The sequence below is a fragment of the Sus scrofa genome, chromosome 15 (assembly GCF_000003025.6).
Source record: "Sus scrofa isolate TJ Tabasco breed Duroc chromosome 15, Sscrofa11.1, whole genome shotgun sequence".
In the NCBI taxonomy this organism is placed as follows: domain Eukaryota; kingdom Metazoa; phylum Chordata; class Mammalia; order Artiodactyla; family Suidae; genus Sus; species Sus scrofa.
In genome coordinates this window covers 110,969,097-111,256,193 of record NC_010457.5, presented here as the reverse complement: position 1 = coordinate 111,256,193, position 287,097 = coordinate 110,969,097, and the positions used below count along the sequence as shown (strand labels likewise).

At 42.5% G+C, this 287,097-nt stretch overlaps 3 protein-coding genes and 1 pseudogene across 5 annotated transcripts; 3 read left to right on the top strand and 1 right to left on the bottom strand.

Annotated features, from left to right (window-relative positions):
- Window positions 11,456–13,429, top strand: LOC100519628 (gamma-crystallin D). The gene is made up of 3 exons (XM_021075342.1): window positions 11,456–11,464; window positions 11,551–11,793; window positions 13,157–13,429. The coding sequence occupies exons 1-3, from the start codon at window positions 11,456–11,458 to the stop codon at window positions 13,427–13,429; spliced, it is 525 nt and encodes a 174-aa protein (XP_020931001.1).
- Window positions 22,256–24,633, top strand: LOC100154892 (gamma-crystallin F). Its single transcript, XM_001928752.5, has 3 exons — window positions 22,256–22,264; window positions 22,348–22,590; window positions 24,351–24,633. Exons 1-3 carry the CDS (start codon window positions 22,256–22,258, stop codon window positions 24,621–24,623), a joined length of 525 nt encoding a protein of 174 aa, XP_001928787.2. The 3' UTR covers window positions 24,624–24,633.
- Window positions 70,266–267,071, top strand: PLEKHM3 (pleckstrin homology domain containing M3). 3 transcript variants are annotated; one of them, XM_021076249.1, is made up of 8 exons: window positions 70,266–70,309; window positions 96,157–97,082; window positions 121,289–122,224; window positions 150,140–150,285; window positions 161,216–161,409; window positions 183,389–183,452; window positions 234,224–234,381; window positions 260,426–267,071. In XM_021076249.1, exons 2-8 carry the CDS (start codon window positions 96,476–96,478, stop codon window positions 260,601–260,603), a joined length of 2,283 nt encoding a protein of 760 aa, XP_020931908.1. In that variant the 5' UTR covers window positions 70,266–70,309; window positions 96,157–96,475; the 3' UTR covers window positions 260,604–267,071. The 3 variants fall into 3 exon arrangements, with proteins under 3 accessions (XP_020931908.1, XP_020931906.1, XP_020931907.1); XM_021076247.1 differs by lacking the exon at window positions 70,266–70,309 and adding an exon at window positions 70,683–71,013; XM_021076248.1 differs by lacking the exon at window positions 70,266–70,309 and adding an exon at window positions 70,683–71,197.
- Window positions 117,331–119,854, bottom strand: LOC110257177 (annotated as a pseudogene).

Genomic DNA, 287,097 nt, shown 5'->3' with positions numbered 1-287,097 from the left:
TTCTATTCTAAAACAGTGGCTCAGTGTGTTAAAGGTGTAGCAATTGTTGCTGCCATGGCTTAGGTTGCTGCTGTGGCTCATGTTCGATCCCTGGCCCTGGCACTTCCACCTGCCCAGGCAAGACCAAAAATAAATAAGTAAATAAAACAGCTCCTGACCAGGGTACATCTCTTGGCCAGTATAGCTGCTTGGCCAAACACTGAATGAACTGCCAGCTAAGGCAAATAAATTAATGAGAGGCACACTAATATTTTAAATAGATTGGTGTGATACAGTGTATCACAAACAATATTGACCAAAAAGCAGGCTCAAATTTAAAGGCACATTGAAGAAAGCCATAATTTCTAGAGCCCTTTGATTGAAGTAAAATTTGTTTGCTCACAAGGAAAGCTCTGCATATCAAAAAAAATTGAAAATGATTTCGTTGGTAGAAACTTTATTTATTTAGTCTTTTTAGGGCTGCAACTGCAGCACATGCAGGTTCCCAGGCTAGGGGTCCAATCAGAGCCATAGCTGCCGGCCTACACCACAGTCACAGCAACACAGGCTCCGAGCCTCGTCTGCAACCAACACCACAGCTCACGGCAACGCCGGATCCTTAACCCACTGAGAGAGGGTAGGGATCAAACTCGCATCCTCATGGATGCCAGTCAGGTTTGTTAACTGCTGAGCCACGATGGGAACTCCAGAAAATTTATTTTTAACTTGAAATTTTCCCTCTAATGTGAAAGTCTTCCATACTCTTACTACATTACACATCCTAGAAAGACAGAGGTGTGGGGGTTCTTCTGATCCCACTCTTCATTGCTAGTCTTCTTTATGAATTTTCCCCTTATTTGTATAGACACCTCATGAAACACGAGCTTTTTTTTTTCTTTACAAAAATGAAATTATGCGGTACATATTAGTCTGCAACTTGCTTTTAAAACATAACCAGATATGGACCTATATCAAAGTCAGTTTTCTCTGTGAACAGCTGTGTTATGTTCCATTGTGGGCGATCACCTAGATGATTTAACCATTTATCCATTGGTGACTGGGCTTTTCCAATTTTGCCTTTGCAAACAAGGCTGCAATGAATACCTTCATGCATATACCTTTATCTACTCTTGCCATAATTCTGGAGGATAGAGGCCTAGAAATGAGACTGTCCACACACATGGCAAGTTATTATTTTTTTTTAATGGACTGAGCAATTATTAGCCACCAGGGAGCCCAACTTCTTTGAGTTAGGGGCGCACTGCGCACCTATCATAGGCCAGCTGTGGGGGTGAAAAAACACACAAAACAGACAAACAGAAAGCACTGTCCCTACTACCATAGAACTCTACACAAAGATAACGCTAAATCGGGAGTTCCCATTGTGGCTCAGCAGAAACTAGCCCAGCCAGTATTCATGAAGATACGGTTCGATCCCTGGCCTCACCCAGTGGGTTAAGATCTGGCATTGCTTGAGCTGTGGTGTAGGTCGCAGACGAGGCTTGGATCCTGTGTTGCTGTGACTGTGGTGTAGGCCAGTGGCTGTAGCTCTGATTTGACCCCTAGCCTGGGAACTTTCATATGCCATAGGTGTGGCCCTAAAAACTAACAAAAAAAAAAAAATAGAAAGAAAGAAAGAACAAGAAATAACACTAAATACTAACACTAAATAATAAGTACTTCTTAACTTTTTTTTGGCCAAGTACTTTCCAAATAATAAACAATACATGTAATCATTTGTTTATCAAGTACTTTTACTGAGCAGTTTTAAGACATCCCATGACGTATTTCTAGGAGAAAAAAAAAAAGTGGAGTGATATTTATATATTTCTCATACTATGTATGTTTATTCCCTAACGTTCAGGGAGGGAACGTGTTTTCCTGGCATAACACACACATTTAGAACTTCCTTGCATACCTAACTTTTCTCCAACACTTTTTTTTCCCTGCTTTGGAACAATATCTCCAAACATTTCATAAATGACTTATTTTATCTCTTTTTTTTTCTCTCACACCAAATTATAGGGAGCTTGCAAGCCAACATGAAATGGACTTTTTTTCTTTAGAAATCCAAAAGAGAACTATCAAGGAACCAGGTCCCAATCACTTTCACACGTTGGTTTTGTGCCTTTGCTGGCAATTTATATATTCATCTTTAGCAAAGGATTCTGAAGATAATAAAGATTCGTTACGATTAATGATGGTGGTGGAGACAGGGATGCAGATGGTTGAGCAACACTACTTTCTTTAAAATGAAAATGTCACATGACAGGAAGAGTATGACTGTTCCAGTTTATACTGGATTTGAAAAACATTATCTTGAAGGTGAAAAAATTAGCTTAGTCACATAAGAAGCTTATATACTGAGTAAATGAAGCCTTTTACTTACAATATCTATTAAAAACTGAGTTTAAGTTAAATTTAATAACACATCCAGGGTCCCACAGTAGGGGGCAAGGTTGGAACTGTCGCTCGGGTTTGTCCAATGTCCTTTATGGCTCTTCGTAATGGGAGGAGTTCTGTGGAGGGATCATTTCTTTTTTTCTCTCTCTCTCTTTCTCTTTTTGTTGTTAAATCTATTTTCTTGAAGAATAGCTGATTTACAATATTATATTCGTTTTAGGGATACAGCATAGTGAACCAGTATTTTTACGGATCATACCCCGTTGGAAGTTATTACAAGACAATGGCTGTAATTCCCCGTGCGATACAATATATCCTGTTTGTCTATTTTATACATAGTAATTTATATTTCCTAATCCCATAACCCTAATTTGTCCCTCCTCCCTATGAGGGATAATTTTTGAAATAACTCCACAATAGGATTTCAAAGTATGATAACAGAGCCCTGGCCTCCAGCAATTGCTCACCATATTTTCCTTTCCTTTTCCTTTTTTTTAAAATGACTCACACAAGATAGGCCTTTATTTTTCTTTCCTTTTTTTTTTTTTAAATGAGAGTTGCAACGTTTATTTCAGGTTCTCTCTTGGTTTTTTTTTGTATTTTTTTGTATTTTTTCTTTTTTGCCACACAGGCAGTATGTGGAATTTCTGGCCAGGATTGAACCTACGCCGCACAGCAGCAACCAGAGCCACAGCGGTGAGAACGCAGGAGCCTCAACCCACTAGGCCATCAGAGAACTCCCCTTTATTTTTCTTTTGTTTAACAGTGCAAATTCCTGGTCATCAGGATTCACCATATTTTTCACATTCTTAAAATCAAGTGCTTCTCATTATTTTAGATTTCCTAGACCAATTCTCCTTAAATAGGAACCAACATAGGATTGCCAGTTTTTATTTTGCAAGTAAGGACATCTGAAATTAAAAGCAAAATAACAAAAATCCAAAACAAAGCACCATCTAGCATTATGTAATTTCATATTAAAAATTTTTTTTAAATAATATTTTAATGTCCTCAAATGCACAAGTTTCTAGTAAAGTGTGGCTCAGACCAGAAGTAAATGCTTAGGAATATTGCTTTGATTTATAGGCTTTTTTTTTTTTTTATGGCTGCACCTGTGGCATATGGAAGTGCCTGGGCTAGGGGTCGAATCGAAGCTGCAGCTGGCGGCCTACACCACAGCCACGGATTCAAGCCACATCTGCAATCTACACCTCAGCTCGGGGCAACACCAGACCTTTAGCCCACTGAGCCAGGCCAAGGAGCAAACCCACATCTTTAAGGACACTAAGTCGTGTTCATAATCCACTGAGCCACAGCAGAAATGCCCCATAGGCTTTTTTATTTGACAAAAACGGATAGAAACTGAGCAGAATTTAAAAACTCTTGTTTGAAGTTGCAACTCCGTGCTTTCAAGAGCCATGGAGATGATGTAAATGCAGGCATACCTCAAAGCCATTGCAAGTTCACGTCCAGACTGGGACAGTAAAGCAAATATTGCAATAAAATGAGTCCTATGAATTTTTTGGTTTCCCAGTGACATGTCACATTTACACTGTACTATAGTCCATTAAGAGTACAAGAGCATTTTGTCTAAAAAACAACATACGTATCTTAATTAAAAATACTTTATTGCTAAAAAAGGCTAACCATCATCAGAGCCTTTGGGCAGGGAGTCATAGTCTTTTTGCTGGTGGAGGGTCTGGCCTCATGTTGATGGCTGCTGAGTGAGCAAGGTGGTGATTGCTGCAGTTTGAGGTGGCTGTGGCAATTTCTTAAAGACAACAATGAAATTGGCCATATACAGTGACACCTCCTTCATAATTTCTCTCTAGCAATGCAATGCTCTTTGATAGCATTTTACCTACAGTAGAACCTCTTTCAAAATAGGAGTAAATCCTCTCAAACCTTACTACCCCTTTATCAACTAAGCTAATGTACTAGTCTAAATCCTTTGTTGTCATTTCAACCCTCTTCACAGCATTCAATCTTCTTCTTTTCATCAGGGTAGATTTCATCTCAAGAAACCACTTTCTTGGAGTTACCATTGTGGCTCAGTCAGTTAAGAACCTGACTAGTATCCATGAGGATTCACGTTTGATCCCTAGCCTAGCTCAGTGGGTTAAGGATCTGGAGTTACTGCAAACTGCAGCACAGGTCACAGATGCGGCTCAGATCTGGTGTTGCTGAGGTTGTGGCATAGGCCTGCAACTGCAGCTCCAATTTGACCCCTAGACTGAGAACTTTCACATGCCAAAGGTTCAGCCCTGAAAAGACAGACAGACAGACAGACAGACAAGAAAGGAAGGAAGGAAGAAAGAAAGAAAAAGAAAGAAAGAAAGAGAGAGAGAGAGAGAAGAAAAAAAGAGAAGGAAAGAAAGGAGAGAGGGAGGGAGGAGAAGCCACTTTCTTTGCTCATCCATAAGAAGCAACTCTTCATCTATTAAAGTTTTGTCATGAGATTGCAGCAATTAAAGATTAAAGATTTCATCTTTAGACTCCATTTCTAATTCTGGTTCTCTTTCTTTTTTTTTTTTTTTTTTTTTTTTTTTTTTTTGTCTTTTTGCCTTTTCTAGGACTGCTCCCACGGCATATGGAGGTTCCCAGGCTAGGGGTCGAGTCGGAGCTGTAGCCACCGGCCTACGCCAGAGCCATAGCAACGCGGGATCTGAACCTCGTCTGCAACCTACACCACAGCTCACAGCAACGCCAGATCGTTAACCCACTGAGCAAGGGCAGGGACCAAACCCACAACCTCATGGTTCCTAGTCGGATTCGTTAACCACTGCGCCACGACGACGGAAACTCCAAAGTTCTCTTTCTATTTCTACCACAGCTGTAGTTCCTCCCTTCACTGAAACCTTGAATTCCTCCAAGTCATCCAGGAAGGTTGGAACCAACTTCATCCAAACTCCTGTTATTGTTGATATTTTGACCTCTTCCCATGAAGCATGCATGCTCTTCATGGCGTCTAGAATGATAAGTCCTTTCCAGATGGTTTTTTATATTAGTGTATAGTTGATTTACAATGTTGTGTTGATTTCAGATGTACAGCAAAGTGATTCAGTTATACATATACATGTATCCACTCTTTCTGAGATTCTTTTCCCATATAGGTTATTACAGAATATTGAGAAAAGTTCCCCGTGCTATATAGTAGGTCCTGGTTGATTAGCTATTTTATATATACTAGTGTGTATATGTTAATCCCAAACTCCTAAAGGAAGATTTTTAATTGACTTTGCTCAGGTCTACCAGAGGAATCACTATTTATAGTAGCTATAGCCTTATGAAATTTATTTCCTAAATAATATAACTTTAAAGTTGAAATTACTCCTTGATGCAAGGGCTGCAGAATGGATGTTATGTTAGCAGGCATGAAAATAACATTTATCTCATAGTATATCTCCATCAGAGCTCTTGGGTGACCAGATGCACAGACAATTAGCAGTAATACTTTGAAAAGGTTTTTTTTTTTTTTTTTTTTTTTTTTTTTTTTTTTTTTTTTTTTTTTGAGCAGTGGTTCTCAACAGTAAGCTTAAAATATTCAGTAAATCATGTTATAAACAGATGTGCTTTCATCCAGGCTTTGGGTTTTTTTGGTTTGTATTTGTTTTTTGTTTTTGTTTTTGTTTTCTGCTGTACAGCCGTGAGGACCAAGTTACACATACATGTATATATATTTTTCCCTCTCATTGTTGTGTTATGATGTACGTATCTAGACATAGTTCTCAGTGCTACACAGCAGGATCTCATTGTATCATCCAGGCTTTGTTATTCCATTTACTGAGCAGAGACAGAGTAGATTTATCATAATTCTTAAGGGTTCTAGGATTTTTTTTATTACTCTGCATTTTATTGCATTTATAGCTGTACAACGATCATCAAAACCAAATTATAGCATCTCAATCCCAAACCCCCAGTGCATCCCTCCACCCCCCCAACCTGTCTCATTTGGAAACCATAAGTTTTTCAAAGTCTGTGAGTCTGTATCTGTTCTGCAAAGAAGTTCATTGTGTCCTTTTTTTAGATTCCACATATACCTGATAGCATATGATATTGGTGTTTTGCTGTCTGTCTGACTTCAATTAGCACGGTAATTTCTAGGTCCATACATGTTGCTGCAAATACTGTTCTTTCCTTTTAATAGCTGAGTAATATTCCATTGTGTATATGTACCACATCTTCTTTATCTACTCCTCTGTCGATGAACATTTAGGTTGTTTCCATGTCTTGGCTATTGTATATAGTGCTGCAAGGAACATTGGAGTATGTGTGTCTTTTAAGTCATGGTTTTCTCTGAAGTCCTAGGATTTTTGAAATGGTAAGTGAGCATTGGCTTCAACTTCAAGTCACCAGCTGTACCAGTCTGCCTCTAACAAGAGTGTCACCCTATTCTTGGAAGCTTTGACTTTTTGACTTCTCTCTGGCTATGAAAGTCCCAGATGACAGCTTCTTTCAACATAAGGCTGTTTCATCTACACTGAATATCTGTGGTTTAGTGTAGTCACTTTCATTGATATCTTAGGTAGATCTTCTGGATAACTTGCTGCAATTTCTACATCAGCACTTGCTGCTTCACCTTGCACTTTTTTTTTTGTCTTTTTAGGGCCACATCTGTGGCATATGGAGGTTCCCAGGCTAGGGGCAAATCAGAGCTGTAGCCACTAGCCACAGCCACAGCCACAGCAACTCGGGATCTGAGCCATGTCTGTGACCTACACCACAGCTCAAGGCAACGCTGGATCCTTAACCCACTGAGCAAGGCCAGGGATTAAACCTAAGCCTCAGGGATGCTAGTCAGATTCATTTCCACTGAGCAGGACAGGAACGTCCATCTTGTACTTTTATATTATGGAGATATCTTATTTCCTTAAACCTCAAGAACAACCTCTGCTAGCTTCAGACTTTTCCTCTGTGGCTCCTCATCTCTCTCCATCTTCACAGAATTGGAGACTTAGGGTCTTGCTCTGGTTTAGGCTTTGGCTTAAACAAATGTAACTTTTTTTTTTTTTTTTGTCTTTTTGCATTTCTTGGGCTGCTCCCACAGCATATATAGGTTCCCAGGCCAGGGGTCCAATCGGAGCTGTAGCCGCTGACCCTCACCGCAGCTCATGGCAACACCGGATCCTTAACCCACTGAGTGAGAGCAGGGATCGAACCTGCAATCTCATGGTTCCAAGTCACATTCGTTAACCACTTCGCCACAACAGGAACTCCCTTAAGCGAATGTAATTTTTAAGGGCCCTAGGATTTTTTTTTAGTACTCAATGAATTTTATTGCATTTATAGCTGTACAATGATCATCAAAACCAAATCTTCTATCCAGACCACTCAAACTTTCTCCATATCAGCAATAAGGCTGTTTTGCTTTCTTCATTAGAGTGCTCCCTGGAGTAGCACTTTTAATGTCTTTCCAGTATTTTTCCTTTACATCCACAGCTTGGCTAACTAGAGCAAGGAGCCTAGCTTTCAGCCTATCTCAGCTTTTAACACGCCTTTCTCTTTAAGCTTGATCATTTCTAGCTTTTGATTTAAAGTCAGATACGTATGACGCTTCCTTTCACTTGACCATATAGAGACCATCATAGAATTATTAACTCACCTAATTGCAATATCCTTGTGTCTCAGGGAATAAAGAGGCTTGAGGAGGGGAAGAGAGATGGGGAAGAACCTGTCGGTGGAGCAGTCAGAACACACACAACATTTATGGATTAAGTTCTCCGTCTTATATGGGTGCAGTTCATGGTGCCCTAATTGTAAGAGTAACATCAAAGATCACTGCTCATGGATCACAACCGCCACAACAACAGCAACAACAATAATAATGAGTTATCACATCGTGAGAATTACCAAAATGTGACACAGAGATTTAAAATGAGTGCACGTGCTGTTAGAAAAATGGCACAGATAGACTTGCTCAAAACAACCTTCAATTTGTAAAAAAAAAAAAACCAAAAAAACCCCACAATATCTAAAAACACTTAACAAAGCAAAGCAGAATAAAAGGAGGTATACCTATAAGTGAAACAACCTCCTTTAAGATGATGAGGAGGAGTTCCCTGGTGGCTCAGTGGGTTAAGGATCTGGCAGTTCCACTACAGTGGCTATGGTTCAATCCATGGCCTGGGAATTTCTGCATGCTGTGGGCATAGTCAGAAGACGAAAAAGATGACAAGGAGCGATGTAGAGTATGGTGAACTGTGGAAAGAACAAACCAACATAAAGCATTACCAAAAACATCTGAACACTGCATGCCAAACAAAACACATCTCCAAGTCCGCAGACTTCAACACTGCCAGTTCTTACTTCCAAGCTGATGTGAAAGCTGGGGAGAAGCACCAACCATGGACATCACAGTAGTTCCCAATGAATCCTCCCCCACCATGAAATGCCTCGGTTCCACGTAAGCCCAAACATAGAGCCTGGGAAATGAAGAGAGGAAATCCCACCAAGAACAAAAGTTAAACTTTCTCTCCATCCCAGTGGAATGAGACTTAGATTCATACAATATTTTGAGTTATGAAAAATTAGGGAAGTGGTATTTCCTAAATGCTTCATTTCACAGACTGCCATTCACACTAGCCACACAAATCATGAACCCTGCAGGCAGCAAAATCCTCATCTGAACAGCTCACTTGTTCCTTCACTTTTGTTTGAGACAACATGAATATTTATGGAGTGCAAAGGGTTACATCCTGGCCAGGACCTCAGGATAACAAGCTGCTCCTTCTCTCTTGTTTTCCCACCACAGATGGTCTCCATCAGTCATTCCAGACAATGGGTGTGGAGCTCTCCTTCTGTGCTGCAGGTGCAAGGAGTCTGAGGTCAAGACAACCTATGTTCTTAGCACACTGAGAGCACTTTGGGTCTTAGGTCTTATACACATTTGTGCTCCCAGGATTTTCTGTAGAGCACTGAAATTAAGCCACATTGCAGCCGAAGCCATTCACATTTCAGTTCTGTGAGACGTGTAGGGGGCTTTCCCTGTTTCTTCTCCCAGGTTGAAATAAAGCCTTCGCTCTCCCCAGTTATTGAAAATACCAAGCCCAAAGTTCCCTTGTTTTGGTCCTCCAGATGTATCCTAAATTTCAGTCTTAACTGCACATCAGCTGAGGCGATGGTTCCCACAGACATCCCCATCATGCTCTTCTAGATGCTCTCTGAGGCTCTGCATTCTGGCTCATTCTCAAATGTTACTGTTTTCATCTATCAACCCCTCCCCCACAGAAACAACTCTGAACCAAATGACCATTTTTAAAGTTTATTATTTTTCTTTCTTTCTTTCTTTTCTTTTCTTTTTTTTTTTTTTTTTTTTTTTTTTTGCTTTTTAGGGGTGTATCCACAGCATATGGAGGTTCCCAGGCTAAGGATCAACTCGGGATCCGAGCCTCATCTGCGACCTACACCACAGCTCATGGCAATGCTGGATTCCCAACCCACTGAGCGAGGCCAGGGATCAAACCCACATCCTCAGGGATACTAGCTGGATTCATTTCCTCTACACCACAATGGGAACCCCTTCATTCTAACTTTGTAAATATTTAATTAAAATGATAACACTTACTCTTTAGATTCTCGCCACTGATATTCCACTAGGCTAACCTAAGTAACTTTGCAAATGCGTACCTTTACATTATGGATGACAAGAACTGAAATCATCCTATTGTACATCGTTTGTGTCTAATTCGTAAATATTGACTTACAAAGATTTATGGCCCAGAGTAAAGACAAAGTATTTCTCTGCGTCAACACAGGACGATGACTAATTCTTTGAACATGAAAGAAGCTAATGGCATAGGTCATCTTTCACTCCAGTGCTCCTTCCAGCTCATCAAACTATCCTCTTCCAGGCCAATAAGTACTTTCTAAAATCTCCTAGAGTCCCAGATTCTAGATATTTATTCTTCTCTCTCCTACACATTCCAGCTACAGCTCTTCTGGGCCCACGCAATTGCTTTTCTCTAAGTCAAAATCTTTCTGTACTCTTGTTCCCCATAGGACAAAGGTGCATCTAGATTCCACCGGAAATGGGTTTCTTAGGAATTGGGTTTTATTTTATAATAACCTAAGAGGTAATCTGGCTTTGTGTTTTAAATGTATTACTTTATCTTAATTCCGTAAGTTTTTAGGAATTTCCCTCTCAGTTCTTCTTTCTGCAATTAAGCATCTGGAAACTATTCTGGCTTTCGAATTACAAGTAGCCAAAATAAGACATCCAATCTTCAGCTACTCCCATGCATGACTGCAACAAAATTAGACCAAATACTAAAGATCTGTGTTTGCCATGTTTTTGTTTTCTTTTTACGGCCACACCCATAGCATATGGAAGTTCCCCGGCCAGGGGTCCAATCAGAGCCACAGCCTGTGACAACAGAGGATTCTTAACCCACTGAGCAAAGCCGAGGACAGAAGCCACATCCTCACAGACACTATGTTGTGTTCTTAACCCACTGAGCCACAGCAGGAACTCCCTGAGTTTGCTATATTTTGTTTTTATGTTTACCATACTGAAAGTTTGAAATGTTGTGAACGCTTGCTTCAGTGGAACATTCTAATTTCTTACGTCCTTGAATGAGAAAGCTCTCTTAAAGGACTAATTTGAAATGTTCAGCATTCTGTAAAGGTCATGTCCTTGTCATTAGCAATTCCTATTTGATACTGCAGCACACAGTTCCTACAGATTAATTGATACCTGCCTTATTAGGAGTCCTTGCCTTTTTGGCTCGCCCACTTACACTTTTTTGCTTTTCCCCAACACATACTAATAAAAGTGTAGATGATATATGAAATGGCTAAAATTGTACTTCTAATTTTAAATAGACAATGTCCCAAATTACATTTTTTTTTCAGTCTCGATAGCATCAGCTATTGATAGAAACTCCAGAGAGAATGGGACCAGACCCACAATGAGCCTCATGGTCTCTGACAGCAAAGAGAAAAAAGAGAACAAGCATATCCCCTCCTCACCCAGGGGCCCCTTTTGTGTTGTTCTTGCCTACGCAGCAGCTGGCCTGCTATATAGAATAGACCGCGCCGGCCCCACGGCAATGAGCTCGCATCACATCCACCAGCCATGGGGAAGGTGAGTCCAGCACTGGGCTGAGGGGCACCCTGGGCAGCCCGGGCTGGAGGTCAGGCCTCTGAGCCCTCTGCTTCCCTTCCTCGCAGATCACCTTCTACGAGGACCGGGGCTTCCAGGGCCGCCACTACGAGTGCAGCAGCGACCACCCCAACCTGCAGCCCTACTTCAGCCGCTGCAACTCCATCCGCGTGGACAGCGGCTGCTGGATGCTCTATGAGCAGCCCAACTTCTCTGGCTGCCAGTACTTCCTGCGGCGCGGCGACTACCCCGACTACCAGCAGTGGATGGGCCTCAGCGACTCGATCCGCTCCTGCCGCCTCATCCCCCACGTGAGTCCAGGTCCCTATCAGGACAGGGCTTTGGACCCAAAAGGGATCGTTTCAACGGTTAAATACGTGGAGGAGTGATCATTCATAATACCTGAGAGTTTGGGGAAAGGTAAAGCTATGGTAGATTAGCAACATAGTTTACTGTGAACAAAAGTGTTGCCCAGGCACCAATTCATCAGCAAGTAGTTATGGAACAAGAATGTGTTGGTTGCCCTGGCCGTGAATAAGATGGAGGTCCTGTCGTGAAATCACTTACAATGGAGTTGTAGAAAGTCCACTAATATCTAATAGAAAAATAATTAGGTACTAGACTATATGGTAGTTACTGAGCAGACAGGAATTGAAAAGGAAACTTTTTACAAGGGTTAATTTTTAGAAGACTCTCTCCCCTTTTGCCTTCCCACTTGCATATTTTGGTTTTCCCTACTTGTACAAATCAAAGAATTTTTTTCTTTATGGAGAGCAACACAGAGATGTTACACACGAGCTATGTGCAGTTCATAAATGCTTTTTTAAACACCAAGTTTTTTGAAAAATTAGTCCTTGGGCTTCCTGATTTTTCTTTCCCATTTTCCTCATTCTACTCATAAAGTATTAAATAAAAATCAAATATTTAACTGAAAGACTTAAAATGTTGAACTTTACTTTCCTCAGAAACAGAAGCATTTATGTCCTTTTTCCAAGATTTCTTTTAAACTCAATGTAGGGTCATTCATTTCATAAACTGACTTTACTGTTCAAACACATAGGCTTGAAAAATTAAAATATTTCTTGGAAAGGGCAAACATAGTAATAAGCTGTTGAAGGCTTGGGTTTCTCTCTGGCGCAGTGTCTGAGCAGGATTAACAGTTCGTCCTGTGAAATATTTGAATATATTAAAGAGTGAGATTTCCTGAATTTTCAGTCATGCTTTATGATCTTGAAAAGGTACTGAATCTCCACCTTTGAAAATGAGGCGTATCAAATATTCAGAAATGGAGTTCCCATCAAGGCTCAGTGGTCACAAACCCGACTAGGATCCACGAGGATGCAGATTTGATCCCTGGCCTCGCTCAGTGGGTTAAGGATCTGGCATTGCCATGAGCTGTGGTGTAGGCTGAAGACACAGCTTGGATCTCGCATTGCTGTAGCTGCGGTGTAGGCCGGCAGCTGCGGCTCTGATTCAACCCCTAGCCTGGGAACTTCCATATGCCGTGGGTGCAGCCCTAAAAGGCAAAAAAAAAAAAAAAAAAATCAGAAATAATTCATTTTTACTACATGCTCGAAATCGCTTGAGCTGGTCCTCGCCGAACTGAATAGCATGAATGTGTTAGAATCATTTCATGATTTGTCTTTCTCCTCTTTCTACCTCTGGATGGGCCAGGCTGGCTCTCACAGGATCAGACTTTATGAGAGGGAAGATTACAGAGGCCAGATGATAGAGATCACAGAGGACTGCTCCTCGCTCCACGACCGCTTCCACCTCAATGAGATTTACTCTCTCAATGTGCTGGAGGGCTCCTGGGTCCTCTATGAGTTGCCCAACTACCGGGGGCGGCAGTACCTGCTGAGGCCAGGGGACTACAGGCGCCACCATGACTGGGGGGCCATGAACGCTAAGGTGGGCTCCTTGAGGAGAGTCATAGATTTCTATTGAAATCAGGTCATCATTTCTCAATCTGGAAACTAATAAACTATTTTCTGTTTTCCTGGCACTGATGTGCTTGTGTTTTTCCTTTCATCCTATATCTATTTTATTGTTATATTTACACACTCATATGAACACACACAAAGATGCAAGGTATGTGATCTATGGGTAACAGAGAAAATTCTCACAATAGAACTCTGCCTTCGTATGAAGCAGAACTTTACAGTTTGCAAACCAGTTTCATAATACATGATTTTATTTGATCTTCTGGCCTTTAAAGACCTTTCTGCTTCAAATGAGATTGCTGGAAATCTCTTCAGTTTTTCTTTGAGGAGTAAAGATCTGAAAGCTGAGGTTCAGAGGATGTGACCTACTTTTTAAATCAGGGATTCTGAAGTTGGGTCCAACAATGGGCTTCAGAAGATTTTTGAATTCCCTGAATTGTATCCCAAAGTTGAGTTTACCAATCTCTGGCCGAATCTCTTGATGTTGAGGTGGTCGCATGACCTTCTCCGGACATTGAAACATAAGTAGAGGAATGCGATGGGGAGGGAGGGAAGATGGTTCTGGAAAATGTTTTATCTTCCTGATGAAAAGGAGTCACTGCCCCTGGTGCTACAATTCCCTCTTATTTCAGACATTTCCTCTCAAGAGGTGACAAGTATGAGGGAAATGACATAGTTTCAGAAATGCTGGCCTTGATGTCGTCAAGCCTCTGAACCAATGTCCATTAGTCAGTGCTCTCCAGAGAAACAGAACCTATAGGATAAATATATATGAAGAAACTTTTCATAGGAATAGGCTCATGTGATTACAGAAGCTTAGAAGTCCCATGATCTGCAAGCTGGAAAAATAGGAAAGCAGGTGGAATAATTCAGTCTGGGTCCAAGGCTTGGGAACCAGGTGTACTGGTGTCTGAGGGCAGAAGAAGACGATGTTTCAGCTCCAGCAGGAAGAGGAAGTTCCTCCTCCATCCACCTTTTTGTTCTGTTCAGGCCCTTAATAGATTGAAGGAGGCATCTGTAAGGGTGATCTTCTCTACTTAGTCTTGTGATTCACATCCTAATGTCTCCTAGAAATATCCTCATAAACACACCCCAAATAATGTTTTACTAGCTATTTGGATGTCACCGAACTGGTCAAGTTGACATAAAGTTAACCATCACACAAAGCCTGCAACCCTTTACCTTGAGGCTTCTTGTAATGGGACTAAAATAAACTCACATTTGTTTATGCCACCATCATTGGGTGTTCTGTTATTTCTACTTCAACATGCATTTCTAGCTAATACAGAGTATATGTGACTCTTTTTGAGGTGATTGTTTAGAACTTTACTCAGAATCTCAAAGGAATTCCTAATGGAGAATCCACCCCCTTGATGATGAAGAAGACAAAGGAGAAGGAAGAGTTCCTGTTGTGGCTCAGTGGGTTAAGAATCCAGCTAGTATCCACGACGAGCAGGTTCGATCCCTGGCCTTGCTCAGTGGGCTAATGGACCCAGCATTGCAGCAAGCTGCTGTGTAGGTTGCAGATATGGCTCAGATCCCTCATTGCCATGGCTGTTGCGGAGGCCAGCAGCCGCAGCTCCAATTCAACCTCTAGCCTGAAAACTTCCATATGCTGCAGGTACAACTCTAAAAAAAAGAAAAAGAAAAACAAAAAACAAGAAGGAGGTGGGGGAGGAGAAGGAGGAGAGAGGAAGGGAGAGAGGAAAGAAGGCCATTATAGAACAACGAAGTCGTATGAATTTAATATATTTTAACCTGGAGATCATCTAACCTAGATCACTCATTGTAATTCCTTTTTTTTTTTTTTTTTTTTTTTTTTTTTGAACAAGACCATCCATGGTATGCAGAATTTCCCAGGCCAGGGATAAAACTCTCGCCACAGCAGTGACCTGAGCCACTACAGTGACAATGACACCAGGGAACTCTTTAATTCTAATGTTGAACAGCTAATAATAGAAGTGGCATTAGAATTCAGAACTCATAGCTCAGAAAACCAGTGATTTTTCCATTGTGGAATTAGGAAGATTCTTATCAAAATAATGACAGCACCAGCTTATCATGAGGTCATTGCAAACAACCAATAGGAATTGAATTAAATGCATAGGGCAATCCAAAGCTACATTCTCTGTCTATATATATGTACACATGATATACACACGTGGTTGTATATATTTATATAACCATGTACATACTCTCCATGCGTGTAGATGTATATTGTCTATATAAGGTTATAGGTGAGTATAACCCTGCATTCACTTACCTTGGTTCTTCTCCTGCTGCTCATTGTCTTACTCGCACTCTCATTGCTAGAATCTTTGAAAGGAGGAGTGGTGACTATGTCTGCGCTCAAAGACTGACCTGACCAAGTCATCTCCCTGATTAAAAACATTTGATGTTGCTCCACTGCACACAGGGAAAAATTCGACCTTTTTCAAGAATCTGGCCCCAGACTACCCACTTCCTCTCCTTTCTGACCCCAGTGGTCCATTACACCATCTAATCCAAGTCCTTAAAACGCACTAAGGATTTTCACATCTTTTTTAGTTTGCTCACATCTTTTCCTCACCTGGATTACTCTTTTTTTTTTTTTGTCTTTTTGCCTTTTCTAGGGCCGCTTCCACAGCATATGGAGATTCCCAGGCTAGGGGTCGAATCAGAGCCGTAGCCACCAGCCTACACCAGAGCCACAGCAACGCGGGATCCGAGCCGCGTCTGCAACCTGCACCACAGCTCACAGCAACGCCGGATCGTTAACCCACTGAGCAAGGGCAGGGACCGAACCCTCAACCTCATGGTTCCTAGTCGGATTCGTTAACCACTGCGCCACGACGGGAACTCCGTCTTTAAAAAAAATATATTATAGTTGATTTACAATGTTCTGTCAGTTTCTGCTGCACAGCAAAGTAACCCAGCCATAGATAGATAGATAGATAGATAGATAGATAGATAGATAGATAGATAGATAATCAAGTATAAATATATAAATGTATATATATACTTTTTCTCACATTATCCTCCATCATGTCCCATCACAAATGACTAGATATAGTTCCCTGTGCTACACAGCAGGATTTCATTGCTTATCCACTCTAAAGGCAATAGTTTGAATCTACTAACACCAAACTCACCTTTTCTCACTCATCCTTTGAAATTTGATCAGAATTCACCCTAATCTCTTGGCCAAAAATGAATCTGAGTCAGTTAGGATATATTAGACTGAAAGTAGCAGAAACCCTTTATCAAATGGATAAGCATTATGGCAATCTATTGGCTCACATGATAGGAAGTCCTAGGGTAGCACAGAATTTGGAGATGGTGGATTCAGCAGCTCAACAATATCAAGGCCCGAGATTTTGTTCATCTTCCACCTTATATAGCATCTGCATCATCTTGAAAGTGGGTCCCTGATAACCATAGCTGCAAGCTGCAAGTGGGGCAGTAAGCAGGGAAGGTTGGGTGAAGGAAAGCATGCAACAAGCTTTGCCTATGGTACAAGTGTGCCTAGAGCACCAATTCTCAGGATTGAAGAGGGACCTGAAATAGTATCAGGTTCTTGAATGTAAGTTTTGGTGATGTAAGATAGAATGGAATGAATCAAGGGAGAAGGAAGGAGAAAGCCCAAGGAGGGAAATGTACTAATAAAAAAAATTTTAAGACATTAATTATATCAATTATTCCCTTCTTATTATAGAGAGGACTATAAATAAGTTAAACTCTGTTTAAATGCATTAATTCACTTTCATTTTTTCATTTTTTAGTTTTATTAAAATGTAGTTGATTTACAATGTTGTGATAATTTCTGCTGTACAACCAAGTGATTTAGTTACACATATACACCATTCATTCTTTGTCAGATTCTTTTCCCATATAGATTATCACAGAATATTGAGTAGAGTTCCCTGTGCTGTACAACAGGGCCCTGTTGGCCAATCATTCTATATAATTTTAATCACTAGGATTTATCCCATTTTAGTGTTTTCTTACAACAGAGAATTATTGAACTCAAGATATTAATATTGAAAAAATTAATATTGATCCTTTTTTCTTCTTGCTCATGGAGGAGGTTTTAAATTGTAATAAAATATACATAACAAAATTTACCATTATAACGATTTTAAGTATAATTCAGTGTCATAAAGCACATTCACATCATCATGCAACCATCAGCACCAAAGTCTCCAGGACTTTTTGATCATCCCAAATTGAAACTCTATACTCATTAAACAATAACTCCCCGGAGTTCCCGTCATGGCGCAGTGGTTAACGAATCCGACTAGGAACCATGAGGTTGCGGGTTCGGTCCCTGCCCTTGCTCAGTGGGTTAACGATCCGGCATTGCCATGAGCTGTGGTGTAGGTTGCAGACACGGCTCGGATCCTGCGTTGCTGTGGCTGTGGCTAGGCCAGCGGCTACAGCTCCGATTGGACCCCTAGCCTGGGAACCTCTATATGCCGAGGGAGCAGCCCAAGAAATGGCAAAAAGACCAAAAAAAAAAAAAAAAACCTCCCCATTCCCACTTCCCCCAGCCCCTGGGAATCACCATCCTACTTTCTTCCTTTTTACTTTTCTTTTTTCTTTCTTTCTTTCTTTCTTTTTTTTTTTTTTTTTTTTTTTTTTTTCCTCTTTTAAGGGCTGCACCTACAGCATATGGAAGTTCCCAGCCTAGGGTTCAAATCAGAGCTGTATCTACCAGCCTGGACCACAGCCACAGCAACACCAGATCCAAGCCGTGTCTTGGATCTACACCACAGCTCAAGGCAATGCCATATTCTTAAGCCACCTAGAGAACCCTCGTGCTCATGTATACTAGTCGGGTTCATTACCACCGAGACAAAAGTAGAACTCCTCTACTTTCTTTCTTTATATATCTGACTACTAAAGGTATCTCAAATGCATATAATATTTGTCCTGTGTCTGGCTCATTTCATTTAGCATAATGTTTTCAAGGATTGTCCACCTCGTGGCATTTGTCAAACTTTCATTCCTTTCTAAGTCTGAATAATATTCCATTCTATGCCTATTCCACATTTTGTTTATCCATCCATCCCTAGATGGGCATTTGAGTTGTTTCTTCCTTTCGGCTATTATAAATAATGCCACTATGATCACTGGGGGAAAAATATATGTTCAAGTCTCTGGTTGCAATTCTTGTGGGTATTTGACTAAAAGCAGAATTGCTGGAGCATATGGTAATGAGATGTTTAATTTTTGAGGACCTACCAAGCAATCTTCCACAGTTTTCCAGCTAGCATCCTTTTATAGCTCCACCAGCAATGCACAAGTTTTCCAGTTTCTCCACATCCTTACTAACACTCATGAGTTGTTTTCTGTTTTGTTTTTGTTTGTTATAATAGCCATCCTAATGGATGTGAAATAGTTTCTCATTGTAGTTTTGATTGCATATCCCTAATGATTAGCGATGTTGAGCATCCTTCTCTGTGCTTATTGGTCATTTGTGTATCTTTGAAGAAGCATCGATTCAAGCTTTTTCTTTTAGTTGGGTTTATTTGGGGACTTCGTTTTTGTTGCTGCTGAGTTGTAGGAGTTCTTTATACATTTTGAATATCAATCCTTTATTACATATATGATTTTCAAATACTTTTTCACATTCCATTGGTGGCCTCTTCATTCTGTTGATAGTCTCCTTTGATGCACAAAAGCTTTTATTCTGATGAACTCCATTTTATCTATTGCCCATGCTTTGGTGTTATAGCTAAGAAATCATTGCCAGCTCTAATCTCATGAAGATTTTCTATGTTTTCTTCTAAGAGTTTTATAGTTTTAGTTCTTACATTTAGGTCTTTAATCCTCTTTGAGTTAGTTTTGTATACAGTGTAAGGTAAGGGTCCAACTTCTTCATTTTTTTGCATGTGGGTATCCACTTTTCCCAGTGTCAGTGTTCAAAAGACTCTCTTTGCCCCATTGAATTGTCTTGGCATCTTTGTCAAAAATTATTTGACCATATATGTAAGGATTTATTTCTGTGTTCTCTACTTATCTTCCATTGGTTCATGTGTCTGTCTTTACACCAGTACCACACTGTTTTGATTATTGTAACTTTGTGGTAAGTTTTGAGATCAGGAAGCATGGGTTTTCCAGGTTTGTTCTTCTTTTTTGAGATTGTTTTGTGTATTTTGGATCCCTTGAGAGTCTGTATAAGTTTTAGGATGGGTTTTTCTACTGCTGCAGAAAAAAATCATTACAGTTTTGTAGGGATTGTATTTTACCTGTAAATCACTTTAGGAAGTATTCATATCTGCACAATATTAAATCCTCCAATCCATGAACATAAGATGTTTTTCCATTTATATATATCTTTCCTTCAGCAATGTTTTGTAGCTTTAAAATTTTTCCATTTATGCATTTTCCATATCCTTAAGTAAATTCTTTGCTAACATAATTTTTGGTAGTTGCATAGCATCTCATCAAACAGATGTTCTATAATTTACCTAATTAATGCCCTGTTTGGGGCATTTCATTTGTATCTAATTTTTGTATTATAAACAGTGGTTTCATAAAATGCCACTGTACATAATATTTGCATGTACCTTTAGATATTTCCTTGGACAAATTCTTAGAGATTGAAGTATTAGTTTAAAAAGTGAAAATTCAGAGGGGTTTTTTTTGGGGGGGAGGATGAGGTGTCTTTTTATAGTGGTAAAAAATGTATAACATGAAATTTGTCTTCTTAAACATTTTTAACCACATAGTATAGCAGAGTTAACCCTATGAATGTTATTGTGCAATAGAAATCTAGGTGTTTTTCACCTTGCAGAACTGAAAGGAAGTTTTTAAATATTCATCAATACTGGCTTTTAAAAGACAGTACAATAGTTTTAATTTTTCCTTTCTACTTCTTTGTAGTTTCCACATTTTCTATTGAGTTAAAATTTGTATTATTTATTTTTTTTAAATCTTTTTAGGGCCTCATTTGCAGCATATGGAAGTTTGCAGGCTAAGGGCCAAATCAGGTCTGCAGCTTCCAGCCTATGCCACAGCCACAGCAATACCAGATCCAAGCTGCATCTGCGACCTGCACCACAGCTTGTGCTAATGCCAAGTCCTTAACCCACTGAGCAAGGGAACCCACATCCTCATGGATACCAGTCAGGTTCTTAACCTACTGAGCCACAAAGGGAACTCCTAGAGCTAGAATTTTTAAAAGAAAGAATGTGAATGGGGCTTATTAAACTTATGTGTGTGTCAAAATTATTCAGGGCAAACAATTTTTCAGTATTCAACTTAAGTAGCAAGAATCCAAACTAAGTGTAACAAGGTGTATCAAGCTGAGGACGAGCTCCCTCTAAAGCAGTGCAGGATTGATTTGGCTCTCCCAGGGACCATTTAGCAATGTCTGGAAACATGTTTGGTTGTTACAACCCTGAGTGTAATGCTCATAGGACCTAGAGGGTTGAGATCAGGGATGCTGCCCAATATCCTCAAATACACAGGACAGAGCCCCACAAATGAGAATTTTTTGACCCCAAATGTCAAAATAGTGTGAGGCTGAGAAAGACTGTTCTAAAGAGTAGAGCACCCCAAGCTGCTGGCGGAGGCAGGTAGGGGCAGGGGATGGGTAGAAGGCGGTTGGAAGGAGGAAAGAAGACCCCAGCCTGGGGAACCACAGCATTAACTAGAGAGCAACTGGGCTGGCCTGGGGGCTGGGGGAAGAAGAGAAGGCAGAATCCTTGCAAGATGGTGGATTTTAAATGTTGTATTTGTATGTTAAACTTGAATTTATCGCAGCTAGAATTAAGCTTAGCACACAGTTTCGAAATAATTGGTTAAGTTAAAAGTTATGGTGTGGGAGTTCCCATGGGAGTGAAGAGGAAACAAATCCGACTAGGAACCATGAGGTTGAGGGTTTAATCCCCGGCCTTGGTCAGTGGGTTAAGGATCCAGTGTTGCCATGAGCTGCGGTGTAGGGTGCAGATGCAGCTTAGATCCCCTGTTGCTGTGGTTGTGATGTAGGCCGGCAGCTACAGCTCAGGTTAGACCCCTAGCCTGGGAACCTTCATATGCCTCGCGTAAGGCCCTAAAAAGACAAAAAACAAAACAAAAAAAAAAAGTTACGGGTGTGAGTTATAATAACCACCAGTCACCTCGGGAACTCCACAGTTGAGAATGTGCTGGGCTGTGGGGTGGGAGGCAGTGGCTGAGTCTGGAGGTGTCCCTGGTCCGCCCGGTCCCCAGGGAGCAGAGCGGAGCCAGGTGCCTACACGGGGCTTCCTCGGGGTCCAGCCCCCTTCACGTTTCCTCAGGTGGCGTATCTGCTGCACCCCCTCATCTGCGGCGAGGATGGGTTCTTTCGGGAAAATTCCATCCTCCACGCCTGTGGAGGAGGCAGCCGATCCCAGGTCCCACTTTCTCACACGGAGGAAATCAACGTTCCCTCCTCTAAACGCCTCCTGCCGCAGCCCGTCCTGACCTCAGACTTGGTCACTATCCCGCCTTGTTCCTCCAAAAGGTCATTTTGAAATTGAGACAGGTTTAAAAATATTGAATTACAATTATTAGCTCGCTTAAGCGCTTTTGCTCGCTTCCAGTCTCCTGAATAGGCTTCATTTAAAGGCTCCAGAGGCACCAAGGGACAGTTTTACGCGGGTCATCAGTTCGAAAGCTCTGGAGAGTCTAAGAGCAAACATACAATACGTCCCCCCACCCCCACCCCCCCCCGCCGTCATTATATAGAAAAGAGAGAGAGAGGAAATCCTCCGCCCCTGGGGGCCCCTTTTGTGTTGTTCTTGCCTACGCAGCAGCCGGCCTGCTTGCTATATAGACCGTGCCGGCCCCACCGCCTGGAGCTCCATCACCGGGTCGAGCAGCCATGGGGAAGGTGAGCCCGGCGCCCGGCGGGGGGTGGCCCGCAGGCCGGGCTGGAGGCCAGGCCTCTGAGCCCTTTGCTTCCCTTCCTCGCAGATCACCTTCTACGAGGACCGGGGCTTCCAGGGCCGCCACTACGAGTGCAGCAGCGACCACCCCAACCTGCAGCCCTACTTCAGCCGCTGCAACTCCATCCGCGTGGACAGCGGCTGCTGGATGCTCTACGAGCAGCCCAACTTCTCTGGCTGCCAGTACTTCCTGCGGCGCGGCGACTACCCCGACTACCAGCAGTGGATGGGCCTCAGCGACTCGATCCGCTCCTGCCGCCTCATCCCCCACGTGAGTCCAGTCCCCTGGGCCCGCTGTGCCCTCGGGTTACTCAGGTGCTCCGGGCGCAGTGGTCATATGGGAGGGCGGTGGTCCACTGGAAAAAGTGCTGCACAGTATTGGAGTCTATGCCACAGGTGATGAATAAGCCACAGCTTAGCTCCTCACACTCAGGTGGCCTTGGGCTAGTTACCAGGGTGATTTCTTCTTTCCTTCCTCATCTGTGAAATGGAGCTAATAAGGGAAGCTAACTGGTAGGGATCACCCCAGCACATGGCAAACCTGCAGCCCCCCTCCTTCAAATAGTAACTATTATGAACATCAAGGCCTACTGTTTGGTTGCCCCCCACCCCCGCTTTTTTAGGGTCACATCTTCTGCATAGGGAGGTTCCCAGGCTAGGGGTCCAGTTGGAGGTACCGCCGCTGGCCTAGGCCACAGCAAGTTCAGATCCAAGTTCAGTCTGTGACCTACACCACAGCTCAAGGCAATACTGGATCCCCAACCTGCTGAGCGAGGCCAGGGATTGAACCCACCTCCTCATGGATACCAGTGGATTTGTTTCTGCTGCGCCAGAGCAGGAACTCCAAGGTCTGTGTTTTGATTAGGCAAAACAAATAACCAACAATATGATTCCAGTAGCTTCTACAAAGCCTGCTGCTACCCAAACAAAACTTGGGTGGCAGGTCCACAGAGTCCTGTGGAAAATGTACCACTTTGGGGAAGTTTGGAACCTCCTCAGAGGGTTTAATGCCTTGATAGACCCAAACTGGTTTTAGGAGCCTGGAAATCTGGGCTCACACTTTCCAGTCGTGACTCTTCTAATTATAGACCAAAAGCTCTAGTCATTAGTGTCTAATAAAAAAAGAAAAGACTTACAATGGCCGCTCCAGATGTGTCAGGCTGTTGTGAAGATCAAATGAGATAACACACGTTAACTCTTTTGTAAACCATGGAAGATACCTTATTAGCATTTTTTTAAACCTCAGAATGGATTGCCTATGAGAACCTTTCCCCGTGCGGATTTAATGGTGGAAGAAAGAAGACACTGAGACAGTGGGTACCTGCTGGGAAGGAACAAGCAGATAAAACAAGTGCTCAAGAAGAGACAGACAGGATTTGCTTAGGACAAAGATTTTATATTCCCTTGATTCTGTGCAGGCTTCCTTCATGATCTTGAATTTCCATTTTTGTGTACTACCTAAATCGAATTCTCAGGAGCATATATTCAAGCTGAAGACTGAACCTAACTCCTTTATATACACTCTTGCTTTTTAGGATTTTAGAGCAGCAGGGCTGAAAGCAGAGAGGAAGGGATTAGGGATCACCTGGGCTGGACTCTTCCTGACTTGCCACCAATCTGTGACCTCTTGTGAGGGAAAAGCAATTTGACTTCTTTTCCCCCAGCTTTTTCTAATGCTATTATGATTATATATCTGTATGATTAATATAGATATATATTAATGTTACTCAAGTGTGGTACTAAGTAGGTACTAAATAAGGTTCATGTGGGTTGTGGCCCTAGAGACTCAATGGAGCACCCTGCATATCTTGATCTACGTGAATGATACCCTCTTCAGTTTTGCAGTGTACAAACTACTCAACTGTACACCAACTGTACCCAACTGTTGCCTTGATGTTGGCTGTCTTTTTAATTTGTCAGCTTTGATATAGAAAAGAGAAAGAAATACCCATTCCCCATGGGTGTGCATGACTGGCTGCTAAAGCCTAGGTTTTCTGACTCTTCCCCTTCGGCTGATGGCTGAACCCACAGACCAGCACCCACCGGCTGAGGGTCTACGAGCGAGAGGACTACAGAGGCCAGATGGTGGAGATCTCAGAGGACTGCTCCTCACTCCATGACCGCTTCCACTTCAGTGAGATCCACTCCTTCCATGTCCTGGAGGGCTGGTGGGTCCTCTATGAGATGCCCAACTACCGGGGGCGGCAGTACCTGCTGCGGCCGGGGGACTACAGGCGCTACCACGACTGGGGGGCTCTGGATGCCCGAGTGGGCTCCTTAAGGAGGGCCGTGGATTTCTATTGAAATGTTTTTACTCTACCCTTTTCTCCATCTGGAAGCTAATAAAATATTTCCTGTGTGTTTCATGCAGCCATGTAGCCCTCTTTTCCTTTCAGACTCCTCGAAAGGGCTCAGCAAAAATAAAGCTGGGAATAATGTGGACTTTCTTACACACATCCCTGGAAAGGGTGGTATGCAGTAGCAGGTAAGAGGACAGGCTCTGGAGCCAGAGTGCCTGGGTCCAAACAGGAGCTGTAGGCAATGGGGCAAGTTAGCACTCTTAGCATTTTTGGGTCTCAGTTTTCTAATAATATGAAGGTGGGGGTAATAATACTTTTCACGTCACAGGAATTTGATATAGATTAATTGAGTTAATAGTCATAATTCTCTTAGGCATGAAGTATCTGCTATATAATAAATAAGTACTTATAAGAGTTTCTTAGTTATTACTGAGTGTTTGGACCTTATACAATAGTGTTTAAAGCATCAACAATGGATTAAGGATCAGCTGTGACAGAATCATCTGAGACACTAAAGGTAGAGTCCTAGACCCCGCCCCACAGGTGATTCTTATGCAAATGAAATTTAAGAACCTTAGTTCTAAATCTAGTTTCTTGTAGTGCAGAATTACATCCAGAAAGACTGAACCCACTCCCTTTTTGACACTGGGCTCTGTACTAGGAAACAATAATGACTAGGAACTGGGTCGTTGTCCCCAAGAGCTCCCAGTCTAGTGGGAGAGCAGAATTATCCAAAAGCATTTTTGAAATAATTGTCTCAGAGGCCTGGCAGATACATGTATGTCTACAAGGCTGTGGGGTATTGAGGAAGAAGCCCAAGACACTTGTCAGAGTACTTGAGAAGCTCCTACGGCAGCTTCATCCATCACTAGCAAAGACGTTGAATTGCCACCACTTTGATGCCAGGTATCAAAGATTCTGCTTTGAAATTCTTCCGGTAAAATTTCTAACAGAATGCTAGGGAAAAGAAGTTGAAACAGAATCGTCATACCAACATGACCGATATAGCAGAAGGGTTTGAACTCTGAAATGTGACGGCAATTAGACTGCCTGAGTTTGAATCTCAAGTGTATCTTGTGCGATCAAGAGTCTCAGGTCAGGGTCCTCCAGACCAAGGATTCAGGAAAAGGTGATTTATGGGGAAATAGCCCCAGGAGGAAAAGTGAGGGAGTTAGGAAAGCAAGAGAAGGAAGAAAAAGCCAACTCAGCGGGATCCTTTGGAGAGCCCTGGAGCATGGAGCCTCCCTCCAAGTTTCTCCAGCCTGGAGGCTGAGGATCTGGAGGACCCACCTTTGCCATTGGTCATGGGGGAAGGGAGACCCAAAACTCCCAGAGCCTTTGGACTCTCCTTACGTGTGAGTGAGGGGCAGCCTTCGGAAGATTCCAGGGCGAGCATTAGCAGCGAAGCCTGCAGAAGCTGGGAGTGAGTACGTTGATCTGTCTTCACCAGAACCACTCTGGCCCTTCTGAGCGCTGAACCCAGCATTTGCACTGTGTCTTGGCCCAGAGCTATGTCTTCTTCTTTCATCTCTGAGCCTCCGACAGATCCATTTTTAACTGAGGAAACTTTGAATTCATGACTAAGATAGATTCCACATCCTTGTTCAAATATTTCCCTTGCTTCACCTTCAAGCTCACCACCAATTTGCTTAGGATTTCTCAACCAACTCTTTTTTTATCGCCTTCACATTTTTTCTTACCATTGTATATACATGGTTTTTTAAATGGATGACTCTCTCTTAGAAGAAAGGGACAGCTATGCCGCACCTTGTTGGCTGCCTTCCACTATTCCTCTATTCCTCTCTCGGTGTCTATAGACACATACGCTTATCCTCAGCCCACTGGTCTTAAAATGTCTCAGATCAATCTAGCTGTGTTTAGAGATTATGAAAATAAAGTCTGGAACATCTCATGGTACCAGGAAATAAGAAAATACTAAAAAAAAAAAAAAAAGAAAAATTAAAAAGAGAGACTCAGGGACCAATCCTCGTGTAACAAAAGCTGGAACTGTTGCAACAGCTCCAGCCCAGCTTGTCCTGGGCTAGCGAGGTTTCATTGTAACTGCTACCTCCCAGGAAGCTTTTTAATACTGTGACATGGTGACTAGCCACTTCCTCATTGCAGCTATCAGTTTTAATATCCGTTGGCTCGGAAGCAAACCCCCAAATTCCCTAAGAGGTATAATACACATTATAATTTTAGAGATAAGACCTAATTGGCACTGTTCAGATGATTCTCTGCTGAGGCCTTCTGATAGGAAAATACTGAAATTCTTTGCACATCTGGAATACAGATCCAGACAGGGAAAGCGGACTTGTTGGCACCGTGTAATATAACTCACACTTCAGTGAACAGGGATCAAGCAGCTGCTGAAAGGACAACAGGGTTGGAAGCCTGTCCTGCTGCTTTGAGATGTTTCTTTCTGCCATGAGGCCAATAATAACTGACAGCATTTATAGTGTTTCCAGTGCGGCAGGCACAGTGCCAATCACGTCACATCCCTTTGCTTGTTCCAATCTTTTTACAACAACCCTGTGAGTTAGGTCCTGGCCGTATCTGCATTTAACAAGGATACAAGTTCAGAACAGTTAAATGATTAATCCAGTGCCATATACAGATAGAAAGAGCAGAGCCCGAATTTAAAACCAGGTTTCTCTGACTCCGGAATGCTGGCATTTCGCCACTAGGTTATACAGCCTCCCTGCAGGAGGACATACTTTGAAAAAGGAAGATTGGAGAGTACCCGTTGTGGCTCAGCGGGTTAAGAACCTGTTATAGTGTCCTTGAGGATGTGGGGTTTGACCCCCGTCCTCACTCAGTGGGTTAAGGATCTAGCATTGCTGCAAGCTGCATTGTAGGTCACAGAAGGCTCGGAACTGGTGTTGCGGTGGCTGTGGCATAGGCTGGCAGCTGTAGCTCCGAATCGACCCCTAGCCTTGGAACCTCCATATACTGTGGGTGTGACCCTAAAAAGAAAAAAAGCAGAAGAAAAAGGAAGCTTGGGGGGTGGGAGGTCAGAAACATGTACAGTGCAATGGACCCTCAGCATCTGAAGGGGATGGGTTATAGGAGCCCCCAGGGGACCAAAATGCCCAGATGCTCAGATCCCTCCTATAAAATGGCTAGTACAGTTGGCCGTTTGCATTGGTGGGTTTGGCATCCGTAGATTCAATCAACTGCGGGTTGAAACTGGATGCCCCGATGGTGCAAAACCCACCAATGCAGATGGCCAACTGTTTATTGAAAAAAATCAAGGTCGTAGTGGACTTGAACACTTCACATCTGTGTTGGTCAAGGGTCAACTGTATACTAGTTCCCGGACATGCCATTTCTAGCAATAATTTACCTGAAGGTCAAAATCTTGTCCCAAATGAGAACTTAAGAGGCAGGTGGGGAGGCAGGAAAAGCACCCCACCTAGAGGATTGGAAATAGGGGAAAGAAGGATCTTTGAAATTCAAAAGCAAGAGATGTGTGGGAGTAGTTCAGGCCTGTAACACTCATGAAACGAGATTGGATGTTGTCATTTTATTTATTTTTTTGGCTGTGCCTGTGGCATGTAGAAGTTCCTGGGCTAGGGATCAAACCTGTGCCACAGCAGCAACCCAAGCCACAGGAGTAACGACACCAGATCCTTGGCCTTGAGTCGCCAGCGAGCTCCAGGATGTTGTCATTTTAGAAAAGGTCCATCGTTTTAGACAGGGTCACCAGCAAGATCATAAAGGACAGTGTGACTGTGGGGTCCCTGCTTCCAAGGGACATTCTTGCAATGCATTTGTAGACCTCAACCTATAGTGGTGTGCCCTCTGTGACAAGCCTATCTTCATCTGGGGAGACATGGGTTTGATAAACCACCACGGATCTAGGGCAGGATATCATAACTCACTGTCAGGCTCCTCCCAAAAGATGGCTTGGGAGTTCCTGTGGTGGCAGAACGGTAGCCATGAGAATGTGGGTTCAATGCCCAGCCCCACTCAGTGGGTTAAGGATCCAGTGTTGCCAGGAGCTGTGGTGTAGTTCGCAGATGCCGCACGGATCTCACATTGCTGTGGCTGTGGCGTAGGCTGGCAGCTTGTAGCTCCAATTCAGTTCCTAGCCTGGGAACTCCCATGTGCCTTGGGTGCAGCCCTAAAAAGACAAAAAATTAAAAAATTAAGAAGATGCTTTGTACAAGTTAAACAAGGGAAGAGAATGAAAGCATGGAAAGTGCAGCAATATCCCGGGATGTTGACTTCTCTGTCAGGAAACATTAACTCTGCTTTGCAGGAGGGAGGTCACGATGGCAGACTGGAAGGACATGGAGCTCATCTCCTCCCATAAACACACCAAAAAACATCTATCGGTGGAACCATCCCCCGAACGCCTAAGGATGCTTTCCAGCATTCCTGTGGGGGAGCAGAGGAAACTTGTCCCTCTGGGCTTCTGATCAGAAAGGAAAAGTTAGTGCAGGATGGTGCTTGGATCAAGCATCCTATTGGTAAAGAGGGCTTTGGGGCACTTTACCGCTTTAGAAGAAGGGACGGGACTGGCTCAAGTCTGGGAGGGTGGCCACAGACCCCTCTGTAATATGGAGACAGAGAGTCTCCCTGATGAACTTTTTTTAAAAAAGAAAAAAAGTTCATCAGTCCAGAACTGAAAACCCATACGGGTAGAATGTGTTTATTATTCATTCTCTTAAGTTGGAAACAAGAGGGATTTTTTTGGTTTCTTTTTTTTTTTTTTTTTTTTTAATAGATGGGCAGGTTTACTAAGATAGTTACATGAAGGACTAGGTACCCAAAAGCTACCTTTAGAAGACAGAAAATAGAGTTCCTGTTGTGGCTCAGTGGTAATGAACCTGACTAGTATCCGTGAGGACGCAGGTTCGATCCCTGGCCTCGCTCAGTGGGTTAAGCATCTGGCATTGCTGTGAGCTATGGTGTAAGCCAGAAGCTGCAGCTCTGATTCAATGTCTAGCCTGGGAACCTCCATATGCCACAGGTGCAGTCATAAAAAGACAAGAACAAAAAAGAAAATGAAATTGAAAATATCAACTTGGAAGTGGAGGCTCAGAAGACACAGGGAGAGAGCTGAGACTCTGGAAGGCAGCCTGAGAGCTCTGGCTGGAGGTGGCACATCGCTAGAACAGGAGCAGAGAAGTGCTCCCCACTCCAAGAGAGGCTTTATTGCCTTCACCCCAAGTTCCAGAGAGAAGCACAGGTCCTCACTGGTGCTCAAGGAAACCAGACAAGCGATGGAGGCAGACCTTTCCTAGCAGTGCCTGATGCTATGTCAATAAAAGGGATGATGGGGAATTCCTTCTGTAGCACAATAGGATCCTCAGGGTCTCTGCAGCATCCAGGCACAGGTTCCATCCCCGGCCAGCACAGTGGGTGCAGTGGGTTAAAGGATCTTGCATTGTTGCAGCTACAGTGTAGGTAGCAACTGCAGCTCAGATCTGATCCCTGAAACTCTATATACTGTGGGGTGGCAAGAAAGAAAGAGACAGAGAGAGAGAGAGGAAGAAAGAAGGAAGGAAGGAAAGAAAGAGAGAGAGAAAGAAAGAAAGAAAGAGAAAAAGAAAGAAAGAAAGAAAGAAAGAAAGAAAAGAAAGAAAGAAAGAAAGAAAGAAAGAAAGAAAGAAAGAAAGAAAGAAAGAAAGAAAGAAAGAAAGAAAGAAAGAAAGAAAGAAAAGAAAGGATGGATGATGGGAGCCTTGAAGATGGACACTGAGAACTCAGCCAGGTGCCAGGAACCCACACCCTCACGTCTGCTGCTCCAATCTGGGCTTCTGTCCCAATGGGCAGCTCAGACAAGAAGTGAGGGCAGCTAAGCAAAATGTAACTCTCATTACAGGGATGGGCAGCTTGTGAGCAGAGGTAGCCTGAGGTCCGTTGGAAATCTGGGATTTAGTTCATGGCTATTGCTCCTGAGAACACTGGCTGGAACACACATTGGCTCCTGAGTAATCAAGCTTCCTAACTTCTCAGTTTGCCAGCTTCCTTGTTGGCTTAACGATTAGAAGGGCAGTGCCTGCAGGTGAGAGGTATTGCTGACACCTGTTTTGGGAAAATTGACTGGGAAGGATACTGAGAAGGCTTAAGTTGATGTGGGATTGGACACAGGTTGAGACCTGCTATGCTGGCCTCACAGTCATTCAATCGATGGTTCAACATAGGTTCATTGGGGAGTTCCCATGTGACGCGGCGGAAACGAACCCCACTGGGATCCATGAGGATGCCGGTTCAATCCCTGGCCTAGCTCAGTGGATCAGGGATCCAGCATTGTCATGAGCTGTAGTGTAGGTCACAGATGTGGCTCAGATCCCCTGCTGCTGTGACTGCGGTGTAGGCTGTCAGCTGCAGCTCCAATTCCACCCCCAGCCTGGGAACTTCCCTATGCCACAGGAGTGGCCCTTAAAAGCAAAGCAAAACAACAACAACAAAAAAAATTAATTAAAAAAACACAGGTCATTGAGCCCTGTTATGTCCTGGGTACCACTGCTGCTGAGTTAAGCAGAGGAATTTCAGAGATGGCAAGACAGTCACTGCATCGAGGAGATGGGGGAGGTACTAAATCGATGAGTCCCCGCTCTGTGCCAATCACTGCTTCAGGTTCTGGGGAAGCGGAGGAGGGAGGGCAGGGCTTTTCCCCTTGAGGAGCTCAGAGTCTAGCAGGTGAGCCAGACCCACAGTTAATTCTACGATGTAAAATGTGGTTAACTGGGTAGGAGCTAAAGAACTGTGAGGGCTTCAGAGGCGCAGAGCAAGGATGTGCATTCTTCCTGGGTAAGTAAGGAGAATTCTGGCAGAGGATCCTCTGTTCCCAAGGAGACGACATTGAAGATGGATTTTAAAGGATGAGTAAGAATTTACCCAATGGGAAAGAGCAGCCAGACATGGATCACACAAGACCAGCCTGTGAAAGGTGTGAACACATGAGGGGCATGGTACGTCCAGCAGAGAGGGAGGAGCCCAGCCCGGCTGGAGCTCAGAATTTAAGTTGTGGGTGGAGACAAAGGCCAGAGAAGAGCCTAGAAGGGGGATACGGAGCAGGGTGCAACGGAGGGCTTTCGGGTAACTGGAGAACCTGGAAGGCATTCAGCCGACTTAATGCAGTTGGACCTGTGTTTCCTTAAAGACAAAGGACAGGCAATTGGGAGGAGGGGGTGGAAGCTGTGAAAGGCTGGGAGCCCCAAGCATTTATGGAGAACTGGCCCTGCCCCAGCAAAAGGGCAGCCGGACATCACCCCGCCTCCCCCCTGGGAAAGGAGGGGTCGGGGGAGGGGCAGATCGTCCAGCTTTTCATGAAACTCTAGAACTGTGCTTTCCAGTGTTAACTATCCACTTACCACCCTGATTTGTAATACTGGCTTAAACTCTTCAAAAATCATCAGTAGGGCAAGCAAAACACCCTCAGTTAAATTTCTGCACATAAAAACAAAACAGAGATTGGCAATGCAGACAGGAAAGTTTGGTATGAAACCCTGGAGTCAGACAGCCCCGAGTTTGAATTCGGATTTTCTCGCTAAGCAACCAGCAGGCCAGGGGTAAGTTATTTAGCCTCTCTGAGCCTCATCACACAAGTTGGTTGGTGGGGTTGTTGTGAGGGATAAATTAAACAATGCATGTTAAGGAGTTCCCTCAAGGCTCAGAGGATTAAGAACCCAGTGTTGTCAGTGCTATAACTCTGGTTACAGCTGTGGTGCAGGTTCCATCCCTGGCCTGGATGCTTCCTCTTGAGGCCATTCCAGCTAATAATAATAATGATGATAGGAGTTCCCGTCATGGCGCAGTGGTTAACGAATCTGATTAGGAACCATGAGGTTGTGGGTTCGATCCCTGGCCTTGCTCAGTGGGTTAGGGATCCGGCGTTGCCATGTGGTGTGGGTCGCAGATGCGGCTCGGATCCTACGTTGCTGTGGCTCTGGTGTAGGCCGGTGGCTACAGCTCCGATTGGACCCCTAGCCTGGGAACCTCCATATGCTGCGGGAGCGGCCCTAGAAAAGGCAAAAAGACAAATGATAATAATAATAATGAAAGTAATAATGTGTGTTAGCACAGGACTGGGTGTATAATAAGTGCTCAATACAGGTAAGCTTCTATTGGTGAATCTATTCTATTATCATTATTGTATATTTTATTATTGTGTCGTCATTGCAATAGTCACATTTTCATAAGTTGAGTTTCTTTAAAATTCAGAGCATCACAAATAACCACTACTACAATCTTAACAAAAATTAACTCGTATCTTCCTAGTTTTGATTCCCAGAGTAGTAAGTAAGAAAAAAATTTAACCAGTATTATTTATCCTCCCTTTGGAAAACAAACCAGAAAATATGGACCTAAATTCATCAAGTTTTGTAGACATTTAAAAAACCTAAACTTAGGGAGTTCCTGTTGTGTCACAGCAGAAATGAATCCAACTAGGAACCATGAGGTTGTGGGTTTGATCCCTTGCCTCACTCAGTGGGTTAAGGATCCTGCTTTGCCTGGAGCTGTGGTGTAGGTTGCAGATGAGGCTTGGATCTGGCCTTGCTGTGGCTGTGGCGTAGGACGGCAGCTGTAGCTCTGATTTGACCCCTAGCCTGGGAATCTCCATATGCCATGGGTACTGCCCTCAAAAGAAAAAAAAAATTTTTTTTAATTAATTAAAATAAATAATAAATAAAAATTAAATAAAAATAAAAAACTAAACTTGAAATGAGAGAAGGTGACTGTTTAAAGAAGCCCGTATGAACAAATATATCACTTGCTAAAGATGTGTTCAGTGACTTACACTTAATCCCCCAAGTGTTCTGGATTCAATTTGGCTCAGAGAGAGTTCAGTAGAAGATTAGCAGCAGCTGTTATGTCTGACCAATACTTAGGTTTTATTTCTGTCTTCTAGCAAAACAGGAAAAGAAAGATCAGTCTACAGAAGATCAGAATGCAGATAACTTTGAACTGAGGTCACTTATATTGTACTGGGCAGGACTTTTCCAGTTGCAAGTGACTACAAACTAACTCACAGAGGCTTAAAAAAAAAAAGAAGGTGTGTGTGCACAGGATCTACAAGCCTCAGGCATGGCTGGATCCAGGGGTTCAAATTAGATCACATGAGTGATTCTTTGTAGCCTTCTCTCTTTCTCAGCTCTGTTTTCCTCTGTATTGGCTTTGCTCTCAATGAGCTCTTTTTTTTTAGAACTAATTTATTTTTTTAATTGAAGTATGGTTGATTTACTATAATTTGTTAGATGTACAGCAAAGTGATTCAGTTATATATATATATATATATATATATTATTTTTCAGATTCTTTATAGGTTATTACAAAAAAGAGTATAGTTCCCTATGCTATATAGTAAGTCTTTTTATATATAGAAGTATGTATATGTTACTCCCAAATTCCTAATCTATCCCTCCCCCCCACCTTTCCCCTTTGGTAACCACAAGTTTTGTTTTCTATGTCTGTGGTTCTATTTTATTTTGTAAATAATTTCATTTCTATCATTTTTTAGATTCCCCATGTAAGTGATCTCATATGATATTTGTCTTTGATTACTTCACTTAATATAATAGTCTTTAGGTCCATCCATGATGTTGCAAATGGCATTATTTCATTTTTATGACTGAGTAATATTCCATTGCATACACACACACACACACACACCCCATATCTTTTTTTAGACATTCATCTGTTGGTGGACATTTAGGTTGCTTCCAAGTCTTGGCTGCTATAAATAGTGCTGCTGTGAACATTGCGGCACATGAATCTTTCCAAAGTATGTTTTTTCAGGATGTATGCCTGAGAATGAGATTGCTGGATCATATGGTAGTTCCATATTTACTTTTTAAAAAACCCCCATACTGTTCTATAGTGGCCGTACCAATTTACATTCCCACCAACAGTATAGGAGGGTTCTCTTTTCACTACACCCTCTCCAACTGTTATTGTTTGTAGACTTTTTAATGATAGTTTTCTGACTGGTGTGAGGTGATACCCCATTTTAATCTTGATTTGCATTTCTCTAATAATTAGTGATGTTGAGCATCTTTTCATGTACTTTTTGGCTGCCTGTCTTCTTTGGAGAACTGTCTGCTTAGATCTGACTATTTTTTAATTGGGTTGTTTGTTTTTTGGATGTTGACCTGCATAAGTTGTTGGTGTATTTTGGAGATTAAGCCCTTGTCGGTCGCATCAGTTGCAAAGATTTTCTCCCATTCTGTAGGTTGTCTTTTTGTTTTGTTTATGGTTTCCTTTGCTGTGCTACCTCATTTTGAAAACCAGATTTAGAACTCCTATAAATTTCTCTCTTTTTTTCTTTTAGGGCTGCACCTGTGGCATATGGGGGTTCCTAGGCTAGGGGTCTAATTGGAGCTACAGCTGCCAGCCTATGCCAGAGCCACAGCAACACCAGATCCGAGCCATGTCTGTGACCTACACCACAGCTCCCAGCAAAGCGGGATCCTTAATCCACTGAGTGAGGCCAGAGATCGAACCCACAACCTCATGGCTCCTAGTTGGATTTGTTTCCACTGCATCATGATGGGAACTCCAGAACTTCTCCAAATTTCTTAAACCAAGACTTTGTAAAGCTCTCACTTATAGCTAACAGTAGGATGCGCAGTAAGAAAAGGTTTGCATTTGAGGTCAAAAACTTTGAATTCAGGTTTCCAGTGGGCTTCTTTTTTGGTCTCATATATGCTGTATTTTCATTTTTATTGAAATATAATTGACATAGAATATTATGTTAGTTTCAAGTGCACAAGATAATGATTTGATATTTGTCTATTTTGTGACATGATCACCACAACAAACCTAGGTAACATCCATCACCACAGAGAGTTACAAAGTTTTTTTTATTGTCAGGAAAACTTCTTAGGTCTACTCTCTTAACTTTCAAATACACAATAGGTGTTATTAACTATTCAGTGTCCTTCATATTCCCATCCAGTGTGCCTTTTGTTAGTTACATGGCTTTCTGTTTCCTTTTCTCTCAAATACCTTTAAGAATTCCTGCCCTATCTAGCTCCCTAGATTTTTGTGAGAAGCAAATATGATAATGTTCAGGAAGCCAATATTTAAACTATCAAGTGTTCTACTTTATTGTAAGACAGACACATGAAGTTATTCGATAATGAAACTGCCGCCTGCAGAGCCATTCAACTTCAAACACATTCCTGGCCTCTCCCCCACCTGGGCAGCTATTCATATTTGAATATTTTAATAAACGTGGATAGAAGTTCATAGAAAGCTTCGACTGCCTTCCTTAGAGAGAAACAAAGTCTTATTTCCTCTTTTATGATCAGTTATGAATTATGTAGTAGATTTTTATTCTTTCTTTGTGATTAATCTATTTTACCTTCAGATTATGAAAGTGTTTCTCAGACAGTACTTGCTGCATTTGTATGTCAATTCTGCCTGCCATTTACTCCATCTTGGATCCTTTTTCACTTCCTGCCCTTATGGCCAACACTCAGCTTCCCAGGATCCATCTCACCCTCCATCCACCCTCAAGGAGATGGACACACATACACTCACACGGCAGCACACAGATCAAAAAACAGGAAGAAATTTAGAAAAAGATAAAATTCAAGGGACTCAGAGAAAGGTGTGGATATTAGCCCAAGGATTTGGGCTTGGACAGAAATTGCCACAAAGGTTGGAATAAAATGAATTGAGGGGAGAAGGAGAGGGTTCTGAGTCATTGCTTAAAATGTCTGGATTTCATTTTTACAGGTTGTTTCTTTGGCTGCCCGAGTGCTGAGGGGACTGTGCTCAGCTTAAGAGACATTTCTGGATCACTTAGGGTAATTTAAGCAGTCTTTGGAATTTTTCTGTGTCATTTTTGACCTCTGGAATCAGTTTTTTTGTTTTGTTTTTGTTTTTTTAGGGCCCCACCCATGGCATGTGGAGGTTCCCAGGCTAGGGATCAAATCGAAGGGTAGCCGCCAGCCTATGCCACAACCACAGCAATGCCAGATCTGAGCCCTGTCTGCAACCTACACCACAGCTCAGGGCAATGCCAGATCCTTAACCCACTGAGACCAGGGATAGAACCTGCATCCTCATGGATACTAGTCAGATTCGTTTCTGCTGAGCCACGACTGGAACTCCCTGGAATCAATTTTTAAAAAGTAACATACACAACAACATGGGCCAAACTCACAAATGTAATATGGTGTAAAAAAGCCAAACACAAAAGGCATATACTGTAGAATTCCTTTTTATTTATTTGTTTGTTTATTTATTTAGGTTGTGCCCATGGCATGTGAAGTTCTTGGGCCAGGAATCAAACCCACACCACAGCAGCAAACTGAGCTGCTGCAGTAACAATGCCAGATCCTTAATCTGCTGAGCCACAAGAGAACCCCATGACTCCATTTTTTTTTTTTATAAAACTAGAAAAACAGGCAAAATGATTCTATAATGTTAAAAGTTGGGGTTGGGTAGTGAAGGGAAGGGACACGGGTGGGTCACTGGGTTTCTGATAATGTTCTGTCTCTTGGTCTGGGTACTGGCTACATCAGTTTGTGAAAAGCCATTCAGCTGTATATCTACAATTTGTGCACTTTTGGTATATATGTTATATTTAATTAAAAAAAATTTAATAGTATCAGTTGCTTTAAGAAAATGTCAAACACAGATGTCTTGAATTTATACTTTCTCCGAATTTCTGCAGTCTGCTGGAGTGAAGAAGGAAAGGCTCTTGACATTCAAGCCCTTTGCAAAGGCTCAGTTACTTACTCATTTAATATTTTATTGAAGAATGGGGTCAGGCACTAAAGGTTAAGAGGTCCCTGCCCTCTACCCTCACACAAGGGACAGTCTAGTTAGAGGGGGAGGAGATGGATATTAATCAAATAATCACACAAATCAAATTATTAGAGATGGTGAGGAGGGAGGGGGAACCCTGGGAAAGGCCTCTCTGATACCGGAAGGTTGAGCAGCTGTTTGTAGGTGAGGCTCTTAGAAAAGAATGATCATCAGGCGGCGTTTAAGTGCTATGCTTAACTCTGCCACAAGAGGGCGACCACAGACAGGCATTTGCTGCGATTGGCACCGGTCCAGAAAGGAGACTACAAGTTCTAAATTCTCGCAGCGTTTGCTCAACTTTAACTCTCAGGGTGGCGGTGTTAGAAAGCACAAAATACCTAACAGAAACTAAAGATCAAGTGTCAGTGAATATGAAATGTTACAAGTATGCATGTAAATGTTGCGGTGTAGTCTTGCCCACCAATACAATGCAGATTCCTACCGAACGCCTAACGACCTTAGAAAAAAGATAAAATGTTGAAAAGGAAGGTTTAAAAGAATCTTTCTTGAGAAAGACAAATACCATATGATATCACTTATATCTAGAATCTAATATAAGGCACAAATGAACCTTTGCACAGAAAAGAAACTCATGGACATAAAGAATAGACTTGTGGTTGCCAAGGGGGAAGGGGAGGGAGTGGGGTGAACTGGGAATTTGGGGTTAATAGATGCAAACTATTGCCTTTGGAAGGGATAAGCAAGGAGATCCTGCTGTATAGCACTGGGAACTATATCTACTCACTTACGATGGAGCATGATGATGGGAAAAAAAGAATGTATATATGTATGTGTGACTGGGTCACTTTGCCATACAATAGAAAATTGACAGAACACTAAACCAGCTATGATGGAAAAAATAAAACTCATTAAAATTAAAAAAAAAGAATTGTTCTTGGCTTATACGCATTCTGAAAGAGCTGCCCACTGCACAGATAAGCTATTATTAGTCCTTAGTCAGCACCCCTCACAGCCAAGTCCCTCACATCTGCTGCACCCTAGACCCCCACACAAAGTAAATGCTATATAAAATTGCTAATTAAAACACTGAGGATCTGCTATATAAAACTGCCATTTCTCACTGAGGCAGCTAATGAGCAAACAGAATTTTACCTATTGCCTACCAATAAAGGCAGAATAATCAATAACTTGTCACATCCTATTAAATGATCAAGGATGAAGTCAGGATTAAAACCAAGACATTACTAGTGTATTAATGAGTAGATTTCTCTAGCACTCAAGCACTCTATTAAGCATGTAAGGCATGGCACTCCTTTCCCTTAATACTAATTTCCAAAGCAATTAAGATTTTTTATTTTAATTTTTTACAAAAATGCAAGCAAATCTCTCCTAGTCAGGTAAAGGCCATCACTCTTCTCTGGATTCTTCCCTCTCCTCACCTCCTTTCCTTACTATTTTCCAGTCTCGTTCTATTTGTTTCCATGAAGTCACCAAACATTTTGCATTTCCCATCCTTCACTCTTGCATTTGGTGTTTCCCTTGCTTGAGATGTTCTGCTTCTGTCACCTAAGTGGCTTCCTGTCATTCAAGTTCCAGATGAATTGTCACTTGTTAGGAAAAGACTTCCTAAGCCACGTGCTCCTGTCTGTCCTTCCCAATAGAACCCCAGTTTTGAGCTGGGCATTTTGATGCCCAGCGTGCTGGTCGGTATTTCTCAGCCGCACTAGCAGCTGGATGTGGCCATGTGTCTGGTTAATGGGATGTAAGAGGAAAAGATGAGTGAGACTTCCCAGGAGCCTCCTCAAGGGAAAACAGAGAAGTCCTTCTTATTTTGTTCTCTCCTACAGTCTGGAATGCAGAGGTAATAACTGAAGCTTCTAGAAGCATCTTGGCCCTAAGATGGCAGTGAGGGTGGGAAGAAGGGCAGTTAGGAGCCTGGAAAGCTAATGACGCTGTAGGATAGAGGCAGGGTATGCAGTACCAGCCTCTAGGTATCTTTCATATGAGAGAGAAATAAACGTGTAATTTACCCTACTCTTCCTTGTAGGTTTCCTATTAGGTGGAACCACACCTCACTCCCAACTACCATACCACACCCATCCCCAGACACATCCCACTGTTTTCTTTAGTGTCCTTTTACTAACTAAAATAGCTCATTCATTTGTGTTTATGGGAGAGTAGGGATCTAGTCTGTCTTGTTCACAGCAGGAACCCTTGCACCTGCTGCAGTGGAGTGCTTCCATTCCTTTCCAGAATTTCTTGGCACATTAATATAGTTCTGAGTTTTGAGAACTAGTTGAGAAACCAGGGGGAAATATTATAATTCTTCTTACAAGAAATAAAGTTTAACAGTCTGCAGCGAGATGTTACTGATTCGAAGGAATCCACCAGCATTAGCAACTGATGATAGCATGGCAGTAATGGAAAAATTTGGAACGTTTTCAGCAGTTACACTACTTCGTTTTGCTGCAAAAAAAGTGTTTTACTCAAAGCCTTGAAATGTGAAGGCAAAAACAACTAGCAGAAGAAGCATACACTGTGCAGGTTCTGAACAGGAGAAAAATAAAAGCAATTAGTTCAGATCCAGATGATGTAGCTGGAGCTCATCAGTGTGATCTGTGAGATGATGTCCCTCTGACAGTTTTTATTTTATTTTATTTTATTTTATTTGTTTTTTTAGGGCCGCACCCATGGCACATGGAGGTTCCCAGGCTAGGAGTCAAATCAGAGCTGTAGCTGCTGGCCTACGCCACAACCACAGCAATTCAGGATCCAAGCCATGTCTGTGACCTACACCACAGCTCATGGCAATGCCAAATCCTTAACCCACTGAGCGAGACCAGGGATTGAATCTGCATTCTCATGGATGCTAGTCAGATTCGTTAACTGCCGAGCCACGAGCAGAACTCCTTCTGACAGTTTTTAGAATAAGAAAAACTGTCATATTGTTTAAACTTTCTCTGGTGAGAAATTCTCTTTTGCTATAAGAACAGGAAAAAAATTACAATTCATTTTGGACTGCAAAACAGTCTGAAACACACCAAAAAAATATAATTGAAATATTTTTAAAGACTCTAAACCTAAGAAAAATAACTTTATGCCCACTGAAGTTAGGACACCTATTTGAAAAAAAGAATATTATGAAATTGTGAGGGGGATATTAAGTTGCTTAAAACTGGCTTGATTAGCAGCTGAAGCATTAAGTAACCATGATGCGACTCTTCTAAGCAAAAACAGAATTCTGCTTTGAGCAGAATGCTTTAAAAGAAAAAAAAGGAATTGAATTGCTTAATGCAGAAAAAAGATCTAATGTCTCTCATTAAACATATACGCAATGTTAGTAGTTTCTGAGTGGACAGCATTTTTGCTTTGCCAAACAAGAACAAAATCATTCAGTTAGCAAAATCCTTACTGAAACACTTTTGTGAAGCAAAATATGTTTTATCAGAAGAAAGGCAAAGAAAATACTCTTGTGGACTATCCATCATGAAGTCTGAAACTGATCTAAAATCTGAATTGGCAAAATAATATGAACTTTAAGGGCAAAATCAAAATCAGAGAAAGGAGACCATATTTCAATCAGTTTTTAAAAAGAATGACTTTATAATAAACAACAAGTAAGTACCTTAACGACCAACTTGAAGACACTTCTAGACCACTCCAGCAATTCAACTATCAACACAAAATGAAAGAACATTTAATATCTGGAATATCTGTCATAAAACAAGAGTCAAGACAGTCAGCTAGGGCAATTCATGCTTTATCTGTTTTTGAAATTTTTATGTTAAGAATGATAATTTTTTAACAGAAACAGACTCACAGACATAGAAAACAAACTTAAGGTTACCAAAGAGGAAAGGGGAGGGAGGGATAAACCAGGAGTTTGAGATTAGCAGATACAAACTACCATATATAAAAACAAATAAACAACAAGGTCTCACTGTATAGTACAGGAAACTATATTCATTCGATACCCTATAATAACTCATAGTGGAAAAAATGAAAAACAATATACATGTGTAACGGAGTCACTTTGCTGTACAGCAGAAGCTGACAACATTGTAAATCAACTATACATCAGTTTTTAAAAAAGAATGATTATTTTTAGCGTTGAAATGTTCATGGTATTATTATTCAATTCCTAAAATCACTTTTTTTGGCTTTTGGTTTTTTTGGTTGTTTTTTTAGGGTCACACCACACCAGAGGCATGTGGAGTTCCCGGGCCAGGTATTGAACCCTAGCTGCAGCTATGACAGGAGCTGCAGCAGCAGCACTGGCTCCTTTAACCCATTGCACCAGATAGGAATCAAACCTGTGCCTCTGCAGGGACCCAAGCCGCTGTGGCTGGATTCTCAATCCACTACACCACAGCAGGAACTCCAGCATGTGTTTGGTGGCAATATTCCCTTATCGCAAGTGGAGACCTTTTTTTCTGCTCTTTTCTTTTTTAAGATTATTTTTGTGTATCACAGAAATAATCACAGGAATTATTGACCTGAAGCAAACGGACTACCATTTGTTTCCCCAGCAAAATGGGTTTATTTGAAATCAGCAAAGAATTGTGATTTGAGATCTCCAAGCACAGTGCACATACCCATCCAAGGAGAACTGTTCTAGAGGAAAAAGGAAAGGAAGCTGGGAGGGTGGTAGTAAAGCAAGAGTCCTTTGAAGGAACTGAAAGTTCAAAGTCTAGTGTCTTTTCTTTGCCTGACATGTGATTCTCTTTCATTGGCTGAGCTCTTGCCAGGCAAGAAAAGGAAGTCCTTCTTCCTCCCGTCGGGCTCAGCTGTCACCTATGTCATGACAGTTCACCCTTCTGGTCTCCTGATTCTATTATAATTGAGGTTTCTGTTTATTAAGTTTTAACAAAATGTAGTATAACCTTGTGTGGGTAAATATGTTTATCATAATAAGCCATGCATTTATTATTACCTTTTTCTACTTTGTGGGAAATCTCAGAAACTTTTCATATGATCCTATCACAGAAAAATGGTTCAGCAGGTACTATTATGGTCCGTCCTTATTTAAAAACATATTTTGAAAGTATTAGGAAAAATATAGAATAATTTATGATTTGGAGAATTCCCCAGAATTCCAATTTCATGTTGAAGAAGCCTGAAGATTCAAATCTATGTACAGTACCTGGCACAGAGCAGACACTCAGCATATCTTTCAAATGAATGAATGTTATTTTGTTTAACAGTCCCAGCAGCCCTGGGAGGTAGAATGTATCCACTTAAACACATTAGAAATCCTTTGAGGGCCTCCTTTGAGGCTGGTGTGGACAACGCCCCTAAGATTCTTGAAAGTTCCATGGTTTATTGAGATGGCCTATGAGACACGCTCTTAAGATTCTTAGAACTACTACCAGACCTGACCTCAGTTTCTCTGACAAAGCATCCTAGAGCCACACTCTGGCTTTGATCTTGGGCCTAAGCCCTTTCTTGTTTGAGAACCTTTTAATGGGAGTGACTGGGAATGAGCAACAATTTTATTTTAGAACCCAGTGAATCTAAGATATTTGTGTTTCTTTCTAATTCTGCCCCCCAAATGAATGATTTCTTCATTAGATCATCTCTTCAGCCTCATATTTTATCATAGGCCACTAGGAAAAGCCAATTGGCACTTTTCCACATTCTGCTTGGACAGCTCCCCAGCTGACCCCATGCGTTAATTAAGCAGCCTTTCTATTTTTCACTTTCCTGCAGGTGACAGTGTTGCCACACTTTCTGTCACTACATAAAAGCATCCTCTCTTTTCCAGTGTCTGGTAACCTTTTCCTCACAATCCCTCACCTGATCACCAACCGTCTCCTCCTGGCCTTTTTCTGTTTCTTCCTGCCACCCCATCCCAAAGCCACTATCTTATGGCTTAGGTATTTGCCAGGGCAGCACCCCACTTCCAAGTATCAGATTCAAGTTATCTAATGCTGCACAACAAACTTGGTGGCTTGAAACAACAACTTATTATGACTCTATTTGGACAGGGCATGGCAAAGGACAGCCTGTTTCTGCTCCAGAATGCCTGGGGCCTCACCTGCAACGATGAATATCTGGGCGGCTAGGGCAACTAGGGGCTGGCTGGGGATCTCTTTTTCTCTCTTGGTCCCTCTCTCCCGCGCCAGGGAGTTTCTTCATGTGATTAGCTTAGGCTTCCTTATTTGATGGCAGCCTCTGGATAGTCAGCCTTCTTCCTTGGCAGCTCAGGGTTCCAGTCAATGTCCGAAGAGGCAAGAATGGAAGCTGCCAGTCTCCAAGGGGCAAACCTGGAAACTGCCATTTCCACAATATTCTACTGATCAAAGCAGACAGAACCCACCCAAAATCCAGGGGAAGAGACAGAAGTTCCATTTCTCAATGAGAGTAGTGTCAACAATCTCTAGGTATCTTTCATCTACCACACTATTACAAGGATTATGGTAATATAGTAAGAATTCATGATAACAGAAATTCAGGTATAAGAGTTCCCATTGTAGCTCAGCGGTAATGAACCCAACTAGTATTCATGAGGACATGGGCGCAATCCCTGGCCTGGCTCAGTGGGTTAAGGATCCAGCATTGCCATGAGCTATGGTGTAGGTCGAAGACATGTCTTGGATCTGGCCTTCCTGTGGCTGTGGTGTAGGCCGGCAGCTGCAGCTCTGATTTGACCCCTAGCCTGAGAACTTCCATATGCTGCAGGTATGGCCCTAAAAAAAAAAGACAAAAAGAAATTTAGGTATAGCTTTACAAACAGTCCATGTTCTTAAACAGGAGTAGCCTCAGGTTCTTATATTCCACAAAGATTTGTCCTGTGATCATCAGAGACTCTTAGTTCTGTATGTGGTATGTATACATTGTGCTCGAAATAATCAGTGCTCTGAACATTCCGCCTTCATCTCTCCAGATAATATCTTTACCTTTCTTCACCTGCTGTGTTAAGGCATCTGGTTAAGTTCAGCCACTAGGTGATACCAGCAAGAGGTCGATGCCTGGGGTGGGGGTGGTAGATGAAGTCACAGTATTTTTTCCTCCAGCTCTTTCCCAGGAGAGTCTTTGCAGTTTGGGTCTGTGGTTCCGTAAGCAGCTTCTCCACTCAGCCAACCTAGTAGGGCAGCAACAGCTTCCTGGCTCTTGCTGGCTCCAGGGTACTGCACCATCCCATCTTAGCTTTCCTGTATTAAACTCTTCTCACTTATTCCATTTGGGTCTTGTGTTTGCTGATGGAGACAGATACAGATGGTCTCTTTCTTATAAAACTAATAAATTAACCCCCTCCCTTTTCTTACCAGAATTGTCTATCAATATATTTTTCCCATTTTCCTATTGGGCTTTTGGTCCTTTTTCCCTCCATTTTTTTAGAGTTCTTTTCATATTAAGAATATTGGCCTAGGCGTTCCCACTGTGGTAGATCTGCTACACCTGTGATGTAGTTTGCACCTTTGGCTTGGATTCTTATGGACCAGGAACTTCCATAAGCTGAAAGTGTGGCCAAAAAAAGAGGAAGAAGAAGAAGAATATAGCCCATTATCTGTAACACATCTTACAAATGTTTTCTCCCAATTTGTCCGTTGTTTAAGTGGGGGTCTTATCCATGCAAATTTTTTTTAATATTTTATATAGTCAAATAAATTTAAATAATTCTTTCATTGCCTTTATATTTTGAGTCTTTCCTCAGACCAAGTTTAAAGAATTCACTCCTAGTCTTCTAGGACTTGTATGACTTAGTATTTTCATTTAGATACCTGACCATTTTGAATTGATTCTTGGCTATGGTTTGAGGTAGGGGTTTAATTTTATCTTTTTCCAAATGTACCATTTGTCCCAGCATCATTTATTAAAAAGTCCATTTTATTTGAGTTCCCATTGTGGCTCAGTGGTAAGGAACCCAACTTGTATCCATGAAGACAGTTCTATCCCAGGTCTTGCTCAGTGGGTTAAGGATCTGGCATTGCCATGAGCTGTGGTACAGGTCACAGATGCATTTGGATCCTAGGTTGCTGTGGCTGTGGCTGTGGTGTAGGCCAACAGCTGCAGCTCCAATTTGACACCTAGCTTGGGAACTTCCATATGCCTGGGTGCAGCCCTAAACAAAACAAACAAACAAACAAAAAGACTATTTTTTTTCTCCAGTGATTGAGATGCATCTTTGTCATATACTAAATTTCCATATGGATTTGGCTGAAGTTATTATTTTCTTAGTTTATTACATTTATTTATTTGTTTAGGTGTGGACCAGTACCACACAGTTTTAGCTATAACAGTTTTATAGTATGTTTTAATATCTGATGGGGCTAAACCCTCTCAATTTTTAAATTGTTTTCCTAACTACTTTTACACATATTTCCCATATAAATGTTAGTATTAAGTTGCTTGGCTCCATAAAAAAGTTTATTGCTCTTTTACTGGGGTTGTGATAATTAATAAATTAACCTAGGGGCAACTGACATCTCTGTGATGTTCAATCTTCTTATCCAAAAATAGGAGATATTTTGATTACAAGGACTTTACAGAATATTTTAATATCCAGTAGGGCTAGTCCCCACTCAAAGTGTTTTCTTTTTTTTCCCTGACTATTCTTGCCTATTTTTTTTTCATATAAGCTTTAGTATCAACTTGTTTGGCTTCATAAAAATGATGTTTTTATTGGGATTGTGATAATTAATAAATTGAATTAAATTGCATAGAACTGCCATGTCTCCCAGGTCTGATCACTTCAAAATAGAGGTTTTTTTTTTTTCAAATGTGTACACACACACACACACACACACACACACGCATGCATGTACCAAAATCTAAACATTTATGCCAGATGTGGAAAGGATTATTTTCATTCAGTTCAGCAAGCATTTACACATTACCTACTATTTGCAAATTGCTGTCATAAAATATAGGTGGATGAGCAAGCCATGGTCTCTTCTCTCAAGAGCATAACCACCTGAAGGGGGCGATAAACACTTACATAAATGGTGTAGGGATCCTGACATAGTATTTAATGCAGTATATCTGTTGGTATGTTCTGAGCCACAGAAAATCTACAGCCCAAATTCCATGTGAAGTGCTTACATGTATCTGTGATGATCCCTAGTAAAAATGCAGTTTGTTTGCTATTGCATACTTGGCACACAGATTTCATATTCTTCAGGTGTCCTAATCATCTCTAGCATGGTCCTCATTCCCGTAATGGTCTCTTTCATATGAGAAGGACTAAGATGAGACCATTCAATCATTCCACAGACACTTACTGAGTGCCTTCTATATGGGAGAACTGCTCTTGGATCTGAAATCAGTAGAGAATAAGAAAAGACCACATCTCTCTGATGATTGCATCCTAGAGGCAGAGGCAGAAAAAACATTTTAGGTAGTTAACATCAAATAGGGATGGGAACTATGGGGAAGAGTAAGGCAGGTCAAGGAGAAGAAAAGTAAGTTAGGTACAGTCTTAGACAGGATGGTGAGGGAAAGCCCTGCTTGCAAGAAGGCATTTGGGGCAGAGACTTGAATGCTATGGATGGGAAAGTCCTATGCAGTTCCCTGGAGATGAGTCTTCCATGCACATGGGAGCAATTGCAGAGCTAGAGATGGCTTGGAGGCCAGCACAGCCAGGAGGGAAGGCAAGGAGGAGATTGGGAGAAGAGGCTAGAGGTAGGCAGTGCTTAGATCAGGTAGGAGCTCTAGGCAAAAAGGAGTTTGGGTTTTGTTCTGTGAGAAGGAATGCTTTTGGCAGAGACACGACATGACATGCATGATCTGACTTATGTGCTGAATCTGGCTGCCATGAGGGTCAAAACGGGGGCGCTGTTTAGCAGTCATCCTGTGGTTCTTGTGAGAGATGACAGGAGCTTGGACCAAGGACAGCTGTGGAAAGGGAAAGAATGAAGAAGCAGAGGCATGTGGGAATTTTTGGAAGTCAAGCTAATAGGATTTGCTGATGGACTGAATTTGGGGTGAAGGAAAGACAGGAGCCAAGGAGGGCTCTGGGATTTTTGGACTTGAGCAGCTGGGTGACTACCAGTACTATATATGGAAAAGGGCAAATGTCTAGAGCTCTATATTGGACACATTGTTTCAAGATACTTGGTTAATGGAGTTCTGGTAGTGGCTCAGTGGTTAATGAATCCGACTAGGAACCATGAGGTTGCAGGTTTGATCCCTGGCCTTGCTCAGTGGGTGGAAGATCTGACGTTGCCATGAGTTGTGGTGTAGGTTGCAGACGTGGCTCGGATCTGGTGTTTCTGTGGCTGTGGTGTAGGCTGGCAGCTCCAGCTCCGATAGACCCCTAGCCTGGGAACCTCCATATGCCATAGGTATGGCCTTAAAAAGGAAAAAAAAAAAAAAAAAAAAAAAAAAAAACTTGGTTATTTCCCATTCACTTTTAACATCCCAGCATAAGTTACATGTTCCTTTTCTATACTTCTGTAGTCTTCAATTAGAGTTGTTCCTAGAAAGATGTTTAAACCAGGTATAAAAGAAAATAGGGTAAGAGTTCGTGTAGTGGCTCAGTGGATTAAGAACCTGACATGATGTCTGTGAGGATGTGGGTTCAACCCCTGGCCTTTCAGTGGGTTAAGGATCTGGCCTTGCCACAAGTGGCAGTGTAGGTCACAGATACAGCTCAGATCTGGCGTGGCTGTGGCATAGGCCAGCAGTTGCACCTGGAATTCAGCCCTAGCCTGGGAATTTCCATATGCCACAAATGTAGCCCTAAAAAAAGGAAAAAAAAAAAAAAAAAGAATAAAGTAAATTTGACCATTTGATCATTTCTCAAGGTCTTTCTATAAAAAGGACTAAATCAATATGATTGTTGATAATACAAGCCATGTAGATCTAGTTGATTTCTATTGTAATCAAGCTGGAAAACATTAGTGGAAGTTAAACTCAGGTGTCTGCATTGTTTTACAGGCCAAGAGCAGAGATGAACTTAGAGCCTGCAACTGGCTCAGGCCAATGGGGTGATGGTTTAACAGGGGGGCAGATGCTTTAAGGGGTAACCAAGCCCCAAGGTGATCTCTGAATTGGAGTCGCTTAGTCCGGGAATATTTTCTCAGCCTCTGCTCTATGTAGGGTGCTGTGCCAGAGGCCGACACCATGCTGGATGCCGTGGCCCATTTATTCTTATCAGCTCTTTGTTCCCAGAGAGTTCCCCGTGATTTCCAAGATACAGTTGATCATTGCATTCTGTTTGTGGAAACATGGTGAGTTTCCAAAACCAAACATATACTTTAGTGAGACCATAAATGGGTTAAGGTATGTGAAATACTTTGAGGTGTTTGGGGAAAACTCAGAGGTAATATTTTAATACCATATTTACCCTAAAAGTAGCTCTTCAACAAAACAATAGCAAAACGTGGGTCCAAAAAAGCTGTGAAGGGGACCTTCTTTGTAAAAGTCTCGGTTTGCAGTCAATTCTTTCCTGGAGAAGTGAGAGCCCCTGATATTTTGTGAATGCTGAAGAAGTACAGCTATCTCTAGTCTCAACATTAATCTTAGCAGATAGAGCAGAGTAGAAAGTCTGTAGCTGTTGTAAACCATAAATTTTTTTTGTATGTGTGGGAAAAGAATAGTGGCATGGAGCAAATACGAATGATTTACATCTTAAGCAACAAATGTACAAATTTTTTTCTAAAATTAGAAAGCCTTTTTTTTTTTTTTTTTTTTTTTAATGGCAACACCCGTGGCATATGGAAGTTCATGGGCCAGGGATTTAATCTGAGCTGCAGCTGCAGCTGCGACCTGTGCCTCAGCTGCATCAATGCTAGATCCTTTATTTTAACCCATTGCACTGGGCCAGGGATCAAACCTGCACCTCCAAAGCAACCTTAAACCACTGCGCCATAGCGGGAACTCCTAGAAACCCTTTTTTAATAAGAAAAGAAATAAATAATTTTATTGAAGTATAATTTATTTACCATGTTTGTCAATTGCTGCTATACAGCAAAGTGATTTAGCTATACATATGTATTTTTTCATTATGATTTACCTCAGGATACTAAATATTTATTTCCCTGTGCTAAACAGTAGGATCTTGGTTTTTTATTCTTTTTGTATGTAATAGTCTGCATCTACTAATTCCAAACTCCCAGTCCATCCCTCAACTATACCCCCAACCCCTTAACAACTAAAATCTGTTCTTTATGTCTGTGAGTCTGCTTCTGTTTCATAGAGAGGTTCATTTGTATCATATTTTAGATTTCACATAGGTGATATCATACCGTATTTGTCTTTATCTGACTTACTTCACTCAGTATGAGAATCTCTAGTTGTATCTATATTGCTACAAATGGCATTATTTCATTCTTTTTTTTTTTTTTTTTTTGTTTTTTGTCTTTTGTCTTGTTGTTGTTGTTGTTGTTGTTGCTATTTCTTGGGCCGCTCCCGCGGCATATGGAGGTTCCCAGGCTAGGGGTTGAATCGGAGCTGTAGCCACCGGCCTACGCCAGAGCCACAGCAACGCGGGATCCCAGCCGCATCTGCAACCTACACCACAGCTCACGGCAACGCCGGATCGTTAACCCACTGAGCAAGGGCAGGGACCGAACCCATAACCTCATGCTTCCTAGTCGGATTCGTTAACCACTGCGCCACGACGGGAACTCCCTATTTCATTCTTTTTAAGGCTGAGTAATATTCCATTGTATATATGTACCACATCTTTATCCATTCATCTGTTGGTAGACATTTAGGTTGTTTTCATGTTGAAAAATAATATTTTGTTTTTGTTTTTTGTTTTGTTTGACTGCTCCCATAGCATGTGGAAGTTTCTGGGCCAGGGATTGAACCCATGCCATAGCAGTAACCTGAGCCATAGCAGAGACATGCTGGACGCTTAAGAGCTAGGCCACCAGAGAACCCCAAAAAGTAATATATTTTAATACATAAAATTAAAAATACAGAAAACTACAAAAAAGGAAACTGTAACTACTCCTCAGGGATAACCACTGTTAATAGTTTATGTATATAGTACAAATATATGCATGTGTGTGGTGTGTGTTCATACATATGTAATCTTTTAGGAGTATTGACTTCTATTAGTATATTTTTTAAGAGCATGATTTAAAAGCTGAAAAATCAACTTTTATAGAACTTCAAGTTATAATGAAAAGTTGCCTTGCATAGACATAATAATAGTTATTTGAATTTTATAGCACATATTCTGTGCATTATCTCTTTTCTCAGTAATAATAGCTATTGCTATTAATATCATTCATAATAATGTTAATAATTACTATTCTTGAAATATTGGTAACAGAGAAATTATGATTAGAAAAAGACACTATTTCCTCAATGTAATAAAAATCTTGGACTAGATGATGTCTGAAGCCTCTTCTAATTGTGAAATCCTGTCTGAGTCTTGTTTTGGAATATAAGCACTTACTGAGATGCATTTTCTAAGATGCCAAATTTTACTTTCAAATATTTTATCTAAAATACGCCCGTTTTCAAGCAAAGAAAAATGGATCACATTTTGAAGAATATTCAAATGCTTTGAAGATGATGCCTATTTACAGAGACCAATTTGTTTCTGTGCATTATTTTAGCATGCAACTCTACTCCAGGCCTGAAGCTTCCTAAGTATCTGAGGCTTCGGAAAGGGGGGGTGGAGGAAGCCTATTACCATGGAGATAGATGGGAGCAAATGGTCGCATCATCAAAAGCAAACTAGAAATATACAAAGCTTTTGTGATGCTGATCCTTTTTCTTTTTTTTTTTTTAAGTAAGAAGAAGAAGGAAAAAAGGCACAAATAAAAGGACAGATCTCTCTCATTAAATCCAACACTAATTTAGTAATCAGTGAAATAAAGGTACCCTTGAAAGCCTGCTGCCAGAAAATACAGTACAACAAAGAAGCACAAAAGGTTGCTGGCTGCCAGGTGTAATTTCCAGGTACTCCAAGTGCATTTGGACTCCCTGTTCTCTTAGCCTTTCTTTACAGATTGGCTGTCTTCATGGTAGATGTGAACTATCCATTTAGTCACCCCAGTATGTTATCCAAATATTTAGGAGGAGAAAAATTGCAGGAAAATAACCTTTAACTTTATGATCCTCCCAAAGAAACTGTTCGAAATTAAGAGATATGAGAAGCTAAGAATGAAAGCTAATTTATTTTCTGTTTATTACCTTTCACTTTGGATAACCTGGAAATAATTTGGCAGTGGGATAAGAATCAAAGTTGGGACAAGAGTCAAATTTACATAAAGTGGCTTGTATCAGAATATAATTACTTTCAACTCTAGCTCCATCTCCTTTTATTTCTATATATAGGTAGAGAGATAGACAGACAGACAGACACAGTTAGACAGCTTTTCTCTTAACACCATCTATTATTTCATTTTATAATGGCAGAAGCTGCCAAAAGCCTAAAGGCAGGAAAGAGTTATACTCAATTCTTCAGATATACTCCAAAGAAAGGAAATCATTTAAGGATAAATATATACAAGTTAAAGAACTTGGCCAAGATTCTGTCTTGTACTTCTAGTCTACAAATTAGAAATAGTAATTGCACAATGTTGTGATGTTTTAGAGGCTGAGGTAATATTTTTAAACTGTTTTGTGCTATTCAGAGGGAAAGTGCAGAGTTCCGGTTGTGGCTTAGTGGGTTACAAAACTGACTAGTATCCATGAGGATGTGGGTTCAATCCCTGGCCTTGCTCTGTGGGTTAAGGATCCAGTGTTGCTGTGGCTGAGGTATAGGCCAGCGGCTATCACTCTGATTTGACCCTTAGCCTGGGAACTTTCTTATGCAGCAGGTGTGGCCTAAAAAGCAAAAAAAAAAAAAAAAAAAAAAAAGGCAGAAGGAAAATGCACTTTACATTATATTTTAAGGTGTGATTTATGGGAAAAATTGTCCCATCTTCCTCTTCTTCCTCATTCTTTTCCACTTCAGATTTTCCTTCTTTGTTTACAGCATGGGAAAGACTATTTGCAATTCTAAAGCATTACTTTCTTTAATTGATCTATAAATTCAATGCAAAGACAAATAAAACATTGAGGGCTTTTTGTGGGTTTTTTGTCTTTTTAGGGCTGCATCCACAGCATATGGAAGTTCCCAGGCTAGGGGTCCAGTCAGAGCTGTAGCTGCTGGCCTACACCACAGCCACAGCACTGCTGGATCCTTAACCTACTGAGCAAGGCCAGGGATCAAACACACATCCTCATGGATACTAGTCGGGTTTGTTACCACTGAGCCATGACAGGAACTCCCCAAGGTGATTTTTTTTTTAAACTTGACTAATAACTAAAGTTCATCAGGAATGTAAATGGAGAATTAGAAAACTTTCAAAAAATAAGAATAGTGGGGAAGTAATTAATACAACCATGTATTAAGATACGTTGTAATGCTGTAATCAAAATATTATACAGAAGAAATAGATAGCTGAATAGAATTGGATAGATGATCATAAACAAACCCAAATACATATGTGAATTTAATGTATGAAAAGATAGATGGGTCAAATTTTAGGGTGGTGGGGGAGAAGGGAAGATGCATTAATTAATAAACAGTGAAACAAAATAGGGATTTTTATCATACTCTTTAAATCCCAAAAATTTCCAGAAGATTTGAAGATTTTCTTTCTTTCTTTCTTCTTCTTCTTTTTTTTTTTTTTTTTTTTAGGGCCACCTGTGCAGCATATGGAAGTTCCTAGGCTAGGGGTTGAATCAGAGCCGTAGCCACCAGCTTAAGCCACAGCCGCACCAGGTCCGAGCTGCATTTGCAACCTACACCACAGCTTATGGCAACACTGGATCCTTAACCCACTGAACGAGTCCAGGGATCAAACCCACATCCTCATGGCTACTAGTTGGGTTAATTACCTCTAAGCCACAATGAGAAATCTGAAGATTCTAAATGTAAAAAAAAAAAAAAAAAAAAATGCTGGAGTTCCCATAATGGCTTAGTGGTAATGAACCCGACTAGTATGCATGATGATATGGGTTCGATCCCTGGCCTCGCTCAGTAGGTTAAGGATCCAGCATTGTGGTGAGCTGTGGTGTAGGCCTCAGATGCAGCTCAGATCTGGCGGGCTGTGGCTGTGGTGTAGGCTGGCAGCCACAGCTTCCATTCAACCCTAGCCTGAGACCTACCATATGCCTTGGGTGCAGCCCTAAAAAAAGACAAAAAAAAAAAAAATTGTTCAAAAGTTTGATGAATTTCTTTGCTTAATAATCTTGGCATATAAAAAGAATTTCTAAGTAAGGCACACAATCCTAAAGTCTTACAGAAGGGAAAAATAAAATTGAACATAAACAAACTGGAAAAAAACTATTGTAATATAGCTGGCAAAGTGTTATAGTCATTAATATATAATATTTTCTACAACTCGAGTAAAAACAAAAAAGGAAAATGGGCAAATATGTTAAAATTTCATCTTTCATAATTAAAACATTACATATCAAATCAATGAGTATATCCATATAATGAAATATTATTTAGCAATAAAAATAGCATAATTTATGAGTCAAAAAGAGTAAACAACCCAAGTGATCATTAACAAATGAGTGGTTAAAAAAAATGTTGTATATCCATACAACAGAATATTATTTAGCCATAAATAGTGAAGTACTAAGAAATGCTCAACGTGAGGAATTCCCATCATGGCTCAGTGGTTAATGAACCAGACTAGCACCCATGATAACACGGGTCAGATCCCCGGCCTGCTCAGTGGGCTAAGGATCCGAGTTGCCATGAGCTGTGGTGTAGGTCACAGACACAACTTGGATGTGGCATTGCTGTGACTGTGGTGTAGACCAGTGGCTACAGCTCCAATTCGACCCGTAGCCTGGGAACCTCCCATGTGCCGTGGGTTCGGACTTAAAAAGAAAAAAAAAAAAAAAAAAAAGGAAAAAACTGTATGGACATATTGGTTGACCACAATAATAAGTAATAACATTACAATTTAAAAATAACTGTGAAAGAATAAATTAAAAAGAAAGCTCTGTTTTATTTTATTTTTTATTCATTTATTTTTTCACTTTTCGTGTGTCATTTTATTTGTTAATTTTTTGTGGGTTGATTTAAGATTTTTTTTTATTATAGTGATTTAAAGAAAGCTCTATTTTAAAGATAATATTAGAATTCAGGAAAATATTTCATGTGTAGATAAACTAAATTTTGCACTTGCCAATCAAAAATATTCACTTTGCAGTTTGCACTCTTTCACTCTTTTCTATCTTAAATACCCAAAGTCCAGATAGTCACAAAGAATGGCAGAAGTCAACCCATGTTCTGATTCTTTGTCTTTGCAATCACCATGTTATTTATTTCAAGTCTACAGCTTAAACACAAGCATTTGTGTCTCACAGGGGTTGGAAACACAGACTGGGTCCCTAAAATGAACTGGAAACCTCCTGAACCATGACACCTTTACCTGTGTAATGAGCCTGTGTATACTCGCAGGTTGGAAGCCCAGCCTCTAACTTGGAATTCTGGTAATCAGTGTCCATGTAGAATATCACGTTTACTAAAGGACAAATAAGAAAATGTGCTAAGTGGAAGTTTACATGAGTCATATTAAAATTCAGTAACCTCAGCCGCTGTTTAAGATTTAAGCCAAAGATTCTTTTTTTCGGGAGGCGTATTTTGTCACTGGCTGTTGACATTTGCTGGCATGTGGGGATAATAAAGAGCAGACCTCAGTTGGTTTCATTATGCTGCCACTGCCCTGCCCTTGGTCAACCACTGGTTTTAATAATTCTGGTAAATCTGGGGGGAAAACTGAATGCCAGACCCTAGGTCTCTCTCTTTTTTTCTTTTCTTTTCTTTTTTTTTTTCTTTTCTTTTCTTTCTTTCCTTTCCTTTCCTTCCTTCCTTCCTTCCTTCCTTCCTTCCTTCCTTTCTGTTTCTCTCGCTCTCTCTCTCCCTCCCTCCTCCCTCCCTCTCTCTCTCTTTCTTTTTCTTCTCAGGGTGCTGACATTCCATCAAGATGTAGCAGGAAAAGCAAAGGCAAAGTGCTCACAACAAGCCAAATCTATCCTTTTTAAAATTCTTATGTACTTCTTTTGGCCACAGCATGTAGCGGCTTGACGTGGAATCCCAGTTCCCAGACCAGGGATGGACCCCGGGCCCCAGTGGTAAAAGCACAAACTCCAACCACTAGACCACCAGGGGAATGCTCTACTCTATCCTTTCTTTTCCCTTTCTTTCTTTCTTTCTTTCTTTCTTTCTTTCTTTCTTTTCTTTCTTTCTTTCTTTTTAAGAGAAGCAGTAACTTTCCTTGAAGCCTCATCCACCAGGTTTCTGCTTACATCTCACTGGCCAGCACTCTCATTCATAACTGCAAGAAAGAGTGAGACATAAAGTTTGGGGTTTGGCTTTTGTTTTTAGCTGGCTCATTGTCATTCCAAATAAAACTATATTCTTTTTTTTTTTTTTAATTTGGCTTTTGTCATTTTTTCAGGGCCACACCCATGGCACATGGAGGTTCCCAGGCTAGGTAGGGGTCGAATTGGAGCTGTAGCCACCGGCCTACGCCAGAGCCACAGCAATGCAGGATCCGAGCTGCGTCTGTGACCTACACCACAGCTCACAGCAATGCCGGATCCTTAATCAACTAAGAGAGCCAGGGATCGAACCCTGGCGTCTCATGGATATTAGTTGGGTTCGTTAACCTCTGAGCCACGACAGGAACTCCAAAATAGTGGTTCTTTTGAGAGAAAGAATGCATATGGTTTCAGTAAAGTGTCTAGAGATTAAGTGCTAGCTACTCATTTGTTGCTGAAAAAAAATTACTGAATGAATAAACTTGGGGAACTTGAATTTCCCATATGGAGAAACTCGTGGTTAAGAATCACTGTAACTTTAATATGCAGTTCTGGTGCTATAGCATGACCAAGATCCATGCTATATTCCTCTCTTCTTTTTTTTTTTAAACTTTTTTAGGGCCGCATCTGCGGCATATGCATGTTCCCAGGCTGGGGGTCGAATTGGAGCTGCAGCTGCTGGTCTATACTACAACCACAGCAACTTGGGATCTAAGCCATGTCTGCAACCTACACCACAGCTCACGGCAATGCTGGATCCTTAACCCACTAGCGAGGCCAGGGATCAAAGCTGTATCCTCATGAATACTAGTCAGGTTCTTACCACTGGGCCACAATGGGAACTCCAATCCATGCCATATTCTGAATGTCTGTGCCCCTCAGATTTGTTGAGAAGTTCCCTGGTGGCCTAGCAGGTTAAGGAGCTAGCATAGTCACTGCCGTGGCTCAGGTTTGATCCCTGGCCCAGGAACTTCTGCAGGCCTCGTGTGTGGCCCTCCTGCCCCACCTCTCCATCCCCACTCCCACCCTGACCCCACCCCACCCCCCCCCCTAATTCATATGTTGAAATCCTAACTTCAAAGATGCCAGCATCAGGAGTTCCCGTCGTGGCGCAGGGGAAACAAATCCAACTAGGAACCGTGAGGTTGCCAGTTCGATCCCTGGCCTCGATCAGTGGGTCAAGGATCCAGTGTTGCCATGAGCTGTGGTGTAGGTTGCAGATGCAGCTCAGATTCTGCGTTACTGTGGCTGTGGTGTAGTCCGGCAGCTGTAGCTCCAATTGGACCCTAGCCCAGAACCTCCACATGCCTCGGGTGTGGCTCTAAAAAGCAAAAAAAAAAAAAAAAAAAAGATGCCAGTATCAGAGTTCCTGTTGCAGGTCAGCAGTTGCAAACCTGACTAGTAACTGTGATTCAAGCCCTGGGCTCTTATAGTGGATTAAGGATCCAGCATTGCCGTGAGCTGAGGTATAGGTTGCAGACGTGGCTCAGATCCAACACTGCTATGGCTGTGGTATAGGCAGGCAGCTCCAATTCGACCCCTAGCCTGGGAACCTCCATATGCCTCAGGTGGGGTCCTTAAAAAAAGATGCTGCTATCAGGAGGTGGGGCCTTTGGGAGGTAATTAGGTCATGAGGGTGGAGCCTCTGTAAGTGAAGGGATTAGTGCCTTTATAAATGAGACGCTGGAGGGTCCCTCCCTTGCCCCTTCCACCACGTGAGGGTTCAGGAAGAAGGTGTTTTTTATGAGGTCCTAACCAGACTCCAAATCTTTGGGTGCCATGATCTCGGACTTAGCAGCCTTGAGAATGGTAAGAAACAAGTTTCTGCTGTTCATAAGTTATTCAGTCTATGATATTTTGTTACACTACTCTGAATGGACAATCCATTAAATCAAAACATTTTTCAAAGATTCCTTTACTCTGTTGTAGTAGAGGCTGTAATTGTCCTGGATCACATTATTGCATGTTTTCTACTTAAAAAATATTTTAATATACTTTGCATTTGTATTATTTTTCCACCTGTGTGACTTCTCTTTTCTATGACCAAGAAACAATAAAATAGTATATCATCATATTCAATCACCAAGAGTCTAAGTTCTAGAGGCTATTAGAACCAGAAACAGGCTACCGCAAACATGAGTATGAACACTTCTTTTTCTCTCCAATCATCTCTCAAGTTCATGAATTTGCCTGGAGTTAAAAGCAGCTGTGGCCCTGGTAGCACCATTAACTACTTGCCACTCACTCCGGAGTCATGGGTCCCACCTGCAAAGCAGCGCCTGGAGGAAGCTGTCTAAGGAGAGAGGAATGGCCTTCTTTTCTTTCTTTCTTTCTTTGGCTGTGGCCACAGCATGTGGAAGTCCCGTGCCAGGCATCAAACCTGCCCACAGCAGGAACCTGAACTGCTGCCGTGACATCACTAAGAGAATGCCACGCCTTTCGGCTTGCTCTTCCTTTGGCTTGAATGCCCTCCCCCAAGCCCTTCATTATTCCAAATTCTACCTGCCTGATCTTCAAGGATGGCCCAAATTAAATTCGAAGATTTCCTTGAAACTCTTCCCCCCAGTTCTCTGTCCATTCAGACTTCTTTCCTCAACTTCCAGAATGCCTTTCCAACTTCAGTGTGTAGGAGTCCCCTGGAGAGATTGTCAGCCTCTTGTCCCCACCCCCGGGACTCCAAATCAGTGGGACCACGGTAGGGCCCCAAATCTGCCATTCTAAGGATACTCTCAAGTGATGGTGATGTTAACAAGTGTGGAGCACATTTGTAGAGGCACCAGACTCAACCCAGTGATTAGAACTCATTATATCTGTTGCCCCATTTATTTTCTAAAACACGTATCTTTCTCTTTAGATGGCAGGGTCCCTCTGTGTAGGCACCCTTGTTTTACTCTTTTCTGGGTCCTCTGCATTTCAAACACCAGAGGATGTTAGTATGGATACATACTAACGGAGGCTTGGAGGGTTTCTAAACTGGAATTTATACAGGGGTAGAGATGAGGTAACAGTTTGCAGCTGTCTCTTTCACTACGACTAGCTCCAGAAAATCTTCTGGTCCTGGTTCTGTATTGAATGCATTTGGAATCCATGCATGTGACCATGTGACTTCACACAGGTTAAGGGACAACAGACACACCAGCCTCAGAAGGGGACAGTTTCTTTACGGAACCTCAGATCCTCTCTATAAATACAACTTTATAATAAGACTTTCTTTATTTAGCTTCCAAACTGTTCCTACATTAGTCGGAATCCTGAGGCTGGCTGATGCAACTTGATTATAATAGAGCAGCCTGAATCAAGGTGGCCACAACTAAGTGTGAGATCCAAGTGTGTAATTGACATCCAGCCTTCTTTTTTAAAAGAGGCGATGAGTTCTCATTGTGGCTCAGAACCCGACATAGTGTCTGTGAGGATGCAGGTTCAATCCCTGGCTTTCCTCACTGGGTTAAGGATCTGGTGTTGCTACAAGCTGTAGGGTGGGTTGCAGATGTGGCTCTGATCTGGCCTTGTGGTTGTGGTGTAGGCCGCAGCTATAGTTCTGATTCGACTCCTAGCCTAGAAACTTCCATATGCCACATCTGTGGCCATTAAAAATAAATAAATAAATAAATAAATAAATAAAAGGAGTGATGGGATATGTGGGCTCGGTCAGCCCATGATCCCATTCAATGCAAGTCAGGGGACATTCAGCTGGCCCCATAAAGGCCAGCCTTGGTGGCCACCTCCCTAGAACAGCCCAAGTGATAGAGCCCTTACGGATCTGTGCTGTTACTCTGTATCTGCCAAGGTCCATCTTTTTTTCCCCAACCAATAGAGAAGTCCCCAGTTTTCATGGAGACCATAGACAACTGAAATAATCCCATCCAACCATCTCTGTGCCAGCGTGTCTGGAAGTGCTGAGAATCTCTAACCCTTGACTTTCCCCTTTGGGTATACAACCCATTCTATCCCACTGGATCCTGACAACAGGAGGCATCATTAAAGTTTGGGTGTGTTTATTTGTGCCTGTGAATCCATGTTACTGCAGAAAGTTCACTCATTAGGGGAATAAGAGTGTACTTTTTGTTCTACCCTTGGAACTAGAAGATTCGTTTTTAACCACATAGGAAAGGACTGGCTTCTCTATTGATATGGGAAAATATGGGATATAGGTAATTCCCAAATACAGTAGTCATGGGAACATCTCAGGGAACAACTTTTGGTTGAAAAATTGAAAATGGGTAAGCACAGATTTTTTTTCCCCCTTTTATTTTTAGGGCCACACCTGCAGCATATTCCCAGGCTGGGGGTCCAATCAGAGCTGCGGCTACTGGCCACAGCTACACTGGTCCTTAAGCCACTGACCAGGGCCAGGGATCGAACCTGCATCCTCATGGATACTAGGTGGATTCTTAACCCGCTGAGCCATGATGGAAACTCTAAGCACATATATTATTCAGAGCACTGAGACTATAATGATATACAAAACCAGGCATAGTTATTGCTTACAGAGTTTCTGATGATTCTCATGACATTTACAGTCTCTTGAGGAGGTAATTATAAATACATAAAACCATTTAAGTAGGGAGTTCCTTCGTGGTGCAGTGGTTGCCACTGCCCTGGCTCAGGTGGCTGCTGTGGCATGGATTTGATCCCTGGCCTGGAAACTTCTGCATGCCATGGACACTGCAGCTAGAATGAAAAAAGACAATACAAATAAATGTGAAAGTTTAATTACAGTAGGGGCTCTGACGGAGTATATGGAGTAATAAAGGCATGAAATAGAAACTGTCGGAGTTCCTGTTGTGGCTCAGTGGTCAACAAATCCGACTAGGAACCATGAGATTGCGGGTTCAATCCCTGGCCTCTCAGTGGGTTAAGGATCCGGCGTTGCCGTGAACTGTCGTTGGGTCACAGACTTGGCTCAGATCCTGAGTTGCTGTGGCTGTGGCGTAGGCTGGTGCTGTAGCTCCGATTAGACCCCTAGTCTGGGAACCTCCATATGCCTTGGGGAGTGGCCCAAGAAATGCAAAAAGAAAAAAAAAAAAACTGTCGACCTAGAAATGGGAGGAAGGGAAAACCTTCCGGAGGGTCTGACGGCTGAGAGCTGAAGGAGGAGTGGAGGGTACCAGGCAAAAAGTGTACCAGACAGAAAGATGTGGAAAGGCCCTGTGGCAGGGATGAGCAGGACATGATCAGTCACTGAAAAAGGCCCCGTGTCTGGAGCATTAGCTGGAAGAAGCATGATGCAAGAGGTTGCTAGAGAGGAAGAAAGGTCCAGACTATGGTGGATCTTCTGGATAGCATCAAGAAATCTTTGGGGTAATAGGAAATCACTGAGATGTTTAATTAGAATTCTCTTTTGAAAGAGCTGCTCGGGCTGTTGCAGGGAGAATGGATTGAGAGGGCTATCAATGCTGTGGAAGACCAGCTAGGGGAGTATTGCAGTCACCCAGAGCAGAGAAGGTGAAAGACTGATCTGGGCTTGGAGCAGGGGAAGTGAGAAATGGACCGCTCAGGCCACATCCCAGCTAAACCATAAATAATGCACAAGAGTCCACCTGGGAGATGCAAGCCTCCTGGAAAGCTAAGTGTTTGAGCCCTTCATCGTAAAGGTGGCTGCTTATAACACAGCAGTGTGAATTCACGTAGTCAGCCTCAGTCTGAAAAGGAAGTGCGTGGCAGACTTACAAGGAAAAATGGGGCAGGCGATGGCTTTGGAGAAGTGCAGCCCTGGCAAATGAGTAGAAGCAGCAAGTGAAAGGAGAAACTGCTCAAGAGGGTCATTCTGCTTTATTTCCATGGAATGCTGCTGTTTCCAGTGGCAAGTTCCCCCAAACCCAAAGGGCCAAGGAGCAGTAAGAGGAAGTGGGGGAAACCACCTGGGAATAAAAGAGAAGACAAAGATGTTTCCTCATTTTGAAAACCTGACGTCCTGAGCAGTAGGGGTCTACACCCAGTTTTCTCGAAGGTCATTTTGCAATAAGGCAACTTCTGGCTTTACCGTCAGCATCTCTAAAGGCGGTCCCCAGAAATAAAGGGGCCACGAAGGGGCTTTTTGGGGAACCATTCGCATGCCCCCTCCCCCACAGCCCCATTAGTGGGCCTTATTAAACCAACTCAGACAAAGAGCCAAGATGCCCTAGTTAGTGGAGAGTCTCCCATAATTACTCTGCTCAGCCGCTTCTTTTAGGGTCTGAATGGCCTTTAAATAATGTTTCTCTTGCTGTGGTCACAGACAATGACCTAGCAATCTGCTTTAAGCGGTGCCAATCCCATTAGCTGAAGAATAGCAAACTCTGTGTGGGTCTGTGTGCCCATGAGTGAGACAGCAAGTGTGTGTGTGTGTGTGTGTGTGTGTGTGTGTGTGTGTAGGAGCTCAGCTTATGATAGAGATCCGATTTATTTTATTTATTTATTTTGGCCTTTTTGTCTTTTTAGGGCCACACCTGCTGCATATGGAGGTTCCCAGGCTAGGGGTCCAATCCGAGCTGTAGCCACTGGCTTACACCACAGCAACACAGAATCTGAGCCGCATCTATGACCTACACCACAGCTTGCAGCAACACTGGATCTTTAACCCACTGAGTGAGGCCAGGGATCAAACCCGAGTCCTCATGGATGCTAGTCGTGTTCACTAACCGCTGGGCCACGATGGGAACTCCACGAGATCGGATTTAAATGTTGCTTTCTTACTCTTTTCTTCCCTTCCTTTACAAACCCATCCCTCCCAAGAATCAAAGGCCTCACTGCGTCTACGGGGTTATCTGCTGTGTGAAAATCATCCCCTAAAATGGCAAGGGACCCCCTCAAATGCTTGCAAAGCTGTTTTTCATTGCTATTACTAGCATTTCTCTGTAGCATGTGATTTTAAGCCTATCTCTTCCCTCTAAAAAGTCAAGTCCCGAACCATAACAATGCAAAGAATATGGTCACCCTATTACATAGTGGCTACTCAAAGCTGAAACGCTTTATAACTGTGGAAGGAAAAGAGTAAGAGACAAAAGTAATAGGGAATATTGAGATCCTTGGAATATTTTCCTTTGTGGCTCTTTCTACTGATGTTTGCGCCTCTTTTTTTCCCTAACAATTTAGTCATATTTAAAAATAAATTATATCCTGGACAGAGAATGTGGGGAAGGGTCAGGGAAAGTGGGAATCAGTTCAATCATGAGCAACTTTGTAATAAAAACGTATAAAACAACATTCAGAAACATGGGAGTCAAATCTGGCTGGAACCTGCTCTTGCTGCCTTTGTCTGGAGGGACTTTCTTGGGGGTTCCAGAGTGGGCTAATCCAATAGTTTTTGAACAAACTGAACGTGAAAACAGGCCAGCGTAACAAAGTGGGATGACTCAGCTACACAAATACAGGGGTGTGAGTTATGTGCAGCTTAGCGAGTTTTACAAAGCATCCCCACCACACACCCCGTCTGACAACTTCTGGGAAGAACAACTTCACTGCAGCCAACAGGATAACAGCTAGAAAGGCACCGTAGACCAGAAAGTTTTCTACTTGGGAAAACTAAGAGGATGATCTAGTTCATTCCCATTCCTTTAACCTTGACCTACTTTTCATTTTAGTGACTGTGAACAGCTTATGTACCGTAGAGGCTTCCTCCCGTATAATTTAAATTTCTGACGTTACTTTTTTTCAAAAGAACGAATTTACAAACAGATGTCTGAGAGATGTTGGTTCCTTGTACCTGCACCATTAATGTTGTTACCTAGCTGTTACCTAGCTAGTGGGTAACAACTTTCATTTACATAAAAATAAATTAAAATGTGTGAAATAAGGATTCATCCTGCCGGAATCGAAGAAAGTGTTTTAAGCATTGGGCTCTTTTATATCAGTGAATCCCTTCTGGGGAACAAGATTGAATGGTGTGAAATTTCATTTGGGGTGTGGGGAAGGAAGGTGAACTTTCAGAACATATGAAGAAGGAGACGGGATGGGGGCATGGGGGATGGTCCAGCTCTTAGGGATAGGCTTGGACCTTGGGTTAGATGCTTCTTGCTTTTGTTTTGTTTTGTTTTGTTTTGTTTTTGTCTTTTTGCCTTTTCTAGGGCCACTCCCGTGGCATGTGGAGGTTCCCAGGCTAGGGGTCTAATCGGAGCTGCAGCCACTGGCCTACGCCAGAGCCACGGCAACTCAGGATCCCAGCCGCGTCTGTGACCTACACCATAGCTCACAGCACCACCGGATCCTTAATCCACTGAGCAAGGCCAGGGATCAAACCCGCAACCTCATGGTTCCTAGTCGGATTCGTTAACCACTGATCTATGACAGGAACTCTGTTTAGATACTTCTTAATTAATAGAACACTGTAAATCAACTACACTTGAATAAAACAAAACAAAAACAACCTTCTTAAAATTACTGTTAAAACCAAATGGAATTCTGGAACTCCACAGTCTTCAACATGACAAACACGAATTTTTCATTAGATCTTACTACGGACCATCACGGTATTTTGTGCTGTGAGTAATAATAAGTATAATAAATGTAATTCATGATCCTAGATTTTGTGAGGAGCATCACCATTCAGAGGTCCTGATCCCCAATCCAGTGCTTTTCTAGTATAGCAAAGTCTCTCTTCTGCCACAGGTACTTTATCATAATCCTATAAGTACTAAAGATGGAATATTGCATTAGCAGGGTTGATTCCCAGTGGAGCTATGAGGTACTGCCCTTAGATCGGGCTGCTGCCCTGGCTCTGTGCTTTAGGTTCTCCTCTGGCTGCCTCTCTCTCTGGCTAAGAAGGTGACTACTGGAGCTGGTCCTCCTGCTAGACCAGGTTCCTGGGCTTCAGTATTCCCTGCACCAAAGCTGCAAGTCTGTCCCCAGAACTGCATAGCTTTTTTTCTGCAGGGCTTGCCTTTCTGAGGGCTGATCCAGCTGCCAGTGTGTCCTCAAAGGTCTGAGGGGTGACTATGGCTGAGGAAGCAGTAAATGAAATTAGGCATGCACACAGGTGGGGCTCTGTGGTGCGGGACGGTGTCTGGGCTGGGAAGCGGAGGGGGACATTCATTTGTTTTCTGTCCCTAGTCTTGTAAATATCAGGATTTATCTGCTCAGCTCCCCAGTTCCTGGGAGTGAACTTTGTGTGTGTGTGTTGTGTGCGTGTAATTTTTTTTAAGCAATACTCTGCAATGTAAATCTTCGCATTTGGCTCCATTCAATAACAGCTCACTTATTGGAGGTCTAATATTACCAAATTAATTAATTTATTTTTGCTATTTAGGGCTGCACCCATGGCACATGGAGGTTCCCAGGCTAGGGGTCCAATTGGAGCTACAGCTGCCGGCCTACAGCACGGCCACAATGCTGTGGGATCTGAGCCTCATCTGCAACCTACACCACAGCTCACGGCAATGCAGGATCCGAGCTGCATCTGTGACCTACACCATAGCTCACAGCAATGCCAGATCCTTAACCCACTGAGCAAGGCCAGGGATCGAACCCACAACCTCATGGTTCCTAGTTGGATTCGTTTCCACTATGCCACAACGGGAACTCCTAATATTACCTAATATTGATCCAAACTCTTACTGTAAATTAACTTTTTCCAACAACACTTTGAGACAGATAATATTATTACGATTATGACATCATTATCAGCACCATCCCCGTTTTACCCATGGGGAACTGAGGCACAGAGAAGTCCATGAAGTTGCACAGAGCCACGATTCTGATTACAAGGCAATGCAGCTCCTCTTCAGTCTCCTCTGCTTTTTTGCCACAATTCTACCTACCCTTCCAGGTAGGCTCGTGCCTCTGCATTTTTTTTTTTTTTTTTTAACAGCGGACTGTCTCAGCAGCTTCACCTTCCCTGTAATTTAATGAACTTCTGGAGTTTCTTTTGCCTTTATCATTTACTGCTTGGAACGGCTGAACATCTTTCTGCATGTTTATATATTAGCTCTACCATCCGGAGGTGAAAGATGACTAGACTCTTGACTGACATGTAGTTGAGGAGGCAGATGACTTGTTTCCCAGAACAAGTATGGAGGATTCTGTAATGGGCTGAACAGACCTCTCCCCACCCCAGCAAAAAAAAAAAAAAGGACTTGTTGCTCCAGCTGCTGGGTGTGGTATCAGCAGATTGCCTTCAGTGGTCAGACTCTTCAGGGACTGTATCACCCAGAGTCCGCCTTGTCCCAGGCCATGCTCCCTTCCAGAGTAGCCCATGTCCACTGACTGATGGATGTGGACATGGAAAGACCAGGCCATTTGATTCAGTGGTGTGCTGGAGCCGGCTTCTGTTGGCTCTTAAGGCCTGACTGTGTCCATCTCCAATTCCACATTCAGTGACATGACATCTAGAAGTTGAAATTAGGCATGGGGTGGTGTTTACACCATGGAAATGGGCAAACATCAACAAATCAGGGCTTATGTTTTTTTCAGAATCAATTTGCCAGCATACCATTGGTTCTCGGCCCAATTCAGGACTATTCTGGCGCCTCTGACAGGCCACTCTGTCTCAGGGATCTTCATGCGGGTTGGCAAGGCTGTCCATGGCCCTCACAACTATACCTCTCCCTCATCCCCATTTGACCCTCACCCCTCCCATACCCAGGTGCTGATCCTACGGGCACTCCCTGCATGCCCAACTCTTTCTGGGTCTGATTCCTAGAAACTCAACCTGCAACCCTTCTTGGTGTTAAAGTTTACGCAACTGTGTGGATTGCTTAGGCATTTTATCAGGAATGCTGGGTTTTCCCAGGAGGAAGTTGAGAGTATATCATACCAAAAGTTTCTGTCCCACATCAAGATTGAGAAAATTTTCCTTTTACAAGATTTTAACTTTCTGGACCAGTCTCTCAGTAGGTAAGCTCTTGGTGGAGGCCTCTGGTTAGTAGGAAACATCATACAAGCCACCATGAGCCCATGAACCCCCTACCCAGAGGACAAAGAATTCCTGTAGTACACTAAAACGAACCACATTCAAATTGCCCAATGAAAGAAGTTTTTCCTTAAGATTCTATCACTTATTCTTGATCTTTCTGGTTAAAAAAGACATGGTATGTGATAGTAGGAGGTAGGGAATCATTGAATATTTTGCTTTGCTAAAGTTTTTCACTTTTTTTTCCTGTTTACCTATTTGTAAAAGTGATAGCAAAAGATTTGAACACATAGCAAAACATATATGGCCTGGCCATCAGCTAATCAGTAGGAATCCTGGCTCTAATCTAAGAGCGGGGTCAAGTATTAATCCTTTTGGGTGTTGGAACTTAGGAGGGAATTAATTCCTTGGAAAGAGACTTAGGACACTTAGGAAGCTTAGGGACAGAAGCTGGTACGGAAAATGGGATTGCCTTGTGGGTGCTTCTTGGATAAAGAGCAAACACATTTGTACTTTCAAGTGGCTCCATTTCTGACTTTGGTATTCTGCATCTGAAATGCTTTTAATTTACATAAGGAGACAAATTATACTGTATTGCCCTCAATGAATATCCTAATCATCTTTACTTGGGCATATTTGTGGACACGTGGTAAGGTATCTTGGCGTGCCAACTCTCGGCTATAAATAGCACCACCATTTCTGGTTTAAGTTTTAACATTTTTTTTGATGGGGCTTTTGCTTGATTTCTTGGGAGACAGCATGGCTTTATTGAATCCTGGCTTGACTATTACTTTATTAAGGAAAGCTAAGAGAAAAAAATTTTAATGAAGGGATACAACAATAAAATCTCCTTACCTTTCATTTGGTATTTCATTTTGTTTTAATGCATATTAATTAAGATCATATACCAGGTACCATAAGGGTTGTGGAAAATGCCTAACTGGCTAGGGCAAGCTCCCTCCCCTTCTGGGGATGCAGAGGGGTTACAATGAGGGAGCATAAAACAGGATAACGGGAATGAATGGAAGAGTATCCAAGAGTGGTAAAAACGTGAGTCTTGGAGTTCTCCTGTGGCTCAGTGGGAGGAAAAGAAGGGTTCTGGAGATAAATCTGGAAACATAGAGTGTTAGGATGCTAGCAGAGACCAATGCAAACTCCCTTGAGCAGAGGAATTTAATTGTAGTCTAATTGTGAGATCTAGAAGTTCCCGTCATGGCTCAGTGGTTAACGAATCTGACTAGGAACCACAAGGTTGTGGGTTCAATCCCTGGCCTTGCTCAGTGGGTTAAGGATCTGGCGTTGCCATGAACTGTGGTGTAGGTCGCAGACGGCTTGGATCCCGAGTTGCTGTGGCTGTGGTGTAGGCTGGTAGCAACAGCTCCAATTAGACCCCTAGCCTGGGAATCTCCATATGCGGCAGGAGCAGTCCTAAAAAGGGACAAAAAAAAAAAAAAAAAAAAAAAAAAGGAATAATTGTGAGGTCTAAAATGTATAAATAAGTAGCCCTATGGGTTTGGGGTAATCATGTGTTCATCAGTTGTAACAAATGTATCTCTTATGGTGTAGGATGTTGATATTGGAAGAGGTTGCACCTGTCAGTGAGAGCCGGTTTCTGGGAAACTGTACTTCCTGCTTAGTTTTGCTGTGAACCCCAAACCACTCTATAAAATAAAGTCTTTTTTTTTTTTTTTAAAAAGCATAGTTCCCTCTGCAGCACAGTGGGTTAAGGATCTGGTGTTGCCACAGCTGTGGCGTAAGTCGCAGCTGTGGCTCAGATTCAGTCCCTGGCCTGGGAAGTTCCATATGCTGAGGGTGGGGCTGAAAAAGACAAAAAAAAAAAAAAAAAAAAAGATGGTGGGGCTTTTAGCAGACAGCCTTCTGAATAAAGACATGAACTTAAATATTTAAATTTAGAGGAGCAAAATGCTCCCTGCTGATCAAATGGAGGCTTGAGAGCCAACAACTGCCCTGCTGAGGTTGTTCTCTGCCTTTGACTTTTGATCCCTTTTCTGAGATTATCCCTTGTTTTGGTGCTAAGGATCTGTATAACTGATAATCAGTAAATCTAGTCATTCTGCAAAAGTGGCTTTTTAAATGCATTTTATGTGCCAGACCATGTGCTTAATGCATGACAAAGCATTGGTTGTGCCCTCCAACTTTATAGATTGGTTTAATTTTTTTCAAAGGGTGATCCAATGATCACCTACACTGGATGCACTTTGAGGCACCTGTTAAAAATCACAGACTTCAGAACTTTATCCTGGACCTTCAGAATAAAAATCTATGGGTGCATGGTCAGGCCACTCAGAATGGCTGCTCTCTTGCTCTCTGTACATTCTTCTCTCCCTGCCACCTCCACCAGCTGCCTCCTTGGCCTACACCTACTCACAGGACTGACCTTCCTGCATACTTGCCCCAGGCCCCAACTAATGACTGTTTCTATCAAAGGGGTGGTGAGGGGCATGCCCCTCTGTTGGTTTCCCTGGTAACTCATGAGCCAACCTGACATCAGTTCCTCCATAATTGACAACTTCCCTGTCTCCCAGCAAACACAGCCCCCATATCCTGTTCGCTGTTTCTTGCACATGATATGGTGTCACTCCAGGACCTTGCTTCAGACATGTAAGATCCCCCATCCATTAAACCAGTGATGTCTCTGTTGCTGACTCTGGGCTCTTTCTTCAGTCTCTCTTTTTTTTTTTTTTTTTTTTTTTTTTTTGCTATTTCTTGGGCCGCTCCGCAGCATATGGAGGGTCCCAGGCTAGGGGTCCAATCAGAGCTGTAGCCACTAGCCTACGCCAGAGCCACAGCAACGCGGGATCCAAGCCGCGTCTGCAACCTACACCACAGCTCACGGCAACGCCGGATCGTTAACCCACTGAGCAAGGGCAGGGACCGAACCCGCAACCTCATGGTTCCTAGTTGGATTTGTTAATCACTGTGCCACGACGGGAATCCATCTTTCTTCAGTCTTAAAACTGGGCAAGTGCAGAACTTATAGGCTTGCGGGGTGCAGCCCAACAATGGGTATGTGATCCAGGAATCTGCATTTTTAACAAGCACCTGAGAGTCTTGACACTCAAAATGTGGCATCACCTGGGAGTCCACTAAAGCTTCAAAGGCCCCCACTACAGACCTCTTGAATCATGACCTGCATTTTAACAGGATTCCCGCACATTAAGGTTTGAAAAGCACTGTTCTAGAAGATTCCATTACATACTGAGCTTTGACAGTCAATGGTCTGGGAAGACTAATGAGTAAACAGATGAATTCCGCAAAACACGATGAGTGCATTGATAGAGGCACACGTGAGTTCCTCCTCCCATGCTTAAAAGGAGCAGGGTCCTCTCTGGGAGACAGGTGATGACACTTGCTTCTTAAAGGGCAAGAAGTTGGCCTGGCTAAAGGGATGAGGTAGGGGTGAAAGCTCTCATTAGGGGAAACCTCTTGTCAAAAGTCCTGAAGCAAAGAGGAAGAAATGTATCTCAAATTGCAGTGTAAGCTTTGAAACAAACTTAAACATCAGCCAAAAGAGATGTTTTTTAAAATTCCGTGATTAAAGATTTTCTTATGAATCTTTAAAGGAGATTTTTTTTTTTTTTTTTTTTTTGCATTCAGTTCTTCATTCATTCATTGAAACATATATAGCTTGCACGGAGCTTTGGGCCTATCATGTGGTTGGGAGTGAAACCAAAATTGTTCCTGCCCTCAGAGAGTTTATAGGTGAGGCTGGGGTCGGGGTGGAGAAGCCAGTAAAACAGGTAAGTAAAAACATGTGTGATTATAAATTGAGCTACGTGTGTTACAAGAGAGAATAAAGTGGGGAACGTCAAGGAAGGTCTTCCAGCCTGACTGCCATATCCTGTTGCAATGCCTGCAAAAGTCACTGTGGGGTGAGTTGGGGTGTCTCATTAAGGACCACTCAGATCACACACACTCTTTGTTTTTCTGGGAATCTGAATGAGGGTTGAAAACCTGCACTCAAAACTCTCTGCTTGCAATCTGCTGGCTACACCATGAAAGGGGAGTGAAAATTGACTTTTATCACAGCTCCAAACCTGAAATGTGAAGCAATCTCTAGGTCCTAAAAGTCCTATTTTCAGAAAGAACTTATCTGAGTAATTCTCTCAGACAAGGGAGATGCTAAAAACAAGACTGATCTCCAGTCTGTTCCAAATGAAATTTTGCAGTTGCAAACATCTATTTGGGCACTGGGAGGAGCAGAGAGGTGACTCTGGGGCACTAGCCATTGTTTTCAAAAAGTGTGTGATGAAAACTGTGTGTAGGAAGACAAAGAGATAAGGAGCCCAGGAGGGTGCGGTCAGGCCCTTGCGGGTGCTAGGTCCCTGGGCAGGAAAATCTAGTCCTTGCCGACTGGAACCTTGTGTGTCCGGATCTCGCTTCCCGGGCTGCAGGAAGGAAGCATTTAAATGTGGGACCGCCAGAAGCGCTTGTAAACAGAGAGCCGGGCCGGGATGGTCGGTGGCCAAGCCGGCTTGTCACCGTGAGGAAGGCGGGCGGGCTGCCGAAGCCAAGCCCCAGCCAGGAGTAGGCTGCGGGCCACGCAGGTGAAGAGAGAGAAGCGGCCGGCGGCTGGGTGAGCATCTGCCGGCTTCTGTGCTGTCTGGCTGGCCATTGGGGGAAGGGTGTGGGGATGACAGCATTGTAAATATCCGAGACGCTCCCCGGGGTAGCGGTGATTTTGCTGTTTCTTCCATGCTTTGGTTTTTATTTCATCCTGGAAACTGCTGGAAACTGCACAACAGTGCAATGCATATCAGGTAAGGGGAGATGGTATGAGGCGTTGTCTGTTTTTTGTTTTTTAAATGATACAGGTTTATAAGTAGAAATCAGTTGAAATAGATGATCCTGTTCTGTGCGTTTTTACTGCTCTCCCCGCCCCCCCGGCGCTCCTGGGTCCTAGAAACCAAGCCTTAGCAGAGCTTTTACATTAAGCTGGCACTCCCAGGAATGATTTTTTCCTTCTGTTGACCTCGTTCATTTTTAGTATACAGTAAATGACATTGTGGCTGATGACAAGCATGATTTGGCCTTCTATGAAAGGATTACTAAGCTTAAAGATAAGGAAATTTCAGACCTGCTTCTCAAAGTTATTAATGAGATATATAAATGAATGACAAATTGAGACTGGCCTAGATGCATAGCTTGAAATCAGGACAGATTTGAATTTACTAGGTTAAACTGAGACAGAGCTATACTGTTGTAAACTTATTTGGAAGTTTTTGTCCTCCTTGGAAAGGAGACATGTCTGGGTTTTTTTTTTCTTTAATATTTTAAATTTAATAGTCATAGTGAATTGCAATTTGCATTCATTCATATGATACTTCATTATAAAATACTATATATAAATTATAATTGGCACACTTTAAGATAAAGGCAATTTTTGTTTCATTAACTTCAGAAACATGCCTTAACCACAACTGGGTTAAAAGGTCAGTAGACATATCACCTTGGTAACATAAAGTTTTAGTTAGTAGAATATTAAGTTATTATTAGTTTTGCTTTTTAGGGCCACACCTGTGGCAGTAGAATATTAAGTTAAATTGCACATAGAGAAGTGTTTTATAATCATGCACATGAAGGAAATCATATTAATGCCTGATGAGTTTGTCTTTACAGTGATTATTTTCATAATGTAATGGTTCATAGCAAGAACCATAAAGCCATTCTGAGTTTGAATTCCTGCTTGGCTACTTCTTATTATGTAATCCTGGGCAGTTTATTTGCTGTGTTTCTTAATCTGTAGAATGGGAATAGTATTACTGGTCTCATGGAGTTGTTATGAGGATTGAATGAGTTAATGGGTTTAAAGTTCTTAGGATAACATATGTAATGTCATGTTATACGTGTTTGTTAATAAATACATAAAATAAAAATATACCTGTGTTGAAAGTAAAGTGGTGTTTGCCTGAAGTTGGAGGAGGGGAGAAATGGAGAGTTGTTAAATAGATATAGAGTTTCATTTTTGCAAGATGAAGAGTTCTAGAGATTCGTTGCATGACAATGTAAATGTGCTTAACAGTACTGAACAGTACACTTGGAAATGGTTAAGAGGAGTTCCTGTTGTGGCTCAGCGGGTTAAGTACCATCTATTCCTGGCCTCGCTCAGTGGGTTAAGCATCCAGTGTTGTTACAAGCTGTGGTGTAGGTTTTAGACGTGACTCAAATCTGGTGTGGCTGTGGTGCAGGCCGGCAGCTGCAGCTCTGATTTAACCCCTGGCCTGGGAACTTCCATATGGAACAGGTGCGGCTAGAAAAAACAAAACAAAACAAAACACCAAAAAAGATTGATAGTACATTTTACATAATGTGTATTTTCCCACAACTAAAAAAAAAAAAATACCAGTGTTAACAAAGTTATATACAGTCATCCCTCATTATACAAGGGGGATTGGGTCCAAGACCCTTTCGGATACTGAAATGCAGGAATGCTCAAGTCCCTAATATAGTGCTTGCAGATAAACTATGCACATCCTCTGGCATAATTTAAATACTCTCTAGATTACTTTTAATACCTAATATAGTGTAAATTCTATGTAAATAGTTGTAAATTTAGTGTAAATGATATGTTAATAGTTGCCTGGCACCCAGCAAATTCAGATTTTGCTTGTAGCAGCTTTCTGGAATTTTTTTTCTCCAAATATTTTCAATCAGAGTTTGGTTGAATTTGTGGATATGGAATCCAAGGGTACAGAGGGCAGACTGTATTCAGAATCTTTTTTTTTTTTTTTTTTTGTCTTTTGTCTTTTTTAGGGCCAAACCCATGGCAGATGGAGGTTCCCAGGCTAGGGGTCTAATGGGAGCTGTAGCTGCTGGCCTATGTCACAGCCAGAGCAACGCCAGATCCGAGCCATGTCTGAGATCTACCACAGCTCACAGCAATGCCGGATCCTTAATCTACTGAGTGAGGCCAGGGATCAAACCCGCAGCCTCATGGTTCCTATCAGATTCGTTTCTACTGCACCATGATGGGAACTCCTGTATTCAGAATCTGTGTTAAATACAGCAGCCCCTTCACATTTGCCTTTACGGTTGTGAAAAATGCAACTTCTGGCAGTCATCAAGAAGATTCACTTATTTGATCATACAATGAAATGTCATAAAGAGCACAAACAAATAAGAAATAACACCTAAGACCCTATAACAGGCACAGCTCACAGTTCTGAAAATGCCACTCCACCAAGATTGCATGCCCCAATCCCTGGAACCTGTAAATATGATGAAATATCACTCCCTTGATCATGTTATGTTATGTGGCACAGTTGGATTTGAAATGGAGGAATTAGCTGGTGGGCCAGATCTAATCAAAGGTGCCCATAAAAGTGGAAAGTGGAGTTCTCGTCATGGTGCGTTGGAAACGAATCCAGCTAGGATCCATGAGGTTACGGGTTTGATCCCTGGCCTCCCTCAGTGGCTTAAGGATCCAGCATTGCTGTGAACTTTGGTATAGGTTGCAGATTAGGCTTGGATCCAGAGTTGCCGTGGCTGTGGCCTAGGCTGGCAGCTGTAGCTCCTATTGGACCCCCTACACTGGGAACCTCCATATGTCAGGGGTGCGACCCTAAAAAGCCAAAAAAAAAAAAAAAAAAAAAGAAAGTGGAGAGTTTTCTCTGGCTGGGAAGAATCAGAGACATCCAAAGTCTGAGAAGAACTGAACATGCCCTTGCTGTTTTGAAGTTGGAGCGGACAACTGAGAGAGAGTGGGTGCAGCCTGGAGAAGTGCCAGAGGCGTAGAATTGCTGAGGGAGACCCAGCATGGAAAATGGAGTCTCAGACCTCAGGCCAACAAACTGAATGAGCTCAGAACTGGATTCCTTACCAGAGACTTTAGTTAAGACCCTAGTCTGGCCAGTGCCTGATTTCAGCCTTGTGAAAGAGAGCCTGAGCAGAGAACCCAGCCAACCCCACCCAGACTCCAACCTTCAGAATTGTGAAATAGGAATAGGTGTTGTTTCGGAGTTCCCTGGTGGCCTTGTGATTAAGGATTTGGCATTGTCACTGTTGTAGCTCAGATTCGATCTCAGGCCCAGAAACTTCTACATGCCATGAGCAGGACCAAAAAAAAGGTTGTTGTTTTAAGCTACTAAGTTTGTGGAAATTTGTTATACAGCAATAGAAAACTAGCAAGACAGGAATAGACTATCCATAGAAGAGAAAACTTAATAGCTAATAGACTGAAAATGTATTCTCTTTCCATTAATCAAAGAAGTGAAAATTGAAACAACATCAAGGGACCATTTTTCTAGCTCTAAAATTTTACATAGGTTTTTTTGTTTGTTTTTGCCTCCATGGCATATGGAGGGTCCCACGCTAGGGGTCGAATTGGAGCTACAGCAGCCGGCTTACACCACAGCCGCAGCAACCAGATCTGAGCCCCGACAGTAACCTACACTACAGCTCACGGCAATGCTGGACCCTTAAACCTACTGAGCAAGGCCAGGGATTGAACTTGCATCCTTATGGATACTAGTCAGGTTCATAACCTGCTGAGCCACAACGGGAACTCCCTACATAGGTTTTTTTAAAGATTCTGATTCTCCACATCTGCTAGTGTGCCATGGAGCAGACAGTCTCAGACACTGTGAGAGATGTGCAGATGTTATAACCTTTATGAGAAGCTTGTTGGCTGAATGTATGAAAAGCCTCACTAATGTGTCCTCCCTTCAAGCAGTAGTTCCAGCAATCTGTCCAAAGGAACTTAGAAATATTTTAAAAGTTAATGTTCATAAGTGCTTAATATGGGTTTGGTTAAAAGTCAGATATTGGCAGTAGTCTAACTGCCCAACGAGAGGGGAACAGTTTAAATAAATTATGATGTTATCAAAAGATACGATGTTATACAGACTTAGAAGGATATTTATGAAGACTTTTAACAGTGGGGAAAGGTATTTATCAAGTTTTGCTAAGTGGGGGGAAAATAGGATGGAACATTATTTACAGTAAATTCAACTATGTTTACAAAAACAGATCTACCTGCATAAGGAAAGGGGCTGAAAGGGCCAAAATGGGGCAGTACTTTTTTCCCCTTGGAGGATGAATAGGCATTATTTTCCCTTTTATACTTTTATGTATTTTTGAAATGTTGAACAATGAATATATAGTAGTTGTTTATAACCATAATAATCAATACATATTATTTTAAAAGCTGTTAAGACTCTGCACTGTGGGGAAGACAATGAATTTAAGACATTGTTCAGTTGAATAATGGAGAAAATTAAAATCCATAAAATAAACATGTGGCAGAAAAATGATTTTGTGAAGGAAGATTGTGAGATAGGAAATGTTAACTATGATTGGAAAGATTGAAAATAAAGTTGGATAACTTATTTCTCAATAAGGATAATCCTTCCTGGTGGAAGGATTGCTGAATATCACACTGAAATGAGAGGAAAAGGGGGCTCATGCTTGTGTTTTCATTAGAAATCTTTGTTTTCTCATGGATTGATGGATTTTAGGCTGTGGGCTATAGACTAAATTTAATTACACAAAGTGGAAAACAACTATGATGAATATATAACCATTAGAAAAAAAAAAAGGGAAAAGTCACCTGGATTTTTTTTTTTAAACAGTTTTATTATTTATTTATTTATTTATTTTTGTCTTTTTGCTATTTTTGGGCCGCTCCCGAGGCATATGGAGTTTCCCAGGCTAGGGGTCAAATCGGAGCTGTATCTTCTGGCCTACACCAGAGCCACAGCAACACGGGATCCGAGCCGCGTCTGCAACCTACACCACAGCTCACAGCAACATCAGATCATTAACCCACTGAGCAAGGGCAGGGACCGAACCCGCAACCTCATGGTTCCTAGTCAGATTCGTTAACCACTGCGCCACGATGGGAACTCCTAGGATGTTTTGACTAGGAAAACCAAACTGGATGTAGGCTGGTAACATCTGCATTAAAAAAAAAAAAACATCTAAAACTAATCTTTATTGAATATTTATCGATTATTTATCAGATACTTGGTATACTTTATTCTAGTTTAACCATGTGTACAGCCTTCCTACAATACTTGAAGTCAAGTCATACATTTACATGTTTAAGAAGCAGGCATGGAGATAGGTACTACTTTAGTTATGGGTTTCAGGAGACCTGATTTAATAGAAACCAGAAAAGGTTAGACCATTTGGGCGATTTTCCTTTTTTTTTCTTTCTTTTTTTTTTTTTTAGGGCAGCACCTTTGGCGTATGGAGGTTCCCAGGCTGTGTGTCAAATTGGAGCCACAGCTGCTGGCCTACACCACAGCCACAGCAATGCAGGATCCCAGCTGCATCTGCGACCTACACCATAGCTCATGGTAACACCAGATCCTTAACCCACTGCGATGCCAGAGATTGAACCCATATCCTCATGGATACTAGTTGGGTTTGTCACTGCTGAGCCATAACAGGAACTCCCTGGGCAGAATTTTTAGGATTCTCCATCTCTAGACAGTTTGCAGGAGCCCCAGACCACTGCTTCTCCTTTTTTTCCCACCAGCTCCTTTTTCTACTTTCACTTTACTCTCTTTTCTCACCCCTATTGCAAAGTAAGGAAAGTGTCTGTTGCCCCATTGGCTGCTTGCAAAATGCTCATTTTCTTCTTGGGAAATGTTAACTCTTTCAAAAAAAAAAAAAAAAAAAAAAAACACCTTGTAGAGGGATATATAGCAAAGAATTGCTTTTTTTCTTTTTCCTTTTTCTTTTGGAGTAGATTTTGTATTTGGTTCATAAGTAGCTGAGCTGTAATCTAGCTTGGAGTTTCTGGTGTAAGCTAAGCTAAATAACTCAGAGAACAGAGTACTGAGTGAGACCATGATAAAAAAGACTACCAGCCGTAAACTCTGTGCAGTATGTTTGCTCTATTTCATTGGCTACTGTAGGTAATACCAGACAGACAATAAAAAGCACACATAATTCACCTTCATACTGACAACAAGGTAAGAAGTTTATTTGGCCCATGAGTGTAATTACTGGTAATGGCAATGTGAATTATTAGCAAAAACCAAAGTCAAAACATAGAGGCCATTGCATCGAGATGTCAGGCATGCTATTTTCATTAACATTTTGTTTGTTTTTCATACACTCATTAACTGTCAATTTGAGTTATATGTTTTAAATTGGATCCCCTGATTATATGCCACCTTTATGAATATGTTAGAGGTTTATTTGTCAGTTATTGTCATTAGTGTAACCACTTTATAGTTCAGTACAAAGTAAAGCTGCCCTGTTCTGCATTATCCAGTCTATTTGTGGACATTCATCTTACTGGGAAATTGATAAATATCCAGTTCACCTTGTGGTCTATAGATGTGTAGTTATAAACATAGACTTTTCACAGAACAAGGAACGTATAAGTTAGAAAACACCAGAAATATAACCAACAGTTCTTATGCTCCAGGAAATTAGCTAAATGATCTCCCATGAACTTCTTAGAACAACTTTTCTTCTACCATCAGAGAATCATTGGTTTGTTGATTAAGCAAGTAGAAATTGAGCACCTGTTTTGTGCTGTGGCACATCTCTCTCTTGGGAAACAGTCTTGAAGAAAACGGGCACAATCCTTGCCTTCACGAAGGGTACAGTCTTGTGGGGGAGACAGACAAGAAAATGGGCTATTTTTTACAGAGTGAAAGGCATTGTAATTGAGGAAGTCAGTGTGCCGTGGAAACACATAAGAAGGATGTCCAAAATGGACGTGGGTGGCCAGGGAAGATGTGATACCTCAGCCAACACCTGAAGGCTGAATTAGAATTAGCCAAGTGGTGAGCCTGTGTGTTGGGGAGTGGGGTGTGGAGGAGATGGATATTTAAGAGCTCAGCCTGGGAGAGGAAGTGGACCTAAGCTCTTATAAGCCATGTTAAGGAGTGTGGGGTTTATTCAGACCTTAAGAGGGTTTTAATTTTAGAAAGCCCTCTCTCGCCTCAGTGATTAGTGGAGGGAAAGACTGAAGAGGGGGCACTGGATGGTGGTGTCTGAACGAAGGCCATAAAGAAGAGAGGTGCATACATTTGGCATGCACATGACTTGCTGATTTGGAGTGACTTGTCGGGGAAGGAGCCAGCAGGGTCAAGGTTGATGATATCCTTCACGATATGGAGACTGCCAGGAGGAGGAGCAGGTTGAGGGTCAGATCAGGAGTTTGGTTCTGAACACGGAGGAGCTAGAGGACATTGGAAAGGCAGTTGCATGCGTGGGTCTAGAGCTCAGGAGAATGGCCTGTTTCTCATCTGCCCCGTGGACTGCTGCTGAAGCCACAGTCACAAGAAGATCACCCAGGCAGAGGAGGAACTAAATACAAGGGTTGTGGGAAAAACAGAAGAATACCCACATTTATGATGTAGGCCTGGGAAGAGGAGCTCGGAGAAGGGGCTGAAAGGAGCATCCAAAGATAAAGGAGAGATACCGGGAGATACTGCGTCAGTGTGTTCATGACAGCAACGCAAAGGGTGGGTGCTCAGCAGGTCACATGCTGCTGCGAGGTCAGTCGGATGTCTAGTGAAAAGTCTCCTGGGTTTAATGACAGGGGAAATTGTTGGTGACCTCTGCCTGTGCAGGTTCACCTGGGGCAGAATCCCAGTGCTTCTGGGGGAAGAATGAATGTGTGGTGAGAAGCAAGAGTTAGAAAGTAAAAAAAAAAAAAAAAAAAAAAAACCAAAAACCCAAAGAACAAATTTCTTTAAGAAACTTGGAAGAGGATGGGAAGAGGGAAGAGTGTCTGTAGAGTAGCTGTAGAGGAGCTTGGGGGACAAGGGAGGGTGTTACTTATTTTTTCTTCTTTGAGAAGAGATACTCCTTTTGAATCCCCTTGCGTCTTTGCTCTGCAGAATCCCTCCACTCCCAAGACCCAGGAAACCTGATTCACAGCAGCTCATGCTGATTTGAGCAGTGTAGGAGGAACCCTGGAGTAAATTAAAACCTTATCTCAGAGCCTCCTAAACTCATTGCTGTCACCGCTTTCTCCGCTGGTTTGTTGGTTTGTAGTGGGAGAAGATCAGACAGAATGTGGTACCCTTTCCCTGGTAGCATACAGACAACCCCTGCCAGCATCCTGTGCCCTGCCTTTGCGTTCACAAAGCACTACCTTATGTCGTTTGATTTACAGCCTTTAGAGAAAGTAGGGTGGGGAATCCTTATTTGACCTACATTGAAATACCTAAAATTCAGGTTCAAATGACTTGCCCAGAATCCCACATCTGGTAGGGATGCTTGGATGATTCAAACTCAGGTCTTTTGATTCCAGATCTTGTGGTCCAACAGTAATTGCCCTTCACTGAAAGGTAGGATATGCTGTGTCTGTTCTCACTGTGGTGTGGTCATATGAAACCTGGACATAACATCTTTTAGTACATTTAAGAAACAAGAATGCAGGTGGTGGGTCAGCCTTGTTATTTTGTTTCAATCCTATAATACACTGATATTTGTCCCCCTATCCCACCCCACCAAAAAAAAAAAAGTTAAGTTGGTTTTGGGAGGAGGCAGTTTATTTGGACATGCCTTAATAGTTAGAGCATGTTTGAATTATCTACAGTCAAATCTAATTTAAAAACATTTCTATTAATTCTTTTGACAGAAACACTTATTTGCAGGTTTTTTTTTTTTTTTTAAAGCAAACATTTTTACAACTGTTTCTATTTATTGGCTAAATGAAAAACGATGTCTTTGGGAAACATTGGTAAAAGGTTTGGGCAATTAGGACTATATAAATATTTGCAAAAGCACTTGTTTGGCCTAAATGGAGTCACAGTTATTATACCTTTGCCGACATTCCAAGCAGTATGTCCAAGGTCACTGAGAGAATTGAGGTTAGCTATTTAGTTAGAGAACAGCCTTTTATTTTGTTTGTTCAGGCACCTCTCATCCACCATTCCCTTAGAGAATTTACAGTGACACAAATATTACAGAGGTGATTTTTTTTTTTTGTAAACTAAGTCTAAACTATTTTCCTGAGTATAAAGATGATATTTAACAATTAACTTTCTGAGTTGTAGGATTAACAAAGTTTTAAAAATAAATGTTGAAGTTGCTGATATTTGACATTAAAATTAAAAGCACCATGTGTGTAAAAATTCTAGCTATGTTATCTCAGGGTAATTAGTTTGCTATTAATTATCATATAGGAGGAAAGTGCATTTTAGAGTCTTGATTTTACTGCCTTACTAGCCGTATTACCTTGGACAAAGTAGTACATTTCTTTAAATCTCAATTTCCTTATCTGCAAAGTGGCAGCAGCAGCTTTCCAATAGGGTTGTGAGGATTTAACAGCATAATGAAGACAAAGGCCTTTACGTAACGACTTCTTTAAGTACTCAACAAATCTTGGGGATGACTGTTAAATCTTGGTCTTGGCATAGGAATTGTAAGAACTCTATTTTGTTTTTAAATGTTTCATTAAATACATTATTGCATATTTAACATATGTCCACCCATACTGAGGAGGCCTCTTTGGGGCATTTTTGAAAAGTTTAGTTTTGATGCAGGGCAACTATTTGAGTCCCATCTACTGTATGTCTATCATCCTAATATCAGATCAAAACAGCCAAAGAAATAGGGACCAATCAGAACTTCAGAATTCACCTTCAGGAGTTCCCATCGTGGTGCAGCAGAAAAGAATCCGACCAGGAACCATGAGGTTGTGGGTTCGATCCCGGGCCTCGCTCAGTGGGTTAAGGATCTGGCGTTTCCATGGCTGTGTCATAGGCCGGCGGCTGTAGCTCTGATTAGACCCCTAACCTGGAAACCTCCATATGGCTTGGGTGTGGCCCTAAAAAGACAAAAAACCCAAAAAAAAACAGAATTCACCTTCAGAATGTTTACGTATTGCAGACTTGTTTTGTAAAAATCCGTTTTGTACTACTAATAGTAGTCCATAATAAAAGGAATTTAAACCCAGATTTGGGGATGAAAATCTAGTTCTTATTGTTCTTCCTCTTCATACTTTGTAAACTTTTCCTTGTCCCGCATGGTGGGCAGAGGGTTTTCTGGCCTTTGTATTGTGCAAAGTAAAACCACAAAGACTCGTCCTGTTATCTTGCCTTGCCTTGTCCTATCTTTGAGGGTCAAAGACCGTGTTTTGTCTGCTTTTGGCAGCCTTGCTTATTTCCTGACAGAATTGGTAAGAGGCTGCTTGGTAGCCAACTGCGGTCAAGGTTGTCTTTGCAGATTATGTCCAAGAGGGAGGGAGCCATCATGGATGCAGCCCGTCACCACTGGGTATGTTTGTCCTTTCGAAAAAGAAGTGAGTCACCTTCTGCTTAAACCTTATCATGGGTCTAGTATTCTCTGGGTGCCTTTTAACAAAGACCACTGCTCACTTTTCAGCAGGTTCAAGTTTAGCCGGGAAAGAAAAAGATCAGTTAATTCTCATGTACATTCACTCTAACTGCCCAGAGGAACCAGTTTTGTGACTATGTTCTAACCCATAAGCTGGTGGTTGTTTTGAGGGTTAAAGCGGTGTTCTCCTTTCTGGTAATCGGCTGCCGTGACCTAAGGAATTAAAGTCAACAGGAAGTGTGGCAAGGATTCATTTCTCATGACATCTCAGCCACTCAGCAAAGGCCTTCTTTTGGCATGAGATGATTCTAAGGGTGGAATAGACTTGGGCAGCTTACGAAGAAGCCCTCTGCACTTGTGCCTCCCATGTGTTATTTCACTTCGAGCTCTCTCCTTAAAGATGTTCCTGTAAGCTGCCAGCTTCATGCCAGAAGCAGCATCATTTCTAGAGTTATGATACATTTGTTTGTATATTTGTTTTCTTTGTCTCTGGTTTCTTTCAGCCGAAGTCATCTTTGTATACATGTCATTATGCCATTTATTTATGTTCTGTCATTTAAGGCTTTTTATTGTCCCTTGGTTAGTAATGATTCTTTATGTTCCAGATATATAACACCTGTTATACACTGCTGTTAAGACACTTTTTTTTTTTTTCTCTTTTTAGGGCTGCACCTGTGGCATATGGAAATTCCTGGGCTGGGGTAGAATCAGAGCTGCAGCTGCCAGCCTCCACCACAGCCATAGCAATGCCACATCTGAGCCACGTCTGCGACCTACACCAAAGCTCACAGCACACTGGATCCCTAACCCACTGAGCAAGGCCATGGAATGAACCTTCATCCTCATGGGTACTAGTCGGGTTCTTAACCTGCTGAGCCACAGCGAGAACTCCCAAAGCACGTTTTATACTTGGTTTTACGTTGTTTCCCCACTAGCTATTAAGTTCCTTGAGGGAAGAAGCTGTGTTTTGTGTCCATAATATCATCTAATGTGGTGTTTGGGTCCCTCCTCTGTAAATACTTGCTGAGTGTAAATGGTTGTGTGGTTAGGAATCAGCTAGCTTCTGATACGGATAGTAACGGTTTAGATTTTACAAAAATGCCCCATATATTATCTTCATTTGTGCATTACTATTCCCTAATGGAGAGAGCACTGATGGAGACAAGCATTGGCAGGATTTCCATTTTGCAGATAAGAGGGGCAAGAAGTCCTGAGTCAGCTTGACTTGCTGGAGGTCATTCAGCTTAGAAGGCAGTGCTGGGACAGGAACTCTTTCCTGGTGTCCAAAGTGTGTTCTTCCCATTGAGTCGCCTCTGTCCCACCAAACTTAAAACTAGGTGGCTCATGGATTGAATTCAGCGTACTCACTCCTTGTTTATGGTCCTTTTAGCATCAAGGCCCTGAGTGATGTAAGGTGATTTAAAGGGTAATTGAACTTGGACTCAATCATTAGGGATTCCAGGAACTTTTTCTTCTCCAGGGGGCCTTCAGCTGACAAGAGATGAGTCATCCTGGTCTTTTCATCATCTTTAAAATAATCTTGCTACTTTACTATACCTCTGTCTGTTGAAATTACTACACTTTTTTTTTAATCAAGAAGCTTATCAAGCGTTTTATGAACATATATCCTAAACCATGCGTTGAAGTTGATTATTTCAGTAGAGTCCAGTGGTTATATGAGCTGCTAACATCTTTAAATCTCAGGTTACTTCCCTAGCTTATGTGGGTGTCTTGCCTGTCTGGGTATCAGGGTTCCTCCTTGAGGGTAGTAGCCACTACCTTCACTGTTGAGGTCTGTCACATATTCAGCCTAGGCCAGCTGGGTTAGCTTGGATGGCATCTCCATGTACTAGTCAGTTATTCCCTGTTGCAATTGGAGGCTGACTATGGCACACACAGTTTTTTTATGATGGAACTTTTCACCTTCTTTACATCAGTCTGGAATGAAGATAACTTGAGTTGTTCTTTTGTTTGTTTTTTTTAAATCACTATTTTGTGCCATGGAGGTAAGGGGAAATGGAAAACATTGAGTCTGCATTGTTGACACCTAAGTAACTGAAGTTTATGTCTGTCTGCTTTGTTTCTAAAAGCAGGACGTTTTGGAACTTGGATGGTTTTAAGAAAATGGGCTTCCCAATTAGAAGGCTTGGCTTTCCAATCTAGTGGTTGACATGGGAGCATAGTAACATTATTGTTTTCAGGAGCACAGCAGTCAGAGATTTAAAGTGCATACTTATGTTTAGTTTGGTTTCTGGGAAAACATCTTGGGGCATCAAATGCCTCAGTGATTTTTGCAAGCAGCAAACAATAAGTGGAGAGTCATGCATTGAAAAATGCTTTAAGATGATTACCTGGGAGTATTTCAAAGGGAATGTGTCCTTTCTGGTATTAGAAAGAACTTGAGCTCTAAGTCATTGGAAAATTAGAGTATCCAAGCTACAGATTCAGAGTGGTTTGCAAAATAATTCCCAAATAGGTGCATTTGTTTCTATAAAAGGTCTGACTGAGGTATTTGCTACCTGACCTTTGCCATTTTTTTTTTTTTAATGGCCACACCCACGGCCTATGGAGGTTCCTCAGCCCGGGATCGAATCCAAGCTGCAGCTGCTATCTAGGCCACTACGCCACAGCTGTGGCAATACCAGATCCTTAACCTACTGCACAGGGCCAGGGATTGAACTGAGCTGCCACAAAGATAATGCCAGATCCTTAACCTGCTGCACCACAGCAGGAACTCCTGCCATGTTATTTTTAAGTCTGGTTTCAGTAACTTGGAAGCTTTTTTCTAACCATGAAAAAAATTTAAAAGCTAAAGTCAACATAACATTTCGGAAAGCATGTCAGATTTTACTTAAATGAACTTATAATGAATTTACATATACTTTTGTCCGAAAACCAGAATGATGTTTATATGCACAGACATAAATACTTTGAAAACAATGTACTCTTTATGCAGTTGTTCATTCAGCCTGTATTTGCTGAGCACCATTGGCACTAGCCATAGTTTAAGCCCAGCAGGGTTGTAAAAATGAAATAAGGTAGAATCCCTGTTCTCAAATTGCTGGAAGTCCAGTAGGGTAGGTGTGTGACCTCAGGAAAGTTACTCATTATCTTTGCACTTTAGTTTCCTCATCTGTGAAAGTGAGAATCACGGTCCCACTTCACAGTTGAGGCTTAGAGAGATAAAGTACCAAGCAATGTACTGGGCACAAAATAGGCTTGTGATAGATTGTAATTATCATCATCATCCTCACTTCAGAAAGAACAGACAGCACTCAGTATCCGTTGTGGGGGTGGTACCGAAGGCATTCTGTGGACGTTTAAAGAAAGAGCAGATGGTTTAAGTATCAGGAGTCAAAGAAAGCTTGTGGAAGAGGTGGCAGTTGAGCCTGAAGAATGGGTAGAATTTCAGTAGGTAGAGATGAGGAGACGGTAGCTTAGAACTGTAAGCAAAGTTTTGGCATTAAGCCAGCCTAAAATCTGAGCAGCAGCATTCCAGTTTGGAGGGAAAGAATGTATTATGGAAAGGAAGGGGGGAGTTGGACAGGTAAGCTAGTCTAAGACTGTGAAAGGCCTGGAGTGGCGGGTGAGAGTTGGACCTCGTCATCAATGGGAGCTTCATTGAAGGACTTTATTTGCTCCTGCCTCCCCAGTACCTCAGCTAGCAGCCAACCCATAGTCAGCACTCTGCAAATAATTTTATTTGTTGATTTTTAGGGCCACAGGCGTGGCATATGGAAGTTCCCAGGCTAGGGGTCAAATCAGAGCTACAGCTGCCGGCCTACACCAGATCTGAGCCGCATCTTGTGACCTACACCAAAGCTCGAGGCAATGCCAGATCGTTAACCCACTGAGCGAGGCCAGGGATCCGACCTGTGTTCTCATGGATACTAATTGGGTTTGTTTCTGCTGAGCCACAATGGGAACGCCTCATCCAATAATTATTGAACGAATAAGTGATTTGTGTGACTTTAAACAAGCTAAGCTTCGTTTCTCCATAAGATAGGCCAAAATTGAAATGTTCTACAAATAGCTGGGAGCACAGGACCAGAGTCAGGCCTGAGATTGGGGCTGAAGGTGGGAATTTGGGAGGTTTGAACTTGGAGGTAATTGTTGAGGCCACAGTGTGGCTAAATTGACCTGAGGAGGACATGCGGCTGCAGTCAGAGAAGAGAGTTGAAGCTATGCTCCTGTTTGATGAGGAGACCAGGGAGGAAAGGAGGAAGATGCAACTGAGACGGAGAGGGTAGAAGTGAGAGGAAAACGGAGAGCGCAGAGCCTGTGAAACCGGGAGGGAAGGTTTGAGGAGGGGCTGCGGGACAGCCTCACAGACGGCAGTGCCTTGAAGGGCGTCAGTGGCTCTTGAGGAAGTCCCTGAACCGGGGGAAAGAGAGGTTCATTCAAGTGGGCTTTGTGCCAGGCTGTAAGGTAGCAGGGGCACAGCAGACTCTGGGACATTTCTTTTTCCTTCTCAGGGTTAGTATTTACTGCTGGTTGCTTCTTGAGCATATATTTGAACAGACAGTATGCCCAAACTCTATGTGTAATCTGATTCCAATTAAATATCAGATAAAACACACCAATGTATTTCTTTTCTGAGTCCTGAGATCATGACTGACGTGTATTTTCTTTTCCATGTCTGTCAGTATTTTCCAGAGTGTCTTTGAGTATTTATTACTTTTAGAACTGAGAAAAACACTATAACTTTTTTTTTTTTTGTCTCTTTACGGCCGTTCCTGTGGTATATGGAAGTTCCCAGGCTGGGGTTGAATCAGAGCTATAGCTGCTGGCCTACACCACTGCCAGATCTTTAACCCACTGAATGAGGCCGGGGATCGAACCTGCGCCCTCATGGATACTAGTCGGGTTCATTAACCACTGAGCCATAATGTGGACTCCCTAAAATTTTATTTATAAATGATATGTTCCAGAGTTCTCTTGTCATGCAGCAGGTTAAGCACCTGGCGTTGCAGCAGCTCGAATTGCTGCTGTGGCGTGGGCTTAATACCTGGCCTACAAACTTCCGCATGCCACGGGCATGGCCAAAGAAGCAAAAACCAACCAAACAAAACCCAGTAAATGGTATATTCCTTATGTGTTCCTTGGCAAAGCACTTCTCACTTATTGAACCTTAGATGTAGCCATTTAGTGTTCCCTCTAGGCCTGTGAAGATGGGATTCCGTCTGTGTCTGTAGCTGCCTTTCTCCTCTGAAAGGCCCCTGAACTCTCCGTTTCCTCATCTGCTGTTTGTGGCTTGCCAGTGCTCCACAGCATGCTTACGCTGTCTCTATGACAAAGCACAGTGACAAAGCATAACCTCTCATAGCCTGATAGTCCAGAATCATCCTCTGACGAGGGTCAGACCCTCTTGTGGTGAAGCCTTTACATTAGGTAACTCTCAGAAAATTTCCAGTCAGCTATGACCTTAACCAAGGTGAAGAACATCTGAGAGCCACATGTGCTGCCCCTTCTTCGAACTCCCCTTGGTTCTTGTGTTTGAAAATGGATTGGCGGGAACCCTTTATCCTAGGCGTCTTTAGCATTGCATTTTTAGCCATAGTCCAGCTGCTTCTAAAACTACACTGCCCCAGACACCCTCTCATCACTCATTACATTTTGAATACAAGCCATCTAGCCAAGTGGGAGGGAGTCAGCGCTTTTACCATCCAGCTTAGGGGAACATGGCATCTCTGTGTGGGCCAGGCTGGTATTATTACTCATATCTGCTTCTGCCTCTGTGTGGGAGGACTGCTGTATTCATCCTGCCTAATGAGCATATAAACAGCAGATTTCCTGGTTAGGAAATAGCAATGCACTGATTCTCCATCCTGTTACATTTCGATGCTTGCATAAAATTCTTTGGGTTGAGCTCTTACGACCACAGTGACAAATGGGCCTTAATTTCTCAATCTGTTACACAGGGGAAACAACTCTTTTTACAGAAAGGATAGTCTCTAAAAATAAGATAACATTTCTATACATCATTGACTTTGGCTGAAACGTAGGGTATTATAAATAGTTGGTTGCTGACTTTGCTGTTGTTGGGCTGACGTATCTTTCCAGGGAGGGACCAGGAGCTCTGGTCTCTGGTTGTTGGATGGGTGAGGTCCAGTGGAGGCCTCCATAATTATACAGAAGTTTACATTTTTTAAAGGCATGTTGGAACAGCTACTTAGTGAATGATCCACATGTGAAGCAATGTTGTTGGATACAGGTAGCTGAGTAAGGCGCCCAGAGTTGAACGGTTTGCCAGAGGCCACCCAGTACGTGTGTGTGGTGGAGCCAGATTTAGAACACAGTTCTCATTAGCTCCTGATTTCCAGCTTTGTGTGGAGGCAACCACAGAGCAATTGCACTCAGTTCACTTTCATATTTTGGCCTATCTGCCTATATCGTTATTATTTTTCAAATTATTTAAGTTCAAAACCAAATGAGGGAAGCTAGTAAGAAGTGTTCACGTGAAGTTCCCTGGTGGCCTAGCGGGTTAAGGATCCGGCGTTGTCACTGCTTTGGTGTGAGTTTGATCCCTGGCCCAGCAATTTTTGTGTGCTGTAGACGCGGCTGATGCAAAGTGTTCATTTACCGAAACTAAACGTGGCATTAGAGTCTTGTCTCGAATTTGAAGGCTATACATCCTAGGGAAAAGGTAAATTCCAAAAGGAGAAAGGTTGGAAAATGGAGCCCCAGAGGATGAAGATGTAGAGATTACTTGGGAGGGACGGCAAGGCATCGGGCCGCTGTTCTAGCTCAGCGTGCAGAGTGAGGTCGAGGGACTGGATTGTTTCAGCACGAGGTGGCAAACCCGGGGTGCTGAGCGCCTGAGCAGTTCAGGAGGCTTCTCAGCTTGGGCCAAACCACGGAGGAGTAAGACAGCAAGGTGAGTGTTGGTCAGCAATGACAAACCTGAGCGGTGCCTAGGTCCTGAAGGGTGATGAATGTCACGCAAAAGGGCTTCATTCAGTGCATATCTCTCTAGTGCCCTGTGTGTGTGTGCCAGCTATTCTAAGCACTTGGGATACAGTCATGAACAAAATGAGCATCAGTTCCTCCCCTCAAGGAGCTTACATTGTAGTGGGGAGAGCAGAACACTAAACATTGAAGCTTGAACCTTGAACCTGAGCACGAGTCCGTCATGCTGACAGTATCTCCTCTTGTTACGACATGATGAGAATGGCACTTGACCTCTGTAGTTTTTCTCCCCAAAACATATAACCCTAGTCTCCTCATGAGAAGACATCAAACAACTCCCTCAACCAATGAGGGACAGCCTATAAAACGCTCAGCAGACTCTGCAACACTGTCAAAGGCATCGAGTAAGTAAAGTCTGAGAAACTGTCATAGCCAAGAGGAGCCTAAAAAGACCTGACCGCTAAATGTCATGCGGTGTCCTGGAACAGGAGAAGGATATGAAGGGAAAATCCATGAAGTCCAAACTAAATGTGAACAAAGTATGAATTTTAACAAAAATGTATCGATATTGGTTCTTCATCTGTGACAAATGTATCACATTAATGCAAGATGTTTTATGGAGGAAACTGGGTGTGGGGTGTATGGAAACTCATTGTACTATCTTTGTAATAATTCTGCAAATCTCAAACTGTTGGAAAGTTAAAAGCTTATTTTTAGAAAATTATTTTAATAAAAAAGAAGAAAGGGGTTCAGAAGTCCAGGGCCGAATAGGCCTCATTGAGCAGGTGCCATGAAAGGTCACATAAAGTTGACTGAGTTGGTATCAGCCAACCACTGGGGGAACAGCCAGTGCACAGACCCAGAGGCGAGCACAGGTCTGCAAGGTGGAGCACAGGTCTGCAAGCAGGGAGAGTAGGAGGGCATAGAGGAAGTGTGATGGAGCCATCAGATGTGGGCTTTTAGGCCATTGTTATTCAGGTACTATGTGCCCGGAACCCTGTCATGCGTTGTCTTATTTAATTCTCTAAACTGTTTTAGAAGGAAAGAATGAACTTGATTGTGCAGATGAGAAAACTGAGATTAGAAGGTGAAGTAACTTCCTGAAGTCCTGTTGCTGGTAACTGGTGAAGCTGCTGTTCTTTTCTTCCTCCAAGGCCTAAACTCGTCACTCCTGACCTCTGCCTCCTCTCCTCAGGAGGCTGGACTAGGTTTTCTAGGCCAAGAATTGGGGAACTGCAGCCCACTGGAAAATCGGGCCCTCTGCTTGCTTTTTGTTTGTTTGTTTTAAAATTTTTTTTTTTTCTTTTTAGGGCCACATTTGTGGCATATGGAAGTTCCCAGGCTAGGGGTTGAATTGGGGCTGCAGCTGTGGGCTGACACCACAGCCACCGCAGCGCCAGATCTGAGCCATGCCTGTGACCTACACCACAGCTCATGGCAACACCGGATCCTTAACCCACTGAGCGAGGCCAGGGATCAAACCTGTGCCCTCATGGATATTAGTCGAGTTCATAACCCACTTAGCCACAATGGGAACTCCTGTTTGTTTTAAATTGTGGTGAAAAACACATAAAATTTACCATCTTATTCATTTCAAGGTTAGCAGTATTTATATTCATGTTGCTGTGAAACAGATCTCCAGAACTTTTCATCTTGCAAATCTGAAACTTGTACCCATTAAACCATACCTCCCTTCCCTCCCTTCCCGCAGCCCCTGGTTACCCCCATTCTGTGTTTTGTTTCCATGAATAGGATTACATAATATACATTGACTCACATAGTATTTGTCTTTTTTTTTTGGCTGTCCCCACGGCATGCAGAAGTTCCTGGGCCAGGGATTGAACCCACGCCACAGCAGTGACAATGCTGGATACTTAACCCACTGAGCCACCAAGCAACTCATGTCTTTTTCTAACTGGCTTATTTTACTTAGTATGATGTCCTTGAGGTTGATCCATGTTGTAGCATGTGACAGAATTTCCTCCCTCAGGCTGAATAATATTCCATTGTATGGGAGTTCCCAGTGTGGCTCAGCAGGTTAAGGACCTGATGTTGTCTCTGTGAGGATGTGGGTTTGATCCCTGGCCTTGCTTAGTGGGTTAAGGATCCAGTGACGTTGCTGCAAGCTGTGGTGTAAGTTGCAGATGCAGCTCAGATCTGGTGTTGCCGTGGCTGTGGTGTAGGCCTCAATTGCAGCTCCAATTTGACCCCTGACCTGGGAACTTCCATATGCCGCAAGTGTGGCTATTTAAAAAAAAAAAAAAAAAAAAAAAGTATGGATATACTACATTTTGGTTATCTGCCTGATTTGTAAATAAAGTTTTATCAGAACACAGACAAGTCCATTGATTTCCATACTGTCAGTGGCTGCTTTCTCCCTACAGTCATAGAGTTAAGTAGGTGCAAAAGTGACTGTATGGCCCACGAAACCTACACCATTTATCTCTGGCTCATTATAGAAAATGTTTGCCAAACCCTGTTCTACTGGGGCAACTCTGAAGGGTTAAGAGAGGTGATGAGGAGGATGCATTAGGAGGAAGACAAGAGGCGGGAAGACCTGCTGACTTTGTTGGGGACTTGGGACATGGGACTTGCCCTCAAGAAGGAGAAAGGACATTTTACAAAGTGATGTTTTAGCTATTCAGGGAAGGGGGCAGGTGCAAAAGGACTGAGTCCTCAGGAAAGACTTGCTAGGGGTTGGGATTTGGGATGGGATGGATGGGATCCAGCAGGATGTGGAGGAGCGCATCCGCCTTCTCACCACACCTTAATAGGTAAGACACTGAGGCATTTAGAGCTGTGTCTAAATAGTAAGCGTTCCACTAGAATATAAGGTCCACAGGGCAGGATTTAAGTCTGTCTTGTTCACTGTCACATCACCAGTGCCTAGAACAAAGTAGCTGCTTCAGTAAATATTTATGGAATGCATAAATCACTGCAACTCCCACATTCTTTTTAGCTATCTCTGCTGTGCAAATACAGGCAAAGGCCTGGATCTCTCACATTGATCTGTTAGTTCATTTATTACACTAAAGAGTAAATTTTTTTTTTTTTTTTTTTTGCAGTCGGTAAAGCAGCAGCTCTCTTGTTTATTGATAGACATGATCATAACATGGTGAAAGGGCTGTAAGTCACAAGTACTGACAACAAAGGGAAAAGGGGAAAAATGTATGATTCTAAAGATAGCCATTCAAAAATGATTCAGTCATTTATTGGAGTACCCTGGTAGTGCGGTGTGTTAAGGATCTGGCGTTGTCACTGCTATGGCTTGAGTCACTGCCAGGGCACAGGTTCAATTCCTGGCCCTGGAACTTTTGCATGCCATGGGTGCAGCCCCCAGAAGTGATTCATTCATTTATTCAACAAACATTTATTGAACTGCAGCTGTGTTTGGTGGTACAAACACAGGTGAGCAAAGTTGAGAGTTGCTGCCTGAGGGGATATGGACATCGAAACTGTAATTACAAATGTGATATGTGCAGCTTTGAGAAATGCCAGTGCCCTTCTGAACCAAGGCCCTCCCGTCCTTTAAGGCTTTAACCTAGTCTGAGACAGCAGAGAATTCTTCCCTGTGGAAATGATGAGTCCTGATTTTTGTTTGCTGTGTGAAACTACTCCCAGAATTAGTGTCTTAAAATAGTGTATTATCTCCAGTGGTTCTGGGCTAATTGGACTCATTGGAAAATTCTCCCTTGTGATCACTTATGATACTTACTGGGGCTGGAATCATCGGAAAGCTCAACTGGGCTGTCCTTCAAGATGGCGTCTTTCCTACTCCTGTCTCATACTCGCTGTGTAACTGGGGTAAGATTCCCTGACCCATCCCCACTCCACCCCAAGTCCTCTGGAGACTTCTATTCTAGGAATTTCACTATTGGTGTCTGGTGCCTCCATGCTCTAATGTGTGGCCTCTTCCTCCAGCAGAGTAGCCTGGACTTTCGATGTAATCGGCCTAAAGCTCCAAGAGATAGGAAGCAGAAGCTGCCAGGCCAGTTAAGGGCTGTGCCTCCAATGGGCATAGCCTCATTTCTGCCACACTCGAGATCAAAACCTCACAAGCCTTACTCAGATTCAAGGAAGTGGAAAAATAAACTCCCTTCTTGATGAGGGAGTAGTGAATTCTCACTGCAGACAGGCATGTGGGACAGGAGATACTGTTGTGGCCATCTCTAGAGAGTACAGGTGTGTCCCAGGATGTTCGGTTGGACCCTGAAGGATAATAAGACATTGGATGGGCAGAGGCGTCCAAGAGCCAGTGACCCCTCCAGCACTGGGAACAGCATGTGGGCAGGCCTGCAGAGCCAAAAGGAGGATCTGAAAGGCCTGTGGGACTGAGTGGGGGATGAAGAGAAGAAGAAATGCTGGGGCGCACAGTGAAGAGTAGACCCTTTTAGAATATGGTTTTGATGGGAAAATGTGTATTTATATCAGGAAGCAAAGAGAAGAGCTGCGTAAGTTCCAGATAGAAGCAATGGAAAGCACTAATGGTGAAATTCCTAGAATGGGAAGTGCAGAGTAGCCCAGAGGACTTGGGGTGAAGTGGGGGTGGTGGATCAGAGAACATTCACCCCAATTATATAGCTAAGATGAGACAGGGTTAGGATTTGAACCTAGATCTCACTCTAAATCCACCAAATTGCTTGCTGTTACTCCACTAGATAGCTTGCCACATTGCCTGTGGAAAGTCATTTTATGTAATAATTTGAAAATCCCTTGCTCACCAAAAAGTGATTTACTCTTCCTAATTTATTCTGAGCCCTCCAGGCAAACATCTTCTAAATTTTCTCCTTTCTTTCTTTCCTTCCTTCCTTGCTTCTACCCGCCTGCCCACCACAGGGGCTTGATGTAACATCTCAGTTCACAGACCAGGGAATGAACCCAAGCTGCAGCAGTGAAAGCACCGAGTCCTAACCATGAGGCCACCAGGGAACTCCCATCTAAGTTTTCTAGGCTCAACTCAAAGGGCACTTCTTTTTGAAGACTTTCTTAATCTCTCTCTCATCTTTGCTGACAAGTGACCACACTCCCTCCTTCCCCCATCAAATCTACTTTCATCCTCTCTCAAGGCAGTTTTTTGAACTTATTTTCTTAGGCTCAGCATGATAGACTGTGAGCCTCTTTAGGGCAAAAGCTGTATCTTATTCACCCTTTCATCTTCAGTGTCTTGTATCTGTTGTGACCTTCATAAGTGATGAATGGATAGATAGATGAGTGGTTTCCAGAATCCCTGTTAAATAGCATTGAATTGTTACTGCTCTTAATGAGATTTAAGTGAGTCAATGCATACAGAAGTGTCCATGGGACCTCTTACTCTCTCTGGGCTCAATGTCCCCTTCTGTGAAAGGTTGAACCCTGACCATCTCAGGTCCCTTCCTTGTCTCATAGTCTATGATTTTAGAATGAGTTGGGATGGAGAATTCCAGAAGCCAGCAGTACTGGCCATCCCTGGTTGTATGTTTCTAACCAGCTTGTGAATGTATGTATTCCTAAACATTTTGATCTTAAAAAAAGAAAGAAAGAAAGAATCACTTTGAAGGTGTTTACTCTCTATAGTGTGATTACAGACTGAATTTTAAGCACTGGATAAGGAAAGAAATACTCAAAGTCCTAGATGAATAGCTTAGTGCTCGGCACCTTGGTGCCTCTTCCATAAATGGGAAATGTAACCTTTGTTTATTATGTTCGTTTGAAATTTGAGTAAATAAAGAACTAAAAGTTTTAAGGTACATTATGTATTACTTTTTCTTAGCTTCTGGTGTACAAGATAAAACTGAAAAATCTCAAATTTCAAAATGACAGGGGTAGTGAAATTCTGCTATGAGATTCAGAAGACCCCAGGCTTAGCTGTAGCCTATTTGCAGCTAGAAAAATACAACTGATTTTATCTCTAAAAATCTTTGTCTTGCTTCATGAATGCTAACATACTAAATGTCAAAATATAACAAGTAGACAAATTCACAGTCATTCTCACTTTGTAAGAGGTAAGCCATGGAGCTCCTGTGAACAGCAAACCTTCTAGATACATTTAAAATAACGGGCTGTGGAGTTCCCGTCATGGCGCAGTGGTTAACGAATCCGACTAGGAACCATGAGGTTGCGGGTTCGATCCCTGCCCTTGCTTGGATCGGTTAACGATCTGGCGTTGCCGTGAGCTGTGGTGTAGGTTGCAGACGAGGCTCGGATCCCGTGTTGCTGTGGCTCTGGGGTAGGCTGGCGGCTACAGCTCCGATTCAACCCCTAGCCTGGGAACCTCCATATGCCGCTGGAGTGGCCCAGGAAATAGCAAAAAAGACAAAAATAAATAAAATAAAATAACGGGCTGTATATACTAGTTTTACTTATACATATTAATTAACGGAGATTGGTGCTATTGCTTTAAATGTAATGATTTACTGGCCTAAGTACTAAAAATGATTTTAGTGAACCATAGAAACTATGCAGTTTTAAAAAAGAAAGCACATTTATGTACCTTTGCAGCAACTTACAAAAGTGTTGCAAATTGTCTAGTTTTACCTACTTGTAAGTAGTTGAGAAAAAAAAGCCCTTACCTAGCTGTTTTGTTTGTTCATTTTTTGGTAAAAATACAAAGGTGTATGTCGAGCACATGAAATGTGGCCAGTGTGACTGAGGAACTTTATTTGATTTTTAATAAATTTAAATTTAAGTAGCTGTATATGACTAGTGTCTACTATATTAGACAGCATCATTGTCAAGGTCTGCTCTTGTTTGGCCTGGCTTTGGAGATCTAGCATTTCCCAGAGAGTGTGGCTAGTGTTAGGATTCTCTCTGCCCAGCCTCAAGGCCGGACCTATTCCTAGGCCAACCCTCAAAGCCTCAGGGAGCCTGAAGCCTTTTTGCAAGGTGACTGGAGGAATGGTGGAGTTTGGAGACATCATTAGGCATTATCTGAACCTGGGAAGCACAGCACAGTAACATTCAGGTTAATTAAAAAGGCTGCTGCTCAGAGTTCCCTGGTGGCTCAGTGGCTTAAGGATCTAGCATTGTCACTACTTTGGCTCAGGTTGCTGCCGTGGCATGGGTTTGATCCCGGGCTCGGGATCATCTGTATGTCGCAGGCACAGCCAAACAAATGAAGGGGAGGCTGAGAAGTTCTCCCTCACTACTTACCCCTGTTGCTTTTGAGCCCAACAAACCATCAGGGTTTATGAAAGAACTCAGGCATTTCTGCCTTTCAGACGGATTATGACATAGGCCCAGTCACAGAATTCCCAGTCTCTTTTGCCTACTATTTTAGGTCAGTGTATCACAGAGATTTGCCAGGCCAGTCTTTTCACAGATACTCTCAAAGGCGTCTCTGTGTGAGTAAAAGCTATTGACCTAAATTCCCCTTATCAAGATTCCCCCATTGCTCTGTGAAAGCGCTAATACAAAGTAGTGACGTGTGCTCCTGACAATGGCACTTCTCTGTAAGATGTTGTCCACTTTTGGGCATGACTGCCATGGAAGAGATGTAAAGATGAGGATGTATTTGGGCAGATTCCTGTATATACAATACAGTGAACCATGGGCCAACGTTGTCCTGTTTATTTTCTTTCAGAAAATCGAAGATGGCCGTGGCATTGCTTTGACAAGCACTTCCTGTTGTCTTTACAGAGGACTCACTGAAGAATAATCTCAAAGGAATGTCTGTGTCCCATTACCTTTGCCGATGACTGTTACCATCTAGCAAATGCTTTTAATGTCCCAGAAAACATCAGCCACCCTAGTGCTTGGCCTGCTCTGAGCAGCCGAATGAAAGTTCCTTCCAGTTATTTCCAGAACTCTGTTGCCCAAAGCACTTCTCTTCCTTGGGTGAATGTTCATGAAGCCCTTTCCTGAACCAGCGTAGGAGGCTTAGGCCTCTTGGAGCCCGTGACATGGAAGCTTTGGAAGTGGATGATATCAGCCCGGCCTTGGAAGTTACTGAGGAATTCTTTAGCACTTTCGACAGTAAGCTAGAAAAGGCTGTGCAGCACGCGGAGGTTTATGGGATTCAGGAGGTCCCGGAACTGGTGGGGCATGAGGTACTCGGTAACATAGACAATGGTGCTATCAGAAATGTCTCCTCCCTAGGAAGGGGGGCTGTGATTTGGGACCACTGCAAGAGCAGGCTCTTAGAAACCAAAGCTCAAAATGTCTTCCCTGCCAAAGAACAGTTTACAGTCCAGAAAGGGACAACCCCAGATAATCTGTCCTGGATGGAACAAAAGGAAGCTTCAACCTTTAATTTCTTCAACATCTGTCAGCGTCGAAAGGACAGGCCTCGTTCTGTGAATGACTTGTTGGATGAGACCTCAACCTTTAAGCCTGGGCATGCTCGATCAAGGTCAGATATTACCCAGGTGGACTGGAGGGTGGGCCTCAAAACCACACCTCTGCAGCAGCAGCAGCAGCAACAACCATCCCTTCTGGGCTCTCACTTCACGAGGCCATCTTTTCTGTTGCCCTCATCAAACAAGGTAGAAGATGCTCAAGGAAACACAGGTATGTTTCTACAGCTGACTGCCAGTGAATTGTAGTTGTTTTCCTTTGTCTCTTGCATTTAACTCTTGGGAGTCTTACTCTCCACTGTCCGAGTCTGGCTTTGCCTACTTGAGCCCGCTCTCCCATTTACTTTCACACTTCACTCACCTCAGGTCCATGGTCCTGTGATGGTCCTGGGGGGTATTGAGTGAAAAGATGACCATGGTTAATTCTCCCTTCCTAGTCTTATATATTAGATCCCTCTCATAATTAATGTACTTTCCTTTGAACATCGTGTGATACCGCTTATTCACATCAGTAGGTGTTTATCAGATCATACATTGGGCATAGCCTTGTACTGTGAAGGCACAGTCCCTGCCCCAAAGCACTTCTCACTTAGCTGAGAGGACCAGACACTCTCACAGACTCAGGAAGGCACCTGGTCTTGAGAGACAGGAGATGCTCAACTGAAATGTCTGGAAGGGAACTTTTGTTTTACTCGATATCGTTGGGATATCTTTTTTTGGGGGTGGGGGCGCATACCTGTGGCACATGGAGGTTCCCAGGCTAGGGGTCCATTCTGAGCTATAGCCGCTGGCCTACACCACAGCCACAGCACCTCGGGATTTGGTTGAGTCGCAACCTACACCACAGCTTACAACAATGCCAGATCCTTAACCCACTGAGCGAGGCCAGAGATCGAATCTGCGTCCTCATGGGTGCTAGTTGAGCTCACTAACTGCTGAGCCACAAGGGGAACTTCCATGGGATATATATATATTTTTTTTTTAATGAGTGAGTGACAGTGATTGTAAGAGGATAGAGGAAGCAGAAGACACTCTGGGCTGGGCTTGCTAGGAGGGGCTTGTGAGGCATCATGGAACTTGAGTTGGACCTTGAAGGACACAAAGTTACAGAAAGAGAGTCACAGAGGACACGTGGTCAGGATTATGGTGTGGACTCAGGTAGGGAGAACCGAGAGAGAGGAGAGTGGGCTGACCCTTGACCAAAGGGTCCCGTGGCAGTAGTGGGAGGAAAAATTTGGAGAGGTTGGGAACCTCACGGTGAAGGGCCCTAGACTTCTCTTTTCCTCATACTTTACACGCACACATGCACATAAATAAGTACTCGTGTACTTACCGTGAACTTCCTCCTCTGTGAGACACGACAAACCATTTCTCCAGTTCCTCCAATGTTTTCCTTCTCAATAACCTCATGTATGCATGCTCTCCACTTTTATTACTGACAATTCTTCCATCACCCTGCTTACCTCTTCATTTAGAGGGCTTCTGCTCAGTTAACTGGGGAGACTGTTTTGTGTACGTGGGTGCTATTTTAGTGTTCCTTCAGTCTCTGTCATTGCTTGCTATTCCATTGATTCATTTTAATTATCTTTTATTTACCTATTTTATATTACATTTTAATAAACTTTCATTTGTAAATGTTAACTTAAGGCAAGGGTATCGTTTCGTACGTCCATGAAGGAAATGCAATGATCTTGTCTATGAGGTGCAGCATTATTTTCCCATCCAGTTCAGATCTATCCTTTTAAAATACCTTTTTTCCCCACTCAGATGTATGACTTGTGATTCCTTATCTTTTCTCCTAGACTTTCACTAATCCTCTGTGACATCTAGCCAAGGGAGTGAACATTATATATAAAGCACAGGGCTTGGTAACTGATTAGATATTAGGAGATAAACAGGTTGCTGTGTCCCCATTACCTGGCAGGAGAACTTTGCCTTGGGCTCATGTACAAACAGTTGTCCTCATTGATTAGCAAACAACCTCAATCCTTTTTTGGTTTCTTGGCATTCACAAGAAAGATTTTTTTTTTTTTACATCACTAAATCAAAAAAAGGGGGGGGGATTTCCCTGGTGGCTCAGTGAGTTAAGGATCTGGCATTGTCACTGTTGTGGCCCAGGTTTGAACCCTGGCCCTGGGTCTTCCTCATGCCACGGGTGCAGCCAAGAAAAAAGAATCACAGAACTACTGTAACCATTCTAAATCTCTGGCATAACCTAAGTTAAGAGAATGTTGTAGGAATTCCCACTGTAGCACAGCAGGTTAAGGGTCTGGCATTGTCTCTGCAGTGGCTCAGGTCACTGCTGAAGTATGAGTGCCCAGCCCTGCACAGTGGATTAAGGATTCAGAGTTGCCGCAGCTGTGGTGTAGGTCGCAGCTGCAGCTTGGATTTCATCCTTGGCCAAGTAACTTCCATATGCTTCAGGTGCAGCCAAAAAAAACCCCCAAAACAAAAAAGGATATTGTAATTCCAATTTTATTTTTCCTATCCTGTTTGTATTGTAAATGTAAGAACTGGCCTTCCTCAGGTTCTCTAAAGGAAACTGAAGAGAAGCCACCTTCCTTCAGTTCTCTTTTGAGGATGTGGCAGTTCATGATTGTTACTTTTTAATTCTCAATTAAAAAAAAAAAATTGGGGGCCGTGCCCACAGCATGCAGAAATTCCCAGGCCAGAGATCAAACCTGTGCTACAGCAACAACCGCAGCCACAGCTGTGACAACGCTGGTTCCCTTTACCAGGGAACTCCTTAAAAATCTTAATTTTAAAAAAGTTAAATATTATGTTGAAATATAAGTACTGAATGGTGTATTGAAAAATCAACTGTAACAGATGGTCTTGGCAGGTATTGCTATAGTATAACCTGGGCGCCTGTGGGTCATCCATGGGATATACATCCTCTCAGGAATTAATAAAGTTGGGTAAATGGTCTGCCAGGTTTCTGACACCTTTTCTGTGTGACATACTCTGGAGAGCAGTGTTCTCTCTTATGCTCACTAGGTGAAGGGCACGGGTAAGCAGGGCCCCCTGGCCCCTCATTCTTGGACTAGGGGCGGAGAGGAGTTCTAGATCCTTACCCACCCCACCAGCTGTAATTCTCACAGCATTTGGGTGGGGCGTGTGCCAACACCCAGGTGCATACGGGTCAAAATCAGCCAAGATCTTTAGTGATGTTTACTTTAAAATCTTGGGAAGCAGCCATCCAAACTGAAGAAGGGCTTGTTGCTTCTCCTGAAGGAATAGGCCAAAAGCAGAGGGAGGCAGTGTAGTATCTAGGTCAGAGCTGGAGCTGAGGACCCAGGAGATGCGGGGTGAGGCCAGACCTCTTCCTTGAGCTTCAGACTCATGTATCTGACCGCCTGGTGAACGCCTCTGCTGGAATGGCCCACGGGCACTTCGTATTTAGGTCCAAAAGGGGCCTGTTACCCTCTCATCCTCAATGCCAGCTATTCTGAATTTTTTTTTTTTTTTTTTTTTTTTTTTTTTTTTTGTCTTTTTGCTATTTCTTTGGGCCGCTCCCACGGCATATGGAGGTTCCCAGGCTAGGGGTCTAATTGGAGCTGTAGGCACCAGCCTATGCCAGAGCCACAGCAATGTGGGATCCGAGCCACGTCTGCAACCTATACCACAGCTCACGGCAACGCCAGGGATTGAACCTGCAACCCCATGGTTCCCAGTCAGATTCATTAACCACTGCGCCACAGTGGGAACTCCTGTTCTGAAAATTAACGAGGGTTACTGAGAGGCTGAGGACTCCTCAGAAGAAAATAAAATTTAGTCACATGGGTCTTCCTTTAAGGAGGCAACTTGGTTGTGTGTCTAGCCCCGTCACTCTCTTACTTATGGCTTTATTACTGCACTGCAGTCTTATGTTTTCTCCAGTTAATGTTTATTTCTCTCTAGATCATTTTCTGAGCTCACCCGTGTAGCTTGAAGACTTACCAGGAGTGTTTCTTCTCCTCCTCAACCACCCCTCCTCTTGTCTGCCCTTCTCATTGCCTCTCTTTCCTTCCTTGACATCAAGCCCAAGGCTCTTCTGCATTAGGTGGGGCCTCTGTGGCTTCTGCCTTGTTTGGCGATGATTAACTGAGCTTTTGAGCCTTACTGAGGATAAAGGCTGCTTTGGATATAAAGCAAATGAGATTTTGGCATATTGAGGGCAGTGGGTAGCTGGGGTATAGTAAGAGCTATTTGGCTGATGGCTGAAGAGGGCCTTCTAGTCATACAAGGTATTGATTAAAAAATGACTCTAGGGAGTTCCCATCGTGGCTCATCAGTGATGAACCCGTCTAGGATCCATGAGGACGTGAGTTTGATACCTGGCCTCACTCAGTGGGTTAAGGAACTGGGATTGCTGTGATATAGGTTGCAGATGCAGCTCAGATCCTGCGTTGCTATAGCTGTGGTGTAAGCCAGCAGCTATAGCTCTGATTCAACCCCTAGCCTGGGAACCTCTGTATGCCAGGGGGTAGGGCACTAAAAAGCAGAAAAAAAAAAAAAAAAAAAAAGACTCTAAAACTAGACTGCTAGACTTTCAATCTTTGTCTCAGTACTTACTAGCTGTGTAACATAGGGCAATTTTCCTAATCTCTCTGAGCCTTAATTTTTTTTGGGGGGGGGGGAGTATGGGATAAGAGTAGTACTTACCTTAGTATCTTGTGAGCATTAAATGGGTTGAAAGATCTAAAGTGCTTCCTAGAACCATGTTTGGCCCATAGTAAATACTTAATGAATGTTTTAAACATTTAATAATATTATTATTACTATTATTAATTGAATTGGAAACTCCTCAGTAAGAATCAACGTGATGCTACCAATCCCTCGAGTTTTCCCTGGCACGGTTTCATAAAATGGCCTCACAATAAGTATTTCTCGACTGAGCCTTCCCCCATCGTATTTTCGCCTAGCTATTAACGGATTTATTAATGAGAAACATATCATCCGTTCCCTCTCTCATGCTGATTTGTCACCAACTGTTCACTGTCTTCCACACCAGAGTCTATGGTCACCGAGGAAGGGCTTGTTTCTTATGCATTGCTTTATCCTCAGTACTTAATATAGTGTTCTGAACATAATATGTGCTCAAAACACTTTTTTTTTTTACATGTGAGATGAATGTAACTCTGATAAAAATCAAGCCGATAAATTAAAAACATTAACTTCTTTAGCTGGTGTATGTCTTTCTAGAAAAAGAACAACGCCACCCTCTTTGCTGAAGGCCTTGAGCCCTCATCTAGCATCTCTTACCTTGCACCTCTTCTCTGAAGTTCTTTAGCAGCAGTGAAAAATGAAGGTTTGCTTTTATCTCCAAGGCTGCTGTGCACTATCCTTGTGATAAGAGAGAGTCAAACAGATATGGCTTATAAAGAAGCCCCTAGTGTTGGAAGAAGGGTGCCCTGGCCTTGGAGGAGTCTCCAGATCCCATCTCAGACTCAGGGTCCCAGAGGCACAGTCATGACGACCCTTTGTAGAGGAATCTGAGTGCTGTTTGGTGAGCACAGAGCCAGGAGATAATGTGGTTTGTCTTTAGTCTTTCTGAAGTTGGCGGTCATTTGAGGTTAATTGTGCATCACTCCTCAACTTTTCCCCATTCCCTCATACTGCTTTTTATAAAGACTCTTCCTTTGGATTTGACGATCACATCTTTCCTAGGGTCTTGGTGTGTGAGAACAGAATATATCAAACAAATTGACAGCCTACTTGTTACTGTCAAAGCCAACATTTGAGCCCCTGGTGTGTTCATCCTTAGGGTAAACGAGAGAGCCCAAATGGAAAGTGAAGGAAAAAACAATAAAAGCAGCAAACATGGACTTTGTTCACTGTGACTGTTTTCAGTGCTATGCAGGTGGTAGCTTCTTTAAATCATGTAACACTCCTGTGATATAGGCATTTTTATTGGCCCCATTTTAAGGATGATGAAACTGAGGCACAGAGAGCTTAAGTCATGTGCTTAAAGTTCCCCAGCTAGTAATGACTGGATCCTCAACTTGTACCCAGGCACTCTTCCTTCAGAGCCCATGCTCTTAACCACTAAGCTGGAGCTGGACCCCGGCTCTGGAAGCCAGTAGTTCTCAGTCTCCAGAAGCCTTCACTTTGAAAGCCTTGCTGGCAGTCAGTCCCTGTGGGGGTAAAAGATGGGAAGTGATGTGGAAGAAACAGACCTGGATAATGTTCTTCAAGTAAAACTGACCCCTTAGGGGATCACTGGTTGAGAAAGACTGAGACATACCAAAGCAGTCCAGCTAAGCAAGGATTGTTTCCTGAATTTAACATATTTACTGTGTGAACAGTGCAGAGCTAGTCACCGTCCTTTAGGGGACCCAGGCGTCTGCAAAACAAGGACTGTGACTTTGCCTTCCAAACTCTTAAACGTTAGCTATACAGAAAAGCTTAAGTGAACCGACCCCCTGGGTTTCTAACCCTGGAAAGAGGGCTTTGGAGTTTTGCCCCATCTTTGGCTGCCTTTTTCGGTCTTACTCGGAAGCCTGTGAATGCATTCAAGAGATTTTACTGCCTTGGGCAGAGGCTGACCTAGGACAGGCTGTGCTAAGTGAATAAACCGCCAGTGGGTCCTACTAGGTGGATGGAGTGTGTCTTGACTCCAACCTGGTTAAGACTACCTGCATTACCTGAGGATGGGATAGTGATGTCAGAAGGGCTAAGTCATAAACCGATGGGAAGGAGTAGATCTAAGAACAGAAGCGGTTCTTTTTTTTCAGTTTTGATGAAATTTTGTTTTTTGTTTTTGTCTTTTTGAGGGCTGCACCTGCGGCATGTGGAGGTTCCCAGGCTAGGGGTCCAATTGGAGCTGTAGCCTCCGGCCTACACCATAGCTACAACGTCCGTGACCTACGTCACAGCTCACGGCAACGCTGGATCTCTAACCCACTGAGCGAGGCCAGGGATCGACCCCGCAACCTCATGGTTCATCAGATTCCTTTCTGCTGCACCACGAAGGGAACTCTGGTTTTGATGAAGTTTAATTGACAAAATTGTAAATTGTAGCTGTACATCATGATGATTTGATATTCATACACATTATGAATGAATGTATCTATCCGTTAATTAACACATCCGTCACCTGACATCACAGGCAATTATTTCTAAAGAACCTCAGGGTAGGTGGTAGAGACCAAAGCTTCCTCGGGGTCAGCTCCTTTCTAACCGCCATCCCAGTGTCTGCCAGGCCCTGGACAACTATAGCAAGGTGTGACTGGGCACTTGCCCTGAGGGAAGACCCTGACCCCCACCCAGGCTGGCCCATTTTTAGTCCCACCACTGATCTTGGTTGTATACAGACATGCTCCTGACTAGTATGTTTTAACCCTTTACCCCTTTGGCCCCAGTGTCATCCTGTACCTGTTCACTGAGTAATGATACAGCCATTGGCGCCAGGGAATTCCCTGTGGGGTAAAGATAGGGTCCTGACACCATGAAATTACAATCCAAATTTAAACATGCCAAAGTAAGGACATGAAAAGTCATATAACCTGTGGACACTAGATATGTTATTGATATGAAAAACAGGTGTATACATACAAACTAACATACTCTTACCCTCTAAGTGTATACATATAGTACAGGAAAGTGAGGATGTATGGAAAGAATACTCAGGAGTTCCCGTCGTGGCTCAGCGGAAATGAATCTGACCAGCATCCGTGAGGACACAGGTTCGATCCCTGGCCTCACTTGGTAGGTTGAGGATCCTGCGTTGCTGTGGCGGTGGTGTAGGCTGGCAGGTACAGCTCTGATTTGACCCCTAGCCTGGAAACCTCCATATACCTTGGGTGCCACCCTAAAAAAAGCAAAAAAAAAAACACCCAAAAACTAAAAAAACACTCAACTAGGACTTGAAAGTGTTTTATCCCTGCTCTATGCCACCTTGTAGGTTTGTAAAAATCACTTGTATTTTGCCTTTGAAGCAGATTAAATTATCTCTTTTTTAATCTTTCCCAATTCTAGAATGGTGTTATTTCAGGATGTATTGGAACTGACCTCGGTCATGTGGGAGCTAATTATTATAGTCAGGTTGGTAGTGGAAGGTCGTGATTGAAATATAGGTGTGGTTGAAATTATTTAACACAGAAGGATTTCTGTGTGCCTTGTACTCCTGGATGAACTGCTGTTGCAATTTTTTAAATGAAAAAATTTGAAAGAAATCCTTGGCATTAGCTATGGAGCTCTGACACGCAACAGATTGGCCAAATCTGACTGACTTTGCCCTCCCTGTGTTCACGTTTTCATCTGCTTGGCAGTGGTCAGCTGGGCATTTGTTTTAGTCGGTTTCACCCTCTGGTGACCTTGTACCCTCCATTCCCTTGCCTGTATTATCTTACACTAAGTACTTTAGGAGGTCTCAAGCAGAAGTTTTTTTTTTCGGGCTAGAAAAAACATGGCAATATGGTTTATTTCTCCTTTTTTTTTTTTTTTTTTTGGCTGTGTCCATGCCATGTGGAAGTTCCCAGGCCAGGGAGCAAACCCAAGCTGCTGCAGTGACACTAGATCCTTAACCTGCTGTGCCGCAGGAGAACTCCTTTTTATCCTGAGTTTTATGTTACTCTGTTTCAATTTTCTTTTCCCCCATTTTTTCACTCGTGTAAAAAAAAAAAAGCCGAATTTGGGACTTACACGAAAATGACTGCTTTTTCAATTATGATGTTTCTCAAAAGACTTGGAGCCAGGAGAGGTGGGAATATTCCTGCAGGCTTAGAAAGAGTGAGGTCATCAGGACATGGTCTCTTACTGAATTTATGATTCACCCTTCAGCAAGATTAGTCAGTACAAAGAAGTTGCTAAAATAGGTCACAGAAAGTTGATTTTATATGGTTGTATGGTTTCCATTGGTTGCATTTTTCGGAAACCCAACATGCCTCATCACCAGCCCGCATCCTGATTCCTAACACATCTATATGGGAACTCTGAAAATGAAGTGTCTAACATTTTTGGTAGTTGTTCTGCTCGTGAATTTTGTCTTTCTTGGACAAGGAGAACTATAGTCACTAACTTCATAAACTGCCTGAGTTACCTTCTTAAAATACAAATCTTTTCATGCTCCTCTGTTCTCAAAAATGAATCATGGCTCCCATTCTTTACAAAAATCAAGTGTAAATTCTCTAAAGCACCCAGATATATTTCCAGGCTTATCACCTGCACCTTTCCTCACCCAAATGTGTGCTGGTTTTGAATGTACCATGTGTGTTCCAACTTCTGGGCCTTTATTCATGATGTCTCTTCAACCAGAATACTTCCCTGCTTTCTTCATTTTTCACAATCTTTCCGTTATCTTTCAGGGACCAATTCAAATGCCATATCATCCCTGAGACCCTTCCCTATTTTTCTATTAGTTTAAAATTAAAGTATAGGTGACATTAATTTCTGTATACAACATAGTGATTTGCTATTTTTATAGATTATATTCCATATACAGTTATAATAAGATAATAAAATATTGCACTCTATTCCCCGTGTTGTGCATCACATCCTTGTAATTTATTTATTTTATACCTGGTATTTTGTATCTCCTAATCCCTTTCACCTATCTTGCACCTCCCTCGACCACTCTCCCCTCCATTAACCACTAGTTTGTTCTCTGTGGTTTTAAATTTTTTTTATTAAAGTATAGTTGATTTACAGTGTTGTGCCAATTTCTGCCATACAGAAAGGTGACCCAGTCTTACATATATATACATTCACTTTCTTATCTTTTTAACTTTTATGTTTCCACAGCATATTTTATTCTGCCGTGCATTATAGGTAATTGCTTGTACCTTCATCTCCCACAGTAGGTTGGCAGTTCTTTGATGAAATGCACTGTACTGTAGAAAACTCTTTCTTTCTTTTTTTTTTTTTAATAATTTTTTTATTTTCCCACTGTACAGCAAGGGGGTCAGGTTATCCTTACATGTATACATTACAATTACATTTTTTCCCCCACCCTTTCTTCTGTTGCAACATGAGTATCTAGACAAAGTTCTCAATGCTATTCAGCAGGATCTCCTTGTAGAAAACTCTTTCAAATCAGGTATGGGCATGTGTGAGGTGTTTGGTTGAATTCTATATATTGATGCTTGGAAAATCAGGACAGTACAGTTTTGTTTGTTTGTTTCCAAAATGGGAATGGCTTCTCTTTTGTTTTTCTGTACCTAAAGCTTGAGTCAAGTTAATGAAGTTTAGAACTGTCATTTAATGAGAGTTAAATTTATGCCCAGGTCTGTGTTAAGAAATATTCATCCAGGAGTTCCCGTCGTGGCTCAGTAGTTAACGAATCCGACTAGGAACCATGAGGTTGCGGGTTCGATCCCTGGCCTTGCTCAGTGGGTTAACGATCTGGCATTGCCGTGAGCTGTGGTGTAGGTTACAGATGCGGCTCGGATCCCGCGTTGCTGTGGCTCTGGCATAAGCTGGTGGCTACAGCTCCGATTCAACCCCTAGCCTGGGAACCTCCATATGCCACAGGAGCGGCCCAAGAAATGGCAAAAAGACAAAAAAAAAAAAAAAATTCATCCATTATCTTGTTTAATATTCACAGTAGTTTAATATGATGCAAATATTGTCCTGATTATACAAAGGAGGAAGCTGAGCCCTAGAGAAGTTGACCTGACCCAAGGCCACCTGGCTAGTGTGTGGTGGGGCTGGGATCCCAAGCCAGGCTCGACTCTGGGCCCACACGTAACCACTCTGTAATACTGCCTCTCAAGTCTGAGGAAGCTTAAGACTCATTCCCTCCACCACAAATAAAATACAGTGGGATCAAGATTGAAAGTCTAGAGGTTGGAGTTCCACTCTCAACTTGCACACTTTGTGGTATAACCTTGGCCAAGTCATTTTGTTTCCTGGAACCTCTTTCCAAATCTGTTAAATCAGTTAGAATGCTTTTAGAAGCAAGTAACAGAATACTCAGCTGAAAGTGGCATGAACAGTAAGGCCATTTATCATTTTATTTTTTTATTTAACAGACAGCTATTGAACACTTAGTGAATAGCAAACACTGTACGCGAAAAACACTTAAGGACACCTACTCCAGGATGGCCCCAGGATCATCAAGGACACTTTCCGTCTTTTTTGCACTGCTCTCCTCAGTATGCTGGTGTTGTCTCTTCTCCCCATTGATGCAAGAAGGCTGCAGCAGCCCCAAGGATATATATCCCCAGCCAAAGTCAGGAAGGAAAAGCAGAGCAGCTTCTCTGGGTCTCTTCCTAGAGGGCCCCACTAGCACCCCCACCCACGGTAGTCAGAACTGCTTTGCATACCTACCCCTGAAACAATCTCTGGTAGAAGAAAATGGGGTTGCTGTTTGGATTAAACAAATCCTAGTTATTACTGTGGGGCAGGCATCTCCTCTGAATATATACACCACATCTGAGCAAAATAAGGGTTCTGTTGGTAAAGAAGGAGAGACATCTAACAGGATCAGTGGGCACGTGACAGGTTCGATCTCAGATAGGGCTGGACTGAAGAGATTTCTAGTCCCTTCAGGCTCTAAGTTTTATGATTCTGTGTTACCCAAAGATATAGCAATAGAATGTCACTTATGTTAAAATCTGGTGGCCCAGTATGGGAGATTCTTTTATACTTATTTTCTATAGATTAACGAAACAGATTGAAAACCTTACTATGGCGGAGAATGAGCATTGCTTCAAAGTTGAGGTTTGGAAATGTTTTCTGAGTCAAAAAGTTCTGTCAACACCAGAGAGGACCCTTGTCACAGATGGTAGGAAACCTCTGAATTTAAGAGGTTGGATCTCTGATCTCCTGGTCAAGTTCACACTTGAGAAGTGAAATTGACCAGGTCTGTATTGACTTAAGCGCTATCACTGTTGCACTTAAAAACTTGTAAGGAAAGGATCCCCAGTTGGTGTGTCTAGCTAATAGCTAGATAGGGTTACAGGTCTGTTTCTTCTAAAACCTCCACAGAGTATATGTCTTTTCCCCTAGGTTTATGAAGGAAAAAGAAATGAGATGTTCTCTTTCACCCATAAAGATCTCCAGAATAGCTCACAGAAGAGATATGACTTGAGCCTAGTTAGTTTCTACTGGAATAAGTTTAATAGGCATCTGTGAGCACTACAGTGGCCAGTGCTGTGTGAGGGCGTGTATACCTATGTATTTATTTATTTATTTTTCTTTTTATTGAAGTATAGTTGATTTACAATGTGTTAGTTTCAAGTGTACAGCAGAGTGATTCAATTATACATATATGCGTCTATTCTTTTTCAAATTCTTTTCCCTCATAGGTTATTACAAAATATTGAGTCCAGTTCCCTGTGCTATGCAGTAGGTCCTTGTTATCTATTTTATATGTAGAAGTGTATCTATGTTAATCCTAAACTTCTAATTTATCCCTCCCTCCCCCTTTCCTCTTTGGTAACCATACATTTGTTTTCTATGTCTGTGGTTATATTTCTGTTTTATAAATAAGTTCATTTGTATCTTTTTTTTTCTTTTAATTCCTCATGTAGGTGATATCATGATATTTGTCTTTCTCTGTCTGGCTTACTTTACTTAGTATGATAATCTCTAGGTTCATCCAAGATGCTGCAAATGGCATTATTTCATTCTTTTTTATGGCTGAGTAATATTCCATTGTGTATACATACTATATCTTTGTTTAAAAATAAACTTGGGAGTTCCCGTTGTGACGCAGTGGTTAACGAATCCGACCAGGAACCATGAGGTTGCGGGTTTGGTCCCTGCCCTTGCTCAGTGGGTTAACGATCCAGCGTTGCCGTTAGCTGTGGTGTAGGTCGCAGACGCAGCTCGGATCCCGCGTTGCTGTGGCTCTGGCGTAGGCCAGTGGCTACAGCTCCGATTCGACCCCTAGCCTGGGAACCTCCATATGCCGCGGGAGCGGCCCAAAGAAATAGCAAAAAATAATAATAATAATAAATAAATAAATAAATAAAAATAAACTTTATTGGAGTATAGTTGTGTTAGTTTTGGGCGTACAGCAAAGTAAAACAGTTACATATATATCTGTTCTTTTTCAGATTCTTTTCCCATATACGTTATTACATAGTATTGAGTACATTGCCATGTGCTGTACAATAGGTACTCATTACCTCTCTATTTTACATATAGTAGCGTGTACCACATCTTTTTTTATACATTCATCTGTTGGTGGACATTCAAGTTGTTTCCATGTCTTGGCTGTTGTAAATAGTGCTGCTATGAACATTGGGGTGCATGTATCTTTTTTTTTTTTTTTGTCTTTTTGTCCTTCTAGGGCCGCACCCTTGGCACATGGAGGTTCCCAGGCTAGGGGTCCAATCAGAGCTACAGCTGTCGGCCTACGCCACAGCCACAGCAACATCAGATCCAAGCTGTATCTGTGAGCTATACCACAGCTCATGGTAACGCCAGATCCTTAACCCGCTGAGTGAGGCCAGGGATCAACCCTGCAACCTCATGGTTCCTAGTCAGATTCGTTTCTGCTGTGCCACAATGGGAATTCCTATTTGTAGACTTTTTGATGATGGCCATTCTGACTGGTGTGGGGTGATACCTCATAGTAGTTTTGATTTGCATTTCTTTGATGATTAATGATGTTGCACATCTTTTCATGTGCCTTTTGGCACCACATTTAAAATGTACAAGACATAGCTGCTCTTTGGTTCCTGTGGCGTCATTCCCTTCATGTTCTTTGCTATGAACATTTGTGTCATAGCATTTATGATGACTGATGTGCATCCTGTTAATTTCACTTCTCCCTTGTGCCTCTAATGAGAACAAAGACCTAAAAGTAGTCAGTATCCCCCACCTCGTCTCTGGCTTAAACATGGTTGAATACTGTAACATGAAACAAATACATTTGGAAAATTGTGTCTTGTTAACTGGGAATGTAAAGAAAAGAGACTTGATTGTGATCTAGAACATCAGAGAGGTCTTCATTGAGGAAAGGACGTGCTAGCTGAGCATTGAGGGTTGAGCAGAAAGCCGAGGTGGGGATGAATACAGCCTGTGTGTGGGTTGACCAGACGCTAAGCCGGAACACAGTTGCATCTTGGAGAGGGGTGGGCTGAGAGTATGGATTTTTTAAATGGATTTTCCAAAGCTAGAAAGATCAAATTAACATGATATATTTGGCAAGAAGCACTTGAAAATGTCTTAAAATCAAAATTGAGAGGATATTTTTTTTGGCCATGCCCACAGCATGTGGAAGCCCCTGGGCCGGGCCCTGAACTTGCACCACAGCTGTGACCTGGGCCACTGCAGTGACACCGCTGGATCCTTAACCCTCCGCACCACAAGAGAACTCCTGAAAGGATAGTCTAGAAGTTGGCAGGGGTGAAGCGTAGTGGGGGCAGGTAGCAGGGGGCCTCCTTTCCTATAGCTTTTGTGTCCATGTAAAGGGATATCAGTTAGAACAACACTCAGCCTCCCTCCCTTTGCACACTCCACTCCTGGGGAGAAGTAACTTACAGGCAGCTTTGAGAGAGGAACCAGCCATGTGTAACTCAGCCTCTCACAGGAAGTGCTAATTCTGGTCTGCTCCTCTAGACCTGCTCTACCACCCATCAGCCTATCATAGGTGACTTATAGGTGAGCCGGTGCTGCTGGTAACTCATAGGTAAGTCTTTGTATCTCTAGGGTTCAGTTTATTGCTGTACATCTAAGCCGTGTCCTCCAGCTGGCTTGTGTTCTGATCTCTATGTGTACTACCCTTACCAATCCCAGTTGGTTTAAAACTTGGGTGAAGAAAAGGGATGCTGTTTATTGGGTTCCTTCTGGCCCTAACAGTACGTGGAGTGGATTGGTGGATGGAAACTAGAGGGCCCTGCCAGGTGTCATGATGCGAGGTGATGAGGGCTCAAATTAGGATGACTGTGGCAAAAGAGAAAGTGGGACTTGTGAAAAGAGAAGGAAGGGCTCTGATGGGCTATAAACTGTTGACAGGATCTGATTCATTTGGTGTTTCCACAGATTCTAGCATAGTCCTTTATGCCCACATTCAGCAAATACTCATGGAGCCAGCCACTGGGAATATGGGGGTGAGAGGAGTGGGAGTTCTTTGAAAGAAAGCAAGGTGGTAAATAGAGGTGGCATGAGAGGGAGCCCTTTAACCGAGGTGCTGAGGGATGGCCTCACTGGGATGACATCTTTGAGGTGAAACACTGAAGGAGACAGATAAGTTAGTGGAGCTGCGAGATGTGCCAAACAGAGGATACAGCAACTTCAGCGTCCTTGAGGCTAGAAAGTGCTTGGCTTGTTCAAAAAACATATTTGACAAGCTTTTGGCTGGAATGAGGGAAGAAATGTGAGATGGTATGAGATGAGGTCAGAGCAATAATCCCAGGTTGTATGGGACAGGAAATAGAGGCACTGGAGGAATTCAGAATCTGAAGGAAGGAGACACACTGAGCCATAGGAGACTTAGGTTCAAGGGAATAATTTTGAATAGACACAACAAACCTTAGGATATTAGAAGACACGAGGAAAAGAGATCAACAGAGGGATAATAATTTTACAACGTTACAGAGGTAGAGATTCTGAAGAAGTGGGAGGGAATTAGGTATGGAGTGGAGGTGGAAGGGTTAGCTTTAACAAGGAGGCAAGAAGTTGCTTCTTTTTGAGACCAGAAGGCTAAACTAGGAAACTAGGAAACGTCTGTTGAGTACTTGAGATGTGTGAGGCATCGTTCTGAGAGTTACTCATCTCCTCCTCGTAATATGCAATGAGGAAGATGCTATCAGAGCCCCGTTTTAGAGTTGACAAAAGTGAGCCTTGGGCCAAGTAATTTGTCCATGGTCATACTGCCAGTAAGGACAGAATTATGATTTATTATTTTTTTAATGACTACACCCGCGCCATATGGAAGTTCCCGGACCAGGGATTGAATGCAAGCCAGGGCTGCGACTTCTGCCATGAACAGTGCCAGAAGGGGTTTTTGCTCTAGGCCAAGTGGGTGGAGCTGAGCGCAGGTCAAGTCCTTGATCTCGAGTTGGAGGAGTAGACCGAGACCTGAAGCTGAGAGGTTATAACTAACCCCAGAGAAGCATGCGGTCCTAGATGAGGAAGTGGGGCTGGCCACGGATGGATGATTCTCAGGGAGTCTGAATCTGAGGAAGTCTAAACAAATTCCGTGCTCTAGGCTCTCAGTGTAGTGCTGGCAGCACCTGGGTCAGAGCTGTGAGGTGAGGTAGCACCAAGTGACACTGCAGTCTGGGAGGCTGAGGATGAGATCTGGAAGTCAAGAGACAGTAACAGTTGAGAACAAGTAATTGGCATTGGTCACTCTTGAAGAAGAGCCAAATTGTGGAAGCATCTGTTCTGAAGTGATGTTATGGTGTCTCTTTTATCTTTGATCTGGAAGCCTCCTATTCGAGTCATTTACCAAAACGAAACTATAAGCATCTTGAGGACGTCTGTCATCTTAGCAGCCTCAATTGCACAGACTTGGTACTCAGTAAACGTGTTCAAATTGCTTTGCTCTCTTTGTTTTGAGCCTGTGTAATAGTTGTGGGCTCTCAACTGTTTTGAGAGCCCTGTTTTGTGGGCTCTCAGGATAGATAGATAGACAAACAGACTTCCAGATTTTAAAGTCATCTATCCTTATAGTGAACTATAGCCTGAATAACTGTAGAGAAACTGAAAAGAAAGATGGGGAAGAGCAAAGGAAATATGTCCGTAGAATTTTGAGGTGCAGTCCTTTCGGGCTTGTCTAAGACAGAGTGTGATTCTGGAGCAATGTGAGTACTCTGTGCACCCTCTGCTTTGGCTTCTTTTCACATTTATTAATCTTGTTATAAGAACTTAGGAGTTCCGGAGTTCCCGTCGTGGCGCGTGGTTAAGGAATCCGACTAGGAACCATGAGGTTGTGGGTTCAATCCCTGGCCTTGCTCAGTGGGTTAAAGATCCGGCGTTGCTGTGAGCTGCGGTGTAGGTCTCAGACGCGGCTCGGATCCCGCATTGCTGTGGCTCTGGCGTAGGCTGGCGGCTACAGCTCCAATGTGACCCCTAGCATGGGAACCTCCATATGCCATGGGAACACCCCAAGAAATGGCAAAAAGACAAAAAACTTTCACTTCTTTAAAAGTTTCCTTGGGACAATAAAGGAGTTACACTTAAAAAAAAAAAAAAAAAAAAAAAAAAAAAAAACATAGGAGTTCCCACTGTGAATCAGTGGTAATGAACCTGACTAGCGTCCTTGAGGATGTAGTTCCCATCCCTGGCCTCGCTTGGTGAGTTAAGGATCCGGCATGGCCGTGAGCTGTGGTGTAGGTCACAGATGTGGCTCAAATCCGCATTGCTGTGACCGTGGCATGGGCCAGCAGCTGTAGCTCCAAGTGGACCACTAGTCTGGGAGCCTCCATATGCCACAAGTGCGGCCCTAAAAAGCAAAAAACAAAAAATTTAAATAGTTCCTTTAAATTTGCCTAGATAATTTTGATTTGGAGTAGTGACCTCATTCACCCCACATGGGCTTCTGAGTTCTTTAAAAATATTAAACTGTTGCTCTTTGTCTCTCATTCTAACTATTGCCTGATCTTTGGAATCCTATTCTTATGTCCTCATTCATGGTGCTGACTCAGGCAGTTGAGACTTTCTTGGTAAACTAAATGTTTACCTAAATGTTTCATTCATTGCATTTATTGTGATCTGAACTTAGTGATTTTTTAAAAAATGAAATTGCATGAAGTCACCAAAACGAAAGCCTGTTTTGTTTAATTACATATGCTAATATGTGTGAACATGCCTAGTTATTATTTATATTATTATTACATACATATCATGTCTAAAGGGTTCGTATCAAACACTATACAGTCTGGGCAGAAGGATTGTGGGTGCTAGGAGGTAGAGGCAGAAATTTTTTTTTTTACTTTTTACATTTCTTACTGATTTTCTTGGAATAATTTTATTATATAATTTGATACATATTTGATGCTGTGAAATAGTATCTAAAACAGTCATGGGGGTTCAGAGGAGGGCAGTTGAATTCAGCTAGAGGGGATGAAGAAAGGCTTCAGGAAGAGGTGAGATTTTATACTAGCTCTCAGGTATGAGGAAGACGTGGGCAAGCAGAGATGCAGGGAAATCTAGGTGGGGGAGCAGTGAGAGGATACGCTTGAAGGTTGGGAGGGGCCAGTCGCAGAAGCCACAGCAAGTCTCATGGCTGGAGTGCAGGGAGTGGAGAAGAGTGGCCGCCTTGGTGAAAAGTCCCTGGGAGGGGTCGGGCTAACATCCTCTGAACCTTAATCAAGCTTCACACCCCTACAAGTAAGACAAACACCTGTAACATTAAAAAAAAAATCTTAACTTGACCTCAAGATCTAAATAGCAGTTGACAAAAAATCTGCAATACGGGAACATTTGAATAATACCGTGAGGATACACTCGGCCACATGCAGAATGTGAGAAATTCTATGGGACAGATGGACTAATTTCTTCAATTAATACATGGCATGGAAAAAACCCAGAAAGAGGGAATTGTTATAGATTTAAAGATGCTTAAAATATCAACCAAATCAATGTGTGACTCTAAATCGAACATATACAGAAATTTTTTGAGATAATCTAGGAAAATTAGATACAGACTAGGTATTGGATAAGGAATTATTTATGTTTTGGGTATGAAAATGGTATCATGTATATACTGTAAAATTCTTATCTGTTAGATTAGAGATATATTTTATAGTAGAAATGGTTAAATGTCTGCAGTTTGCTTTCAAATATTCCAACAAAAACAAATGCAAACAAAAAACAGTAAAAAAAAAAAAAAAAAAAAACTGTAGAGTTTTAGAGGAATGGGAGAGAGGAAACCAGAATAGCAGAAACTTGATGATCTTTGAAGCTGAGGGATGCGTCCACGGCTGTCCTTTTACTTGTCTCCGTGCCTTTGGCTATTTGAATGTTTGCATAAGAAAATGTGTTAAGGCCCCTCTTAGGAGTTTAGACTTGATTGTGCAGCCCCAGCAAACCTGTGCAGGGTTTTGGCCTGGTGAGGGGGGCACGAGAAAGGTAATGAGTGACCCAGAAAAGTTTTCCATCAGTGTGTGACGTGGGTGGGGTTTAGGGGAGGACTTGACGTGGGAGCCCATTTAAGACCTTGATCAGGATGGTGGCCATGAGAATGGAAACTTTTGAGAACAGGGAGAGGAAATAGGGCAAAAAAGGAACCCTCTGGTGGGTGGGCAGAACAGAGATGAATCCAGGTGCATGAGGGCAAAATCCCCTCTTCCCCCATCCTTAAGCCATTGCACTTGGGACTTCGGGCGAGGAGGAGAGGGAAAGTGATCTTAATTGAGGAGAAACTGCCCAGGACTTCATGACTAGCCCCAGGGGAAAGCAGTGGGGAAACAAAGGGTTCATGGGTTCTTTATGATGCGGTTTCTGTTTTGGTTCCTTGCTCTTTTTCATGAGGAAGTTACTCTCTTGTGGTTTTCGTGTGAAATTTATGGGTACAGTGATTCATTTTGATCACCTTTCTCTCTCTTCATTAGGGAGAGAGTGGCCATAATCTGTGTCAGTGGTTCTACCCGAATCATTTATGATACTAGTCGAGACAGAGATAATATCATTCATTTTTAAGATAAAACACTTTTTTTGTTGTTGTTTGTCTGTATTTTTAGGGCCATACCCATGACATGGAAGTTCCCAGGCCACAGCGATGTGGGACCTACACCACAGCTCACAGCAACGCTGGATCCTTAACCCACTGAGCAAGGTCAGGGATCAGACACACATCCTCATGGATACTAGTTGGGTTCGTTACCTCTAAGCCACAATAGGAATTCCCCCACTTTTGTTTGTTTTAAAATAATTTTTAAAAAATAAAAAGTGTTTTTGTTTTGTTTTGTTTTAAGTATTATAGCTATACCTGCAACATATGGATGTTCCCAGGCTAGGGACTGAATCTGAGCCACAGCTGTGACCTATGCTTCAGCTGTCGCAATGCTGGATCCTTTAACCCACTGTGCCAGTCCAGGGATTGAACCCATGTCTCTGTAGCAACCCCAGCTGCTACAGTCGGATTTTTTCCCCCCTCCCACAGTGACATATGGAGTTCCTGGGCCCTAGGGTCAGATCTGAGCCACAGTTGTGACCTAAACTGCAGTTGAGGCAATGCCAGATCCTTAACCCATTGTGCCGGGCCAGGGACTTAACCTGTGGCCCGGTGCTCCCAAGATGTTGCCAATCCCGTTGAGCCACAGCAGGAGCTCCTGCAGTTGGATTCTTAACCCACTGTACCATGGCAGGAACTCCAGAAATTTTTTTCCCCTACTTTAAAATATTTTATTTTATTTTTGAATCTTAAAATTTTATTAAAGTATAGTTGATTTACAATGTTGTGTTAATGTCTACTGTACAACAAAGTAGAATAATTTTTTATTGCCTAGGATTATTTTTCATGTGTCTTGTTTTTTTTATTTTTGTTTTTAAGAGGAAACTTTTTTCTTTTTTTTTCTTGGCCACTTCTGCAGCATGTGGAAGTTCCTGGGCCAGGGATGGAACTTGTGCCACAGCTGCAACCTGGGCTGCTGCAGTGATGACACTGAATCTTTAACCCACTGCCCCACAAAGGAACTCCTGTTTTCTTTTTTAATAACTATAAATTCAAGCTTATAGAAGCTTGCCTTTGTCTTGAGAAATAACAAAACAACAAAGCATTTATATCATTTGTTCATCTGAGAGATGAGAGTTCTCTGGCAAGAGTAAAATTTATACCATGAATGATGCAGGTTTAAGTCTGGTGGCGCTAAAAGGAGACAGCAGCACTGTTGACAAAATTATAATCTGCTGGTGGCGTTTTCAGAAAAGAAGCCCTTGCAAATTTCTAAATAACAGTAAATTCTCTTAGGACATTCTGAAGTATTTCATGGGCCAAAAAGAGAATGAGGTTATTAGTAAAATGCCTCAACAGAGTTTGAATAAAATAGTGGACTCGAGAGTTACTGAAACTTGGATATGTAAAAATAGGGCCGTAATTTGGGTCATACTTAGAATGGTCTCAAGTTCAAATAAACTACTGTGATAAGACACCAGTTCACAAGTCATAAGCTTTCCCAAGGGCTCTTTTTTCCCTCAGTAGGTGCTGGCAGAGGGCATGCTGTCATTTTCCAATGTAGATGCTTGGCCCCAAAGCCCAGACTGAGAAAGGCAGAGAGATAGAATGAACACTGCAGGAACTCCCCCTTCTCTTCATGGTTCCACCTTTGCTCATGCTTAAAGAAACAACGTTTAGGGTGCCCGAAGTGGAGCTCCTGAGGTGGAATGTTTCAGGTCTGCTAGGCCAGGCGGACACCCAGTCTACACTTTTCTTCACAGCATCCTCTTCTTTCCCTCCTCCTACAAGCTCTTCTCTGACTGAGGCTGTGGTCCCTGCTGGTGTGTATTTTCCACATCAAACATGATCCACCCATCCTCTTGTGGGAAATCGCCATCACAGTGGAAGCTGCCTCTTGAACTTCTCTGTCCAGATTCATGTTGTTCATCCAGAAGAATCTTCTCTGTGTCTCCACTGCGGGTAGAGGATGAGGACGGTGCACGTCCTAGCCCCCATCTTCCCCATTGCCCTGGCTGCTCTGCATGGGGCGCTCCACCAGGAACGTTGAGGTTGGCTGGTGGGGGCAGAGGCTGCCTGCCTTTCTCACGGTGGTGGTTGTTGGGCAGAGGTGGCAGCTGCTCTAATAAGTGAGAAGACATTGCTGGGCGGCTGGAAGGACTGCGGCCACAGCAGGCCCATCTCTGGTTCTCTGACATGGAGCACTTTTAAAGAATGTGTGTGATGTTCATTCAATGAGTTGAAATGATACAGTCTGGGGAAATAAAAGTTGAACTGTAGTAAACTAATGAAAGCTTAGATTTAAGTATATAACATCTGACTTGTCAATGGCAAACATATTAAACTGCAGATTCAGTAGAAAGTAGCTGTCAGAGATTAAAGAGGAATAGTAGCTCTCCAGCCCCCTGCAATCAAAGGTAATTAATACTTCACATATGAAATATTAATAGGTTTGATAGAATCAGGCCCTCAACAAAGGAGGACACACTGAATAGTTTCCTAATCACATCTGTTTTCTTTTTCAAGAAGTTACACTACAAACCTGTAAGGATGGGCCACTTCTATGATCTACACCTCTCTTTTCTGTCTCAGTGTAACAGACCTGTTTAGGGAGGGCTGAAGTGGGGAGAAAATACCAAAGCACAGTGCATTCTTTACCTTATTGTGCAGTGGGAAGGCAGGGGAACTTTGGAGACTCCCTAGCTAGGCTTCCACGCATCCACCCAAACTGGCACCTGCCACCCTAGCCTTACAGTTAGAAAGGAGTGAGGTTTCAGCCAGGTTTGCTGCTGGTTTGGGTCCAGTTAAAGGTAGAGTTTCTAATTCGTGGTTGCTGCGGTAGAAAGCTCTCCAGGAAGGAAAGAAAAGGAGAGGAAATTTCCTAGCTAAAAGCAAGAGAAGTGGTTTTCATTTTACTTGGGGATGCATAGCTGAGCTGTTGGGTCACACGAGGGGGATGGAGGGACGCATGGTTGGTTATGGGTCTTATTATGGAAAGGGTTGAACTGTCATCAGTGCCTGATGGAAGTGAGAGCGGAGGCGGCAGCAGCGTCTCTAACAGCACTGCCTCTCCTACTGCATTATCAGAAAAGAAAGATAACATGAGAACAGGCACCCATTATCTCTCTACAAAGGGATTAGTGTGAGTTGCAAGAAATTAGTGGCTTTTGAGTTAGCACAGAAATACTAATGAATATCAGGACCAGAGATGTAAAGCAGGTAAAATGGGCTTTTTTCTGCTGCATTTCTCTCCTTTTCTCTTTTTTGGTTTACTATTTTAAGATCTAGGGCTGTATTAGTCTTTTTTTTTTTTTTTTTGTTCTTCAGCCAAGATCAGAAATCATACCCTTTGGGAATGTGATTTGTCTCCTTTAGGGAATGACTCAATTTGTTTGTGACTGTCTCTGATGTGTGTCAGCAAAGAGATTGAGAAACATCTTAGAAATGAAAAGCTCTGGTTGAGAGGAGAGCTCCCTCATTTTCAGGCCTGATAAAAGCATCAGGACGTCTCCCAAGTGACAATCCCCTCCCCCCCCCCCGCCTTTTTTTGCTTTTTAGGGCCACACCCTTAGCATATGGAAGTTCCCAGGCCAAGAGTTGAATTGGAGCTGCAGGTGCTGGCCTACACCACAGCCACAGCAATGAGGGATCCAAGCCTTATCTATGACCTACACCACAGCTCACGGCAACACCAGATCCCTGACCCACTGAGCAAGGCCAGAGATCGAACCCACATCCTCATGGATACTAGTCAGATTTGTTTCCACTGCCATGACAGGAACTCCCCCAAGTGATCATCCTCTTTTATTAAAGGATGAAATTTGTGCATAACTGTAGCTAATCATTAAAAATGGCATGACCAGGCAAACTTGTGAAACCAAAGGGGAGGGAAGGGACTCCCACTACCATATGCTGGACATTGTGCTGGGAGCTTTATTTCTGTTCTAATTCAGCAGGTACTTAGTACCTAGTGTGTACCAGGCATTGCCCTACGTGCTATGACCTCAACCCTGTCCTCAGAGGAGCTTACAGTCCAGTAGGGAGGACATACTCTTTAAAAAACTTCAAAATTATTCATTCAGATATTTAAGTAAATTATTCAGTGTAGCCTTATAAGTGCTCATTAGAGAGGAATAGCATAGTAAGAATCCCTGGTACAGACCCGGGGGGGTAGGAGTGGGGTAGTCAGGACAAACCCCTTTCTGGAGGAAAGGATGGCTGAGAGGAGGGGGCAGTGTGTGATGGGAACAGCATAAAGAGGCTCAGAGGGGAGAGAGAACTGCTGTCCAAGCGGAGACCTAGGAAGTGAACCAGTCGGGTCCTGTCTGGACATTATACTGGTTATAAGACAGAAGGCTCATGGCTTGGCCTTGAAGGCTGGTGAGGTGTCTTGAGAAACCGGAGTTTGTGAGCTGCGTGCTGCACACTCCCTCCTTTCCACTGACCCCTCCTGGCTTTACCACCCTGAAGAAAGAGGGGTGTTAGCAGGGAGTTAGGTCGGGGGGCCGGAGGAACGTTCTCTCGCGCGTACTTGGTGCTCTGTAGAACATTACCTAGAAAGCGGGAGATCCTGGCAAAGCGCAGTTGTTTTGTGGGCCCACAGGGCGTAGTCATTCCAGGGTTTCTTTCTGCACAGGCTTCTGCACGTCAAATTGACAGTGAACCCCTCACCCCAGCACTTAATCTTGCACTCAGAATTCCACCCTAGTTAAGTTTTTCAGACGTGAGATTTTTTCCCCCCAGTTCCATCCTGTGGATTAGATACTCTTAGAATGTTACTACTTCTGCTATGTTTAATTTGAGCCAGAAGAACGTTGACCCCTGATCTATTGGGTTGCGTATACCTGCCTTTTTGTCTCATTCAGTTCATTCATGTTCATGAATTAATGTGTCGCTGCTGCTTCTTCTTTTTTTTCTCTTTCTAGAACACAAGCAGGCATTCCCAAACATTCTGAAGAAGGGGTACCTGGAGATTCGGAAAAACCATGACAGTTACTGGCAAAGCTGTTACGCAGAACTCTCACCCTACAACCTGTACTTCTACAGCCTCGACAGCAGTGGGAATCAGAACCTCTATGCCACGTACCAGCTGTCACACTTCCAGAGCATATCTGTTCTGGGCAACCTTGAGGCCAGGCTGGTGGATACCGTTCTGTATGACAACACTCAGCTGCAGCTAAAGGCCGAGTCGCCGTGGGAGGCGCTGGACTGGGGGCAGAAGCTTTGGGAGGGTGTGCACGCTGCCGTGCCTGCTTACCTGGGGCGGCCGGACGAGCTGGCCAACTCCCCGGGGCTCGGGCATCATGTCGACTGCGCACAGAATCACTGTTTACAGAAGAAGTCCAGCCAGCTGCTCATGCCATCCCCTGTCCTGGATGGCCCCAAACAGTACCAAAACATCCTCAAATCAGGGACGCTCTACAGGCTGACTGTCCAGAACAACTGGAAGGCATTTACGTTCGTGCTGAGCAGGTCCTACCTGATGGCCTTTCAGCCGGGCAAGCTGGATGAGGATCCCCTGCTGAGCTACAACGTGGACGTGTGTCTGGCCGTCCAGTTGGACAACCTGGACGACTGCGACTCTTGTTTTCAGGTCATTTTCCCCCAAGATGTCCTCCGTCTCCGTGCCGAGACCCGGCAGAGGGCTCAGGAGTGGATGGAGGCCCTGAAGACAGCTGCCAATGCGGCAAGGAGTTCGGAACAGAACCCGCAAGTCACGCTGAGGAGCAAACCCAAGGATCAGATGGGGGGGCATGAACTCAGGAAGAACAAACGCCAATCTGTGACCACCAGCTTCCTCAGCATCCTGACGACTTTGTCTTTGGAACGAGGACTCACTGCTCAGAGCTTCAAATGCGCAGGTATGAAGCAAATTTTCAGCCTAAAGCTCATTAAAGAACAATCCTGGGAGTTCCCATCGTGGTGCAGCAGTTAATGAACCCAACGAAGGTATAGTGTCCATAAGGGTGCAGGTTCAATCCCTGGCCTCACTCAGTGGGTTAAGGATCTGGTGTTGGCATGAGCTGTGGTGTAGGTCTCAGACATGGCTTGGATCCTGCATTGCTGTGGCTGTGGCACAGGCTGGCAGCTATAGCTCCGATTCAACCCCTAGCCTGGGAACCTCCGTACGCCACAAGTATGGCCCTAAAAAGACCCCTCCCCCCAAAAAAAGAACAATCCTGAATTCCACACTTGGAATTCACTCTAAAAACCCCCTTAAAAGGCCAATCCCAGGTACCTCTTGTTTTCAAAGCATCTCTCCTTCAAGGAGTTTGTTATATTAAAACACCTGTCCACCTTCATGCCTGGTGAAGTAGGTAGACGCTGCTCTGATCTGCCCCATTGAAGCCAAGTGCCTCACTGGAGCATAACCAGGCTAGAATTTTGGCTTCCTAAGTCTGCTGTGATTCTTTTTCCTCTGCCTTCTTCAGTAAAGGTCACGGGGAATGTGGATGTCACACATGGTCTCCTAAGAGACATTCAAGCCTAGAGCTGACTAAGAACACTCTTCAGGCAAGTAGAGTGTCCATAGCCAGTAACTCATTGATCATGACCTTGTCAAATCTTGTTAAGGTGGAATCCAGAAAGTCAGCCTTGACAGAAAGTCTGGAGGTGGCTAAGAGCAGGGTGAGGATGATTCCACAGATGACCTCTGAGTCACGATCAGCCTGTGCCTCATCCTGGGGAAGCCAGGGGCTGCTGGACCTGCTGGGAGGCTGAGACACAAAGTGAAGTCCAAGGCCAGTCATCTGTTAGTTCTTAAAACCCGAGCACTGCATGTCTCCTCCATTCACCATTCCTCCCCCTTCGTCCCAACAGAAAACTGGGGAGAAAACAGCCCTCACTAAATCAAGTCTATGAATCTACTGTAAACAAAATCAAATTATTTACCTTTTACTAAACTCCATAAAGTTGTCACGAGAAATTTCCCTCAAAGGTAGCTTGAATTAGAAGCCTGATTTGGGAAATTTCAATTCAAGTGTATCTGATTTAAGTATGTTGTTTAAAAGTGAAGAAAAAGTGGTTTCTGTCTTGGCTCAGGGGAAAGGAATCCCTGTCCTCGCTCAGTGGGTTAAGGATCTGGTGTTGCCCTGAGCTGTGGTGTAGGTCGCCGACGTGGATCGGACTTGGTGTTGCTATGGCTGTGGTGTGTAGGCCGGTGGCTACAATCCCTATTTGACCCCTAGCCTGAGACCCTCCATATGCTGCGGGTGTGGCCCTAAAAAGACCCCAAAAAAAGTGAACAGGGGCTCACCACCAGTCAAGACTGAAATTTCAATTTTGTGCTTGTTCCTGTATCAAAAGACAAATAGTGGTGGCACGGTGAAACTTTGAACTTAGGTTAGTTATGATGATGGTCTTTTCTATTGAACAATAACTTACGTAAAGGAGGGATTCAGGGACTCATGTCTGCTTTGTCCAGAGGGCCTCAGTAACTGCGGAGCCGACACTTGCAGGGTTGGGTGGAAGAGACCAGAAACCCCAAGATGGTAAAGAAGCTGCACTGGGTGACGTGCACATGTCCGCAGGCATGAGTGACCTTGTGTTACATCAGCCAGCTCCTTATGGAAAGTGCTTTAAAATAAGGAGACGCTGGTTTTAGTGCAGTTTTTGGAAATTATGGACATATCAGTGTCTTATTGTACTACTGCATATATTATGTTTCAGAATTCAGCCATTCAACAGTAATTTTTAAGTGCTTACTCTGGACATCCTGGAATTATGGTACACTTCTGTGGTTTTAGAGTGCTGAGAGGGACCACAAATCTGCTGTGTTACTGGAATCGGGGAGAAGAGCTCAGCTTCATTTTCAAGGTAGAGACCGGAGTGTGAGCTGGAGGAACTTTCTGATGACGGAGGGGGAAGAAAAGCATCAGGCGTTACACAAGGATGGTCCCCCTGCAGCCTCCTAATTCACCTTCCTCTCCGAAGTCCACTTCTTGATGGAGGGTGCCCTGCCCACATTCTGAACTGCCTGGGTAGCATTTTTAGCACCCGGAGGAAGGAGAGCTGTAGGTAGAGGGTACCATTCCACAGATCCACTACATCTAGCAGTTGGTGACCTGATAACAGAAAAGACTTAGAAGAGTGAATTGAAGAGACCAGGAGAAGGAAGCTGAGAGTAGGAAAAGGATCATGTACTGGGCTGAGATAGAACCTTGGGGCAGCTGCTTTTGGGTCCGTGTTTTGGGATGCTTCCCTTTGCTGTCTGAATCCGGGCTCACTGAATGGCTGGAGAATAAGTTGGGGGTGGGTGGTAACAGGGAACTCAGGAGGCAGGCGTAGATGTGGTCTGAAACTCATTTCCTCGGCTCCGCTCTTACCTTCATGCTTTGGTTTGGAGTTCTAATGGGGGCACGGGTAGGTTTCTTGTTTGGCGTGGGGAGAGGTCAATCCTAATTTGTACAGTGTGGCTGATTCTCAAGTAGAAATTTTTAGTTTCACTTCAGTGTCCCCTCTTCCATCTGAAACTGCTACGCTCAGTTGCTTTGTGGTACCCTGGTTTATGGGTGGCTTTCCGTTTTCCTTAATGAACCATACCTGGCGTACTGGTTGCCTACCTCAGGTAGGAAGATGTCATCTCCTGTAGGGGGCAGAGTCTCAAAAGAAAAAGGCCAGAACTTGTTGAGCAAAACCTCTGAATGTTTTTGCAATTTCTTGGGAGGCTGTTCATTTTATCAAAGATTATTATAGCAGATGGAACTTAAAATTGATCTATGTTTCTCACAAACACAGTTAATCTAAACCAGCTGTTTATTCATTTAGTAACTTGGGTCCCCAAACTTTTCAACCTCATAAAAACACACGTTCAGTAAAAAAGCTGGTTGCATAGCATGTTTACCTTCCAAACGGTCAAAAAGTCCAGCAGATTGTTTTCAGTTGAACCTTGGCTTTATCGGGCGTTTGTGGGAAAGCTAATTCGCAATATTTCACCATTTAAGTGCGCCTCTTTAGAGTACGAGTGTTTATGTCCACTTAGTGTCCCCCCACCCCCGCCTTTAAATATTTGTGATGCATAAACTTTAAAAGTGGGAGACTGTACCGAGCCGCTCTTTATCATGATGTCATTCAGCTGCTATTCAGGGGAGCCACAAATGTTGGCTTTTAAATCTACAAAATAGTGCAGTTGGCCTCATTTCACTAAATTCTATCTGTAGGTGAAGAATTTTCTGTATCCTTTTTTAAAACTTAAAGAGCCCCTGAAGAGAAAATGGACCCCGACCATCCCCAAATGCCTGAGGTTATGGTTTGGAAAATACATGCTTGTGCGTAAGTGTGTATTTCTTAACATGTGCTTGGACTTTTTATAGTTGTATTTGATTATGTGTGGTTTGTTGCATGGCTTTGTCTCTAGCTCCATGGCCGTCCCGTGCTAGGAAACCCAGCTACAGTGGTCGTCTTGCTGTTCTGGTCTGTTCCTCCCTTGGTCATTCATGGCTCCAGGCCCTTTCTCTTCGCCATTCCTTCTTCCTGAGACCATGCCTTTGAAAGTTAAGTTCTTCCATTCATTTACTGTAGGAGCCCAAAAGTCAAGTGCACCTGGACAAGTCAGTGCTTGGAGAAAGCCGACGTGGTCCCTGCCCTCATGGCACTTGCAGTCCCCCAGAGAAGACGTCAGTGGAATCATCACCCTCACTGATGCCAAATGGCAGCTGTGAGCCGAGCTGTGGAAGTGAGGTCCTCATGTCAGATTAGAGAGCTGCCAGGGGTGGTGCAAAGTGGAACTCTATGAAATTGCAGGCATTCGGTCATTTTTGACCTACGCAAAAGCACTGTTTGATAAGGCTGAACTACATGTTCGACCCTGAATCACAGAAGGTTCTTGGGCAGAGAAGCACGTGAGGAAAGTGGTATTTAAGGACAATTAATTTACTGGTGCTTTAGTCAGCCTTGCAGAAACCACCTCTGTAAGCAGAAAATGAGGAATGCTTCTTTAATGAAGTCATTGGTTGGGATTCAAAATTATGTTTGGCAGTGGGGCATCTGTGGTGTTAAAATATTAATGCTAAAACAAATGACTATGCAGCTTATTAAAATATTTATGGAGTATGTACCTGTAAGTGGTTCTAAATGAGGTCGTTCACAAAATGCAGTATAAATTGAATTATAAGGCAGGAGCCTGGTTTTCTTCAGGAATTAGACATGTATACATATCTATTTCCTCTCAATTGATACATGGTTTTCTTGGCCCTGGTACATAGGGATATTTTTTCCTGTAATTTCCCAGCAATCAAGAAACCTAGCAATTGAGTATTATGATAAAAGGGCCCTGGGCCTTGTTTATAGATGCTACTAGAGATGCAAAGCTCACATGTTACTGCTTTGTAATCTGGAAGTGAAATCAGACAGCCCAGGTCACTGTTCCTGACTCTGAACTGAAATTGAAAATGTTAGCAGAAGAGACAGCAAGAAAAACAGCCAGCTGAGGGGATCCCCTCCACCATTTCACACTGTCAGTTTTTATGGTTGTTTTACTCCTTTGGCTGCTGTTTAACCTCTTGGGACTGCTGTTGGTAATTATGTCTCTCTGGCATTAAGAGCTTTTTGCTCCCCACCCCCGCCCCCCGCCACCCCGAGGCTTTGGGAGGGGTAAACCCAAGGGGTTTGGGTGGGGGGGGGGAGTTTTGCTGTGAATTCTTCAGCCATTTAGTGCAAATTCCTGTAATTACCGGCATTGTGTCCTCTCTGAATGGCACATAATACAGCAGAAGCCATTCCTAATTGAGACCTTACAGGAGGTACAAATCCTCTCTTTGTTCAGCCTGACAAATTAGTGCCAGAAAGTGGCAGGGTCCGAGTGGGAATCAAAGGCAAGAAACACAAAGATGGAACTTAAGGCTACAGTAATAACCCTCTCTTGTCCCGAAGGGAAAAAAGGAATGACCAATGAAAAATGAAGTTTTTTTTTTTTTTTTTTTTTTTTTTTTGTTATAAATTCCCTTGACATGACAGCACCTCGGGGCTGCTTTATTTATTTAGCAAAAGTGATTAAATAGTAATACAACAGGGCTGCCCATTGTTTCCCTGGGTGCCCCCACCTCACAGACCCCTGCTGCCTCGGCTAATTGATTGACAATGAACCTCTGATAAAGAAGTATGTGGTTAGGACCTGAGGTGGGAGGGGGAGCCTTTTCCCCCTTCTCTTTGTCTGAGTGTGTGTGTGTGTGTGTGTGTGTGAGATTTCATTTTTGTTTGAATTGCACTCTAGTTTTTCTTTGCCCCACCCCTCCTTTTCCCTTCTCTCCCCTTGCTTTTTTTTCTTTTTTTTTTTTCTTTTTTTTCCCTCCCAGAGCTTTTCAGCAGTGGCTCCCGGCTGACATTCACAAACAGGTAGTGAGGAATTTGGGTTGTAGAGTAGGCTTTTGACAAGTTTATCTTTGGAGCGAACTTCCTTCTCTCCCCCTGCTCCATTTAAGGCAGAACAGTGGTTGTGAGAAGACAGAAAGGGGGAAGCAGACTGATTATTGGTGCTCAGAAAAGTGGGTTTTTTTTGCTTTTTTTTTTTTTTTAAGTTTCTCATTTGTGGTAACAGACGTCTAAAACTAGTCTTTCAACTGAGATTCCTCTCTTCAGTTCCTTACTCAGCTTTTTTAAAAAATCTGTGCATTTAATAACATTTACATGTGGGTGGGTGGGGTTGTGGAATAAGACATAAAAAATTGAATTATTTAATCTTACTCGGTTCCTGAGAAGCCAGGATTGATTATTTTAGGATAGAATCTGGCTGCTTATGGTACAACTCAGCACCCCAAGATGCTGTACATTGTGGGAAGATGACCAAAGGCCTCTAGGCAGATAATTAATAGCCCCTGGTTATATATGCTCAACTAGCTAAGCTGAAGCTAAATCCCTAATTTAACTCTGTTACAGCTGCAAAAACAAATCATTTCAAGCCCCTATGAAAGCAAAATATATTAAACAAACAGTATCGACCTTGTTAAAACCACATGGCATTTCGTGTGATAAATGAGGGCGTCTTTCTGGCAAAGGCCTATTTTATGACATCATTTAGACCTAAAGGATACCTTCACCCTGGTAATACAAGCATTCCCGATAGAAAGTATGGAGTGGTTAATTATTCATTAAATAGCTGCGAGTCTGGAAGTAAGCAATATTTCTGCGTTGGGCATAGTTACTTATTGGCTTCCCAGCAAATCATGCAGAATGCAAATCTGAAGAAAAAAGAGAAATTGAATTTGGGAGCTGATTATGCACGTGCATATAGGTAAAGACAGAGCTGTAGGTTTTTAAGTGCCAAGGAAGAAAGTTATATACCTTATAACATATGCTCTTGAAAAAGCAGATTCTAGAGTAGTCAAAATCTGTTTTGAGTCCCACATGAAAAATTAGGGGTTCCTCCAGTAGCCAAAGTGCCAGCTCTGCTAAGGAAATGAGAGACAGAAATAAAATGAAATTGACTTTCTTTGGTATTTCCACTTCCAATCTTCTACTATTATTTTCAAATTTGTCTCATACTTATTAGGAATGGTAATACAGTGAGATTTATTTGACTTAGGGTAGCCAATTAGAGGAGACAAAACAATTAAGGAAGATTCAGCTATGCCCCTCAAAACATAGAGTTTGGATAAATGAAAATTATTTAGTCCTTTGTTGCCTTCTCATTTCATATTGTCTATTTTGGTTTCGAGTGTATTTTATTACCTCTCAGAGAAGAAGGGGGTTTTTTGGGTGTGTGCTGAAGGGCTAGGCTTTATTTCCTCAGTCTCGAATGTGACCATGGAGGGGTTGCTGATGGTAAAATCCTTAAGTGGAGTTTTAGTGGTTTATTTCACGAGGGTTTATTAAACCCCTCATGTACGCCACACACATGCTCCACCAGGCACCTCGGGATGTGCAAGTAGAAGTGAGGTGCAGGCTGTGCTCCTCTCAGATGTATAAAACACCTACCCCCCAAAGTATGTGGGGGGCTGGATGGGACTGGGAGACAAAGGGGTCAAGCAGTCATGGCCACTGGATTGAATACCCCTCCGTCCATGTCTGTGGTCCTGTCAGAGGATCCGTGTTATAGAGAACTTGAAAGCTAAAGTGCTAAAGCGGTGTCTGTCCTCACTCCCCCATTTTAAACTTTGTCCTCATATTTCCTACAGATTTAAACTCCAGAAAAATCTTCGTAGCTTTTACCACTATCAAAGGTAAAACTTGAATTTCTGTCGTGTGCTCCTTATGCAGTAGGTGTGATGGGAGATACAAAAGAAGCATAGATGCGGCCTGGCCCCCAGGACTTTATAGTCTGGTTGAGAATATGCACAAGAGAAAATGAGGGATGAATGGACAGTTCAGTCAGATGCACACTATGTAGCACTTAATGTTCAGAAAAGGCCTTGGCAGAACCTTTAAGATGGAGATACTTGGGTTTTATAGTTGCATTGTTTTGTGAGTGGTGAATGATTGGCAGCTTTACCCAAGGATTGCTGACTAGAACGTTGTCAATGAAAGTACATGATAATAGTGAGCAGCGGCATGCTTAAATAATTAAGAGCGAGGACTCTGGAATCAGACTGGCTGAATTTCTACATCTGCTATTCACGTGACTGAGTAAATTACTTAACCTCTCTCCACCTCCATTTAAAATCTCAGATGTGAGAATAACATCTACCTCTTCAGTTTATGGTAAAAAATAAGTTAAAAGGGCTGGAAACAGTGCCTGGCACATAGTAAGTGCTGTATAAGGATTAGCTATTTTTTAGTATTTGCCCACATAGGTCAATAATAACCTGGATAGGAGTTCCTGTCATGGCAAAGTAGGAATGAATCTGACTAGGAACCATGAGGTTGCAGGTTCGATCCCTGGCCTCGCTCAATGGGTTAAGGATCCAGTGTTGCCATGAGCTGTGGCGTAGGTCGCAGACTCGGCTCGGATCCTTCGTTGCTGTGGCTGTGGGGTAGGCCGGCAGCTGTAGTTCCAATTAGACCCCTACCTAGCCTGGGAAACTCCATATGCCGTGAATGCGGTCCTAAAAAAAGCAAAAAAAAAAAAAAAAAAAAATTACCTGGATAAAGGTATCCATAGGCATACTTATCAAATTTGCAGCTATCTCAAAACTAGTTTGTACAAATAATATGTTGACTGATAGAATTAAAATTTTGAAACAAGCTGGAAGAGTAGACCAAACAAGGTGAGATTTAGTAGGGATTCATAGATAGTCCTATACTTACATTCAGAAAATTAACTGCAAAGACTTGATCTAACAGTTCATGTGGGCATACAAATGAGGCCATGGGAAAGCCAGCATTTGTACTGCTGTGGCTACATCAAAAGCATTCACAAAACAGGTCCAGAAGGAAGAGATCACATCCTCACTGGGGCCAGACCACATCTGAAAATTTCAGTTCTGGATGCTGCTCTGGAAGAACAAACACCACATCTCTTGACCCTTGATAGGAGGGTGAAGGACGGAGAACCATGCCATGCAAATGTTACCTAGACTGGGGAGGACGAGAGTCTCGTCTCCACATTATTGGAAGGCTGCCACTTAGAAAATAGACTTCCTCTGTGTAATTCCATTGGAGCAAAGTAACAGAAATGCCCAGAGTATGATGAATTTCCCTTACTTAAAAAGATCTGATGGCCATGGGTGAAAATGAGTGGCAAGAGCCCTGGCCAGGGAGGCTGGAAGAACTAGAATTTTGACCTCAAGACCAGTCACTTGTCTGAGCTATGTTTTTCTCCTCTGCAGGATGAAGGGATTTATTAATTCAGCCCTTCTGCAAATATTTATTGAAGTCCTACTATGTTCTGAGCACAGTGCTTGATGTGTAGTGAAAAGATAATCCCATTATGTGTCCTCAACAAACCTTGAAAGTTGGAAGCCAATTAAATAAGTAATTATTGCACATAGTTGAACTCAAGGACTTTGAGTTCCCTTCTAACACTTCCATCTGTCTGGGATATTTTAGAGGGGACAGCTTTGCTCTGTATGGCCCCTTTTATGTCTCATTCTCTGGTTCTTTGAATGTCTATAGAAGATTAGAGAAAATTAGATTAATGTGGTCCTGCATTTAAACCTCATTTAATAAGTAATACCTTTTTCCTTTGGGCAAGAGAATTTAAACCAGTAGAAATATCGCTTGACTGAGAAGACAAGAGATGGGATTTTTTTTTTTTTTTTTTTTTTTTTTTTACTGGCTCTGATGTCTATCATTGGATAAATTACTTTGCTTTTTACCCTTTTTTGCAGTCTCAGTTTCTAGGTCTAGGAAGTCATTTTAAATAAAATTAAATGTGTATTAAGAATATGAATATACACTGAAATAGTAATTTGATTCTGGAAGAAGAAGAATGTTATATAATTTGGGTTTTGAACTATTTCACATCCTAAAATTCAGAGAGAGGTCTGATCACTTATATAAGTAGGCCGTTTGATTTTATAGGATATAAATTTGCTTTTTTGATTTATTCCTGGTATTCTCATCATAGAAGTCACATGTTGGTCTTTGATATGTTTCAGAAGAATAAAATCATTTTGAATTTCAGAAGATAGGGATCTTTTGATAGACCTTCCTGAACTTCATAGGCCATAGCTGTGCTATCCTTTTTTTTTTAAAGCTGTTCATTTCTCCCAGTCTTTGTTGCTATACTTTGGTCTGGAAAGTTCTTGTCCCTCTTTGTAGCTTCCTTTATGGTTAACATTGTTCTCATCATGTGTTCATTTCCGGCTAAACTTCTAAAGTAAGTGTTAATGTACTATTTGACTCTATGTTGAGTTAAAAGTTTCTATTTACTGACCTTTCATTAGGAGGGAAATTGGTCTAGGTGTGGTTTTAGGACAGCCTGGGGTAGGTTCTCTTAATTTCTAGCTATGTTCCTTGAAAAATTAAGCTTTTCATGGAGTCCAATGAGCAAGAGGTACTGGAGAGGCTTTCTGAAATTCATTAAGCAGGAATGTACTTAAGGGAAAAACTTGCCATCTTTAAAAACATCTCTAGATAAGGAAAACTGGTAATATATTAACGCCAGCTTCGTTTCTTGCATTAATGTTTTCATCCATCCATTCATTCAATAGACATGGGCCACATACAGTTCCAGAAATTGAGGTATGGAGGTAAACCAAAAGTTCATTTTAGCAGTTAGAAAATATGACTTTAGGCAGGTCTTTAGTCCTTGAAATGTGCTAATATTAAAAATGTTTTAATTTGGTTACATTGAAAAAAATAACATAAAACTCCTTCACGTATTTCATATAAAAAAATGGAGCAGGGCTACAAAGTAGTGTGCCCAGAGATCAGGGGTGACAGCCGGTGTTCTGAGTACAGTTTTGTGTTGTGCTTTATTAAAGACTTCTGGGTATGAAAATTCCTTTATACCTTTAAAGACTTATGCTTATGTTTCCAAGCCTTCCTTGATCACTGTCCCCAAACCCCACTCATAATTCCTCAGGTAAAACTGAGCATTCCTCCTGCTGGACTCCACCCACTCTAGGGCTCCTGTCTATGACTGGTACCACTTTTTTGAGGGCAGGACCCCCACACTTCTCAGAATGTGGTTGGAGCACCATTTGCATCAGAATCATGAGAGTGACGTGGGGATTGTTGGCTGGACTCTTCCCTAGACCTGTGGAAGTCAGGATCTCTAGGATCAGACCTAGTGATTGAACCCAGGTCACAGTGGATTTGTACACATACAAAGTTTGAGATACCACCAGCCTAGCCCATGCAATGTTCTTACTGAAGGCATCAAGCCATATTTCCGTTTTCTCTAGGCTGTATAAATGCATTTCTTTTAACTGTTTCTCCCACTTATGTCCAACATTTTAGCCATTGAGGTATCAGTCTGCTGATAACCTCTAGGTTTCCATATCTTTATTACATTTGGAAACTGCAGTGATGATCCGTTAAAGTTCTACTCAGTAGCGAGTACAAATGAAGAGATTCGCTCGAGTCCTTGACACACAGTCTGGCTTCTTTTTCTTCTTTTTTAAATACATCCTAATGTTATGCCTAGTTTTAATTCTATACTTAATAAGCATATTTACTATGAATTTTGAGAATAACCTTCACCTCCCTCATCTTCTTTGTTCCCAGCCTGGTCATCTTTCGCCTCGATGACGACAGTGGCTTCCTAGACAGGCTTCCTGCTTCCATTCTAACCTTGTCCAAATCTTGTCTTAATTGAAGTGCGTATGAATGATCTTATTAAAATTCAGATTGACCCTGGTAGACTTTTCTTCCTGTTTTTCAGTGGCTTCCCACTTCTTTTGGCACAAAGACCAGCATCCTTACAATGACCCCCCATGATTTGGCCTCTGGCCACCTCCTAACTTTCAACTCCCGCCCTCTTATCATTCTCTCCCACACTTGAGTTCCAGCCACACGGACTTCGCTCTGTTCCTCTAATGTGCCATTTCCTTCCCTCTTGCCTCAAATCCTTCACGTTTGCAATTGTATCTCCCTGGAATATTGCCATCCTCACCACTACCTCCAACTCATTCTTCAGGTCACTACTTAAATTTTCCATTCTCAAGAACACTTTCTCCCACCAACCCCTTAGGACCTTTTTAGTTCCCTCCTCTGCTACTACCTCTTACTCTAGTACTTGTCATAATCAGGATTATATGGTCATTTGTGTGCTTGTTTAATATTTGTCTGCTCCACTTAACTGCAGATGCCAAAATGGCAAAGGCTGAATTGTCTTGTTCATGGTTGTCTTCTCAGCACTGCATCTGGCACACAGTAGGTACACTAAATATTTCTGATCATCCTCTGTTTTAAACGCTCCCCCATATTCCCATCATTGGATTTCCTGCTTTCACCATCTTTTCTATGAATCCTAGGCTGAGTCATCTGCATGTATAATTAACATGTTCTCTACTGAATCATCTAAGTTGTTTAAAAATATTAATAGGTGATGGACCCCAAACTTATCCTGTTTGCAAACCAGTTATGATCTTGAAAGTTTTCAGGGACTTTAAAAATTTTTTTTTAACTGTGGAACTTTTTAAAGCCTTTGTTATGCTAGTGTGAGAGGTAAGTATAAAGATTTCCAAACTTACTTGACCCTCTCTTGGCAGGACTAATACTCCTCAGACACCAGTGCAAACCCCTGCCCTGAGCACTGTATCGCCAGTTTCTTTTATTTGTGCATATTCTGTTTCAACTCCATCTGGGGTACAGCAATTCAGTTCTGGCACCAACCACCCAAAGTGAGTATAGACCCTGTGAATTAGGTGCTGGATCCTCTGCAAGACTACCCCCCTATCATTTTACAATGTATGTATATCAAACTATTATGCTCTGTACCTTAAACTTATACAGAGATATATGTCAGTTATATCTCAATAAACCTGGGGAGAGAAAACCTGCCCCTGCTGCAGATGCCAGCCACATGTTCAGGGGGTCCTCACTCTGAATGACTGTCTACAAATTTGGGGGTTTCCACAACCCCCTCAGGTTTGATAATTTGCTGTAACGACCCATAGCTCAGCAAAGCATGGCACAGTCGGGCCTCCGTATCTATGGATTACCCATCTACAGATTCAACCAACCATAGATGGAAAGTACTTGGAAAAAAATTCCAGAAAGTTCCAGAAAGGAAAACTTGAATTGGCTGGGTATCAGCAACTACTTCCTAGCATTCAAATTGTATTAGGGATTGAACGTAACCTAGAGATGATTTAAAGTATAGGGGAGGCTGTGTGTAGGTTATGTGCAAATACTATACCATTTTATATAAGGGACTTGAACATCTGTGGATTTTGGTATCCACAAGGGGATCCCAGAACCAATCCCCCATGGATACTAAGGGGTGACGTACTTATGACTATAGTTGTATTAGAAAGGGTACACACCGGAAATAGCCAAATGAAGAGACTCAGAGGGCAAGGTCTGGAAGGACTCCAAACACAGAGCTCCCATGCCCTCTCCCCGTGGAATCAGGGCACGTCACTCTCTCAGCACCAGTGTGTTCGTCAGTCAGGATGTTCCACAGAGCTTCAGCATCCAGAGTTTTCGCTGGAGTCTCACTGTAAAGGCTCGCTTGATTGAATCATTGATTTTGCGATCGAACGCACTCTCTCGTTCCCATTGCTTCCCTCAGAGGTCAGTCTGGCTCATAGTCCCAAATCTCTAAACCTGCAGCTGATCCTTCTGGTGACCACCCCCACCCCCCAACCTGAAGCTATTTAGTGGCCCACCAGGACGCACCTCATTGGGGGCTCATGAATAATAAAGATACTTGTGTCACTCAGGAAATTCCAAGGGTTTTAGAAGCTCCCTGCCATGAATCAGGGAGAAAGTCCAGAAAATTCTTTATTTATTTTTAATTTTTATTTTTTGTCTTTTCTAGGCCTGCGCCTGCGGCGTATGGAGGTTCCCAGGCTAGGGGTCTAATTGGAGCTGTAGCCACCAGCCTATGCCAGAACCACAGCAACGCAGGATCCGAGCCCAGTCTGCGACCTACACCACAGCTTGTGGAAACCCCAGGTCCCTACCCACTGAGCAAGGCCAGGGATCCAACCTCATGGTTCTTGGTCAGATTCATTAACCACTGAGCCACGACGGGAACTCCCAGAAAATTTTTTATTATACAACAGCTGAGGATATTGAGTGGGTCATTTCCACAGCAAAAATGGAACCTGAATGAAAGGAGGGTGAGCAGTGTATGTGGTTGCCCCTCAGAATGAGAAAGGTGAAGCCTACTCACCCTGCTCCCTCATTTCTGATGAGCTGATGGTGTGTGCCTATGCTTTCCAGAACTGACTACATCTGCCTGGGGAGGGGGGATTTCTGGTCAGATCTTGCTGGGTCTCTCTGGGACCAAGCAACTTAAGCAGCAAATAAGAAACTCATCTCTCCCAGAGGGCCCCCCACCCCACCAGGGTAATAGAATGATGGACACATCCAGTGACTTTGTGATCCCAACTCTCTCACCCAGATACCACTCTCAAATCTTGGTTTAAAATAGGCTGTTTCCTTTTAAAATGGCTATTTTAAAGATGATAAACAAAAATAATTTTATGTATAGTACCTTTAACTGAACATAATTTAGTATATGCTGTACACCACTTTTAGATGGGGGCTAGGATTCTAAAACCAACGACATGTGAGCTTGTGTCAGGTTCTAAAAGGGTGACAATCACATTCTTTTTTTATGTCCAGCTTTTTTGAGACTTAATTCACAAGTAACATTGTGTAAATTTAAGAGGTACAGTGTGATGATTTGATATGCATATATATCATGAAATGATTCCCCAGTAAGGTTAGTTAACACATCCATCAGCTGACAGAGTGCCGAGAACACTTAGGTCCACTCTTTTAGCAGCTGTCAGTAATACAATACAGTATTGTTAACTTTAGTCATCATGCTGTGCAGTAGAGCCCCAGAACTTTTTCATCGTTTTTTTTCCCAGCTTAATTGAGATACGTTAGACATAGAACATTGTATAAGGTTAAGCTGTATGACGTGATGATTTGATATGTGTGTGTATTTTGAAATGATTGCCTCAACAAGGCAGGTTAACATCATATCCATCACTCACACAGTTACTTCTGAGTGTGTGTGTGTGTGTGTGTGTGTGTGTGTGTGGTGAAAATTCTTAACATCTACTCTCTCAGCAACTTTCAAATGATACAACACAGTATCTTTCACTGTAGTCCTCATTCTAACCAGGTATGTCCCAGTGTCCCAAGGGTTGGGTCTTGTCCCTATTTTTCCAGTAAGGCAGGTAAATCATACGAGGCTGGACCTAAAGCTTTGCTAAACATCACCTCCCCTTCAGATAACTATGCCTGGACCTCTGACACAGAGGATAGACTTAGTTGGAAAGTCTTGGTCTCGTTCTCTTTCTTTACCAATAAAGATGTTCTTCTCAACCCCTGGGCTTTTAGAGACCAGACAAAATAATAGACGCACATGATGTGATGGCTGGGAAGCATCCAGACTCAGTAGGAGAAGTAATAAATTAGCACAAGAGCCCTATTTCTGTTTATAGCCCTTCCACTGATTTATTACACAGCCTCAAGCTGGCCTTTTCACAGGCTTGCAGGTCAGCATCGTCGCCGCTGTAACTCCAGGGACGATTAAGCTGTCTTGACTATGTACAATTCAAATGTTACAAAATGTCAGTTGAACCCAAAGTGCCAAATGTTATATATATCACTGCATTTTTTTTCCCCTCAGAAAATATGGAGGGGGAGGTTCCCCAAGTGATCTCTTGGATGGAGAGAGGGCTGGTTGTGCTCTAAAAATGGATGGGAAACCATTAGGAAAATGATGTTTCTCAAGCAGTGCTAGGCTGAAGAATTTGAACCGTGCAAAGGTACCTGATAATGTGGAGGGTTTCCCGGCTGCCCCTGTCCTGTGTGATCCGCCTCTCACTGATGTTCGCCCACCAACAGGCGTGTTCTGCTTTCCTGATTACTTCCCTCCTTCCCTCCCACTCCCATCACTGGATGCCGTCGGTCTGAGCCATCGTCCATATAGAGGCCTGACAGGGTTCGTAAATCACACCTCCTCATTCTGCTTCAAGGGGTTGGGACGATGGAGATGAAAATATCGCATGCGTTCTCATAGATCGCACATAGTATCATATAACGGACCCTTAAATCAGACAGACTTACGTGGTCATAACTGGAGTCCCTAAGGCCATGCCACAGCAGACAGAAAAACTGCACCCTGCAGGCCAGGCTAAGCATGCCAAGGTCCTTCTTCTGACTCACCAGTCAGAAGCTTCATTTCTTTTTTCTGTGAGGAAGACTGGACAAGCAATGGGGAGTGAAGCTGGGAATCTTACCCTGGGCAGTTCCTTTTAAATGGCAACATGAGGACCAGGGCGTTTCCTACTTGTGGTTTGTTTTTGTTTTTGCTTTTTCCAGTGTCCATAAATAAAAGTTTCACTGGCACACAGCCATGTTCATTCATTTATGTACTGTGTGTGGCGGCTTCTGAGTGGTAGGTATTTTGTGTGTGTGTGTGTGTGTTTTGCCTCCTAGCTCTAAATACCCTGATACAAGCAACCTGTCTTCAAATACTGAACATATAGTTAAAAGACTAGCCTTGGCAGTGGTTGCAAACCTCTGTTTTTAGAGAGACGGAAAAGCTTGGAAAGAAGGCATGCGGGAAAAGAATAAAGGAAGAAAGTAGACCAAGGCAGTCCCTAAATCTTCTCCAACATAACTGGTTTGGGGTAAAAATGAAGGAATTCCAGTGTGGACTTAAAGAAAGCTGATGAAAGTGATCTTTTTCACTTTGAGGCTGTTCCTAGTACTACTTGGATCCACTCTCGTGACTTTAATTTTATCAAATTGTTGTTATTACTAAAATAGCTCAAGTAGAAATTACTCTAAGAGATGCTGTCTAGGGTCTTTTTGGAGGTTTTAGTGAAGAGGAGGAAAGGTGTTTTAAAAATACTGTAAAGTTCAAAGAGTTGAGACTCTCACAAAATAAGGAAAAGAGAAACAGGCATTAAGAATGGAGAGTGAGGGAGTTCCCATTGTGGCTCAGCGGGTTGTGAACCTGATGAGTATCCACAAGGATGCAGGCTTGATCCCTGGCCTCACTCAGTGGGTTAAGGATCCAGCATTGCCATGAGCTATGGTGTATAGGTGGCAGATGTGGCTCGGATCCTGACTTGCTATGCCTGTGGTGTAGACCAGCAGCTGCAGCTCCACTTCGACTCCTAGCTTGGGACCTTCCATATGCCATGAGTGTGGCCCTTAAAAAAAAAAAAAAAAAAAAAAAAAAAAAAAAAGACACAAAAAAAGAAGGGAGAGTGACAAGGAGGAGAAGTCAGAGGGGATCCTAGTGGGACAGTGCGGGTGACAGAAGCTTCCGACTGGGTGAGGCTGATACATGTGGTGCCTTCTGTATATAAGCTGGAAGGACACATAAATTCCAGAGGGAGTTAAGGAAAGATAGGGTGCTTTTCAAGTAAATCAAAAAGATAATCTGAACTTCTAAGCCAATAAGAGGTTATTGACCTTTCAAAGCAATTATAATAGGGATGTAACTGGGGGCTCACGTAAAGAGTCGGTGGTGGTTTAATGTTAAACACCATGAGAAGTCGCTGCAGGAAGAACCCGATCGGGCGCACGGTGGCTTCTCTTTGAGGAAAAAGGGTTCAGAGCAGGGCTGCGACTAGGGTGAGGGGAGTGAAGTGCTCATTTGGGGCCCTGAATTCATCTAAGGGAATGTCCAAAAAAACCCTCAGTAACCATATCAATACTATTTTAATATAATATCATGTAATATTCTTTAGGCATCAAAATTAATGCCAAAAAATCCATGCTGAACAAAATTTTAAAATTTTAATAGCAATAGGATCAGTGTGACTAATTTTTCCTTTTGCCTCAGGCTGTAATCTGGTTCAGAGGAACATTCCAGTAAGACAGTTTACTGAAGAAGACATCTTCCCCCAAAGCTGTCAGTGTGTAAGTTCCAAGTAGCTCAGCCCAGCATTTGCCACACGAGGATGTGTGGTTGACCTCCCTTCAGAGTCCAGGGTTGCAGGGGTACCGTAGGGGGACTCCTGAAACATCTGTGTTGAAGATGGAACTGATGGGGAGAGGGGACTGTGACAAAGGAGCAATATCCCACCAGCAGCAGCTTTCATGTCTAAAATAAACAGCTTAGTTTGGCCTCTTCTCTTTCTGCAGTTTTTTTTTTTTATTACTCAATGAATTTATTACATTTATAGTTGTGCCGTTGCTTTTTAAGTAAGAGTTATTAGTAGCAAGTGTTTCACCAGAAGGATTAATTGATGAAGAGCCCCAGGCTTGGAGCAGAAGTTACTAGCAGGTAGCCTAATAGATGGTGCAGCATGGGCAAGGCCTCTCTCTCTCTGTTTTTTGGGGATGCGGGGGTATGCCTGCAGCACGTGGAAGTTCTTGGGCCAGAGATCGAACCCAAGCCACTGCAGTGACAACACTGGATCCTTAAACTGCTGTGCCACCGGAGAACTCCCGCAAGGCCTCTCTTTGAATGCTCCTCTAACATCTAAATGAACCTAGCAGCATGAATCACTTTCTTTAGGTAAGAAAGTAGATCTGGATCTTCCTCCTCCCCATGGCAGATGGCATACCCATCACTTGCAGGGGACAGTGACTAAGTAGAGTCAGTACACAGATCTCTTATTTTGCCCTCTGTCTTTGTGCTGCCACAGGGTTTCTTAGCACTGGTGCTATTGACATTTGAGGCCAGATAATTTTTTATTGTGAAAGGCCACCCCGTGCATTGAGGGATGTTTAGCAACATCCCTGCCCTCTGTCCATTAGATACCAGTAGCTACCCGGACTCATTCTTTTGTGACAACCAAAAATGTCTCTCAATATTGCAGATGTCCCAAAAATGTCCCTCAATATTGCACATGTCCCCCAAAATGTGTCAATATTGATAGTGTCCCCTGTTGGGACAAATATCTCCCCTGGTTGAGAACCACTGTGCTTTGAAGCAATCAAGAAACAAACACATCTCCTCTTCCTCGTGGAGCTTCTTCCTCACGTTAAAAAAAAAAAAAAAAACTTTCTGAAAATTTTATTGCCGTTAAAAACACTTAACATGAGACATACCCTCTTAACATATTTTTATTTTTTACATTTTATTGACATATAGTTGATGTATAATTGTGTTCATTTCTACTGTACTGCAAAGTGATTGTTTTATACACACACACACACATCCATTCCCACATAGGTGATCACAGAATATTGTGTAGAGTTCCCTGGGCTATAAGTACCTTCTACTGAAACCTGTTGGTTTCTAATGAGATCTCATCATATTAATGGATAGATTTAAGTAAAAGTAGTAGGTTATGGAAAAGAACCCTCACCAACCATCATTCATTAGAAATGTGTCAGATGCTTTCAGTCACAAGTAACAGAAGATGAATTCAATTGATTTATACAGTAAAGGGGAATTATTCTGAATCAGCTGAGTTTTAGGCATCAACTGATCTGCTAGTTAAAATTTTTCAATTCAGTTTTTTTTTAATTTAATGCTTCAGACAAACAGCATTGTCTTGTCTAAACCACCCGCTCCTTCTGACTGATAGAGTCTCATATAATGGTCACAGGCTCAAAATGTCATGGGCATCTTTGACCATCCCTTTGCCATGCTCTCACCAACCGTCAGCTACCAAATCGTTTGCCTTTATCTCTGTAGTATTGCTGTCTTTATCCCCTTTCTGCTCCCAAGCCCACAGACTACCCAAGCTCAGGCTTGGGTAACTTATCAACAGGTTCTCTCCCCTCCCAGTGTTTTCTCACCAATTAATCTTTCCAAAGTTCAGATAGTTGTTCTGCTTCTAACAACTCTTAACTGTTCCTGTATCTTACGAACACTCATGCTATATTGATTAGTAAGGACTTCTCTCCCTGAGCCTTTAGGAATCTTGTGTTCTAGCTTCAGATTATCTGTGCTCGTTCCCCAACACCCCTCTGGTTACAGTGAACTTCAGACAGTGTTCTCCAAACAAGCTTCCATTTTTCTGATTTGAGCCTTCTTTTTTCAAAATCTTTTTTTTTTTTTTTTTTTTTTGTCAAGGCCCAGCTCAGTGTCCTTATGTCTACATAGCCTGCCTTGAGCTCCACAATTAGAGTAATTGCTTCCTCCTTTCTCCTCTCTTACTGTCTTCTGCTTGCCACCTTCCAGATTTGTATTCTTGCCCCCCTTCACCCTTCTATGCAGAGGAGATGCTGATGCTTATAAGGTCCAAAGCTGAAAGCACTGATGAACTAAATTATGTTCATTTGTATTATTATTATTATTATTATTATTGTTATTATTATTATTTGGGGTGTTCCCATGGGGTATGGAAGTTCCTGGACCAGGGATTGAACCTGCGCTATAGCAGCCACCCAATCCGGATCCTTAACCCACTGAGCCACAAGGGAACTCCAGTTATTTTATATAATTGATTCCTATTTTCTGTGCTTGTCATATTGTCATCTATAAGTAGACAATTTTTGTGATATCTTCCGCATGGGAATAGGTATGTGGAAATTCACTTATATAATGAGATCTCAGCATCTTAGTGCGTAGATTTAAGTAAAAATAGTAGGTGATGGTTAGAACCCATTGGTGCCATTTCAGGCACTTCCTTTAGGTCGTGCCTTTTTGCTAGATGTATAACCATGGACAGAAATACTGTATCACCCTCTGTCTCCGTTTCTTAATCTGTAAAATGCGATAATAATTACCTCATAGAATGATAAGAGAATTAAATGTGTGTGTGTGTATGTGTGTGTGTAAAGTGCTTATAACAAAACCTGGAATATAGTCAGCAGTTATTTATAGTAAATAGATAAGTATTTGTCTATTTGCGTATTTGCTTATTATTTCTATTTTAAATTTCTTACCCTACCACTCCTTTGAAAGTCTTTAGGAAAAGAGCAGACAGGCATAGATATTAATGAGAAACTCTAATACTAAATTTAGACTGATTTAAATATACTAGATGCTGAATTGATAACATTTCATTATTAAACTTTTCGCATCTTACACTACTATAAATATTGGTATTAAAGCATCTTATAAGGAAAGTTAAAAGTAACCTAGAAACTAGAATTCCCATTGTAGCTCAGCAGAAATGAATCTGACTGGTATCCATGAGGACACAGGCTTGATCCCTGGCCTCATTCAGTGGGTTAAGGATCCGGCGTTGCTGTGGCTGTGGCGTAGGCCAGCAGCAATAGCTCCGATTCATCCTCTAGCCTGGGAACCTCCATATGCCATGGATGCGGCCCTAAAAAGACAGGAAAAAAAAAAAGTAACCCAGAAACTCAAAACATTTCTTTGGAAATGAAAATCTATGTCACAGATCATTATAACTCAATGTAGCTGTTTAGTAGATAGAAAAGCAGTCAGAATATCTCCTGCAGTGCACATATTTACTTACTTGCTTTAGCAAAAATCAAGATTTATTGCCTTTCAAGATAAATTTTGACTAAATATTGACTCTAGGTTCTCAATCATTGTTTACCTGAAAGACCAATAAATCTTGACACTTCTCAACTTGAGTTGGAGTCTACTTGGTATTTATTAATTTATTTCCTATGATTTATAATCTTAATAACAACATTCCATGAGATTAAACAAATAAACATTATACAGTTTAGCAAGAGTAGAAAGTCTTTAATTTCTGTTTTTTTTTTTTTTTTTTTCTGCAGAAGCTTTATTGTTTCCATTTGGTTCACAGGTCAGGAGAGGGCTCCAGGGTGGTTAAAAAACTGCTGAGGTCTACAGGGGGGACAGAAGCCCTGACCCCAGGGCCATACACAGGGGTCCCTTGGAGTCCACTGGGCTCTGGAGGCTTCTAGCCCTGCTTGGAGGGTGGGTCTTTTACAAGATGCTCACCCAGCCCCACCTGGAGAGTTAGTCACCTGCAGCATATCTCTTTGATGAGTTTCACCTCCTTATCTAGGCAGTGGCTCGCCATGACGTCACATGGATGGGGGCTATGTGGGCAAAGCCAGGAAAGCCAGGGCCCACAGATCCCACAAGGCCCAGTGCAGGGTCTTCTCCAGGGTTCTTCCACTTCAGTCATCTTGGGTGGGCTTCTGCATGTCCTGGAAGAGAGTGCAGCTGCCATGCTAATTTTGTATCTTTAAGAGATGCTCAGCATCCTCATGCTTCTCCTGATCCAGCTCACAGAAGTGGCTCACACCCACAAGAGCCACAGCGTTGCTAGAACTAGAAGCCCAGAAAGAGGTGGTTGACCAGGCAGTGACAATTCTGGCTAATTTGGTCAGCAGTAAGGAACTAACCATAGGAAATGGTGTTGGCTGGTCTTGGAGGCAGAAGATGGCACAAAGATGGTCCCAGAGGTCTCGACTAGAAAAGAGGTTGGCGGGTGCTCAGAGGAAGGAAGAAGGGGTGCTCGGGTCTGTTCCATCCAAACACTGTCGAAACAAGAGACAGATCCATGAGACCACCAGGTGTGCCGCCTGTATTTTCAGTCAGTAGTAATTACCTGATGTGATTTTTTGCTTCATTGCTTACTTATAGTACCTCTAGCACTGTTAAGACAACATGCAAATTGAAGCGGATTTACCAATTTAATATTCATTGCAGAAAAACCCCAAAACCTCACGTAGAAGCTTGTAGAATGCTTTAAAATTTTAAACCAGTTAGTATTCAGATTAGGCTTTGAAAAGATCTTTCTTTGGTTGCCTCAGTCCTGCAGGATAGTCAAGTAATACGTGGTTATACTTGCAGGTGATCTCTGTCTTGAACAGCTGCTGTCTGCTGGTCTCATTCGCCTCTGCTCTGTGTCCAGGCACAGTGCTCAGACTTTACAGGCATAACATTTGCCATATTGCTGTGTCAAAAGGAAAACTCTTTAGCTAGGTACATCCATTTTACATGGAAGGAGTTATTTACTTCTGTTATGTTCTTAAGGACATAGCTGTCCTAGCAACAGCTCCAGTCCTTTCTACACATGCCAACTTAAATTATCCAAAATGTGTGTCGGCCACAATAAGAACCATTTCCTTCCCAGCATTGCTTATACTTTTTAACGTATATCAGCCCTCTGACTGGGTAGCCTAACTTTTTGAGTCAAAGTTTTGGCCAAGGATGAGTGACACTTTCTCTTTACAGTCTCTCACAGCTGTGAAAGTCATTTATAGACAAACATAAAATGAAGCCCACCAGAAAATTCTTTTCTGATGAGCAGAAATGAATTTCAATATAGTTTGGAAATAGCAAATTTAAGGATTGTATTTGAGTATGTGTAGTCCTTCCTAACCGTGAAGTTTTCCTCCCCTGGGAAGAGAATACACTGCCAGAAGACTTAAAACCTTACAGAAAAAAATAATTTTGAAGTATTGCCATTCAAAGTGAGCCTGTACACCAAACAAAGGACTACTGGCAGTGTGCCATACTATTCACATTAGCAAGTAGAGGTGGGACACATTTTTTTCTTGATTTCCTCTTTTGTCCCTTTAGTTTCATTTGAGATGCTTGTGGATACTATTTTTCTTATACCAGACAAAATACATATTCAGAGGCATTTGTTTTCTTGTGCCCAATTCTCCAGTGCAAATATTTCATGTCTTAATTGATTTCATGACAAAGTAGATGTCTTCTGCTTTATGGGTCACCACCTGGTCCCAAAGATTCAGAGTAACTTGGATGCTTGAGATAGGAAACAGTTTAGAATCACTTATATCTAAGTAGGTGTTTCTCAGTGTCCCTCATCCTTGCCCTCTTCCCATTACAATTATGTAGAGTTCTGTAGCCTCAGTTCCACCTTATTAACTTGTGAACACCTGTGAGATCAGTCTCATTTGCCAGCTCCATCCCCTTTTACAGTGGTGGGTGCAAATCTGGGGCCCAGGTTTGCTTTGCTCCAGCTTGCCTTAGTGGACACCAAAGCTACATTGCAAAAATTGCTTCTGCCCTGTGTCCAACAATCTTTGTTTAAACAAGCGTTGTGCCTAGCTTTGTCCTAATCCTAGGCTCATTAAAGAGAATTTTCTGCTGTATACTCATTGTGACACCTTATTTTAAAAAGTACATATTCAACATTTAATGAGCCAGTGGTTATAGACTGTAGGCTCAGAAAGCTAAGTTCTTTCTGGCTTTCTTCCCCTCCCTAATTCTTGTAAAAGAACAAGTCATTGAGCCATCATTTCTGTTTTCCTTCATTTTGCAAAGTCTTATCCCTAGAGCATATGATCAGGCTCCAGGGCTTCAGTCAGCATTTACCCAGCACTTCCCACAGCTGACTGTCTCACTGGAACACTGGGTGGGAGGGAGGAGGCAGGGGCAGGGCTGTCCCCTTCCACTCCTGTGGCCATCGCCCCTTACCCTGGTGTGCATACAGTGAAAGAGGGTATGAAACTTGCCAACTTTTTCTATTTTAATGGAGCAAATGAAAATATGTCCTCTCTCTCTATCTCCTTCTCTCTCTTTTATAAAAGCACCTTCTCTTCTGTTTGCCCTGTTCTTAGAGCATTTCTACCTTCCAAATACAAAATCCTGGATTTACCTTACCAAATGAGGTGTAGAGGGTGGAAAGCACTGGGTGAATTCTTTCCCTAGAGAGAGAGAGAGAATCACCTGGATCCAGCCACAGCTCTTGTTGCTTTTCTCTTGTGCCCATGAACTTTCCACCTGCTGCCCAAGGGGAAGGAGGGCTGCAGTTGGTAGCCAGGAAGTAGAAAGAGGTGGTTGGCTTCCTCTCAAGATCTCGGCTTCAATAATGCCTCATTTCAGCCAATTGAGCTAACTAGGTACACTTATTAGAAGAAAGACTGTGCCTTTGTGGAGAATTATGCCAACATTTCTGCTGCGGTCCCCAGCAACAGATTCTTTGGGGTGTCTTTAGAGAAAGGCACTTGGGAAATGGACTGTACATGCAGCAAATAGGATTGCGGTTAAATGGTGACATTTGTTTCCAAAGTGTATCGGAGGGAAAGCTAAGTTCTTCAGAGCATGTGTTCATTAAAGATTTGAAGTGGGGTGGGAAGCAATAAGAAAAAAAAAAAGGCCAGTGGGTTCTCTTGTGAGATAGTTTTTTTGTTCCTGTGAATTGAATACACTCTCTGAAAAGTTTCAAAAAGAGACCAGGAAGAATGTATTTGCTTTGATCCTACGTGGAGTGTTCCCTACTACAAATGCCTTTTAATTTAAAAACATTGTTGAAAAGTCTGTTTTGAAAGTACATGAAAATATAATATGTAAATAAGTTCTAATTAGTTATTTCAATTAATTATTTTTTGTCTCTGCTTTGCAGCTCTATTTTTATCCTCATAATGTCGCTTGTCAGAGTCCAGCTTTGACATCCTCCAAAAAATGTGTTTTTTCTAACAATCAGAATTAAGACATTTCCCCCCTGCCTGTTGAAAATCTCACAATGATAAAGTAAAATCCCAGATTGTGTATCTTTATGGAGATTGTTTCAGAAATTTTTTCGTCCATGATTTGCTACAAGGGTATTAAAGAAGGAAATCTTGCAGTTAATCCAAAGAACGGGTGTTTCCTGCATCAAATAAATGATATGTGTTGTTTTTTTAGAAAATGAATCTACATCAGGCCACTAACCTGCCTCTAATCTCTTCTTTCTTAACCATCCTATGTTCTTTCGATGACAAATACATTGGATTTGGAGATTAAAAGTTTGAATTCTTTCTAATCAAATAAGATGCTTCTCAGTGGGGGCTGTGAATGCTCCAGAAAAACACTGGTAAAATGAACTGAGGTTGTGCCTATGTAATAAATTTTTAAAAAGTGACTAAGAACCTGAAATGTTGATTTTGGAAGCCTAGAAATTATGTGATAGATTATGAACTTTTCACTGAGCAGTCTGCCCACCCTCTGTACTTCACTTGAATAGAATCAGAATTCGAGAGCTTGGAGGGACCTTTGCAGTCACCTAGAAATCAGAGAGCAATTCTCAGCTTTTACCCACCATATCCCTGGTAGTGGTTGGGTGGGTGATTAGGTAGAAATGCATGTTCCTGGGCCCTACCCCAGATTTACAGAATCAAAATCTCTGGCGCTGGGTGGGGGATGATGAGGGAACTACAATTTTCAGGAACATCTTCCGAAAATTCTGATACTTGCTGAATTTGGCAAACCACTGGTTGAGGCCAACTCCTTTATTTTGCGAAGAGCACTTCCTGACTCGGTTTGTGCTTGTCTATATGGCAGGTATTCAAAATACTCCTAAGCACGCCGATAGGTTGAAATCTTCTTCTGGGTCATTAGGGGTTGTCAGCCTTTAAAACAAACAAAAAAAAAAGGTGAACGGTTTAGTGAGCAAAATTGAGTTTATCTGTGGATAGCAGAATTTTAATTTGGGACATGCAAACTACAGTGAACCCAAAGGCAAGTCTGGAGAACAAGGGAGAGGAGCAGTTCTGTAAGAGAGGAAAGGGGGAAGTTGGGAGGGGGTGTTTGGAAAGAAAGTTCTTTGGAGGAGAGTGCATGTTTGGGGTTGTGGCAGCTTCTCATTGACTGGGTTGTTGCTTAGCAAGGAGGAAATCTTTCTTTTTCCTGCTAGGTTGTGTAAAGTAAGCGGCCACAAGCAGAGTGTGCCTGAGACTTCTGCTTTCAGGGCTTCCTACCTCCGTTTTGAACGAAGTTTTCCTTAAATCACTTTCATAGGGTGATTTCAGCATCAAGCGTAGGAGAGCACAGGTGTAAGTATTGATGCCATTTAATTTGCGATAAAAATGAATGCTTTATGAATTTTATGATACTTTTATTTATGAAGTACACGTGAATAAGTTCCTTCTTAGATTGGCAGGCAATTTTTTTTTTTTTTTTTTTTTTTTTGGTCTTTTTAGGGCTGCACCCTAGGCATATGGAAGTTCCCAGGCTAGGGGTCAAATCGGAGCTGTAGTTGCCAGCCTGCACCACAGCCACAGCCACACCTGATCCAAGCCATGTTTGTGACCTACACCACAGCTCACCACGAGGCCAGATCCTTAACCCACTGAGTGAGGCCAGAGATCGAATCTGTGTCCTCATGGATACTAGTCAGGTTCATTTCCACCAAGCCATGATGGGAACTCCACTTTGTTCAATAAAACGTTTGAGCTCCTTCTAATGGAAATGGGGTGCAGCCTGATCATTATATTATTATTACTGTTATTAAGGGTAATCTGTTTTGTACCCATATCATAAAATACGCTTCATGTGAGATTTCTTTGATCAGTATAGTTCTTGTCACCCAACCATGAAATGGGCCACAAGGAATGATTTCTAAAATGAAAGCTGTAGATGAGGAAAGTCAGAAAAATGATGCTCTTTGTATAATCATGATTACCTGTGCTGGATGTTGTCCTCTGGGTTGATTGTAAGAGAATTTCTCTTAAAAAAAAAAAAAAAAAAAAAAGAATTTCTCTCATCTTCAGTGGAAGGTGGTTCCTCCTAGCTAAGGGAAAACAATGGCTTTTTTACAGGGCAGGGCCACGATTTATTACCAAGTCCCGCCAGCAGAACCAGGACAGTACTCACAGAATTCCTGGGCTTCTTTGGCCAGGAGAAGTGCCTTAGCAATCACTGGCAGGCACCCAGTGATCTTCAGAGATGGTCAGGATTTGGGAAAGTAGAGATCAGAGAAGAGGGTGTGGTGTGAGGAGAAATAATCCATGCCAAGAGGTGGAGGTGGCGTGAGCAGGCCGTGTTTATTTGGGACGCAGTGAGGAGAGTTCTTTGACTAGAACAAAGGGTTATATTCCCACTGGAGAGTAGGAGCAGGTAGTTGGAAAGGAAAGATGGGGGCCAGTCAAAGCACTCATTCCTTTCATTGATTTCATAAGCAAAGGAAGGCTACACATCAGGTTTTAGGATCCTTTTAGAGTCAGACAGGCTTAGAGCCAAACCCAAACTTCATCTCTTACTGGCAAGGTGACCTCAAGATAAAATACCTCACCTGGCTGAAACCTTAGTTTATTCATCTGTAAAAGAGAGCCAATGCCGTTTTCCTCATGGAGCTGTGGTGCTTGCTAAATAAGATTCTGTATGAGGAGCCCCCAGCCATGTTCCTGATGGAAGCGAAGTTTCTGAGGAGGAAAGTGAGGAGGTAAACGGAGGTTGGTCCTAGGAGACTGGTCTTTGGCAGCTATATGCCGAAGAGATGGAATCAAAAGAGGCCAGAAACAGGGTATCAGTTTCATCAGCCCCTCACCCCCACCCCCAGGAAGAGAAAGGGTGGAAACTGCCAGGCTAGGGAGAAGGGAGCGTGCCTGTACACACATGCCCCGCTGTTTCTTTCCTGTTGTAGACTTTTGTTTCATTTGAGGATTGTGTGACTTTGTTCTGTAGTGTGAGAAATACAACAATCAGAGACTTTTTCTTTTGCCTTGAACAGGATGCCAGCGATCCATAGGTCTTTCCTACGGGAAGGCCAAGGTGTGCAATTACAGCGGCTGGTATTACTGCAGCAGCTGCCATGTGGACGACAGTTTTCTCATCCCGGCACGCATAGTCCACAACTGGGATACTTCAAAGTATAAGGTAGGCATCCACGCTACACTGGGTTCGCTTCATAATAGCATGTTGGGTGTCTCCGTGTTGTCCGTGGATCCTAAAAATAATGATATGGGAACCTGAGGCTGACTTGAGTAAGTAGTCTCACAAAAGCAACCACTTTCTGCTCTTTCCCCGACTTTAAACTCTTTCTATTGCATTATTTCCCTCCTTTCTGTGGTTTTAGCTACCAGGGCTCATACGCTGATGACTCCTGCTTTTATCTCCAGCTCCAGTTTTGTTAATGAAAGTGAGATCTGTGGATTTCATTGCCTAATGACATTTATCTCAACTTTAGTTTTCAACCTAATAGTCTTCAGGATATTTGAACTGGTTAGCTCCATTGCACCCTCTTCCCACCCTTGTGCAAACCAGGTAATCAAATTTGGCCAGTTGAGAAATCTAACCCCCGGCAGGAGTGGTACTCTAGGCTTAGGATTTTTTTTTTTTTTTTTTTTTGTAGTCCTGGGTCCGGCCACACAATAGAGAATTCTGTTATCTGATCTGATTAGAAGCTTTCCTGACCCTTCTGCCAGAATGTAGTCACATCTGCTTTAAACGAACCCTCCCTCCGTGCAGAGTGCTACATACAAAGACAGCCAAGGTTTTTATACTTCCTTGCTAATAGGTAGCTGAGACTTGCTTCCATTGTACCTGTATTGCCCGAGAGCAAGTAGGCAGGAAAGTAACCTATAGCTGTCACCTATCTGTACTCTTTGAAGTTTGAAGTGAACATGACAGGCTTGAGGGGCCAGGTGGCTTGCATCCTTCTCTATGTCCCTGGGCGTCTCCTGTTCCATGCAGTAGCCACCCAGCTCTTCACCGACTTGCTTGCTACATCAAGGAGAGAACTGAAGCCATGAGATTTGAATACAAGTATCTATCTGCATTAATGCAAATCTATCTGCATTCTTCTAATGCAAAACTTTAACATTTATTTTATTTTACATTATTTTTTATTGAAGTATGGTTGATTTACAATGTGTTAATTTCTGCCACACAGAAAAGTGATTCATTTATACATATTTATACATTCTTTTTTTTTTAAATATTCTTTTCCATTATGGTGTATCACAGGATATTGACTATAGGTCCCTGTGCTGTACAGTAGGACTTGTTTTTTATCTACATAATAGCTTACATCTGCTAACCCCGGCCTCCCCTCTCCCCCTTGGCAAGCACAAGTCTATTCTCTCTGTCCGTGAGTGTTTCTGTTTCATAGATAAGTTCATTCGTGTCATATTTTGGATTCCACATGTAAGTGATATCATACGGCATTTGTCTTTCTCTGTCTGACTAACTTTGCTTCGTATGGTAATCTCTGGGCCCATCCATGTTGCTGTAAATGGCATTATTTTATTCTTTTATGGCTGACTACTATTCCATTGTATATATGTATCTCATCTTCTTTATCGACTCCTTGGTCGATGGACATTTGGGTTGTTTCCATGTCTTGGCTCTTGTGTGTCTACATTTGTACCTGTCCTTACGGCTTCCCTCCTGTGTGGAGAGGAAGAAGAGCCTTTTCTCTCATTTCGAGATCATCCTTCCACGTGCGCCCCAGATATTTTTACCCATCTCGGGAATTCCTGCCCTTTGTTCCAGAGCTGATAAAGGCATGTCCTCCTTGGCCAAACCTCTGATGCTCCCTGCCTTCTCCGTTTGGGCTTGGCTGGCTGTCTCCACACCACCACCACAGCACATGTGGGTCTCTCGAATTACACTTATTTAGGGTTTAATAGCAGGAGCTTATTGTTCAACAGGCATTTATCCAAATCCTCCATCCACCTCCAATTAGGTGCTTGATTTGTTGGGCCAAACTACTGGATCTTCCCTGTGCCTTCCTTTCCTAACATGTGTAGTGAACCCACACTACTTGTGTTCAAGTGTTAGCTTTGTCACTGATGAGCTGTCTAGCCTTGGCAAGTTCTTCAGTCTCTCTGTGTTTCAGTTTCCTTATCTGGAAAAGGACAATAATAACTCATAAGCTTACTCATGATTAAAATGGGTTCATGCATGGGAGCAAAGGACCTTGCACATAGCGTGTACCGAAGAGTGAAGCCTGTCCTGTGGGCGCCTCAAACTCAGTACACTCCGAATTGGCGTCCTTACACCCTCACCAGACATCCCTTTGGGTGTGCAAGGCTCCACCACTCCCACCACTGGGGCTGGGAGACTTCCTAGATGGACTCTTCCCTCTGGCACACCAGCCTGACCTGACTGGTTGGCAGAAATCCACAGCTGACCTTGAGCTCTGAGCTCACGCTCCCCACTGCAACATGCAGCCCCACCACAGGACTCAAACCCTCAGCGTGACTCACGTGGAAGGATTCAGCGGCCTCCTGACTGTGTTTCCTGCCTTCAAGTCTTGCCCCAGCAGTATTTCAGAAAAGTCCTGCTTTGCCCCAGCATTATTTCCAAAAAGTCCTATTCTCACCTTAGGTAAATTTTATACCCTCTCTTCGTCCTAGTTTCCTCACATTTAGAATGGAGTTAGCAGTAGTTATAGGACCTACTTCATAAGGCTGCTATTTGCTTAGATGAGTAATTCACAGAAAGCAGCAGTGCAATGTCTGGAATGTAAAGTACTCAATTAATACTGTTTTTTTACTATGATTGATATAAGATACATCCAAACCTCTTAGCCTGACACGAAGACCTTTTGTGACCTCCAGTCCCGGCCTTTCTAGCCTCTTCATCCACTCCGTTCTGCCCCCACTGTTCCTTTCAGGATGATGACACTCCTTCCCGTCGCCCCGTCCTCCCAGGCAGCTTCACACCCCTTGGCTTCCTCTCGCCCTCGTTCAGACCCTAAACCCGCCTCAACCTCATTTCCTCTCTTGATACTTTCCTTTCCCTCTGCCAGACAGTTTTCATTCTCTCCTCTGCATCTTGTACTTGACACTCTGAACGTAGGCTATAAATATATTTGCCAGGTGGGTGTGAGATAAAAACTTATTTAGAGGGAAAGAACATGGTTGAGTTGGGTTTAAATAGTTGAAATTAATCTACTTGGAGCAGGGCTTTGACAGCTGAGAGGTGTGGAGAGAGCAAGGGAGCAAGGCAGTGCCAGCCCCGTGATCACTGAGGGCTTAGGCTGATGGCACCTGCCCTCAGGCTACAACGTGCGCATCAGTGGAGCTAAAGCAGAAAAGGTGGCACTGAATGAGGAAAATGAAAATCCCAGGCATGGTTTATGAAGACATAGGACAGAGGAGATCCAGGTCTGTTTGCCATGATCCAGACCATCAATTCAGCCGTCACGAATGCAAGCAGTCTTTCTATAAAGCAGGTATTTTGTGGTGGTCATGCAGGTGACAAGGTTTGATTTTGAGACGATAGGTAAGTATTGAAGCTATCAGGTACCCTCACTTCATCCATGTCGCAAGTGAGGAAAATCTCCTTTCTCGGATCCTCCCTTCCTAGGACCTCAGACCAGGGAAGCTTTTAAAGAAAGAACAGAGCTGTTCAGTTTTATCTGGATCATCTCTCACTGGCCTTAAGTAACTATATTCCATTTAGTCCAGTGTCTGTGTCTTTGCTCAGATGCCAGGATTTAATTTAATGTTCCTAATTGTGAAGATCAATTCAGACCTATCAGTTTCCAAGACCAGACATCGTTCTGTGCAATCTGCCTGCTTCTCCTTAATTGCAAGTACGTGACTGGCTTGAATATCCATTTAAAAGAGTGAAAAATGGTTTTGCAGAGCAGAATGAAATCTGTCATCTTAAGCATTTGCTAGTGTGCCCTCCAGAGTAGTAATAATCCTAATTATTTTTAAAGCAGGATTTCATCTATTTTCCAGTATACATCCTGCAAATTGAGTTTGAGCTCCAGGATTACCTAGCAGCTAAACCCTGTCCTCAAATTCTATAGCCATTTTCTAATGAAATTCTCTCTGAGGATCACTTTCCCTCTATTCTCACCACCACTACCCCCAATTCAAAAATATCAGACATGACAGAGGTAGTTAAGGAACTCACACTTAGCCTCCACTTTTCCTAAACTGTGCGCCTTCACTGTGCTTTTTAAAAACATTTTTGTATCTTAGCCTGAATATTCACATTCCATTTAGCCAGGGGTTTTCCATGTTGCATAAACCATTTCCTATCTCTTTATCTTGAGAGGCATTCAAGGCAAGCTCTACCGCCCTTGCGGAGCTGGAGAGTAGCTCGCTGATGGGAAAAACCACTTGTTCAGAGTCATTTGGAGATTCTGAGAACAAATTGTAATTAACCTTAAGATTCCTCCTCCATTAGCCCACAGTGGCTGTTTTAGTAGAACCAAGAAGTTTTCTGGTTGGGATTGATCTTAGTAAAATTTTTGCCGTGATTTCTCATAATAGAAATGGGAAAAATACTGGAAGGAAACATTGCACCAAAGCAGTAAGTGGTTATTTTGCTGTGGTAAGGTTGTGGGTGATTTTTTTCCCCTCCGAATCTTTATTCTGCAGATTTTCAGTAAAGTGATTCTATTATTTTTCTTTTTATAAATTTTAACTGTCACGTAGCTCTATATATTATTTATATATATATGTATATATATATATATATATATATTCTATTTAAGAAAATATTAGGGGAGTTCTCTTGTGGTGCGGTGGGTTAAGAATCTGGCATTGTTGCTGCTGTGGCATGGTTTGGTCCTTGGCCCAGGAACTTCCACATGCAGCAAAAGAACTTACATTCAAAATGAAATTTAAAATTACTCACTGAATCACTGTCTATAACAGACAGATTGGAAAACAAAGTCCAGTCAAAAGGACAAGTTGCATAAATTGGGGTGTGTGTGTGTTTTTAATTCACGGAAGAATATGGAATGATTACCTAAAAAAAAAAAAAAAAGCCCAAGGAGAGTTTTATGATCTAAATGGAATGTTTTCTAAGAGCAACATTTATGCTCTATTGCCTGTTGCCATTTTTTGTATAAAAACAAAACAAACAAAAAACACATATATGGCCAATAAATAAATAAAATCATCTCGTGATCAAGAAAAAATTTTTAAAAAGAGAAAATATTAGGAATTAACCTCTTTTAATGCCTCAGAATTAGAAATATGATTGTTCTATCCTGTGATCAATAACTTCACCGTGGTGTAATGTGGTATGGGAGGCTATTTTTTTCTGTAAGGAAATTGCCTTGAACTGCTATACTTTTCTTCTTCTTTTTTAAACATAATATACTTTCACACAAGTTGAGATTTAAAAGTACAAAGGGCATATACACATTGATCATCCCCCACACCCTGTTTTTCCCACAGGCAACCAGATTACTCCTTCCAGAGATTTTACATGCATATATTTTTTTTCTTTATTTTATTTTGTTTTTACACAAAAAATGGCAATAGGCAATACAGCATATATGCTGCTCTTAGAAAACATTCTGTTTAGATCATACAATTCTTCCTTGGGCTTTTTTTTTTTTCATTTTTTTTATTACTCAAATGAATTTATCACATCTGTAGTTGTATAATGATCATAACAATCTGATTTCACAGGATTTCCATCCCAATCCTTGGGCTTTTTTAAACAGCTATTCTATATTCTGCCATGAATTTAACACACACACACACGCATACACGCAGCAATGTATCCAACTTGTCCTTTTGACTGGACTTTGTTTTTCCAATCTTTCTGTTATAGACAATGATTCAGTGAGTAACTTTATATTTCATATATAAAGTTTTGAATGTATATGAGTGAGACTCCCATCCATGACTGAGACTACTTGTCGGTGACTTCCTACGCCTGTGTACACCTGTGAGCTGGACAGGTGTTGCCGAGCTTGTATGCTCTACTTTACCCCTATCTTCTTGCACATGCCTTCCTTCCCTTTGCATCAGATGTCAGCTTTCACCTCCCTTGTCACTGTGCTGCCTCTAGCTGTGCTTCCCCTTTTCTACTTTATTAGCTCCAAATATGTCATGAATTTAGAAACAACCGAATTGTTAGAAGTGTGTGGTTCAGAGTCACAGCCTGAGCACTGTGAAGTTCTCATTCATCTGTTCAGCAGGTGTTTATTGAACACTTACTGTGTTCTAGGTGTTGGTGCATTGCCTTTGCCGAGTGAATTTCTCATGAAAGAGAAAGACAGAAAACACATTACAAATAAGGGACTTCTAGATAAATGAAGTGTTACTGGACTTTAGTTTTTGTTTTAGAGTTGAAATCAAATGGGAACCCACACACCAGTGTACCGCCTCCTTAAGTTATGGGTTCGTCCCACTCGCTTTCTGTCTGACTGGGGAGGAGGAAAGGACAGAACAGGGATGGGGATCACCTCTTTTAAAGAGTGATGAACAGAGAGTTTACGGTGGAGTTATTAAAATACAAACTGTGAGTGTGAACTCTACTAAAAAGCACAGAGCAGCGTATCCCGACACCCAGGTTTGGGCTCGAGTTCTGCCGCAAGATGACCACAGACAAGTCACTTGAGTTCTTTGTTCTCAGTTTTCTCTATTACGTGGAGGTCATGATGGAGACAGATGCCCCTTCCTCTGGTTGGTGATTGCGACCTTGGCCGAATTTCTTCTCCCACCACCCCTTCCACACGGGCTGCCTGTCTGTAGCCAGATAGGCTGGAAGTGACTGGCTTAAGCAGGTTTTCGTTAGTGCTCCAGGCCCAGAGCTTATGCTAACGTGCTGCACTTGGAACCACCGAGAGAAGAATGTGGCATGTGGCATATTTCTTGTCGACCTCAGAGTATCTTTTCTGTGTGACTGGTGTTCCTTGGAACACAGGTTGAGGAAAACTGAACTAGATTATCTGTACCAGTTCTTGTTATTCTAAGATTATGGTCTCCTCTGTGTTATTCTGATGCTTTTTCTTCCTTTAACAAAAACGAAAGTCCTCACGCCACATTCTCCTCCTTTTCAAATTGCTATCTATTGTCCCACATTCCCTTTGCCCCATTGTTTTATTACCCTGGGCTATTTTTGCGAGGGAACGTACCAGGACACTGTTCCAGAACCTCTTGGAATTACGCAAACCTCAACAACATTTGAGAATTTTGCTTTTAAGAGGTAGCTGTCACTAGCATGACAAAAGACATATTATGTTCAAATCTGTATTAGTGGTGCTTAATGTTCAAATCAATTGACAAATATATTTTCAGATACATCTATGTATCTAGCAGACTGATCACTACTAGTTTGTAGATAATTACAACCTGAGTAGGCTCTTTTCTCCAACTCCTCCTGAGAGAGAGATGGGGTAGGGAAACCTGGTTCTTCCTGGACCACCTGCTTCTCAACGCTCATGAATCACGCACCAGAGCCACTTCACAAACTGTGACAAAACCACGGTCACACACAGAATTGAGTTCTTATAGCTTACACCATTCTAAGTTAAAAGAGCTATGGAAAGAAACCGGTTTATGTAATAATACTAATGTTATTAATAAATATTAAATATTATTCAGTACAATACTAACAGGCCAGTAGGTTTGAAAAGTGAACTGTCAACCCTGTACAAATCGTGTCTAATGTGAATGGAGTGGGATCACGGAAAAGAATGCCAACCTAAACCATTCACTTTTTGAAAGGGAAGAATATTGGGCTTATCCATTGGCATCTATGAGCTGAGTTTTCATCTCAGAAACAGCACTGAGGCTTTGATGTTTTTCATACTTTGGTAGGCAAGAAGTACGATGGTAGCTCTTAGCTCTTCGGTAGAAGGTATTTGGTATTCAAATATAACTCATAAAATATTTTGGTTAATAAGAAAATTTCTCTCACATCAACTTTATCATTTAAGAATATCATTGGTTCCCTTCCCTGAGTAACTATATATTTTTTTAAAAAGCTTTTTTAATTACAGTTGAGTTTGAAAGTAGAATGCTCAGGCTAGTCTGGAGGGTCATTTCAAACTTATCCCTACTGATTGCCTATTTTGCAAAAATAGCCTTTAATATTTGCTGCACTTTGAGTTCTCTCAAAAATTCCCTCATCCATGTAGTGGATGGTTCTCAACCAGCGAGCATGTGCTCAGCCTCACTGCCCAAAATGGCTCAACAGGGCAGAGATTTATTTGTTCACATACTCAGGCAGCTGAGGTCACAATGGGCTGTGTATTCTTAACACTAGTTAATAACTTTGCCAAGCAGAGCCTTAGGCATTATTGAAACTAGCTGTTTTTGTTTTCAGTAATTTCAGCTTATGAATGCTGATGTGGGTAGCTGCCGGCCCATTTGCCTCGCTGCTTTTACCATCTCTGTAAAAGACTTTTTTTTTTTTTTTTTTTTTTCCCCATTCGGGCTTAAGCACCACCTGAAGAGAGAAGCCTTTTAAGGCCTGGGAGACTGGCCAGTGCCCTTTGTCCTGTTCACCTACTAAAAGGTAGCATTGTTAACCTAATTCAGCCGGGCCCTGGCTCAGTATAAACACTCCTCAATAGAGGCAGAAAGACTAATTGAATTGTACAATACATCATTCTTCAGCAACAGTTTCAAGTGGATTGTACTTCATTTTCCAGAACACCGTCCATTTTTTCCTCATTTAAGATATTTAAACATAGCAAATATTTAACCATGATAAACAAGATGTTTGAACCCAATTCTGTATTTCCTGGCTGAACTGTGAGCTACATGAGGACAGGGCCCTGCCTGTTGTGGTCTCCACTGAATGCCAGATGCCTGCTATAGTGTCTGCCATGTATGCACCTGCATCTGTAGACCTCAAAATGAGACATTATTTAGCCCTGTCAGCTGTTATTTCATCTGGTTAAATAGTCGAAGGTTTTGGCTAATTCTCTGTGCCTCTTTGTGAGCTGGATTTGCAGACTGTAAACTTCATTAACTCCTAACTCTTTAACTCTGCAGGATCCCAGAGCATCACACAACAGAACAGGTACCTCAGAAAAACTGCTTATAAATATAAGGGGGAAAAGTGACAGTTTTTTTTTTGGGCGGGGGTAGGGGGACACAGGCTACACCCATGGCATTCGGAAGTTCCCAGGCCAGGGATCAAACCCACACGCCCAAGAGTTCCCATTCTGGCTTAGAGGGTTAAGAACCCAACATAGTGTCTCCGAAGATGTGGGTTCGATCTCTGGCCTCCCTCAGTGGGTTAAAGATCTGGGATTGAAGCAAGCTGCAGCATAGGTCTCAGATACAGCTTGGATCCAGCATTGCTGTGGCGTAGGCCTGCAGCTCCGATTCAACCCCTAGCCCAGATGCCACAGGTGTGTCCATAAAAAGAAAAGAGGAAAAGAAAAAAACAAAACAAAATGAAAAAAAGCCCCGCACCGCAGCAACCCTAGCCACAGCAGTGTCAATGCCAGGTTCTTTGCCCACTGAGCCACGAGGGAACTCAAAAAAATGACTTTTATTAGAAGAAAACATTGATCCTTTTTTTTTTTTTGCATTTCTTTTATAAGCACTTTATACATATGAAAATATTGAATTTCATAAATGTGTTTTTAATCAACATACAATAGCCATACATTTAGTTATCACATGTACATACCAATAGGTTTTTGTGTTGTGTCTGCTTGTTGTACTCTCTTCTGTCCTGTCCTTGTCCACCAAGTGAATTTCTGTTTATCTTTCTAGATCTTGAGCCAGTGCCACCTGCTTTCCCAGGCCTGCCCTGGCTCCTAGCTCCCTTTTCTCCCCATTATGGTCGATGACTTCTTCCTTTAAGCTACAAGTGGACCTAACCCATATTCCTTTTGTGGTAAATGACAGGCTATGTGCTACATGTATTTTTAAAATTAATTGTCTATTATTCTCAAGTGAGTTCCATGAGGATAGGGAGTGTGTACTATTTATCTTAATACTCTTCTCAGAGTATGGAACATTGGATTTTTGTTTTTTTGGGTTTTTTTAAAATTTTTTTTTATAAGCAAAGTTGTTTGTTTTTGTTTCTGTTGGATTCCAGTCTTAGTCCCAGTTCTGGAGAGGTTTTGGTGGAAACTTAGTGGAGAAGTTTTGCCTTTCATAAATAGAAACTGAGCCAACTCTGCATATCACTTAGCCAGTCTATGTCCTCGGTATTGGTGAATTGTTTTATAAAGATCCCCAGATTATCTACAGATTGTGCATTATTTAAGCTGCATTGGGTTTCAACTATTTTTACTGATGACAATAACATTTTTAAATCAGCTTTCATATTCTTGATGTTTACTACCAGAAGGGGCTGTGAAGTTGGATGGATATATTGGCCAGAGTCGGCCCAAGCTCAGAGCTGTTCTAAAAGGAGCAACTCTTTTCTGTCCACTAAATTGTGTTTTAGCGTGTTTCTGTGCACATTGTTCTGCATATGATAGCCTTTTCTTTTGGGCGGGGAGAATAGATCCTTTTTATTCTTTTTGAATTTTGTAATATGTGCATGGTTTATCTATTTTTTTAAAGTGGCTACTCTTAGTAAGTGTTATGGAGTATATATACATATATATGCAATATATATAGTTTTTTCAATCAGCATTACTATTAAGAGTCTTAATGAATTCCTTTTGCTTTTTATTTTGAAATAATTATGGATTCATGGGAAGTTGCATAGATAATATAATACAGACCAGGGAGGTCCTGTGCATTTCTCACTCACTTTCTCCACTGTTTATATCTTAAATAATTATAGTACAATACTTAAAAAACCCCACACAAGCAGGAAATTTATATTGGTATGCTGGGCCCATGTAGTTCTGTGTCATTTTATCACAAGTGTAGATTTGTGTAATCACATAATCAACATACAGAATTAATAAATTCCTTTCAATGCCCAGGTTACTTTTACCAGTTGGGTTTCTGGAAGAGAGGAAGAAAAGGCACATTTTCTAATTTAGCTAAACTATGGGCTTTTTCATTGGGCTCTGTCCAGAACCTAGTATTACTCTGCTATTTAAGCTATGGTTCCTGGTTGGAGGAGGTGTAGAGAGTGGGTGACTGGACAGCACTAACTGAGAAAGTTTCTTTTGTAGGTGTCTAAGCAGGCCAAAGAGTTTCTGGAATACGTGTTCGAGGAGCCCCTGATCGACATCCAGCAGGAGAACCCCATGCTGTATGGACATGCTGAGCCGCTGGCCACTGTGGTGCGGCTGCGGCAACGGCTGAAATCGCTGCGAGCCTATTTGTTCAGCTGCCGGGCGGCGGTGGCCGAGGATCTGCGCCGCAGGTAAGAGTCATAAATGTCAGCAGGCTCCAGTTTGTTTTTCTTTCCCGCCCCAGGCGGGTAGTTAGATGATCTCCAAGGGCCTCTACAGCGCCAAGCGTCTCGAATTCTGTGGCTCTCCCTCTGGGCTCAACTTTGACTTTTTCCTCCAAGGTCCTCTATCCAGCTGAGCCAAGCACAGTGAAAATAATATCTCAGCGTCACTGAAGGCTTTTAACTCATGGATCGAGTTCCCATGGCAGTGAAGACTTCTCAATACCTATAGGTTAACTTGAGATAATAGTCATGGGAGTGTCTTCATCAATCACTTATGTAGAGCTTTACATTTTCCTCGATTTCAGTTGCTATTATCATCAGGAAAAAATGAACATGGTTGAGATTTTTTTTAATTAAAAACTTTTTTTTCAATGGAAAATAAGTAGGTGGCCATTCAAATCTTGTTTTCCAGACAGAAAAAAACTTGGAAAGTGATGCACATGGTAGAACTGGGATTAAAATGCATTAAAAAAAAAAAAAAAAAAAAACCATGAAAAGGGCCAGGATTCTGCCTTTTTATATTACCATTGGCACAGGCTGCTTTTCCATAGCTTGGTTATCTCAGAGTTTATGGAACACAGAAGTCCATACCAGGCCCAGATCCTCAACATAAAGCTGAAGTGAAAATGTGCCTGTTCTCATCAAATTCCTTCTTTTACAGTTAGGTTTTACTGGCATTTAAATCCTCACCCTCAGCATATATGAACTAGCTTATACTTGAAATAATTGTTGATGATGTTCGTAAGTTCCCAAACATACCTTTTAATTTTTTTTAATAGAAATTGAAAAGCATACGTTAGTCATAGTTTTTGGAGGCAAGCCTGTGTGAATAAGAACCTTGGAAAGTGATACCGTTTGCTATTTGAAATCCAATTAAGAGCCAAAGAAACTGACAAAACCCCAGGCATCTGAAGAAGACCGTTTTAAAAAGAACTAAATGTAGATAGTGAAGGATACATAATATCTAGACAAGCTCTCATAAAATAATAATGAAAAGGCAGCTGCCATAAAGCAAAATATTTCTCAGTGGTAGTCATTGTATTACCTAGTTGTTTTGCAGAAAGCACTAGAAAGTGGTCAGGATTTATCCTTGTAAAGTCTAGGCAAGTCTTAATTTTAAAAAATCAGGGCAATAAAGAAAGGCAATAAAATTATATGTCTCAAACTAATACACCGACTAAACCAGAAACAAGATTGTTAACATTCAAGATATGTTTGTTCTATTACTTTCAGTACATTTTGGCTTTGGTCAGAGCTGGTTTTTCCTGTGCTTACATTTTTAAATAATATTAAAAACCTACACATGGGAATCATGTTAGGTACCTTTCTGATATAATGTTTTACTTTGATGAAATATGCCAAATCAGGGCACACATTTAGATATTAAATAGCGGATCTTCTCTTCATGTGGATGAGTCAGACAACCTATGCTGTTCTAGCGGTGGTGGTTTTCTTATGTCAGACCCCCCAGGAGAGGAGTGAAAGTTCTAGAGAGAAGGCATTCCTAGAGCTGTGAGAATGAAAATGGTAGCCTTTTTTCCCTTTTCCTTCATTTTTCTTTCCTGGACTTTTTCATGACCATTATGTAGTGTAGCGGCTGGCACAAGGTGGGTGTTCAGTCAGTACTGAATTGGTAGTGGTTAGCAGGAGAGATGGGTGGTGGATGGATGTCTATTAGACTTAAGACATTTCAGACCACTAAACCATGGCTAGCAGCCCAGTTTTGAGGAAGAAGTCATCTTCAGATTCCTCTTTTTCTTACTTCGCTATGTCACTTGGCACAATGTTTGACTTGAAACATTTAGAAGTTGTTGAATGAATGAACAAATGAACTAAAGAACAATTGAATCAGTCAAAAAAAGATTTAGTTGGTTTTGTTTCTGGGATAAGTCTCAAATCTTTCCTTTTCTAGTGCACTGCCCTGGTTCAGTCTCAGGACGATTATAATATCCTTCTAACTAGTCTGTCTCACTTGGGTTTCTTTCCTCTTCAGTTGGACCTTAACATCAGACAAATTATTAAAGCACAAGTATGGATGTAAATCCAGGAGTGGGTTTGCTGGATCATATAGCAATTCTATTTTAAGGTTTTTGAGAAACTTCCATACTGTTTTCCATAGTGACTGTACCAATTTACATTCCTGCCAACAGTATAGGAAATTTCCATTTTCTTCATACCCTCCCCAGCATTTATTTGTAAACCTTTTAATGATGGCCATTCTGACTGGTATGGCGTGGTACCTCATAGTAGTTTTAATTTGGATTTCTCTAATAATTAGGATGAGCATGTTTTCATGTGCCTATTGGCCATCTGAATACCTTCTTTGGAGAAATGTCTATTAAGATCTTCTCCCCATTTTTCAATTGGGTTGTTTGTTTTTTTGTTATTGAATTATATGAGCTGTTTGTATGTTTTGCAGTTTAAGCCTTTGTTAGTAGCATCATCTGCAGATATTTTCTCCCAGTTCATAGGTTGTCTTCTTGTTTGCTTATGATTTCCTTGGCTGTGCAAAGTTTATAAGTTTGACCAGGTCCCATTTGTTCATTTTTGCTTTTATTTCTATTGCCTTGGGAGACTGACCTAATAAAACATTTGTATGATTTATGTCAGAGAATATTTTACATATGTTGTCTCCTAGGAGTTTTATGGTGTCGTGTCTTATATTTAAGTCTTAAAGCCATTTTGAGTTTATTTTTGTACATGGCGTGAGGGTGTGTTTTAGTTTCATTGATTTACATGCAGCTGCCCAATATTCCAAACACCTCTTGCTGAGAGTCTGTCTTCTCATTTTATATTCTTGCCTCCTTTGTTGAAGATTAATTGACTGTAGGTGTGTGGATTTGTTTCTGAGCTCTATATTCTGTTCCATTTATCCATATATCTGTTTCTATACCAATTCCACACTGTTTTGATTACTGTGACTTTATAGTATTGTCTGAAGTCTGGGAGAATTACGCCTCCTGCTTTGTTCTTTTTCCTCTGGATTGCTTTGGCAATTCTGGGTCTTTTATGGTTCTGTATAAATTTTACCCTTTTTTTTGGGGGGGGGAGGTGTTGCACCCTCAGCATATGGTGGTTCCCAGGCTAGGGTCCAATCAAGGCCATAGCTGCCGGCCTATACCACAGCCACAGCACCGTCAGATCCTTAACCCTCTGAGTGAGGCCAGGATCAAACCCACAACCTCAAGGTTCCTAGTCAGATTAGTTTCCACTGCGCCATGCTGGGAACTCCTGTATAAGTTTTTAGATTATTTGTTCTAGTTCTGTGAAAAATGTCATGGGTAATTTCCATGGGTAAAATGTCATGATAGGGATTGCATTAAATTCATAGTTTGCTTTGGGTAGTATGGGATTGCATTAAATCCATAGATTGCTTTGGGTAGTATGACCATTTTAACAATATTCATTCTTCTAATCCAAGAGGTTATCTTTCCATTTCTTTGAGTCATTTTCAGTTCCCTTTATTAATATTTTGTAGTTCTCAACATATAAGTCTTTCACCTCCTTGGTGAGGTTTATTACCAAGTAATTATTTTTTTGTGTGATTTTGAAAGGGAATGTTTGTTTACATTTACTTTCTGATATTGGTTAGTGTAAAGAAGTGCAACTGATTTTTTTTTTTTTCTTTTTGCCATTTCTTGGGCCACTCCCGTGGCATATGGAGGTTCCCAGGCTAGGGGTTGAATTGGAGCTGCATCTGCTGGCCTACGCCAGAGCCACAGCAACGCGGGATCCGAGCCGCGTCTGCAACCTACACCACAGCTCAGGGCAATGCCGGATCCTTAACCCACTGAGCAAGGCCAGGGATTGAACCCGCAACCTCATGGTTCCTAGTCGGATTCATTAACCACTGAGCCATGACGGGAACTCCACAACTGATTTCTATATGTTAATCTTGTATACTGCTACCTTGCTGAATTCATTTGTCAGTTCTAGTAGTTTTTGTGTGGAATCTTTAGGGTTTTATATATGTAGTTATATACATATAATGACAATTTTATCTCTTCCCTACCAATTTGAATACATTTTATTTCTTTTTCTTGTCTGATTGCTGTGGCTAGAACATCCAATACTGTGTTAAATAGAAGTAGTGAGAGTGGACATCCTTGTCTTGTTCCAGATTTTAGTGAGAAGGCTTTCACCATTTCACTGTTCAGTATTATATTGGCTGTGGGTTTGTCATAAATAGCTTTTTATTATGTTATGTTCCTTCTATACCCTCTTTCATAAGGGTTCTTATTGTAAATGGATGTTTAATTTTATCAAATGCTTTTTTTAAAGTCCCTGTCATGGCTCAGTGATGACAAACAGGACTAGTATCCATGAGGATGCAGATTTGATCCCTGGCCTCACTCTGTGGGTTAAGGATCTGGCATTGCTGTGGCCGTGGCATAGGCCAGCAGCTATAGTTTCCATTCAACCCTAGCCTGAGAACTTCCATATGCCATGGGTGCGGCCCTAAAAAGAAAAAAAAAAAAAAAAAAAAAAGTTAAGAAATGCTTTTTCTGCATCTATTGAGATGTTCATGTGGTTTTTATCTTTTCTTTTTTTGTGGTATATCACATTGATTGATTTGTGTATATTGAATCATCCTTGGGATGAATCCAGCTTGGTTGTGGTGTAGGATTTTTTTTTTAAGGTATTATTGGATTCAGTTTGCCAATATTTTGTTAAGAATTTTTGCATCTATATTCATCAAAGACATTGCATATAATTTTCTTTTTTTGGTGGTGGCTTTGTCTGGTTTTGGTAGCAAGGTGATGGTAGCTGCATACAATTCGTTTGGGAGTGTTCCTTCCTCTTCAATATTTTGGAGTAGTTTGAGACGGATCAGAGTAAGTTTTTCTTTGTAGGTCTGGTAGAATTCACCTGTGAAGCCATCTGGTCCTGGACTTTTGTTTGTAGGGAGTTTTTTTTAATTATAGCATTTATTTCACTTCTAGTGATTGGTCTGTTGAAATTATATATTTCTTCTTGATTCAGTTTCTAGAATCTGTATGTTTCTAGAAAATTGTCCATTTCTTCTAGGTTGTCAAATATGTTGGCATGCATCCCTATGTTCATAGCAGCACTATTTACAATACCCAAGGCATGGAAACAGACTAAATAGCCATTAACAGATGAATGAATAAAGAAGATGTGGTGTACACACACACAGGAATATTACTCAGCCATAACAAAGAATGAAATAATGCCATTTGCAGCAACATGGATGGACCTAGATATTATCATACTAATCAAAGTCAGAAAAAGATAATACCATAGATATCACTTTATGTAGATTTGTGTCTTTTTTAAGATTTGTATTTTTTCCCTTATAGTTGATTTACAATGTTCTTTCAATTTTTGCTGTATAGCAGTGACCCAGTCATACATACATATATATATATTCTTTTTCTTACATTATCCTCCATCATGTTCCATCACAAGTGAATATAGTTCCCTCTGCTATACAGCAAGATCTCATTGTTTATCCACTCCAAATGCAATAGTTTGCATCTACTAACATCACTTATATGTAGAATCTAAAATGTGAGACAGGAGTTCCCGTCGTGGCTCAGTGGTTAACGAATCCGACTAGGAACCATGAGGTTGCGGGTTCGGTCCCTGCCCTTGCTCAGTGGGTTAAGGATCTGGCATTGCCGTGAGCTGTGGTGTAGGTTGCAGACGCGGCTCGGATCCCGCGTTGCTGTGGCTCTGGCATAGGCCAGTGGCTACAGCTCCGATTCAACCCCTAGCCTGGGAACCTCCATATGCCGCGGAAGTGGCCCAAGAAATGGCAAAAAGACCAAAAATAAATAAATAAATAAATAAAATAAAATGTGAGACAAATGATCATATCTATAAGACAGAAATAGACTCACAGATAGAGAGAACAGACTGTGGTTACCAAGGGCAGGAGGAGGGTGGGAGAGGGGAGGATTGGGAGTTTGGGATTCGCAGATACAAACTATTATATACAGGATGGGTAAACAACAAGGTCCTACTGTATAGCACAAGAAACTACATTAAATATCTGTGATATCCTGTGATAAACCACAATGAAAAAGAATATATATGTATGTTTAACTGAATCATTTTGCTGTGCAGCCATTAACACAACATTGTAAATCAACTATACTTCAATAAAATTTAAAAAAATAATAAAGCACAAGTGCAGAATTAAAGATGTTCCCCCAGTCTAATCCCGTATTTTTCTACACTGTCAAATACGCGTGCACTTCAAACGTAAATGATTATTTAACTCTTCCCTTAATGTATTCTATTGTGGGAATAAAATGGTTTTTACAGCTGAAGGACTCACAGTAGTGCTTATGCATCGTGCTTTTACACTCAGTACTATTGCTAATACTGCTTTCTTATGCTTAACAGTTCTTGTCTCTAGCTTTAAAAAATCTTCGTTAAAAGGTTCCACTTAAAAGCCACCCCTGATGCTCTGTCTACTGGAGTCAGTCCCCTTCTCCTGCTACTTCCTGTGTTGGCAGAGGAGTGAGCAAGAGGAAGTGGGTTGGAGAGCTAACTGGGCACAGGGCCCACGGTTCCTGGTATGCAGTGCATACTTATCTACACATTTGTTGCAAAAAATGGTTGGGGAGGGGGGAGAGGGTGTTCCCTAAGTGCAAGGCTTAAGGCAATGATTCCTGCAGAGCCCTAGAGGAGGCACAGTGTGGGTTTTTTTTAAAACGTTATATTAATTTCTCCATATTTATATGCTGTTAAAATAATGTTTGGGGTTACTGTGCTTTCCAGCCTAGCTCAGAGAAAAGTATACCAGTAGCAGGCAGTACTCATATTTTTTGGTGGGGGGGAGGAGGGGTGATTAGGGGAGCCTAGAAATCTTTTTGATTCACTTTGAAATATGACTATGTAGTGAAATATATTGAAGAGATTTTCTCGGACGTCCATACTTCTTACAGCTAGGTCATACTTAGTATTAATTCTGCCTTCTTCAGCATCTACGAAAATCACCATAGCTACAAAGGGGAACCACTGGCCGCCTCATATGCTAAAATTCCTGTCACCAGAAGCCACCTCTTACCTTTGGAATCTAACTTTTTAAAAACAAAATTAGCCACCAGTACCTTTAGCGTTGATAGAACTTGTTCAAAAGCATGACTTGAGGTTCCCTTTGTTTCACCTGGGGGTTTAAACAGTGAGAAGAATCTGCTGGGCACAGCTCACCGTATGCGACCTTGAGAGAAGTTCCAAGAAGGAGGAGTTGATGGGCACTGGGGAACGAAAAAGAGCGAGAGAGTCTAGTTCTTATCTAGTCGTAAAAGGCTTTCTCTGCCTGCCTGGTTTTTACCTCCATATAAGAGTTGCCATTAATCTCCAGCAAGTAGGCCCAACATGCTGAAGACCTGTCAGCACCATATAAACAGAATAAAGCAAACTGTTAATATTGCTGTCGTGAGAAAACTGGAAACAGACTGATTAATCGTATTGGCGCTCGACCGCCAGGGAGCCAGCTTGGGTGGACGCCTTATTAGGGAAGTCACAGTTGGCTTTTAGGCCTGTCATTATGATGACCGTGTGGTTTTTATCCTCACTGTTTTTGTTATTGTTGTTAAATGAACGCCTTGTTCTTGAACCCATACTGCAAACGTTGACTGGCAAGGGTGATTAGTTTAGAAAAAGTCAGCGTCTTCCACGAAGTCTAAAATGTTTATAGTGCTGACAGTTCACCGTTTCTGAGGACTCCCAGATGGTGACCCTGCTGGGCTGGTTCAAGGCCTAGTTAACTTTGCATGGGAAGGATTATTTAGAGTGTCCACATGCGAAGGTGTGTGAAGTGCTCTGTGGACAATGTTCACTCCGTCAGGACACATCCGGACCGGCGGCCAGAGGGAGGTCTTCAGGAGGCACCCTGACACCCAGCCCCCGAGTCCCCCAGGACACAGGAATAGGAGTCCACGGTGTGCGAATCAGAAGTCACAAACCAGGCCAGGTTGGCCCTCAGGCATGTTTTGTTTGGCCTTTCAGGAATGGCCCCTACCAGGTTTTAGAGTTGTGAAATCCTTGCTAACATTTAAATAATTAGGAGTTTTCATGCTCACACAAAATGAAACTCTGGTTTCTCTTAAGAAATCCAAAGCTCTGGTTACACAAGGCGTCCCTCATTCCTGGGTGCAGCAATCAGCTTTACATACTGGACTCTCCACTTTGCCATCGTCTCTACCCCTATTTTTTCCTAACATACTGGTGTTTGGTACATAATACAGTGCTGCCCTGCTTTTCTTATCCCCAGCCCATTTTATTTATGATGGACCCATCGTAACTGTGCGATAGCTATGATTTTATCAATTACAGTGTACTTTCCCATAAATACGTTATTTGTTCTTTACAACAGCCCTTCTAATTGGGTAAGGCAGACGGAATTGAGAAAGAAGAGAAAGAACTATGACTCTGAGATGCTTCATGACTTGCCTGAGGGTGACAGAGCTGGTTAAGCAGCAGAGTCCACACTTGGAACCAGGTTCTCTGATGCTCAAATTGCTGCTGCTTTCTCTGGTGCATTTGCTGGTGGCGGTGCTGATGTCCAGAGGTTTCTAGACTCGTAAGGGGAAGAAACCACTTTATTTCTCCTGAAACCTTGATTGAAGTCATCTAGGAGAGTGTGAAGAAAGGCAGAGAGGTGGCAGACAGTAACGTCCCTTGGAGGACAAGACATGACAATTGACTTAGTGGTAATGAGTGCCTTTTTCTCTAGGTCTGTATTTACCAGACCTTTCCATTTCCTATCTATAGAGTTGTCTTATCCATGTCTTTAGCTAAACAAACATTAGCACCTAGAACATAGTAACACAAAAAAAGAGAAAATAAGGCAAAAAAAAAAAGAAAAGAAAGCAAACAGTAATCAAATATCTTTTTTAAGTCTACAGAGTTAAAATTCATCCTACTAGTCTTTTTTTTTTTTTTTTTTTCCCCCCCTCATATTGCCCTGGATTGCTAAAAACATTGCCAGACCACCACCAGCTGTTTGGAGTAGCTTTTCAGAAATCCTGATTTTTTTTTTTTTTTTTTCTCTTTTTAGGGACCCACCCAAGGCATATGGAGATTCCCAAGCTAGGGGTCTAATTGAGCTACAGCTGCCAGCCTACATCACAGCCACAGCAATGTAGGATTTGAGCCGCGTCTATGACCTACACCACAGCTCAAGGCAACACCCAATCCTTAACCCACTGAGCGAGGCCAGGGATCGAACCCACATCCTCATGGATTCTAATTGGATTCATTTCCACTGCACCTTGAAGGAAACTCCCTAGAAAGCATGATTCAAATGGTGCAGTGGAAATGAATCCGACTAGTATTCATGGGGATGCGGGTTCGATCCCTGGCCTCGCTCAGTGGGTTAAGGATCCGGTGTTGCCTTGAGCTGTGGTGTAGGTCACAGACACGGCTTGGATCTGGCGATGCTGTGGGGTAGGCTGGCAGCTATAGCTCGGATTAGACCCCTAGCCTGGGAACCTCCATATGCCGCAGGTGCAGCCCTAATAATGACAAAGACAATAATAATAACAATAATAAAATAAACTAGTTAATTAATTTTAAAAAATCATGCTTTCTCTTCTGAGTGCTAGAGTGAAATCATCCAGTCCAGAGAAAGACTTTATAGAAATTGATTAGCAGATGCCTGTTTCCCATTCTCTATCATTAAAATATACTTGGGGATTGGATGCTTGGTGAATCCAAAGTTCCTATTGTGATATATATTTAAAATAAGTTTCTCTATGACTCTAGTTGAGGTCATGCCTATTCTCCCAGTTACTTAGAGCACAGTTGTGGTGGTTCTTGAGGAACAGGAGTTCTACTGGTTTGTTTAGTTCTTGGCTTAGACTATTCTGAACAGTTTAACAGCTTGACTTGGGAGGCTCTAGACAATACCAAGCATGATTCTTCTACCCTCTTAAGTCATCTTTTCCTGTCCTTGGTCTCATATTTTATTCGAAATTATATTCAGAATTAGTTCCTGAATGGTGAGAAATTTCTGTCATAAAGATAACCATTTTTACTAATGTTATTTATCCTGGTGAGTATCAGAAAAAAAAAAAAAAAAATGAGTGTGTGTGTTTGAGTGTCCTGTCAGACTCTCATTGTTTCCTCTTCCTTCAAGAAAAATTTAGCAGCTTGCTCAGCTCTTAAAACAGTCCCCATAAATGCCACCTGATTCACCAGGATTCCCTTCCCACCCCTTTGCTTGCCACCCTCCAGGGAAAGCTGACTGTTGGACTTGTGAGTTCACTGCACAGGAAGCTACATCCAAAGGTTGAAATGTCCTTTGGATGTTCACCAGCATCTCAGTATGTCCAAAACTGAGCTAATATCCCCTCCCCCAGTCCTGTTGCAAACTGTTCCTGCTGCAGGCTCCCCCGTCTGCCTTAAGGGCACCTCTGCCCGTCCAGTTGTTCAGGCCAAACACCTTTCTCTCACATTCCACATCCAACCTATCAGCAAATCCTATCAGCTTCACCTTCAAAATACATCCATTAAATCACCACTTAAAATCACTGCAAAATCACCACTTCCACTGCTACCACCTGGGGCCAAGCCACTGTCCTCATTCCTCTGGATTATTGCGGAAACTGATCTCCCCCTTCAGTCTATTCTCAAGACTACAGCTAGAGTTAATGTGTAGAATAGATGATGTCACTTCTGATTCAAACCATCTCATGGCTTCACCTTGCAATCCAAGTGAAAGTGGAGGACATACATGGCTGGTTCCCTGTTACCTCTCTGCCCTCATCTCCTAGTACTTGTCCCTCCTTTACTCTGTTTTAGTCATACCGGCTTTGTTTTGGTCCCTGAGCACACCAAGCAGACTCCCACCTGAGCTTCTGGGCTTGTTTTCCTTTTCCCCAGATAACTGCGTCCCTGGCTTCGGCACCTCCTTTAGATGTGTATGCTGCTTTCACGTTAATGAAGCATCCTTGACCCCTTTAAAATTGCACCGTGTCCCCCTTCCCACTTCCTCTTTTCTTTCTCTGCTTATTACCATGTAACGTGGTGTTTTATTTTGTCTCAATCCCTTTCTGGTGCCATCATGTATAGCTGTGGAGGTTATATTTTGCTCAGCCTGGGCAGCCAGATGGAGAGGCCCTGCTCTCCCCAGTAGATGTAAGCTACAGAGGGTATGGCTTTTTATCTGTTTTGCTCACTGCTGTATCCCCAGGGCCTAGAACCATACCTGACATATAGTAAGAGTGGATAAATATTTGCTGAACAAAGTAATTGAATAAAGTACTATTACCAACATCCCCCCCACTTACTTTGCTCAAACAATTTTTTCATATTACACAAAATACTACTCCTGATAGCAAACATAAGAATGTCATCCATTATCTTCCCACTTTGGTGCATATCCTTCCAGACATTTTCCTCTGAGGATTATTTTTTTCCCCATAAAAATGGTTTTATACTGTACATACTACTTTTAACCCAATCATTTCAGCTGCTGTGTTGTGAACATCTTTTTATGCCGGTATATATTTGTCTAAAGCATGAATCACTGAGCAAAAATGGTGTTTTGATGCATGAGCATACTTATGTACCCTTGATCTTAGAAGAAGTAAATGAGGATATTATTCAGTGTACCCAACAAAAGATTGCATGAGCTAATAATAAATGAGCCGGGAGAGAGCATTTCAAAGCAATACCTCTTTTTCTCCCTCCCTCCCAATAAGTCAGACATTTCAGGTAGAGGGATTATCTGTTACACAGACAAAAGGTTGCATGCTGTTGTGACTCAAATACACATCATTTAGGAGGCTGGCTTATTGAGAGCATATCTCCTTGGGCAGCCAAGTTCTTAAAACATAATCTACACAGACTTGACGTGCCTATGACAAACCTCTTATAACCAAAATCTGAGATCTAAATGTGCCATTGATTATTAACTAAAGTCTGGTTAATACTGAATTTTAGAAGAAAAAGACCCTTTTAGCGATAGTGTTATCACTACATTAGTCTCATTGAAGACCAGTGATTATTAGCACTTCAGGTATGTGGATAACAAGTCTTTAAGCTCGGTCAGTGAACACAGCTCTTTATGTTTTCTGTAAGACATAATATTAGCCAGACTTGGTGGCTGGTTTTTCAAGTTAGCTCATTAAAAGTGTCATTAGGTGCATTTGGAGCTTTGCTCTCGACAGATCAGCTGCATGACTCTATCAGGACTCAGAAACTACTAAAACACAGGATGTTATTTTGATAGTTTTTGAAAGCAACCATTCTCAGTCTGCTTCAAGCATTCCTTTTCCCTTGGATGACTTCTAGAATTGCAGTGTTTAAGTCATCTAACCTCCTGATCTCCAGATAGGCCCTCCCTTTTCCTTCATTTCTCCCGAGAGCTCATTCAGCAAATTCTATGTGTGGTGTGTGTGTCTGTGTATATGTGTGTTATATATACACAGACACACATAGAGATCAACATTCTAAAAAAAGCTACAGACTATTAAAGTGTCATTCAAAACTGAACTGATTAATAAACTTGAAAAAGGAGCCCTGGAAAGTTATATGTTAATTTTACTATAATGTACATGTAGCCTTTTATTTATTGAGAAATTCTTCAAAAAGTTTAAAAGTGATTTTATCTTATTCTGAGATTAAATGAAATATACAAATTATCTAAAATCATTGTCTAAGAGACAACCAAAAAATAAGACTCATTGCAGGAAAAGTGTCAGATTCTTGGAACCGTTAAATGCCATAAGAACTTGAGCTAGGATCTGTAATGTGATATAATCTGTCATTTTTATAATCAGACCCCAGAATAATCACAACCCAAATTACTTCCCAAGTATTTCTACTCCAGGCTTTAGGTTGTTGCTAAGAAACTTAAACACAGTTTCTGAATGAGTGGGTAAAAGAGACCCTTATTTCCCATACCGACCTACCAAGATATAATATCTGATGCAATCTTGCCACTTTTTCAGCCAATGAGATTAGCAAAATGAGGTATCTAGAGAAATGATTGAAGCTTGTTTCTTCTATGTGGGTTGCTATCGAAATACCTGCCTTTGATTTAAAATTGTTTTTCCATTAGCTGGGAGCGTGGCTGGACATATGAGTCCCCTCCACATCCAGTCTAATGTAACTATTTCAGGAAGAGTTTGCAGCTCATAGCAAGAACACCAAATTGCACCTCCCTAGGGATGCTTCAGAGGGCTTTTTGCTGATTTCTGTGTGGGCGCGTGTGCTCTCCAAAGGAAAAACACTGCAGCCCTCTCAACCTGGTACAAATTACCTAACCTGGAGCATATATTCTTGGAAAATGCAGTAGTACTGCATGAATAAATGGTTTTCCTTTCTAAATTATTCTTTATGCACTTCTGCCCATATTCTTCCTTTAGACTTATGATTAAGAATCAAAACTGGAAGATTTCCTTTGGTATTATCTTTTTTATTTTATGTGTATGTAGGGGTGCATGGGGGTGAGAGAGACAGAGACAGAAACACGGGCATGGAGGGAGAGGTGTCTTTTCTTTAAAGCCCATCTATTACATGTGCTGAGATATTTTCATTACAAACTTTTTTCTTTTTAATTTTTTTTTTTTAGTGCCAGTTATGCAATGCAAAGAACTGAGCTTCAGAGAAATGGCGACGTTATTAAATCTATCCAAATCCTGCAAAGGGTGTGCCTACTTCAGAGCCTTTTCCGCCATAAGCATCAGGGCTTGGTGGGAACTGAGTTGAAGTCCTCAGAAATTAGTCAGGTTAAATGAGTCTTGTATTTCACCGAGTGTCCTGGTACCAAATGGAAGAGGACCCCCTACCTGTTTTGTGTAGATTTCCGCCTTTGATTTCACAAGCCATTATTTCTGTATTTTTAACCCCAAGTACCAGCTGCATAATATAAGGGAGCTGAATCATATATGATCTTTTTCCTTTTTAATTTTCATCTTTTCTCACCTTTCTTGTTGAAACAATCCATAAACGAAGTCTAAGTTACCTTCTCGGCATGTCAGGAAATTCTGAAGATGATAAAGCAGGAACTAGTGGCACTAGGAACAGTCGTACTACTTGGTCCTCATGATCCTTGAGCAGGTTCCTTCATCGTTCTTTGGTATCTGAGGACTTGACCGTGCCACCTGCCAGTGATGTGGTTGCCCTTGATGGCTGAGTGATGTGTGGAGTTGACTGTCCTTATCACATTCATCCTCTGGCTCTGGTATCAGGCTGACCAGATGAAGTTGCACTGGCACGAGCAGAGCTGTCCTCGTGACCAGCCTGCTGGTGAAATGCAGTCAGACCTGATGATGAATAGGTCTGCAGTGCAGTGAGGTCACTTAAGGCACAGAAAACTCTCAACAGCAGCCTTGTCGGAAACAAAAGGCAGTGGCTTCCTGCAGCAAAGATGCCGGTTACCAAAGGATTGCTAAACCAAACTACTCTCTCTTAATTTGTTAGCTTTCCATCTCTAGTTGGTGAAGTTTGGAGGGAACATTGGAGAAATTAGTAATTACATTTTCCATAACATTTTAGTAGAAACTTCACTTAAAATACAAGGGGGTAGAGCTCCCATTGTGGCGTAGCGGAAATGAATCCAACTAGGAACCATGAGATTGTGGGTTCGATCCCTGGCCTCTCTCAGTGGGTTAAGGATCCGGTGTTGCTGTGGCATAGGCCAGCAGCTGCAGCTCTGATTTGACCCCTGGCTTGGGAACCTCCATATGCTTTGGGTGCAGCCCTAAAAAGCAAACAACAACAACAAAAAACCATAGGGGGTGTATGGTGTGTATACGTGTACTTGGAAGGGCTCCCAGCAGGGCCATGTCTCATTTCTTCCAGGCCTTTCCAGGGCCAGCTCAGTCATTTTCCCTACTTTTGTATCTGCACTTTCTGCTTCTGTGCTGGCTTCTTCATTTTAGCATATAAATATGCCCAAGTGTCTCCCATCTTTAAGAAAAGAATCCTTTCTTAGTCCTGCATCCCTCTGTAGCTGTGGCCCAGTTTCTCTCCTTTAAAGGTAGCTCCTTAAAAGAGTAAGCCACGGTCCTTCACCCCTCTGCAGCCTGGCGTCCCGCTTCCTCCTAGAAACCATTCAGTCTGAGGTCACTAATGAATTCCCCTTTGCCAAATGCAGCAGGCACTTTCCAGGCCTCAGAGAGTCTTCCCGAATTCTTTGACCTCTCCTCTGCCTCTGATGCCTCTGACCCTCTTTCGTCCTTCTCTGAAATTCTCTGCTTCCTGGATGCTGGCTTTTCTGCTTTTTCTCCTGTCAGACTGCTCCTTCCCAGGCTTCTTCCTGCAGCTGTTCCTTCACTAGGACGGTTTTGCTAGGGTCCTGTCTTTTCTGTTGCTCTCATTTTCCTGACTCATTTTCCTGAGCTGGTCCTCATTTTCATGTCTTCAGGTGTAGGCACACAGCTCTCCTCTCTGGACTCCCGGATGCCTCGACTTGGACGTTCCACAGACCCTTCCAGTCCTTTCTCCCCAGAGGCGGCTCCTCTTCCTTACTCTCTGTGTCAGTCAGTGCAACTGCCATTTACCTGCTGGCCCCAGCTGGAAAACTGAGCAAGACAGGCTCCTGCCAGCCTCCGTTTCCTGTTGTCTTCCTGACCTGTGGATGGTGCTGCAGAAATCTGTCCGTGGCGGCCCATCCTCTCCAACCCCAGGGCGGCCGTTTAAATTCTGTTCAGGCCCACATCATTTCTCACCTAGTTTACCTCCCAAATCATCCATCCTTTCTCCCTGCTCTCTCCTGCTGTTATGATCTTTTAAAGGCACAAGTCTAACACTGGCCTTCTCTTGCTCACAGCGCTCCTGTGGCACCCCTATCTTTGCGTGGAGACTCTTATCAAGACTCTCATCAAGGATCTAGCCCTCTCATGTCTGGCTACATTCTCCCTTTCTAAACTCACACCCAGCAGTTCCCCCTCCCGCACACGGACACTTCCTGCCCCCATCCCCACCCCTGCTGCTCCCTCTACCTGGAATCCCCATTCTCCCTCTCCTGAAGATGAAATCTGACCCACTACTTCACTTCCCTGAGGCCTTTCCTGAAAGTGTCCTGCAGGCTCCCATCACACCCCCCCAACCCCAGCCCCTTCGATCTTAGCACTCCCCGCTGGGAGCCGGAGCTGTTTGCTTGTCTAGCCCACTTGTCTGTAGGTTTAGGAAAATTTATGTCTCCTCCAAATTTCCTGTCACATAGGTACCCAGCATCTACTTATTGCAAAGAAAAGTGTGACAATTTTAGATTCTTTTTTTTTCTTTTTACTGCCGCACCCATGGCATGTGGACGTTCCCAGGCCAGGGGGTCGTACACCATATCCACAGCAACACCAGATCCGTGCTGCATCTGTGACCTACACCATAGCTTGTGGCAACACCAGATCCTTAACCCACTTGAGTGAGGCCAGGGATGGAACCCCTCATGACACTAGGTCGGGTTCTTAACCCACTAAACTACAACCCAAACTCCTGACTTTATGTTTTTAACCACAATGACAAGTCACAGAGGTCACAAGACTAGGCTTCATTTGCATTAGGTTCCTAGGAGATAGGGTGGTCACAACTTGAGTTTTCTGATCAAAAAAGGTAGAGAATCACTCATTCTTTATTGAATACACTAATAGTAAAATTGTAAAATTAATGCTGCCATGACTCTCAAGGGGGTGCCTGAGACATGCGCGGCTCCCCTCGCAGGCCCTGAGGTGGCTACAGATTCACCTCAGCGTCCGTCCCCTGCAGAGCCGTGTCCTCTGAGGCAGCTCAGTGCTCCCCAAGCACACCGCCGGGTTCTGTACAACCCCTGGGATTCCCTGCTTGTTCCATCCAACTCCTAAGGAGCTCCTGTCAGATGGGCCACTTTGTATTCCTGAGCCACAGTGGGGGTTGCCCTGGTGTCCCCCAGATGGGAAGTTGCCTGTGCTTTTCTGGGCTTGGCTCCTATATCATCATTTGCCCTGCACTTCTCCCGTGGACGTCAATGGAAGAAGATATTCAGCCAAAAACAAATACTTTATGGTAATATCACTTACTATGTGGCATCTAAAAAACAGCAACTAGTGAGTATAACCAAAAAAAGAAGCAGACTCTCAGGTATAGAGAACAAACTAGTGGTTACCAGTGAGGAGAGGAGCAGTGGGGCTGGAGGGGCGTGGGGGAAGGTACAACCTATTGGGTGTTTAAGGCTACAGGAAGGTACTCTTGTACAACACAAGGAATACAGCCAGTGTTTCGTAATAACTGTCAATGGAGTGTAACCTTTAAATACTGCATTAAAATTTTTAAAATAATTTTTAAAAATAAAATTTTTAAAAAAGAAGCTATTCAGAGACTCTCTTGCCAGTTGAGTCTGCCTTGAGGACGCAGGCAGGGAAAACAAACTTGACAGTTATCTGGCCCTGCCTTTGAAACCTTTCCCTCCCCTAACAGAAGAGCAAGTCTCTGCCTCTAAATAACTGCAACAAATCTTTGTCTTTTAATTGCATTAAGAAGCACCACTCTAAGACACACATTTTAATGCCATTCAGTCTTCCTTCTCAGGAAATTTATTCTCATATTTTACTTCAATGCTTTTGTGATATAATTTCCATCCTCAGGGGAAAGCAAAGCTGATTGGCATTATCTATCTTGAAAGTCTGTATTTTTTATGGCCACCACTAAATCTCCTGGACACAACATCTTCTCCAAACACAATAAGCTCAGTTCCTTTATCTTTTCTGCATATATTGTGCTTGCCAGTTTTTCGGTGTCCGTTATGACTGACCTCTTGTAAATTATAGTATCAGACACTGAAGCGTGCCAGAGAGGAGACAGCAGATAAGGTGCTTCTGGAAGACTTAGAATCTCTTCTAGGGGGAAGAGAAAATAGGTATGTCAAATATATTTGCGGGCAGAAACCCTAAATACTCAGCTTACTCTAGCTGTAGTAGTCATGTTGAAAGCATATTAGAGATGACTGTGCCCAAAGTTCATTAGTTATTGTGAGAAGAGTAATGAAGTGTCTAGAGGCAAAAAGGACCCGGTCTAGAAAGATGAAACTGGAAATTCTCTTTGTTCCTCATCAGCTGTGTTCACCGAATGTATCTGCCTCCAGCCCTTAGCATAACACCAGGCTTGTTTTAGGCCCTCAATAGTGTTTGTTGACCAGATAACTGACTGACTGGCTGTAGTACTCTAGTAAGGGTGTACCAGTGTGATTCCATTTGTAAATTTGTAATGAATTCTTATATTTTCTGTACTCTTAGTCATGGAAGTTTTAGGATTTTAGAGCAAAAAGAACTTTAAGTAGCAAGATATTAGTGATAGGCTACCCTGTATTTGTCCCTGCCAGAGTTCATTTCACCTTCCTTCTGACTCTTTCTCCAGCTGACCTTACATGTATGTAAACCACCAGAAAAGGCAGGAGCTCCTCTTGAAATGACTTTTTTTTTTCTCCAGCCCTCTTATTTGATTCACTCTGTCTCTGTTTCTCAGCCCTGCTGCCACATTGCTTTCATTTTACTTTATTTAAGGGATTTCATTATGAAGCAGTTGCCTCTGGAAAAAGATTATTCTTCCCATTCATCCACCCTGGAACAGCGTCTGTCCTCATATTAGATTATCATATTTCGCTACTCTAGTGGCCTCAATGAAAGGCCCATCCTAGGTTTCCTTTTCTGCACATATGTTTGGGTCTCATCTTGCAAATGCTTATATATATGTAAAAATCTACAAATGCAATGTGGTCTTCTGTATGGGATTCTTGAACAGAAAGGGACATTAGTGAAATGGTTAGTGAAATATGAATAAAGTCTGACGTACATAGTAGTTCATTTCTTAGTTTTGACCAATACACCGTGGTTGTTTACGATGTGACTGTTAGGAGAAGCTGGGTGAAGGGTCTAAAAGCACAAACCTTTCACAAAGAGAGGGATGTTGGGAATTCAAGTACATGCGACCATCCTGGTTATTTTCAAAACCATTTTTCGAGCATGAGAAAAATGGCAGACTACCAGAGTGTACTGCAGATAATTCTAGACTTTGTAAGGTAAACAAAGTAAAAACCACCCCTGTGCACACTCAGCTCCCTCCTGCTCCGTTTCCTCCCAGGTCCATTCCCACCGTGCCTACGGCTTCAGCTGTCCCCTCAGTGTTGAGGTCAGACGTGCCCCTGGCTCTTCCACATCTCTCAGCCCACATCCGCAAGGGCCACACTTGCTGTCCTCTGCACACGCACTGTATCTTCAGCACACACCAATCTCAATGCTTTATCCCCTCCCAGGCAGCCTGCTTGTGTTGGCCAGTGATGCCACCATCCTGTCACCCAAGCTGGATACTTCAGAGCCACCTTCAATTCCTTTCTCCTCTTTCACCCATTCCAAATGTTGTCAATTCTTCCGAAAGATCTCCTGTCTCTCCCCTCCTCCCCATCACTTTCTCCCTGTGATTTTCCTAGAATAGACCCTCAGGTACAGGACTGTCCCTGCCTGCAGTCTCTCTACCCTTCCAGCTACCTTCAGTAGCGGGCATGACCAAGTGCATCCGTATCACTTTCCTTCTTTAACAAAGCATCCCTGGTCCTATGTTGCTGCTGCCCTAAACCGTGATAAACATCTACCAGGGAGAGAGATGGATTACACAGCGACATTAGATGGTCAGCCCAAACCCACCTCCCTCCTTCCTCCACCCCCTCCTCCAGGAAAGTAGAAGCAGCACAGGCCTTTGGAGTCAAAGTCCTGGCTTTGAATCCCAGGTCTATGACCCTGAGCAAATTAGTCTTTGCCTCTGGGCCTCAGTTTCTTGTTATGTAGCACAGAGGTTGTGCTGACCACACGGGCTGTTGTGAGAATCAAATGAAAGGATTTACGTCGAAGGCCACACCCGAAGCAGGCTCCTCTCATTGTTAACACTGCGAGGCGCCATGAAGAATAGGTCTCTTAATCCTCTCAGTCACACATGTGTGTTATTGAAAATGGAAGTTGCATATGTTTCATGGTCCCTCGTGGGACCGTGGTCTGCCTTCTACAACAGGGGGGCCTTTCTCTAGGGAAGCCTCTCCCCACATGAAGGAATTGAGCGCTTTCCCTAACCCTACCTGGCTGGGCTCGGGCTGGGCTCTGTCTTCTGCCACAGGACCATTAGAGTGGAAGGGAGCCCAGCCTCAGGAACTGACTTTGGTTTCCCGGAGTATAAGCCCCTTGTCACTCAGTCTATTTTCACTCTTGTGGATGAAACAGGGCTTTTCAGCAGAATTCTTCAGAGCCTATCATACTTCCCAGGAGCACTCCAAACTAGAAGATGCCTGTCTCAGGCGTCCATGGAGGAAGGACCTTATCTGACTGGTTCAGTGCCCTCTCTTCAGTGGCCTAGTATAGTCACCAGCACACAGTTGTGCCTGATCAGAATTGGATGGATAGAAAGATGAATGGAAGGACGAAGGGTTTAATCTCCAGGATTTGTCCAGTAATGCATACTTAATTGAAAGACTGAATAATGAATTCCCCCATAAGCTAGGTATTAGGCCAGTGGTTCTAAACCTTGCCTGCCCTAATCACCAGGAGAGTTTTTATTTCATTTAACGTTGATTTCTGGGTTCTACCCTGCTTAAGCCCTGGTATTTTCTAAAAGTTTCCCAAATGATTCTAATAGACAGCCAAGGTTGGGCCCTCCCATGCTAGATCAGTCTAAAAATATGTACTCCATGCATAACTCTTTTATTTTCAGTTAGCACCTTGTGTTGTGAGTATAAGTTTACGTATCTTTCCCTCACTTGACCTTATGCTCCTTGAACTCAGATACTGGGCTATCTCATTCACAATTATCATCTTTTTTTTTTTAATTTTTTTTATTTTTTGGTCTTTTTGCCATTTCTTGGGCCGCTCCCTCGACATATGGAGGTTCCCAGGCTAGGGGTCGAATTGGAGCTGTAGCCGCCGGCCTACACCAGAGCCACAGCAACGCAGGATCCGAGCCACGTCTGCGACCTACACCACAGCTCCCTGCAACACTGGATCGTTAACCCACTGAGCAAGGGCGGGGATCGAACCTGCAACCTCATGGTTCCTGGTTGGATTCGTTAACCACTGCGTCACAACAGGAACTTCCTACAATTATCTTCTAATGCCTGGCACAGTGCTTGACATATAGTAGACAGTCTTAAATGTCAATTGAGTTGGTGGCTTCTTCCATTTAGGATACCAGAAAATTGTATAGTACCACCTAAGACAAAGACAGAAAATGAGTATTGTTTGAGGTGTGTGTGTGTGTGTGGTGTTTTCTCACCATCTACGCTTTGTTATCTGTTTGCTTGTCCCTAATTGATTTTTTTTCCCCTGTTCACTCAGTCATTTATCCAGAGGCTATGAACTGACAGCTCCCAATGATATTGGACTTTGTCAAGGCGTTTCAATTTGAAATATTTTGTCCCATTATTCCCATATACCTGGGTTCTAAAACTCATGACTATAAATATGAGAGGATAGTTCATTAATGTGATATTTGGCACCAGTGTCCCCATTAATGAAGCCCTAGGAGCCCCTCGACAGGACACACAGGTTGCCAGTCCAATTGATTTTCTCAGCTCCAAAAGCTATTCATCTTGACGTAGGCTAATAGAGGTGGAAAGACATTGAAGACACTGAGTTCAGTCACCTTCATTAAACAAGGAAGAAGTTGAAGCTAGATGGTTTTAGGACTTGCCCGAGATGACACAGCTTGCTAGGGACAAGCTGGAATAAGAAACCTCACGCTCTGGCCCCCAGGCCTGGACCACTGCACCGTGTCCTAGCACTTGGACTACATTAGAAATCAAAGATCAAACTTTTACTCCCTTTTTAATATCTGTGTTCGAAAAGAAACATATCTAAAAAGAGATGTTAGTACCGGTTTCTCAGAGGATGTAGGGAAAGGGGAGAAGGCAGAGGAAAGGGATTCTTGAATGATACTTTGAAACTTCTCAGAAAAAAATGTATTTTATGGCAGCACCGTAAGTTATTTGCATTTCTGTCTTTGTTTTCAGAATTTTTCCCAGAGAATACCTCCTTCAGCAGATCCACTTATATTCCCTTGCCGATCTACAGCAGGTAAGCACTTGAGGCCATTTCATTTCTGTTTTCTTCCTGGGGAAGTGTTTTGGTTGATTATGGTCTTGGCACTGAGTTCTGCCATCATTGGAGTAGTTTTCTTCACAAGCCCTGATAATCAATTATTTTCTATTCAGAATGAGAAGAGAAAACCTAATATAAAAAGCTATTATAGGATAATAAGACATCCTGGCAAGGATATAGAGAAACTGGAGCTCTCTCATACACTGCTGGTGGGAATGGAAAGTGGTACAGCCACTTAGGAAAATAGTTTGGCACTTCCTCAAAAAGTTAAACAGAGTTACTTTATGACCTAGCAGTTCTACTTCTAGGCATATTCTCTAGAGAATTTAAAGCATATGTCCACATAAAAACTTACACAAGAATGTTCAAAGCATCATTATTCATAACCGCTAAAAAGTAGCAACAACCCAGATGTTCATCAGCTAATGAATGGGTGAACAAAATCATGTATATCCGTGCAATGGAATAGTATTCAGTCATAAAAAGGAGTGAAGTACTGGCACATGCTACAACATGCATAAATCTTGAGAACATCATGCTGAAAGAAGCCAGACAGAAAATTATTCATATTTTATGATTCTTTTATTTTTACTTAGAATGTCCAAAATAGGTCAATCCATAGAGACAAATTAGGTAAGTAGTTGCCAGGGCCTGGGGACAGTGGTGAGGAGGGGGTTTGCTAAGGAATGACTGCTGATGGTGTGGGATTTCCTTTGGGGCTGATGAAATTGTTCTGAAATTAGTGGTGGTTGCACAACTTTGTAACTGTCTTAAAAGCCAGTGAATTGTGTACTTTAAAAGAGCGAATTTTATGGTGTGTGAATTATATCAATAAAAAAATTGTACAAGGAAAAAAAGACATAAAAGACAGTGAATATACTAAACCCTTTGACTTATGCTCAAGCCAAACAGTTGGGTGATGTTAAATTTTAGTAAGACAAAACAGAGCATGTAAGAGTCAAAATCATCTTTTTATCCTTTTGTTTGTGTACGTATGTCCTTTTAATGATTGACCAGGTGAGCAGCCAGAAAGAAAACCAACATTTTGTCTCTTCCACCATAAGTTCTGAATATGTTTAAGTTTTGGTTAATCATTTAAATCAACAGTTCACTCCCCAGGAAGCTTTTAGACACTACATGAAAGCATTGCTTTCCTTTCCACATACTAAGGATTCTTTCAAAAGTCAATTACAAAAGAAAAAATTATTGTGACAACTTTCAGAATATCTTAAACTGCAGTGATTCGGTTCTTTTGTTTGTTGTTTTTCTTTCTGGTTGTTTTACTCAGAGGAAATGAGGCCACCTTAACCTGTGTCCATATCCTTCATTCATTTTTCAAGCCTTTCAAAAAAAAAATCAATAAAACTGTGAAAAGTAATTTAAACTTAAGACTTTTGTGTTCTCTTTATCCCCCCAGAGGCAGGCAAGTTATTTTAAATGGTAGGAATATTTTTAGAGTATTTAGTTGGAGAAGGCTGAGAGAATACTAGGGTTTTAATTTCCACTTGTGCATCCAGTTTAAACCTATTTTCGCATATCAGCTCCCTCCATTCCTTCAGTCCTGCTGCAGAATCAAGCAACAGTGATGTGCTGGCTAGGGTGGCAAGAGATCGAGTTTTAACGACTGCCCAGTGGTGTTCAAGAGGAAGAATCAGTTATGACACCCAGGAGACATGTGTGCTTTTTCTAGGACTCTGCCTGAGCTCAGTATCTCAGGACCCAGACTCTTAACACTGGAGAAGTGTATTTGAAGGCACCAGTGGCGTATTCTTATAAAGGTGGTTTAAAATAGGATAGGTGGGCTCCAAAGTGAGTACTCTTTGAGGCAGCCTTTACAAAAATGAGTTCTGATACCAGATGAAGAGAAGCAATCAGTAATTCCATATTCATTTCAGGGGGTCAAAGTAGCCATTTGGCATCATATCCTTCTTTTTAAAACTTTCCTATACCCTGCTGTCATTTTCCCCCATGTAATAATCAGACTGTACATGCCAAGCAGCTTACTTAAATCAGTGGCAGCAGTATTCTTGGAGGGCCGACCATTAGCCTTGGAGCCCCATAAGCAGCTTAATCAGTGTTCAGCCTCAGTAGTAAGCGATAGAAGCAATCAACAGCTTATCAAACTCCCTGTGGGTGGGGGCGGCCAGAGCTCCATGCATGCATTTACGCCACAGTTCCCTCTAACCTGGCTCTTTGTGCCTGGCTTTAAGGTCCCCAAACCTATCATATTTAGAGGACGTTTAATTCAATTACGTTTTCTGCCTGAGGTGGGTTAAATTGGATTTAGCTTTTGATCTGTCTACATCTAGGTTATCAGTACTGAAGGGCACCTCCGCCCCCATCTTCCCTTGGTTTCTGAGGAAATTGCAGGCGTGTATTCTGAATCTGAACTGTTCTTGCAAATATGTAAGAGAAGGGAACACAAGAAGGGAGAAGAATACTGTTGCTTTGGGACAGAGCATGTCAAGGGTAGCAGGAAACCCAACCTAACCTACTGAGCCACCAGCCCCAGGTTGTCCTGTACCAGTTCAGCCTCTGTCTGGGTGCTCCTTCACCTTGTTTCAGGTCAGCTTTAGGAGTTTTAAAGTAAGTTATTTCCCCCATTTGATTCTCATCCTCACTCCTAAAATAAAGGTCTCTATGAAAGCACCTCTTCTGTCATATAAAATAACTATAGAAAAATAGAATGTCAGTTTATAAATTTTTCAAGAGGAAAAAACTCAAGCAAGTAACTGAACAATTGTAGGTGTCAAATAATTATAATATAAACATCTTTCCAAAAGGCCTAGATTCCTTTCTGCAAATTTCTCGCAAATGAATTTGAGTTTTCCCATTAGCTTTCATTTAAAAAACAAAATGTAGCTATCTTCCTCTCCAAAAAGAAGAAAATGAAATAAAAATATTACATGGTAAAGGGGGATTTATAATTTAAGTACAATTATAAATCTTTTTTTCTTTTCTTTTTTTGATTTTTAGGGCCGCACCCACGACATATGGAGGTTCCCAGGCTAGGGGTCAAATCAGAACTATAGCTGCTGACCTGCACCACAGCCACAGCAACGCTGAATCCAAGCCATGTCTGCAACCTACACCACAGCTCACAGCAACACCAGATCCTTAACCCACTGAGCTGAGCAAGGCCAGGGATTGAATCCGAAACCTCATGGTTCCTAGTCGGATTCATTTCCGCTGCGCCACAGCAGGAACTCCCAAATCTTATTATAGTATCTAAAACACTAATATCACCCTAAATAAAGATGCTGAAAGAATTCTGGTACCCAGAAACTTTGCAACCTTCTCTCTCTCCATTTTCATTTTTATAAATAACAATCCCAAAATTTTAGACTCAATTCTGAAGATTTCAAACTACCTCAATGCCTCTGATGTTACATTTAAGACAAGTTTTTTCCCTTCTTAGTATTTGAACTCACCAGCCGCTTTGTATGCACTCTCTCTACTATTGTGCACTTGGACATAGGAAATAAATAGCAACGACTGACACTGCTTAGCAAAGGGAGCTCCCTCTAGTTGTTCTGGGAGCTGTGGTCACCGGGCCACTGGGCTTTACTAGCACATGTCAAAGGTGGTTGTAGACCACCATATAGTCACTACCTGATCAGCTGGCATCATTGTAACATGAAGATAGAGCAAGTACTTCTCCTGTCCCAGGAGCAGGACCAAGGAAGGGAGAAGATGGGGCCAGAGGCTCTCCAAACCCCAGGAGCCCCAGGGGCATACCAGCTTGAGCTATTCAGTGCTTAAGTTTGGAATTTCAGATGAATCTCTGTTCAGCCAACTAGATATTATTAGAAAAACATTCAGTCTGTGCTCTCTGAATGTAAATCTGACAGAATATACTATGTTTTCAAAAATAAAATCTTATAAACAAACTTTGCAGGGGTTTGAATGCATGGCAGTGTTTTGAAACAACGGCCAGTTCCTTATAAAGGATTTGGCAGGCAATGAGTAAGCATATGTGAATGAATGGACAAGTGTTGGTGCATGTTTTTAATGGGGAAATGAGGTCACTTTTTTTAAGAGCCTTTTTCCGGGTTTGACACTTTGAGAAGGGAAAGTAGAATGGAATTTATGTTTTTATTATTTTTTTATGTTTTTTTTATAATTTATGCTTTATTTATTATTTTTAGAATTTATTATTTATTATTTTGGTCAGAAATTCAGGGGAAGTCTTTACAATAGGGATACAATAAAAAGTTATGCTCCAGTGGGACAGTCCCACAACCCTTAATGCTTTGGCTTTTTGTCTTAGTTCTCTCCTTTCCCTGTTGAGTATGTGACAGACCATCTCCTTACTCAAATCCCTTTGGCCCATTCACACTGATTCAAGAAAGTTCCACATTTTATCAGTAGAATACATTAGTGTACCTAAGTTAGTGTTCAAGAGAGCACAGTTGCTCTTAAGGAGCAAATCAGAAGTGTGGTTTACTATGTCATTCCTCAGACTGTGTAAGTGATAGGAGATTTCTTCTAAGATTCCTTCTACTTAATGAAAAGAAAGGTCAGGCTTGACCTTTGCTCTTCCTTGGCTACCTTTGCTCTTGTGACAAAAACCTAAAATGTATATAAATGATCAACTCTTCTGGGATTACTCACCTTTGGAACATATGAAAGTTAAGTACTGAATGATGCCATTTGTACATGATTCATGAGAAAGGATACTAGATGGTCCCAGGGGTGAGGCATTGGTTAGAGTAGTCCCTCCCCACCCACTGTTTCCACGGCTCAGCACCTCGCCTGCCAGCACACACACCTCTTGTGGGGCAATCTGAGGAGCTGATTTCCCTACTCACCTTCCCTGGCCCCTAACTTTCCAAACTAGACCCTACCTGCAGATTAAGGTAATTAGATTCTAGTTAATATGAAACACAGACATACCTCATTTTATTGCATTCTATTGCACCTTGCAAATACTGCTTCTTTTACCAGTTGAAGGTTCATGGCAACCCTGCATTGTCAGATAATGTTCAGCGTTTTTAGCAATAAAGTACTTTTTAATTTATGTACTTTTTTTTTTTTGACATAATGCTGTTACACTTAATAGACCCAATACAGTGTCAACAACTTTCATGTGCACTGGGAAACCAAAAAATTCCTGTGACTTGCTTTCTGGTGATATTCACCTCATGGCAGTTGTCTACAACTGAATCGACTTTATCTCTGAGGTGTGCCTGTATGTTACCTAAGAAGAGTAAATTATTGTTTCGGCACAAATTATTTTGTCTTATTAATAAGTTGGAAGCACCAGCTAATGTTTGAGGGGAGATAAAGTTTTAATTATGAAAAAAAGATGGAAAAGTCTGAAATTTGGAGTACTTAACTAAAGAGATGCGAAGTGGGGAGGGTGCCAGAGGGGAGGACCTATCGCTCTCAGACAGCCATGAAAAAAGAGAGGAGTAAGTCGGATGCACACTGCCATTCCTAACGGTGCCTACGATTGTCTGAATTGTTTTATGCTAAAGCAGTGAGCATTTATACTAAGCAGCTGGGCATGTAAATGTTCGGTGAATCAGTGGATGAATAAATACACACACACATACATACACTATCCTGAACTCATTAACATTCTCTCCCACAAAAGAAAAACAAAATAATTAATTTAACATTAACCCCTAAACAATTTATACAAACACCTCATACAACTCAACAACAAAAAAAGACAAACAACCCAATTGAAAAATGGGCAGAAGGCATTTCTCCAAAGACAGACGGATGGCCAACAGGCACATGAAAAGATGCTCTTCATTGCTAGTTAGAAGAGAAATGCAAATCAAAACTGCAATGAGGTACCACCTCACACTGGTCAAAATGGCCATCATTAAAAAGTATACAAATAACAAATGCTGGGAGTTCCTGCTATGGCGCAATGGGATTGGCAGTGTCTTTGCAGCACCAGGACACAGGTTCAATCCCTGGCCTGGCACAGTGGGTTAAAGGATCTGGTGTTGCCACAGCTGCAGCATAGATCACAACTGCAGCTCAGATCTGATCCCTGGCCTGGGAATTCCAAATGCCATGTGGAGGCCAAAAAAGAAAGAAAGACAATTTTAAAAATAACATGCTGGAGAGGGTGTAGAGAAAAGGAAACACTCCTACAGTGTTGATGGGAATGTAAGTTGGTGCAGCCACTATAGAAAATAGCATGGAGGTTCCTCAAAAAACTAAAAATAGAGCTGCCATATGATCCAGCAGTCCCACTCCTGTGTGTATATCTGGACAAAACAGTAATTTAAAAAGATACACACCCAAGGAGGTGAAAGACTTATAATGAGAATTATGAAACATTAATAAAGGAAATAAAAGCAGATTCAAATAAATGGAAAGATACACCATACTCCTAGATTGGAAGAATTAATATTGTTAAAATTGTCATAGTACCTAAAGCAATCTACAGAATTAATGCAATTCCTATCAAATTACTCATGACATTTTTCACACAACTAGAACAAATAATCCAAAAATTTATATAGAACCATAAAAGACCCAGAATTGCCACAGCAATCATGAGAGGGAAAAAAGACCATAGGCATAATTCTCCCAGACTGCAGACAATACTATAAAGCTACAGTAATCAAAACAGTGTGGTATTGGTACAAAAACATACATACAGATCAAAGACATGCAAAACAAAAGGGAGCCCAGAATTAAACCCACACACCTATGGTCAATTAATCTTCAACAAAGGAGGCAAGAATATAAAATGGGATAAAGTCTCTTCAGCAAGTGGTGTTAGAAATGTTGGACAACTACATGTAAATCAATGCAATTAGAACACACCCTCACATCATGCACAAAAATAAACTCAAAATGGCTCAAAGACTTAAACATAAGACCTGACATCTTAAAACTCCTAGAAGAGAACATAGGCAAAACATTCTCTGACATAAATCACACAAACGTTTTATTAGGTCAATCTCCTAAGGCAATATAAATAAAAATAAATCAAATCTACAGTGTTTTGCACAGCAAAGGAAACTATGAAAAGGCAACCTACGGAATGGGAGAAAATAGTTGCAAATGATGCAGCCAACATGGGTTTAATCTCCAAAAATACAAACAACACATTCAACTCAACAACAGAAAAACAAACAACCCAATTGAAAAATGGGCATAAGACCTAAATAGATATTTCTCCAAAGAAGATATACATATGGTCAATAGGCACATGAAAACATGCTCAATTATTAGAGAAATGCAAATCAAAACTATAGTGAGGTACCACCTCGCACTGGTCAGAATGGCCATCATTTATAAGTCTACAAATAACAAATGCTGGAGAGGGAACAGATAAAAAGGGAACCCTCCTACACTGTTGGTGGGAATGTAGATTGGTACAACCACTATAGAAAACCATAAGTATGGAGGTTTCTCAGAAAATTAAATATAGAACTACCGTATGATAACAGCAGTCCCACCCCTGGGCATATATCCAGACAAAACTTTCATTGTAAAAGATACATGCACCCCTATGTTCACTGCAGCGCTATTCACAATAGCCAAGACATGGAAACAAGTTAAATGTCCAGATGTGTGGATTAAGATGACGTGTACATATATGCAATGGAATACTACTCACCCATAAAAAAGAGTGAATTAATGCCATTTATAGCCACATGGATCCAACTAGTGAGTCTCATGCTAAGTGAAGTAAGTCAAAAAGAGAAAGACATACCATGTGATATCACTTATATGTGGAATCTAAAATATGGCACAAATGAACCTATCTACAAAACAAACAAACTCACAGCCACAGAGAACAGACTTGTGGTTGCCAAGGGGGAGTGGAGAGAACAGACTTGTGGTTGCCAAGGGGGAGTAGTATGCCAATGGCATACTACTCAGAATGGGATGGACTGGGAGTTTGGGATTAGTAGATGCAAACCATTACATTTAGAATGGATAAACAATGGGGTCCTACTGCATAGCACAGGAAACTATATCCAGTCTCTTGGGACAGATCATGATAGAAGATAATATAAGAAAAGGAATGTTTTATATGTAAGACTGGGTCACTTTTCTGTATAGCAGAAATTGGCACAACATTGTAAACCAACTAATTTTTTTAAAAACTAAAAAAAAAAAAGAGGATACATGCACCCCTATGTTCACAGCAGCACTGTTCACAGTAGACAAGACATGGAAACAACCTAAATGTCCATCGACAGATGAATGGATAAAGAAGATACGGTTCATATGTACAATGGCATACTACTCAGACATAAAAAGGAGTGAAATAATGCCATTTGCATCAGCATAGATGGACCTAGAGATTATCATACTAAGTGAAATTAGAGAGAGACAGAGAGATACAATATGGTATCACTTATATGTGAAATCTAAAATATGACACAAATGAACATGTCTATAAAAAAGAAACAGACTCACAGACATGGAAAACAGACTTGTGGTTGCTAAGGGGGTGAGGGGAGAGGGAGGAATGGATTGGGAGTTTGGGGTTAGCAGATGAAAACTATTACATATAGATTGAATAAACAACAAGGCCCTACCGTATAACATCCTGCGATAAACCATAATAGAAAAGAATATGAAAAAGAGTGTGTATTTATATAACTGAATCACTTTGCTGTATAGCAGAAATGAACACAACATAGTAAATCAAATATACTTTAATAAAAAAGAAATGCTGCTGTATAAAATAATGCACAGAGTCCTAAAACCAAATAAAATCTCTGCTTTTTACATATTGGAACAACAGTGAATTGTTCAATGTTGCAAACTCTCTGAACACGAAACCTTTCTGAACGTTTCAGTTGGCTTTTTTCTAGTCCTCCACACCCATAGAGCTCAGGAACTATCGTCCTTATGACCTAAACATTTATCAGAATTGGATCCTAAAGAAATAACACAAATGGCGGCCCTACCATGAAGACTTTCTAGTATGTTCTAGCTAGTGAACATGATCATCAAAAGGTGATGTTTAAGGCATTTCAAAGCCACTTTATAAAAACATACTTTGCCGAATTCTTTGAGGAAGTGATGTGAGTTATTCTGCATGGCTCTGCCCCACCAAGCAGACACAGAATCAGAGAATGTTATTCCCTGGGGGCGCTATTCAGACTCTGCAGACAAAGGCCAAGCCTAAGTGGGCACCCACCGTGGCTGCCCTTTCACCGAAGAAGTAACAGGTGATGACCTTTATTCACATGGGGGCTGAGGTCTTTGAATCCCCAGCCCACAGGAACATAGCGCCTCGGTGCCCACAACCAAGTCACCAGTCCCAAGCCTCAGGAGCCCGAGGACCTTGTATTCATAGCCTCTCAGCACCCCTGATCCCCATGCCATTGTCCACCCAGGCCTTAGCAGGCAGGATAACTAATTAGGAGCATTTGGATTTAACAAGCAGAAAAACAAAGCGTGACAGCTCGCCTCTGTTGCTCCAAGGCCAGTGCCTGTGTCCGCTCCGGCCGGCACTGCCGTCAGAAACCCCTGAGCATAATCTGGGCCGGGACAGGAACGAGGCCTCCATAAAAGCATCACTAAATTTTCCTCAGGGTAGTTCCAACCAGTTGGTGAGTTAGAAAAGAGGACCATAAGTTATTTCCGGGACAAATCAAGCCTTTGAAATAAGGGGGTTTTTAAACAGTGAATGCCGGTATTTCAGGGTGAAGCGAAGGGACCACGTGTTGTTCTTTGAAGGATTGGCAGGTTGGCAGCAGAGCAAGAGACAGTTGCCACTTTCCCAGGAGAGCAGGTGGGACCTGCCTCCTGTTCGACACCCCACCTCGGGGTGTTTCAGATCCTGGGGGCGGGGAAGGGAGAAGGGACAGGTACCACTGGCTTGTCAGAAAACTGGAGCCTGGGTCTTCTCACTCCTCCCTGGAGACCATCGTGAGTGTTGGAGGTTTGGTAACGGGGCCAGTTAGCCGAGTGGATTAATGCAGGTGATTAACAAGGTGGTTTCGCAGATTGTTCCATATGCTGGTTAGTCTTCGTCCAGAGAGCACTCCACTTGTCTACCGACCCAGGCACCACCCCCAACTACAACCACACATACCTAAAGCCCACAGAGGCAGTGAAGGGTGGGGGAAGGCAGACAGGGCTGCAGCAGGACAAGTGGCTAGCTAACAGCATAGCTACTGCTCTTTTTTTTTTTTAATCTTTTCTAGGGCTGCTCCCGCAGCATATGGAGGTTCCCAGGCTAGAGGTCCAATCGGAGCTGTAGCCTCTGGCCTATGCCACAACCACAGCAACGTGGAATCCAAGCCGAGTCTGGGACCTATACCACAGCTCATGGCAATGCCAGATCCTTAACCCACTGAGCGAGGCCAGGGATCGAACCCACAACCTCATAGTTCCTAGTTGAGTTCGTTAACCACTGCGCCAAGACAGGAATTCCTAGCTATTGCTCTTTTTGGGAAATCAGAGCCAAAGGATGACCTTGTGTTGTGAGTGTCGCATAGAGAGCCTTGTCAGGTGAGAAAGAGTCAAAAGTCAGGATTCCCGAAGCCAACTATGAGCCCCTCGAGGTAAAGAGCCCGCTAATAGGTAAGGATTCAGCCTCCCAAGCCAGTGGTGCCTGGTCACTGCTGAAATCACTTTCCTGGAGACCAGTTTCCTGGCCCCCATGTTGGCTTTGGCTTCCAACCCTCTAGGTTTTGTTGTTGTTGATTTGGGGTTTGTGGTGGTGGTGTTATTCCCCACTTATGAAAAGCAGTTGTAATACTGGTTAGGCGAGGGCCTGTCTTTAAAGCCAATTAAGGATCCGGAGTAAGGTGAGCCTTGCTCTTACTAAGGTGGAATTGACTCTCCCCCTGCCTGAGCCCTCATCTGCCACCTCACACATAAATATGTTTTTAATTTCTAGGAGTGGGCAAGAAAGGGTTTGGATCAAAACTAATCCATCGTGGGATCGGAGAAACAAATGCCTACCATACCTTTGGTTGGTTAGTGGGGCATAGTTCTGTATATTAGTTACCTAGTGCTGTATAACAAATTACCCCCAAGACTTAGTAACTTAAGACAAAAGTAAACCTTTGCCTCCCACGGTTTCTGTGGGTCAGGAATTCGGGAGCAGCTTAGTTGGGCAGCGTGGGTGCGGAATCTGTTAGGAGGCTGCGGTCCGGATGTTGGTCAGGACCATGGCATCTGAAGCAGCCTTGACTGGGGCTGGAACATCTGCTTCCGAGCTGGGTTACTTCCCCAGCTAGCACGTTGGGAAGCCTCTGCTCCCACCACGTGGGCCTTTCCACGAGCTGCCTAAGGTCCTCATGACGTGATGGCTGGCTTGTGAGCGACCTGGGAGAATGAAAACCAGGTGCCCTTGCCTCGGAAGTCAGCATCGCTTCTGCCACAGTCTGTTCACTTGAAACAATCACTAAGTCGGGCCCACACTTACGGGGAGAATTACACTCTGCCTCCCAAAAGGAGGCATGTCAGAAAATGTGTGAACATATTTTAAAACCACTCTAGTTTGTAATTGGATCTTGTTTTTATACATTGCATTACTACTTGTTTTATACCCGTTTTATAGGCAAGAAAACAGAGACTTAGACAAATTAGCTGGCATGTCAAAGCCACAGAGCTTCTACTAGAAACAGAACCAAGACTGAAGCCGAGGTTTTCTGATTCCCTCTTCAGTGTTCTTTTTGCTATACCTTAAGTGTGTGTGTGTGTGTTGTCAGCCTCTTGGGTAATCTCATACTTGCCATTTTTATGGCACAGAGATGTAAAGGGGAAATATTTTCAAAAAGCTCAAGAAGAGAAATACATGAAATCAATTCTGATTTTTGTAGTTATTCCCTATATACAGCCCGAGAGACTTACGGAAGCAAAAACTCCCTTGTCTTTCATGAAATACAGGGAATAGACTTGGGCCCCGGAAAAATATTTAGTTACTTTTCTCTCCCATTTCTTTTACCACCCTGGTCACATTTCCCCTATGCCACCAACAGCCAGTGTGAAAGGGGCCCCAAGAGTCCTTCTGGTTCTTCCTTTCTGTTTGACTCAGTTCAACAAATATATGTTGAATGCCTTCTTTGTGCCAGATCCTGTGCTAGCGACATTGGAGGCAAGGGTAACTAAGCTACAGTCCCTTCCCTCACTGAGGTCACGGTCCAAGGAGAAAGGCAGGCAGGGGGTGTTGAGCTCATGTTACCTGGGAAACATCTAACCCAGTGTGGAAGATTATTTTCCACAAAGATGACCACAGCAGGATCTCCCATCCCGTATGCCCTTCTTACCCTGTGACTTTGACACCGGTATCTGTTTGTTTGGGGTTTTTTTCTTCATAATTTGGGTGGGCCTTTGACCATGGCGGTGATGCTATGGGACTTCCAAGGCTAGGTCCTACAAAAGGGGATCCAGCTTCAACTCTTTGGGAACACTTCCTCTTGGAAACCATCCACCATGATGTAAGCCGCCATACTAGCCCACGCACGCAGAGACCCCTTGTGGAGAGGCCAGGTGTGGTTATCCAGCTGACTGTCATCATCAGCCACCAGACAAGTGAGTAAAGATACCTCCTGGTGACTCCCACCCCAAGCCTTCAAGTCTTTTCAGCAGAGGTGACAGTGAGACTGCAGGAAGTAGAGGCAAGCCATCTCCACTGTGTCCTACCCGAAATCCTGACCTACAGAATCTGGACGTAATAAAATGATTGTTTTATACCACCAGGTTTGGGGTTAATTTGTTTTACAGCAATAGGATCTGGAATACCCAGCAACTTGGCTGTCAGGAAAGGCTTCCTAGGGACCGTGATTCTAAATGAAGATGTGAGGTTTGACAGACGTGAGCCCGGTGGACGGGAATGAGAGGAGGACTTCCAGGCCTTGGTAGCCTCACACCCGTCAGTGACCTCACCCATGGTGTTCCTGGCACAGAGGCAAGCCAGAGAAAAATCTCATTACTGACCTCAACATTTCTGAAAAGTAATTTTCCTTACTGTCTGCATCCTTCAGGGTTTTGGTTAGTTGTCTCAAAACATTCATGGGAGAAGTATGAAGTATCATCACTTCATTTTTCTCAGAAATGAAGACATCTGGGATGTGCCCAAAGTGGTAAAGGGCATAGAGCTTATAATCTTTCCATCCCACCTGTGCACCTGAAACATGAGCCCAATACTCTGTGACCCTGGCTGGGGGTTCTGTCTGTCTGTTTATTCCTTCAGCAGGTATTTATTAAGCATGTATTATGTGTCCAGAGCCACACCTGCGCTGAAGTTGAGAGGGCGCATTTTCTCAGAGAAGGACGGATGTTTCTTGGTGGTTATGGTCAAACTCCTGTGTTCTGCCTGGGTGCCAAGAGTTAGCAGAGGCTACCTATAATTCTGCTTCAGCTAGTGACATCCAGTGGCATTTTACCCCTTGATGCTCATGCCAACCATTCTGTCACATTTGTGCTTGGTCTTTAAGGGACCAGAGGGATTACAGGAAGCCTCTGTCTAGGCAGGTGTTGAGGGCTGAGGAATTTTCTAGGACTTTCAGAGTTCATTCACTTGATGCTCTAGACATGGAGCCAGAAGTATGGCAGCCTCACAAGAGCGCGTTAACACATGTGTCTTGCTGAAACTTGGCTGCCTCTGACAGTGGCCTGCAATTCCAGCTACATTTGGAACTTGCTACTTTTCAACAATATCATCCGCAACTTTCTGGGGAAAAATTAGAAGGCTGATGGGGCAGCTCTTTGTATTCATTTTTTGTTTTTATTCTGCAGCATATGGAGTTCCCACGCCAGGGATCAGATCCGACCCACAGTTGTGAAGTATACCTCAGCTGCAGCAAGGCCAGATCTTTAACCCCCTGTGCTGGGCCAGGGATCGAACCTGCATCCCAGCACTCCAGGGACACTGCCAATCCTGTTGTACCACAGTGGGAACTCCTCATTCTTTGTTTTTTATTGTAATTTCTAGCTAAGTTCTAGTAAACCATCAACACACTTGCTCCTGGAGTTTTAAACGCAATTCAATATCATTTGTGACAGCAGAAAAGACCTTTATAGCACAGCCAATAAAGAAAAGATGTGGGGTGCAGCACGGGTCACTCAGAAAGCTATTGAAGCATTAAGAAGCCTGGACTTCTGTAGCTGGGAAGAGGTTTCTGGCACTCAGAAATTCACTCTCCTCCAGAGAGCCCGTCACTCATTTATTCATCCCTCAGAACAAAGTGATAAATGTCTGTTATGTACCAGACACTTACTGTGCCCAGTGCTGGGACAGGAGAGGAAAGGCACAGCACCTGCCCTCTGGGAGCACCAGCCCTCCCCGGTCTATGCTGGTACACCAGCCTAACCAAGCCAGGCCTCCTTTTAGAGGAGGGAAATCAGCTTCAAAACAGGGTTCTGTTGTCTCCAGTTCCTCCAGAGGCCAGGCAAGTGGCACCCATGCCCAAAGCAGGCCTAAGTGAGACTGCAGGTCGTGATGAGAAGCCAGAGAGTGACCCCTCCGAAGGGGACAGCGGGTCCTCAGGAGCCCCAGCGTTGTCATCCCTTCCCAAGAGAAGCCGGAAGGCTGTATTTTTATGTGAAATTTCCCAATATTTAAACACTCTGAAGGCCAAACAAAACACAGCTACTGGTTTTGACCTCTGCTTTATAATAGAGAATGCCTGCTTTTGTTCCGTCAAACTAATGAATGCTCAATTACGGGAAGGAATTTGGAGACTAGTGTTAGATTGTGCTCCTCAAAAGGCTGCAGACCCCATTCCAAACCCTTGAGATGCTAACTGACAGACTTGCACAGGCTGACAGCTGGACTCTGAAAGTGGACACACACAAGGAAACAGGCAAGCTATTCCAGGTCACTTTGCAAGGTCAGGGCAGTAATGCAAACATTAGGAAGGCCGAAGACAAAGGTCAGGTGGCAGCAAGGAAGCTCCACATTTCCTCGAGCTGTTGGAATAATAAAAAATCAATTCCAAAGGTATCACCAGATTCTGCCTCCCTGGCACTGCTTTGTGAGGTGGAAAATTAAATAGAAATCAAGACTAAGATGGCCGTCAGGAGGTTTTAGGAGACCAGCAGGCCTGTGTGCGGCCCACAGGGGCTGAAGTTTCTGCCTGGAGCAAGGGTCTCCAAAGGGCTGAAGATACCCAACCTTGGGCATTGCAGAGGGGCTGGACAGTGCAGTGGTGATTCCCAGGAGCCTTGGAGACCAGCTGCCCACATTCAGATGCTCACTTTAGGATCACTAGGTGACCTTGGGCAAGTCACTTCACTTAGCCTCACGAAGCACGTCATATCTGAAGTGAGGATAATAATAGTACCTGCCTCAAACAGTAGTTGTGAGGCTTGGAGTAATCAACATGTAAGACACTTAGAACTCTTCTTAACACATAGGGCTTAGGAGATATGAGCATTAGCAGTGGTACAAAGTATAGAGTTGCTAGGAGAGCTGGACCTTAATAAATGGTTCCATATAGCTTCTGCAGCAGTACCAAGACTCTGCATCTGTGGACACTAGACTGCAGTTGTCACCACAGAAGTAATTTTGGCCACACCCTAGTTCTGCCTCTCAGATTCTGCAAGGGTGTCTAGACCGCAGGATCCTGCTGTAGCAGCATTTGCACAATCCCCATATGGAGCATCACCTTGGTAGGGAAAGCTTCCTCCTGCCTCCAGGGTGGTCCCAGACCATACTTCCCCAGTGACCCCACAGGGTAATTATATTTGGAGTGCCTGCTGCACCCACCCCCACCCCTGGCAATGAGATCTCTCTAGGGTTCTGCTAGAGCAAGTCAAGCATTGCCCTCCCAGCCTCCCCACCTTCATTAGTCTTGCCAAGAGGCCTTCAGAGCTTGAACCAAAAGGTGGGTTTTTGGAGTTCCCATTGTGGCTCAGGGGTAACTAACCTGACTAGTATCCATGAGGACTCAGATTCAATCCCTGGCCTCGCTCAGTGGGTTAAGGAGCCAGTGCTGCCATGAGCTGTGGTATAGGTCCCAGATGTGGCTCGGATCTGGCATTGCTGTGGCGTAGCCCAGCAGCTGCAGCTCCAATTAGACCCCTAGCCTGGGAATTTTCATATGCCGCGAATGCAGCCCCCCCCACCAAAAAAAAGGGAAGGTGGGTACTGGCTTCTAGAAAAAGGTGGGCACCTTTGGCACCTGTCTCTGAAGAGTGCATGCCCTTTGGGTGGGTTTGTACACAGATATCGTTTCAATTTTAACAAAAAGCATTCTGTAAGTTTTGTAGAACATGTTTTGTACGTTTAAAAAAAAAAAATATTGAGACCACACCATTTTTGCAGTTATAGAAGGAAGGAGCTTACCAGACTAAATGTTGGCAGAAACAAAGAGAAGTCATATTCCTTCCCACCTGCAATTAGAGTTTTACTAGCTTGTAAAGTGCACACAGATTTGCAGTACATTCTTCCCCTGCAGTAGGGGAGAGGCCCTGCTGGGAGTGTAATTGGCTTTCTAGCTTCTTTTCACATTGAGGGAGAAGAGAGCTGGACTGAAGGGCCTTTACTCTTAGAATTAACTGATGTTAAATTGTGTTAAAAATCACATGCATCTCCCTGAATCCATGTGTTCCATTAAGTCTTAAGTCAAAAGTGGAAACCCAGCTTACCTCCGAAAATATCCTCATCCTTGTCATTTCTCATGGCTTATAAAAGCCAAGTTTCTTTTTTTAAAAAATGGATTTTTTTTTTTTTTTAAATTTAACCCTCATAGGGATTATTCTCAACCCTATTAACCCATGTGGTTAAAGCTGTATGGCATCTTTATTTTTTTATTTTTGTCTTTTTGCCTTTTCTAGGTCTGCTCCCTCAGCATATGGAGGGTCCCAGGCTAGGGGTCTAATCAGAGCTGTAGCCGCCAGCCTTCACCAGAGCCACAGCAACGCCAGATCCGAGCTGTATCTGATACCTACACCACGGCTCACGGCAACGCCGGATGCTTAACCCACTGAGCAAGGGCAGGGATCGAACCCGCAATCTCATGGTTCCTAGTCGGATTCGTTGACCACTGAGCCATGACGGGAACTCCTGTATGGCATCTTTAAATGACGATCTCATAGAGTACATCCACCTTTGGACGACTTCTCTGGCTTTGGCTTTGCGCTATATCTGTTCCCAAGATGAGAATCAGAGGGATGTTTGGGTAGAAGCACTTCTCACTTCACTTCTTGGGTCCCGAGTCTCCTCATTTGGAAAGTGAAAAGATTGAATTAAGCACTTTTGTTTAATAGTCCCTGCCAGCTTCAGGACCCTGGTTCCATGATTTTAGTATCCTTAAGAAGTGATTAAGTTGTGGAAGTCACTCTACCTATATCTACTTCCTCGGGTTTCCCAGCCAGTTTGCATAAAACGACCAAGCTCTGAGCACAGCCAAGAACCTGGGAAGAAAGCCCAGTCTTAGCCCCTTCAGTTCTAAGTGACAAATGGCAAGATTTCCATCTGCCAAAGGTCAACTGGTATTTCAACTTTTTGTCATTAAATAGAAGGTTAAGCATTTTTGCAAATACAGTCTGAAGGACAGCTTACAAAAACAAGTCAAATATACCGATTTTATGTATTCCTTAAAGAGAGATAAATTGTCTTCCTAAGACCTTACAATCCAGTGGCAGTTAGAATAATGCCCAGCACACCAAAAGTTGGCCAGTAAAAACGTGCAGAAGATAATTTGCCAGTTAGTGGGTTTGCTCCTAAGATGTGCAGCGCTGCTCGGGTTATCTGTGCGCCACAGGCTGGTATCTGTACCAGGCTAACCGCAGAGGGCTCGCTGCAGCTCAGGCAGTTGAGGATGGGACACCGTAAGGGAAGGGGTAGACCAGAGGCGAGAAGGAAACCGGGGGAAGGATATTGTGAATAGATCCTGGGCTGGAGCCGAGGTCAAGGGTGCAGAGAAAGTTTAGGCAATGGCGGGTAATAAAACTACTGATTGGAGTGTCACCCTTTTCTCCTTTCTCGGCCTACTGTCTGCTGGGGGCAGGGACTCATCTTCTGCCGGGCAGGTGGAAGGAGCTCAAAAGGCCAGGATTTGCAGCCTGTGGACTTCACCCCCAAGTGGCGAAGGCATCGTCTCAGTGAAGTCCAGGGGCCTGCTCTTCCCACTCTCATTTCACAGCCCTTAGCCAAGGAGAGAGAGGAACATTCAGGAAACCCACTACCCAAGGGAACGCCGACAGTCTACCCGTTACCCAGTCCCATCCTATCTCTGACACTTGAAATCTTTGTAAAATGAGAAGGCTGTACCAAATAATTAGATTAACGATAGCTACTTTTCATTATATGCTCAAGGAACCTTAGTTACTTTTATTATTGAGTGTTTACTTTAGGCCAGGTCCTGTTCTAAATCTACATGGATTACCTTATTTAATCCTCACAACAGCCCTCTGAGATGGTACTGTTATCATCCACCTGTTGCCCGTGAGATGACCCTGCCCCAAATCATCAAGCTAAAGCGGAGGAGCTGGGGTTCACACCCAGGCTGTCCCGCCTTAGCCCTTACTCTTTTGTTTTCTCAATCTCGTGTGAAAATTTTCAGACTTATCAAAACCAAAATGGCAAATCCTACCAGCTGCCTGATTGGCACTGCAGCTGAGCCATTTCCTTCCCTGGTGGGTGTGCTCCCTGAGCCACTACACGATTCTCATTCTCTGTTTCAAGAGGCAAAGTGGCAGCGAGATCTACCTGGCAGCTAGGCCAAGCCCCACCATTGCTCAAGCTCCACCAATTCTTTCCACTGGGTAGAGGGAGGGACTAATAGGGCAAGGAGGGCACGAGAACGAAGTATTTGCACCCATCGCTAGCCAGAGGGCCAGCACCACGCATGGCAAGAATCCCAGTGCCCAGGACACTTGGAATAGCCATTACGTTCAAAGGGAACAGGCCCAGCCTCCTGCCCAGCTTCCCCCAAACAGGCCATGGCCTCTAAAATTTTTACAGCTTTTGACTACTGCCATGGTAGTCAAAACAGTTCCATTCTATCCAACTCATTAACCTTTAGTTGCCAAATACAGCAAGTTTCTAGGATGAAGAACTGGATAACCCAAAGAACATATTAACGTATAGTCCAAAAGGGAATGTAGGGTAAATACACATGGAATTTTTTTTTTTTTTTTTTTTTTTTTTGGCCTTTTTAGGGCCACACCCACAGCATGTGGAGATTTCCAGGCTAGAGATCCAATCGGAGCTGTAGCCACTGGCCTCTGCCACAGCCACAGCAAGGCGGGATACGAACGAATCTGTGACCTACACCACAGCTCACGGCAACACCAGATCCTTAACCCACTGGGCAAGGCCAGGATCGAACCTGTGTCCTCATGGATTCTAGTGAGGTTCGTTAACCACTGAGCCACGACAGGAACTCCTGGATTTGTGATGCTATGAATTTGCTTTTTGCTTTTCAAAAGTTTGGAGTTAGCACATTCTGCTTTCATAGTCATGGGCTGACCTGTGTCAGTGTGTGCTTATGTATTTATAGCTGGTCTGATTCCAAAAAGGACTTCTGCAAAAAAGCTTCCCTCTCTCCTTTTTCATGTGGTGTGTGAGTGTTCGTAACTGTGACTAATTTTAATTTCCATCCCTTTCCATTGGTTGGAATCATTGGCATACACACTTATCAAAGATGACTCCTTGCTGCCTGGGATCCTGTGTGCCTGGAGTTCTGCTAGCATCCCTCCCACGGAATGTGGTCAGGAAACCCAACTCCTAGAATTGCCTTTAGCCTAAAGGTCCCCTCCAGCTACTGGAAAGATAGAGAGCAAAAATCTCTGATGCAGCTGACATTTTAGGTGTGTATATAATTTACCAAATTGTTGGTCACTCAGCTCTTAGTCAGTGGTCACAAAAGGAATTAGCAACCCTCCCCTGCTACCCCAAAAGGAAGGGTGTTACTTGGCATTGGCACAGAGGCCTGTTGGCGTAGTGTCAGACAGCAGCACAATGGTACATTTTGGCTACAGAAGACTTTAGGGTGGCAGAGAGGGCCAAAATAGTTGTGGCATAAGTTGGCCAAGGTATTAAGCAGATCTGAGTTTCATTTAACATAGAGATAACAACTCTTTTTTGGTTTTCCAACTGGCTGCTGCTTTCTCCGTCTCCATGGGACCAAAGATTTCATCCAGGAGTTGGTTCATAAGGGCATTAAAGTCCTTTCAAAGTGAGACGCGGAATGGTCTTTACACAGGCTTTCACATTTGGCCGGACACGATGGAGTAAGGATAAAAAGGCACACGGGGATCTGGGGGAAGCTGAAAATGGATCTTGAGGCTTGAATTCCTTCTATGAGTTTGCTTAAGCCACACTGCCTGAGCTTAGAATAGAGAGGCAGGCAGTCTGTCTCCTTGGGATAAGGAAGGATTTGGAACTCAGCGACTGTGAGGTCTTGGCCCCTACTGTGTTTTCTGGTTTGTTTTGTTAGCAGGAGCAAGTTATTCTAGTTTCTTGCTTCTGGGGTTTTCTTCTGCACACTTAGAAGCCGAGTCTCCACCCCACCGATGGCAATGGGGTGGATGGAATGGGATAATGAAAGGGGTCGAGAGAGAAGTTGATTCAGCTGCTTAGGATGAGGGAGGCAAAGAACCTTCAGACCTCGGAGCTTCTGAAGCCACCGAGGGTGGGGAGGGAAGAGGCACCGCAAGGGCTGAAGTCATCCCAGGGTAGGAGAGAAGCTGGTCTTTGAGACCCAACTATGGCCAACCCTGCATTTAGGAAAACCAGCTTCCTGTCTGAATGGTGATTTCTATTATCCCCGAAATGGTTAAACTGGAGTATTTATGATATTCAGAAAAGTAATCAATGAAGTATAACTAATCAAAAATGATGGGAGTGACCTACCTAAAAATGATTAGAATGGTAAATTTTATGTTATATATATTTATCACAAAAAAAAAAGATTATCCCCTTAAATGATCATGAGTACCTCAGGAAGGTACTGGGACTCCTTGATTTATGGCCTCTATTTTGCCACCTTTCGAGTATTTGTTAAGTGCTAAGTACTGTGATGCAGTGAACTAAAAATACGTGTGAGACAAGACATGTGTTCTATGTGAGCAGTGTGCCGACAGAGACCTCTGAGCTGAGTTGAGGAGGAAAGTCCAGCCCCTCAAACCCAGGATCCAGAGGGGCTGGACCCAAGAGGTGGCCTCAGTTTCCAGGCTGGGGGCAGAAAGCGTGCCGTTTTATGACTCTCCCCCAAACTATTATGCATTCCCTCAAATAAAACATCGCTTGAGCTGCTTAGTTCTTAGGCCTGCCCACAAGAGCCTTTTAAAACCATCTGTTAAGTGAGAGGGTCAAGCTTGAGTCTTTATCTCCTCCGTCCTGCTACTAAGAACAGTGCCTGAGCAGGAGGAAGTGCCCAGTAAACCTGTTTGCGTGAATGAATCAGTTACGGGGAGAGGAAGGCAAGGACAAGAACGGACTCAAAGGAGCTCTGCATTCCTTCCTGAAAGGTCTGTGGTTGCACAGTGAGCATTTGTGACCTGAAGCCTGCACTATGATTTCATCTTTGGTTTTTTTCTTTAGGACCACTTGGTCCCAAGTTCAAACACCTGATTTGCCAGTAAGCTTTTAAAAAACCGTGGTCTGTGGCATGACTATAGCCTGTGCTCTGAAAGGCATGATACAGGGCAATGGTTGAGAGCGTAGAGTCTAGAACCAGACAGCCTAGGTTTGCAGCATAGCTACACCCCTTACCAGCTGTGTGACCTTGAGCAAGTCACCTGAACTGTTCTACCTCCGTTTGCTTATCTGTGAAAAGGGGGTGATTAAAGAACCCACCTCCCCAGATCATAAGGGTAAGTGAGTGACAAACACATAAAGTGCTTGGAAGAATGCCTGGCATTTAGTGATGGCTGCTGTTGAAAGGCCCTCACTGTGGTATTAACAAGGGTCAGCTGTTCTACACTAACGAGGGTTTAATCTCAGCCTGTGACCACAGGTGCCTCTCGTCTCTGTTTTTCATTCTGACTGGCCGTCATAGCCATCCATGGACAGAAGAACACCTTAACTGATTTTAGAAACTCTGAAATGTTACAGAGGGTATTCCCTCCCTGGACCATTTGACATTTATATCACATCCTATTTCTCCCTCTCCTACAAATCTTTTGTAGTTTCGATGGCCTCAGTGTCTCCATCTCTGACATGGGTAATAATTTACCATACATGACTGATAAGGAAACACACATTGAAATTTTATTGAAGCACCTTAGCAAATTATTAAGTGTAATAAAGATGTCTTCAATGACCCAGCATAGTCTTGGCATTTAAAAAAAACACATTGAAAATAGTAGTTGACTCATTACTAACTACACTCTTTCAAAGCAATGTTCGAAAGCTAAGTGAAGACACCCCAATAGAAGAAGCAAAAAAAGGCAATATGCAGCCATCCTGATATAGAGAGCAAATTCAAAATCAGAGTTTGGTAGTGTGCTATTGCTAGTAACATTGCATTTAACAATGGCCTTTGCGACTATCAGGTCTTATGGCATATTCTTCAGTCGTAAAGTACTTTCTATATTTGTGGGCACAAATATATATGCAATGTATATTATACACAGTCATGTATTTAAGGAAATGGTCTCTCCTCCATAATTTGAAAATTCCTGGTAACTCCATTTGAGTTTAACAACGTACATCCTCCCTTGATCTTAACTACTTGCTTCCCAGGATGCTCTATAATTTATACTGTTAGCATTATCTCGTGATAGGAATTACAGGCACTACAGCCAGTTTGGGATTCTTAAGGAGTGAATGAAGAATAAAAGAGAAGAAAACAATAACCCATGGAAAGGGAACGATCGGGAGGTGGCAGGAGGAAGGGAGGAAGGCGACTTGGCCCAGGGATGGCATTGGAAGTGGGAAAGGAGAGGGAGCTGCTGCCTCAGGACGTGTTATTTTTACTGTGGCTTCTTGCTCCTCTCCACCCCCACCTCTTCCAGTCTGAGCTTTGAGTATAGTTGAATTTTCACCGCAGAACTTGGCTGGGTCTCCTCAGGGACTTTCTCTTTCCCATCTTTCCATAAATTATAGGTTTGCGCATGAGAGCAGAACAGATGATTCCCATTATCTTTTGGGTTGGGTTAGGGATTTTTTTTTTTTTTCTTTAAACCTCCTGCCCACTCCTAAATGTGTATCCTAGTTCAGGAAGGTGGAGCTTTGTTAATATTGGCCAACCCACCAATGAATTGATCCCCTCCTCCTTAATAGAGTGGTTTTTAACCTGGTTTCCTTGACCAGCGTGACTGGGATCGTTTTCTTTGGCCTTTAAATATTCTCAGAAAGTCATTGCTCCAGGAGAACAGGGCTTGTCGAAGTTGCTCACCCATATCCCCAGCGTCTGGAACAGTGCCAGCACACTGCAGGCTCCCTAAGGATGTATACGCAGATTTTTGTTCTTTATTGTGGTGGTAAAGTGACATTTCTAGGACACTGGTATACTTTCATAAATGACCCATTCAGATCATTGTAAAGTAAGCAGAAAGATCCAAAAGACTTAGTTGACCCCAGAGCACAGAGGCCATTTATAAGTAGGGTGTAGGACTCACTAAAAGCTAGAGCCACTGCTAGTAGTTAAGCTTTCTTGAGCTCTAACCCTGGGTGTTTTTTAGGTTAGATGCCTAGACCAGATGCAAACTCAGTAAAGAAAGGGGAAGGGAGTTCATAGCATTACATCTGAGCTTATTCTGCTCTTTTCTGGTTTCTTTAAGTACTCAAGCTACACCTTCTAAAAGAAGTAGGGCCTAGAGAAAAGGTGCAAAGGAAAATTAAAAGATGTGACCTAATTCCACTTCCAGGATTTGGAACATTCTATTGCTTATAGACATAATAAGAGTAAAGTTGAAGAAATTAAAAAAAAAAAATGTCCTTGACAGGGTGGGAGGAAGAAGAAAAGCAGGAAAGGACAGATAACCATTTTTAAGAAAGACTAGTTAGTGTTCGATGCCAAATTCACAATAGTTGGGAGACCTGTCTGAAAGAGGGAAGAAAATGAGGACAAGACCTTGGTCTCAGCAGAAGAGAAGCCCAGCAGTGGAGATGTCTGCTGAGAAAAGGGAGGCAAGTTACAAATGGGAATCACGACCGCAAAAAAGGAAGAGCTGAAGTGTTCAACTTGAGACACTAGAGGAAGAAACGGCCCATGTTGAGTGGCGAGAAAGAGGAGAAAAAGATGTTACCAAGAAGCATGTGGTGGAGATGAAAGAAAAATGCCCTACAGTGAATGGACAGAGACTAGAGAAGACATATTTTTAAAGTCCATATCCTTCTGAATGAGGTCACCATCAAGCAGACCCAATAGGGGGTCTAGAGATTGCTATAAATTTCCAAGATGGCCTTATCTTGTAGTTTAATAAACCAAGTATGTACTTGTCCACGATCTCTTGCCCTAACCTTGACTAAGCTCTACTAAATTAATACCCTCTCTTTCTACTTGACTGCCCTGGCAGCACTCTTGGGCTCGCTGTACTAAATATAGTTCCAGGGACAAAAGGGATGAGACACATGAAAGGCAACAGCTTAGGATATGTTAATATATGTCTTTCTTGTTCAGGACCAACTAATCCATCTCAGGAGCCCCCTAGAACTACTGCTTTTTGATGTTAGCTTATTTACTTGATGATTTGGTGATGAGTAAGTCCTCCCGCACCGTATTTCGTAATAGAATTTAAATCGTAACATGTGAGGGTTAAATCCCCCCACTCTGAGGGTTAAATCCTACGTAAATTCTCTTGTTTACTCTAAATAGAGGAGACATTTGTTTCATAATTTAAAGCCTAATATATTTGGATGGCCTTGTTTTCCGAAGCAGTGACTTGCACTTAAGATCCTGAGAGACTTTCTCTACGGTGTCATCTTTTTATGTCAAAAGCATTGTGTTCTGTGCCTTAAAGACAAAAATATATCATTCAGGCTTGGTCTTGACCTAGAAAATGGGCCTGGAAAGGCAACGTAAACCAAATGAACAATAAGTTGCCTTGGCCACGTGTGTACTCCGTTATTCATTATAATTCAAATTAGTAAGAGAATTGCCATTCTCATTCTCTTGCTATATTTTCCCTACAGAAATATGTTACTGTATTACTAGATACCTGATATAGTCTTTTTGGCCTTCCTCAAAGTGTGGGACAATAAGAATAATTACTAAATTTTTAAGCTCTTAATATCTGTCACTTACTGCTCTAAGAGCTTTACCTGTATCTACCACAGTTGTCCTAACAATGAAGTGGGAATTATTGTTATTCCCATTTCATAGATGAAAACCTTAAGCAGAAAAGGAAAATAAGATGCTTGAGGTCACCAGCTGGTGGAAAAGTCTCAGAATTTGAGCTGATGTAGCCAGTGCCTTTTTTTTTTTTTTTTTTTAACTGTACCTGCAGCACTTTCCCTGGCCAGGGACAGTGACAGTGCCAGATCCTTAGCCCGCTGAGCCACGAGGGAATTCCTAGCCAGTGCTCCTAATTACTACGAGAGGATACCTCCGATTCCATGGGATGTGTACCAAAATGGTATTAGTTGGTACAGCAGAATGCATTTAGGCAGTACGTGGTCATGGCATTAAATGACATCAGATTACATTAAGAGAAAGTTATTCTCTTCAATTCTCTTTCCACCCTTGAAGTTATATCACAAAAATTTCATTCTGGTACTGATGTGACTTGAACCCCTAACACCTGTGTTATCTCCCTTTTCAACAGTGTTGGCTGCAGGCTCAGCACCTCCCAGCAGTTGTGTTATTTTAATTTCATGGCAAAGGATACTGACGTTCCATGTATGGTATTCATATAAGACTTTCATTTTTAAGTAATCTTATTTAATGGAGTTCCCCCTGTGGTGCAGCAGAAACGAATCCAACTAGGAGCCGTGAGGTTGTGGGTTTGATCCCTGGCCTTGCTCAGTGGGTTAAGGATCCTGTGTTGCTGTAGCTGTGGTGTAGGCCAGTAGCTGTAGCTCCAATTTGACCCCAGCCTGGGAACCTCCATATTAGGCCGCAGGTGCAGCCCTAAAAAGCAAAAATAATAACAATAATAATCTTATTTAAGGAAACAAATGACTCAATTGAAATTAATTAACACAAGTGGAATGCAGCTCTGAAAATGTTTGTGAAGGTGTTCTCACATGATTGACCTTTGGGAAACACTTTGCTGATTCTTCTGTTTTGAAATTCACTTGAAAAGTGATGGTTTCACCACACAGTAAGACCCTTGTTCCCTTATCACAGGAAATCCCAGCTTCTCTTTGTGGGTAGAGGACTCATCTGACATGGAATCTTCACCAGGTCATGCAAAAGGGAGAAAAATATGGTGGTGAATTCTTAATAATACCACATATATTTCAGCTTAAAATATTTTTCTGAAATCATACTGTTTCTACTTTTTTTGGTGTTCAAATTCCCTTCCTCTCTTGTGAAATGATGGATAGTAGCTGCTGGTTTTGTTTTTTAATATCTTTACTAGGCAAAATTAAGAACTGGACACTCTTTTAAAATTGTATGTTTTTAATATCCTTATTAGGGGAAAATAAGAACTGGACACTCTTTTAAAATTGTACTAATGTAGAAAACATGAGATTTAGGTGCCATTTCTCAGTCACTTTCCGTAGTGTGATTCCTCTCAGTTGCCCAGCAGCCTTGAGAACTTCAGGAAGGGCGATATGGAATCACGCCAGTCTTTCTAAAGTGCATTCAAGCATTTTCTTCAAGGAAGTTATTAAAGAGCTCCTGTTTGTGTCTGTTTTCTAGATTTATAGTTTTCCTATCAGGGCCACAATGCTAATTATTAATAAAATAGTTTTCAAAAAGATGAGGTCTCTGAAATAACCATTGTGTGCAACCAATCCACTAGAATACGTGTACTTGCTAAAATATGTTTACTTCATCCTCACTTCCAAAATGGAAAGTTGAGAGCACACTTGAGAAATATTAGTAGTCATTGTTTCTGCTTTGTTTTGTTTTTCTTTAGTGTTGCTGCTGTTGTTTCTGGGACTCAAGAGAATATTCTTGAAAAGTCTCAGACAGATTTAAGATAATTTTAAAAGATTGTTATTTTTTCTGTCTCTGTTTCTTCATTGTTTTGACCAAACATTAGTATTTTACATGCGATTTCAGAGTTAGTCTATAAGGAGGCCATTTGGAGATACAGAACGATTTGTGAAAGAGAAAGCAGGAGGCCCAAAATGCTCAAAATCAAGGAGATCAGAGTTGGAAGGATTAACCGCGGGGCCAAAGCACAAAAAAGAAGCCAAGTTCAAAGACTCCAGCAAGATGTAAGGTGGTTTGTCAGGATATGTCTGAATTAGCCAGGGAAGATATGGCAAGCTCATGACCAGCACTGGCCAGCAGACCCAAAGCCAACAAGATCACTGCCATTGTCCCTTCTCTAAGGAAGAGAGTATAAACCAGAGAGAGAGAGGGAGAGAGCACTCAGATCAAGACATTCCCCAGCACTCTGGGGTCACTCTGTAGACTCAGTGGATATTACTGGCTTCCATGGAGCTCTTATTTTACTAACTCTAAGATATCTGAGTAGGCTTATCCCTTACATGGCTTTCTCTTGGACCTTAAAGGATCTTTATAGGGAGACATGTAGGTTTTCATCCTCAATCTACCCTATGGCCTCAGTTTCAGCAGAGATGGCAATGACTTATTTCCAGTCTGACTCCAAGCCCCAGGTCCATATGGAGTCTTTTCATCATCTAGGACAGGGGGAACTGGAACAGGCCTATCACACTAATGTCATCTTTGTTCTCTTTGGAGTAGCCATGACCCAGAGTACCTGCAGGAGACAGGGCCAGGCCGAAATATGTCCATATCTAGGCAGGCTAATACTTTGGCATCCTCCTCATTGATACTCTTTAAGCATATTTTCAGTATGTACTCAAATATATATTCAGTAGATGGAAAATCAGTTTCTCTTCCCCTTTTAACAAAATACGTACATACCTCTTTATGCTGAAAACGAGGAATTTATTACATCCTCTGACAGTAACATTACCTTTTTAGTTTATTTCGGATAGGATTTCTAATAAGTGTTTCCATAACTCTGAACTGGATAGTGTTAGTCACTCAGACTCCCTGAGAGTAAAAGCAGCCTACATGAATGTAGTTACAGAGTCTTATTCGAAAACATAAAACTTTTTTTTTCCAACAGTCATGTCAGCAAAATGTTTCCAGCTTTTCCATGTACCAGATCTTGTCACTTGAAACTTGAGATGGTGTTACTTCTTCCTTTCCAATCTGTAGTTTTTATTCTCTTTTTCTTGACTAATTGCCCTCACTAGAGCTTCCAGTACAACACTGAATAGATGTGGTGAGTCTGTTCCTAATCTTAGAAGGGAAACAGTTTTTCAACATTAAAGATGATCTTAACTGACTTTTTTATAAATAGGTGATTTCCTCAACCTGATACAGGCTGCTTTTCCTAGTTTGTTGAGTGTTTTTATTGTGCAGACATGTTGGATTTTGTCAGATTCTTTTTCTGCATCTATTGAGATCATCGTGCAGTTTTTGTCCTTTATTCTATTAACATGGTAACTTAATGTGATCAAAATATTACATGTCTGATTTTCAGATGTTAAACCAACCTTGTATTCCGGGGATAAATCCCAATTGGTCATAGTGTATAATTCTTTTTTTATATGTAACTAGATTCAATTTACTAGTATTTTGTTGAGGATATTTGCATCTTTTCCCAACTTGTCTATAATTCGTATTTCCTCTAGGTTTTCTGGTTTGTAATTTTTACTGAATTAGTTGAGTTTAAGCTTTATTTAATAAAATTAATTGCTTACACCCGTGTTAGTTGAGTGCTAATTCAGATGACTGTCAGCTGCTTCATTCCAGGACTACTTCCCTGGATTATAGTTGCTCTGTACACCTTACACATGCTTACCACCAAAATGTTCAGCACTCTATAAAGAGAAGGTTTTTTGTTTTTTTGTTTCTATTTCTATCTTATCTTCAAGTGGGACTAGGTCACATTTTCCAACAATTTAAGAAGTGGCTGTGGAAACCCACCTTCACTGGCACCTTATTTCCAATTTATCTGGTGAGAATGTAGTAGAGTTTACCACTTCATGCCCTAAGACTGGCTGGGCCTCACCTTAATCTAGCTCTGATGGTAGGGGCTCAGAGGAACCCCATCACTGAACTCTTGCATGAGGGTTCATAGTCCCTAATGGTCAGAATAGATCTAAGGATACAGAAGAGATGGATATCTCTGGGATTTTTTTCCATTTTGTAGTGGGCCAGCCATTGTTTTGGATGGCATAGTCACAAGACAATACATCTTATCTTCCCTTTTCAGTTATTTTCTTTGGGAGAAAGGAGACAGAACACCTAGCTGAACACATAGTACCAAAGCCTTGCCAACTGCTGGTGGAGTCACATGTGTGGATCCTCCAGGTTTCAAGTGGATGGTTCCATGTGACTGAGCTTGTGGAGCAGGTATAGCAGGTACCGAGACATGGGCTTAGCTCTGCCTTTTAACCTGAACTAACTATATCGGTGGAAAATGACTTTTGTTATTTGATTAGAGCTGTAGGATTAGCCAACACTCATTGTGATAACTCAGGCCTTTTATAACTGTTTTCAGGGAGAGAGAGAGAAAAGAAAACAACTCTCTGACTATGGTCTAAAGCCAGGCTTCTGTCACTAAGCAATAAGGAAAAAGCTCAAGTAGCCCTTGCATAAGTGGGAATTTGCGGTTTCTGAAGCTGCCCATTCCCCAAACGACTAAAATATGTTATTGGCATTTGGCACTGTTTCCTATGTTTTGCTCTCCTTAAATTTCTTTTTAAAAGGGTTTGAGTTTAAAGGCAGAACCACTGAGAAATGCAATTTAATCATAGAACTGTGAAAGGCCAGCCCAGAGTTAACCCCAGGATGCCCTGTTTTGTTTTGTTAAACCAGAACTTTGAACCAGGCTTATTCTCAGGGGGTGCCAGAAAGGCTAAGGATAGGCCTGAGGGAAGGAAAAGAGGGAGGCAGAGGAAAGAAAGTGAGTAGGCCAGACCAGCCCTGGGATGGGATGCATCAAGGACATCCCTCCCTCACCAGGCCAGGCGATTTGCACTGGAACCAGTAGGAGAAAGGGAAGAGAAACTGCAGGAGAACCCAGAGTGGGGGAGGTGGGGGGGGAGGGGAGGGAAAGGACTCAGTGGCAAACAGTCTCCAGTACCGTAGGCTGTCAGGGGACAGAACACAAAACTGCCAGGGGGCCTCTTGGTCCCAATACACTTTTTTTTTTTTTTTTTTTTTGTCTTTTTGTTGTTGTTGTTGCCATTTCTTGGGCCGCTCCCGCGGCATATGGAGGTTCCCAGGCTAGGGGTCCAATCGGAGCTGTAGTCACCAGCCTACGCCAGAGCCACAGCAATGTGGGATCCGAGCCGTGTCTGCAACCTACACCACAGCTCACAGCAATGCCGGATCCTTAACCCACTGAGCAAGGGCAGGGACCGAACCCGCAACCTCATGGTTCCTAGTCGGATTCGTTAACCACTGCGCCACGACGGGAACTCCCCAATACACTTTTTTTTTTAAGTCGTGGTGGTTTGGTTTTTTTTTTTTTTTTTTTTTTTTCCTTCAGATTATAAAAGTATACTCATTGCAGAGAATTTGAGATGTACAGCCAGTTATTGAAGAGAAAATAACCGTCCAGGCAGCATGGCAGAGAGGTTCAGATCCTAGCCCTTGAAGACTTGAGTTTGGGGCCCACTACCCAGTGTCCTCATCTATAAAAACAAAATAGGTAACAAGGATCTACTGTACAGCACAGGAAAATCTACTCAATACTGTGTAATAACCTCTATGGGAAAAGACAGTACAAAGGAATGGATATATGTATCTGTGTAACCGATTTACTTTGCTGTACACCTGAAGCTAACACAACCTTGTAAGTCAACTATAGTCCAAGAACATATTAAAAAAAACAAAAACAAAAACAAAAACAAGAGTTCCTGTCATGGCGCAGTGGTTAACGAATCCAACTAGGAACCATGAGGTTGCAAGTTCAATCCCTGGACTTGCTCAGTGGGTTAAGGATCTGGCGTTGCCGTGAGCTGTGGTGTAGGTTGCAGACTCGGCTTGGATCCCGAGTTGCTGTGGCTCTGGTGTAGGCCGCAGCTGTAGCTCTGATTCAGCTCCTAGCCTGGGAACTTCCGCATGCTGTGGGTGTGGCTCTAAAAAAAAAAAAATAGCGAGTGCTTCTGGAGATTGTTTATTCCTATGTAAGATCCTACTGCTATAGTTAAGCCTCTTTATTAACATTTTGGGGTTTCTAATTTTATATTATTCTAAATAATACTATGATGTATATCCTTGTGCAAAAGTGTTTAGTTTCTGACTGAGCTAAATTCAGATGAGGAACTACAAGAATAGAGAGTTTGAACTTTTTAAAAGCCTTAGATAAAATTTGCTGGATCCATACCCACCAGCAGTGTAAGCAAATTCCCCCTATATGTCACTGGAACGTTAACCACTGTCACTTAAAAACTGCAAATCTTTGGTAATACTAGAAGCAAAAAAGATTTCTCATTGTTTGACTTCGTATGTCTACTTTTTAGTATTTGTGAGGCGAAGCCTTTTTTTTTTTGCTTTTTAGGGCTGTACCCGCAGCGTATGGAAGTTCCCAGGCTAGGGGTTGAATTGTCTACAACCACCAGCCTACACCATAGCCACAGCCACACAGGATCTGAGCCGCATCTGTGACCCACACCACAGCTCACGGCAACACCAGATCCTCAACCCACTGAGCGAGGCCAGGGATCGAACCCGCAACCTCATGGTTACTAGTCAGATTCATTTCCACTGAGCCACAATGGGAACTCAGAGGCTTAACCTTTTTTTTTTTTTTACATGTTTATCACTATTTCTGTTTTCTTATTGAGTTGTTTGAACACATCGTATGCCCATTTGGAGGCAGGCTATTTTTTCAGTTTTTATGAGTTCCTTATACACCAGGCTATCAATAGTTTATGTGTGTTATTTTCCCTAGTTTGGTTGTTTGCCCTTGAATTTTATATATAATATTTTTTGATCAACAATTTTAACTCTTATGTGTTCAGATCTATTTTTTCCCCTTGTGTGATTTTTTTCCCCCCATGGCTTTAAAGCCTGCTCCCACACTCAGATCAAATAATAATCATTTGTATTTTCTTGTCTTTAAAATAATTTTATACATTTAATAACTTAATGTCTGGAATTTATTTTACTTGATGATATAAAAGAGGATATATTATGATTTTTCCCCAACGGGTTAAGCAGTCATTTCAGCTCCTTTTTTAAATAATTCATCCTTCCTGTACTGACTTTTTATTCCATATTTATCATAATCTAATTACATGTGTGTTCGTGGGTCCGTTTCTGAGCAGTCACTTTTATTTCCTCAATAGCAATTCTGATGTCAACACCAATTATTTGACTTATATATTTTGATGTCTGGTAGCATAAATACAATCTCATACTCCTATTTTACAAAACTGACTTATTTATGCCTGCCCTTTTATTCTTCTGGATCAACTTTTGGAATCACCTTGTCTTTAAAATCACCAGTTTACTTTGTAAATTAGTTTAATGTGCCAATTCAGAGTTGGATTTCTGTACTTTTTTTTTTTTATTTCTTTTTACAGCCACACCTGTGGCATATGGAAATTCCTGGGCTAGGGGTCAAATTGGAGCTGCAGGTGCCACAGCCACAGCAATGCCAAATCCGAGCCACATCTGCAATCCATGCCGAAGTTTGTGGCAACGCCAGATCCCTAACTCACTGAGCAAGGCCAGGGATCAAACCCACATCCTCATGGACATTATGTCAGGTTCTTAACCTGCTGAGCCACAGCAGAAACTCCTCTGTACTTTTTCTTAACAATGATAATTTTTAGCTTGGGGCCTGAAACATATATGTAGTTTAAACTTATGGAAGAATGAGCTGAAGGATCAAGTGACTTACTTTGTAATTTTAAATACAAGTATGATTGAATGATCACAACCCAGTGCTGCCCCAGTTTGTCAGGGGGCCACTGCAGAGCCAGCCACTTCCTGGCAAATTGTGAGGCTTTTACAGATTGCACGTTAATATTTGCTTTGGAGGTACAGAAGGAACTGAACATATACCAAATGTTCAAGGTGCTTTGCTGTTTTTCATTCTACATAATCAACAAGAATGTTAACTATTCCAATGATAAAATATTTTTCAAGTTCGGTGCAAAAATTGCCCACTATGGCCTTTCTAGCTGCCCACAGAATTCATCCTTCTCTGTCCTCATTTTTGAGGAGCTGGCTCCTTGTCTCTCGGGAGCGTATGAATCACGCAGTCCCTAGAGGTTCTGCTAAAGTACATGTGGTGTTTAACTGGCAACTTCTTCCACCCTCTCTGTTGATGCCAATAGACCATAACCCCATCAGGACAAAGACTTGCCATTTTGTTTGGACAGAGTTGCCATTTAAATGTTTGATTCCAGGAGTTCCCATCATAGTTGATGAACCCGACTAGTATCCATGAGGACATGGGTTCAATCCCAGACCTCGTTTGGTGGGTTAAGGATCCAGCTTTGATGTGAGCTGTGGTGTAGGTCGAAGATTCGGCTCAGATCTGGTGTTGCTGTGGCTGTGGTGTAGGCCGGCGGCTACAGCTCCAATTGGCCCCCTAGCCTGGGAACCTCCATATGCCTCTGGTGTGGCCCTAAAAAAAGAAAAGACAAAAAAATGTAAATGTTTGGTTTCAGGGCCTGCACAGAAACATTCAGCTTCAGCTTTTTTAATGCAGAAGTTGAATGCACCTGGAAAGGCCTAGAATGGAAACAGAACAAGAGCCATTCTTCCTTGGCTAGTTATCTCTTTGTACCTGTGGAAAGCAGCAGAGTAAGAGGGGGCAAATTGGTGGCCAAAGTCAAAAATGTCTTAGAAACTAGGTGACAACTGAGCCAGGTGTGAGAGCATGTGACTAGAGAGGAATTGCAGCAGAGCAGGAAGGATCAACACACTGAAATCAGGCGGCCCGAGTTCAGGCTCCAGCTTTGAAGCGCTCTCTGCCCATGAAAAGAGAGCCCTTCCTCTTCCACTGTCTCGGTTCACTCATATGTAAAATAAATCTGATAATATTTTGGACAGTTGCAGTAAGAATTAGAAAGATACAGATGCATCCAGAACTCACATATGCTGATAGCAAAAAATGTAGTATTAAGATCAAGACTTTTTCAGGAAGTGATAGGTAAGCAGGCATCTGAGAGAGGAGATGGAAGTGTGGCAGATAAAAACTGGAAGCAAAAGTGGAAAGACGGGCTGTACCTAATTTGGTAGGAAGCCCTTGTAGGGTCTGCTAAGGAGCTGAGACCTCATCCTATAGGGTCTGAAGAGGCTTTAGGGAGTTTTCATTAAAGAAATGCCAGGTCTAGGATGGCTCTGAAGCCTAGTGGTTAGCACCTGGGCCCAGGGGTCCAGCTCCCTACTCTACACATCCGAGCTGGGTGACCTTAGGCAAATGACTCAAGCCTTCCAAGCCTCAGTTTTATCACCTATAAGTTGGTAATGATGCAAATACTGACCCTTTAGGGCTCTTGTGAATAATAATAATGGTTATTTATTTAATGCTCATTGTATGCCTGCCAATGTTCTAAGTACTTAACTTGCCTTATCTTTTTTTTTTTTTTTTTTTTTTTTTTTGTCTTTTTAGGGCTGTACCCACGGCATATCAATGTTCCCAAGCTAGGGGCCCAATCAGAACTACAGCTGCTGGCCTACACCACAGCCATAGCAACACAGGATCCAAGCCGCATCTGTGACCTACACCACAGCTCACAGCAATGCCGGATCCTTAACCCACTGAGCAAGGCCAGGGATTGAACCCGCAACCTCATGGATGTCAGTCAGATTCATTTCTGCTGAGCCACGATGGGAACTCCCTTGACTTGCCTTATCTAAAAGGAGATCATGAGTTGAAAAACTTAGGGCAGTGACTGGCACATATTAAACAGTTAATCACTGCTGTGGGGGTGGTACAACAGCTGATCTCGTTATTTTTATTGTTTGGTCAAATCTGTATTTTAGGAAGATCCTTCTGGTGATGGAATAGAGAATGGGCTGGAGTGGTTGAGGCTGGAGGCCAAGAGAGCAAGTCGTTTCACACACACCTTTAAAAGTTCATTGATAAAAGAAGAGAAAAACAAAAAAATCAATAAAAGTCTGTTGAGCTGTATACTTCAGATCTGTGCACCTCACCTCTTGTATGTTATACCTCAGTGTAAAGAAACAATGAAAGAGATGATGAAACCTCTCCCAGGTTACATAGGCTATTCTACAGCTGCCTGGAGTTTCAATTAGCTGAGCTCTCTTCACTTAAGGAAAGAGGGGAGGGTGATTGTGAAGGACTAAAGAAAAGCCTTTTTTCAACGAACCGTGCTCTTGAAGGACAGGAAGCCCAAGGAAAACAAACCTCTACAACTCATGTGAAATTCTGACCGAGTGGATGGTTTCCCTTTGCTAGAGCTGCCTTCCAGCAGTCACCAGTAATCTAGAGGAGCCTCTCTCTTCTTTCAGCCCAGTGGTACAGAGATGCTCGACTCAAGAAAGGCAGGCCATGGGAGTGGTGCGGAGAAGGGTGTTAGATGCTGGACCAGATCACACACGGTCTGCCCTCAGCCCTCTGTGAAGACGACTGCTGGGCTTCTACCATAGCCCATTTAGATTTTCCTGAAGCTCTGAAGTGTCACAGATGAGCCTGCTATTCAGAATGATTTTCTCTTTGAACCTCATCTTATCTTTGCATGTTCTCCTGTTGTAAAACCACCCTTTTCATTTCTTTCTTAAGGCCAAGCCCAAAACAGGTCAGTCGGTACATCCACTTTTTCTTAGACTGACATCAAATTAAGCAGTAAAAGTGGCTCAGGCTGGGCAGCAGACTTCCCCTGCATAATGTCCTGGCTAATGTGAAATTATTGTGACCTCTGAACAGATGGAGAATGGATTTTTAAAATCTGATACCAATTCTGTTTCTCCTGTTGATTACAAAAACACAATCTAAAACAGCTGGAATTTCGGGACCAACCAGGTGATCAAGATCAAATAATGTGCCTCCGGGGATGGAGCAGTGAAGGGAAGGTCATTTCTGATAGAGCAGGAAGAGACAAAGCCCTGACCCAGCAAAGCTGGAGAAGGGCATTTAAAACACTGAAGTGAGATTGGTAGAAAATGCAATATGCATCCTAACCAGTCGCTTACTTACTAACTCCCAGTTAAGTATTTAAAGAGATAAGATTAAATGTCTAGAATTCAGTGATAATTATGTAAACAAAAACCAACTTAAATTGCCTAGTATTAGATATGGCTATTGACACTCTGCCTATCTTATAAATCATTCTAATGAATGGGGCCGTGTTACCTTCCCAAACCTAAAAAACCCATAAGTCAGAGAACATTCTGATTAGGCGGACAGGTCTCCTTGGATACAAGCATTGAGTCTGATGTGGCCCTGACAAGCTCACTGATAGGCAATTTTCAAGAACTTTTGTGCAAATAAACATGTTGTTATGTCAGTAAGAGAAAACACAGGTCATGTAAACCCCCCAAAAAATAAACGTCTCTACATTTTTGACAATGCATATGCACATGCCAATTACACATACATAGTTCTAAAGCCACGCTTTGTAGCACTATCATTATTTTTCTTTGAACAATTTAAGCATTTCGTATTCATTTACACATTGAAAAGTATGGAATTATATACATATATATTTTTGAAGGTAAGGAAAGGTGTATGACTTACTAATTGAGGCCTCTGGGATGAGCCGAGCAGTCTCAAGCTGGTCCGAAATGGCTGGAGAGCAAGGAGAGCAGACTGGTGTGGGGCTTTTCTTGTGCTTAGGAGGTGGGCATGGCTAAGAATTGCCATAGAAAGGCCGGAAATTGGGTGGTTTGAATCTCCTGTGGGTGCTTGGGCTTCCTTATCAGCTTGCCCAGGTGTGGGGCATAAGAAGAGGCAGGTGTGAGGCTTAAAAGCTGTTTGCAGTCGAACATCAAAAGCCTTGAACTCTATTACAAGCATTATTCACACAGTCACCATCATGTTCTTCCTATGTTACCCCTCAACCTTCTCTGAAAATTGTCCTTCCCTCTCCACTTACTACTACTCCTTTCTTTAGTTTTTCATCTTTTGTCTGAATCTCTATGATAGGTTTTTTTAAATTGAGGTCTAACTGACGTATAACATTAGTGTCAGGTGTGCAATGTAATAGTCACTATTTGTGTATATTGCAAAATCATCACCACAATAAGTCTAGTTAACATCCACCCCCACACATAGTTACAAAACTCTTTTCTTCCCAAGAACTTTTAAGATCTACTCTCTTAGCAATTTTCAAATATATGACACAGTGTCATTAACTATAGTCATGTTAATTACATCCACATGACCTCTTTTATAAACAGAAGTTTGTAGTTCCCTTCTTCACTTACCTCCTCCACCCATGGCCTCCAGCAATCACCAATCTGTTCTGCGCATCTATAAGCTGTTTTGTGTCAGATTCCAGATATGAGTGAGGTCATGGCGTTTGCCTTTTGCTCTCTGACTTATTTCTCTTAGCATAATGCCCTCAAGTCCATCTTCATTGCCACAAATGTCAGGGTTTCATTCTTTCTTATGGCTGAAGAATATACCATGGTGACTATATATACATGTGTATACATATATGTACATACACACACTTCTCACATTTTATTTCCATTCATCTATCGATGGACATTTAGGTTGCTTCCATATCTTTTTGTAAGTAATGCTGTAATGAACATGGGGAGTGCATATTATCTTTTCAAGGGAGTATTTTTGTTTTCTTTAGATAAATAACCAGAAGTGGAACTGCTAAATCATATGGTAGTTCTATTTTTAATTTTTTGAGGATCCTCCATACCATTTTTTATAATGGCACCAATTTACATTCCTGCCAACAGTGCATAAAGTTTCCCTTTTCTCGACAGTCTCACCGACATTTGTTATTTCTTGTCTTTTTGATCATAGCCTTTCTAACAGGTGAGAGGTAGTATCTCACCGTGGTTGTGATTTGCATTTGCCTGATGACTAGTGATGTTGAAAACCTTTTTATGTAACTGTTAGCCATCTATATGTCTTCTTTGGAAGAATGTCTATTCAGATCCTCTGCCCATTTTTAAATCAGATTGTATTTCTGCTACTGAATTATATGTGTTCTTTATGTATTTTGGATATTAACTCCTTATCAGATATATAATTTGCAAATATTTTCTCCCATTCAGGGGTTGCCTTTTCATTTTGTGGATGGTTTTCTTTACTGTACAATTTTTTGGTTGATATAGTCCCACTTGTTTCTTTTTGCTTTTGTTGTGTTTGGTTTTGATGTCAGATTAAAAACAAAAAATCATCTCTAAGATCAGTATCAAGGAGTTCACTGCCTGTATTTTCTTCTAGGATTTTTTATGGTTTCAGGTCTTCCATTCAAGTCTTTAATACATTTTGAGTTAATTTTGTAAGTAGTATAACATATGATTCAGTTTCATTCTTCTGCCTTGGCTGTCCAGCTTTCCTAGCACCATTTATTTCCCTTTCCCCATTGTATATTCCTAGCTTCGTTGTCATAAATTGACCTCATACACATGGGTTTATTTCTGTTCCAATGATCTATGTGTCTATTTTATGCCAATACCATACTGTTTTGATCACTATAGTTCTGTAATATAGTTTGAAATCAGGGAGTATGATGCCTCCAGCTTTCTCGAGATGGCTTTGGCTATTCAGAGTCATTCGTGGTTCCATACAAAAATTTGGAGTGTTTGTTCAGTTTCTGTGAAAGATAGCATTTGACTTTTGATGGAATCGCAGTGAATCTGTATATCACATGGAGGTGGTGTGAACATTTTAACAATTTTGATTCTTCCAATCCATGAACATGAAATAGCTATCCATTTATTTGTATCTTCAATTTCTTTCAATATCATATAGTTTTCAGTGTTTTACCTCCTTGGTTAAATTTAAAAAGACCTCCAGTCTTTTACCTCCTTGGTTAAATTTATTCTAGGTATTTTATTCTTTTTGATGCAATTGAAATGGGATTATTATCTTAGTTTCTCTGATAGTTATGGAATTCTGTTTTAATTTTTTTATTTTTTACTTTTTTAGAATTCTGTTTTTGAAATCTGCCCTTCTGTCCTTCACATCTCACTCTGCAGAATAGCTTTTTGTTAACTATAGCCAATCTGTCTTCTTCTAGACAGTCCTACACAAATGGGAAATTTTTATTTTTTCGCAAATGGGATCAAACTATACTACCTTTCTGTATCTTGCCTTTTCCACTTAACAGTATACTGTGAACATCCGGGCACATGTGCACATTCAGTATATGTAAAGGTTTACGTAATTCTCTTATCAGCTGCATATTATACAGTTACCTTGATTTTTAACCTGTGCGATTTCCTCTGTTAGAACCAATACTGCTGTGAACAGCCTTATACGTTTTCCTATGCACTTGTGTGAATGGGTCTGTAGGGTAAGTTCATTAACATGAGACGACCAGGTCAAAGGGAATGCATGCTTTAAAGTTTGATATATATTTCCACTTGCCTTCTGAAAAGATGGAACCAATTTTTACTTCCATTCAGTGCTTTGAGAATGGCTACTTTCCTATACCTACATTAACTTTCTGTGTTAATAATATTTTAAATCCAGCCAATCTTGATAAATAAAAAAAACTTCACACTTTGAATTTTTTCATTGTAAGTAAGGTTGAGTATCTTTTTTATATTACATTGGCCATATGTAGTATTTGTGAGTTGCCTTTTTATTTCATTAACCTGTACTTAAATTATATTAAGGGAATTGGCATTCATTTTATAGAAATAGGAAATATTTTCCCCAGTTTTTTGTATGTTATCTGGCTTTCTAAATGATATTTTGTATTGTACTGATTTTTAATTGTGTACATTCAGATTTATCACTTTTTATGTTTTCTAAGATTATTTGTCCCACATAAATGTTTTTTCTAACATTTTTCCCAAGTATTTTTATAGTTTTAACATACTTTTATGATTTACTTTTTATATTTAAATCCTCCATTTACCTGGAATTACATTTTTTATGACATGAGTTAGAGATTCAGCTTTATTTTTCCCCCAATGGCTAACCAGTTGCCCCAGCATTATTTACTAAAATATTTATCTTTCTTCACTTTTATTGTATACTAAATTCCCATATGTATTTGAATCTGTGTCCTGGGTATACAGATATCCAGCATAAACACCACAAACCTAACAGTGAATATTCTTAAAAAAACAGGATACGTAAAGTCACACTCAGTACTGACCCGTGGTTTGCTACTTATTGACACCTTGAGGCAAAGAATAAAAACTACCAACAGTCTTAAGACCACAGCATGCAAGCTAATAAAGAACACCTTTTTCAGTTTATATGCAGGGTTTGTTTTTCCTCACATCAGTGACCCAGCAATTTATTAGATCACAACCTTCTGGCCAGGAACTCATTTTAATTTCTCATTTAATCTTAGGCGTTGCCAGTCTCATAAAAGCTGTTAAGTAATAATAATGTTGAGCACTTACATTGTACTTTTCATCCCTAAGTGCTATCTAAACATTAACTAATTAAATGCATTGATGAAAGGAAGGGATTTGCAGACTTCTTCAGGAAAACTGATAGCTGGTCGTACACCTGGGAGGGGATGATTCCTAAAAAGCATTAACTCCCCTTTGAATGGCACTCAGCAAGCAGAGGAATAAAAAGCTGGTGACATTATTTCACTTCTTTTGAAAATATCCTTGGGTATCTTCTAATTAGTCTGGTTAAACTCACCTTTTATCTATCTCCCCAGATATTTCCTTTCTACATTCCTGGGGGTGTTCGACAAGCTTCTTTTGATGTTTTCCCTGTCTGTTAATCACAAAATCATAGAATCGTCAAGCTGAGAGAAATCCTTCTTGATCATCTAGTTTTGAATGACTTAGTACAATCACTTTATTTTGTGGATGAGGAAACTGAGGCATGGAGAAGTTAAGTGACTTATAAAAAAAGGTCAGACAGCTTACTGGGGACACAACTGGGACTAGAAACCAAGATATCTAGTTCCCATTTCAGATCTCAATCAGCTTCGATCCTTTTTTTTCTTTTTTTCCTCTCTGTGAACATCTGAATTGCCTTTCCCTGTTTCACTTTTTTTTCCCCTCCGTCTTTTCCCTACTTCTCCTCTTCTTTCTTTTCGCCTTTGATGTCTCTCCTACCTCTTAATGGGCCATTCCCTTCCACGATCAGGTAATGTTGCTTTTATTTCTCCTCTGTTTCTCTTATCCCTTTAAACATGGGGTCTTTTATCATTTTTCTTGTAAGATGTCTTACATTGGCCTCTACTCAGGTCCTCTCTGAAGTCCTCAGTTTCTCCCACATACGTGTATTCAGGGAGTTGCTTAGTTCTGCTCTGGGTTTTCCAGCCCGTAGTTGCTTCTTCCCTTATAAAGTTATTTCTCTAGTTTTGATAAACAGCCTAGGGTTTAAGTTGATGTTGAGTCCATTTTTGTCACAGAATTTTGTTACTTTACTTGATGAATTTCTCATTCAATCAATAACAATACACTAATCAGGAATTCCTGTCACGGCTCGGTGGAAACGAAACTGACTAGCATCCATGAGGACGCAGGTTCGGGCCCTGGCCTCATTCAGTGGGTTAAGGATCTGGCGTTGCCGTAAGCTGTGGTGTAGGTCGCAGACGAAGATCAGATCGGATGTTGCTGTGGCTGTGGTGTAGGCCAGCTCCAATTCGATCCCCTAGCCTGGAACCTCCATTTGCCTCGGGTGAGGCCATTAAAAATAATAATAGTAATAATAATAATACACTATTCAAAAATCATACTCCACATTCAGAACTCATACAAGATGTGACCATTTGAGAGAATTCTCATTCAAGGAGTAAATATGTTGCACAATAAATATTTATAGAAGCCAAAGACAGATCCAATTCAGGTCAAAACTGTAGGAATAAACCTGGGCCCATCTAGACTGTTCATCTTGTTTCTATGCTGCGACTCTGTCCGTTAGAAATCCTCGTTTCTATGGTGGCTCAGTGGGCATCCAGTGACCTCAGGACTCTCAGGCTGAACCAAACCCTGAGGCTGCACTCTGACCCTAGATACCCACAGAAAGGCCCCTTCCAAGAGTAGAGAAGGGTGCTTAAGCGAGGTGGGAGGGTGGCTGACACGACCCAGCTGCGTGAGTTTAGCTCACATCACAAACTCTCTGGGCCTTAGTTTTCTCATATATTAAGGAAGGAAGCTGAGTTAAAGAAGCCACTTAAGGCCTTTCTTTTTTTTACTATTCAGTGAGTAATAATGACATAACCAGGGCCAAAAGGAATAGTAGAGAACTAAATCAGATTTATTTTAGACATTTAGCTAACTAACTCAATAGAGAAGTAAGATTCTGCTGATCATACCAGGAAAATTTTCTGAAACTCTCTCAATTTAAAATATTTCAATCTATTTTCCCCATAAATAATGTATATGTACTTAGATGAGACCATATGGCCTGCTTCGAGGCTCAGAATATGGGGACCACATACTTCTTCTTAGTCTTTGCAAATGATTCTACTAAAGTTCTCAGGGGTTGTGGCTTCACAAGGCCACACCCTTTGAGGTACTTTTCTTAGAGTAGGCTTTATCCCATATATTTTGATGAGTAAGAAATTAGTTTCCAGCAGGAAGCAAAATATAATTTGATAGGAATGGTGATGACCACTCACAAATCTACTTCAACCCAGATTAAATTATCACATAGTTTCCAAAATCTAAGTAGAAATTGTCGCCTTTGGAGCAGATCAGATAGGAACTAATTGGTGGCATCATAACCCACCCTCAGTGAAGTATTTGATTGGCCAAAATCTTAGTCTGTGTCAGAACAGTCCCATAATGGATAAAGAAGGGGTGGAGCAGCTAATGAAAGAAGACACAGTTTTCTGTTTATATACAAACATCTCAGCACTGAGCCATGATAAGGAGCTCAAAGGTTAATTGTGGGAACATGGGGTTTTAATAAACTTTTTGAACTAGGAAAATCCCCTATGCTTGTTTTATTAATCCCCTCTGCTTTTTATTTTCCTTTTTAAGAAAAAATAATACAGTAGTATGCTTTTTATTTTCTATTTTGAAGGATTTTTATAAAAGGAGTAAAATTTAGTTAACTTGACTTGCCGTGGTGATCATTTTGCACAATATATACAAATATCGAAGCATTACATTGTTTACCTGAAACTAGCATAATGTTATATGACATCCAAAAAAAAGAAAAAAGAAAAAGAAATAACATTTTAGAATTGAATGAGAATTCAGAATATTCTCACTGTGTGTTAGGCTTTCAAACTTGAGCAGACTCCTCCGCAGGCTGGTTTTCCTACCTCTCCAGGAGCTCACCTGACCCACACGTCACTGTCCCGTTTGCTAACGCTGAGAAATGGCACTCAGAGAAAAAAGGGTGAGGGCAGCCCTTCACAGTCTCTAGCCACGCCAATGCAAACTAAATTATATTTGAAATCATTTTACAATGCGTGACAATTTTGATTCTTCCATTTCAGCGAGCTAGCTTGTTACTAGTGAGTGGCAGGTGGCTTTGTTTAGCATGAATGGGGTCTTTTGGTTAGACGTTCAGAGGAGGGGCCATTTGTCAAGTGCAGCAGCCCTCTTCATCAAAGTATTCCCAACAGTTGTCCAGAATCTGGATGTTACACAATGGCAGAGGAATGCCTGTATTGAAATGGAAGGTAACTTGACAAATCAGGGGGAAGGAATTAGTCGATGCATAAATTCAGTGAGAAAGAGTGCTTTCTTTCTTGTTCCATTTCCAAGTCACCAGCACTCAGTCTCTCTCCCCTTGTAGATTTTGAATTTTGTGGCGATTCCGAGGGAGTGAAGGTAACAGACATAAAAGAATCATTTGTGCCCTTTTCCCAATCCCACAGATCTCCATTGGCTGCAGACCTTGAACATGACACTGCAATTTCCTGGTGCCACACATGAGTAATAAGCAGCTGTTTCTGAAACTGTGGTTTGGAGAAGGCAGCACTAGGTTATTTTTTAACTTAATTGTAATTTTTGATTGGTCTGCAAGAAAGTAAATCAAATAAAGTCTGTTGTCTTAGTCTGCAAGAAAGCCATAGGCCTCAAATTCCGATGCTGACCAACTTGACCAGAATAGAAGAAGGGGGAAAATGTGTGTATCCCCGAGCTGGAAGTTCGACCAGGCAGCTTTCGTGGGCTGCTGTCACACAAGGAGGGCAAGCATATTTGGTATATTTGTCCGTTAGCTAGATCATGGAAAGTGGTATTTGACAATTCCTTGAGTTTCAGAAGTGCCTGAAATGATAGAGTGAAAAGAATTTGTAGAGTGACTGCAAAAGTAAAAACAGAGAAATCCTGAAGAAGATAGCAGCTTGATACTGCATTTTGTCTTTATTTTGTCTTTATCCTACGTGCAATAAAAGGACACAGGGTTTTAAGTTACAGATGGAAATGTGTGGTCTTTGACTTCCCGGCCAATGTGATACCTCTGAAATAGTCGTATATGCAGCACTCCCAAATGAAATGAATCAGACAAGGACCTTCCTTGGTACAAGAAATTAAGTCTAATGGAAAACAGAAACAAACTGTCTCACCCTGTTTTGGACATCTGCCTTTTCTCAAGGAGATAGGGCAATGTGGTATATGGAGAAGACGTGGAGGGTTGAGGAGACAGATAAGACCTACATGTGTTTTCTGCTAATTACTTTGTTATGATTTTGTTCACGTAGGCAGGCACTTTGGGAAAAATAACTAAACCTGGGGATAAGTAAACCTCATTTTAGAGGTCTGTTTCACCGTCACGTATGCCATCTCCAAAGGACCACCTCGTTAATTGAAACCACCCGCCTTCGAATGCTAAAGATGACCAGCCTTGTGACTTGAGATGGGCTATTAGAAAGTTATATTAACCTGTGACCAAGAAAAGAGTGAAAAGGAAAGGCTCCTCGGGCTTTGGGCTTTGGAGCTGCCATCTTCCTGCTGCTTGTGGAATATGGTCCTAACCTAAAGCCCCCACCAAGACGGCTAAGAAGTAGGAGGGAAAATCACAGGACTCTTGAGGACAGGCGGAGATGATGGGGGGCAGGACACCAGATTTCTTTTAAAGCAATCATCCCAAGTAAAGATATATCTGATTGGAGTTCCCGTCGTGGCTCAGTGGTTAACAAATCCAACTAAGGACCATGAGGTTTCGGGTTCGATCCCTGGCCTTGCTCAGTGGGTTGAAGATCCAGTGTTGCTGTGAGCTGTGGTGTAGGCTGCAGACGCAGCTGGGATCCCCCGTTGCTGTGGCTGTGGTGTAGGCCAGCAGCTGTAGCTCCAATTCAACCCCTAGCCTGGGAACCTCCATATGCCATAGGTGTGGCCCTAGAAAAGGCAAAAAGACCAAAAAAAAAAAAAAAAAAAAAAAAAAGATAGATCTGATTTTTTAAAAAGAACCCTAGGAGATGTTACACCTGAAGCCTGCATCTCTTAGTGATGAAACCTCTGGACCAGAAGGCAGAATAGATTCCCAGAGAGTAGTTATATTCAAAGATAAGATTTAAACCTCCTAGATATACCTTTACCCCCTGGAAATGCATAAGTACAAAGTTTTTCTTTCTATAATATTAAAGACCTTTTCGTAAATTCTCAAATAAACTTGTAAAATATTGCCTCACTTTTCTGGAGAAAAACTCACAGCAGCTTCAGCCCTTTGGAACATGACCATGAACCTCAACTGACAAATAGGAAGAAGAGTTACTCAACTGTAAAGAAGCCAAAACAATCTGAATAGCCAAGCTGCCACCAAGTCCATGTATTCCACATGCTCCTCCCTAAATCACACAGCAGAATGATTGAAAATGTTGTGACACAAAGGTAGCACTAAGATAGGACTACTTCAGCCAAGAAAAAGGACTGGAAATCATCCCCAGTCAATCAGCAACAGCTTGGGTGCCTGGCAGAGGTGGAATATATTTAATATTGGTGTGAGACTCAGTTCTGGTCTTTAAGCAGTTTACCTTCTCTTAGGTTGCTTCATATAAAATTAACATTTTTATGGGTAAAATCACCATTCTAATTTTATAGTTAAAAATCACCATTTTATAGGTAGTAACTATTTGTATATGTTCAAGCTACAGTTGGGGAAGCAAAACAATCATGTGTTAAACAACAGCAAAGAAAATACAAAACAACATCAATTTCTATATGATGTGATGTGAAAATAAATTACGTGAAGCACAAGAGGTCCGTGACAGGTGAAGTAACCAAAGATGGTTCTCCAGAGCAAGCCAGAATAGATTTGAGCCACGAAGCCTGGGTGAAATTTAAATAATTTTAATAATATTTAAGTAAGTATTAAGAAAGGAAGTGAAACACCAGATAGAGGAAATAACATAGGTGAAGGCATAGGAGAAAGATAAGCATATTCTACAAAGGGAAAAGCTTTCTCACAGTAAAATATACATATTAAGAAATGGAAAGTGAATTTGGATAGATAGCTTATGGAGACAACTTGTACACCAGGCAGAATGTAAGCTCCAGTTTTGTCTAGTTCATGCTTGTATAACTGAGAAGAGTGACTCAATGCAATTTTCTGAAGTGAACAATGAAGAGGTTTTATTAATGATAAAATAAGAATTCAACGGCAGGTTTGAGGGAAGAGATGACACACGATGAAGGTCATGTCTAAACCTGACTAGTATATATGCTGGACAGATCAAAGGAAAAAGACTATCATCCAGAAATAAAACCAGAAGATTATTTAATTAATCTAGAGAGGGGCGATAAAAACCAGGAGTAGGATGGCAAAAAGACTTATACTACATTAGAGACATTTAAAAGAGAATCAACATGAACCTTGAAACAGTAAATGAAAAAAAGCCAGTCATAAAGAACCACAAATTATATGGTTCCATTTACATAAAATATCCAGAAGAGGTAAATCTATAGAGACAGGTGGTAGATTATTGGTTTTCTAGGGCTTGGGGGATGGGTTAGGGAGAAAAAAGACGAGTGATGGCTAATGTATGGGAATTTGGGGGAGAGTTGAGGAAATGTTCTGAAATTGATTGTGATAACGGCTCACAACTCTTTGAAGGAACTAAAACCTATTCGAGTATAGGCTTTAAATAGATTAATTGCATGGTACGTGGATTATATCTCAATAAAGCTGTTACTTAAAAAGAGAAAGGGAATCAGTAAAATGTGGTACATAACAAGATAAGAGTGTTTGATGGGAAAAAAAATGAGCCACTCACTGTAGACTCTATATAGTTTGAGTCTCATTAAAATAACAAGACCATAATTATTTATTATTGTTTTATGAGTACTGCATGATGCAATAAGACATGACCCATGAACAAGAGGTAGAACATTAAAAAGGAAGGGATCAGGTTATTATTTTCAGGAAACCCAAAAGAATCACCTAAAAATGGTAGGTATTTATGAAAATTCAGTAATATTGTTATATAAAGATGTACACAAATGTCAGTATATTCTGATACACCACCAGTAGCTAATAATAAAAAAATACTTATTTTTTCAAATAAATACTTATTTAAATATAAATTGCTGGCAGCATAAATTTGGAGAAATATTTCAAAAGCCTTCATGATTTCCACATCCTTAACCCCTCATCCCAAGAAAATCTTCTAGATTAAGAAAAAGCTTTTCCAACATTAAAAAGTCCACAAATACCAAATGCTGGAGAGGGTGTGGAGAAGAGGGAACCCTCCTACACTATTGGTGGGAATGTAAATTGGTACAACCACTATGAAAAACAGTATGGAGGTACCTCAGAAAACCATATGACCCAGCAGTCCTACTCCTAGACATATATATGGACAAAACTTTCATGGAAAAAGATGCATGCACCCCTGTTCATTGAAGCACTATTTACAATAGCCAAGACATGGAAACAACCTATGTCCATCGACAGATGAATGGATTAAGAAGATGTGGTACATATACACAATGGAATACTACTCAGCCATAAAGAAGAACAAAATAATGCCATTTGCAGCAACATGGATGAAACTAGAGACTCTCATACTAAGTGATGTAAGTCAGAAAGAGAAAGACAAATACCATATGATACCACCTATCTAGAATCTATTATATGGCACAAGTAAACCTATCTCCAGAAGAGAAACAAACTCATGGACATGGAGAACAGATTTGTGGTTGCCAAGGGGGAGGGGGAGGGACTGGGATGGACTGGGAGTTTGGGGTTAGTTTGGGATGCAAACTATTGCCTTTGGAGTGGATAAACAATGATATCCTGCTATATAGTACAAGAACTGTATCTAGTCACTTGTGATGGAACATGATGGAGAGTAATGTGAGAAAAAGAATAAAATATATGTATATATATATATGACTGAGTCACTTTGCTGTACAGCAGTAATTGACAGCACATTGTAAATCAACTATAATTAAAAAATTAAAATCTTTGAAAAAAAGAAAAAGCTTTATGTACGACATGCCCCAGTCTTCTCATTTAGATCCCAGATGATAACTCTCATGTCTTCCTTAAGGTGTTCTTCAAACAACCTGTATTCACTTGATTTCCAGACTCTTCTATATCCTGATGTTTTCCCCTAAATGGACTATAATTTGCTAATGCGTCTCTATAAATGTCATTAACTTTGGTGGTTTAGAAAAGAGTAAAATAAGTAAAATCAAACTCAGCTGACGTATTGTTACCACGATTTATAAATAACCCCGAGACACACTGTAAAGTGTTTACTGATAGTTGGGTATATGGTTTGGTAGTGGTTGTTTCTTAGATAGTATGTACCATGTTTTGGTATTAGGGGTACAGTTTACTGGGGTTACAGAAGTTAATGGTCCTTGAGAAAACATAAATAAAGTCTTATCTATGGCTTCCTAAGGGTAATGGGGAGGAGAGTAAATTTTAAAATGGTGGAAAATGTACTTACTTGAATCAGAAACCAGCCATCCTAATTTCTACTCCCTTTATTAAGGAGAAAAAAAAACACCACTCATAAAGTAGTAAACCTGATTTTTCTGTTCAATTTCTGCATCAATGCAAAAATAACATACACTAAATAATTTATTTGTTTGTTGTTTTTTTATGATTTTTTGGCCCTGCCCACGGCAGGTAGAAGTTGCCAGGCCAGGGATCGAACCTGCACCATAGCAGCAACCCAAGTCACTGCAGTGGCAACACCAGATCCTTAACCTACTGTGCCACAAGGGAACTCCTATACATTATTTTTTTTTTTTTTTTTTTATGGTCATACCTGTGGCATATGGAAGTTTCCAGGCCAGGGCTCAAATCTGAGCCATAGCTGTGACCTGTGTCACACTGTGGCAATGGTGGATCCTTTAACCCAGAGCACCGGCTGGGGATCAGACCTGTGTCTCTGCAGCAACCTGAGCCACTGGAGTTGGATTCTTAACCCACTGTGCCACAGCAGGAACTCCATACATTATTTTTTTAAATATCAACATCAACCATAAACAAAGTGAAAGGCTTGCTTTTCCAACTTGTTCCCTTCCCTAGAGTTAATCAGTGTTATATTCATTTTTAAAACATCATGAAATTATTCTGTAATGTTCAGAAACCACTTTAGTTTTTATCTCCAGTATTACGTATGCCTTCACTTCTTGCAAAACACTTCATTATATTACTCGTAGGCTTTTTATTTTATTAGTTACTACTCTTGGCCTTGTAGTTTCTCTTTACGTATAACTTACTGCCTCAGGTGTGATCTTCCTGTAAAATTATCCTTTTAACTATGATTTGCTTGAAAGTGTCCATTTATTTCCAGCTATGTCCGAATTAAACCTAATCTTTATTTTTTTATATCCAAATTAGCATGTATATGTGCATGTGCCTCAATGAGAGGGAAACGAAGGCAGATTTCATCTCGTTAGTATAGGAACTGCTGAAGTCTTTGAAGCCTGTGCACCATTAGTTGAGTGAGGAGGGCGAGGAAGGACCATTGGCTCCAAACTTGTGGATGTTTGCAGGCCAGCAGGTGAGGGGACTGTGGAAGGCTGGCCGATGCAAGACACAGGGGCTGATGGGGACAAGTGTCCATTGAAGAGCGTGTGCCTCAGCTGGAGCAAGCAGCCTCTGCTCACAGCCAGGATAATCATCCCACTGGAATTCAGGCCTAGTTTTGCCAGATGTAATGATTTTCAAAAGAAGCCAGAACTCTGGATTTTTGTGTGAAACCCCCAATTATTAAATTGGCTCATTTTTTTTAAACACTGAGAAATTTCTAAAAAAAACTTCAGGCTAAATAGGGCCCTCAGACTGCCATCAGTGGCAAAGAAACCTATTTTTCCACATTTGTTACATGTTCTTGGGGAGATGGTCAAAAACTATTCTGTGAACTCATCAGAAAACTGATATTACTGAATGTACAACATGAAATTCTACGTTAGTATTTACCCTGTATGTTTTCACTCCATTTGGGGAATCCACCACACACCTCTTAGACCACACCATAACTGTCAAGTTGGTCTGTGAAAAATGGGTCCCCATTTGTTGGTCCTCAGTCCTGTACAACACACTACCAAAAAAAAAGGAGGAATACAAAAGTTTCACCATCTTTCTTTTCCATCCTGCAGTGGTTTAAATCAGAGAGTTCTTTTGGAGCAAAAATACTGTCTTTTCTTTCTCAGAGTGCTGAGAAATTATAATTAGAGGTTTTCCTCTAGTGTAAAGAAAAGGAATTCCAGTCCTCCTGCATCTGCAAGACTTCTCAATAAATTTGCTTCTTCCCTGTTCCATTTCTCTTTCTGCAGGTGATAGAGGGAAAGCTGGCTCCATTCTTGGGCAAGATCATTAAATTTGCCACCTCACACGTGTACAGCTGCAGTCTTTGTAGCCAGAAGGGGTTCATCTGTGAAATCTGTAACAATGGAGAGATCCTCTACCCTTTTGAGGATATTTCAACAAGCAGGTACAGAATCCCTTGTTACATAAAGGTATACCTGAGTATGTCACATGCAATGTTTGGGGGCCAGATCAGGCCAACTTTTTGTCATGTCCTATATCTCTGTCTCTTCATGTATGTCAGATTTCTCTTATTCCTGAAGAACATTTTTCACCCTTTGGTTTCCTATATTTATTTCCAGCTTGCCTCACTACCTTTATTCAGACCGAGATAACAAAGTTGCAAAGAAACATAGCCTAGCTCTGCCTTATTAAGTAACAAAGAATGTTTCAGGTTCATTTCTAGAATGAAGATGGGGAAAGAAGAACCCTCACCAACCATTCCAGGGCCAAGAGATAGGCAGTGGGAAATCACAGTCTCAGAGGAAGGCCAGCACTGGATTGATCACTAGGAAGATTACTAGAGGACACTGGTGAACAGCTGTCTAGCTCACCACATGCTTTTCTCTGTGGATGCACTGCAGTGTAGTGATGAAAGTGTTAGGATCCAAAGGAGAGAAAAGTGGGAGTTCATGTGGGATTATTTTTCTAACCAAAGTAATATTTGGGTTTCATCACCTCCATTGATTGATGGATGATTTTTCTTCCCCCAATTTGAGAGCAGAGTTTTTACTGTTGGTTTTCTTGAGTCACAAAATGATACATATCACTTTTCCTTTCATCCCCAAAGCTAATAGAAATATATATTGTTTGTGTGTATGTACTTCTTTGGGCATGAATGTCATGGCTCATTTCCCACCCTGCAGGGCTCACTTACTCTGTGGTTCAGAATAGAAGGTAAGGCATGTAGCCAGGAAGGGTTGAAGCATGCATGGCAGAGCTAAGATATTAAGAGTTGACTCAGCCCTTCTGGCCTCTTCTTAAACCCAAAGACTGTTTGTAAACATCCAGGAACCTGAGCTGGCCACAAACACAGGGCAGGCACATAAACACAAGAGACACCCACTACCACCACATCCACACACTCCAGCCTCTAGTTTCCTGAGTACAGATATTCAGTTTATAGCCTAAAGATTATATACTTCTTAAAAATATACACCACATGAAAACTTGTATACAAATGTTCATAGCAGCAGTATTTATAAGAGCCAAAAAGTGGAAACAATATAAATGCCTATCAGCTGATGACTGAATAAACAAAATGGGATATATCCACATAGTGGAATATTATTCAGCCTAAAAAGAGTGAAGCATATGCTACAAGGTGAATAAGCCTTGAAAACATTATGCTGAGAGAAAGAATTCAGACACAAAAGGCCACATGTGTTTTCTTTACATGAAATGTTCCGAAAAAGGCAAATTCATAGAGACAGAAAGTAAACTACTGGTTGCCTAGAGCTTGGAGGAAGGAGAAAAAGGAGTAACTATTAATGGGGATGGGTTTCTTTCAAGAGTGATGAAAATATTCTAGAATTAGATAGTGGTATTGGTTACAGTCTTGCGAATACATTAAAAAGCAGTGAATTTTATTCTGTAGTAGGAGAAAATATCTGGGAAATTTCAAAATATTTGGAAATTAAACAATATGTCCAAAAACTCATGGGTCCAAGAAGAAATCCATCACAAGAGAAACTTTAAAATATTTTTAAATGAATAAAAGTGAAATGCAAAATATCGAAATGTGTGGAATGCAGCTAAAGTAGTACTTTGATGAAATGTATAGCTATAAACACCTATATTACAAAAAAGAAAGGTCTGAAATTAATAACTTAAAATTCCACCTTAAGAAACGAAATAGTGAAGAGTGAAATAAATTCAAAGCAAGCAAGAGGAAGGAAAGACTAAATATTAAAGCAGATAGCCATAAAATAAAAATCAGAAAAACAGTATATCAGGGAAACCACAAACTGGTTTTTTGAAAAAAATCAACAAACTCAATAACCCTTTAGGTAGGCTGACCAAGATTAAGAGAGAGGACACAGATTGCCAAAATTAGAAATGAAAACGGGTACAACAGTTAAAAGAATTTTAAAGAGGTAGTATACACAACTTCAGGCCAACAAGTTAGACAACTTAGATAAAATGGATAAATTTCTAGAAAGACGAATTACCAAAGCTGACTCAAGAAGAAATAGAAATATGAATAAACCTACATCGAGAAATTGAAATAGTAATTTTTAAATCTTCCCATAAAGGAGTCAGATGGCTTCACTGATACATTTTATTGAATATTTAAAGAAATAACACCAACCCTTGACACAGTGATAAAGAGGAGCATTACATAATGATAATGGGTTCAGTTTCCCCTTTATCATGTATGAATATGTATGAACAGGGATTCAAAATACATGAGGCAAAAACCGATAAAACGCATGGAGAAAAAGATAAATCCACTATTATTTCTAGATATATCCACTATTGTAGTTAGAGACTTCAACATCCCACTGTCAGTAACTGATAGATCCAGTAGGCGGAAAATCAGTGAGCATGTAGTTAAACTGGAAAGCGCTATTAACCAACTGAATCTAATTGACATCCGTGTCACGTCTTGTGTTCATCCAAGCGGGCACCTGGAATATTTACTGAGAGAGACCACGTTCTGGGCCATAAAACACATCTGGACAAATTTTAAAGAATACAAATTATGCAACGTATGTTCTCAGACCATAACGAAATTAAGCTAGTAATCAGTAATGGAAAGATACCTGGAAAATCCCCAAATATCTGAAGATTAACAATATACTTCTAAATAACAGATGAGTTTGTAACTTAGGTTCACACCAAAAAACCTGCACATGGGGATTTAGAACAGCTTTATTCCTAATGGCTCAAACCTGGAAGCAACTAGGTTGTCTTTTAATAGGTAGATGGATAAACTGTGGTATATCCTTACAGTGCAGCATTTTTCAGGAATAAAAGAAATGAGCTGTTATGCCAGAAAAGGACGTGGCGGAAACCTAAATGCATATAATTGAGTGAAAGAAACCTATCTGAAAAGGCTACTCACTATGATTCCAACTGTATGACATTCTGAAAAAGGCCAAACAGTACAGACAGTAAGAAAATCAGTGATTACCTGGGACTTGAGAGGGGGTGGGGAGGGATGAATAGGTGAAGCACAGGAGGTTTTTAGGGCAGTGAGATGATTCTATATGATCCTCTAATGGTGCATACAGGACGTTATACATATGTCAGAACTCAAAGAACTGTACCACACAGAATGCACCTTTATTTAAACTGCAGACTTTTGTAAATAACATATCAGTATTGGTTCATTAATTATAGCAAAGGTACTATACTAATGCAAGCAAGATGTTGCTAATAGGGAAAACGGGGGGAGAGGGAGTAATAATGTGGGAACTCCGGACTATCTCAATTTTTCTGTAAGCCTGAAACTGTCCTGAACAATTCAAAATCTGTTGAAATAAAACAGTTCATTCAACTGAACATTTGACTCAAAAATCTAAGCTGAAAAGTTTTAATAAACCTTGTCAGAACAATTTTAGGTTTATAGAAAAATCACAATTTAGGTTTATAGAAAAATCTGATAGTACAGAAAGTTTCTTTCTACCCCACACCCAGCGTATCCTATTAACATCTTACATCAGTATGGTACATTTATTACAATTCATGAGCCAATAATGACACACAGAGGTAGTGTCATTTTCATCATATCATGTCGTGGGTACATACTATATAAACCTGACTTCTGTATTGTTTGCATAAGAGATTTGTCTCTTCTTTCCCATTTATTTTTTTAATTACTTATTCATATATATATGAACTCATGCATATTTATTTTATACTTTGGGGTATAATCCAATACTACTTTATTGTGTTACTCAAACCCTTCCAGTTTTGGTCATTTAACTCAGTTGGCTCCTGTGTCTCTTTGACATATCCCAATGATTATGAGGTTTTTAGCTTTGAGCATTTCCTTACTTTTTGGCACTGCCAGATGCTCAGGATTTTCTTATATATTTCCTTCCCTAATCCTAGAAGCAGCCATTTCTCTAAGGAGCCTTGGTTCCTTGGTTTTATGTTAGAAACCAAGATCAGGGCGTTTGATTGCACACACATTTTTAAAGCCCTCAGTCCCAGGACTTGTCCCTTGCAGGGGCAGAGCTGCTCCCCTTTGACTGCACATCAGCAGCTCCTCTGAGATATGGTTTCTTTAACCCTCCAGAATCCGCATCTTGATTCTAAGTCACAGTCAGAAGAAAGAATACCTCCTCTAAGATAGCTGTGGTCATAGTCAGAGGTGCGGAATTCTCACAACCGCAAGGACCACACGAGTGCACCTGTGGGTTCATGGGACCTTTACCCAGGACGAGGGAGTACACAGCTAGTTAGAATCCTCTGTTTCTCGCTGGGTCAGACAGAATCTCCAAGCTTGCACAGATGTCTGAGCCCGAAGGAGCCCTGACCTGCCTTCCTAGAATTCCAAGTGGATAATACTTTTCAGGAACCCGCTGCTCTTTCTCTTGGTGTTCGGTTTCCAGTTAAACACTGGGAGTGGCTTATGCACATCAATAGAAAAGGACAAAAGGGAACACTAATAAAAGATTTACTGAAGAAGAATTTTAAATCAGAAATAGAGGGACAGATTTGAAGCCTGTCTATAAAGATGTGCCAAATAAATAAATGTGGTAAATAAAAATAAATTTGAATAGTGGGATAAATTTTCAAATCTATGTATAACTGAAATTTTTATGGATGAAGTGGTATTACCTGGGATTTGCTTCAAAATAATCTGATGCTGAGAAAGAGGGGATAAATATTGATGAACAGGATAGATAATTCCTGAAGCTAGGTGATAGGTACACAGGGGTTTATTTTACTGTCCTCTCTACTTTTGAATGTGTTTGAAAATTTCCATAATAAAACATGTTTTAAAAATCTTAGAGTTCCTATTGTAGCTCAGTGGTCTAAGAACCCCGGCAGTATCCATGAGGACGCGGGTTTGATCCCTGGCCTCCCTTGGTGGGTTAAGGATCTGGTGTTGCTGTGAGCTGTGGTGTAGGTCATAGATGTGTGGCTCTGACCCCCCATTGCTGTGGCTGTGGTGTAGGCCAGCAGCCGTAGCTCCAATTCGCCCCCTGCTCTGGGAACTTCCCTATGACTCAGGTGCAGCCCTCAAGGACAAATAAAATTATAAAAACAAAATAAAAACCTATGTGTAGGAGTTCCGTTGTAGCACAGCAGGTTAAGGATCCAGTATTGTCAATGCGAGGGCTTGGGTTGCTGCTGTGGCTTGGGTTCAGTCCTTGGCCCAGGAACTTCTACATGCCATGGGCTTGCCCCCCCCCCAAAAAAAAGTGTAAAAATGCTTGAAATGAAGTATTTAATAGCAAATTCAGTAACACATACATACATATCCTTGACCATCTTGCTAAATTCATCACCTGTGTCCTAAGAACAATATTTTAATATCCTTTCAGTTCCAAGTATTATGTGAATAGCATAATTACAATTCCATAAAGAACATTCCACAAGCATTAGAACTTTTCATTCTTTCAATAAATGATTCACTGAATGTATTATGTTTGTGCAGTGGGCGAGGTTCTAGAGACACACCGTGAACCCGGCAGGCTCCTTGCTCTCGAATAGTTGACAATCTTTAGTAAGAGACAGACAAGCCATTAGGCAGTTGTGTTAATGTGTGGGAGGAGTCACGGCAAAGGAGATGGACCTGGGGCTCCAGGAAGTGGGGTGGTGCCTGTCGTAGCTGGAAAGTCAGTCCATGCTTTCTAGGCGTATGCGAGAGCTCTGTGTTGAGCTTAAAGCACTGATTTAGGCTCTTCAGTATTAGCATCTACTTGGTTTTAACATGCGCATTTGATTATGACCATATAATTAACATTGGTTAACTCTTCAGACTTTTCTTTCCGTATTAAATGAATTGCTATGCAGGAGGAAACCTCACAGGTGCGTAGTCCTAGTGCAGTTTTTAGAACACCGTTTCCGGCAGAGGCAGAAAATGTTCTGGGATTGTGGGGAGACAGCACTGATATTTACTAGTACTATAGCCAATGATTTACCTATCGCATCATTTAATTCTTAAGCTAGTCCTCTGAAGGGGTATTGTTTCCTCCATTTTAATAATGAGGAAACCTAGGTTCAGAGGAAGCAATTAACTGGGCCCAAGAGATAAAGTCAAAACTTGAACCCAGAGATATCTGACTCTAAAATCCAAGCTTTTTTCATTATACGGCACTGTTTTTTGTTTGTTTGTTTGTTTGTTTGTTTTTCCTGTACCTATAGTCTTCAAACTTTTTGTAGCACACCCTCTAAAAGAAATTTGACAATTTTATGTACTTCTGTTATTAGAGAAGCAGCTCCCCCCACCCCCCCACCCGCAACGGTTGTTTTGAATTTTCCCTTCTTTGCCAGCCTGGACGTTTCTATTCTTGAAGCAGAGCCAGAGTTAGATTGGGGTGGGGGGAAGCCCTGCCTTTCTTTCATGGAGTGGCTGAAGGGCTGTTGTGAGGGGGAAGCAGAAGGACAGCTCGCAGGGCTCCCATCTCTGTGCAGCCCCCCAGCTGGTGAGGGGTACCTGTGGAGCTGAGAATCCTCCTTCATCAGGCTTAGGAAGGAAAACCCCAGGTTAAATACACACCTCTTTCCTTTAAATAGGAAAACACGGAAATCCAAATTGCAGGATTTTAAATACAATAGAAAGATCCAGAATCACAAAACTGCTCTACTTCTAGGCCTAATCCAACATCCCCCCCCCCGCAGAGAACGAAAGAGAAAGCACAGCTCTAGGAGAGAGGAACCTTCTGTTAAAACAATGGTCCGGTTCCACATCCCAAGGAAATGGGAATGACAAAAGATACCCTCCTTGATTGACAAAAAGAAATAAGGGCTCTAACCTTCCAGATCAGAAGATTAGACTGATACTGCCCTAAGACTTAAGGGAAAACAGCATAAAAGCAAAAAAAAAAAAAAAAGTCACATAAACCCACAAAATGATCCAGGACTGGATTTTTTTTTTTTAATCCTAAAATTGCCTTCTATCCAACTTTCTTTCTGGCCTCTCTATGTAATCACTGATCTTTGTTATTAAGGACATACTGCTGCTAAGGAGACCATCCTGTTTCTTATATTTCTGTGAAGATTCCAGTTCTGAGTCTTGAAATGTTTCCAGATCACAAGTACATAAATACTTCATCTTAAAAATACTCAGCATGCATTTTAACATGGGACTTGCAAAACATACTAGCTGTCAGACGTCAGTTCCATCTTCCCTGTCTGATCCATTCAGCCTTGTTGATTTTTTCATGTCACATACAAACCACCCCCACAGGCATTCTTCACTGCACTTGAAGATTTTATGTCTCTGCTCCCTTTGGGGGCTGTGTTGAGATGTGGGCGTACTATGAGAAGATTACACATTAACACGAAATTTGGTGTGTTTCAAACAGTAAGCATTCCATAACTATTTACTGTTTGGTTCAACTCTCCCAAGTATATATTATGTGCATTCATTAAGGACATTGATAATGCTTTTTGAATGAACGGATTTGTTAAGAAAATTTTAAATGCACTAATTGAAATAAATCAGAGAAAGACATATATTGTAGGATACCACTTATATGTGGAATCTAATAAAAGCAAACTCATAGATACAGAGAACAGATTAGCAGTCACTGGAGGTGGGGGGGAAGGGGCAAAGTGGGTGAAAGGAATCCAAAGGTACAGACTTCCAGTTATGAGTAAATTCTGAGGATATAGTATACAGCATTTTTGACTAAAGATTACAATATGGTATCTCATATTTAAAAGTTGCTAAAAGAATATATCTTAAAAGTTCTCATCACAAAGAAAAAAAAAACTTTTGTAACTATGTGAGCCGATGGATGATAACTCAACTTCTTGTGGTGATCATTTTGCAACATGTACATATATCAAATCATCCATCATGTTATACACCTGAGACTAATGCAGTGTTTTATGTTAATTATATCTCAATAAATCTGGGGGAAAAATACTTGTGAAGTTAGAGGAGCATAGTAAAAGTCCGAAGAAACACCACAGCTTTATATGTAAAGTTGGAACAAATGACCTACCATTTCAAGTGTTTCTCTGGTGTGAGCATTGCCCTACAGACGCCAACAAGGTACACTTGCCCTACACAGGGCATCTGAGCATGTGTGTGTGAGGGCAGCTGCAGCTCAGTGGTCACGCTTCTAAAAGGGCTACATGTTTTTTTCAAGTGTTGGCGTTTGGAGAAGTGGATTGAGCGCTGCTTGGTAGTTTTCCTTTGTAGGCAGTAGTCGACCCCTCCCTTCGCTCCTCTAAGAAATCATGTTTGCATTCAGGACCTTGAATGTATCAACACCAAGCTCTTACCAGTTGAACTGACATACTCTGACACCACGTCCAATCTGCTCATGTTCACAGAACCTTTCCTACATCTGTCTATCGAGAATGAACACTGGCCTCTTGGAAAAGTCCATGGCAAGTGAGTTTCAAACAGGGTTTACCCTTTTTCACTTTTGTCAGGTTAGCTTACAGAGTAAGAAGGCCTCCCAAAAAACTCAGTCCATGCTTTGTTACTTTCATTCATCTTGGTCAAATTCCAGAAATGTCTAACTTGTATTAAAGAGCATGGAGACTCCTCCCAGCACCTTGACCTCTGGAACTGGTCTTTGTCATTTTGCATCTCGTTGCAGCTCACACCACCCTACCCCTAAAGACTTGAACTTGTTGGGGCATGGACTTTGTTCTTTGTCTTGGCACCTTCTTGCCCTTCTTTAAGCTTCGTGTACACATGAAGCTTCAAAGAGCTAAGTGTAGGAGTTCCCATCGTGGCTCAGCAGAAACGAATCTGACTAGCATCCATGAGGACGCAGGTTTGATCCCTGGCCTCACTCAGTGGTTAAGGATCCGGCATTGCATGAGCTGTGGTGTAGGTGGCAGATGCGGCTCTGATCCGGTGTGGCTGTGGCTGTAGCATAGGCCAGAAGCTATGGCTCCGATTTGAACCCTAGCCTGGGAATGTCCATATGCCATGGGTGCAACCCTAAAAAAAAAGACCAAACCAAACCAAACAAAACCAAATAAATAGCTAAGTGTAGTCCAACCTAAAAAAGGTTTGTTTAAAACAGGAGAAACTGCTTTATGATGAAGTATAGAATTACTTCTTCCCATAGAAAATGCTGAGATGCACAATTCTTAGCACAACTTGAAGAGTCCATGAAGAGCTGCTTTCCATTGTCCTAGTTCCATCTGATTTGTCCATGGAAGGTAAATGCGGAGACAGCTTTGCCTAAAGTTGTCACTTAAATGCCCAGAAAATCATCAAACCCCAGATTCGCCAGCAACCTTATAAAAAGTCTTCCATTTTTCTGGGCAGCCAATTATAGTTTGTCATTTTTCGAAAGAGAGTTTCATGTTTAGGCAGGAATTTTCTGGTAGGAGTTGGGGGAACAGAGCAAAACTCCAGAGGAGGAGGAAAGCGAAGCGCTGCCCAGAAGCTTGTCTTGCCTTGTGGCTTCCTATTTGCTCAGCCTTCATTTTTTTGTGAGTCCTTACACAAACAGACTGAATACCTGGATCATGCCCTCATCTGGACTCAAATACACATACATTACATACCCTCTTTTCACTAATCAGCCTGACACATTCCTCTGTTGGGAAATGGTTCCAAAACAAACACTGTCGGTGCACCTAATTAGCAGGTTTGTGGGCTGTGCTTGGCAATCCAGTTACATCCTGTTCAACAATAGAGAACAACAGCCTTGGCTGGGTCAGACTTTAGGGAGGGAACAGCATCCCCCACCCCTACCCCCACCCCACCCCACCCCTGAGCATATACGCCTTTTTAATATTTCCTTTCTGTGGCTTTTCTTGGGAAGCAGCCACTCAACAAGTATTGTAATGAGGTGTGGGATCCTCCCAGCAGCTAGAGGGAATTTGCACTCCTCTTCACAGGTGCCTTTGCTGAGGAACCAATGGCTTCCACCTGCTTATTGTTCTTCTGTCTCTGGCATTGAAGAGGAGCATACTAAGGAACTTTCGCCATGGTTCTCTAGCACAAGACTTCTGCCTGTGTTCTAGAATCAAAGCCACCAATGATGGAAGGGACTGCAGAGACCATTTGGACAGATCTAGGGTGGAAAAACTGAAGCCCAGAGAGTGCACAGATTTTGCCAGCGGCAGAAGCTGGGTGGTGACTTAGCAAGAAGGAAGCTTGATCTCTCTTAAATGTTTTGTTTAGTTTTTTGGTTTTGTTTTGTTTGCTTTTTAGGTCCGCACCTGTGGCATATGGAGGTTCCCAGGCTAGGGGTCGAATTGGAGCTGCTGGCCTATGCCAGAGCCACAGCAATGCCAGATCCCGGCCACATCTGCGACCTACACCACAGCTCACAGCAATGCCGGCTCCTTAACCCACTGAGCGAGGCCAGGGATCAAACCCGCAACCTCATGGTTCCTAGTTGGATTTGCTTCTGCTGCGCCACGACGAGAACTCCTTAAATGTATCTGCCAGTGGAGGTTCTCCTTGATAAAAACGGGAACACAATGCTAGTTTTTTTGGCTTTTAAACTTTGGTCAAAGAGCAACTTGGTAAATGACTTTTCTCCTTGGCCTAGTGGCTCCTATATTCACACATCAAAATGTTTCAGAATGTCTGTGAACACAGACAAGACTTTTGTGAAATCCTCAGTGCTGACCTGACCTTTTATGTCCTTAAGCTGCTTTAATAAATGCTGTGCATTTCTTTTTTTTTTTTTTTTTTTTTTTGGTCTTTTTGCTATTTCTTGGGCCGCTCCCACGGCATATGGAGGTTCCCAGGCTAGGGGTTGAATCGGAGCTGTAGCCACCAGCCTACGCCAGAGCCACAGCAACGCGGGATCCGAGCCGCATCTGCAACCTACACCACAGCTCACGGCAACGCCGGATCGTTAACCCACTGAGCAAGGGCAGGGACCGAACCCGCAACCTCATGGTTCCTAGTCGGATTCGTTAACCACTGCGCCACGACGGGAACTCCATGCTGTGCATTTCTAAACACAGTCCCTTCTAACTATAAAATTAATTTTTAAAAAATAGTAAAATAAAATTAATTGATGTTCATTATAGAAGAATTTTAAAATACATGAAAGTATAAAGAAAAAAGTTCTTGGGAGTTCCCGTTGTGACTCAATAGTAACAAACCCAGAGTATCCATGAAGATTCAGATTCAATCCCTGTCTTCACACAGTGTGTTAGGGATCTGGAGTTGCCATGAGCTGTGGTATAGGTCACAGACACAGCCTGGATCCCGCCTTGCTGTGACTGTGGTGTAGGCTGGCAGCTACAGCTCCAATTCAACTCCTAGCCTGGGAACCTCCGTATGTCTCAGGTGTGGCGGAGGGAGGAAGGAAGGAAGGTAAGTTAGTTAGAAAAAAACTCTCTCTCTCTCTCTGTATATATATATGTTTTGGGGGGTTTTCTTGTTTGTTTGTTTTTTGCTTTTTAGGGCCACACCTGCAGCATATGCGGCTCTGATTAGACCCCTAGCCAGGAAACCTCCATATGCCGTGGGAAGCAGCCTTAGAAAAGACAAAATGACCAAAAAAAAAAAAACTATACACTTGTACCGATGGGTGCTTTTACAGGAAAAAATTGTAATTGGCTCTAAAATTATTAAGATCCATTTAATAAATAGAGGCAGGCTAATCCACAGACAGATCATTGGACTAGGAATACAGAAGTCTAGGTGTCATTCTTAACTCTGCCACTAAACTGCTCTGCGACCTCTAAGGAGCCATCACCCCTCCTCCCCTGCCATTTTCATATCAACCCTATGACACTGTTTTAAGCTCTTATTGTTCAAATAAGTAAGAGCTTATAAGAGCTTTACTTCAGCTCCTTTGCTTAGCATTTCGTATTCATCTATTTGATAATTTGTCATGATGCTTTCACCGTGAAGTTGACTGATTTTTGATACAATTTACCCAAAGAGATTAAGGTACAAATTCAAATTGTGACTCAGTCCACCATTTTGAAATAATATAAGATCCATAAGGAAATGGCCTTTTTCTATTTTGCCCACTGTTCCATCCTCTACATCTAGAACAGCACATAATAAATGCTCAATAAATAATTCATAAATGAATGGTTTATTTTAGTTTTTTAAATCTCTGCTTCTCAACATATTTCTTTTATTTTAAATAGCTTTTAAAATAATTTCAGGGAAACTGCTTCAATGTAGACATTACCAAGATACCTGATTTTATCAAGTTATACCTAAGATTCTATTACACATCAGGGACAGATGTGGGTTTTTTGGCCCAATGGAGACTTTACTGTGAAAAATTTGAGTTTTGCATTTGGGCATATGAGATAATTCAAATAAAAGTAGAACTATTTCATGTAATTTCATTCTATTAAACATTTTAAATGGAGTAAAGCAGTAAAAAAAAAATTGAATTTTGCTAGGCTACCCAGATAACTTAATTTTCAAAACATCTTTTAGGTCATTGTTGAGTGTGCATGTTTTTCCCTCCCCGTGGGACTGTAAATAAGTAACCTGAATACACAATAGGGAGGAGAAGGCGTATTTACCTTTCCATAAAAAAAGTGTTGACTCTTCAGACTGAGCAATACATTCTGAAATGAACTATTTTATGCTTTAGAATTCCAGAAGTATAATAGTATCTTGGCTTTGTCAGTATATCTTTATGATACTTTGAGACTTTTTAAATCCAATCAATTATAGTACAGACAACTCGTTAAAGTTGCCTTTTGGTTTTTATTTAAGCTGTCATGCACTGTTATGTCTTTATTAAACCCCTTCAGTTTTCTGAATATTAAACCACTCAGTACCACGTCAGGATATATCTGCATATGCCATCTATAATTTACCATTAATGACCTTCTGTTTGGTTCCTGATTCTTCCGAAGTACCTCAAATAGAAATAAAGGCATGGTTCATAGATGTTTACGCTCTATACAAAAGTCGCTAATTGGACTGAATTACATCAGAGCATAAAATTTGGAGAGCTTAGCAATCATTTACCCACCACCCCCATACCTTGCAATACACGCCCCTTTCCCACCCCACCCCACCCCCGATGGAAGCCAACATCCTCATCTAACACCACACCTATAGCTAGTGGGAGATTCCAGTTATGGAACCTCGGTACAGTACCCTCTCTGCCTCACCCTGTTATCAGAGCACTAGCCTAATTTGAGGGACCCATGACGCATCCTAGGAGGGTAAAAGATTACTACATACCCTTAACTATTTTCACTTACTGCTGGTGATGGTTGGGTGGGGGTGAATGTTCTCACCAAAATTAATGGGAAGAATTTTGTAACCTTTCGATGAGAAAACAGGGAAAGATAACATTCTAAAAAGTAATTCATCAGAACTCAATCCAAAAATGGGTGGAAGATCTAAAGACATTTTTTCCAAAGAAGACACATAGATAGCCAAAAGGCACATGAAAAGATGCCCAACACTGCTAATTATCAGAGAAATGCACATCAAAACTAAAATGAGGTATGACCTCACACCAGTCAGAATGGTCACCACCAAAAAGTCTACAAACAATAACTGCTGGAGGGGGTGTGGAGAAAAAGGAATCTCCCTACGCTGCTGGTGGGAATGTGAATTGGTATAGCCACTGTGGAAAACGGTAATGGAGGTTCCTCAGAAAACTAAGAATAGAGCTACCCCATTATCCTGCAATCCCATTCCTGGGCATATATCCAGAGAAAAACGTAATTTGAAAAGATGTATGTACCCCAGTGTTCGTAGCAGCACTCTTTACAATAGCTAAGACTTGGAAGCAACCTAAATGTCCCTCGACAGATGAATGGATAATGAAGATGTGGGAGATATATATATATATCAGTTACAAAAAAGAATGAAATAATGCCATTTGCAGCAACATGGCTGGACCTAGAGATTAACATACTAAGTGAAGTAAGCCAAAGACAAGTATCATGATATCACTTATATGAGGAATCTAAATAAATAGCTAAAATAAAATAAAAACATAATTCATATGAAAAACAGAAGTGAGAGAATTACCTTTTATAAAACCAATAACATAATAGACTGACTTGCATTATGAATCAGTGGCTGGTTTAACGACCGCATCGGAGACAGAAGCCACTAACTTGAACTGATATAATTTAAACCAAAAGATCTACTTTGGCCTTAACAGTGGGGAGGCTGGAGTATATTAAAGCTGTTCTTCAAGAGGGGAGTTAACACTTTTTTTCCTAGAAAGAGAAGAATTCTCTTTTGATGGTGGAGAGAAGGGAAATTTAAATTAAAAGTCTTAGGAAAGCAGCTTACATGAGTGATTGGAAGTAAAAATTTCAAAATTGAGAATGCAGAAACAAGTAAATTGTCCTCAGCAATAAGAAAGACTTTGGGGGGCAGGATGGAATTAGGGTGGAAGAGTGAGGCCTCAGGAACCTGAGTGGGGAGCATAGTTTTCAGACAGTGCCAGAAAGAGACACCAGCCCGGGGATTTAGGGACAGAAGTGACGTGCATGTCAAAGCATCAAGCAATGAAAGGTGACTTTTCCCTTCCTCTGCTTTCCTGAGAGTATTTGTAAGGTCCACTGTTTCAAAAAAGAGAGACCAAAAGTTCCCGTGGTGGCTCAGCAGTAAGGAGCCCAACTAGCATCCATGAGGATGGGGGTCCGATCCCTGGCCTCGCTCGGTGGGTTTATGGATCTGGCATTGTCATGAGCTGAATCGGCTCAGATCCCATGTTGCTGTGGCTGTGATGTAGGCCGGCAGCTATAGCTCTGATTCAGCCCCTAGCCTGGGAACCTCCATATGCCACAGGGGCAGCCCTAAAAAGCAAAAATAAGAATAATAATAATTTTTAAAAAGAGACCTACTTAGGGGAACTTTAATCCTCAGAAAGTACCTAGAAGGAGTACTTTACCCTTCTTCTCCCAGACTAACCCACCTGAACGTTTCTTATCTCATTTTTTCTCACCTGAGCCTCTAGTACTGGCTCAAGTGCTGGGGCAGCCAGTCTTCCTGTTCTGGGAGGAGAACCGAGATTTTAAGTGTGATGTCTTCATTTCTCAATTTTAGGAGGTTTTTCTATAGCACTTGCCCAAGCCACTTCCCAAAGACAAGGAAAGAGAAAAGCCTTAGTTATTAGTTAGGACATTGCTAACCAGGCCTCAGGGAAAGGCTCCCACTGGCTTCCCCAATGAGTGACCACATTGTTCCCTTTGAGAGTTTCCTGTGCTGATAGTACCATCTAGCAGTCTCCACCCTAGTCTGTCTTATGAATACACCCATTGTCAAAAGAAAGAAAATTTTAAGTGATTTCCAGGTGTCTTTTGTATCTATTTATGGCTTGTGTACCTAGCATAACATTCGTAACTCTTTTTATTACTCTGATTATCAGTGCCATCCAGCTTCTACACGTATGCACAGGAGAAGCAAGAGTTCCAAATAATGTGCTCACTGAATGCAAAAACATGCATTGTCATTCACACCTTTTTCCTTTATTCAATGTTACTATATACCAAGCTTTAAACATTTTTGCAGTATTTTTCCAAAATAGTAAATATAGGCTTGTTTTACACACAGTAGGAATAATTTTAATTACTAAAAGTTTATGCATCATTAAACAATTGAACTGTGTTTCCTAATTTTATAAGCATGTTAACAGTGTATTATTTAATTCACCAAAAGTTAATCACTACCTTTGTCACTATATGAATATGGAAAAAAACCTAAGATGTTCAAAAAGTCAGATGTGTAGAGTCAGGATTAGTCCTTGACCACCTGAGATGTTTATACAGCTGCATCTCTCTTTTTTTTGGCTTTTTTAGGGCCGCTCCCGTGGCATATGGAGGTTCCCAGGCATGGGGTCGAATCGGAGCTGTAGCCACCAGTCTATACCAGAGCCACAGCAACACCAGATCTAAGCCATGTCTGCAACCTACACCACAGCTCACGGCAACACCGGATCCTTAACCCACTGAGCAAAGCCAGGGATCGAACCTGAAACCTCATGGTTCCTAGTCAAATTCGTTAACCACTGAGCCACCACGGAAACTCCTGCATCTCTTTTTAAATAAACCTAATAAATAAAACTCTTTATTTTATAAATAAATTATAATTGATTATATGTATTTCAAATTTTTTAATTTAACGTAAAGACAGGCAGTGATAAACTTCACTAATATATTCAGTATAGAATGGTTTAACTTTATAGAGTTATAAACTCTAAAGTTGTTTACTTGAAGGGAGACTTTTTTTACCAGATCAGAAAAATGTATTATAAAACAGTATATTGTTGGTACAGGAAGGTCGATGAAAGGAATAGGATTTCAGAAAGTATAGAAATAAACCTAAGTAATGTGGGAACTTAGCACATGATAAATGTAGCACAGCAAATTAATCAAATAAAAATGGATCATTCCATAAAAGAAGCTAGGAACCAGATAGCCATTTGGAGAAAGAAAAGTAAGGCTGGATTTTACCATACCCCTTACATCAAGATAAATTCCAAATACATCAAATATTTTAATGTAAAAAAGAAAAGCCCATAAAGTACTAGAAGAAAAGGTGGGTGAATATTTTTATCATCTTGAAGTGGGGAAGGTCTCTCTAAGCTTGACATACACCCAGAAGCCATGAAAGCAGATGCTTTGAAATACATTGTTAAAATGTTAAATGCCAGAGTTCCCGTTGTGGCTCAGTGGTTAACGAATCCGACTAGGAACCATGAGGTTGTGGGTTCGATCCCTGGCCTTGCTCAGCGGTTTAACCATCTGGCATTGCCGTGGCTCTGGCGTAGGCTGGTGGCTACAGCTCCGATTAGACCCCTAGCCTGGGAACCTCCATATTGTCGTGGGTATGGCCCTAGAAAAGACAAAAATAAATAAATAAATAAAATTTTTAAAAGAGCAAATAAATAAAGAAATGTTAAATGCCTGAAATTCGATAGATAAAGGCAAATGTAAACAGGAAACTTGGAGAGAGATTTTCCACACAAATGAGAAAGTATTAATTTCCTGAATATAAAAATGTCTGTAAAAGTCGTTAGAAAAGGTGCAAAGGACATGAACCAATATACTGAAAAAAAATATGCAAATGGCCAATAAATACAAGAACAACTCCATAGTGTAATAAAGGAAAGTGAAATAAAATGAGGTTCTTACATATCAGCTATGAGAAAATATTAATAGATATGAAATGTAAAGTCCTATATTAAAACATTAAATAATTATCACTTCTATTTTCATTTTGCAAAGTCCACTTTTTTTGCTCTAAGTATTTGGAACAGCCCTATCTAATATACTGGATAGCCCTGCTGTCTTTGGAAATGATTGGCCCAGAGCAGTGGTTTTCAAACTTTTCTATTCATCAGAATTCGCTGGAGGGCTTGTTAAAACATAGATTGATAAGTCCCACACTGTAGTTTATGATTCAGTAAGTTGGGAGTAGAACCCAGTAATTTGCATTTCTAACAAATTCTCTGGTGGTGCTGGTTTGGCTAGTCCAGGGACCGCACTTTGAGAACCATTGGCCTAGAACACACTGAGTATTAGAAAATTATATAATACTGTCTGGTAGAGAACTGTATTGGTGAGAACAGAAAATAGGGGAACAGTCTACTTTAATGACAAAACCCTTTGGGTCTTTTATTTGAATGTTTTTCTCATTTAAATTTACATTGCTGACTTATTCCTAAGCAACTAATCATGCCGTTCATAAAATTAAATTTACCTTCTGAACTTTTTCTTTTCTTTTGCCTTTTTCTAACGTACCTATGCTTGACAGTTTGTGTTCCATTAAGTGTCTTATTACTTTGAGGAACTGAAATGTCATATGTTAAATACAAGTAAATCCCATTCAGAGTTTTAGATACCATCCTTATAAATTGTTGTTTCTTTTAAACAGGCTTACTTGAAAAACTTGACAGATTTTTTAGTTTTACACTAAAAAGGTAGGCAGGTGAATTAACAAAAGTCCATATGTAAGCCAAGATTATTATTTTTAATCTCCATCAGCCTAGTAATATTCTTCTATTCACTGCCTTTGTCTTAGATGTAGCAAGGCATTTCTAAACATCTCTTAGACTCTTAGGTGTTTCGAACTACTTTAGAGATTTTTACAGAAAACCATCTATAGGTTCTTTAATGGCTACAATTATAATATATTCTCGCTTTTTCCAAAAATTGTAGAAAGCATTTAAATCCTCCTTCAGTTCCTTTACTTGCTCTAATAAACTAGATTTTCCTAAAAGTAATCCCCAAAAGTGATGGACATTGGTCTGTTGAGAATGATATTAACTGCCAGGTGAACCATAAATTTAAAAAAAACTTAGTACTGTCAGAAATTCCAGTTTTTCCCTATCCCCCCAAAACTATTTCATTCAGGTCAAGTCTATTATGCTTTTACATACTTACATACCTAGAGAACTAATGAGAAGTCCTGTCACTATCAGCAAGTTAGCAAGGAGATCTTATAAAGCATTTGCACTAAAGCTAATGGTGAGTTACTGTCCCCAGTAGGGTAGCAAAATTAACAAATGAATTAATTAACCCTTGTTTACATTCTATTTCAAAGCCAAGATTTCAAGTAAAGCTCTTGTCAAAGGTATTAGCTGAGCTTGGTTTACAAACTAAAAGTGCAAGACCTGTGAAAGCCAAATGCTCTGTGGGCTGCAATCAGGGAAAAAACCCTCCTTAATTAACTCCAGGGATTAAAGAGTAAATAAAAAGATCATTGCAGAGCACACCAATTGTTCTTCCCAGATTTGAGAATTTAGCAGGTATTTGAGGACATGTTGAATAATTCCAAGGACTATGTGGCTAGGAACTGGGGAAAGAGGGCCAGATTTAAGTCAAAAGGCTGCAATCAGGTCCAAAGTTGAGGACTATTTATTAATTCTGGGACCAGATAAGCCACCGGTTATTTTATTATTTTATTTCATTTTTATCTATTTACCAAAAGACTGACTTATTTAAAAAGGGAAAACAAATAGAAGAGCTATTATAAGGATAATTTATGTAAAAATAGGGGCAAAGGGCCATACAGATGCTGCCTAATTTAAATGTCTGATTTGATTTTACTGTATGTGCATTTTCCAATTCACAATTACTGGAATAGCTTCACACATTAGCACAGACATGCCTAAATCTGCCTGACATTTGACCAAAGGAGCTGGATCTTTTCCAGTCTCATATAGTTCCGATCAAACCATATGGATACCTTTTTAGACCTCCCACCTCTTGTACCCCTAGCCAAAAAAGAAAAAAGAAAAAGAAAACCACCGTGAACAACCCTACGTGTAATAGTCCCAAATGCAAAACTAGCTCCTTGCAGAGCAAGTTTATCCCTCACTCTGCAAGGGGCCAGGATGGTTCTGTAAACCAGTGGTTCAGACCCTTTGCTCTCTTCCTCCCCTGCCCACCTGCACCTCTCAGGGCAGAGTAGAAGGGCATCAGGAGAATGTGGATTTCTGGTAATCTGTTTTACCTTGAATGTGTAATAACACGTTCTGTGTGTTCTAAACAGCATACATACACATACCTAAGTACATACATAGCACATACACACACACACACACACACACACACACACGTGGGCATTGCCATATGTGATATCAGCTGATTTCCTATTTAAGCAAATTATAAACTGTTTGCTTCCATTCATTTACTGACTCAATAACAAAAGAAAACACCAACCCAAGACATTAAGATAACCAGGCCCCAATAACTCCCTCCCTTAGCTAGGAGATTTAAATAATCATGTGGGTTTCTTGGAAAAACCAATAATAGCTAGTGGCCCTATGGGGCGTCTTACATGGTAGCCGTACACCAAACCGCACTCGCCTGCCTCGTAACGTGCACTTATTTCTGCACCCCACCCTCTTCATTGTGGGCTCTACAGAGTGGAAATCAGCCAGAGCTCTGCCCTGCTCTCCGGGTTCATCCTTTCGCTTGTCAGAGATCCAACCAAACACAAGCCAGAATTTCAATCCTGGTGAAATATCTGAGGTCGTTACCTGAGCCCCAAATAAAAATGCAGCAGGGGAAGAACCCAACATGAACAGAACAGAAGCATCTCGATGACCTCAACCGGGGGCAGAGGCCTTTAGCAACTTCCTGTGACCTCCCTGTATGCAGCTAGACTCTGGAAGGACACAGACAAAGCCATCACCCAGCCTGTCTCTAATTGGTCTCACATCCTCAGCATTCCAGAACAGGAAACTGTCTGCAGCCAGGGATTCTTGCTTCTTTGCCATAGTATTTGAGAAGCAAACCTTTTGCCCTGCACATATTTAGTTCTGTTGGTTTGTCATGGGTTAGTTTTCTTTGGCTGGAGAGCTAGGATAAGAACGTCCTGTCTGTCCAATCTCTTGACAATTGACTATTAGATTTCTGGGTTCTGGATCTCTCTTTCACTTGCCCTAGGTTTGCAAGCTAATTTGTAGGTCAAAGACTGTTTATAAAATGTATAGAGTTTCTTTCAATGATGTGTTTACAAAGACATCAAATGAGATCTGTGTTGCCCACAGATGCTGAGGATATTCCCCCAGGGAAGGGGACCATACACAAATCGTTAATGGCATTGCTCCCTGGAGCTTCCGCAGAAGCAGACTTGTCTTCTTTCTCCTCCCACATTGTCTGGTGTATCTGGTGCTGACGGGCGCCTGGGCCACTCCAGTGTGGCTGGCCCAATGTTTAAAACACAAAAATACCTTCACCTGAGTGGTAAATGATTGCCTCTAACCAATCCCCTCCACCACCCCCAAATAAACCTCCCAATATTTAACAATTCTGGGGTTTTTTCTTGGGGAGAAGGAAGGCCGATGAAGGTGGGGAGAAGGCTTAAAAAAAGAATCCTTAATGTTCAGTTGAAATTTGGTTGGAAGGGGCAGAGTCAGCCCCTTTTGGCCAAATTCCTAATAATCAGAGCTCTGTGTACTTGTACACAGAAGCTATTTCATAGCTTGATTAATAATAATAACATTTAGAGTAATGCTCTTCGCTTGAAGGCTCCTCTCATACAGTCGCAGCTGGTCAGTCTGAGACTCTGAGGAGGGGCCAGCAAGGCTACATCCCCACGCATTCATCTGCAGACCTTGCACAAGAAAGTTTGGCAAGAGGAGGATAAAATCCAGAATAGCCTTCTCCCTTCTGCACGAATCTGCAGGTTGGAAGTAACCTTAGATACCATCCAATCTAACTTCCTCTGACTTCTGTAGCGAGCGAGCGAGCGAGGTCCAGAGATGAAGTCATTTACCCAAGATGCCAGTGATGCCAGAGCCCCTGGGCCGAATACTGGGATTCCTCATTCTAGTCGAGCTCTCCCCTCTGCAGTATGTGACCTCACGGATATTTCACTAGTCTCCTTTTCATTGTAGAAGTTGCTGAAACCTTGCTGCTTCACAGTTATGTAAAAGCAATTTTTTTTATGGAGAGAATACAGACGTTTTTGGTTTGGGTTCATTAGCTGGCCTAGATAGGGCCTGAAGAGACAAAGAACACCACAGAGAAACACCGCAGAAGTTCTTGGCCAAAGAGCAAACAAATGTCACGGAGGGCCAACCACCACGATGGCCTTTGAGGGAAGATGGAAAAGTCAGAGCGAGCTGAGGGAAAGTTGAGGGTTACAGTCAATTCACAGAATTTTGTTATGGGTACTGACTTCTGAAATGATGTTCTAAATTTTAGAAACCATGAGATGGTGAATGCTAGTGAATTGCGGCTACGTTAATCAAATTCTGTATTAAAAATATGTATTTGTGAAAATGATATGAATAAATAAATTCACTATGGTAGACCTTACTGGCTGGTATAAGCATAAGCCAGCAGGGGACACTTGCAGATTCCACCTGGGGAGGGCGCTGTTTAAGTATTCCTTGCCCCCCACTCCCCCCCCCCCTGCATGATGCCTCGTCCAGATAGATTAGGTCAATGGATCTCAACTGGAAAGCTCTCCCTGCCTCCCCAGAGGACATTTGGCAGCCTCTGGAGGCTTTGCCAGGGGAGGAGCAGGAGGTTGCTACTGGCATCCGGTGGGTAGAGGCCAAGGATGCTACTGAACACCCCCAGTGCTGAGGACACCTCCCCCACAGCAAAGACCTGTCCATCCCAAACTGTCAGAGTGCCAAGAATGAGATCCCTGGATGCAGTGAAGCAATAAATGTTTTCAAGAAAAACATGGAAAAACCCATTGGGCAGCTTCCGTCCGTAGTAAACACATGTCCCTGAAGTTGCATCCTCTGTGACATGACATGGGCAAGGGAGGCCATGCGGTCTTCATTCTCCGTGGGTCACAGCAACAACCAAAAAAACAGTGACACTGCTGATTGCTGGGACTGGGTGACTCAGAAAGGAAGGTGCTGGCTTTCATTTGATTCTCAGGAACGCTGAAGCGACATTGCTCTTTTATTATCTGTGGCAATTTTCTGCACAGATGATTGCATTGCTAGATATGCCTTTATATAAAAAGCTGTGTTTGTTCAATCATATTTTAAATATAATCAGGAAATTTAGAAAACACTGAGAAGCCAGGGAAACTTTTTAAAGCAGAAGGTCCTTTTTAATAAAGTCCTATTCTGAAAGAGGAGCATACCTACATACTGCATTTTTAATGTAACTACTTTCTTTCTCCTGCACATGAAACATTTTTATTGCAGAGCTCTGTAATTCTTATATGGTTTCTCTTCCTCCTTCCCTTTCCTGCCCTTGTGCTTTTCCTTTAAAGAGAAAATCTTGAGGGATAATTAACAATGTAGTCTCTGAATTTGGGAACGTCATTGATTGATCAGTCTATCCATTATACAGATCAAAAGATGCCTGCTGGGTTACAGATTGTTAGAAAAAAATAGGACTTGGATCCATTTTGAAATCATTAATTTTTTATCTGGGGCTTTTTTTTTCCCAGTTATTGACCTTTGGCTAGAAAGAGCAGGTGCACTCCACTCCCCTATCACCCCATGGGTGTTTGTTGCACCAGAAATATCTGATAAGACTCAACCTCTTCACTCACGGTGGGTGGGAGGGGGGTATCAGCAGAGATAAGGGAGTGGTACCCAAGGAACCCAGCAGTTCTCTCCTTATCAATCACTGCCCTAGGGCAACATCCCTAGTGTATAAGTCACTGACTAACTCAGCAGGGCAAAGGGGCAGGAAGGAGGAAATTTAGTTGATAAAAAGTTACCATTAGTGTCACTTCAGGAATAGGAGGTTACAGAGGTGTGACCCCCTGGGGACAAAGCCACTGCCACTGGGGAGGAGCCAGCCAGACAAGGGAGCACTAGGATACCTGGTCTGACCTTCATCCTGGGGAAGCAGGGAGGGCGGAGGGCAGGGAGGCGCTCGAGATGACCCCACCGCACCTGCCCAGCTAGCACAGCTCCAGTGTCAAGAAGGCAGGTACTAGAGTCACCATGAGAGGTGGTATCACCCTCACCTGCTCTCCAGGGCCCCTGCCATTTGGACAGGCCTTCCACATACATCCGACCACTTTAGTCTCAGGTCCACAGTGAGCAGGAAGGAGGTCATTGTGAGCAGCGTTTTTCCAAGAAGAAGCCGGAGCACCTCGAATATACATAAAGTGCCCGAGGTCCCTCAAGGAGGGTTTGAGATTGGAACACAACTCTTCTCATACTCTGACCTGAAAGCCTGCTTTTCCCTCTGGCACACATTGCTCTCAGATGACTAGGCCTCACTACGAGCCTTGGCTGAGCTGTCAAGAGTCCTGGGTTCCAGTCCCAACTCTGTCTTTAACTCACCGTGTCCTCGTGAGACAATCCCTAGCCCCCTTAGCATCTCAGTTTCTTTTCTCTGGGATGCGGGGTTGTTCAGGATGTCCTCATGTCACCGTGGTGACATAGGTGAAATCAGGCTGCAGGGAAGACTCGCAGCTGCTTACCGTGGAAGGAGCTGTCTAAGCTGTGTTATTAAGCACTTACCACATGCCAGAAACTGTGCTAAACGCTTTATCCATGATCTCACTGGAGCCTCGCGACACCAGATGAGGTACATAAACTCGACTTAGCAGATAAGAAAGTTGAAGTTCAGGGAAATGAAGTAACTCGCTCAAGGTCACTGTCTTAGTCAGCCCAGGCTGTCATACAGAAATACCAGGGACTGGGTGGCTTAAACAGCAGGTATTTATTTCTCATAGGCCTGGAGGCCGGAAGTCCCAGATCAAGGTCCAGCAGGGCTTGGTTTCTGGCGAGAGGTCTCTTCCTGGCTTGCAGACAGCCGCCCTCCTGCCTCAGTCCTTACACAGCCCTTCCTCAGCATACACGCAGGGGAAGAAAAAGAGCACACTCTCTGTCGTCTCTTCTTAAAAGGACACCAGTCCTATCAGATCGGGGCTCATGCTTGAGCTTTCATTTAACCTTAATGACTTCCTGAGGGAGTTCTCGTTGTGGCTCAGCAGAAACGAACCTGACTAGTATCCATGAGGACATGGGTTTGATCCCTTGCCTCACTTGATGGATTAAGGACCCGGTGATGCCGCCAGCTGTGGTGTAGGTCACAGACACAGCTTGGATCTGGCGTCACTGTGGCTGTGCTGTAGGCCTGCGGCTGCAGCTCTGATTTGACCTCTAGCCTGGGAATTTCCATGTGCCATAGTTGTGGTCTTAAAAGCAAAAAAAAAAAAAAAAAAATTAAATAACTTCCTGAGGAGCCCGTGTCCAGACACAGAGACATTGAAGATTGGGGCTAAACAGAGGAATTGGGGGTGGGGGGCACACAGTTCAGTCCACAGCAGTCACACAGGCAGAAAGTGACTTGAAGGTGGGATCTGGGATCTGAAGTCAGGCCGTCTCACTCTGCCTGCCGTCCCAACCACCGTGCTATATTTGGCCCAGAGAGCTGATCTAGGAGTACTGACTGCTGGGTGCAGTGAAGCTTCTGTCTTTCGCTTTCTCAGCTGGTAGACACAGCCCTCCCCCAACACCAGTGTTTTTCCCTCTAAGTCACTACCTTCTCTCCTGGGTATGTGGGTGGGGGATGGGGAAAGACCCTCCCATGACCACACTTTCTGGATCCTGAATGATGCCAGTGGCACGTCAGTAACGGGCCAGGGAATGGTGCCCCCCAAACCATCTTAAACCCAGGACTGAACCTCAAGATACTCAAGAAAAGCAAAAGAGGAACAAGGCTGAGCCCACAGGACTGGTCCCTGTCTAGTGATCTTTGAGCCTGGTCTAGTGCAGGACCTTCCATGGATGTTGCTGGTTGAACAGGATCACGTGGGCCAGATTCCCTGGGCTCCTGGGATGAGGTCACAGTCTGTTGTCACTCATGTGTGGAAGGATGAGTACTTCATCCACATTGGCAAGCCACCCACTGGAGCAGCTATGGTTGTGCTTGTCAGTTACTCATTATTAAAGACTACAGTTGCAACAAGCTGTTTAGACTCCTGTACAGGCTTCCGCCAAGCCAGACAACAAACTAGTCATCCACCTGGAATGTCTCCTCTCTATAAATTACAATATCTGTGTGTTGTTTTTTTTCTTTAAAAAAAAAAAAAGTTCTCTTCCCCACGCTCTTGGCGGGGGCGGGGGGCGGTGTCCTCATTTTTAAAAAACCTCAGAAGAACAGTAGACCACAGGCTCTCATTCAGAAAGTGAGTGTGTGTCCTTTTACTTTTCCAAATTGTGGAATAAAGGCAAGGAGTCATGGGCAACCTCTTGGCTCCTGTTAGCGGAAGTGGTGAGCCACCTTTTCGCAGCTGTAACTCAGGGCTGTCGCTGGTGTGGGGAGTGTTCTCACTTGGCAAGGCCCTTCACTCTTATTTTCTGTCTCTTCACCCACATCTCTTTCTCGGTGGAGAAAGGAAGCTTCTAGAGCTCTGTCCATTGTCACCATGTTCACAGAGTGGCTGGTTGACCATTGACTCCCCTCCACCCAGAGGCCATAAGCCTCTGCACAGCTAGTTCTCATCAGGAGAGGAAAAAAAAAAAAAAAAAAAGTTTTTCAAGTGAAATTCAACCTTGAGCATTTTGGAAAAGGGAAGAGCCCACTTCTGTGAGTCATGTCTCTTCCCAGGGGCAGGGCGTCCGGAACAAAAGGTTGTGGCCTCAGCTGCACCGAGGCCACTGGACGTCGGCATCCTGCCTCGCTCACCATGGCTGTGGTTGCTTTTGCAGGTGTGAGAGCTGCGGGGCCGTTTTCCACTCTGAATGCAAAGAAAAGTCTGTCCCCTGCCCGAGGTGTGTCCGCCGAGAGCTGCAGAAGAAGCAGAAGTCTTTCTGGCGGAGGCTGAACATGGACGAGAGCCTGGAGGAGGCTTGCAACATGTTCGAGCTGTCCTACCAGAACACCTGACTCGGCCGGAGCCCGAGGCCCAGGATTGACCTCTCAGCCATCCATCAGCCCCAGTGGCTTCCTAACTAGCCAGTTAGATCCCTCCCGAGGACGAGTACGCCCCGTCTTCAGCTAGCTATACAAGTATATTTATATAAGTACACATACCTACACGTCCTGTATGTATGTCCTGTATTCATCATTGTCCAAAAGGTCCATGGAGCTTTGTGGCTCAAAAAAATTAGTAATAGCTGAATTACACTTAGCCATGAATTTCAGCTGCTTGCTCCCGAGCAAAACGTGGTTTACACACGAGGCTTTAGAGTTTGTTTTGTTTTGCTTTGTTTTTTGGCTCTCAGGGGCCATTGATTACACAGGGCCCAGGAGAAAGCATTTCCTACAGAAAACAGTGCTTTGTGTTATTTTTGTGTTATTTATTTTTAGCCTTTACAGAGGATGAGGAACTGAGGCGAGCACCCATCATCATTTGTCATAAGAAAATCTTCAAAATACAGCAATGACTCCTGGATGCGTCCAGGCCCCAGTGTCCCTGGCTCTCACGTGCTCCGTGTCTTTGCAGAGGCCAGGGTCACCTCATCAGGAGGGTGCGCGCCCTCTGACAGAATACATGTGTTCCTAATTTATTAGGGGAGCTAGTTCTGGCTTTAAAGGGGTTTTTCTTGAGAAGAGACCTCAGTGACCAATAACTGCATGTTGTCTGTCTGTCTGCTGGTACGAATCCCAACACCCACCCAGTGCTGTGACGCTCCCCCAGATTGGCCAGGTGGGAAAGAAACGCGGCTCTCTTAAGAGCCATCTTCCAGGAGTTTCGTGGGTGACAGTTACAGATTTTGTAACGGTGCTGGCCTGAGGAAATTGCCCAGGGTTGCTGGTAAATACATCAGCCTGTAGACCAGGGGAGGAAGGGGATGTCCCGAGTGCGTCCATTCCAAGAGACAGTCTGCAGTTTCTTTTCACGGCATCCTGTGTGGGCGATTCCCACCTATTCGTTATAAATGCTTTGTCATTGTTCTTCATTGCCCTTTCATCCTGACCTTTAATTTGTCAACGTAACCACGTCTGCCCTCATCTTTTTCATTGTTTTGGAAAATCAGAGGAACGCCAAACTTCAAAATAGCAACTTTAGACTCTTAAAATACCAAACTTACAAATGTAGTTAATAAATTAAATCTAATACTATTTAGATAAATATATGAACACATATGTAATGCCACCTTAAAGTGAAACAAAAAATGGTGAAAAAAAAAGAAAGAAATTTTGTAGGAATAAGAAATAGAATGAATTGCTTAGGCACTGGGCAGGGCAGTGCTTGTCCTCGGCAGCACCCGTTTATGAGCCAGCATAACTGTCACTGTGCTCAAAGTGGCAGGTAGGCTGGCACTGGAGATTGTGGCTCCCATTCCTTCCACCTTAACTCTTTGAGAACAGAAAAATAAGCTTATACTGAAACAATTCTCCCTCGTCTGTATGAGAAGATTCTGTATGCTGCCGCTGAGCAGATGCCTTCAATGCCTCCGTGGTTTCACTGCTGCTAAGACCTGGAGACTCGCTGGCTCACAAAATCCATGGCACATTTAACCCCTTTGCCCCTTTCCCCCCGACACCTGGCTCCCTCTAGACCCCAACTTGTGATGCTTCTGTCTGCTTAGAGACGGGACATCTCAGACTCACTTCTGTGCAGACTGTGAGATGTAAGCGTTTCACCTCCCAGCCGGTGCCGGTTCCTCTGGCCCCAGACCACACAGTTCAGCTTAAGAGCGCAGCACCACGCACACATGTGTTTTCCGATTGTACAGTAGCTGTCACCAGGACACAAAAACTTGTGAAAAGGCCGGGGCCCCCTTCATGAGGTACCTTTTCCTCTTAGAAAAACAGGTTGACTTCTCCCCCAACACACACACACACACACACACGCACGCACGCACACTTACTTTATAGAGACGGCATACAAAAGAAAAAGGATGGAAGATCTCAAATGAACACGTGGCAAACAGGCAAACACATTTGATCATCTCCCCTTTCCTCCTTCGCCCTCCCCCCGCAAAATACAGTATTTATATTTTCCAGCCTCAGAGAAGATAGCAGAACATGATCTTTCACGAGAGAATTATAGACCTGCTTATTATAAACCAGATGTGCGCCCATGGCAAAGTGCCTTTTCCCTCCACCCCCAGCTCCCTGTCACGGTAGCTCACCCCTGCCTGCTCGAGCACTGCTGCATCTGTGAGTCGGACCTCAGCGAGGCTGTCCCCAGAACACGGCACCCGGAGACCCAAAGCGCAGGGCCGCCGCCTCCCCTTTGAGCATGTTCGCCCCATGGACAGAATTTCCTGTCGCATCTCACAGGCACCCAGGGTCAGATCTGCCGAGAATCAGGGTGACATTCTGGGTCTGTTCTCAAGGCCTTTGCTTTCACCAGGCCCGTTTAGAGGCCCTGCCAAATCCTGGCAGCCCCTGTGAACGTGTAAGAACTTTCCACCCACGTCATTTTCGGCTTATTTTCAAAAGGGGAAAAAAATAAGTGTGCTCTCACCATCAGCTCCCTAGAACTGGAACCATAGCCCGGCCGCTTCTGTTTTCTCCACTCTTTGTAAAACCCCGGCAGCCTGGTCGGTGCCAGCCACAGGCCTACCTGACATGGAGCCACGGCCACCAAAATCCAACAGGACAGAGCAGAGCCGGCTCAGGAGTTGGGTCTGCCGTGAAAATTCAAAATTGCTATTTTCAGCCCAGAATGCCTTAGCCCACATGAACGCCCTTACTGTTTTCAGCCCCAGTGAATGACTTCGTGCACAGTAGGTAATTGTTCCACTGTTTAGAAACTGTCGAAACAAAAGCAAAGCTGTAGATTCCCACCTCCTTAAGATCAAGCTAATACCTGCTTGCCTTCGTGGTCCGTTTTTCATCCCATGTTAAGTATCTTGCACATAAAGCACATAAGAAAATGGCCACATCATCTCCTAGAGCTGGCAGCCGACTCGGGAAACTCATTTCTCTTGAAAGGCCCACTCCTTGGTGTAGCACTTGAGGAAATCCCACCTCGCAGTGCCAGAAACTCATGTGTGAGACCGTCCAGCCCTGGTGAACTGTTGGCATCTCAGCCTGGAGGAAAGAAGCCAGTTCCTAAAATAGACCTCAGTGTGCACCACGGCGGGAAGGCCACAAAGTACTTAAAAAGCAGGCCACTGGGATGGGAGTCGTGTTCTTTCCAGGGTGGCTCTTTCTCCAAGGTGAAATCTCTTTGTATGAAAAGCATGTAAACGCTCATCTTCCCCCTTTGCTCCACTGCCTTTGCCTTTTCAGGGGACTGTGTTATCGATGTCTTTATGTCTGGAGTGCTCAACTGTCGTCTTTGTAGGAGCTTGAATATTTGGGGGTTTTGTTACTGTTTTTTTTTAGGGTGGCACCTGCAGCATATGTAGGTTCTCCAGGCTGGGGGTCCAATCGGAGCTGTAGCTGCCAGCCTACAGCACAGCCACAGCAACACGGGACCCGAGCTGCATCTGAGACCTGCACCTCAGCTCCCTACAAGGCCGGATCCTTAACCCACTGAGCAAGGCCAGGGATCGAACCTGCATCCTCATGGATACAAGCTGGGTTCATTAGCACTGAGCCACAACTGGAACTCCTGGGAGCTTGAACATTTGATTAGCTGAGAAGGTCATCGCTTTTTGATTCTTCTAGACTAGACCCCCCACTGAAAAAGCTATGGCTGGGACTTGGGATTTGTGCTTTCCAGCCAACTTCCCCCAAGGGACTGTGCCGTGATTTCCTGCAGGCCACAGTGAGGGCTGAGCTCTTTCCATGGCTCTAGATGCTGTAGGCAGCCCTCTCTAAGCTGCAGTGGAATCCCCCTGCAAGGGGTCTAGCCTGTTTTTGTCTCAGCATTTGTACACACTACACATTGACACTGAATCATTTCTTCCCAGGCCTTCTCAGAAAGGCTTGGCTTCCAAACCTGTGGCTTTGTTCTCTACCCATTGGCCAGAAAAGGCCATACGTAAATTATTCTATCAGGGTAGGAATCGCGTGATGTTGCACTGGACACTTTCTGGAAAGAGATCTGATGAAGCCGAGATACACTCTGCTCCTGATTTAGGGTTAAGCCAATGCTGCTGTTCCTGTGTTTGGGCAGAATTCTTCACCTCCACTGATCGGCCGCACTTTATTGAAATAACTGCGTTGTGAAGTAAATCTTCACCTCCTGATTTAATACTGCTTGGAGTCAACACAAAGGTGATTTTATTTTTTTACTTCTCCCAGGAAAGAGAGCTGCATGCAATTTCCCCCCCTTCTTTCATTGTGTTTTGTTTTGTTTTGGCCCCTGGGCCAGGGATGGAACCTGAGCCACAGCAATAACCTGAGCCACAGCATGGACGACGCCAAGTCCTTAACCACTAGGCCACCAGGGAACTCCTCCCCTGATGTCTTGAGTTTTCTGTCCCACTACTTTTTTTCCCTCCAAGATAATGCAAAAGAGAATTGGAGGCAAAACTGAAGGAAGTGAACACACTCTCCTTGGCATGAATTGAGTCATTGGAAGCGCCGTTTTCCTTTCCTTGGTCCTTGCTAAGAACCAGGCATTAACAGCACAGCTCCGGGTGTTGTGTACCCCGTACCGTCAGTCCAGTAGAACCAACTGCCCTACCTAAGTACCTGGACCCAGTGATGGGTGAGCAAGCCCTGCTCGGTTTCTTTGAACAGACAAATATGATTTCTGTCATGTGGGACAGTGTTTTGACAGTGAAGTCCAGTACCTCAAGTCATTGTCACCGACTTTAGATAAAGTCCAAAAAAGTACGGAACACCCTCCTAGGCATACCCACGGTTGTCAGGGGTTTTATTTTAAACGGGTTCCAAGCAACCATGTGACAGGGCACTTGCCTCCTACAGAGGCCTCCAAAGTGATGGAAGGTGCCATTACCCTCAAGGGAAGAGACAGTTGCTCTTTTGCTTTGTTTGGTTCCTCCCTGTGGAAAGAGAAGCCATCTTGCTAGAAAGATCTGGAGTCCGTTGTTACCCAGGTAGAAGACCTGGCTGCCTCAGCAGCTCTTAGCACAGGGAAGAGCCCCTCTTAGGCCCTAGAGCTGCAGACCAGCCTTTCTCCCCATCCCCGATTTTCCTTGCCCCAGGCCTGAGCCCTGGACCAGATTCAAGCCTCATGGCTGGTACACTGGCTGGTGGACCACTGGGGCCTGCGGCTCCTTCTCATGTTGGCTGTCGCGTTCGTTTCTTTTCCCCGTAGGAGTGCCTTACAGTACTGCCTAGTGCTTCTAGTCTAGACTATCTGACCCACTTGAAGCTTGCAGGACCCTTCGCCTGAACATGGGTCACTTCGCTTCTTCTGTACTTGCTGCTCTTCATACAGGCATGCTTGGAGCCCGCATATTCCGCACGCATGTCGACCTTCCACCTTCACGCAACCTGGTGCCTTAACCTCATGAGTACAAGGATGCCTGCTGGAAACACGTGGTCAAAGTAGACTACGGTGGGAACGCCGGCTTCCTGGTGCCATTGACGCTTTTACCAGGAAATACAAAAGATACACCCGCATCACGTTTCAACTCGGTCGTATGCTGTTTTCCAGATCACTTTTTTTGTTTGCTTGCTTGCTTTTCATTAACCAAACTCAGGGGAATGTCATGATGTCACCAAGGCCAATGGGTAGAGAAATTTGAACCGGTTATTTAGATTTGAATCTGTAACGTCAGTGACCTTAGCCTGTTGCAGGTTAAAAAGTTACACAAACACAAGGATTTTCTTTTCCTTTACCATATAAAGGGTTTTGGTATTTTATTTTATTTGGCCACCTGATTTCCAAATGGGAAGTGGGAAGCCAGTTGGATGAATTATAATAGAAACATTTCTGTGTGGCATGGGCCGTCCACCAAGCTATTACGTTAGGCTTTCACCACCGGAGACCCCGGTTCTGATTTTAGTCGCCTATCAGGATTTTATTGTGAAGAGTTAGTAGCCTCCCTTAGAAGATTTAAGGGGGAAAAAAAAAATCTGTCTTCTTTAAGGAACAGTAAAAGGAGGGAAAATGCGTAGGTTGCAAATGCAAAGTATTGAATGTGGGGTGTGGAAGGCTTCTGCACGACATGTTCTTCTGCTCCTGGGTCAGATCAGTGTCATTTTCCCTTATTTCTGCTCATGCTGGACAGAACGATCCAAAATGTGGGGTTTGGCTATTACTACGTAACTCTGTGTTGAGCTATTTGTAATAGCTCCTGTGGTAACTTATGTATGTGCTGTTTCTGTCTTCTGGATTTTATTGCCTTTTGTTCTGGCATAACATCCATATTTTTGTTTACATCATTTTTAAAATATCAGTAACTATAATAATATAAAGTGAAGTTGTGTTGTGGACAAGACCCCTCGTTTTTATGGTCATCTGTCATATAATTTAAGTGCACCCGTTCCCCGTGTATAAAGTTATCTTTCTCTCAATAAACAGTGCAGAAAGTACTTTCTTGTCTCATAACCACTTCATTAAAATGCTGTTTTGTGGGGGTGGCGAAAGCCCAAGATGAGCCCTGGAAGTTAATACGAAGGCAAGAGTTGAGCTTTATTGAAAGTGAGCTACTGGGGTTTTTAAATAGCTCTTAGTATTACTCTTACAGAGAGACTCTGGGTTTTTTCTAAAGTCATCAGCCTCAGTATGCTCATCAGCCTTTCCTATGCTTATGAAAAATATAGCGTAACTTTTAAAAAGATGCAGATGCAGTTTTACAGGCTGCATGGGGAAGTCAAGCCATGATTTCTCTCTGGTCTGAAACAAACCAGCCCAAGCCACCCATGGCGTGTCCAGTATAGCTCTTCCCCAAGCCTTCTTGCCCCCGTGTTATCTCACCACCAATCGGAGGGACAAGTGCCAGGCAGTAGGCCCATGCCTAGTAGCCAGAGTACTAGTCATTCCCGAGCCCATGCTTCCAGAGCGAAGACTGAAAATAAAGCAGAGTTGTCTGTGAGAGGACAGCCACCCTCTGGGAGTTGGGAGGTGAATGGAAATTCGGCACTTCTTCCTGGGCAGGCCCTCGCCCCACCACCAAACAGCCCGTGGACGCGGCCATCCACTTGCAACCTTTCAAAAGCACCCTTTAAACTCACTTTCTCAAAGAAGACATTGAAGAGACCAGAAAAGGTGCTTCTGGTTAAACATTGACCAAAGCTGGACTCTGAGCCTCACTCTCTTGGACACACCTAAACAAGTTCAGGGCCAGGTGCCCTCCTCCACCCCCAGGAAACCAAGCGGGGCTCATGTCCATTCTGTCCAAGGAACAACTGGACCTCATCTTCCCAAGAAACCGGCCACAATCCACAATAAAAAGAAACGAGTTAATGTTTCACTGAAGCAAATGAGACACGAGGTAGTCAGAGCCATGATGCATGATTCATGGGACAGGTTAGCTTTCCCTCAGTGCAGGAAAACCTGAGGGGCTGGATGACTGCAGGAAGTTTTCATGTTATCAGACGGAGATTTTCCAGGGGGTGGAAAGAGACACCGTTTTCTCTCTCCTCGCCCTCAGGAGATGGTGATGGAAACGGCGATTTGAATCTCCCTTAACTCTTTCCCCTGCCCAGTCCTTTGATGGCAGCTCAGATGATGACTTTCATCAGGGCTTCACACATTAAAAACCCCAAAACACGGGAGTTCCCGTCGGGGGCGCAGTGGAAACAAATCTGGCTAGGATCCATGAGGATGCAGGTTCGATCCCTGGCCTCGCTCAGTGGGTTAAGGATCTGGCATTGGCATGAGCTGTGTGTGGTGCAGCTCACAGATGCGGCTTGGATCTGGCTGTGGCTGTGGTGTACACCAGCGGCTACAGCTCCGTTTCGACCCCTAGCCTGGGAACCTCCATCGGCAGCAGGTGGGCCTAAAAAGACAAAAGACAAAACAAAAAACACAAGCAAAGTGTCAGGACCTCATCATAGACAACTGAGTCAGTCTCTCTGGATAGGGCCTGAGTATTTACATTTTTTCAAAAAAAGCTCCTTGGGTGATTCCCATGTGTTCTGAAAGTTCAGATCCACTCGATTAAATGAAGCAAGTTGCCCTGAAAGAGACCTCTGCTTGGCATACTGGTGGGGTCCTCCGTGGGAAGGATGTCAAAGGGACGCGGAGGGACTGACAGGTCTCAGTTGCCCTCTAGCTAACAGCTGCCACCTCCCTTCCTTCCTGCAGACACAGAACAGTACTTTGGAACTTGCTGCTAGTGGATTGCCATTGTTTTCATACGACCTCACCTTTACACCCTCTTTATTTTCTTACGGGTGTGGCTATCATCTATTTATCCAACATATACCATCGCCAGACAGCCTGGTGAAGAAAAGTGGCCAAGCCACGCACACAGGTGACTGAGCTGGCCTACAAAGGGAGCCTTGCACCCTCCCTTTCATTCTTTCTTCCTCCTGATCTTGCTGCAGTTGTCCTCAAAGGCACACATGTGACAGTCTTCTCCCGGTTGAGGCTCCTCCAACCAACGTGAACCTCATCACTCTGGATAGTGGTGTTCATTTTTTTATTTTTAATTTTTTTGTCTTTGCTAGGGCCACACCTGCGGCACATGGAAGTTCCCAGGCTAGGAGTCTAATTGGAGCTGTAGCCACCGGCCTATACCAGAGCCGCAGCAACACAGGATCCAAGCCGCATCTGCAACCCACACCACAGCTTACGGCAATGCCGGATCCCTAACCCACTGAGCACGGCCAGGGATCGAACCCGAAACCTCATGGTTCTTAGTCGGATTCGTTAACCACTGAGCCACGACAGGAATGCCTGGATAGTGGTGTTTAATGTGGAAAATCACTAGGTGCTTCTTTCCCAGAAAGGCCTGGGAAATTCAGGAAATCTTGAGTTGTGTCCAGATGTGCCGTGGTTCAGTAGAAGAACTAGACTCTAAGAGCAGCCAGAACCATTCAGAGTCCAGGTATCTATTGAATTGATGATTTTTCAACCTCAACTGCCAGTTGCAAGTGAATGAAATCGGACAGTGCTGACTCTCCTCTCTTTACGAGGTCAGAAACTTTAATGATGGCGTGTATTCCCCATTGGTGGAGCACTTTTCCAAAGGAGCCAGAGGCCTACAAAAGATGTGATCCTCCCATGCCCACAGCGCTCCCCACATGGGGAACCCCCACAACAGCAATTCTTTATTGAGAATCACTGAGGCAAGCTTGTGTTGGCAGGGATGCAACTAGAAACGAACTTGGGATTTGCCCTAAAGCAGTATTGTTAGAAACAACATTCTTGGAGTTCCTTTTGTGGTTCAGCGGTTAACGAACCTGACTAGGATTCATGAGGATGCAGGTTCGATCCCTGGCCTTGCTCAGTGGGTTGAGGATCGGTGTTGCCATGAGCTGCGGTGTAGGTTGCAGACTTGGCTCAGATCTGGCCTTGCTGTGGCTGTGGTGTAGGCTGGCAGCTGTAGCTCTGATTTGACCCCTATGCCTCCTATGCCTCGGTGCGGTGTGGCCCTAAAAAGAAAAAACAAACAAAAAAACCCCCACGACCTTCTTGATCTGGAGGGGTGGGTGTGTTAAGTGTATTTGTATCATCATACTGGATTCTGACAGGAGTAGAGGATTCTTCCCCAGGAGAACAGTGGCCTCTGGGACAGACCACCGGGAAGCCCAGGGCAGAACACTCAGGAGGAAGGTACAGCCGTTCGTCCTCGCCTGTGTCTGTGGGCTTCTCTTCCTCACAGCCTGAGCAGAAAGGTCTAGCAGGAGAACAAATCATCCCCACAGAGGAGCATACAGAAATCCTGATTTCTGTGCAGTACTTCCAATCTACCCGAATAATCAAGAATCTCATTTTTCTCCCACTTCTATTTCATATCCCTTCCATTAAGGGCCATCGGTTTTACGCCAATCAACTAGAGTTCAGGAGTTCATACAATATTTCAGATCCCGCCTTACAACCTCAGCTGTTGGTCTGGGGGAAATTCCTCCAGCTTTTGTCCAGAGCCTCCCAGACAGACTGATAGGAGACTCGCTTTCTGTGGCTTCCGTGCGCTCCCAGGACGGTCTGTTGTTCTGAAGCTGAAGAGCTGCTATTAGCAGTGTAATTTTTTCAAATGAACATTGAGCTAAATTATCTCAAATGTATAAAGGAACATCTCTCACTGTGTTACAGAAAATTGCCTTCCAAATGACAAGACTATACAAAGCACATATTAATTTGGGGCCCAAGGAGAGCCAAATTGCCTTAGCTTCCGTACTGTATGGTGATGACACAGTCTTAAGAATGTCAGGTTCCAAGGCTATCGCAAGGTTCATGCTGTTATGAAAATAAACCAGAATCTTTCTCCATTAGGATCCCTGCACACCTCCTCTGGCCCAGCTAGAGGTATTTTGCTCTAAGATTCTAGCCTTTTGCAGAGGAAATAGATTCCAATTGCACAGGCAGGGAAGTGAATTTGAATTCTAAACTGGGTCAACCTCCCCAGATGGTTTTCTCCCTGCTGCCTGGGGACTGTGAGGCAACTGAGGAAGCGGCCACTGGCTGCCCCAGTGCCCAGAAGAGATACCTGGTGACAGATGCCTCCCGAAGGAACTCCTGCTCATGCAAGTTCAATTCCACACCAAGGGGAAGGGGGAAAGCAGAGGCCAGGCTCCAGCTGATAGACTTTGTCAACTGCCAGCGCTTATAGTGAATACATATCAAGTGGTCCAACAGCCAGCAAGCCCTAGAAACTAGCCCTGCCCAAATCAGCCCCAAACCTGCCCCCCTGACACCCCAAGAGTCAGCTCACGTGCAGGCCACCACGGGCGTTTCTAATGAAGATTTTCCAAGCATAAAAAATTCAACCTTTTCAAAAAACAAAAACTAGGTTTTGCCTTGTTTGTTCCATCTAGTTTTTCATTTACTTTTTTGAGGAACTATCACAGAGCAAATCTCAGACATAATGACCCTTTATGCCCACGTGATTTCGTTTTTTGCTTTTTATTTTTTCTTTTTTGGTCCCCCCACGGCATATGGAGTTCCTGGGCCAAGGATCAGATCCGAGCCACAGTTGTAACCTAAGCCCTAGCTACAGAAACCCCAGATCCTTAACCCACTGTGGGGGATGGAACCTGAGTCCCAGCGCTCCCAAGACACCACGGGCTGCTGATCCCGTTGCACCACAGCAGGAACTCCACCCACGTGCTTCAGGACACATCTGAAAAAGATGCTTATTACCCACTACTCAGCTCCCATTCAAAAGCTCCCCTTGGCTTCCTGTCCCACTCAGGTGTGGGAGATGGCTTAGAACGGCTGTAGGCTCTTTCCCTACCCCCCGACGAGATCTCTCTCCCTCCTCATCTCCCACAGTTCCCACCTTACTCCATCCACACTGGCCTTCTGGCTTTTTTTAATTTATTATTATTATTATTATTATTTGGTCTTTTTGCCATTTCTTGGGCTGCTCCTGCGGCATATGGAGGTTCCCAGGCCAGGGGTCAAATCAGAGCTGTAGCCGCCGGCCTACGCCAGAGCCAAAGCAACGCGGGATCCGAGCCGCATCTGCGACCTACACCACAGCTCAGGCAACGCTGGATCCTTAACCCACTGAGCAAGGGCAGGGATCGAACCGGCAACCTCATGGTTCCTAGTCGGATTCGTTAACCACTGAGCCACGACGGTAACTCCTTTCTTTTTAAAGTATAGAAAAATGATGGACAAAACATTAAAAAAAAATTTAAATAAAAAGATGCTTCTTTTTTCCTATAGTCACAATGCTGTTACACACTGAACAAAATTAACAATACTTTCTTGTTATTCCTTGATGCTCAGTCCCAAATCAAGTTTATCTCATTGCCCCCCAAACATCTTTTTGTTGTGTTGTGTTTCATTTGTTCTGACAGCAAAGATTTTGCAAATTAAAAATAAGAATATGAGGTACCCCTCCTAAAGGTTCGATAAATCGTAAAGGGCTAGGGTGCCTCCCCAGCTTCCCTTTTTGCTTCCTTAAAGATCAGGTGTCCCATTTCCCCGTCGGAGGACACCCCCCCCCCCCCGCCCCACGTTCATGCAGGCAGCAGACGCTGCAGCATGAACATACAAGAGTGGCCCGGCCAGGGAGCCTTGCTCCCGGCCTCTCTATCCAGAAAGCTGGTCCAAGGCCGGGAGGAAAGTTTTCTTTAATTGAGAATAGGGGCTACTTTGGGAGTCTGCTGCACCCCACAAGATGACAGCCACTTAGCAATGGATGCTAGTTCAACTGACTAGTTCAAAGGACGAGTTCAAGAAACAAGGTTGGTTCCCACAGAACTGAGTGGAGAGAAAACCCTTTATTTGTAGGGAGGGCAATTGCACCCAGTGTAGAAGATCCCATCTGAGCTGCTGGCACTGTGTTGCGACCCAAGGCACTGGCTCCTGAGCCAACATCTGGTCCCTGTGGGCGGTTCCTCAATTTCTCACCCATCCTCTGAGATGCCCTCATCAACAAGACCTAAAAATTAAAATACTCTTGGGAGTTCCCACTGTGGCTCAGTGGTAATGAACCATACTTGTATCCATGAGAACTCAGGTTTGATTCCTGGCCCCGCTCAGTGGGTTGAGGATCTGGCATTGCCACGCACTGTGGTGTAGGTCGAAGTCTCAGCTCAGATCCCATGTTGCTGTGGCTGTGGTATAGGCTGACAATCGTAGCTCCAAATTGACCCCTAGCCTAGGAAATTCCATATGCCGCAGGTACAGCCCTAAAAATCAAAAATAAATAAATAAATAAATGAATAAATAAAATGCTCTTTATTCAATTCTCCCCCCGATGCGTATTTCCCTTTAAAGTATATTATATTCATGGCATAAAATTAAAAAGTACAAAAAATCTGTGAGAGAGAAGGGCGCTCCAAAGAGTCTTCCCAAATAAAAGACTCTGACCAGATATTTTCTAGAAAACATCACTGTTTGCAATGTTGAGAGTTGGGCACAACACTGATCATCTTTTTTTTTTTTCCATCAGATATAAATGGCTGTTTGATTAAGATTGTTATTTAAAGCAGGAAGCATCCTAAAATTATGGTCTATCATGATGGTCAAAATTTTTCAACTTGAATTTCTCCTTAATAGAAGATCTGATCTCAGGCCACACACACACACAAAAACAACCCAGAGAGAATGGCAGGAATGGACTCCCTGATGCAATGTGAACATTATGCTAGAACTAGAGCGGCTACTCTAAAATTGTGGTCCCCAGACCAGCATCAGTAGCATCAGCCAGGAATGGGTTAGAGGTTCATTCGTGGCCAGGGGACAGTAGGGGATGGGGAGGAAGCTACAGCTTAACTATTTCCTGCACAGTGGATTCTGAGGCAGGCTGAATTCTGAGATCCATGAGGACACCGAGGATGTCCGTGAAGCATCCAGCCCTCCCTGCCTCCCTCCTTTAGTCAGCAAAACTTTTTGAAGGCCTCTCATAGGCCAAGTCCTCTTTTGGATGCTGGGGTTGCAAAGACACAGCCTCTCCTCCTCCCATCCCTTCCAAATGCAGAGTGAGCAGAGAGAGGTGAGCCCAGAAGCCAAGGGGGCGATGTTAACCAGCGCTGCTGGTGCAACTGTTAGATTCCTGGCCCCTCCACTTGGATGCTCGGCGACCTTGAGAAGCCATTACGCCCTTCTCTTTGGGGATAATAATAGTCATCAGGTTATGTGGCTGTTGTGAGATTTCAGTGAGGTAATGTGGACAGGACACTTAGCACTGGGCCTGGCCCATGGAGGAGGGGAGAGACGTCAAGTCCTGTTACTTTCAAGGTGCAAAGGGACCGCATGAATGGGGATGAGGGTCCATGTCACTGGGCCAGGAACGCTTCTGGGGAGAGGGCCCTTTCCAGGTTGGCCTGGGAGGCGAGTCCTTCTGTGTCAAGCAGGGGTGTGGGCTGGAACCAAGTGGCTCTAAGGCTCCTTCGGGCTCCACATGACATTCTGAGGTTTCCAGGGCAGCTCCAGCAGGCCCTGAGGGCCCAATGGTGTTATCTGCCTGCCATTTTGTTCCTGTCCACCGTCCTGGGAAGCCCCCCTTTCCAGGCCATTTTCAACATCAGAATCGCCTTCTAAATCATGGACTTGGAGAAGAGACGTGTGGTTGCCAAGGGGGAAGGCGAGGGAGTGGGATGGATGGGGAGCTTGGGGTTAATGGATGCAGACTATTGCCTTTGGAATGGATTAGCAATGAGATCCCGCTGTGCAGCACTGGGAACTCTGTCTAGTCACTTATGATGGAGTATGATAGTGTGCAAAAATGGAATGTGTACATATATGTGTAACTGGGTCACCATGCTGTACAGCAGAAAAAAAAATAATGTATTGGGGAAATAAATAAAATAAATAAATAAAATAAAAAGAATCTCCTTCTTCAGTTCCTTGACTTTTTTTTTGCACTTGCGGCATAAGGAAGTTCCCAGGCTAGGGGTCAAATCGGAGCTACAGCTGCCAGCCTACAGCCACAGCAACGTGGGATCCGAGCCACATCTGTGACCTGTACCACAACTCACCACAACACCAGATCCTTAACTCACTGAGCAGGGCCAAGGGATCGAACCTGCATCCTCATAGATACTAGTCAGGTTTGTTACCACTGAGCCACAATGGGAACTCCTGCTCCTGGACTTTTTTTTTTTTTTTTTTTTTTGTCTTTGGTTTTTTGGGCCGTACCCTCAGCATATAGAAGTTCCCAGGCTAGGGGTCGAATCAGAGCTGTAGCCACCCCACTTTGCCACAGCTACAGCAACACAGGATCCGAGTCGCGTCTGTGACCTACACCACAGCTCAGGACAACGGTGGATCCTTAACCCACTGAGCGAGGCCAAGGATTGAACCTGCATCCTCATGGATGCTAGTCAGATTCCTTTCTGCTGAGCCATGAGGGGAGCTCCCTAGACTTTTTGAGTCTAATCCACATTCCAGCAAATGTAAACCTTCTCCCTTTCTGGCTTCCCCTCCTCGAGATATTTGGTGGAACAGAGAACTTCGCCATATACCAACCTCAGCACCTGCCTTTCAACCATCCTATTGCTCCCTCGGAACCCTTTCTCACCAGTCTCTCTGACTTTTGCATCAGTTTGCAGAAACACGAGATGGTTGGATGTGCAAGTCAGCTGATTCAAGCTTCCTTTCCCACAGTCGTCCCAGAGGGTGGCTCACCCACACCTCACCTTGGCTCCCTCCCACCCCCACCCCCAGGACCCTGAAGTTGTCTGTGACATCTGTGTTTTTTTTCTCCAAAATAATTATTTTCCCCTTCATTTTTATTATTATTTCAGAATCCGCAGCACTGTGCCCCCTCTGTAGGTCTAGCCCCCTCTCCATCAGGAACCTGGGCCTCCCCTCCTCCTCTCTCTTTATTTCAGTGGCCCTGCTGATTGGAAAAGAGCAGGCCCCCCTCTCTCCCCAACTCCACAATTGTTACCGCCAATTAGTGCATTGTTAGGACACACAATGGCGTTACTGTAGCCAGTGGAATGGGAGGCCTTTGTGCTTCTCCAGCCGGCCGTGGGGGCAGTCAAGTTTCATTTAGAGACTTAAAACACAACGCCAGATGAAAAATGCTATCAGAAAAGCAAAAGGAAAAAAAGAGAGAGAGGGAAAAAAAGAAAAGCACAAAAAAAAAAAAAAGAAAGAAAGAAAGAAAGGCAAAAAAGGGGGAAAAAAGAAGGTGAAGATGAAGATGAAGGACCAGAAAGGCAGGCGGCAAGCACATGCTGAAAAGGAGGAGGAAAAAAAATCTGCTATTCAGGAGTTAGCCCGAACTCATGAAAAGACCCAAGTGGTTGCTACACACAGCAGCCCCCTCAGAACACAAAAAGGGGCTCGGGCTTAACAGTAATTAGGGGTCTGATTGTGCTTGGAACACTGTGTGCCTTTAGAGGATTTTCCCAACTTTTCTATTTTTTTCCTTCCGTATTCACAAATCAAGAAGTGGGGGGTGGGGTGGGGAGAGAGGTGGGGTGGGAGGGAGAGGAGGGGCCTGGGCCCCGCTGGCCCCCAGCAGTCGGGGGTGGGGGGACTCGGCCTTCCTCTTTGACAGGTAAATTGGATTTTATTCTCTAAAGCTGGTAACTAATTACGGCGGGTATTTTTCTGGAAGAACGTGACATATGGGTGTGTTTTCGAGTCACTGTTTTATTTGTTTCAAGTACCCTTCGAGCAGCCTGGCCCTTTTTGCAGCCTGGAAGATGCCCCCAGAGGCCCAGCCCTTTCATCCAGAGCCCACGGGTTGTGGACTTTTTCTGTCAGCCAAACGTTCGTGTCCAAGAGAGCTTTTTTCTGCTTGTAAAATGAATATCCCAGTTGAAACAGGGGACCTGCAAAAGCATCCTTGGCTTCTGAGCTGGTTCTCATTCAGAGCATTCAGCAGGGAGCTCTCGGGCTGGAAACACAGCTCCCCGGGTTTAACCCCTCCCCTCCTCTGACCCCAAACAAACTTTGCATTCCCAGCCCATTAGAGCTCCAAGCACAAGGGATGCTCTCTGGGCCCAGAAGCCACCCCGCAGCCGGGCTGGTCTCCTGACACCCAGGTCACTCCCTCCTCCCATCTGGCCTACCCGTACCTTTCAATTTCTAGAAAGTTCCAATTCTTACCCCCTAACAAGACTGCTCCTGGAAAATTCCAATTCTCACCCCCTAACAAGACTGCTCCTGTGTTGCTGTTTTTAAATTTTTTCTTGGAACCACGCAGCCCAATGCAGTCAATTCGTAACTTACACTCACTTCACTCTCCTATTGGGGGTGGGTGGGTATTTACCTTCAAATACATTAAATATGCCTCCCCTTTCCCTCTCTGAGTTAGAGCAAATGCCTAGTTTTTGATTGTCTGATGTTTTACAAACATCCATTCCATGCAAGTTTTACATAAAATCGCCCTCCGTTTAGAAAAAATTTACCCAGATTATGCACAGGACCGGCTCACCGTTGAGCTTCCATCCAGCCAAGTAGAAACGGGGGAAAGTGAAGGGAATCGGGGCTGCTCCCAGGCGCTTGTTGAGACGGGAGGGATGGGGGTGGGCATCCAGGAATGTGAAGAGCAGAGTTCTAATCCACATCCTGCCAAGTTGTGCAAAAGGGGGGCTGCTGAGCTCACCTTCGGGCATTGTCATGAGGATGAGAAGAGACAGCCTATGAAAAGGGAGGCGTCCTGGCACACACTGCCTGGCACTGAATACACACCGGCTTCCTTCCGTGTCACCCGCAGGGCAGGAGGCCCCTGGAGGAGTCCTCACGGCCTTCATTTTTCCCCTCCCCCCACTGCACTGTGGGTCCATTCCTGCTCCTGGTGGATGTCTTGTCACACACTGGCTCCCCCATCCCCACACCACCCCCAAAAGAACACGTCCTGATTCCATCAGGACATAAATGTGAAACCCTCTGATAATGGCTCCTGGAATGTCACAAACATCCAAGTCAGGAAATGCAAATCTGAGGGAGGCAGTACGGAAACAATGATGACTGAGCTTCTAGGACTTGGGGTAGGGTGGGGGGTTGATTTGGTTTCCCCCAGATTTGGGCGAGGGAGACCTCAGCCCTGCACGGCAGAGTAAGGCAAGCCCCGAAAGGGTTCTCGGTGAGGGCTGGGGATGTAACCCCAGCACCTCCGCTTCCTCTACCCTCAGCCTTTTGCTCTGGGAGGGGTCATGGGAACCCCAAGACTCTGGAACCTGCAAAGGAGGCGCTCAGGATCTCACAGCCAATGGGACTTCAAGCCAGAAGTCCTGCGATCAATTGCACTACCTACACACCTTTCAGAGTCCCATCTCCTCTTTGTCCCACTGCCCCTCTGGGCCTGTCCACTGTCACTTCTCCTATCCTCATCCTCCCTCTCCAGGTCGTGCCAATTGCTTCTTAACCAGCCTGCCTGGCAAACCGTTCCATGCTGCTCCCAACAAGGTCTCTGTCAAATGATCTGGCCTCAAGGGGATGACGAACCTCTCAGGCTCTCCAATATTATATATCACGCTTGGCATATTTTCTCTGCAAGTGACAAACAGTAAGACTTTTAAGTTTTGCAGGTTCTATATGGTATCTGTCACATATTGTTCTTTTGGTTGTTATCTTCTTACAACTCTTGAAAATGTAGGATACATTCTTAGTTTGCAGTCTCGAGAGAAACAAGCCATGCATAGGCTTTGCCCCACAGGCCACAGTTTGTTAACTCAGGCTATCTATTGGTTGATACATATGGGTGTACATAAAAGTATAAGAAAACATAAAATGCATTCACAGTAGATTCAAAATAGCAAAGCAGAACAGGAATGGGATGTAAAATAAAGGGTCATATTAATCAGAAATGTTTTATTTCTTTCATTAAAAATCTGCAGCAAATATAAGAAAAAAATGTTACCAATGGTTCATTGGGATAATGGGTGCATGACACTTAGCTAATATTCTTCATTTTTTTTTTTTCCTTTTACAGTCGCACCCATGGCATATGGAGGTTCCCAGGCTAGGGGTCGAATCAGAGCTGTAGTCACCGGCCTGTGCCGCAGCCACAGCCACGTCAGATGCAATCTGCATCTGAGACCTACACCATAGCTCACAGCAACACCAGATCCTTAACCCACTGAGCGAGGCCAGGGATCAAACCCTCATCCTTATGGATCCCAGTCAGGTTCATTAATTCTGATACTTTTCTGCCTTTCAAAAAAAAAAAATCAGCAAATAAAAATATATGTCAAAAAAAAAAAAAAAAATCTCTTAAGGCTCTCCGCTGTCTTCAGGATCCGGTCTGAGCACCAAAGCATGACCCAGAAAGCCCTTGCTGGTATGGTCTTGCCTTTCCCTTTAACTTCATCTCCTGCTACCAGGATGGCCTGGGCCCCATGAGGGATTTAATGATCAGCTGTTGCTGTCTTGAAATTCTGAAGCGTTTTTTGAACAAGGGCCCTGCATTTTCACTTTGCACAGGGCCCCCAAATGTGGCGACGGGTCCTGCTTCTCTCCCTCCTCCCTCCCTTCACATTCCTCTGCCAGCAAACCTCTTTACAGTTCTCCAAAGTTTTGCACAGTTCCTTCTCTTTTGAATGTTCTCCTTGTCTATTTGCCAAGCTTTGTGTCCCCCATCAAACTTCGCGTGTTCCCTTCTCTTCCTGCATGTCCCTGTCCAAAGAATATGGTGCCTCTTTGCAACTGTCCACTTTTCAGCTTATCACAGCTTATTCTTATTTATTTCCTGCCTCAACCTAAAGGTTTGGTACGTCCAGATGACAGACGTGGTGTCTTGCACAGTATCAGGATTTCTAATGCTTGTTTGAGTGACACTGAATCAAGCACTATATTTAAGAAATAAATGTTTATTGAATGTATGATTGGGTTTTCACTCCAATGACAATACCTGTGCTCTGTGTGCACATTTTCTGAGATGCTGTGTCCTTACTCGAGCCTCACGTGGGTCCCTTGGGGTTGAAGTGCTGGTCCCCACTGTCAGGTCAAAAAGTGGCCTCCGTTAAGTGGTGTGCTTTGGAGTGACACAAAAGTTTCAAAAGAACTTTCTGCAGTGACAGAAAAGTCCAGTACAGAAGCCACCTGCCTCATGTGCATCATGTGAAACATCATAGCTAGTGTGTCTAAGAACATGAGTGTTAAGCTTTATTTCACTTTAGTGCATTTAAATGTTGATAGCCACACTGAAGCGCCCACAGTGCACGGCCAACCCTCCGTGATGTTACTGGTTCTTGCCATGGGCCAGGGAGCAAGTCTGCTCACAAACCTTATTTCCGAAAGACTTTTGTGCAAAACACAAGCCTTTGAGAACCTCCCGAGGGGAAAGATGTTCACTCAAAGGGAAAACAGTCTTTTCTGGCTTCCTTGATTGAAACCAGCAACCTCTCTCCACGTCCATTCTGCTGACGACCACAGTTTGGGGCTCCCTAAGGTAGACACACCCGTCTACCTGGGAAATGAGAACAAAAAGCCTTCCACAACTGGGAGGGACGTACCTACTGGAGTCAAGGGTTTTATTTTAGTTGCCCAGGGCAATACGACTAACCTACATTCCTGTCCTCCCAAGTTGTCAAAGATTCCTATTCACACTAATTATGGCTCTTCACTAGAGCACGACCACGTTCGGGGCACAACACCAGTGCAGGGCTATCTGGATGATGGGTTGTCATAGACTTTGAGTGAAGCACAGAGAGAAGCAGAAGGTTTCATTTTCAAGACGCATCGTTCCTTTCAGAGAGGACTTCTGTAACCCATCCAGGTAACAGTATGGGGACAATTTCAAGGATGAGAGAAGACAGGAGAATAGAAATCACAAGAAAGCTAGATGGCTGAGAATCAGGACAGCACAGGAAAATCAGGGAAGAGTGAGCCCCTTGACCTCTTGGTATTTAAAAACGATCCACAGGGAGTTAAGGATCCAGTGTTGCCATGAGCTGTGGTGTAGGTCGCAGATGCAACTCGGATCTGGCGTAGGCCAGTGGCTACAGCTCTGATTAGCCCCCCAGCCTGGGAACCTCCACATGCTGCAGGTGTGGCCCTAAAAAGACAAAAACAAACAAAATTTTAAAATAAAATGAAAATGATCCACAGGGAGTTCCCATTGTGGAAATGAACCTGATTAGTATCCATGAGGACATGGGTTCGATCTTGGTCTCGCTCAGTGGGTCAAGGATCCTGCATTGCTATGGCTGTGGTGTAGGCCGGTGTGGTGCAGGCCGACAGCTACAAATCCAATTCGATCCCTAGCCTGGAAACCTCCATATGCCTCAGGTGTGGCCCCGAAAAAAAAAAAAAAAAAAAAAGATCCACAAATTCGCAGATAAAGAGAAAGTCCCTATAGGATCTGGGTCAATATTCCAATTGCTAATTTAAATTAATATCATTAAGCAGGGTAGGGGAACTGGTAAAATAGGTGAAGAGGGTTAAGAAGTACAAACTACCTGTCGTAAGATAAATATGTCCCAGGGATATCATGGAGAGCACAGGGAATATAGTCAATGATATTGTAATAACATTGTATGGTATGTAATGTATAAAAATATTGAATCAGGGAGTTCCCGTCATGGCGCAGTGGTTAACGAATCTGACTAGGAACCATGAGGTTGCGGGTTCGGTCCCTGCCCTTGCTCAGTGGGTTAAGGATCCATCGTTGCCGTGAGCTGTGGTGTAGGTCACAGACGTGGCTCGGATCCTCCGTTGCTGTGGCTCTGGCGTAGGCCAGTGGCTACAGCTCCGATTCGACCCCTAGCCTGGGAACCTCCATATGCCACAGGAAGCCCAAAGAAATAGCAAAAAGACCAAAAAAAAAAAAAAAAAAATTGAATCACTATGTTGTACACCTGAAACTAAGTCAAACATTCCTCAATAAAAAAAATTATCATCAAAAGGATAGATTAACTTTCAGGCCTTCGAGTAAAATATGGGTCTTTCCCCTCACATTTTCTGCCACCTCCACCACCCTGGCCTCCAGTTTCCCTAGAGGGACTTGCTATTTTCACAGGCCCTAGAGCAGACATTTCTAGAAAATTAGCTGCATCTAAGGCTGGGAAGTTAGGATGAACATGGGGAAAATGAGAGCTGTTACTGTAGGGCTTTTCCCCCTTAAGGCTCTGCTGATTGCATTTAAAAACAGATACACAATGTTTTCCCAGAAACACAAAATTCAGTTTGAGGAATTCTTCCACACCTTTCCTCTCTGCTCTGAGAGCAGTTGTTCACACTCATTATTCTCAGCTGACTCTAAAGTTACAGCGCCTCTGTAATGGTCTACTAAAGATACACTTTTCATCAATATTTGGCTCTAGGACTGTATTTAAAGAGAGTTGTGGACAAAAAAAAAAGAGAGAGAGAGAGAGAAAAAAAAAACCCAAAAAACCCTAATCCAGGCCTCTGACCCCAAAGGCGTCACTATTTGTCTGGTGTGACAAGGAACAGTGTTTAGAGAGTTATACGAACGTGGATATAAGTCTGTATTAAGTTATGAGCTGCAAACTTTGAGTGTGGGCAGAGCTGGAAAAAGCAGAGGTCTCTGTGGGCTACAGTCAGGAGGCAGTGTCACCAAGGAGATGAGCAGAGTCACTCCCAAGGACATGACAAAGTGACGCCATTGCGCTGGCCTTCGGGGGCTCCTCCAGCCCCCAGGACCTGGCAGCGTCTCAGGGAATCAGTCCCAGAAGGAAGAGGGACCCGAACAGTGAAGCTGTGGTCCTCTGAGGTTCAAGGACATGCAGTCACTCCAACCTGCATGCCCACACCCTACCCTAGGACACAGAGCAAAGCCGTGATACCCTTTCTGCATATACACAGACAAAGTGACACACTCCTGGCCACAGTTCCTGTTAGCAACCCTGATCCAGGGTTGGGGAGCTGTGAACACAGAGTAGGAGAACAGTCAAGAAGATTTCAGTGCCTGCCACTGAAGGTCAGGAATGAATTCCCACTCCTGCTCTTTACCATGAGCTGCTCGACCTCCAGCAAGTCACAGCCACCCCGAACCCTCCACAGGTTAACTGGGGATGATAATGGTTCCCTTACAGCATCATGATGGAGACTAAACAAGATTAAATAACAGATGTACAGTGTTCAGCAAATTTCTGGATACATATTAAGCCTATATTTACTACTGACATTGTCTTTCCTGGAGAAGAGGCAGGAAAGCTAAGAACCACTAATTTTTCCACTCTTTTACTTTATGAGTTATTTGATCACTAACTATTCCTCTTTTTTTTTTTGGCTGCGCCCATGGCATATGGATGGTCTGGGTCAGGGATCCAGTCTGAGCTGGAGCTGTGACTTATGCCACAGCTGTGGCAATGCTGGATTTTTAACCTGCTGTGCCACAGTAAGAACTCCAAACATTTCCCATTTTGACAAAGTCCATTGCCATACAGTTTCCCTGGAGTGCTTTTCAAACAGCAGAAACTTGACTTATCTACTATTTTCAGAGAAATTTGACTGAATTTTATTTTCCGAGACTCGTCAACCAGGTTAAACTGAACTGTGAGGTATCAGGAAGAATTTAGTTCTGTTTCTGGACTTGACTGATCATAGTAGATTTTAAAAAAGAAACATTAATGAGACCATGCGCTGTTGAGAACTTAGTCATTCAGTAAATATTTATGGAGCATCTGCTCTGAGACAGGCTCTGTGCTGCTTGCCTGTGTGCTCTTATATTTATAGTAAAAAAAAAAAAAAAACTCTTATCAAATAATCATTCCTTAAATAATCAAAGCTATAGGGGCAAGGTCTTGGATCTGGAATTATGTAGAAACCCATTTAAATGTGAATGATTTGCCATATATACAACAGATTTAAAAAAAGACTATCCAAATTATAAAGACTGTCTAAAATACCATTAAAATCATACCAGACAATACGCAATTTACAAAAAAGAGAACTTAAATTGCCACTAAACACATGAAGTATACAATAGAAGATTGTGCAGTATTTAAAAAGAATGACTTAACATAGAATTATCCTAAAATTCAGCAATTCCACTTCTGGGTATATACCCAAAAGAATTTAAAGCAGGGACTCAAATTTTCACACACTCGTGTTCATGGCAGCATTATTCCCAACAGCCAAAAGGTACAAACAATCCAAGAGTCCATCAACAGATGATGAACAGGTAAACAAAATGCACATACATATGATGGACCAGGTTATCCAGTCTTTAAAAAGAAGGAAATTCTATCACATGCTACAACTTGGATGAACCTCGAAGACATGAACCTTAAGACATGATTTTAAGGGCAATATGCCAGACACAAGAGGACAAATATTGTATGATTCCACTCACAAGAGGCATCTAGAGTAGTCAAATTTACAGAGACAGTAAGTAGAATTGTAGTTGCCAGGGGACGGGAGAGGAAGGATGGGGAGCTGGTGCTTCAGGGGTACAGAGTTCGGGGGACGGTGAAAAAATTCTAAAGAAGGATGGTGGCGATGATTGTACAATAATGTGAATGTGCTTCATGTCACTGAACTGTACACGGAAACATGGTTTAAATTGTCGATTTTATGTTATAGATATTTAACCACAAGTTGAAAAGCATTTCTTTTCTTTCCTTTTTTTTTTTTTTTTTTTTTTTTTTTTTTTGTCTTTTTGCCTTTTCTAGGGCCGCTCACATGGCATATGGAGGTTCCCATGCTAGGAGTCGAATTGGAGCTATAGCCCCTGGCCTACGCCAGAGCCACAGCAACGCAGGATCTGAGCCACGTCTGTGACCTACACCACAGCTCACGGCAACACCGGTCCTTAACCCACTGAGTGAGGCCAGGGACCGAACCCACAATCTCATGGTTCCTAGTCGGATTTGTTAACCACTGTGCCACAACAGGAACTCCTGAAAAGCATTTCTAAACTTGAATCCCAAACTATTTGTTTCCTCTCTAATTAGGCTTACAGAACATTCTTCCCCCCTCTCCCATCACTGAACTTCCTCACTGAGCCTTTATTATTAAAAATACAAGAGGGGGGAAATAAAAGAACAAGGTAGACAAAGAAAGCGGTCTAAGAGAAATCATTATGTGAAAAGGGGTGACTGTAAGGTTGATACATATTTTTCCTATGTATATTAAGGAAAATAAATACATCATATGTGTAAAAACACAGAGAAATGTCTCCAAGGAAACACCCCAAACTGGTCACCAAAGTTACTTCTGAGGAGTCTCCTTGGGAGATAAATGAAAACCCCTGATTTATCTGAATTGGTGAATAATTTAAAAATAGATCCCATACCGGGGTTGTAGGGGGGGGAGGCTGGGGTCTCCTGCCCAGTGGGCTTGGCAAATGAGGTCTCCGACTGCCACATCTGACTTTGATAAGATCCTACTAAGTGAAAAACTGGCTACCGCATGCCGGGGATATAAGGAGACCATTCTGATTGCAAATATCACGAACCATTGTCTATAAAAATAAAAGCATATCTGTAGAATCATCAGTTTCAGTTTTTGGTGTGGAAAAAACACGCCCTGAACGGTTCTACTTGGGAGGTAACAGCTCAGCTTTGAGCCAGAAATATAGGTATCTAAATACACATTTATTGACGTAAATTATTTAACTTCTGCAAGCATCAATTTCCTTATCTGTAAAACGGGTATATCAAAACTAGAGATTGATGGGGTGAGGATTATAAAGCACCTGGCATACACCAAGACCCCATAAATACCATTAAAATAACATAATGAAGTCTCATTTCTTTGGGTTTTTTGTTTGTTTTGCGTTTTTAGGGACGCACCTGCAGCTTATGGAGGTTCCTAGGCTAGGGGTTGAATTGGAGCTGCAGCCACCAGCCTATGCCATAGCCACAGCAATGCCAGATCCGAACTGCATATACGACCTACACCACAGCTCACAGCAACACTGGATCCTTAACCCACTGAGCGAAACACACTGAGCAATGCCAGGGATCGAACCTTCATCCTCGTAGATACTAGTCAGATTCATTTCTGCTGAGCCATGAGGGGAATTCTATGTCTCATTTCTTAAAAGCATACTTGGACTTAAGGCATCTAAAAACCGAAGCCAAAACTATTTCCTTTGCACGGTACCTGGCATTTAGAAGGTATTCAATAAATAGGACCCTGGGCTCGACCTACTGGATCTGTGGTTCTCAAACCTCAATGGGCATCCAAATGATCTGAGGCGCTTGTTAAAAATAGAGATTCTAGGAGTTCCTATTGTGGCTCAGCGGAAACGAATCCTACTAGGAACCATAAGGTTGCAGGTTCGATCCCTGGCCTCGCTCAGTGGGTTAAGGATCTGGCGTTGCCGTGAGCTGTGGTCCCAGATTCGACTCGGATCCTGATGTTGCTGTGGCTATGGTGTAGGTCCCATTTGACCCCTAGCCTGGGAACCTCCATATGCCTTGGGTGCAGCCCTAAAAAGACAAAAGACAAAAACAAAAAAACCAGATTCCCCATCTATGCTCAGAAATGTCATCCAGGTGGGTTGGAGTATAGCCCTGGAATCTGCATTTTACCTTCAGGGATGTATAAAGTGAAGGTGAGACATCCTGGTCTAGGAGTAATATTTGAAAAAGGTGAGGCAGCATTCCCCCAAATGTTCTTTTCCTGACTCTGTCTTTCCTTCCTTCTCTACAGGAAAATGACCACTCCTTTCCTTCTCCCTTCTCCAGAGTTTTGGGAAGTATAGTTTCCAGAAAGGATGCCTTTGCTGTTTCTTGACAAAGTCTCCATAGGACTGTTTCTAAAAGAGAAGGAGGGGGGAAGGAAGAGGAGGAGGGAGGTTAGGAAGGAAAAAAGGACAGTTCCTGCCGATGGGGTGGGAGGAGGAAGCAGAGGGCTTTGAAGATTTGGGCATTTAAACCAAAAAGACTAAAGATCTTTAAATATCCAATCTGGTGAGCAGACAGACTTTTCCCATCCTCTGGGACAAAATCTAAAGAGTTTTCCAGTTGAGGGGAAATAGCAGAAATGAGAGATCGCCAAAAAAAAAAAAAAAAAAAAAGGGGGCTGGGAGGGAGGGGAGGGAAACCGACAATCCCAGGACACAGCAACATAACTAGGATGCGCGTTCAGGCCAAGGCAAGGAGTCCCTCTTTCTGTACCTTT

Bases quoted from the DNA above. Each gene is read 5' to 3' on its own strand.
- LOC100519628 (XM_021075342.1), top strand. The intron at 11,794-13,156 runs GTGAGTCCAGGT...TGGATGGGCCAG, and splicing joins CCTGCCGCCTCATCCCCCAC to GCTGGCTCTCACAGGATCAG.
- LOC100154892 (XM_001928752.5), top strand. The intron at 22,591-24,350 runs GTGAGTCCAGTC...CTGAACCCACAG, and splicing joins CCTGCCGCCTCATCCCCCAC to ACCAGCACCCACCGGCTGAG.
- PLEKHM3 (XM_021076249.1), top strand. From the start codon at position 96,476: ATGGAAGCTTTGGAAGTGGATGATATCAGCCCGGCCTTGGAAGTTACT. The intron at 161,410-183,388 runs GTAAGAGTCATA...CTTTGTTTTCAG, and splicing joins GCCGAGGATCTGCGCCGCAG to AATTTTTCCCAGAGAATACC. The intron at 183,453-234,223 runs GTAAGCACTTGA...CTCTTTCTGCAG, and splicing joins CCCTTGCCGATCTACAGCAG to GTGATAGAGGGAAAGCTGGC.